At 46.2% G+C, this 218492-nt stretch overlaps 4 protein-coding genes across 6 annotated transcripts; 2 read left to right on the forward strand and 2 right to left on the reverse strand.

Moving 5' to 3' along the window:
• Window positions 1-2000: 2000 nt before the first annotated feature.
• Window positions 2001-52644, reverse strand: IKBKE (inhibitor of nuclear factor kappa B kinase subunit epsilon). Its single transcript, XM_069944394.1, has 21 exons — window positions 52525-52644; window positions 46477-46597; window positions 40465-40605; window positions 39580-39709; window positions 38420-38601; window positions 37279-37439; window positions 35472-35582; window positions 31518-31697; window positions 31234-31430; window positions 29311-29375; window positions 29062-29153; window positions 28744-28845; window positions 27707-27779; window positions 19117-19226; window positions 16984-17060; window positions 10554-10593; window positions 10355-10456; window positions 8927-9023; window positions 5306-5412; window positions 4538-4609; window positions 2001-2649 (listed from the first exon to the last, which is right to left on the reverse strand). Exons 2-21 carry the CDS (start codon window positions 46561-46563, stop codon window positions 2634-2636), a joined length of 2142 nt encoding a protein of 713 aa, XP_069800495.1. The 5' UTR covers window positions 46564-46597; window positions 52525-52644; the 3' UTR covers window positions 2001-2633.
• Window positions 52645-64359: 11715 nt separating this feature from the next.
• SRGAP2 (SLIT-ROBO Rho GTPase activating protein 2) lies at window positions 64360-170775 on the reverse strand. 2 transcript variants are annotated; one of them, XM_069946268.1, is made up of 23 exons: window positions 170657-170775; window positions 168163-168619; window positions 123484-123676; window positions 111594-111756; window positions 100684-100746; window positions 98748-98963; window positions 98509-98637; window positions 97182-97403; window positions 95434-95535; window positions 91978-92175; window positions 88422-88506; window positions 85536-85563; window positions 83292-83322; window positions 81924-81984; window positions 81751-81828; window positions 80561-80695; window positions 76778-76883; window positions 72523-72744; window positions 71774-71853; window positions 70844-70895; window positions 70529-70678; window positions 67975-68293; window positions 64360-66077 (listed from the first exon to the last, which is right to left on the reverse strand). In XM_069946268.1, exons 2-23 carry the CDS (start codon window positions 168227-168229, stop codon window positions 65694-65696), a joined length of 3084 nt encoding a protein of 1027 aa, XP_069802369.1. In that variant the 5' UTR covers window positions 168230-168619; window positions 170657-170775; the 3' UTR covers window positions 64360-65693. The 2 variants fall into 2 exon arrangements, with proteins under 2 accessions (XP_069802369.1, XP_069802370.1); XM_069946269.1 differs by lacking the exons at window positions 123484-123676; window positions 168163-168619; window positions 170657-170775 and adding an exon at window positions 116158-116383 and having other exon boundaries at window positions 64361-66077.
• Window positions 170776-171130: 355 nt separating this feature from the next.
• On the forward strand, window positions 171131-203483 carry LOC138767513 (protein FAM72A-like). 2 transcript variants are annotated; one of them, XM_069945053.1, is made up of 5 exons: window positions 171131-171213; window positions 185880-186035; window positions 195089-195166; window positions 195274-195398; window positions 202715-203483. In XM_069945053.1, the coding sequence occupies exons 2-5, from the start codon at window positions 185884-185886 to the stop codon at window positions 202813-202815; spliced, it is 456 nt and encodes a 151-aa protein (XP_069801154.1). In that variant the 5' UTR covers window positions 171131-171213; window positions 185880-185883; the 3' UTR covers window positions 202816-203483. The 2 variants fall into 2 exon arrangements, with proteins under 2 accessions (XP_069801154.1, XP_069801155.1); XM_069945054.1 differs by lacking the exon at window positions 171131-171213 and adding an exon at window positions 171250-171267.
• Window positions 203484-213312: 9829 nt separating this feature from the next.
• On the forward strand, window positions 213313-217670 carry AVPR1B (arginine vasopressin receptor 1B). Its single transcript, XM_069945441.1, has 2 exons — window positions 213313-214278; window positions 217332-217670. The coding sequence occupies exons 1-2, from the start codon at window positions 213393-213395 to the stop codon at window positions 217613-217615; spliced, it is 1170 nt and encodes a 389-aa protein (XP_069801542.1). The 5' UTR covers window positions 213313-213392; the 3' UTR covers window positions 217616-217670.
• The last annotated feature ends 822 nt before the right edge of the window (window positions 217671-218492 follow it).

Genomic DNA, 218492 nt, shown 5'->3' on the forward strand with positions numbered 1-218492 from the left:
GGTAGAGAGGAGGGAACTATTACTGTCTGGGGGCACAGAGGAGGGCGCTATTACTGTCTGGGAGCACAGAGGAGGACACTATTACTGTCTGGGGGCACAGAGGAGGGCACTATTACTGTCTGGGGGCACAGAGGAAGACACTATTACTGTCTGGGGGTACAGAGGAGGGCGCTATTACTGTCTGGGGCACAGAGGAGGGCACTATTACTGTCTAGGGGCACAGAGGAGGGAACTATTACTGTCTGGGGGCACAGAGGAGGACACTATTACTGTCGGGGGGCAAAGAGGATGGCCCTACTACTGTCTGGGGGGCAGAGGAGGACACTATTACTGTCTGGGAGCACAGAGGAAGACACTATTACTGTCTGGGGGTACAGAGGAGGGCGCTTTTACTGTCTGGGGGTACAGAGGAGGGCGCTTTTACTGTCTGGGGGTACAGAGGAGGGCGCTATTACTGTCTGGGGGTACAGAGGAGGGCGCTATTATTGTCTAGGGGCAGAGAGGAGGGCACTATTACTGTCTGTGGGTAGAGAGGAGGGCACTATTACTGTCTGGGGGAACAGAAGAGGGCACTTACTGTTGGGGAGCACAGAGGAGGACACTATTACTGTCTGGGGGCACAGAGGAGGACACTATTACTGTCTGGGGGCACAGAGGAGGGCACTATCAGAAGAGGGCACTTACTGTTGGGGAGCACAGAGGAGGCCACTATTACTGTCTGCGGGTAGAGAGGAGGGCACTATTACTGTCTGGGGCACAGAGGAGGGCACTATTACTGTCTGGGGGCACAGAGGAGGGCACCATTACTGTCTGGGGGCACAGAGGAGGGCACTATTACTGTCGGGGGGCACAGAGGAGGACACTATTACTGTCTGGGGGCACAGAGGAGGACACTATTACTGTCTGGGGCACAGAGGAGGGCACTATTACTGTCTGGGGGCACAGAGGAGGGCACCATTACTGTCTGGGGGCACAGAGGAGGGCACTATTACTGTCTGGGGCACAGAGGAGGGCACTATTACTGTCTGGGGGCACAGAGGAGGGCACTATTACTGTCTGGGGGCACAGAGGAGGGCACTATTACTGTCTGGGGGCACAGAGGAGGACACTATTACTGTCTGGGGGCACAGAGGAGGGCGCTATTACTGTCTGGGGGCACAGAGGACACTATTACTGTCTGGGGGCACAGAGGAGGACACTATTACTGTCTGGGGGCACAGAGGAAGACACTATTACTGTCTGGGGGCACAGAGGAGGACACTATTACTGTCTGGGGGCACAGAGGAGGGCACTATTACTGTCTGGGGGCACAGAGGAGGGCACTATTACTGTCTGGGGGCACAGAGGAGGGCACTATTACTGTCTGGGGGCACAGACACTATTACTGTCTGGGGGCACAGAGGAGGACACTACTACTATATAGGGGCATAAAGGAGAGCACGAGTACTGTGTGGAGGCACAAAGGAGGAAACTGAACTAAGAATGATGTCTCATATAATTAGTTTTTTGCATTAGTTTTATCCCTGTAATTTTCTGAGCTGCAGAGATGCAGATGTGATGCATTCATGAGCTGCCGCTACCCCCATCCACCTATTAGTAATTGATGGCTTTTTACCTTTGCACAGTATAAGCAGAGAGTTGTCACCAGCAGCAAGAGGACTCAGCGGCAGCTGCAAGAATACACACACATTGGCAGGAGCAGGAGTATGCCACATTCATGTATGTGAGACAGCACGGGTATCAGGGACCCTCTTGCACCATAAAACAATGAAGATTGCAGAATTAAAGGGTTACTCCAGTGATATATATTTTTTTTAAATTTGAAAACCTCTCCTGCTCTGGACAGTTCCTGACATGGACAGAGCTGGCAGCAGAGAGCATTGTGTCAGACTGGAGAGAATACACCACTTCATGTAGTACATACAGCAGCTGATAAGTACTGGAAGACTGTATATTTAAATAGAAGGAAATTACAAATCTATAGAACTTTCTGACACCAGTTGATTTCAAAGACGTTTTTTTTGCTTGAGTTCCCCTTTATACATAAAGAAACATGTTCTAACTCAGTGTAAGCACTAACGTATATAAAAATCCATGTCAAACATGTGCACAGCCTCTAAGTAAATAATTCAGGAGGTCTGCGTTCCCCTGACTCACAGTATAAGACACATACACTTTATACCAATGTTTACATGCTAAAAAAGTGCATCTGATAGTCTGAGAAATATAATAATTCATCTTATTAATAAAGCCTGAAAATAATAAAACACAGATAAGCGTCATGATAACAAGTAACACAGGAAGATGGAGAAGCGACGCATGGTCAAAGATTCTCCCAAAACCTAGTTGTATAAATCTATGGAAAGTCCTGGACACAAGGTTTATCTCCATAGAACCAGCAGAGAGCTTATAAATGTCATCTCCTAGGAAGCGTCTGCGTATTCCTCCGCAGATCCTCCGCAGATCACCTCCTCCTCTGTTACTTTCAAGTATATGAAGAAAATGTAATGAAACAGGTTCACATTATTGGATTCTGCTTTGTTATTTATGTTCCAGCTGATTTCCTGAGTTGTCTGGTTACAGTGAACACAAACGTCCTGACCGCCATTGTCCAACGCTCCGGTACCAGCAGATCACGATATGTTCAACCTGAAAAAGAAAAAAAATTTGACAAAATGTAATTTTTATTTTTTTTTTTGAAGGGGGGGGAAGGGGCGGAAGGGGATAAAGATTTAGGTCAGACATCTGCTCCTGCTTTGGGCAAAACTGTTATTTTGTATTAAGCAGAGACTAAGGTCCTATTACAAAGGCCGTCCCCATTCGGCCGTTTATCGCTCCGTGTAATAGGGCCCTAAGGGTCCTTTTACACGGTCCGACATTGGGCCATGAAAGGGCACAAGCAGCCGGGCTGCACGAATGATCCTTGTATATATCTGCAGATATCTGTGCTGTCACATGCAGTGCATACAAACCTAGTGTTTGGCATCCAGCTCTCCCATCCAGCCACTGTGTCTTAAGGCGGCCCTGCCTCCTCCAGCTTCGAAAAAGTCTGTGATGATGATGGTAGTGATAGAGTTTCGCCACTAGATGTCCCTGTATTTTGTATATGTACTCAGATGCTGCACGGCTGAAGTATGTAAAGGGTTATTGTTTATTTGTGTGTCACATGGATCTGTGAACCTATGGGAATATTTTCTTCTTCTGTCCTATCACCTCTCTTCTTCTTCTATTGCACTCTTCACCCACTCACAGCGCACTTTAGATACGCTGAGGAAGGAAGTCACATGGGTAGAGGAGGTGCATGAGTCTTTTGGGCTGGACGTTGTAGAGGAAGGACGCAAGCTAGACAGCTCTCTACAGTGGTCCTTCTCGGCCCTGGCCCTCTGTCAGGTCCCCCTGCTCTAAAGAAGTTCAGTCTTAGTCAGGTCCCTTATATGGGTAGGGAGCAAGACAAGACACAACAGTTTCTTCTCAGTAATGCTACTCAACACTATACAGTGTTAAAGCCCTTACAGGAGAGGAGAGTCAAAGACAACCTCAACCCACGCCATGGACTAGGAAAGTCACAGAGCAGGACAGTATCTACAGACAGCAGTAAGCTAGGAACTGATCCGGATAGAGCAAAGTTGCTAAGAGCCCAGGAACTCTATCCCGCAGAGCGGTTGTCAGCAGGGAGGACACTGACCACAGGGGAGAAGGTACAGCCGGCCTTCTAAACTAAAAGCAGGCGTGCCCTCACACCTATGTGCCCAACCGGCACTGGTGTCACAACATAATATCTTAAGGTCCGGCTGTATCTCGGCCAACCTCAGACCAATCATTGGCCAAAGGAGCATTTCTAGCAACACACCTGGCAACACACCTCTTCTAGTGATCAGTTCCATCGAATTCCTTTTTAATTTGAAAAGCTAGATTATAAATGTACGAATCAAATCTTCCTTAGAGTCAATGTCACATTCCTTAGCTTCACACACACCGTATCGCAGCAAATTTTCTGCTGCGGATCCACAGCGGATCCCCAGCTAATCCGCAGCAGATGAGATCTAAATAACTGAACACTGCATCAAATCTGCACCATCAAATCTTCTGCAGATCTGCTGCGGATCCGGGTGTGTGAAGGCACCCTAAAGAAATCAACAGGGGTTGTGATCACAAGCAGTTTTGCTATATATAGTTTTCTTTGTTTAAATCAGTATTATACATATGGCCACTAGGTGTCTCCCTTCACTGTATATGTACAACTGGGGCGCATCCAAATTGTACGGTCAGCTCTCCTGTCACACAGCACCAAAACCTCTGTAACCACACAGTGACATTATACAGAGAAAAGACCAACTATCAGCACAGAGGGAATATGGAGCACAGTTTGGCTGTGTGCAGAACATTGATTTAAACATAGAAAACATAAAGACATTAAAGTATATTGCAGAACTGCTTGCGATCACAAGCCCTGTTTAAGCGCGGTCATAAGTCATATATATTGGATATAATGAAGTAAAATCCATGACTAATAGCCCGTTACCATATACCCAGTTACCTTTCTATAATACTGTTATTTCTTTCCAATTCATATGATACGCTCTTCATTTGATCTCGCAGTTTAAGCATTCTAGGGAGGAAGACAGACAGATATTTCATTGGTTACATTTACCATATGGCAGGAAGACACCTATATAAGCTCATTATATATATATATATATATATATATATATATATATATATATACACACACGCTCATCATATTGTCAGTTCACTTTATATCCTTATAGCTTCCTATCTGTATGATGGTTGGAGCTTCATCTTTCTAAATCCCCTGAATAGATTTTGAAGGCGTTTTCCAGGCTTTCAGAAATGATGGCCTGTTCTCCTGAACACGTATCCTAGTGCTTCTAAACGGAACACAGCTGCGTTACTCAGAACAGCCGAAAAGTAAACCACCAGAGCGCCAAGTACCCTCCAAATAGCTGATTGGCAGGGGTGCCAACCCTCTACAGAACCAATATTGATGGCCTTTCCCAAAAAAGATTAGATTACTATGAGCTGGGCCTGCCAACTTCAGAGGGACAAGCTAACCAGCTACTATGTATGGGAGGGGGCTTTATACCCTCCCAGCATTACACAGTGCAGAGACGGACGGATGTATCACAATGATATTTAAAATACATTCATTCACACAAAAAACAAATAAATAACATCTTTACTATATTCCACAAATGAATAAAGTGAGGACTAAATGTCACCTGAGCGGAATACCTCTTTAAGAATAGGACAATGTTAATCTCCGCTATAATATAACGTAACTCACCTAACCGTGAGCTCCTGCTGTGCCGGACCGTGGTACGAGGAGACCGGGCTCTGGTTGGGTTGTACTAGGACAGTCTGTTGCATTCTTTGGGTTAATCGGTCCACAGTCTGAAAAGGAATAATAGGATGAGTAGTTTTTCCCCATGCGGCATGCTACAAGCACTGGTCTGATCCAACGTATGAGGAGAAGGTAACCTAGGATGGAAGCTGGAGCAGTGATTTCCTATGGACATCAGACTCATCTCTTCTCATACTGAGCGAGCAGACAAGCGGGCAGTGATTCCTCCGTAATGGGAGCGGTAGGAGGTGGTAAGTAGCGGGGGCTCTGTCGGGGTCGGTTGGCTTGTGCCCTGGGTGACAGGACCCTTTAAAGTTATCCTGTCATTTGTAATAACTTAAAACATCAAGTTACTGATCGCACTGGTTCTCACTCCTAAGACCCCCTGTGATCCTGAGATAGAGCTGGGGGAATCCTGCAGCAGCAAATGCCTCTCCTAAGGTTACAATCAAATCGCATTTGCTCCATTACAACTGATGGAGTGATCGAGTCAGATGTGACTGACAGCCGGGGAGAGATGCCTGTGACTGACAGCCGGGGAGAGATGCCTGTGACTGACAGCCAGGGAGAGATGCCTGGGACTGACAGCCGGGGAGAGATGCCTGGGACTGACAGCCGGGGAGAGATGCCTGGGACTGACAGCCGGGGAGAGATGCCTGGGACTGACAGCCGGGGAGAGATGCCTGGGACTGACAGCCGGGGAGAGATGCCTGTGACTGACGGGAGAGATGCCTGTGACTGACAGCCGGGGAGAGATGCCTGTGACTGACAGCCGGGGGAGAGATGCCTGTGACTGACAGCCGGGGGGAGATGCCTGTGACTGACAGCCGGGGGGAGATGCCTGTGACTGACAGCCGGGGGGAGATGCCTGGGACTGACAGCCGGGGGGAGAGATGTGACTGACAGCCGGGGGGAGATGCCTGGGACTGACAGCCGGGGGGAGAGATGTGACTGACAGCCGGGGGGAGAGATGTGACTGACAGCCGGGGAGAGATGCCTGGGACTGACAGCCGGGGGGAGATGCCTGGGACTGACAGCCGGGGAGAGATGCCTGTGACTGACAGCCGGGGAGAGATGCCTGTGACTGACAGCCAGGGCGAGATGCCTGTGACTGACAGCCGGGGGGAGATGCCTGTGACTGACAGCCGGGGGGAGATGCCTGTGACTGACAGCCGGGGGGAGAGATGTGACTGACAGCCGGGGGGAGATGCCTGGGACTGACAGCCGGGGGGAGAGATGTGACTGACAGCCGGGGGGAGAGATGTGACTGACAGCCGGGGAGAGATGCCTGTGACTGACAGCCGGGGAGAGATGCCTGTGACTGACAGCCAGGGCGAGATGCCTGTGACTGACAGCCGGGGGGAGATGCCTGTGACTGACAGCCGGGGGGAGATGCCTGTGACTGACAGCCGGGGGGAGAGATGTGACTGACAGCCGGGGGGAGATGCCTGTGACTGACAGCCGGGGAGAGATGTGACTGACAGCCGGGGGGAGATACCTGTGACTGACAGCCGGGGGGAGAGATGTGACTGACAGCCGGGGGGAGATGCCTGTGACTGACAGCCGGGGGGAGAGATGTGACTGACAGCCGGGGGGAGATGCCTGTGACTGACAGCCGGGGGGAGAGATGTGACTGACAGCCGGAGGGAGAGATGTGACTGACAGCCGGGGGGAGAGATGTGACTGACAGCCGGAGGGAGAGATGTGACTGACAGCCGGGGGGAGAGATGTGACTGACAGCCGGGGGGAGATGCCTGTGACTGACAGCCGGGGGGAGAGATGTGACTGACAGCCGGGGGGAGATGCCTGTGACTGACAGCCGGGGGGAGAGATGTGACTGACAGCCGGGGGGAGAGATGTGACTGACAGCCGGAGGGAGAGATGTGACTGACAGCCGGGGGGAGAGATGTGACTGACAGCCGGGGGGAGAGATGTGACTGACAGCCGGGGGGAGATGTTGCTGCTGCTGCTATAGATTCTCCTGGGATCACAGCGGGTCTCAATGTCAAAAGTTACTACAAACAACAGTAATTACACACCTATATACCCCGGCAGTTACACACCTATATACCCCGGCAGTTACACACCTATGTACCCCGGCAGTTACACACCTATATACCCCGGAAGTTACACACCGGCAGTTACACACCTATATACCCCGGCAGTTACACACCTATATACCCCGGCAGTTACACACCTATATACCCCGGAAGTTACACACCTATGTACCCCGGCAGTTACACACCTATATACCCCGGAAGTTACACACCGGCAGTTACACACCTATATACCCCGGCAGTTACACACCTATATACCCCATATATAGTCCATCAGGTTCAACCTAGGGAAACCCTACTGTGTTAATCTAGAGGAAGGCAAAACCCCCCATAAGGCAGATGACAATTGCCCCATCACAGGGAGAAAATTCCTTCCCGACTCCAATGACCATCAGAATAATCCCTGGATCAGCGTCCTATCACATGTAATCTCATGTCCGTAACTTGTAATATATTCTGAGAGAAAAGCATCCAGGCCTCCCTTGTACTTATATAATGAATCGGCCATGACAGCATCGTGTGGCAGAGAGTTCCATAGTCTCACTGTCGTACAGTAAAGAATCCGCGTCGATGCTGATGGTGAAATCTTCTTTCCTCTAGACGTAGAGGATGCCCCCTTGTCATGGTTACAGGTCAGGAGTAAGGAGACCACTACAAAGATCTCTGTACTGTCCATACATAAATTTGTACATTGGGATCAGATCGCCTCTGATCGAATGATCCCACTGAGCTGTCAGATCTCGGGTGCTAGTATAGCAGAGCCCAACACAGCACAGCAAAGTGCAGAGCAGAGTAGCACAGCACTGCTGGCCAGAACAGCCAATGATTGTGGTGTGCCCGCCCTCCACCTAAAAGCAGAAAGTGAAAGCAGGCTCGGCGCATGAAGAGGGGTAAGTTTGGCAGCTGAGAATACCCCTTTAACTGGAAGCTGTAATGGTTTAAAATTAATGATTTCTCCAGTCTGACACAATGCTCTCTGCTACCACCTCAGTCAATGTCAGGAACTGTCCAGAGCAGGAGAGGTTTTCTATAGGAATTTGCTGCTGCTCTGGACAGTTTGTGACATGGACAGAGGTGGCAGCAGAGAGCAATGTGTCAGACTGGAGAAAATACACCACTTCCTGCAGAACATACAGCAGCTGATAAGTACTGGAATATTTTTTAATAGAAAGAGATTACAAATTTATATAACTTTCTCACACCAGTTGATGGAAAAGAAAAATATTTTTTGCCGGAGTACTCCTAGGGGTTGTCCCATTGTTACAAGTTATCCCCCATTCTCTCTATGGGAGCTGCCAGAGATAGTGATAGAGTACATCGTTCGGCTATCTCCACTGCTCCCATAGAGACTGATGTGCGTCTCACTATTTCATTCTGATGGGGCTCTGGTCCCTGGTCTTGAGATAACGGGGGGTTCCAGGTGACAATCGGACAGTTAGGATAGGGGATAATATGTAATTGTGGGACAACCCCTTCAAAGTCAATGACAATATGTGTATTACCGTACATTGTTAACAGACTCTTCATAACTCCGCAGGTCTTGAACACAGGCGGCCAGATATCCATTCACAATTCCTAAGTGATTCTGAATTTCAGTGATTGTCCTGGCAGGGAAACAGAGAACCATCTGCTTAACCTGGGCTGTCATCTCATATCTCCTCCGTAACATACAACCAGAAGTAAGCAAAAACTTTCATAGCGCAGAAATCATTATTCTTTATCTTACGGAAAAAAATATTTCATGACTTAAATTATGGCAATGGGAATATATGGAATGGAATATGACAATGGGAATACAGTGGTACCTTGGTTTAAGAGTAACTCGGATTGGGAGCGTTTTGCAAGAAGAGCTCACAGTTTTCAAAATTGTAACTTTATGTAAGAGCATTGCTTTGGTGTAAGAGCTCCCTGTACTGGGTGAGAGGGGGAGTGGGGGAGGGGCAGGGTCTGCATAGCGGGGTCTACAGCCCTGTACACTGACCCAGGAAATCTCCCTCACCTTTCAAATCACAGCATATCCACTTCAGGCTGGGGCTTACATCAGGGGACAGGACTGTGGATGTAATCTCTTCATATCTGTAACCCCTCTCTCCCCGGACAGAGAGTGCTGCATGCAAGTGCCCACATCTTCCCTGCTCATTCCTTCATGCTCCCTGCAGTCTCTGTCAGCCCTTGTGTTTCCCATCCTCTCCATTGCTGCTATAATGTGCCTGCACTTATACTCAGCTATACACATTGCTGCTATAATGTGCCTGCACTTACACTCAGCTATACACACTGCTGCTATAATGTGCCTGCACTCACAATTAGCTATACACACTGGTGCTATAATGTGCCTGCACTTACACTCGGCTATTCACACTGCTGTATATAAAGTTTCTGTCACTGTCCTCCTGCACAGCTCTGTGATTGTCACTTCCTGATTGGTCCATGCTGAACACACACCCTTTCCCCATTGCTGTCATGTGACCACACAGACCTCTGACAGCAGCCCTGCTTCTCTATTCCAGCCTGTTGTACAACACTACTGCATTATGGGGATCTGGAGTTCTATCCTGTATTTACAAACTGCTGCTGTTTTTTAGGTTTATGCTCTTACTATACATTACATTACACATGCTGATTGCTATACTCTACAGTAACTTATACTATCACATATTCAGCTGTTTCTCATTGTTTGTTTCAATTGTTTTACCTGTTATTCAGAATAAAAAAAATATTTTTGGGGTGTGGAACCAATTGTCTGCATTTCAGTGATTTCTTATAGAAAAATTTGCTTTGGAACAAATTCTGCTCGTAATCCAAGGCACCACTGTATATGGAATGGGGATTTATGGAATAGGAATATACTGTATGAAATGGGAATAAATGGAATGGAACCCAAACCTTCCCATTGGGGCCTATAGCATGAATGCATTTCTCCCTGCACACTTACCTCATCCTGCTGCTGTGTGCCGACAGAGCCGCTTGGTATTTCTGCACAACGTCCTCTTGAAATATGGTCAGAACTTTCTTGGCCAAATTACCTAAATTTATTCTGGGATTAGATTGGAAGAAGGAAAATAAAGAAAATATTACACAATAAAAATGTCATTTAAGTTTATGGAAAAAGTTTATTCCAAACAGTTACTTACTTATCCAACTTATGTATCTGTTCATCATTGTACGAAAGCCCTTAAACACGGAAGAAACACAGTCATACATGTTACAGCATGTAATACACATGTACATATACATGGCTCCTAATAGAACATACCACCCATTAAAGGGGAACTCTCATCAGGTAAGACCAATCTAACCGGCTCATATGTCCCCATCGCACAAAAGACCCAGAGGATGAAGGCATGTCTCTTACCTTCATCCTTGGCTCTGTTCTGTGCACTTACTTGTTCACTCCACTGTCCGGTAAGACCATTAGGAACCCTGCCCCCCCCCTTAGCGCCAATCCACTCCCGACTGACCTGAATTGCCGCTATGGGGTCGGGCAGTGATCCTAACCGAGGGGTAAACCAGACCAAGGTGTAAACGACTAACGGGAACGGCACCAAGGATAACAGACAAACCCCTCCTCCGTGCAATTCCCATATCACTTAGTACCAGCCAAATTAGTTCCAAGTTGAATTTGAATCACAAATTGTTATAATTAACATATTAACCATTTCACGACCTGGGGTCATTAATGCCTCAATGCCCAGGTCGTGATTGGACATCAGCTTATGGGATCATAATGATCTCCTCTGCTCTGTCCCCTGCCGCTGTTACTATCTTGTATTAGTGGCAGGGGAGAGAAGGGAGGGTGCAGAGGTCACGGGCCCCCGCCGGCTTCCGTAGCCTGGAAACCAGTAGCCTGAGGCTTCCAGTTTCCATGGCTACCATAGGGGCTCTGCGATCAGTTCGCAGAGCCCTGATGGACACCGGAGAGAGAATTCTCCCTCTGTAGAGGGAGAATTCTCTCTCTGGAGCCCTATAGATGCTGCGGTCTTGCTGACCGCAGTATCTATAAGCGCGTCTTCGGTGCTGAGGGTCCCTGGCTATCACAGCTCCTACGCCTGTGTCATCCTAGAGTGTTAATTAACATCGCTGCAGCCTCGGGCATAGGCTGCAGCGACATTAATTAACAGTGGAGCGGCGGGAGATGGTTAAATATCTGTACACTGTGGATTTTGCAAGTTTTCCCACATACAAAGAATGGATCAAAAAAAGTCCTGAAAATGAAACCTGCATGAATTCTGGCTCTCGCACACCTGTTAGATTTTCATTAGGAAGCTCCTCCTACTCTGCACTCATTACCTGGATTAACTGCACCTGTTTGATCTTGTTACCGGTACAAAAAACACCTGTCCACACACTCATCACACTCCAACCTCTCCACCATGGCCAAGACCAAAGAGCTGTCTAAGGTCACTAGAGACAAAATTGTAGACCTGCACAAGACTGGGATGGGCTATAGGACAATAGGCAAGCAGCAGGGTGAGAAGGCAACAACTGTTGGTGCAATTGTTAGAAAACAGAAGAAACACAAGATGACTGTCAATCTTCCTCGGTCTGGGGCTCCAAGCAAGATCTCGCCTCATGGGGTGAGGCTGTGTTCACACATGCAGTAACACAATTAAAATGCAATGTGAATGCATCATTTATTTGCAGTAATTAATCATTTAATTGCTGTCCAGCCATCCTTCATTGCGTTAATATTAATGTGTGTGAACATACCCTAAGTATGATGGTTAGGAATTAACCTAGAACTACACGGGAGGTCCTGGTCAATGACCTGAGAAGAGCTGGGACCACAGTCTCATAGATTTACTATAACTACCATTACTAACACACCACACCGTCATGGTTAATAATCCTGCAGGGCACGCAATGTCCCCCTGGCCAGGCCGGTGTGACATCACCAATGACCATCTGGATGATCCAGAGGAGGCATGGGAGAAGGTCATGTGGTCAGATGAGACCAAAATAGGACTTTTTCATATCAACTCCAAGGAGAAGGAAGAAGGATGAGCACAATTCCAAGAACACAGTTCCAACTGTGAAGCATGGGGAGTGGAAACATCAAACTTTGGGGGCTTCAAAACTGACAAGATGACTGCACTATATAGAAGGGAGGATGGATGGTGCCATGTATTGATGTATGTATGTATCCCTGTATCCATCCCCTCCTTGTTTATCCCCCTTCCCTGTATCCATCCCCTCCTTGTATATCCCCCTTCCCTGTATCCATCCCCCCTTGTATATCCCCCTTCCCTGTATCCATCCCCCCTTGTATATCCCCCTTCCCTGTATCCATCCCCTCCTTGTATATCCCCCTTCCCTGCATACATCCCCTCCTTGTATATCCCCCTTCCCTGCATACATCCCCTCCTTGTATATCCCCCTTCCCTGCATTCATCCCCTCCTTGTATATCCCCCTTCCCTGTATCCATCCCCTCCTTGTATATCCCCCTTCCCTGTATCCATCCACTCCTTGTATATCCCCCTTCCCTGTATCCATCCCCTTCTTGTATATCCCCCTTCCCTGCATCCATCCCCTCCTTGTATATCCCCCTTCCCTGCATACATCCCCTCCTTGTATATCCCCCTTCCCTGCATACATCCCCTCCTTGTATATCCCCCTTTCCCTGTATCCATCCTCTCCTTGTATATCCCCCTTCCCTGTATCCATCCCCCCTTGTATATCCCCCTTCCCTGTATCCATCCCCTCCTTGTATATCCCCCTTCCCTGCATCCATCCCCTCCTTGTATATCCCCCTTCCCTGCATCCATCCCCTCCTTGTATATCCCCTTTTCCTGCATCCATCCCCTCCTTGTATATCCCCCTGCCCTGTATCCATCCCCTCCTTGTATATCCCCTTTTCCTTTATCCATCCCCTCCTTGTATACCCCCCTTCCCTGTATCCATCCCCTCCTTGTATATCCCCTTCCCTGTATCCATCCCCTCCTTGTATATCCCCTTTTCCTGCATCCATCCCCTCCTTGTATACCCTCCTTCCCTGCATCCATCCCCTCCTTGTATATCCCCCTTCCCTGTATCCATCCCCTCCTTGTATATCCCCCTTCCCTGTATCCATCCCCTCCTTGTATATCCCCTTTTCCTGCATCCATCCCCTCCTTGTATATCCCCCTTCCCTGTATCCATCCCCTCCTTGTATATCCCCCTTCCCTGTATCCATCCCCTCCTTGTATATCCCCCTTCCCTGCATACATCCCCTCCTTGTATATCCCCCTTCCCTGCATCCATCCCCTCCTTGTATATCCCCCTTCCCTGTATCCATCCCCTCCTTGTATATCCCCCTTCCCTGCATCCATCCCCTCCTTGTATATCCCCCTTCCCTGTATCCATCCCCTCCTTGTATATCCCCTTTTCCTGCATCCATCCCCTCCTTGTATATCCCCTTTTCCTGCATCCATCCCCTCCTTGTATATCCCCCTTCCCTGTATCCATCCCCTCCTTGTATATCCCCCTTCCCTGTATCCATCCCCTCCTTGTATATCCCCCTTCCCTGTATCCATCCCCTCCTTGTATACCCCCCTTCCCTGCATCCATCCCCTCCTTGTATATCCCCCTTCCCTGTATCCATCCCCTCCTTGTATACCCCCCTTCCCTGCATCCATCCCCTCCTTGTATATCCCCCTTCCCTGTATCCATCCCCTCCTTGTATATCCCCCTTCCCTGCATACATCCCCTCCTTGTATATCCCCCTTCCCTGTATCCATCCCCTCCTTGTATATCCCCCTTCCCTGCATACATCCCCTCCTTGTATATCCCCCTTCCCTGTATCCATCCCCTCCTTGTATATCCCCATTCCCTGTATCCATCCCCTCCTTGTATATCCCCCTTCCCTGTATCCATCCCCCCTTGTATATCCCCCTTCCCTGTATCCATCCCCTCCTTGTATATCCCCCTTCCCTGCATCCATCCCCTCCTTGTATATCCCCCTTCCCTGCATCCATCCCCTCCTTGTATATCCCCTTTTCCTGCATCCATCCCCTCCTTGTATATCCCCCTTCCCTGTATCCATCCCCTCCTTGTATATCCCCTTTTCCTTTATCCATCCCCTCCTTGTATACCCCCCTTCCCTGTATCCATCCCCTCCTTGTATATCCCCTTCCCTGTATCCATCCCCTCCTTGTATATCCCCTTTTCCTGCATCCATCCCCTCCTTGTATATCCCCCTTCCCTGTATCCATCCCCTCCTTGTATATCCCCTTTTCCTTTATCCATCCCCTCCTTGTATACCCCCCTTCCCTGTATCCATCCCCTCCTTGTATATCCCCCTTTCCTGTATCCATCCCCTCCTTGTATATCCCCTTTTCCTTTATCCATCCCCTCCTTGTATATCCCCCTTCCCTGTATCCATCCCCTCCTTGTATATCCCCCTTCCCTGCATCCATCCCCTCCTTGTATATCCCCCTTCCCTGTATCCATCCCCTCCTTGTATATCCCCCTTCCCTGTATCCATCCCCTCCTTGTATATCCCCTTTTCCTGCATCCATCCCCTCCTTGTATATCCCCCTTCCCTGTATCCATCCCCCCTTGTATATCCCCCTTCCCTGTATCCATCCCCTCCTTGTATATCCCCCTTCCCTGCATCCATCCCCTCCTTGTATATCCCCCTTCCCTGCATCCATCCCCTCCTTGTATATCCCCTTTTCCTGCATCCATCCCCTCCTTGTATATCCCCCTTCCCTGCATCCATCCCCTCCTTGTATATCCCCCTTCCCTGTATCCATCCCCTCCTTGTATATCCCCTTTTCCTGCATCCATCCCCTCCTTGTATATCCCCTTTTCCTGCATCCATCCCCTCCTTGTATATCCCCCTTCCCTGTATCCATCCCCTCCTTGTATATCCCCCTTCCCTGTATCCATCCCCTCCTTGTATATCCCCCTTCCCTGTATCCATCCCCTCCTTGTATATCCCCCTTCCCTGTATCCATCCCCTCCTTGTATATCCCCCTTCCCTGTATCCATCCCCTCCTTGTATACCCCCCTTCCCTGCATCCATCCCCTCCTTGTATATCCCCCTTCCCTGTATCCATCCCCTCCTTGTATATCCCCTTTTCCTTTATCCATCCCCTCCTTGTATACCCCCCTTCCCTGTATCCATCCCCTCCTTGTATATCCCCCTTTCCTGTATCCATCCCCTCCTTGTATATCCCCTTTTCCTTTATCCATCCCCTCCTTGTATACCCCCCTTCCCTGTATCCATCCCCTCCTTGTATATCCCCCTTTCCTGTATCCATCCCCTCCTTGTATATCCCCTTTTCCTTTATCCATCCCCTCCTTGTATATCCCCCTTCCCTGTATCCATCCCCTCCTTGTATATCCCCCTTCCCTGCATCCATCCCCTCCTTGTATATCCCCCTTCCCTGTATCCATCCCCTCCTTGTATATCCCCCTTCCCTGTATCCATCCCCTCCTTGTATATCCCCTTTTCCTGCATCCATCCCCTCCTTGTATATCCCCCTTCCCTGCATACATCCCCTCCTTGTATATCCCCCTTCCCTGCATCCATCCCCTCCTTGTATATCCCCCTTCCCTGTATCCATCCCCCCTTGTATATCCCCCTTCCCTGTATCCATCCCCTCCTTGTATATCCCCCTTCCCTGTATCCATCCCCTCCTTGTATATCCCCTTTTCTTTTATCCATCCCCTCCTTGGTTGAACTTGATGGACATGTCTTTTTTTTCAACCGTATAAATTATGTAAGTATGTATAGATTTTGGCCAAGAACCTGCTTCCCTCAGTAATATGAAGATGGGTGGTGACTGGGTCTTCCAGCATGGCGTGGCCGCCAGTCTCCACACCTGAACCCAATAAAAAATCTTTGGAGGGAGATGAAACTCAGTGCTGCCCCCAGTGACAGCCCCGGAACCTGAAGGATCTGGAGCAGAGGTGTATGGAGGAGCGGGGCACAATCCCTGCGACAGTGTCTGCAAACCTGGTCAAGAACTCCAGGAAAGGTCCGACCTCTGTAACTGCAAACAAAGAAACTTCTCTTCTTATATTGTATCCAATCCTTATTCCATGGAATAAAATGCCGAATAATTGTAAATGATAGATTCTGTCTCTCACAGGTGACGTGTACCTACCATCTGTATTACACACCTCTCTATTACTTGTAGGTGGGAAAACGTGCAAAATCGTCAGCGTATCAAATAGGTATTTTCCCCAATGTATAAGGCAGAGAAGCTGGGTCTGTATTCGGGGACTGGCTTCATAGCCGTAAGTCTAGAAGATCCAGGGTTAGACTAACTAACATCATACTCCGGATAGGCGATCCATCTCTAATCTGCAGGTATATGTAACCAATCGGCTATTTGTCTGACGCTCCTCCATACACAGAGCCAGAAGCAGACGGATCCACACAACATCTAGACACTTTGTACTGAACAGCTGCCATTCAAGTGAATAGGATGTGATGTGCATGGATTACTACACAATGCATAGAGCGGAGGATAGACCATCAATAGACCCTTAATCACTGATAGTTGGATATACAGCACCTCTATAAGTGCTATATTGTATAGTATAATGTACAGTATATATATATCTGCACTCACTTGGATTATGTTTTCGCTTCTTGAATTGCTTGAAGATTAATTGCATCCTTTGTAGACAATGCTTCATACGATCAATGCTAGATACAAACATATTACTGCGGCTGTTACACTACATTGCTGCATGGGTCACTTGTGCTGTTACTAACTCACACTATGCTCATATATACTGTACAAATCTACATAACACACTACGGTAATATATACTGTACATATCTACATAACACACTATGCTCATATATACTGTACATATCTACATAACACACTATGGTAATATATACTGTACATATCTACATAACACACTATGCTCATATATACTGTACATATCTACATACACTATGCTCATATATACTGTACATATCTACATAACACACTATGGTCATATATACTGTACATATATACTGTACATATCTACATAACACGCTATGGTAATATATACTGTACATATCTACATAACACACTATGCTCATATATACTGTACATATCTACATACACTATGCTCATATATACTGTACATATCTACATAACACACTATGGTCATATATACTGTACATATCTACATAACACACTGCTCATATATACTGTACATATCTACATAACACACTATGCTCATATATACTGTACATATCTACATAACACACTATGGTAATATATACTGTACATATCTACATACACTATGCTCATATATACTGTACATATCTACATAAGACACTATGCTCATATATACTGTACATATCTACATAACACACTATGGTAATATATACTGTACATATCTACATAACACACTATGCTCATATATACTGTACATATCTACATAACACACTATGCTCATATATACTGTACATATATACTGTACATATCTACATAACACACTATGCTCATATATACTGTACATATCTACATAACACACTATGGTAATATATACTGTACATATCTACACACACTATGCTCATATATACTGTACATATCTACATACACTATGCTCATATATACTGTACATATCTACATAACACACTATGCTCATATATACTGTACATATCTACATAACACACTATGCTCATATATACTGTACAAATCTACATAACACACTATGCTCATATATACTGTACATATCTACATAACACACTATGCTCATATATACTGTACATATCTACATAACACACTATGGTAATATATACTGTACATATCTACATAACACTATGCTCATATATACTGTACATATCTACATAACACACTATGGTAATATATACTGTACATATCTACATAACACACTATGGTAATATATACTGTACATATCTACATAACACACTATGCTCATATATACTGTACATATCTACATAACACACAATGCATATATATACACATTGGCTGGGTTCACACTACGTATATTTGAGGCTGTATGTTTGAGGCTGTATAGCAACCAAAACCAGGAGTGGATTAAAAACACAGAAAGGCTATGTTCACATAATGTTGTAATTGAGTGGATGGCCGTCATTTAATGGCAAATATTTGCTGTTATTTTAAAACAACGGCTGTGGTATTGAAATAATGGCCGTTATTTACTGTTATATGGCGGCCATCCACTCAATTTCAACATTGTGTGAACAGATCCTTTCTGTGTTTTCAATCCACTCCTGGTTTTGGTTGCTATGAGGACCTGACATGAGGACCAAATACTGCCTGAAATATACATAGTGTGAACCCAGCTTATATATATATATATATATATATATATATATATATATATATATATATATACACTGTAACACACTATGCTCATATATACTGTCACACACTATGGTTATATATACAGTACAGTGAGGCTCCAATACTAATTATTATTCGCATGCATGGGCTGTATAGTACTATGTTTTCAGCTGCCTTGCGGCCTCATTGTCTCTTATGATATAAATGAATGTGGTTTTCTTTCTAGATCAGTGTGACGTATACCTGCGGCTCAGTGTGATGCATACCTGCGGCTCAGTGTGATGTATACCTGCGGCTCAGTGTGATGTATGCCTGTGGCTCAGTGCGATGCATGCCTGCGGCTCAGTGTGATGCATACCTGCGGCTCAGTGTGATGTATGCCTGCGGCTCAGTGTGATGTATACCTGCGGCTTCCTGGTATAATATTACCTGGTGTCCAATCGAATATGATCTTGATCTTTTGTAACTTCTAGAAGTAAGAACCTGAGCAGACTGTCATTGTCGGGATTGGGAGAGCAGCCAGACAGAGTGTTTCTTATCTGCAACAAAATACAAGGATCATTTCTACTGCGGTAACTGTAAGAGATGTAACCTGAGCGTGCTGGGGTCCGACCGAACCTGAGCGTGCGACATTTGATGAAGAAGATGGATGCAGCCCTAGGGAGTCCTGGTCAATACTGTAGTGACACGGTATGGGCCCCTAAGTATTGCACCTGCGTAAGGTAAGTCCCTCGGGTTCACACAAGTAGGATGAGGTATCCACTGCAGTTAGTGTTTTTCTTACTAGTAGAGATGAGTGAACCTGGAGCATGTTCGAGTCGATCCGAAACCGATCGTTCAGCATTTGATTAGCGGTGGCTGCTGAACTTGGATAAAGCCCTAAGGCTATGTGGAAAACATGGATATAGTCATTGGCTGTATCCATGTTTTCGAGACAACCTTAGAGCTTTATCCAAGTTCAGCAGCCCCAGCTAATCAAATGCCGAGCGTTCGGGTTCGGATCGACTCAAACCCGAACCCGGTTCGCTCATCTCTACTTACTAGGTGTCACTGTTGTGTTTGTACGTAGCTTATCTTGTGCAAAAATATGCACAAGCCAAAAGACAGAAATGGCTGCACATCGCACCCATGGCTGACACGAAAGCTTATTTAGCTACATTTAAAACCAACATCAGAAGTTAGTATATAATTTGGCCAAACCATATTGCCTCATGTACCACGTGCAGGTCTTCTGATACACATGAGTCCCTAACCAAAAAACATTGTCAGCGACCACAATCCCCACAAAACGTGCGCAAGCAGAGAAGGGGGGCCACGGAATGGCCCTGCAACCCCATTGTCATAGGACCAGACCCTAAAGGGCCCCCCTTTTCCTTGTGCAAAGCTGAAGGAAGAGAAGGGGTTAAGTGTTTTATGTCACATGTTATGTCTGGTCCAGTCACAGGTGCAGGTGCTTTTCCTCCTTTCTCTGGCCTATCTCCTATTCTCTTTATCTCTGCACACACACAGCCCACCAATCACAGACAGGGTTAGATTGATCCCTCTAGTGAGGACTTAGTTCCTGGTGGGAGGAGTTAGTCAGTCTGTAGTTTAGTTTCAGTGTGAGAGGGAGACACAACGCAGACAGATCTCCGCAGAAGCTAAGCCAGAGACTGGCTTTGGCCAGGTCCTCTAGCAAGGACACAACTAGACAAACCCGTTTTTTCCTGATGAGCACCAGAACCGCTATGCAGTGCTAGAACTCTACAGGGGGAGAGAAGCCATATAGGGATCACCTTGTCCATGCCAGGAATTTCTCTACAACGTGCAGGGCAGTCACCTTAGGTGTCATAGGAACTGACCCCCGTGGAACAAAGGTACGAAACGTCTACGTATTCCACTGAGCAGCGCAGGACAACTGGGAAGTCTCGGGAGTTTGCTTAGCCCAAATAACAAGGCCTGGGACTCGTATTATCCACCTAGGACGGGTAGCCCGCAACTAAAGAGCATAAGGCGGTCAGACTAAAAGTCATCTGTGAGTACGAGTATTCTCTATCTCTTCTTCTATACGCCTCTACTGTTCTGGCAGAGTACACGTCTACCTTGAACAAGGCCCCTCTGGCAACTCCTCTTCTCTACTATCTCAACTGCAAAGCACCTTTCTCCTTATAGCACCTGGTCTCCACCAGCACCTGAGTTATTGCAAGATTGTATCTTCTGTATTGCACTGGACTGTAGTACCACCACAAGTACTATTCCTGTATTGCACTATGTTTCTCCTGAGTAAACTGTTCTATTTTGCTAAAGTACTGGACTCTGGCTGGCTCTTTGCGCACTCGCACCCACATACAACTGTACACTTGGGTTCCCACACCGCTCCAGGCTACAGTGACAAGTACCCAAGAGACCCTAGACCCACTAAGCTACCAGACCACCGTACCAGCTGACCCGGCAGGGAGATCACTAACACCAAAATCACTCAGGCCCCCGCACCGCAGATACAACCTATGGTCTGTGGCTGTATCCATGTCCGTCAGGCAGCCTTAGGGCGGCAGCCAAAGTCTTCAGCCACCGCTAATCACATGCCGCACACTCAGGTTACATTTCCCTCTAGTGACACTAAAAGGAAGACTAATAGCATGTTAGAAGAACATCACTATTCATATAGGTAGTAATGAGAGCTGTGGTTCACTGGGGTGGGTACTGGGTACATAGGTAGTAATTAGAGCTGTGGTTCACTGGGGTGGATACTGGGTATATAGGTAGTAATGAGAGCTGTGGTGCACTGGGATGGGTACTAGGTACATAGGTAGTAATAAGAGCTGTGGTGCACTGGGGTGGGTACTGGGTATATAGGTAGCAATGAGAGCTGTGGTGCACTGGGGTGGGTACTGGGTATATAGGTAGTAATTAGAGCTGTGGTGCACTGGGGTGGGTACTGGGTACATAGGTAGTAATGAGAGCTGTGGTGCACTGGGATGGGTACTAGGTACATAGGTAGTAATGAGAGCTGTGATGCACTGGAGTGGATACTAGGTACATAGGTAGTAATGAGAGCTGTGGTGCAGTGGAGTGGGTACTAGGTACATAGGTAGTAATGAGAGCTGTGGTGCACTGGGGTGGGTACTAGGTACATAGGTAGTAATGAGAGCTGTGGTGCACTGGGGTGGGTACTAGGTACATAGGTAGTAATGAGAGCTGTGGTGCACTGGGGTGGGTACTAGGTACATAGGTTGTAATGAGAGCTGTGGTGCACTGGGGTGGGTACTGGGTACATAGGTAGTAATGAGAGCTGTGGTGCACTGGGGGGATACTGGGTACATAGGTAGTAATGAGAGCTGTGGTGCACTAGGGGGGATACTAGGTACATAGGTAGTAATGAGAGCTGTGGTGCACTGGGGTGGGTACTGGGTATATAGGTAGTAATGAGAGCTGTGGTGCACTGGGGTGGGTACTGGGTATATAGGTAGTAATGAGAGCTGTGGTGCACTGGGGTGGGTACTGGGTATATAGGTAGTAATGAGAGCTGTGGTGCACTGGGGTGGGTACTGGGTATATAGGTAGTAATGAGAGCTGTGGTGCACTGGGGTGGGTACTGGGTACATAGGTAGTAATGAGAGCTGTGGTGCACTGGGATGGATACTAGGTACATAGGTAGTAATGAGAGCTGTGGTGCACTGGGGTGGGTACTGGGTACATAGGTAGTAATGAGAGCTGTGGTGCACTGGGGTGGGTTACGGGTACTAGGTACATAGGTAGTAATGAGAGCTGTGGTGCACTGGGATGGATACTGGGTACATAGGTAGTAATGAGAGCTGTGGTGCACTGGGGTGGATACTGGGTATATAGGTAGTAATGAGAGCTGTGGTGCACTGGGGTGGATACTAGGTACATAGGTAGTAATGAGAGCTGTGGTGCACTGGGGTGGGTACTAGGTACATAGGTAGTAATGAGAGCTGTGGTGCACTGGGGTGGGTACTGGGTATATAGGTAGTAATGAGAGCTGTGGTGCACTGGGTATATAGGTAGTAATGAGAGCTGTGGTGCACTGGGATGGATACTAGGTACATAGGTAGTAATGAGAGCTGTGGTGCACTGGGGTGGGTACTAGGTACATAGGTAGTAATGAGAGCTGTGGTGCAGTGGGGTGAATACTAGGTACATAGGTAGTAATGAGAGCTGTGGTGCACTGGGGTGGGTACTAGGTACATAGTTAGTAATGAGAGCTGTGGTGCACTGGGATGGATACTAGGTACATAGGTAGTAATGAGAGCTGTGGTGCACTGGGGTGGGTACTAGGTACATAGGTAGTAATGAGAGCTGTGATGCACTGGGGTGGGTACAAGGTACATAGGTAGTAATGAGAGCTGTGGTGCACTGGGGTGGGTACTGGGTATATAGGTAGTAATGAGAGCTGTGGTGCACTGGGATGGATACTAGGTACATAGGTAGTAATGAGAGCTGTGGTGCACTGGGGTGGGTACTAGGTACATAGGTAGTAATGAGAGCTGTGATGCACTGGGGTGGGTACAAGGTACATAGGTAGTAATGAGAGCTGTGGTGCACTGGGGTGGGTACTAGGTACATAGGTAGTAATGAGAGATGTGGTGCACTGGGGTGGGTACTAGGTACATAGGTAGTAATGAGAGCTGTGGTGCTTTGGGGTGGGTACTAGGTACATAGGTAGTAATGAGAGCTGTGGTGCACTGGGGTGGGTACTGGGTACATAGGTAGTAATGAGAGCTGTGGTGCACTGGGGTGGGTACTAGGTACATAGGTAGTAATGAGAGCTGTGGTGCACTGGGGTGGGTACTAGGTACATAGGTAGTAATGAGAGCTGTGGTGCTTTGGGGTGGGTACTAGGTACATAGGTAGTAATGAGAGCTGTGGTGCACTGGGGTGGGTACTGGGTACATAGGTAGTAATGAGAGCTGTGGTGCACTGGGGTGGGTACTGGGTATATAGGTAGTAATGAGAGCTGTGGTGCACTGGGGTGGGTACTGGGTATATAGGTAGTAATGAGAGCTGTGGTGCACTGGGGTGGGTACTGGGTATATAGGTAGTAATGAGAGCTGTGGTGCACTGGGGTGGGTACTGGGTATATAGGTAGTAATGAGAGCTGTGGTGCACTGGGGTGGGTACTAGGTACATAGGTAGTAATGAGAGCTGTGGTGCACTGGGATGGATACTGGGTACATAGGTAGTAATGAGAGCTGTGGTGCACTGGGGTGGATACTGGGTATATAGGTAGTAATGAGAGCTGTGGTGCACTGGGGTGGGTACTAGGTACATAGGTAGTAATGAGAGCTGTGGTGCACTGGGGTGGGTACTAGGTACATAGGTAGTAATGAGAGCTGTGGTGCACTGGGGTGGGTACTAGGTACATAGGTAGTAATGAGAGCTGTGGTGCACTGGGGTGGGTACTGGGTATATAGGTAGTAATGAGAGCTGTGGTGCACTGGGTATATAGGTAGTAATGAGAGCTGTGGTGCACTGGGGTGGGTTACGGGTACTAGGTACATAGGTAGTAATGAGAGCTGTGGTGCACTGGGGTGGATACTAGGTACATAGGTAGTAATGAGAGCTGTGATGCACTGGGGTGGGTACTAGGTACATAGGTAGTAATGAGAGCTGTGGTGCACTGGGGTGGGTACTAGGTACATAGGTAGTAATGAGAGCTGTGGTGCACTGGGATGGATACTAGGTACATAGGTAGTAATGAGAGCTGTGGTGCACTGGGGTGGGGGCTAGGTACATAGGTAGTAATGAGAGCTGTGGTGCACTGGGATGGATACTAGGTACATAGGTAGTAATGAGAGCTGTGGTGCACTGGGGTGGGTACTAGGTACATAGGTAGTAATGAGAGCTGTGGTGCACTGGGGTGGATACTAGGTACATAGGTAGTAATGAGAGCTGTGGTGCACTGGGGTGGGTTACGGGTACTAGGTACATAGGTAGTAATGAGAGCTGTGGTGCACTGGGGTGGGTACTGGGTACATAGGTAGTAATGAGAGCTGTGGTGCACTGGGGTGGGTACTAGGTATCCTGTAGCATTGCTCTAGACTGATCATTCGGCATTTGATTACCAGTGGCTGGATGCACCCTAGGGAGTCCTGGTGGATAGAGCCATAGGCTGTATCCAAGTTTCCAGGACTCCCTGGGGCTGCATCCAACTTCTTCAGCCACTGATAGTGACTGATCAGACTCCTGCACGCTCGAGTTGCGCTCTTCTCATCATCCGGCCCCATAAGAACACAATTCGGCTGCTGATAGTTATAAAATCCATCTCTAAACCATCACCGGCCCCTCAGTAACTGATAGGTATGAAAGATAGTGGCTGAAAACATTTATCTGCTGTATATGAGGACAGGGCCCCAATACCTACTCAGCCCGGCTTAGCTACACTGGTTGCACCAATGATATGCCCCCCCACCCCCCAGAGGATTGTGGGTGTTTTTAATATTCATGCAATCAAAATTCAGCCTTTACCATATACCTGGGCTGGGGAAGTGGACGTTCTCTGTTTACTGACTAATAGAGATGAGAGAACTTGCACTATTTTAACCCCTGAGGAAGGTGGATGCAGCCCGGCGACTACCTGGAAAGCATGGATTCAGCCATAGGCCATTTGGTAGCTATATATATATATATATCTATCTATAGTGATAGACCCAACTTTCCCAGGCAAGGTGTGTATAGAGTCTCCCACTCTGTACTGAGGGTCCTTTTACACAGACAGATTACTGAAGCCAAAGCGAGGAACAGACTATGAACAGAGAACAGGTAATAAAGGAAACACTGAGATTTGTCCTCTTTTCAAATCCATTCTTGGCTTTGGCTTCAAAAATCTGTCAGATAATCTGTGTGTGTAAAAGGGCCCTTACAATTCCAAGCAACAACATACAAGTAATATGATACCCCACAGGGCTGTAGTTTGTATGGATATAAAAAGTAATTAAATATATATAATATATTATTCTGGTTGTTTAGCCGTATAGTTTATTTACATGTATTGGTGTGTTATGGCATTATGGCAATGTCAGTGCACATTTTATTCATTTATTTATAGTTTAATGTTAGTGCACATCATTTATTTATAGTTTACACTTATAGTTTTGATTTTGTAGTAATAAATACATTTGAGTCATTTCATTAGTATTTCATTCTATTTCCAAGGGGTTATTTCCTTTTCCACCCTTACTTACATCCATTCACTATTCTATTTCCATTCTTAGTTTAGCAGTAGTCCCTCTATATGAGCTGATGTCCACTGCCCGGTTCCAAGTTGGCGCGCATGCGCGGACGCAGGCGCTTTTGCGATACTTTTCAATTATTTTTCTAAGTTCGCGCGCACGCACGGATCTTGGCGCAGGCGCTTTTGTGCTATCTGATAACTATTTCTCTAAGCTCGCGCGCATGCGTGAGTGACGTCACTTTGACTCGTCGGTTCTGAGATGACGGACGCGATATGATGAGGTAGGCAGTATTGTTTGTGATTGGATATCGGCGTGTGTGATGCGCATTGGTTCAGCACCTGGATTTTTGGGCGGTACACTGCAGTGACGTTATGCAGGTAGGGATAGGTGTCTGGATGTAAGGTAGAGGGGTGGGGTTTTTTTTTTTTTTTTTTGTCGGTATGTGCAACCAGATTGGTCATTGTTTGCTTCCGCCCATACACCTGATTGAGTACCTAGGTATAAAAGATCAAACGACGCCAGGGACACCGCCATTTGCCCTACACCTGAAGACGCTCCGTTATGGAGTGAAACTAGTTGTGGAGGCGGTGTTTTGATTTTAAGTCTACCTATACAGTCATATCTAGCCTAGTTAGTCTGCAGCCTAATTGAGCTTACGTGTATCACTTTTTAGTGAACATATATACATTGATTTGTGACTGTTTGGTAGTAGTTTTAATCACACATTTTCACGTCAATTTCTTTATTCATTATTTAATAAAAGTTACGTTTTATTTGTCATTCAGGGATATACTGCAGTGTTATCCAGTCACAGTATGGTATACCTGTTGTGCCCTGTATATACATGTACTGTATAGATGGAGTAGGGGGTCCTGTATATACATGTACTGTATGGATGGAGTAGGGGGCCCTGTATATACATGTACTGTATAGATGGAGTAGGGGGTCCTGTATATACATGTACTGTATAGATTGAGTAGGGGCCCTGTATATGCATGTACTGTATAGATGGAGTAGGGGGTCCTGTATATACATGTACTGTATAGATGGAGTAGGGGGTCCTGTATATACATGTACTGTATAGATGGAGTAGGGGGTCCTGTATATACATGTACTGTATAGATGGAGTAGGGGGCCCTGTATATACATGTACTGTATAGATGGAGTAGGGGGCCCTGTATATACATGTACTGTATAGATGGAGTAGGGGGCCCTGTATATACATGTACTGTATAGATGGAGTAGGGGGTCCTGTATACATGTACTGTATAGATGGAGTAGGGGGTCCTGTATACATATACTGTATAGATGGAGTAGGGGGTCCTGTATATACATGTACTGTATAGATGGAGTAGGGGGCCCTGTATATACATGTACTGTATAGATGGAGTAGGGGGTCCTGTATACATGTACTGTATAGATGGAGTAGGGGGTCTACCAGTTATTACTGTGGATGTTGTGAGGCAGCTTCCCTAGCAACCATTGCTCCCTGTGAAAATGAAAGCAGTAATCCTATTGGTTGCTAAGGCTCCAACTGCCGTGTCTGCTGCAGCTAATTATATCACCTGTGTTTGCAGTGAGGAGATTTTCCCATTCATCTCTATGAGGCGCCTCTCTTTCCCCTCCCCCTTCCTCCTGTACATCTGGCGGGGACGGGACCTTCGCAATAACCTTCCCGGGCACCCAATGTATCTGTGGGCCAAATTTGGGGTCAAATGGTTCAGGCGTTTGGAAGTCTATAGAGGACAGACAGACAGACAGAAGGCCAGCCAGACAGACAGACAGACAGACAGGCTTTGATTTTTATGATATAGATCTAGGAATATATTCAACAGTCAACTTACTGACTGTAACTTCTTCCGAGCGTCCCCTTGATCCTGGTTATCTGTGGCGGATTCTTTATAGGCAGCATTGCATCTGTAACAAGGGCAGAAGAACATTTCTATATATATATATATATATGTGTGTGTGTCTGATTCCATCCATTCTGAAAAGTCAATACCAGAGGCTGAGAACTTCCATTAGTTACCAAACCAATACAGGTAATCACTTAAAGGGGGGGGGGGGGTCTTTCATATATCATTTATAGATATAAATAATAATGATCTCTATAAGGTCTCTGAAACTCTAGTAGGGTAGAGCACCAAAACCTTCCATAAAGCTCAAACAGGAGTTGTGATCGCAAGCAGTTTTGCTAAATACTTGATTTATTTTTGCTTGCATTGTATGGTAAGCTCTCCTGTCACACAGCACCAAAACCTCTGTAACCACACAGTGCATTAGAATTTTCCTAAGGTAATTGCCCTCAGCTTATACACAACCTGCATATATAATGTTGATTTAAATGGGTACTCCGGCGGGGGGGGGGGGGGGGGGCATTTTTTCCCTGGGACTGGGGAGGAGGTGGCTGAGGGTAACAACGTCCACTCACCTCTTCGTTTCCCGGCTGCTTCCTGGTGTCTGGGCCCGAGATGATACGTCTCAGGTCCGCTCAGCGAGTCAAGGACAGAGGCGGGATCTGAGCAGACTCAGAAAGGATCCCACCTCCGTCACTGACTGGCTGAGCGGACCTGAGACGTCACGTCACGGGCACGCGTCAGACACCAGGAAGCAGCCGGGAATCGGGGACCGGAGCGCCGCGATACGGGACCCGCAGCTGGTGTCGGGAAAAAAATGCCCCCCCGCCGGAGTACCCCTTTAACCATAGAAAAGCAGGTACATTGCCAAGCTTGAACTGCTCGGTTTTGGCACTGCCCTCCAGAGCCGATTGTGTTTGAGAGCAGAGGTATTGCTGTATGTATTTTCTGCAGATCTCCCTGGTGCTGGCCTGTTATATACGGCCGTCACTATAGACAGTACCCGCCCAGCAGGGCATCCTTACAGTCTGGAGTTCCTGCTCTCAATGGTGCACATGCAGTTATAGTAGGACATCACGGCGGATTTCTTCTCCACGATCCTGTGGCGTTCTGCCTTCAGATTCTCACTGCGAGGAGACAAATAATCTGTCACATTATAGCGAGCACATAAGAGCATATGTACGGAATCATCATTGTGCTGCAGAAATCCGTACGGACTGAGCGCCCCTTAGTGGTAGCTACACTTTATTACTAATGGTTGTGTGCTATTATCTCATAGCATATACTTTGCACCTGTTTAGCAGCTCCTGTATACAGCACGGCACTATAGTAGTATCACTCACATGAGCCAGTATGTTCCTCGCAGTATAAATTCTTGACACGCCAAAAGCAACTCAGTCACTCGCAACGTCTGGTAAACGGCGCTGACAACGTTCTGCAATAGGATAGATATTTGTCACCCTCATTTTAGGTCTGGTAGGGAGTCTTTACCCCTTATTGGGGCGAGAATACACCACTTCCTGCAGGACATACAGCAGCTGATAAATCTTGGAAAACAAGATTTTTTTAGTAGAAGTAAATTCTTTACTTACTTTAGAAACAGAACAATCGATGGGGACGTCCACCGTGGGCAGAAGCCTAGGAAAATCAAACGCAGCTGGAAAGAGAATGGAAAGTCCATCAACCAGTGCGATCATACTGCAATAGTAAGTGATCAGAACAGATTATAAAGAGAGCAGATTCCTCTGCCCCCTCAGTGCTGCCCCTCAGAGGACACCTTTGGAGGGACAATGACAGGAAGGATCAATGCTTAAACCTGACAATAATTGGTTACTGAAAATTACAAAATTTATTGGTGAGCACCTGTTATGGGCTGGGTATAGATGACCTCTCTGGCTGCAGCTTATCTCCCAGAGCAACAGAGGAAAATACATGTGACTTGGCAGGAGACATTAGACCAGTGTTTCTCAGTCTGTGAGGGTATGCGGCACTGGTTGAGGGGGTAAGTGGGAGGTGTAGAAAAAAAACCCAACTCATTTACTTTTGCCACCAGCACTTTGCCGACTGCTAGTAATCCTGAGTGCTCCTGAGACCGCCATCCACAACCCCTCCCCCCCCCCCCCCGAGCAAAAAGTAAGAAGGTTCGAGGATGGTGGCATCTACCCCGGGTGCAGCTGGAGTGGGGGCGCCGGCGTGGTTAGTCTGCACCTCTCCCAGCAACTGTGTACTCTGCTGACAGGCGCAATGTGGGAGAGGCACAGAGTACACAGCTGCTGGGAGAGGTGCAGAGTTATCAGGACTGGAGCGGGAGCGCCAGCCTGGTTAGTCTGCATCTTTCCCAGCAGCTGTGTACTCTGCTGACAGGCGCAATGTGGGAGGGGTACAGTGTACACAGCTGCTGGGAGACGTGCAGAGTTATCAGGACTGGAGCAGGAGCGCCGGCCTGGTTAGTCTGTATCTTTCCCAGCAGCTCCAGCAGCTGTGTACTCTGCTGACAGGCGCTCTTTGGGAAGGGCACAGAGTACACAGCTGCTAAGAAAGGTGCAGAGTTATCAGGACTGAAGCGGGAGCGCCGGCCTAGTTAGTCTGCACCTCTCCCAGCAGCTGTGTAATCTGCCGACAGGCACTCTGTGGGAAGGGCACAGAGTACACAGCTGCTGGGAGAGGTGCAGAGTTATCAGGACGGGAGTGGGAGCGCCGGCCTAGTTAGTCTGCATCTTTTCCAGCAGTTCCAGCAGCTGTGTACTCTGCTGACAGGCGCTCTGTGGGAGGGGCACAGAGTATACAGCTGCTGGGAGAGGTGCAGAGTTATCAGGACGGGAGTGGGAGCGCCGGCCTAGTTAGTCTGCATCTTTACCAGCAGTTCCGGGAGCTGTGTACTCTGCTGACAGGCGCTCTGTGGGAGGGGCGCAGAGTATACAGCTGCTGGGAGAGGTGCAGAGTTATCAGGACAGGAGTGGGATCGCCGGCCTAGTTAGTCTGCATCTTTCCCAGCAGCTGTGTACTCTGCTGACAGGCGCTCTGTGGGAGGGGCACAGAGTATACAGCTGCTGGGAGAGGTGCAGAGTTATCAGGATGGGAGCGGGATCGCCGGCCTAGTTAGTCTGCATCTTTCCCAGCAGCTGTGTACTCTGCTGACAGGCGCTCTGTGGGAGGGGCACAGAGTATACAGCTGCTGGGAGAGGTGCAGAGTTATCAGGATGGGAGCGGGATCGCCGGCCTAGTTAGTCTGCATCTTTCCCAGCAGCTGTGTACTCTGCTGACAGGTGCTCTGTGGGAGGGGCACAGAGTATACAGCTGCTGGGAGAGGTGCAGAGTTATCAGGACTTGAGGTGTAAGAAGCTGATCTGCGGCTCGGCATCAACTCAGGACAGTGCAGGAATGGGAAAGGTAAGTATTAGGGATGAGCGAATTTACAGTAATAGTGAAGCGCTTTGCTAGTCTCGGTGGTCGGCTCATCAGCCTGCGGCCTTTGAACACTACCAGAATTGCTACTAGACTTCTATTGAACTTACGGTCTTTGTACAATACTCCCATTGGACCTTCACTCTCACAACCAATTAAAATGAATGGATATTGTTCTGTGGTCTTAGACAGGTGGTGAACCTGTAAGGTGCTATGGATGGGGTACAGGTGGCCTTCATAGAAATAGATCTGTCTTTCCAGTGCCACTCCAGTTTGATCCACCACCATTTCCATAAATATGGCCACACTGGGGAAGAGAAAAACGGGAAAATGGTTTATAACTTACTTCCTGTATACACGGCTGACTGTATACGGAGCGTAACACATCACTTACGAGTTATAGTGATGGATATAGAGCTTGTGCATTCTGGCTTGTGGCAAGGAGAAGACATGGATGACCATCCTCTCTAGGATGTTGTTGGTCTCAGCAAAGAACTGATCAAAGCCCCAGCATTTCTCCTGGTCGGCTTCAAGGATATTCGGAAGAATCGCCTCCAACTGGGTCTTCAGTCCTCTGCAAACAAACGGGAACAACCAAAGATTTCTGAGTAAGTCCTGGGGGCGGGGCTTTAGGACCGGGGGGCTAGTACTCCGGTAATAATATATGTCCCCCATTGTGTTCCATCGGATGAGTGGATTTGGTCAGACACAAAATATTTTGGTTCAGAAAGATCACAGAGTAAATTTATAAGGCTGGATTTACACAATAAGGGTATGTTCACACCAAAAACCAGGAGTAGGTTCAAAACACAGAAACTATGCAAATCTTTCCATGATAATTTCCGAGCTGCCTTTGCCTTTAACCCTTTAAAGACCAGACCAATTAGAATTTTTGCGTTTTCGTCTTTTCCTCCTTGTGCTTAAAAGGCCTTAGCAGTTGCATTTTTTGCGTCACTAATTGTACTTTGCAATGACAGGCTGAATTTTTTCATAAAGTACACTGCGAAACCAGGAAAAAAATAACGATTACAGCGATATATAACATGTATAACTTTTCTTTTATCTGATGGCCTGTAAAAAATTCAAACCGTAGAATAGATTTCAAAACAATCGCGCTCCTGGTAAAACACTAAAAAACTAGAAGAATTTTTTAGTGTGCGTACTGCTGCGAGCTTAGCTAGTAGTATCTGCTTCCACTAAAAAATATAATTAATATAAGAAAAAATGCCGTGCCGCGCTTAGTACTAGTATAAAAAACAGCAGTAAAAACAGCAATAAAAAGCACCACTGTTAGTATATAGTGCGAGCGGTGTAGGGTATTGAAACCAAGACACTCACCATTGGTGCTTGTTGATGTCAGCTTGGATTCGTAGTCCTCCCCGTATAAAGACCTGTGTGGCTTCCCTTGTGTGACTTCCTTTATGTGACTTCCTTGTGTGAGTTCTTAGTCACTGATTCCTTTTTAGTTGTTGTTCCTAAAACGTTCTTTACACCGGAATATAATCCAGATAGGGCGTGCGCCCCGGCCGGTGGCGCGTTCAACCCCAGTTGCAGGAATCCCGGATGGGAATCCTTCTGTGACGTCACAGATTGTACGGATCGCTACAGGAGGCAAGATTCTTCCTCGACGCGTTTCAAAGGATACGTCCTTCTTTCTCAAGAGCCTCTTGAGAAAGAAGGACGTATCCTTTGAAACGCGTCGAGGAAGAATCTTGCCTCCTGTAGCGATCCGTACAATCTGTGACGTCACAGAAGGATTCCCATCCGGGATTCCTGCAACTGGGGTTGAACGCGCCACCGGCCGGGGCGCACGCCCTATCTGGATTATATTCCGGTGTAAAGAACGTTTTAGGAACAACAACTAAAAAGGAATCAGTGACTAAGAACTCACACAAGGAAGTCACATAAAGGAAGTCACACAAGGGAAGCCACACAGGTCTTTATACGGGGAGGACTACGAATCCAAGCTGACATCAACAAGCACCAATGGTGAGTGTCTTGGTTTCAATACCCTACACCGCTCGCACTATATACTAACAGTGGTGCTTTTTATTGCTGTTTTTACTGCTGTTTTTTATACTAGTACTAAGCGCGGCACGGCATTTTTTCTTATAAAAAATTCAAACCATTGTTAACAAAATTATGTTCCTTAAAGTCGCTCCATTCCCAGGCTTATAGCGCTTTTATCCTTTGGCCTATGGGGCTGTGTCAGGTGTCATTTTTTGCGCCATGATGTGTTCTTTCTATCGGTACCTTGATTGCGCATATACGATTTTTTGATCGCTTTTATTCCAAATTTTTTCTGGATTTGATGCGACCAAAAATGATCAATTTTGCACTTTGGCGGCTTTTTACGCTTACGTTATTTACTGTGTGAGATCAGGAATGTGATAATTTAATAGTTCAGGTGATAACGCACGCGGCAATACCAAATATGTTTGTTTGTTTATTTATTTTTATTAATAAAATATGAAAAGGGGGGAGGGATTCTGACTCATTAGGGGAGGAAATTTCTTATTGATGAAAAACCTTTTTTTTTTTTTTTTTTTTTAACAGTAACTTTTAGTCCCCCTTGGTAACTTTTATCATTACATCAGTGATCTCTCATAGAGATCACTGCAGTACACTTACAATACACTGATCAATGAGATTAGTGTTAGATTGCTTAGGGCTGCTGCAGCCAGAAGCAATCTATTGCCAAGCCAGGATCAGTGTCATACAGACGCTAAGGCCCGACCCGGGTAGGAAGAAGGAATCGCCCCTCCGCGATCATATTGCGGGGGGGGGGGTGATCTCCCCCACTAGACACCAGGGATAGGGCTGTAACCTTAGTTAGATGGAGCTGTCAGCTTTGACAGCTGCATCTAACTAGCTAATTAGCCGGCTAATGTGTGCGGTCCCTGGCTGTACAAAACAGCCGTGTGCCGCGCGCTGCAGAGAGGGACGGTGCCGGGAGCCCTGTCTGCATCTCCTTAACGGCGGCATGACGGGTATACCCGTCATGCAATGTTAAGGGGTTAATGTAAAATAAACGTTAACTTACCTGTCCACGCTCCCCGATGTCCTTCTAGCTTCCGCCCGCTCCCCGCAGACACCACTGGAATTTCTGAGCCGGTCTCTGAGGTGACAGGCCACTCAGCCAATCACTGTGCGCGACTCTCCTGTCCCAGTCATTAATTGGCTGAGCGGCCTGTCACTGCAGAGACCAGCTTAGAAGTTCCAGAGGTGTCCTAAGGGGAAGGGCGGAAGCTAGAAGGACACCGGGGAGCCTGGACTGGTAAGTATAATGTTTTATTTTGATTTTTTTTTGCACAGTCATCAGCTGTCGGCCAGGCATCGCTATTACATGTAGTGAGGTGCACCAGGCAGCCAATGATTTTTAGACATGATGAACAAACGATCGTTGTCATCAGCCGATGATCGTTGTCTTTATTACATGGAGTGATAATTTTTTAATTCTGCCTGATTATCGCTCCGTGTAATAGGGCCCTATGTTTATAAGTTGACTTTCTCTCTACACTACATCTTAGATATTCAGTATTTTCCTGACCCTTTGTGCTTTTCCTACAAGCTTTGGAGGCTATGGTATAGTGTAGTTGTTGTCTTTGTACTATTCAGAGCGAATATCGATTATTGGAGTGTATGAGCCGCTTGCGTTCCAATATATATATTGAGGCCTCTCTCCAGTGACATATACAAATAGATTACTATACTCCAATAGTAATGGTTACTCATAGCTAGAAATGAGCAAACTTATCGAACGTTCAGTGTGGCAGATTCGCCAAACTTAAGCGTAAAGATTGCGTTCATCCAAACCTTAAAGTAACAAAACTAAAACATCTAAAGGATTGCAGGCGTTCAGCTGTATTAGTGCGGTTTAGCTGTTTGTTCATTAATACTTACCTGTCCACGCTCCCCCAGTGTCCCCTGCATCTGCAGCCAATCACTCTCCCCGGCACTGTCCTGTCTCAGTCAGTGATTGGCTGAGCGGGCTGGAGGCGTCTGAGGACACTAGAGACTAGAAGGAGGAGCACACTGGGGGGGAACGCAGCAGGGGAGGATAGGATTTTTTTTCTTTTTTTAAATGTGAGGCCACCATCTTTACAAATTGGTTCCAACCTTTGCAAAAAGTTCTCTGACTTTTGCCAGGTTTGGAAGGAATCTCAGCTCTGAAGATTGGGTTCCCTCATCTCTAGCCATCCCAGTGCTATCCCCCTGATCATGTAGGGTGTAAGCAGCTGATCACTAACATGGCCGCTTTCTGGAAATGACCTGGGACACAACTCCTTTCTATTATACTTGTTTCATAGACCGGGATTAATACAAGTATTTTCGGAGGAGCACTTACTCTGAAAGGCGGCAGGTCACTGGTAGTTTATATATCCACTCAATGGCTCCGTTCTCCTTCCGCTGCACTCCTGCAATGGCACCTGGGGGTTTTTCTGCAGTGATTTTGTGCCTGGACGATAATGACAGACAAGCATATGATTTTCTCATATATATATATATTTATATATATATATATATATATATATATATATATATATATATATATTTCACATAATAATATATAAGACACCTTATTACATCACATTACTGGAGGCACAGGAGGAACATACTGACAGCAATGACCTTATACAGCTCTAGTGCTACTCAATGTTAAAGGGACACTCCAGCGAAAATCTTTTTCTTTTAAATCAACTGGTATCAGAAAGTTATATAGAATTGTAATTTACTTTTATTTAAAAATCTGAAGTTTTCGAGTACTAGAAGACTGGAGATTTTTAAATAGAAGTAAAAACAAATCTATATAACTTTCTGACAGCTGTTCATTTGAAAGAAAAGAAAATCCCCAGAGTTTCCCTTTAAGGAGTTTCCCAACTCATTTCATACAGTTAAACTTTTAACCCTTAGACAACCCATTATAGCTATGAAGGGAGCTCACGAGCGGAGCTCACGAGCGGAGCTCACTCCACAGCTGGTATGGGCAGGTCCTCACCTCACACACAATCCTACCCCATTAAAGGGGTTAATGACAGGTAGGCCAGTTATTAACCCCTTTAATGGGGCAGGATTGTGTGTTAATGGTGAATTTACACAGACAGATTTATCTGACAGAAGGCAAAGCCCGGAATGGATTTGAGAAGAGGTGAAATCTCAGTCTTTCCTTTATGACCTGTTCCCTGTTTATATTCTGTTCCTGGCTTTGGCTTCAAAGATCTGTCAGATAATCTGTCTGTGTAAACGCACCATAAGGGCCCTATTCCACGGGCCGAGCAACAATGTAAACGAGCGCCGACCTGCTAGATCAGCGCTCGTTTACTGGGCCTATTACACAGCCCCGATGATCGTTAAGTGAGGGCTGCAGGGACATCGAGGGCTGCAGGGACTAACTGAGCTGTCAGACCACTCAGCCAATCACTGGCCACGGCGGCCCCGGCCAGTGATTGGCTGAGCTCAGTCAGGCCGCTCCGGAGCTGATGCTACGCCGTGGGACCCGGGGAGGAAGACGGAGCGGAGGAGAAGCCCGGACAGGTAATGTATGCTGCACTTCTCAAATCGTTGGTCGCCTGCCGCGCATCGATATTCCACCGTAGCGATGCGCAAGGGGGGACCGATGATTTTAGGTCTGGCCCTAAATAAACGATCAGCCGATCACATTATCATCGGCTGATCGTTTTCTCCATTCCACCGAGCGATAATCGGCCGAATGGGGCCGATTTAGCTGATTATCGCTCCCGTGGAATAGGCCCCTAAGTGACAGTCATGTATCAGTCTGCGTCACCTATCGGCCTGCGTCACCTATCAGTCTGCGTCACCTATCGGTCTGCGTCACCCATCAGCCTGCGTCACCCATCAGCCTGCGTCCTCTATCGGTCTGCGTCCTCTATCGGTCGGCGTCACCCATCAGTCTGCGTCACCCATCGGTCGGCGTCACCTATCGGTCTGCGTCACCTATCGGTCGGCGTCACCCATCGGTCGGCGTCACCTATCGCTCTGCGTCACCTATCGCTCTGCGTCACCTATTGCTCTGCGTCACCTATCGGTCCTGCACAGTTTGCTATATCTATATCTGGTCCACAGTCTTGCTCTAAATACACAGACACGATTGTTTTCCTATACAGTGTAAGATACATTAGAAGAAGATCCCTCACATTATCTCCTTGTTATTTCGAGGTCCACCATAAGGAATGAAGGGTAAGCTACCACAGGCAGCATGATAGAAAGTAACTCCGATACTCCACAGATCCACCGTCACGCCATAAACTTTCTGATGGGGTTTTCTCAGGACGGCTCTTTCATACATATCTGGATGCTTCAAATAAAAATAAGAAGATGTCATAAAAGTTCTGGGTTTTACTGAACGGATAAAATTATTGCTAAAATTTGCCCCATAACTTTAAGGCAGTTTTTTCTTTTAAAAACATTTAAAGGGGTACTCTAGAAAAAAAAAATTTAATCAACTGGTGTCAGAAAGTTATACAGATTTGTGATTTACTTCTCCAGTCTTCCATCCATTTTTTTCTCCAGAGTACTCCTTTAAATAGAATGTACCAGTACAAGCAATAAACAAATATCTTCATACGACCTATGAAGACTATTGGACTATACAGATAATGGAACAGATCTCAGGAACCGGATGCCGTTTGGAAAAATGGACGACACCATTGGAACTTTCGCATCACCGATCAGGTCGTATGAAGATATGTGTTTATTGCCTGTAGGAGCACAATCACCTTAAAGGGGTACTCCAGCCAAACACTATAAATAGGTATTGTGACCAGAACCTAAAGTTATACAACTTTGTAATGTACATGCATTTCACGTTTGGTACCTTTACTCACTTTTCACTGTGTGAAATACATGTGAAAGGATTCTTCCCCATTTTACTTGTATTCCCCAAACCCATTATAACTTGCTTTATAGATGCGGCCAGTAAATACCTACAATACAGCCTCATGGTAATCCTTACAGAGCTCTTTCTTTGAGCGGAGAGCGGCAGAAGTGGAGGCGCGCTAGGCCTCCCATAGAGACACTGTTTGACACTGAGGCAGGCGGGATTCTGCAGCAGAGAGCTCCACCATGGAATTCCACCAATTCTGCTCAGTGTGAACTGGCCCTTAGAGCCCATGTATTTGTGATATATTGTACAGATCTCTACGGCCTGAGACCGGTTACCCAGGTGCCTCTGATTTTATACTAACAATGTGCTGACATTTTATAGCGTAATGACATTTCACGAAAACATGGTGATAAGAGATGGTGGTAATCTTATTGTTAATCCCACACACCTACCAAGTATTCTTCCGTTCCATAAAGAGACATAAACGTCTCATCGTCTTGAAGCTTTCGGGCGGCACCGAAGTCGGTCAGCTTGTATATACTGCGCCCGTCCTCTCCAATTAGACGCATGATGTTCCCAGGTTTGATGTCGCGGTGCACAATTCCGTTTTCTCGTAAGTGATTCATTCCCGCCACTGATAACAAAACACACGAAAAAATCCCCATTCATAGGTATAATACAGTACACACAGGAAAAGCAAAAACACATCGATAATGAACTGATACTAGAGTTATAACACAGGTTAAATGATAACTATGCGTCTTCTAAAAATGATCAGGAAAACCTTAAAGGGGGATTAGAGACTCCTCCACATGTTCTCCGCAGGAGGGACCCTCACCCCCACAATACAAGGGGATGGGGGATTACAAAACCCCACATGGTTAAAAAAAATCTGAATCCTCATCATGCTCATTCACGCTTGGAACAGCTGTGGATTTTCACTGCAGATTTAAAGGTGTAATCAGTGCAGGTAAAATATATGTGGAGAATAACAATAACAATACTTTCCTTCCATACTTTGTTATTATTTTTTCAGTCTCCTTCCCCCAGATCTGAGCTGCTGCTTTCTGCTGAAGACACAGAAACTGTATGCGAGCTGTTATATCTGGTCTGAACTCCCTCCTCCCTTCTGGGACAGCTCTTGTAAACAGCACCTTGGTCGGCTGTCTCTGCACTCTGTAATGCCGGGAAGGTTAATTATAGTGAGGTCACCAGCAGCTTGACCTCAGATTAACCCTCCAGGCATTAAAGAGTGCAGACAGGAGGAAGGAAATGAGAGCGGAGAGAATAGCTCACACAGTTTTCTGTGTCTTCAGCAGAAAGCAGTGGCTCAGAACTGGAGGAAGGAGACGGAAAAGGTAATGACATGTATGGAACAATTGTTTTGTCTTTTACCTGAACGGAATACCCCTTTAACCCTTTGTAGCGCATAAAATCAGAAAATTCTGCAGTGAGACTGGACTTTGGCTTTAGATGTCAATACTTGCAGCCATCAATGAACAACCAGCTGTGCGGCTCTATTGGTTCCCAGTTAATATGTGTAACCTGTTCAGAAGCAGCTCTGGATGTTATACAGTGACGCACACAATAGAAATTCATCCTATTATCTCACCCACGCACTGTACCACGATCAGGAACTCAGACTCAGACAGCCCAAAGGCGTTCTCCGGCTCCTCCAGGACTGATAGAAGACTCCCACTGGCGCAGTACTCCATGATCAGCACCTTCTGCTTGGTGTTGCCCTGGGAGAGGGTAGAAGTATGAGCTTGGGGGCAACTAGAGATGGAAATGAGCGAGCAATGATAGATCCTACTGAGAGGAGATGAAACCAGAATCCATGATGGTAGAAACCCATCCTCCTTGTGATTTTAGTAAGGCTGGGTTCACACTGCGTTTTTCAATCTGCTTGTTTTTCATCCGATTTAGGAAAAAAACAGATGTATTTGTCTGCATCAGTTTTGATTGTGGACGACCACATTTTTAAGTATGCTAAAAAAACTGATCCGTTTTTTTATAATGGACTTTTTTAAATCTTTTTTTTTTTGCATAAAACTGATAAGAAGAAAAAAAAACGGACTGCAAAAATGCAGTGTGAACCTGGCCGAATACAGAAAACTTGTGTCAATATTAAAGAGGTTGTCCGGGCAAAATCTATTTTTCCCTATCCTGTGGAAAAGTAAGAGATTGCGGGCGTCCGGCCTCCGTACCCCTTGCCGATCTCTGTATCCGGCCCATCTTATGTTATGTATACAGCCGCAGGTACAGCACGAGACCCCCAGCTCTAGTCATTCCTTTGGAGCTGAAGTAAGGGCGGAGGGTACAGAGGTCGGACCCCCATGATCTCTTACTTTTCCCCTATCCTGTGGATAGGGGAGGTAAATTTTGCCCAGACAACCTCTTTAAGTAGAATGTTTTATTTTGTGCTTAAATAGAGATGAAACGAGTAGCGAGTATAGGATGTAGCTGAGCTAACAGGACGGGTAACGTAGTAACTCACGGTTTCCTCTACAGCAAAGAGCTTGACAATATTGATGTGGTTGAGTTTCCCCAACATCTCAAACTCTCTCATCTGTACTTCAAATGGCCGGAGGTAACTCGAGTTATTGAACACCTTGACTGCCACTTCCTCTCCAGACTTCTGTAGGGACAGAACACAAGACAGGTAGAAGTTCGGTTATATACGACCCATGCCGAGGCTTGTATCCCATCTATCCCAACACTCTCTATGTGTGTATATATATGTGCAGAAAGTGATGGAGGTGCCGATATACATAAATATAAAATCTCAATGACAACGAATGAGAAGTGGGATGTTTTACAGCTTAAAGGGGTTAGAAAGTATATATGTAACACGTAAAAGTGCTCAGGTGCAATGCACAGTTTGGTCCTGCATTCTCCTCCACCTTTGGACCACCCCTGCCTGCTCCTCCACTTTTGGACCACCCTTGCCTGCTCCTCCACCTTTGGACCACCCCTGCCTGCTCCTCCACCTTTGGACCACCCCTGCCTGCTCCTCCACCTTTGGACCACCCCTGCCTGCTCCTCCACCTTTGGACCACCCCTGCCTGCTCCTCCACCTTTGGACCACCCCTGCCTGCTCCTCCACCTTTGGACCACCCCTGCCTCTCCACCTTTGGACCACCAATGCCTGCTCCTCCACCTTTGGACCACCCCTGCTTGCTTCTCCACCTTTGGACCACCCCTGCCTGCTTCTCCACCTTTGGACCACCCCTGCCTGCTCCTCCACCTTTGGACCACCCCTGCCTGCTTCTCCACCTTTGGACCACCCCTGCCTGCTCCTCCACCTTTGGACCACCCCTGCCTGCTTCTCCACCTGTGGAACACCCCTGCCTGCTCCTCCACCTTTGGACCACCCCTGCCTGCTCCTCCACCTTTGGATCACCCCTGCCTGCTCCTCCACCTTTGGACCACCCCTGCTTGCTTCTCCACCTTTGGACCACCCCTGCCTGCTCCTCCACCTTTGGACCACCCCTGCCTGCTTCTCCACCTTTGGACCACCCCTGCCTGCTCCTCCACCTTTGGACCACCCCTGTCTGCTTCTCCACCTTTGGACCACCCCTGCCTGCTCCTCCACCGCACTCCCAGATTGGTCCATGGCTTCCTCTCAGCCTGGCCTCCATGCTTCTGGAGAGGCTGCAGTTCCTCCACTCTCCTCTAGGCTCCACACGCGCCTTCCTAGATTTAGAAGGCCGGTGTTCCCTTCTTCCTCCACCTATCCAGATGCTCCTTTACCTCTTTAAGCTGCTTCACCCATTTCTCCTAGGTGTTGTTGGTTCCTTGCGTTCCTTAGATAAGGCGCTGTTCCGGTCTTTGCTATTTTATGTACCATGTGCCTGCCTAACCCCTTCCATACAGTTTGCCTCTACTGTGGCCGAGCTGGACCTGCGTGGTGTATACAACCTTATCTGCATCCGTATGAGCAATGAGTGTAAGACCACCTTAAACACCTTTTCTTTCAAGTCAAATCAATTCAGAAACTTAAGTAGATTTATAATTTACTTCTATTTAAAACCTACAGCCCCCAGTACTTATCAGCTGCTGTATGTTGTGCAGGAAGTGGTGTATTCTTTCCAGTCTAACACAGTGCTCTCTGCTGCCTCCTCTGTCCATGTCAGGAACTGTCCAGAGCAGCAGCAAATCCCCATAGAAAACCTCTGCTGCTCTGGAGAGTTCCTGACATGGACAGAGGTGGCAGCAGAGAGCACTGTGTCAGACTGGAGAGGATACACCACTTCCTGCAGGACATACAGCAGCTGATAAGTACTAGAAGACTGGACATTTTAAATAGAAGTAAATTATAAATCTATTTAAGTCTCTGAATTCACGTGTTTCGGAAGAAAAAACATTTCGGGACAGGACCCCCTTTATTAAGTGTGTGGAATAGTACATTAGCACCAGGCAGCTGGCCCACAGTTTTCCATGAACTTCTGATCAGCGACACTAGCGTCCCAGGGACCGAAGAAAGGCATCAAACCAACTACTCACAACCCCTAAAGGTGAGCAGATTACTTATCTATAATGTCACCAGAGTATAAATGGCCTATATACCTTCTATAACTGTATAATCGGCCTATATACCTTCTATAACTGTGTATAATCGTCCTATATACCTTCTATAACTGTATAATCGGCCTATATACCTTCTATACCTGTATAATCGGCCTATATACCTTCTATAACTGTATATAATCGGCCCATATACCTTCTATAACTGTGTATAATCGGCCTATATACCTCCTATAACTGTGTATAATCGGCCCATATACCTTCTATAACTGTATAATCGGCCTATATACCTTCTATGGCTAGGTTCACACTATGTATCTGTGCGGCTGTATTTTTTATGCGGCTGGAAATGTGCGGATGAAACTCCGGCCGTGGGAAAAAATAGACATGCGGCTCAAAACATACGGTCATTTACTTTGAAATCTGGTTCAACTAAAAATAACAAATAAAATCTTAAGAAAGTGATGCAAACACCTCTGGATGCATCTGGGAAAGCAGGGAACACAGTTTACATGAATCGCTATTACCGGGGTTTGCGATCCTCTGCAGTATGCCGATGCCGATGCCTATCATGGTTAATATATTAAAATAATAAAACACATTTTCGTTGTAATAAAGTGCCTCTCGTTGTTCAATAATTAAATGTAAACTAATCCATCATTTGGCAATTAAATATACTGTTAAAATAAATAGATATATAAATAAATGTATATTTATATATATATTTATTTTTTGACAGTATATTTAATTGCACAATGATGGATTCGTTAGAATTAAATTATTGACCAACGAAACTGAATTTATTTCAACGAAAATGTGTTTTATTAATTAAATATTAATTAGTACAGGAAGCTCCATAAGCCATTAATTCATATTGCCGGCAATAGAGCATTCTGTACTAATCATCACTTTACTTTAATGAAAACATCAAATGTTTCTTCTAATTATGTTATCACAATAGCATTATTAGAAGAAACATTTAGAATTATATGTGCGCTTAGCTGATTGGCTGATCGGCTGAGCGCACATATAATTAGCGGGTCCGCAGCACAGTGACTTCATTGTGCTGCGGACCAGCGAAGAGACAACATCAGGGTGAGTATAGAGCTCTCCCCACCCCCTCCCCAGCACTGCACCCCTCCCAGCAAGGAAGGGGGGGTCAGTTAACCCCTTCCTTGCTGGGATGGGTGCAGTCTGACATCAGTCTGGCCCCCAAGGGGTTAAGGGGGATGCAATACATCCTCCCTTAACCCCTTGGGGGTCAGACTGTAAGCAGCGATCTGTAAAGATGCTGCATACTGTAAGGTGCACAACACCGCTCACAATGATGGGTGTTGTGCTCCTGTTTGTGTGTTTTTTGTGTGTTTCTCCCTTTTTGTTTTTCAGATATCGGTATCCTGTGGATTACGTCGGATTCCGTGGACTACGTCGATGACCAGCGTTTTTTTTAATGTTTTTTTTTAATAAAATGGTCAATGAGGGGTGTGGGGGTGTTTTTATTTGAATAAAAAAAATTTTTAACTTGTGTCTTGTCTTTATTTCTTTACTTTATAGACTTAGTAGTGGAAGCCGTCTAATAGACGGAATCCATTACTAAGTTGGGGCCTAGTGTTAGCCGGTATAAAATGGCTAACACTAACCCCCTATTATTACCCCAGTACCCAATGCCACCAGGGGTACTGGGAAGAGCCGGGTGCCAGTGGTCCCGGAGCGTCAAAATTGGCGCTCCTGGACCGGGCGGCAGCAGGCTGGTAAGATTTAGGCTGGGGAGGGCCTAAACCAATGGCTCTTCCCACCCTGGTGTTACCAGGCTGCTGTCGTTTGGTTTTTAACCCGGCTGGTTATAAAAAATAGGGGGGACCCTATGCGTTTTTTTAAAATTATTTATTTATTTAAAAAAAAACCGCATAGGGTCCCCCCTATTTTTATAACCAGCCGGGTTAAAAACCAAACGACAGCAGCCTGGTAACACCAGGGTGGGAAGAGCCATTGGTTTAGGCCCTCCCCAGCCTAAATCTTACCAGCCTGCTGCCGCCCGGTCCAGGAGCGCCGATTTTGACGCTCAGGACCACTGGCACCCAGCTCTTCCCAGTACCCCTGGTGGCATTGGGTACTGGGGTAATAATGGGGGGTTAGGGTTAGCCATTTTATACCGGCTAACACTAGGCCCCAACTTAGTAATGGATTCCGTCTATTAGACGGCTTCCACTACTAAGTCTATAAAGTAAAGAAATAAAGACAAGAGACAAGTTAAAAAAAATTTTTATTCAAATAAAAACACCCCCACACCCCTCATTGACCATTTTATTTTAAAAAAAACATTAAAAAACCGCTGGTCATCGACGTAGTCCACGGAATCCGACGTAATCCCCAGGATACCGATATCTGAAAAACAAAAAGGGAGAAACACACAAAAAACACACAAACAGGAGCACAACACCCATCATTGTGAGCGGTGTTGTGCACCTTACAGTATGCAGCATCTTTACAGATCGCTGCTTACAGTCTGGCCCCCAAGGGGTTAAGGGAGGATGTATTGCATCCCCCTTAACCCCTTGGGGGCCAGACTGATGTCAGACTGCACCCATCCCAGCAAGGAAGGGGTTAACTGACCCCCCCTTCCTTGCTGGGAGGGGTGCAGTGCTGGGGAGGGGGTGGGGAGAGCTCTATACTCACCCCGATGTGTCCTCTTCGCTGGTCCGCAGCACAATGAAGTCACTGTGCTGCGGACCGGCTCATTATATGTGCGCTCAGCCGATCAGCCAATCAGCTGAGCGCACATATAATTCTAAATGTTTCTTCTAATAATGCTATTGTGATAACATAATTAGAAGAAACATTTGATGTTTTCATTAAAGTAAAGTGATGATTAGTACAGAATGCTCTATTGCCGGCAATATGAATTAACGGCTTATGGAGCTTCCTGTACTAATTAATATTTAATTAATAAAACACATTTTCGATGAAATAAATTCTGTTTCGTTGGTCAATAATTTAATTCTAACGAATCCATCATTGTGCAATTAAATATACTGTCAAAAATTAAATATATATATAAATATACATTTATTTATATATCTATTTATTTTAACAGTATATTTAATTGCCAAATGATGGATTCGTTAGAATTAAATTATTGACCAACGAAAGGGACTTTAAAGAAAATGTGTTTTATTAATTTAATATATTAACTATTAGAGGCATCGGCATTCGGCATCATTGCCGGCTATTTTTGAAGTACTCCGTACGGACCGCCTGTCAATCCTCGGCCGCATGTCCCGCCGCAAACAATGGTCTTGTTCATTTTTTACGGGTCCGTTTACAATCGGGCCGTAGATTCATACATAGTGTGCACTGTGCAGCCGTATATCCTATACTTTCCAGCGTACGCATGAATCACCAAAAATACCGCCGCACAATTACAGCCGCAAATACAGCCGCACAGTTACATAGTCTGAACCTGGCCTATAACTGTATAATCGGCCTATATACCTTCTATAACTGTGTATAATCGGCCTATATACCTTCTATAACTGTGTATAATTGGCCTATATACCTTCTATAACTGTGTATAATTGGCCTATATACCTTCTATAACTGTGTATAATTGGCCTATATACCTCCTATAACTGTGTATAATCGGCCTATATACCTTGTATAACTGTGTATAATCATGCTATATACCTTCTATAACTGTCCTATATACCTTCTATACCTGTGTATAATCGGCCTATATACCTTCTATAACTATAATCGGCCTATATACCTTCTATAACTGTGTATAACTGTCCTATATACCTTCTATACCTGTGTATAATCGGCCTATATACCTATAACTGTCAGCTGTACGATTGTCCAGCAGTTATCCCTCGCGCCCTCCCCATACACATGACTGTTCGGCACGGTCGGTAGGGTCGCCCCTTATCTATGTAACAATTATTCAGCAGGTGTCAGAGTTGTTTGAGTGTAGAGTTCTTCCTACCTTATTGCGAGCTTTGTACACGCTGGCGGTAGCACCCTGACCCAGTATGTCTTCCACCTCCCACAGGTAATTCGGGGTGCTTGGCATCCTCCAGTATGGGGTCTCTTTATACAATGTGGATCTGTTACAGAGATTGGGACAATTACTCAGAGATCCTTCCCCGTCCTCTTACCCCATTCTCCTGCATTACGACACATCGGCCTTCTCGGTCAGTGTCCGTTTTTTTCTGTCTGATGCAAATAAGGAAATAGAAGGTGAATGATGATTGATTGGTTCTTATGTTTAATAACCTTTTTGCCGCAAGGGTGAGTATCTCTATACTGCTTAGACCTGACATAGAGAATGAAGTCACCTGGGTAAAATTAAAGGGACTCTGTATCCACCAATCCGCTAGTACCCTCCATATGATGAGAGTAAATCCTTACCACTCGTGTCTTTTATAATGCGCCCGGTGCCTTGGTTAGGGCAAGCAATGTATCAGGAGAGTCAAACTGGTGAGGCCTAGAGTGTCTGTGCCCCGGGTCTGTGACGCCTCTCAGCAATAGGAACGCCCCCAAGCAGGATTTGTATTCATCGCTCGTCTAAACTGCAGCTGGGTCACTATGGCACAGGTGCATTGCACAATTCAGGTGTTTTATGAAGATTTACAAAGTCTTCATGCTGCTAGGTGTCTACTGCGTTTTATGGGGTTTTATAGCATTTTGGCTACAATTTTCAAAATATCACCATTTTGCATTAATATCCGAAGTTTTTTATAGTTAAATAAAGTCTCTTATTACTAAGGACAATAAATGAGAAGTCTAGCGAAAATTTTTATTAAATTATTGTATTGCCCCAAAAAGTTATACAAATCACCAATATACACTTATTACGGGAAATGCTTATAAAGTGCTTTTTTCCCTGCTCTTACTACTGCATCAAGGCTTCACTTCCTGGATAACATGGTGATGTCACTTCCTGGATAACATGGTGATGTCACTTCCTGAATAACATGGTGATGTCACTTCCTGGATAACATGGTGATGTCACTTCCTGGATAACATGGTGATGTCACTTCCTGGATAACATGGTGATGTCACTTCCTGGATAACATGGTGATGTCACAACCCGACTCCCAGAGCTGTGCGGGCTGTGGCTGCTGGAGAGGATGATGGCAGGGGGACACTGAGGGACACAGGGCACTGGAAGGACACTGAGCATCCCTCTGCCATCATCCTCTCCAGCAGTCACAGCCCGCACAGCTCTGGGAGTCGGGTTGTGACATCACCATGTTATCCAGGAAGTGACATCACCATGTTATCCAGGAAGTGACATCACCATGTTATCCAGGAAGTGACATCACCATGTTATCCAGGAAGTGAAGCCTTGATGCAGTTGTAAGTGCAGGGAAAAAAACCCTTTATAAGCATTTCCTGTAATAAGTGTATATTGGTGATTTGTATAACTTTGGGGGGGGGGGGGGCAATGCAACACTTAAATAAAAATTTTTGCCAGACTTCTCCTTTAAATGGCTCCATAGAGTTATGGCTCCTAGGCCGGGTTCACACTGTGTTTTTACATCCATTTAACATATCATTTTTTAGTTTCAATAGTTTTTATTGAAGAAATTTTTGGTATAAACAGTTTGAGAATATTGAGCAGAGAGGTACAATCTTACTGTAACATAAATTTCAGTTTACAAGTTTACATACAAAGATGTGGTACAGCTCTTAGATTTAGAATAGTTCTTTCATAGAATCAGTGGTTAATAGATTTCGTTACATGTCTTTGAATGAACAAATTAGTTACAATGAAAACATAAAACAGAAAACAAAAAAACAAAACAAAACAATGGCTGTATAGCCAACAGTGGTATGCAGTAAGAAGTTGTTGTTGAGCATCGGTTAATAAGGTCTCATCTGGCGCAACAATATTAGGATATTGTTGAAATATTATATGTCATGCGTTAGAGAGGGTATAGATAGTAAATTCTGAGTCTACCTATGGAGGAGGGTTTATGCAATGAGTGGAGTTCATCCATGGAGACCATTCCTCTACAAATTTGGAGTATCGCATCGAGCCCAAGGCAATGATACGTTCATAGATAAAGGTATTATTGATGGAGTCAATAACTTCGTTCAGTTTAGGAGATTCAGGTTTTTTCCAATGCCTGACCAGTACGATTTTTGATATAATCAGGAATTTACAACAAAAGGGTCTAAAACGGTGTGGTAGGCTCTCCATATTAATCAACAGTAAAGCAAATTGGGGGGACCAGGAAAGGGGAATAGGTATTACTGATTGCAAGAGGTCTCTGCATTTTTGCCAATATGAAATAATAACTGGGCACGACCATAGAATATGTAAAAGGGAACCTCTCTCAGAGCAGAGTCTCCAGCAGCAATCTTCAACGTTGGGGTATATGGTTGCTAGTTTAGCTGGAGTATAGTACCAACGAAGGATTGTCTTGATTGCCGACTCTACATGCGAGCTGCATCTAAGATGTTTGTGGATACAACGGAAAGCGCTATGCCACTCAGAATCTAGAAAAGCTTAATTCTTGTTCCCATGATTTCATTTTTTAAATGATTACTTTTATGCTACAGAAAAACCTGGTCGATCACATTTCTGGGTACACTAAAAAAAAAGAAGAAAAAAAAACGCATCCATTTTTATCAGATTTTTTCTCACATTGGAAAATGGATCCAAATGGATTGCACACAATTACATTTGTTTTTTGCATCCGTTTTTTTCCCCATAAAATGTATATGTTAAATAGACTGCAAAAACCCAGTGTGCGGGAAAGAGAGCCTCTGCATGCGGGGAGGACGGCCTCTGCGTACGGGGAGGACGTCCGCTGCTTGCGGGGAGGACGGCCTCTGTGTGCGGGGAGGACGGCCTCTGTGTGCGGGGAGGACGGCCTCTGTGTGCGGGGAGGACGGCCTCTGTTACTGTATAGGAGAATTGCAGAGAATATCGGTCCCAGGGCTGTATTTACCATTAGGCACCCGTGGTCCGGTGCCTAGGGCAGCACCTTGCAGCACCCTCCTCCCAATCAGACTTGCCAGTAAATCTGGTGTCTTTTCCAGGGGGGTGGGGGGTATGGTGGTATTGGTCAGGTCTGGTATCGCCAATCGGTGCGTGAAGATGGGGCGTCTTCAGGTTTAGTGCCTAGGGCAGCAGCAGCTGTTAATACAGCCCTGATCGGTCCTTAATAAACTTGTGTAAATCCAATCCCAAGCTACACTGTCATCTACTCTCATGTATCATTCATCCACTTTGTTAAACAAATCAGCCAAACGGCCAATACACTCCACCTGCATTGCTTCCTGATTCCTTCTGAGGTTACATTAGCACCATGTAAATTTAGCTTTGTATATAGACTTGGCTTTAAAGTGGAGACCCCAGATGGGAGGATGATTATCACCGGGGAGGGGGGGTGAAGACAAGATGTCTACTTAGCTCCCTGGCTGGGACCCACATCACTCTTTTTCAGTCTTCCGGTACTTATCAGCTGCTGTATGCCCTGCAGGAAGTGGAGTATCTCTCCAGTCTGACACAGTGCTCTCTGCTGCCACCTCTGTCCATGTCAGGAACTGTCCAGAGCAGCAGTAGCAAATCCCCATAGAAAACCTCTCCTGCTCTGGACAGTTCCTGACATGGACAGAGGTGGCAGCAGAGAGCACTGTGTCAGACTGGAGAGAATACACCACTTCCGGCAGGACATACAGCAGCTGCTAAGTACTGGAAGACTGGAGATTTTTTTTAATAGAAGCAAATTACAAATCTGTATAACTTTCTGACACCAATTAATTAAAAAATGTTTTTCCCCCTTTAAGACCAGAAGTTACTGTGTTGATTACTGGCCCAGATTGCCTGCAAGTAGTCTTCTACCAGGATTAATGTCCATATTATATGAATATGTAACCTGCTAGTATTAGATGATCCTGGCACCTAGGTTTGTGGCTAGCTTTGAATTGGTGCTGAAGACTTTTTTAACGTTTCTCAGCCCTCAGCGGCCCACTGCTGATATTCAGTGCACCAAAGCAACCTATCTGCCCCCTGTAGAGGTACAGATATAAGCTGCCCACAGCAACCAATCAGAGCTCAGCTTTCATTTTACCTGAACAGAAAGCTGAGCTGTGATTGGTTGCTATGGGAAGATTACACCAGTGTCTGTTTTACACCCTTTGATAATTCCAGTGTAGTGTATATAGTAATATATATATATATATATATATATATATATATATATATATATATATATATATATATATGTATATAGTTATATATGAGATTTATCAAACATGGTGTAAAGTGCAACTGGCTCAGTTGCCCCTAGCAACCAATCAGATTCCATTTTCCAAAGAGTCTGTGAGGAATGAAAGGTGGAATCTGGTTGCTAGGGGTAACAGAGCCAGTCTTACTTTACACCATGCTTGATAAATCTCCCCCATAGTGTATATTGTAATATATACTGTGTTATGTATAATATACATGTGTACAGTTTACAAGTGTATATAACGATGTACAATATAGCTAAATATTCACCAACCCGGCCACTGCTTTTAGAGCAGAGTGGTGGTCGGAAACCTAGACAACAAGCTGTCAATAAAGAGAGGAAAATATAGCAGCATATCAGGAGCAGGAGGCAAATGAACATAGCGAAAATATTTAATGTGACGAGTCCTACAAGTATCAGCATGATTGCAGCACCAGTTGATTTGAAAGTAAAAAAATTTTCATTGAAGTATCCCTTTAATAAGGAAAAAAAAAATCATCGCTTGGCATTTGCACTTCAGCGATTTTTCTGTATGTGCAAAAGGACCCTAAGGCTACATTCACGGAACATGGACGTGGAATGCCTGTATAACGGACTCTCCCCCGCCGGGCAGCATCTGTGATAAGATGCTGGGAGCGGAGGAACTGTACAGATATGCGCCGCACTGTAATGACAGAGCCGTGTGGTGCTGTCATTACAGTGCAGCGCATATCTGTACAGTTCCTCCGCTCCTAGCATCTAATTACAGATGCTGCCCGGCGGGGGAGAGTCCGTTACAGGCAGTCCACGTCCGTGTTCCGTAAGGAACACGGAACGTGTGAATGTAGCCTAAGAGGGTTCCTAGACAGTGCCAGTTTATGGTTCTGATCAGTATCCTGGGTGAAGTGTACAGCACCAATAAAGCCATTCTGTTATCACCATGATGGTTGGTTTCAGGGTTTCCTTAAAGGGGTTATCCAGAGTTACAAAAACATGGACAATTTTGCCCCATTCTTGTCTCCAGTTCAGGTATGATTTGCAATTAAGCTCCATTTACCTCAATGGAATTGAGTTTTAAACCCCACCCAATCTGGAGACAAGAGTGGTGAAAAAGTGGGCATGTTTTTGTAGCGCTGGATAACCCCTTTAAATGGGTCATCCATGGCTACATAAACATGGCCACTTTCTTCCAGAGACAGCACCACTCTTGTCTCCGGGTCAGGTGTGGTTTGCAATTAAAGGGGTTATCCAGCGCTACAAAAACATGGCCACTTTTCCCTCTACTGTTGTCTCCAGTTCAGGTGCGGTTTGCAATAAAGCTCCATTTACTTCAATGGAACTGAGTTTCAAAACCCCACCCAAACTGGAGACAACAGTAGGGGGAAAGTGGCCATGTTTTTGTAGCGCTGGATAACCCCTTCAAGCTCCATTTACTTTAATGGAACTGAGTTTCAAACCCCACCCAATCTGGAGACGAGCGGTTCAAAAGTGGCCATGTTTTTGTAGCGCTGGATAACCCCTTTAAGTAAAAAGGGAAAGGGGAATGCCCGGTTTCCTTCTCGTCACCTAAGCCTGATAGTCGCTCATACTATAAAGGAATCAGGTGTGAAGTTCCCGTATACTCTGGGTATCCCCTTATATACTGCTGCTGCCCCCATCACATCCATGTTCACCATAACTCAGTTTCACCAAGCACTTCTCACCATTCAGCACAGTGTCAGCAGACAGGATGCACAGAGTACACGTAGAGCGCACAAGTACAATGGACCCTATAGAGCTGTATAGAGAGGGGGGGGCAGAGTACTCACCCTTCTGCTGTATACACATATATGAAGGTAGGAGCCCCCTGTCCTGCTAGTTCTCGCTCTTCCCGGTCTCCCTGACTTATAGTCCCATCCACACACTAACATACTGACTTCCTTGTTTCTCTTTTCTTTCATCAACAGAGACAACCCTCTTAAAGGGGCAGAGCACCATTATTAGCAGCTGCTATGTCTTCCTCCGAGTCTCTCTGCTAGTGTTAGATGACCACTGTTCTTTAGCTCTTTGTACTACTTTGCACTCTATTTGTGACGTCTGCACTAGATATCATAACACTATAAATAACCATGTGCACCGATCATTCACCTGTCACCCTGTACGGCCAGAGCTCTGATACTTATATACAGATAAGTCTGATAGTATAGAAGAATCCCCATAGAAAACCTCTCCTGCTCTGGACAGTTCCTGACATGGACAGAGGTGGCAGCAGAGAGCACTGTGTCAGGCTGGCGAGAATATACCACTTTCTGCAGGACATACAGCAGTTGATAAGTACTGGAAGACTGGAGATTTTTAAATAGAAGTAAATTACAAATCTACATAACCAGTTGATGTGAAATATAAAGACTTTTGCTGGAGGACCTTTTGAAATCTTGGAAACATTCTAGTGGCCAGATGTTAGCATGAAGTCAATGGAAGTTTATGATCTGACTTACACATTGGGGGAGATTTATCAAACTGGTGTAAAGTGAGACTGGCTCAGTTGCCCCTAGCAACCAATCAGATTCCACCTTTCATTTCTCACAGACTCTTTGGAAAATGAAAGATGGAATCTGATTGGTTGCTAGGGGCGACTGAGCCAGTCTCACTTTACACCATGTTTGATAGATCTCCCCTTAAGGGTATGTGCACACTTCGGAAAAGCGACGTAAACTCTGTTGTGGAATTGGCTGCTCGTGCCCTGCTCACAGACTGCGGCGGGCGCAACGGATTTTACCTTGCTTTTCCGAAGTGTGCACATACCCATAGTGTTATTCACACAAGTCAAAAATGGCAGAAAAACAGCTGAAAAAATGCACCATCGCAATGACGGCCATTTTTATTGGACGGCCATTTAACTGCAACTAACAGCTGTTATTTTAAAAGAACATCAGTTCTTTCTGTAATAACGGCCGTTGTAATGAAATAACAGGACAGTAAAGACGAGAGAGAGGAGCCTGGATGTCCAGGCAATCTACCTAATGTCTACTTAATAGTCCAAATAAAAAGCAATTTAATATTGGTAATAAAAGTAAAAATAGTGAAAATCTCAAAGCATGAATCAATGCGTCAGTGTAAAAACCGAGATATAAATATAATTACTAACAAACACAAAAACCAAAAAAAACAGTAATACATAGTGTAAAATGTAAAATGTGACATATAACCATAGGGCCCTTATGGTGTTACGCTAGTCACAGCCGTGGTAAAGAGACACAACAATAGCGCATTGGAATATATTAAGAGCTGTAGAACTATAAGTCTCAGCTGGACTGTGCTGCAAAAAAAAAAAAATGGAATCACACTGAATTGGAATAAAACCAATCCCAGTCCAGTGTGGTTCTACACTCGCTGCAGTGTAGTCCAGCTGAGCCTTGTGACAGTACAGCGCCATTCCTGCAATCCCAGTGTGGTTTTATTCCAATTCAGTGTGATTTCATTTATTTATTTTTTTTTTTTAGCACAGTCCAGCTGAGACTTATAGTTCTACAGCGCTTAATATATTCCGATGCGCTATCGTGCAGCCTAGGGCTGCGGGGGATCGTGCGGCCAGGGCTGGGGGATATTGTGCGGCCGGGGGCTGCGGGGAGTGATCAGTGCTGCTGAGGGGGCGATCGGGGCAGCAGGGGGGCGGCCAGGCTATACTGCCCCCGCTCCTGCCCTGAAGCAAGCAGGAGCGGGGACCCGGTAATGCATAATCTCCGGCGGCCGGGGGGTTAATGAGGCGGGCTGCAGACAAAATCGCAGCAGGGATGTACATCTCTGCTGCGATTTTGTCTGCCATTGAAAGAATAGGGCTGGGATCCGCAGCGAGTCTCGCTGCAAATACGCAGCTAGATAACTCGCTGTGGATCTGGCAAGTGTGTTTGTAGCCTTAGGCTGAGTTCACACTACGTTTTCCCAATCCATTTTTCTTATCTTTTTTTTTTGCAAAAAATGGATGGAAAAAACAGATGCATTTGTGTGCATCCGATTTTCCATTGACTTGTTATCAAAAAAAAAAAAAAGGATTTAAATGTGCCACAAAAATAATGCCAGCTACGCTTTTGTGTATGTAAAAAAAAAACGGATGTGTTTTGATCGGTTTATTTTTATAATGGAAGTCAATGGAAAAAACAGATGAAAACGGAGGCACACAAATGCATTAGTTTTTTTTGCAACAACAGATGAAAAAGACGGATTGCAAAAATGTAGTGTGAACCCAGCCTTACAGTGATTTTGGTGTCATCGCAAAATCAACGATCAGCGACACCTGAATAACTTGGTTGGTGGCTTGATCGCTGCCTGTATACACGCTAAACGATTATCAATTCAATTCAAACAATAATGTCTTTAGCACAATAATGGTCCTGTGTAATAGGGCCCTTAGAGGGGAAGTCTGGTCCATCCCCATGAGACAGCTGCTCCTAGTGACTGTGTGTGATGTGTATAACGTGCAGTGACAGGGACGGATGTCACTCAGAGAAGCAGAAATTCCCGGCCGTTAATAAGTATGAAGGAAGCGTGGCGTATTTTGCAATGCTTCCTCCTATAGCACTGACACCAGAGAACAGGAAGGTGGACACATTGCATCTACTATTACTCTAAACCCGCAGAGCAGCGTCGCGGGGAAATTCCCAGTGTAGCAGCCCCGCCCACAGCGGTCACGTGACTGATTCATAGAGCCTGGGCTGTATAGAGAAACAGAAAAACGTTAACAGACGGGACTCCTGACATTAGCAAATGACATTAGTACTAAAGAAAACTGGCCATGATATATATATACGCCCTGGGAGGAAACATGGAATTCCCACACTGAGGAGATACAAATCACAGATGAGACACAATAGCTAAACATTAAAGGGGAACTCGTTTTTTCTTTTAAAATTAGCTGTTTAATAGATTTCTAATTTATTCTGTTTAAAAATCTCTTCTTCCGGTACTTATCAGCTGCTGTATGTCCTGCAGGAAGTGGTGTATTCTTTTTAGTCTGACACAGTGCTCTCAGTGATATCCTGACAAACAGCAATTTTCACTATGACCATAAGTTTAATTATAGATGGGCATTTCCTGTTGTGTAAAGAACTCCAGATTATCGTCCAAGTCAAGATTACAATGAAAGGTAGCACTAGTATTCATAGTCCTCTCTCTCCCTGCACAGTGACGTCAGCAAAGGTCATTGAGCATGCCTAGAAAAGTCTCCCATAGAAGTCAATGAGTCAGCAGCTGTTAACAGGAGCTTATGTAAGAAGGCAGCTCCTATAAACATGCTCTGAAAAAAGACTAAAAAAAGCTACAATCCGAAAACAAAAAATAGATTTGAAGGAGTAAGGTGTAATTTTACTGACTAGCGTGGTCAAAGAGAGTTAAATTACTGACAGGGGTGGGTAAAGGGGGCAGGGGCAAGAAATGGGAGTGGGATCACTGACTGGGTAGGCTAAGGCACAAGTACAATGGTCAAGGGGGGGGTCGGGGGCAAAATTACTGAAAGAAATCTATTATAAGTAGCTGACTCCTGTGAGTTACTGGATATAACTGCACTGTAATCCCTCCATGGTGTGCAGAACCACTATATGGGGGGGGGGGGGGGCAAAATTACTGAAAGAAATCTATTATAAGTAGCTGCCCCCTGTGAATTACTGGATATAACTGCACTGTAATCCCTCTATGGTGTGCACAACCACTATATGGGGGGGGGGCAAAATTACTGAAAGAAATCTATTATAAGTAGCTGCCCCCTGTGAGTTACTGGATATAACTGCACTGTAATCCCTCTATGGTGTGCAGAACTACTATATGGGGGGTGGCATTGGTCTTTGTGTAGAAGTTCCTACTCAATATCAGTTTCATGATATTATTCAGTATATATGGTCATGGTGTGGAGGTATTATTCAGTATCAGTATTGTTTTGTTATTCAGTCACTATGTGGTGGTCATGGTGTGGCGGTATTATTCAGTATCAGTATTGTTTTATCAGTCACTATGTGGTGGTCATGGTGTGGCGGTATTATTCAGTATCAGTATTGTTTTATCAGTCACTATGTGGTGGTCATGGTGTGGCGGTATTAAGTCCTTGTATAATGATATTTTTGGAATTTTTCAGTCTTGGTATAGTGGGATTCGTTTGGTAACTGTGATTGGAATACTGGTAAGATGTACGGTGATGTACCTGCTCCTTGTATAGCAGTTGTATTTGGTAACTGCATTATCGAGCAACTAGAAAAGCTTCCCAGCAGTGTCCGAGTATAAAGGCTTTGTCTTTTTGTGTGTTCATTGGATTTGTTCCAAGGGTTTCCAGGAGTAGACAGCCCTGCAGTTCCGTGTCGCCCCTTACCGCTGCCTGTCAACAAAATTGTATAGAAATCATCTCTGGAGTTCTCCTTTAAGAGTAATTACATCACATCTGCATTTTTACACCGATGTACATGGATGCCAGATCCGTGCAATCTCATAGACTTCTATGGGGGAATCCGTGCCGTGATCTCGTTCAAGTTGTGACATGTTTGTTTTTTTTTTCACGGATTTTGGATCTGTGGAAAAAAATAAAATAAATAGAAAGCAATGGGCTCTAAAATGGTCCATGATCACAGAACATGTGAATAAGGCCTAATAGTGCAGTGATGGAGGCTGCTGTGTTATGGTGACACTGTGCCGCAGCGCTTAATCAGAGCAGGGAATCGGGAACTGCTGTAATTTAGCCAGCCCTGATGTCGGGAGCCTATACACCTGCTATACACCTCTGGATACCAGGGTGCCATAGAGTTAAATTGGTTATGAAAACGTAAGCTTTATATGTGATGTATTACAATTTGGTACCGGTGGTAAGATCAATTTGCCGGTACTGCAATGGGAACCCCGGTGACCCCACATTTCCAAATTTATTTCTACCTAAATTTGAGTCCGAGTATACATATAATCAGCCCTACCCACCTGCTAAGTATATACATTTCATTGAAGTATATGATGTATTCATCATCTGATCAGGGTCCAAAAATGACCAGTTTGTTGAATCCATCACTCAGAATGGAGGTCAGTATGACGTTCTCTGGGGTCTTTGGAAGCAATAAACAGCACTTTCTAGATGTGCGAGGTTAGAGATGGATATCCTGGTATTGTCTCACATATCACTGGGATACAGGCGTTACCATCCCGGCCATGATAAGGGGGCAGCACCTTCTGGACAAATTTAACCCTTTTAGTATTGTAACATTTAAAACCCTAACAATAGGGGACTGTAGCCGACACACATGGAATTCTGACAGGATCATTTGGGTGGCCCTTCCTGCTCCCCGCTTGCTGTCTGTAAGTGTAATAGCAGAGGCAGCGAGTGGAGAACGAGGCAGAAGGAAGTGATGGGCTTACAGATCGCCGCTCACTTCTGTAAATTATCGAGGGGGGTATTAGGGCCCTTAGTCATTGTTCTGATCTTAGTGGTTTTTGAATGGACATTTCCACAGTAGATTACTACATGTGGTTCACAGCACTTGCTGTTCTTGTGTTGGACTATTGTATATAAGGGGTGGGAGGTGGAAATGGCCCAGTATGAGCCGTGTTCTCATGTGAAGTGACTGTCGTTTTTATTTGTGCTATGACCAAATTTTAATAAAGATATAATCTCTGTGTTCATCATTGTAAGAAGAAATGTGCTCGGTTTCTAGTAAACTAGTGCAGAGGATCTACTCTCTAAATATACAGGTGTGTGCGCATGAATTATATAATAAGACTTTTTTTTTTTTTTTTTTTTTAAATAAAGGCCCCATAGCTTTGGGCTAGTGCTAAAAAAACAATTCTCTGGTGAAGTCATGCCCAAACATTCCCAGTTCAGCGTCTGGTGTATGATATCTGGTCAGAAGATGGCAGTATAGAGCTAAACTGGTCATTTAAGGCCAGGATCAGGTTCATATATATATTAGTCATATAGTCATACAGGTTCATATATATATTAGTTGCATCCATCCATTTTTGGGGGTCAGAAAACAATCATAACTGATGGCAACTAAAAAAAAAAAAAACATTACTGGTCGTTAGGCATCCTAGCCGTCTATTGAATTGAAAAAACATCACTTGTCATAAGTTTTAACCAAATCTATCTATCAGTTGTATTCGATCTATCTGGGAAATAGATCACTGATTTCAGGGAGACCAACCGAAGATGACACTGTCGAATGCTAGTGATAGCGCTCAATGCAGTGAAAACCTAGGTGCAGGTGAAGCCTCATTTAAGAGTCTCAAAACACAGGACTAGTCAGATATCCCTCCGGGAAGGACCCAGCCTAGGGGCAGCTCCTGTTAGGAAACCACCAAAACCACCATATTAAGTGACCCTATAAGTCAATGTAATGACAAGGGAAAAACCAAGGCCAGGTATTAGAGATGAGCGAACCCCCGAGCATGCTCGAGTTCATCCAAATTTAGTTTGGCATTTGATTAGCGGGGGCTGCTGAAGTTGGATAAAGCTCTAAGGCTGTCTGGAAAACATGGATACAGCCAATGACTATATCCATGTTTTCCACATAGCCTTAGGGCTTTATCCAATTTCAGCAGCCCCCGCTAATCAAATGCCAAACGTTCGGGTTCAGATGGACTCGAGCAGGCTCAAGGTTGGCTCATCTCTACCAAGTATCCATCCATAGACAGCTGTTTCGGGGTGTTGCCCCTCATCAGTGTGGAGCAGGATTCTATCTATCTATCTATCTATCTATCTATCTATCTATCTATCTATCTATCTAGGATTCAAGCCCCACCTTTAATGGGTCCAGCCTAACAGAGCCCCAGCCAGTGATTGGCTGAGCAGGCAGAAGTGGATACCGGAGACCCATAGGAGGTCTGTTTCCAAGTGTAAACCATGATAAATTAGGCGCAGGTGGAGGCTGCACCATCTTCCTTCCTTGTGCCCCCCAAGTGGGACTTACGGTATGAAAAAGTCAACTATTTTTACACAAACCGCGTGTTTTGTACAAGAATCTGCGTCTTTTCTGTTACATAAGCGAGGGGTTCTAGTGACAAATCTGCCCCATACTCTCCCCTCAGACCGCGGGGTCACAGAATTTTTGCACAGATTTCGTGTAAAATTATGCTACTTCTTACTGCCTGTGCCGCTCTGCCCAGGGGGGCAGGGTGGTGGGCACAGCGGAGGTGGTGAGGCCTCAAATTGCTTCATATTTATCACTTTTTACCATTGCACCCAGACTAAATTGTTGCCAATATCTATGGCGGTTCAGTGAGGGCACAAGCAGCTCCGATACGCCAGGATTTACATAGAGGCATGTGCCCCATAGTATGAAAGAGTGATAATGGCATAACATGGGCATACTGGGCTGTTGTGACTACTCAGGAGAACAGACTGCACTTAGGCTTCTGTGACAATGTGATTGATGATCCATTACAGAATATTGAGTAGCAGCATGTTCACTGCTGATCTATTCATCATTACATCCTAGTAGTCAGGGATTCTGGAAGTCCAGCAACTATTTATCTATCTATCCTGCATGTATATAATAAATGGGTTTAGTAGGGAAACCCCCCCATTGGTCGTGATTTCAGTAATATCAGGATGGTCAGCCTGTGACCTCTGGCGGCAGTGATGTCAGGGTGGTCAGCCTGTGACCTCTGGCGGCAGTGATGTCAGGGTGGTCAGCCTGTGACCTCTGGCGGCAGTGATGTCAGGGTGGTCAGCCTGTGACCTCTGGCGGCAGTGATGTCAGGGTGGTCAGCCTGTGACCTCTGGCGGCAGTGATGTCAGGGTGGTCAGCCTGTGACCTCTGGCGGCAGTGATGTCAGGGTGGTCAGCCTGTGACCTCTGGCGGCAGTGATGTCAGGGTGGTCAGCCTGTGACCTCTGGCGGCAGTGATGTCAGGGTGGTCAGCCTGTGACCTCTGGCGGCAGTGATGTCAGGGTGGTCAGCCTGTGACCTCTGGCGGCAGTGATGTCAGGGTGGTCAGCCTGTGACCTCTGGCGGCAGTGATGTCAGGGTGGTCAGCCTGTGACCTCTGGCGGCAGTGATGTCAGGGTGGTCAGCCTGTGACCTCTGGCGGCAGTGATGTCAGGGTGGTCAGCCTGTGACCTCTGGCGGCAGTGATGTCAGGATGGTCAGCCTGTGACCTCTGGCGGCAGTGATGTCAGGATGGTCAGCCTGTGACCTCTGGCGGCAGTGATGTCAGGGTGGTCAGCCTGTGACCTCTGGCGGCAGTGATGTCAGGGTGGTCAGCCTGTGACCTCCGGCGGCAGTGATGTGAGGGTGGTCAGCCTGTGACCTCCGGCGGCAGTGATGTCAGGATGGTCAGCCTGTGACCTCCGGCGGCAGTGATGTCAGGATGGTCAGCCTGTGACCTCTGGCGGCAGTGATGTCAGGATGGTCAGCCTGTGACCTCTGGCGGCAGTGATGTCAGGGTGGTCAGCCTGTGACCTCTGGCGGCAGTGATGTCAGGGTGGTAAGCCTGTGACCTCTGGCGGCAGTGATGTCAGGGTGGTCAGCCTGTGATCTCTGGCGGCAGTGATGTCAGGATGGTCAGCCTGTGACCTCTGGCGGCAGTGATGTGAGGGTGGTCAGCCTGTGACCTCTGGCGGCAGTGATGTCAGGGTGGTCAGCCTGTGACCTCTGGCGGCAGTGATGTCAGGATGGTCAGCCTGTGACCTCTGGCGGCAGTGATGTCAGGATGGTCAGCCTGTGACCTCTGGCGGCAGTGATGTCAGGATGGTCAGCCTGTAACCTCTGGCAGCAGTGATGTCAGGATGGTCAGCCTGTAACCTCTGGCAGCAGTGATGTCAGGATGGTCAGCCTGTGACCTCTGGCGGCAGTGATGTCAGGGTGGTCAGCCTGTGACCTCTGGCGGCAGTGATGTCAGGGTGGTCAGCCTGTGACCTCTAGCGGCAGTGATGTCAGGATGGTCAGCCTGTAACCTCTGGCAGCAGTGATGTCAGGATGGTCAGCCTGTGACCTCTGGCGGCAGTGATGTCAGGATGGTCAGCCTGTGACCTCTGGCGGCAGTGATGTCAGGATGGTCAGCCTGTGACCTCTGGCGGCAGTGATGTCAGGATGGTCAGCCTGTGACTTCTGGTGGCAGTAATATCAGGATGGTCAGCCTGTGACCTCTGGCGGCAGTGATGTCAGGATGGTCAGCCTGTGACCTCTGGCGGCAGTGATGTCAGGATGGTCAGCCTGTGACCTCTGGCAGCAGTGATGTCAGGATGGTCAGCCTGTGACCTCTGGCGGCAGTGATGTCAGGATGGTCAGCCTGTGACCTCTGGCAGCAGTGATGTCAGGATGGTCAGCCTGTAACCTCTGGCAGCAGGTCCTGCTTCACTGGACAATCTAATAAGCAGATAGAAGAAATAAGCAGTGGGTAACCCCAAGGAGCCATGTTGGAACCTGTAGGGCACTTGGGGAGCTTTTTATTTTTATTTTTACAGTGGCCCCAGCAGTATAGCCGTTGCCCTGTGTAATATAGACAGCAATCAGCAGAGGAGCCGATCATCAGCTGATCGTTGTCTTTTACCAGGTTTCCTCTTTTGTTAAAAAAAATCAGTGGCCGTGTATCAATCCATGTAATAGTGCGTTTACACAGAGATTTATCTGTCAGATTTTGGAAGCCAAAGCCAGAAATGGATTCAGAAAGCGGAGATATCTCAATCTTTCCTTCATGACTTGTTCCCTGTTCATAGTCCATTCCTGGCTTTGGCTTCAAAAATCTGTCAGATAAATCTCTCTGTGTAAATGCACTATAATAGTGGCTAATACAGTTTATACCTGCCTATGTTGCCCCCCGTGTCCTCCAGCCTTGTTTCTGTGATTCACGGCTAAATGAACATTGATATACTGGGGCCAAAAAGTGCAAGAGATTTGTAACTTACTTCTATGAAAAAATATCAAGTCTTCTGCTGCGTGGTATAGACATAGAAATAGATTTGTAGGACATACAGCGGCTGATAAGGACTGGAAGACTGGAAGATTTTTTTTAATAGAAGTAAATATTTGTGGATGGTAAAATCTTAATTTTTTGGCGGATTGCATCTGCAAAAAAAAAAAAAAAGTGGCACTAGGGCCTGTTTTTTTCTTTTTTTTTAATTCTTTTATTTGAGGCACGGATCACGTTCCTGTACACACCTACGGATGTGTGAATGGGGCCATTGAAATAAACTGACCCTCTTTTCTGTCCGTAATCGCAGATCCGCAAATGACAACTACACACACCTATTATCTAAAAACACAATTTATTGAGGAGTCCCACATAAAATTCTCCTCCCTCAGTCCGGGATGTTTGGAGAATACAAAGCACAAAACGGACAAACATTATTCCAGTTGTGAAAATTGCTGCTTAGTTTTTTCTCTGTAACACGTGGTTGAGAGGATAAGGAGACCACTTTGCATGACGGTTTATACAGGTGGCTGTTACATAGGTGATGCATACATTCTCCTAGACAGCAGCAGGAGATCTGACACAGCTCCCAGAGAAACACTGTCCATAAAACATTGAGTTTTTTTCTAGTATCGGTGGTCAAAGTGCCATAACCAAAAAAAATAAAAAATAAAGCAGTTGTACAGTGCTGGCTTATTGCAAGAGAGCACTGTATTAGGTTCGTGCTCTGTTCTCCTATATGCACACACACACACATACACAATAAAAAGGCTGGTCTTCTCTCCTTCATATTCTGCCCACACCCCTGCCATGAGTTGGAGCAGGAACAAGTGAGACTGCATTACACAGGAGACTGATTGCAACCCGTATGTATTCAGAAGGAGATCGGTCCTCTCTGGAAGTAGATAGGGATATAGCACACGCTGCTACAACAACAGTCCATTCCAGGACTGCAAAAGTTCACCAAGCTCTTCACACTTCATCTTCTTGGTTATGTAAAGGCTTAAATGATATACAAAAAAAAAAAAGGCTACTGAATATGCCACAGGCATATAAATGATCCCTGCACTCCATTTAAAGGGAATAATAAGTTCCTTAAAGACACTTCATATGGATAAACTGCATGTTCTTGTATTGCTGCACAGTGCTCTGCTTCCCCCAGCACTCTTTGGCAGGTACCCAGGAGTCGCATGCTTTGTAATGCAGTACCATGCATGGAGGTGGTGGATTAAATACTGTCACGTTTCAGGTCAGCTGAAGCTCGCGTGGTCATTGCACATTGCTTACGGAGGCTTTGGTTCTAATACGTTTGCCTTATTGTTGGATTCAGGAGTTCATTGCTCTACATTTATATTATTTATGGATTTATATGATCTACAAAGACGTTTAACAAACATATTAAGTACTAAACCTAATGGTGTGTTACCCCTCTGTACCGACACCGTCACCAAGGCTCATTGCTGTTATAGTGTTTTTTGTTTTGTTCATGGACTATGGGATAGATAAGTGGGAGAAGTGATGGATCTTGTACAGTCTTTATAAACCAATGTTAAAGAGGTACTCTGGCAGGAAAAAAAAAATCAACTGGTGTCAAAGTAAAATAGATTTGTAAATTATTTAAAAAATCCCAGTACTTATCAGCTGCTGTATGTCCTGCAGGAAGGGGTGTATTCTTTCCAGTTTGACACAGTGCTCTCTGCTGCCACCTCTGTCTATGTCAGGAACTGTCCAGAGCAGCAGCAAATCCTCATTGGCTCTGGACAGTTCCTGACATGGACAGAGGTGGCAGCAGAGAGCACTGTGTCAGACTGGAAAGCATACACCACGTCCTGCAGCACATACAGCAGCTGATAAGTACTGGAAGACTGGAGATTTTTAAATAGAAGTAAATTACAAACCTGTATAACTTTACTGAACCAGTTGATTAAAAAAATGTATTTAAAAAAAAAATACATTTTTCCTCTTTAAATATTTTTTTTTTATTTAGGATAAATACTGATCTGGTTAGTGCCCATTGGTCATCAATGACACCTCCACTAACCATTTGGTAACAATCACAATCTCTCTCGTCTACAGGTTTGACACATGTGCTGGTCAGGTTTCTACCTGCCTGAGTTGGTTGGAGTATATGGAAGACCCCGATGGGTGGTCGGTGGGGGTAAGATCAGTGGAACCTAGGGGCAACAAATTATTTGCAAAAGAACAAATTCTAATTTTGGTTCTGTCCATCTTGTATGGGATTTATAGAATTAGTTCAGAATGCAATGGAATGTAAAAAAGGGGGGGGGGGGGGAATTGGAAAAAACTCCACAAAATGGAGCTTACAAGAACGTACCCATCCTGCACAGACTGGGTAATAAGAATATACCGGTTCCCCCATATAATGCTCTTCTCTCTCCCAGTGCAATGGAGAATTACCGCAAAGGTCCCACATAGGATCAATAAGAAGAAACTCGCGACTTCTCAGCAATCCGTAAGATACGGGGTTGGCTTAACGGGAGTACAGAACCATTTTCTATCCATTGCTTCAAGGATATCGGACTAGTTACCATATACCTGGGAAGGTCTGCAAGAAATCACCATGGACGTCCCCTGGTGAGCATCTATATACCGCTCCTTCCCGATGCTCTTCTCATGCATCTACATGAAGAGCTCGCTGGATCTGTGCAATGACGGATGTTACATACACAATACCGCTACTTACTGGAAAGGATTCTACGTGGAAACATTCATGGTAAAGCATTCATTGTTAAGGTTTTAGTGTTCTATTTTAGTAGGTCGTGAAATGCTTGCTTAGACATACAGTAGCCCTTTGTGAATAAGCGAGAAGAACAACATGTTGACAGCAGTGGATAGGTCACCGAGACAGCTTAGAGTTCCCAGTAGATGTGCAACTACTTGTCAAGTCTGGAACACATTGATCCTACATGGGACCAGAAAAAAAAAAAAAACCCAACTGGTTTCCACTTGGTCCTGGACTCCCTTATTTGCTCGCTCACAGCTTCCCCCAGCACCTAGTTTAGGGCTCTTACGTCTACCAGCTGCCTCACTCTCCACAACACAAGTCCATATGTACAGATTTCTAGCATAGAATTCACAGTGGTGGCCCTGCGTCACCCCAATCACACCGGACACGACTTGTCGGGGGGCTGCTGACCAGATGAGGATCCAACTCCACCAGACGCAGGGGGGTTGGATTTGGGGAACATGGCTGGTTTGGGACGTGTAGCTGGAGGCCTTGAGGGGGGCAGACGAACCGATTTAGCTGTACGGAAAGAACAGGGTATGTCGCTGGCGGAACTGGAGCTTCGCTGGAAACTGGGCTCTTGGTCTCGCAGGGCCTGAGCATGAAGAGGGCTAGAGGGCTCCGAATTGGGAGCGGCCACGGGGGAAGTCTTTAGGGGCTCGAGGGTGTCCAGCACCACATCGGGGGCATGTTTTGCACTGCTTTGGCGCTCAAGCTCCCGTAGCTCATTGAGCGCAGAGTTCATTGTTGCTTCAATGTCCTGAAAAGACATAAAAGATAAAAAATATTAACATTTGCAGATTTTCTTACGTTTTCTTGTACAGATATATATTTTTTAATTCTTAGACAAGCAGGTAGGAACTCTATTTTACTGTATATACAATTTATAACCAGTTTGTTGGCTTCACCATACACAAACTGTCCTTATTAGAGATGAGAGAGTATATGGATCACTCGAGTATCGGAGGCCGCTAAAAACTGCTCAATATTCTAATGACTACCGCATTGGTACCCACATAAAATGACAAAACTCCTCCCTGCATGCTTGGTGGCTTTAAATAAATAATAAAAAGGAGGGGGAAGGGGCTGGCACATCCTGTTATATTGTAGCCATGTTGGCTGCTGGTCTAGCAGTGATTGGCTGGCTGCATCAGATGACCTGGGTGTATATAGACCCAGGTCACCTGATGCTCGATTCACTTGCATTCTGTTAGCTGATAAGGACTGCTGCTGGAGCAGGGACAGAGCAGGTGGAAGCTTAGTATTCATAGTTAGGTAGGCGACTCGCTAACAAACACTGACAAGTCATATTGTGGTGTCCCACCACGGGTGTTATGTATATGCACACCAGGAAGTCGCGCACTCAGGTAAAAGTGGTGAATGAAATACTTAGTTTATCCACTAGGTGTCTCTTTTGTTTATTTGTATTATTTTTTACATGGCTGAAGTTGATGGGTTAATTGTTTATGTCATGTGTTTATGTTCTGACCACTCACAGATGCTCTCTCTCTGTCCTATCCTGTCTGTCCTCTCTTACACACACTCACCCTGTAGGAGGAGTTAGCTTTGTGTGGGAAGAATTACAAGGAGTTAGTCGTGAGAGGTCCAAGAGGACAGATGTGTGAGAGACCAGCTCAGCTAGAGATTGCTTCTACAGAAGTGACCACTATTTCTACTATGCAGTGCTAAGTCCAAGTAGAGAAGAGCAGACACTTAGGAATACCCTATCCCACGCCAGGATCCTCTCAAAAACGTGCAGGGCCATCTCCTGTTACTAGACAAATCGACCCAAGTAGGACAAAGCTACCAGATTGAAAAGGTCTACGTATACCACTGCTCAATGCAGGGCAACTGGGAAGTCGCTACACCCCGATAACTGACAACTGGGGCTTGTGCTACCCACCTAGAACAGGTTCTACGAAACTAAGCGGCAGAAGGCAGTCAGATGTTGTCTAAACGTGACAACGAGTAACACTTATTAACTTCCTACTCTCCTCAAACAGATTTGTAATTTACTTCTATTTCAAAATCTTAAGTCTTCCAACACTTATCAGCTGTTTTATGTCCTGCAGAAAGTGGTGTTTTCTCTGTAGTCTGACACAGTGCTCTCTGCTGCCACCTCTGTTCATGTCAGGAACTGTCCAGAGCAGTAGCAAATCCCCATAGAAAAGCTCTCCTGCTCTGGCCAGTTCCTGACATGGACAGAGGTAGTCGCAGAGAGCAATGTGTCAGACAGGAGAAAATACACCACTTCCTGCAGGACATACAGCAGCTGATAAGTACTAGACGGGAGGAGATTTTTAAATAGAAGTAAATTACAAATCTATACAACTTTCTGACACCAGCTGATTTGAAAGTGAAAAACATTTCGCCAGAGTACCCCTTTAAAACAAGCAAATGTAGAGAAACAAAACCACCGCCATTAATCTGGAAATGAATGGGTAATAAAACCATGTTAATAAATCTGTGTGGGAACAAGTGATCTACCTATGGACTACGACTAATCTACTCATGTAGCCAAGCGTGAAACAGGTTCTGAAAACTGATTTGGTCACCACTATACTTAAAGGAGAGCAAGCGGGGGTCACCATAATCGCTCGCTGCCATCTGAATTACCATTACCACGAACAAAGAAGTGACGGAACAATCATAGTAACCTGAGCAATAACTTCTGGGTCCAGCGGGCGGTGATTATTGAAGCTCTTAGACCTGCCGGCGGCCATTGCTTTGCGTATCTGAGGACTATCCATCCTGTTCTTCAGAGAGGAGTGTCGGCTGATGCTGCTGACCGTGCCGTGGCCACTGATGGAGCAGCGGTCCGGGGCTTCTCGGGAGAAGGTCTGGCTCATGACCGGCTGAGATGTAGGCCGCACAGTCGCTCCTGGTGAAGCTGGTTCTGAGGTGTCAGAGCTGGATACGCTGTCACTCTGCCTGAACGGCCTGCGGATGCTGCCCGACTCCGGCTGTTTTCTCTGCCTGAAAAGAATAACCATCATCTTTTATAAAAGCCAGGACAGCAAACTGCTAGATTGTGAAACGAATGATCAGTAATCCCAAATACACCAATGATTCGGAACTGCCCCCTCTGCAAGTGGTACTGTTCAGACACTAAGGGTGCCTTCACACAGACAGATTATCTGACAGATCTTTGAAGCCAAAGCCAGGAACAGACAATAAACCGAGAACAGGTCATAAAGGAAAGATTGAGATTTCTCCTCTTTTCTAATACAGTCCTGGCTTTGTCTTGAAAAATCTGTCTTTGTAAACGCACCGTAAGGGTACTATTAGACGGGCCGATGGGGGCCCGATAACTGTAAACGAGCAACGATCTGCTAGACCGGCGCTCGTTTACTGGGCCTATTACACGGCCCGATAATCGTTTAACAAGGGCTGCATGGACATAGTTACCGATGTCCTGGCAGCCCTTGCTTAAACTATATACATTACCTATCCAGGCTGCAGGGCTGCTCCTGCTCTCTGCTTCTCCCTGGGTTCCACGCACTCTAGCTCCAGAGCGGCCTGTCAGCTGAAAGGCCGCTCAGCCTATCACAGGCAGTGGCGGTCCCAGCCTGTGATTGGCTAAGTGGCCTGTCAGCTCAGACGGGATGCTCTGAAGCTAGAGCGTGTGAAACCCAGGGAGAAGCAGAGCGCAGGAGCAGCCCTGGAGCGTGGATAGGTAATGTATATCGTCGGCCGCGCACCGCTATTACACCTAGTGGTGCACGGTCGGCGCCTGACAATTATAGGTTCTAACCTATATCAACGATGAGATGATAATCATTGTCATTGGCTGATCGTTGTATTTATTATTTACCTCTATTTAGAAATCTTCAGGCTTCCAGTACTTATCAGCTGCTGTATGTCCTGTATATTTTTCCCAGTCTAACACAGTGCTCTCTGCTGCCACCTCTGTCCATGTCAGGAACTGTCCAGAGCAGGAGAGGTTTTCTATGGGGATTTGCTGCTGCTCTGGACAGTTCCTGACATGGACAGAGGTGGCAGCAGAGCGCACTGTGTCAGACTGAAAAGAATACACCACTTTTTGCAGGACATACAGCAGCTGATAAGTACTGGAATAGTGGAGATTCTTAAAATAGAAGTAATTTACAAATCTATAGAACTTTCTGATGCCAGTTGATTTGAAAGAAATAAAAACTTTATTTTCACTTTAAGTAATCCTGAAGAAGCTGCTGGGCAATTACCTCTTTTTGACTTTCTGCCATGAGAGATTCTATTACAGAATTAAAGGGATTATCCATAATTAGAAATACATGACCTCTTTCTTTCAGAAACAGCACCTCTCCTGTCCTTAGTTTGTGTGTGTGTGTGTGTGGGGGGGGGTATTGTAGCTCAGTTCCATTAAAGTGAATGGCACTGAATTGTAATACCACACACAACCTGAGAACAGGGGGTGGCGCAGTTCAGCAAGAAAGTAGCAATGTCTTTTCTAATCCAGGATAATCCCTCTAAAACAATAATAAGCACACTGGTGTTACTGTCAGATTAAGGTGGTTCTTATACGAAGTGCTCATGATGGAGTTCGCTCTCTTTGTATATGTAACATGGCTCCACCATACAGCAATCCTCTCACTACATGCAGAGAGGCCATTCAGCCCAGAGAGATAGTTTTCACTATTTTATGTTGAATGTTAAAAAAAACAAAAACTTTTTTTGTGCAAGTTACAAGTGTGAAGTATCCCAGGCATGTGAATGGAGAATGTCAGAGGAACAGTCTGCAGCATGTGAGATGAATGTTCTGCATATCTGGGAGGTTTGCGGATTACGTGCGCTCTCTATGTAATAAACAGCATAATAAAGTATAGTACCCGCACAGACACACTCCTCACAGGTCTGCTTTAAATTGTACAGTGTGGTAGTTGTCTCGCTCTCGCTTAGGATGTGTGCGCTGGTGGTGTTTTCCTGTCATTTATTTAAAATAACCAATAATAATAAAAAAACAACCAACACCAAAAACCACCACAACACTAATAACCACACACAGGGCAGCCACTGTGACTATCACCCAAGTACCCACATAAACCTGGAGCCCACCATGGCTGGGGACCCCCACCAGTAACACACTGATGGATCATTGTAAGAACAGACAATGGAGAATCCCTCTCCAGTTACTCCAGTCAGTGAATGTTCTATTCCAGTCCCCCCCAGTGCATAGCCCGCCGGCTGTATTGCTGCCCTTATTAGCGGCCTTACTTGTTAATGTTAGCGAGGTAAATGTCAGCCACGTGGCTCCCGGTGGGGCAGCTCAGGCTGGCTCTAGCTGTGACCTTTTCCTCCGCCAATGGCTCAGAACTCTGCTCGGGGTCAGATCTGGGACTGGACCGCTCACTTGGGGGGTCATCACTGTCAGGAAACAAGAATAATTACTTTACAATTCCTGAAAATCAATCATTCCGTAAAACAAATAGAAATCTTTATGGCGTTGGCCTACATCTCGTGAAGATCAGGGGGGGAAATAATACTACAGAGGACATCAGTACACAAGAGTATATACACGAGAGCACATACCTTCCAGTAGCCGGGATTCGCCTGCTGTATGCTATGCTGTTCGGATGGGATCCTGTGTGAAGTACAAGACATAGCAGTTTGCACATGTATTTATAAAGGGCTGCCTATATATGTGAATATGCTGGATGTATACAGCTGTATACAGGAGGGGATGCAGCCAGCGACAGCTGAGGAAGTGGCCATGTGAAAGAATCACGGCTCCTCTGCCATCTTGCATCCTAACAACATGAAGATTGTTGTGTACAGTTTTCACACAAGCCACACATTTATATTTTTTTTCTAAAAAGGTAGCCAACTCCCTTAAAGGGATGCTGAACAGATCGGTGTATTACTTCCATCATTCTGTTCAGCCGTTCTCCTAATATGCAGGAGAATAGAATTCTTGCTGCATCCCTCCCCCTGCGCTCCAGCTGCTGATTGACAGGTGACTGCCTATATACAGCATGGATAGATAACTGCCAATCAGCAGCTGGTGGGCAGAGTTTTTTGCTTCTCATGAATATCCAGAACTACTGAGCTCATGCACATAATGGAGAGGACGACTTATTGCCCATGGTATTCAGGAGGATATCTCTGGATCAGCTGCACAGAACAATGTAAGTGATACATCATTGTGCTCAGCTTCCCTGTCACTAGTTTATGCTACCCTGAGATAGGACGGCATAAACCTGCTGACAGTCTCTTTAAATAGTTAATGTGCCTTTTCTCTATAAAAAAAAAATTATTTCCCAAAATCTAATTTGGGCATTTAATCCCCCAATAAACCAATTTGTTTGCAATGCAGATTCTCATGGTGGTGGTGGTGGGGTTCTTCTGCGTAGTGTCTCTTCACTCAAAGGGAAAGGACATAACCAGCCCTGGGCCCCCTCTCCAGGGTCTCCATAGCAGATACACTGCCTATCCCTCAGATACAGCTGTTTTGGTACCTACCGTCCTCTGTGCCGTGCATCTCTGACGTCATATCCAAAACAGAGTCTTCTACTGAGATGGGTTCACTATGTGAGCTCTCACTATAGACCGAAAGGCAAGGAAAGGAAAAGAGAATGAAAGAGAAGTTATAATAAAGAGAACATTAATACTGTATATAGTCAGGTTTAATTGTAGATGTGCATCTCACCCAAACAGATCCCCATCCCATGCCATAACAGGCCCCATTGACAGGGCCGGGAGCCATTGTCTGAGACAGCACCACATTTCACTGGATACGCTTCTGATGAGTGTGTATAGTTAAAGGGCCGGCGTCAGCATCCAGCAGCACTTGCCCGGGCTGCTAAGCAAAGCATCCGGAATTCCAGACAGTTTCCAGATGCACATTCAGAAATTTCTGGAATTCTGGATGCCCCCATAACTGTCCATGACTATTTTCTGGCATGAGCACCCTTCAGGAAAAATCCTGAAGGGTGTCCATGCCCACTGGAACCCTTTGGGTCCGGAAATCTATCTAGATTTCCTCATAAGACATCCACATAGGATTTTCCTGAAGCGTGAAGGGGCCCAGCTCTGCGTATGTTGGGTTTTTGCATGTAAATCTACTAGACATTACAAGACACTGTAATATAATAGCTTATTGTCTATTATATAGTATATACTGTACAGCAGTGACACAAAGAACTCTATTATATAGTATATACTGTAAAGCAGTGGACATTATAACTTCCGATGATGTTTTACTGTCGTACCAGTCTTCCCCACCGCTGCCGGCCATGTACACTGGTCCATCCAGCTCCCGTGGGCCCGGGAAGATGCTCTCATGGTGCATAATGATGGTCTTGATGAATTCGTTGACATGTGACTGGCAAGACACCTGGTCGTGGTTGTCAGGTACGCACATCAAGGTGGGACCAAAGCAGATGGCAAGGTTATAGGGGTCCATCATGTTGTCATCGCTGAACTGAGAAAGGCTGAGTGCAAAAGGTACAGAGAAAAGATCAGAACACGAAGAAGGGACAATAACCATCCAATCATACTGTATGTGCGGAGGACCAGCCCTTTCCATACTCTGCGGCAGGGCGGCGAGGAGGCGTGGCCTCCTCCTGCCAGGAAAAAGGGGCGGTCTTGATAAATGCCCCCCCCCATAGTGTATATATCAGCCAGACCACTTCTTTTTGAGTAAAGCGGTGGTCGGTAACCTAGACAATGAGCTGTCAGCAATGGGAGGAAAAGAGCAGCAGATCATGAGATCATATCTGCCTAAATATTTACCTTGAAGAGTCCTACAAGTATATTATCTGGGCTGGGAATATCTACCCTTTAAACATTTACTTTTTTCCCTCTAAATCTCTATATCCACAATTCTATCTGCAGCAGCAAATCCACATTATATAGCGTGGGGTTTCCATGCATGTAAAGGTCACTAGACTGTGAATTTTCCATAGAAAAACCTGTGTGAAAGCCCCCTAAAGGGATAATCCAGGATCAGAACATACCCTGCTACTTTCTTGCAAAATCAGCGCCACCCCTGTCCTCAGGTTGTGTGCAGTATTACAATTCAGCTCCATTCACCTTAACGGAAATGAGCTACAAAGCCCACCCCTGTGCTGTTTCTGGAGGAAAGCGGCCATCTTTCTTGACGCCTGGATAACCCCTTTAATGCTTAAAGATTGGTAGGGAGGGTGTATCACAACATATATAGGCAGACTGACCTCCAATAAGGAGTCTGGGATAGCTGAACCCATGTGCAAAACCCTTCTATCCTTTTTCCCTTTGATGTTAAAGTGTAGCTATTGTTTACATTTTATTGCAGAAATCAATAGTGCAAGCGATTTAAAAAACAAATCTGCTAAAAATCCTCTTTCTGTAGTCAAAAAGCTGTTTCTGTGAACTTGGGGAGAGAAGATTGCAGGATGATGTGCTGTGCAGGGGTTTCTTTTCTCCTCTCTGTGCTCACTCATCCCCCTTGCCCCCTCCCCTCTCCATAGACCATAATGGACACAGAAATCCCTCTTTTTGAGTACAGAAGGAAACTCTTTTGCTAAATAAAACCTATTACAGAGTTTCTTAAAACCTCTTGTACTATTGATACTTAAGTGACATTTACATGACAGTTGCCCTTTAAGAACCTGCCAGAATAGAAGTGTGTGAGTCGTGTGCATTTCCTATAAACCCATAATGTTATAGATAGCCATGTGTGTCGGTGAGGAGACACTCACTGATTGATAAAAAGAAGAAAAAAATAATGATACTTGCAGATGGCGCTGTCCCAAAATAATCCAAGATTACACCAGGGTAGTGAAAATGAGATCCATATTTATTGTTCAAGCACAATGTTTACGCGTTTCAGGAGTTAAGTAATCTCCCTTCCTCAGAACAGTGCATAAAGTACAGTCCAGTAACATAGTCATTTAAATAGGAGAAACACCCGCCAAAAGCACCCATTTCCCGAGGGGAGGGGGAGGGAAAGGAGGGGCATACAAGAACATAATAAAACTAACATAACAAATTATAAAACAGCAATACTCATAGAACAATCCCTATGGTCTAGATTGTAGTCCGATAAAACTTACAAAGTATAAAATACACACTGGGAGAAGCTCAAGTCCGGCGCGGCTCTAGCGCTGTCAGGGATCGTAAAAAATGATCACCTACGTAACCTTCGTACGCTAAATGCGTATCTCGCAGGAGCTTACGCTAGTAAAGTACGTCAAGGCAGTCTCGCAGGCGGAATCCCCATAGCGCCATCGCGATGTACAAAAGGGGAGGAGCCTAATTCTAAACGCTAGGATCACATACGTAAGTTGCGTACGCTAGTTGCGCAACTCACTGGAGCATTCCGCCAGTGGCGTACATCAAGGCCGTCTTTCACAGGGGAATCCCCATAGCGCCAACGCGCTGTACAAAAGAGGCGGAGTCTAAGTGTCAGTCACTGAAAGGAGCCTACTCCTGATTGCCACGTAAAGTAAGTCTATATGGATTAGTTAATTCAAAACAAAAATTATAATGAAATAGTATGAATAAAAACCGGATTAGGCAAAAAAGGATTCTCAGGATTGTAGGGAGCCCACATCCTCCCAGGCGCCATAAAAAACGCAAGGTCCGAACCCGGCCATAGATCTCAAAAAAGAATACATACTACACTACCTAGTAACATGATTAAATAATCTAAAATATCATGATTAGGAATGTAGCAGTCAGCTAAAAATAGTCAGGATATTTTGGATAAATCCTGTAACGATTTTTGTAGCAGTTAGATAAATAAGCGTCACAAAAAACGCGAGGTCCGACCCCGGCCATAGATATCAAGAAAGAATACATACTACACTACCTAGTGACATGATTAAATGATCTAAAATATCATGATTAGGAAAGTAGCAAAAAGGAATACATACTACACTACCTAGTGACATGATTAAATAATCTAAAATATCATGATTAGGAAAGTAGCAACAAAATAAGTCCCATGTAGTAATTTTCACGTGTTTTTATTTATTCTACTATTATATTTTTGTATATTTATGTATTTATAATTGCTATTTATTTATTTAACTGCTACAAAAATCGTTACGGGATTTATTCATTACATCCTGACTATTTTGTTGCTACTTTCCTAATCATGATATTTTAGATTATTTAATCATGTCACTAGGTAGTGTAGTATGTATTCTTTCTTGATATCTATGGCCGGGGTCGGACCTCGCGTTTTTTGTGACGCTTATTTATCTAACTGCTACAAAAATCGTTACAGGATTTATCCAAAATATCCTGACTATTTTTAGCTGACTGCTACATTCCTAATCATGATATTTTAGATTATTTAATCATGTTACTAGGTAGTGTAGTATGTATTCTTTTTTGAGATCTATGGCCGGGTTCGGACCTTGCGTTTTTTATGGCGCCTGGGAGGATGTGGGCTCCCTACAATCCTGAGAATCCTTTTTTGCCTAATCCGGTTTTTATTCATACTATTTCATTATAATTTTTGTTTTGAATTAACTAATCCATATAGACTTACTTTATGTGGCAATCAGGAGTAGGCTCCTTTCAGTGACTGACACTTAGACTCCGCCTCTTTTGTACAGCGCGTTGGCGCTATGGGGATTCCCCTGTGAAAGACGGCCTTGATGTACGCCACTGGCGGAATGCTCCAGTGAGTTGCGCAACTAGCGTACGCAACTTACGTATGTGATCCTAGCGTTTAGAATTAGGCTCCTCCCCTTTTGTACATCGCGATGGCGCTATGGGGATTCCGCCTGCGAGACTGCCTTGACGTACTTTACTAGCGTAAGCTCCTGCGAGATACGCATTTAGCGTACGAAGGTTACGTAGGTGATCATTTTTTACGATCCCTGACAGCGCTAGAGCCGCGCCGGACTTGAGCTTCTCCCAGTGTGTATTTTATACTTTGTAAGTTTTATCGGACTACAATCTAGACCATAGGGATTGTTCTATGAGTATTGCTGTTTTATAATTTGTTATGTTAGTTTTATTATGTTCTTGTATGCCCCTCCTTTCCCTCCCCCTCCCCTCGGGAAATGGGTGGTTTTGGCGGGTGTTTCTCCTATTTAAATGACTATGTTACTGGACTGTACTTTATGCACTGTTCTGAGGAAGGGAGATTACTTAACTCCTGAAACGCGTAAACATTGTGCTTGAACAATAAATATGGATCTCATTTTCACTACCCTGGTGTAATCTTGGATTATTTTGGGACAGCGCCATCTGCAAGTATCATTATTTTTTTCTTCTTTTTATCTACCATATTACGGGCCCCCTCTGTGGGAGTATCCCGTTTTTGATACACCTGGCTGCAGTCCCCTTTTTTCCATCACCACTCCAACCCGACGGATTTCCAGTTACCCCGGTGGGGTTATATGCATACAGCCCAAGGGGCTCATAGGTGAGTGTAATCATTCACTCTTCTTCTTCACACATTCTGCCACAATAAGACACGAGGCGCCCGTGCCCTTGTTTTTTTCCATTTTTTCATTTTAGACTCACTGATTGAGGAAGGCAAAGAGGTATCTCATAAGGACGAGCGTGGGAGACGGGAGGCAGAGGAGAACCTTGCGGATGTGAGCCGCACGCTCTTGCATGTTGTCCATAGCTGGAAAACAGAAAGCAGACGTTAGTCACAGCATTTTCTATAGGATTCAGAAGAACCATTACAGCACCCAGAAACAGATCGGCCGTCAGATGGGAGAAGCGTTCACCACGATGGATCTCCACATCAAGGGACTTCCTCAATTATACAGCAAGATGATGAGACATTGCCACTTCAATCGGCTTCCTGACTCATGGAGTCATCACTTGGCTCGCTTTCCTCCCAGCACCCCCCTCCCCCATCCGCAAATACATCCCTCTTATTAGGTCATCTCAGTTCTCTGGGGAAATGACCTGTAAAACCCATTACCAGGAACAGACATGCAGATTAACTCTTTTACTGGAGTTGATTGTTTCTTTTACTTAGTGATCAGCGTATGTCGTACTGTATATACAGCAGCGGGCCTCCATTTACAGGGATATTCCAGTATCATGTACGTATGGATGCATGGAAGGATGGATGGATGGATGATACGTATAGATGACATGGAAGGATGGATGATACGTATGGATGGATAATATGGATGGATGGATGATACGTATGGATGGATAATATGCATGGATGGATGATACGTATAGATGACATGCATGCATGGATGGATGATACGTATAGATGACATGCATGCATGGATGGATGATACGTATAGATGACATGCATGCATGGATGGATGATACGTATAGATGACATGCATGCATGGATGGATGATACGTATAGATGACATGCATGCATGGATGGATGATACGTATAGATGACATGCATGCATGGATGGATGATACGTATAGATGACATACATGCATGGATGGATGATACGTATAGATGACATACATGCATGGATGGATGATACGTATAGATGACATGCATGCATGGATGGATGATACGTATAGATGACATGCATGCATGGATGGATGGATGATACGTATAGATGACATGCATGCATGGATGGATGATACGTATAGATGACATGCATGCATGGATGGATGATACGTATAGATGACATGCATGCATGGATGGATGATACGTATAGATGACATGCATGCATGGATGGATGATACGTATAGATGACATGCATGCATGGATGGATGGATGATACGTATAGATGACATGCATGGATGGATGACACGTATAGATGACATGTATGGATAGATGACACGTATAGATGGATGGATGATACGTATAGATGACATGCATGCATGGATGGATGATACGTATAGATGACATGCATGGATGGATGGATGATACGTATAGATGACATGCAAGGATGGATGATACGTATAGATGACATGCATGGATGGATGACACGTATAGATGACATGTATGGATAGATGACACGTATAGATGGATGGATGATACGTATAGATGACATGCATGGATGGATGACACGTATAGATGACATGTATGGATAGATGACACGTATAGATGGATGGATGATACGTATAGATGACATGCATGCATGGATGGATGATACGTATAGATGACATGCATGGATGGATGGATGATACGTATAGATGACATGCAAGGATGGATGATACGTATAGATGACATGCATGGATGGATGACACGTATAGATGACATGTATGGATGGATGATACGTATGGATGGATGGATGATACGTATAGATGACATGCATGGATGGATGATACGTATAGATGGATGGATGATACGTATAGATGACATGTATGGATGGATGATACGTATAGATGACATGCATGGATGGATGATACGTATAGATGACATGCATGGATGGATGATACGTATAGATGACATGCATGGATGGATGATACGTATAGATGACATGCATGGATGGATGATACGTATAGATGACATGCATGGATGGATGATACGTATAGATGACATGCATGGATGGATGATACGTATAGATGACATGTATGTATGGATGATATGCATGGATGATATGTATAGATGATATGGATGGATGACACGGATGGATAGATATGTATGTATGGATGGATGGATCATATGTATGTATGGATGGATGATATGGGATGGATGATATGGAATGGATATGGATGGATGACATGGATGGATATGGGATGGATGATATGTATGGATGGATGACATGGATGGATATGTATGTTCTGTATCTGACGCACTTTGTGCTTTGATTCCTACGTTTTCAGTTAAGGTCTTAATTCACCTTCAGCAGCGGACATCTAGTCCAGGTCCCATAGAAGTAAAAAGAACCTGAAAGTTGTTTCATGCAGCCTGAACCGCCAGCATCAGGAAACAGAGAAAAGGTGTGCTAACGCGGGTTTAAAAGCCACCAATAATGGAGTAAATAGTCATGGAGAGCGGACCCTGCTGGCCTTAAAGGGGTACTTTCTTTCACATCAGCTGGTGTCAGAAGGTTATACGATTTGTAATTTATTTAAAATCTCCAGTACACTTATCAGCTGCTGTATGTTCTGCAGTATGACACAGTGTCCTCTGCTGCCACCTCTGTCCATGTCAGAGCAACAGCAAATCCCCATAGAAAACCTCTCTTGCTCAGGGCAGTTCCTGACATGGACAGAGGTGGCAGCAGAGAGCACTGTCAGTAAGGAAAGAATTAGAGATGAGTGGAACCTGGAGCATGCTGGAGTCCATACGAACCCGAACTTTCGGCATTTAATTAGCGGTGGCTGCTGAAGTTGGATAAAGCTCTAATTTTTTCCACATAGCCTTAGGGCTTTATCCGACTTCAGCAGCCACCGCTAATCAAATGCCGAAAGTTCGGGTTCGGATCGACTCGAGCATGCTCAAGGTTCGCTCATCTCTAGAAAGAATACGTCACTTCCTGCAGGACACTCAGCAGCTGATAAGTACTGGAAGACTGGAGAATTTTAAATAGCAGTAAATTACAAATCTATATAACTTTCTGACACCAGTTAACTTGAAATACTATATCTATCTATCTATCTATAAAGAAAAAAAGTTGCGTACCGATTATGTGACATGTCTCTCTCCTTATATGTGTGTGTAGGGAGATAGGTCACTCAAGGCTGTCTGAGAGGGAGCAGCCTCCAGGGACAGCCGCAATGACTAGTTACTCAATTCCTGTATATCATGTTAACACACTGTCTGCCATGGTTTGGGCAGCATGAGAGCATCAGGTTCTCCTTAACAGCGGCTGGGAAGTGCTGGTCATATCCAGTATGTTGGATATAACTCCTTAACAGGCAAGTGGGGGAAAAGGGCGAAACTGGGCCTGCTCCCTGGCGTACGCTAGTGGCCCAGCTATCATAAATGTCCCCAAGTGTATACATCTTCTATACATATACCTCTGCCCCTCTAAAGGGACACTGAATTCTCAAGCATTTATGCCATTATCCACAATTCTGAATTTCAGAATTATTCTGAAACCACCTGAAAGGGGTAGTCCAACCTAAATAAAAATTTCCCCAATGCTTGGGATGAAACAAACAAAGTTATACTCACCTGTTTAATCCCTGCCGCTTCACCATTTTAGTTCTCCTTGTCAGCCTTCACTTACTTGGCTGCAATGATGACGTGCTCATATACCCATGTTATGGCTGCAATCAATCCAAGACCACATAACCACTGAGGCCAGGGATGTCTCTCCAGCTGAGTAAGCAAAGCCTGGCCAGGAGCGGCTGGATGAGGACTAAACAGGTGAGTACAGTTTGCTTTGGCACAGATACAGATAGAGAAGTAGTACTTACAGACGCAGCTTAACAAGTCATGGAAGATTTCTTTAGGAAAAAGAGGTGTTGACAGCCCGCGGAAGTAAAGTTTGAGAACCCCGGCCACAGAATCCAGATCGTGGTCATTCTGATCTTCTTCTAGAGGGTCCTCGCCTGCCATAAAACAGAGATTAGGGGGGAGCTCACACCTAGCAAAAACTGGAAGACAGTCCCCTTCATGTGACTATTCGCGACGACTGGGACGGGAGCGGAAATCTCTGACGATTCACCGTAAGAAAAGAAAACTGGTCCCAGCACAATAGTTCTTTCTACATCAACCCTGCCTGCATCATGGACTCCTTCCTTTACACCTCTTAGCGGGACTTAACAGTTTTAGGATAAAAAGTTTTTTAAAAAGTGCAGCAACAGAATGTGCAAATGTGACTTTATCCCAATACATCAATTCTTTAGTTTGGGTTATGTTGGAAACTTTTTAGCCGCCTCTTAGGATGTAGTATTTATGCCTTTTCATAGATCTAATTACCTTCTTCCGAAACCAATCTTAGCTGCTCACTGGCAGTACTGCTATCTAAAGCTACCGTAAAAGCGTCCGTAAAATTTACCCGGATTCCCTGATTAATTTCCAGACAAGTAGGGACCTATTGGGCATGGACACCCTTCGGGATTTTTCCTGAAGGGTGTCTGTGCCGGAAAATAGCTCAGGAAAGTGTAGACCCTTATGGGAGCATTAACCATTGTGGATGCACATACGGAAACTGTCCAGAATTGCATGGCAGCCCGGACAAATGCCACCGGGTGCTGACGCTGCTCCTGGCTCTTTAGTTAATTGCAGCGCTGTGAAAGGGCTGGGAGCCATTGGCTTCTGATCCTGTCAATCACTCTTGTGGCTGGAGGCAGCATCATACCAGCTACAAGAGGCATCCCTCCAGTACTCCTGTGTCACCTGTCCGCATGCAGTACCAGAAGAGAGAAATAAAAAAGCCGGAGAGGAGAACCATTGCAGCCGGTAAGTATGACTATTTTTCCCGTAATTAGTTTTTAAGGCAAGAAAACACTGATGGTTTTCTGAAGCCTCCTGATAGGAATGTTTCTTGACCGTAAAAACAGCCACGGCCGTGTGACCTTAATAAATGTATGCAATTTTTTTTTTTTTTTTTGGGGGGGGGGGGGGAAACTTAATGCAATGTGTTTTAAGAAATGGCACACACCTCTCTCAAATGCATTCTTAATATCATTTACTTCTACTTGGGAGCCAGACACCCGAAATATCCCCTCATGCTGAAGACCTGTCGAAAGATTAAAAGGGTGGATAGTGATTTATACAGGAGGAAGAGAGTTCTGGAACAAAGGATGATCTGGAGACTTCTGAGAAATCACATACCGTGACGACTGAGGAACCTTATACAGCTCTCAACCACTAGGGGGATGGGTTGCTTGGCATCCTGGAATAAAAAAAACGGGAGCATTAAAGGGGTATTCCGGACACTACAAATCGCTTATACATTGCTGAGTCCCCAGAGAAACTAATAAAAAGCCTATACTCACACGTCCCTGGGGGAACCCTGTGAAGTCTTCTGCTCTCATGTTAAACATTTTGACAGCTAGTTCCTACATGGATGCCCCTCGGCGGTGATGGCCCATGTAGTCAACCACCAGCTACAGTGGTGTACTGTGATTGGCTGAGCGGCCATCACTAGTAGCCAGAGATGGGGAATCGGAAGACTTTACACGGAGACCTCCAAGGGAGTGTGGCAGGTGAGTATTGCCTTTATTATTGTATTTGCGGCTCCCAATGTATAGAGCTTTGTTACTGTACTGTATACAGCCTGGTATACGAGTAACATCTAAGAGTACTGAGCTCAGGCTGGAGCCTCCACTTATAACATTACTATAATATCTGCAGAGTACCGACACAGGCCGAATGAAAAATTGGATTTACCATAAGCCTATTAACACACAGTTACACATTAGACGATGTGTCCTAGGAAAACAAGATTAAGGGCTGATCTGGTTACAGGTATAAAGCTCAGGAATTATACAGACACCGACAGGCAATAAATAAGAGGAGAAGTATATCAGAGCTAGGAAATGGAGGCCGCGCTCCTATATATCATCATCATGGATAGTTAGGGCCCTATTCCACCGCACGACTATCGTTCGCATAATCATTAACAATTAATGATCTCAAACGCCCGCTATTACAAAAGACCTGAAAACGTTCACTCATTTCCATGGAACGATAATCATTACTTATGATCGTATTTGCGATCGTTTTTTCTTCGCTATTGCGTCCGTATGTACTGCGAACGACCTCTTATTCAATGCGAACAATTTGCGAACGTTTTGGGAACGAGCAACGATAAAAATAGGTCCAGGTCTTATAAAGCCATCAACGATTTCTCATTCGGTCGTTAATCGTTAACTGCATTTCAACCGAACAATTATCGTTTAGATTTAACGATAATCTGAACGATAATCGTCCGGTGGAATAGGGCCCTTACTCTGTAGCAAAGAGTTGTAGCTATCGCTTTAAGGCAGGGATGGGGAACCTTATAGAGACGACCATACGACGCCCAGCGAGTTCCGTGCACAAGCCCTGTTCTAATAACAGGACCCCTGCACAGAACTTCCTTAGCATCATATGGTTGACTGAGGAAGCAGACAGTTCAGTGTAGACTGGAACTAAAGATCATACAGGACAGACACTAATGGATCAGCTGCCATACATCCGTATCACACGCCTTCTCACCTGCTTCCGTAGAGTAGACATTCTCCGACCACTAAAAGACAAAAGTGTAAGATATTAAAAAGGGAATCTGTTCATATTCTAAACTGCAGAGACTTTTGGATGCTGTTAGGTCAAAGAGACACATGGTACCTTTCATATATCTGTCTGTGCTTCCAGAACTTACACAGAGTGATAAACTGCTGCATCAGGCTGATGCTCTGCGTAATAAGGACAACGATCATTGGCTGATTGTCCCTTCTGGTCCTGGCTAAAAATTCTTGTCCGCCAACCATGCATCACTTCGGTGGCCAATGAAAGTGGAGAGAAAATAATAAAGCTATACTTTATCTCTACACGCTCCCCCCAGCTCACCACAGCCACTGCTGAAGCCTCAGAAGCTGTCTCTGCAATGACAGGCTGCTGAGCCAATCACAGGCTGTGGCTCTGTCCCATCTTGGCCAGTGATTTGCTAAGTGGCTTGTCACTTCAGAGACGTCTCAGAAGTGCCAGGATCGGCGATCACTTACATAGATTATCAGCCCTTAGAAATATATTTTTATTCTCTGGTCTAAAGAGTCAAGAGACATTTCCCGATGCTTCAAGGGCAGTAACATCTCCTCACTCCCCCTCCCATCCTTGTTGACAGGCCACTGTTGTGTTTTCTAATCTCTTTTCTGTGTTGTAAATACAAAATGGTGCACAGGTGTGAAAGCAGGATTCAGCTTCCAGCTGCCTGTCATTCAAGAAGGCAAAGGAAGGGGGAGCGAGAAGGCAGTCCAGTCCTCAGCACCTCGCAGGCTAATGCGACTCCCTGAGGAAGCGAATAGCGAAACGGCGTTGGAGGAGTGTGAGGTGGGAGTCCTGAGGGGCTGGGAATGATATCCCTGGGTAATGTTGTTTATGTGCACTTGCCTATACTTTATCAGATTTAGCTATGCAGCTTGTGTTTTTGGTCATGTTTAAGCACTTGCACTTTATAATATGCATATAACCGGGCTGTATACTGAAAATTCATGAGTATTGTACATATGCACTTGCACTTTATTTTGTAAACATATACCTCCCCTCATGCTTGGTCTCCCACCTCCCAGGTCTTTATTTGCTTTTATATTTAAATTTTGTCTTTAGTTTTTATTTATTTTTTGCGATATTTCTCAACAATAAACTTTTCTGATTAATTCAATTGATATATTTTGGTTATTTGAATATCGGATGGGTTTCATAGGTGTTTAGTTCTGTTTCAATTGCCATTCGGTAATCTCCTTTTTTTCCCCCCCTTATCCTTGTTTTTCTTTGGGGTATAGGACGTATATTATGAGAATCCAGAATCTATAGGTGTTTTCTAATGCTACGTTTACACGGGACGATAATTGGCCTGATCGCACGATTAACGATGTCGGAGTACCGTTTTTTTTTTTAAATAACGATCAGCATTTAGACCGTACGATATATCGTACGGAAAAATCGTTTTGCGATCGTTTTAAGATCGCCCGCCCACAGCCCGGCCCCCCGCCCACAGCCCGGCCCCTGCTTATCCGCAGCCCGGCCAAGCATTCCACAGCCCCCCCCTCCGCCGGCTCGATCACCATGCCCGCGGGCCCGATCGCCACCCCCGCCACGAGCATACCTTACCTGCTCGGCGTAGCGGGTGTTCGAAATTCCCGGCTCCCCTCTTCAGTGCATTGATTGGCTGAAGAGGGGAGCCAGGAATTTCAAACAGCTCCTCTTCAGCCAATCCATGCACGGCAGCACTAATTGGCTGAAGAGGAGCTGTTTGAAATTCCTGACTCCCCTCTTCAGCCAATCAATGCACTGAAGAGGGGAGCCGGGAATTTTGAACACCCACTACGCAGAGCAGGTAAGGTATGCTCTAGGCCGGGGCGGCGGGGGTGCTGCGGATGAGCGGGGGGCCGGGCTGTGGGGGGCCGGGCTGCAGGGGGCTGGACTTTCGCGACGATTGTTTACACGGTACGATCTGCGAAATTTTTGCGAACGATTTACGACGATTGAGAACATGTTGAAAGATCAAAATGAACGATTTCTCGTTCGTCCTTTGATCGTTCGCTGCGTTTACACGTACGATTATCGTTCGAATTCGATCGTTATCGCGCAAATTCGCACGATAATCGTTACGTGTAAACGCAGCATTAGGAACGCAGTTGTGTGTCTCCTTGCCCTAACAATGTCTGCAGTTTGTGATTTGAATTGCAGCAGATTCCAATTCCATTAGTATAGCCTTGTCTCCAGACATAGGTAAGTACTAACCTGGCGAGGGAGCAGTCTGTGCGCTGACCTGACAAAACAAAATATAATAGAAGAATAATTACTAGCGAACATTACACGGCTTTATTACGTCTGAAATAACGCAATGCATGTCTGGGTGAGGAAGCCTCACATAACAATATAATATTTAGGATTATTCAAGATCTCTTTAAGGGTGCTTTCACACGTGCCGAATCCGCAGCGGATTTCACTCTGCGAGTTTGGGGATCCTGGTATAGTGAAGGCCTATAGGGTCACATACCCGAAGCAGAATTTTCAATCCGCTGCAGATATGTGACCTGGCCCCTTTACCCCCTGCCGCCTACAGCATACATTACCTGCTTGGCGGCTGTGTGAAGCTCCCTTCGCTCCTCATCAGCCAATCAGGGCTGCCCTGGAGCATACATCACCTGCTCCAGGCTCCTGCTTGCTTGGGAGCCTCCCGGCGGTCAGCCAATCAGTGTGCTGCGGTGGGGCAGCGCACTGATTGACTGATCGCAGGGAGATGCTGGGAGGCCCCGAAACAAGTAGGAGCATGGAGCAGATAATGTATGCTCCAGGCCGGGGCTGCGGGGGTTAAAGGGGCTGGGTTACATATCCGCAGCGGAATAAAAATTATTACTTTCATGCTGCCTGAACCACAAGTCATGAGTGTGGCCACCTGACCTCAGGTATGACTGATGTGGCTCTACCTGTTTGTGTATAAGGGGATACCTATTAATCAAGGCCTGAGGGGCAGGCAGAAGTCTTTGGGGACTGCCCCAATCACTCAATCAGGCAGCATGAACGAGAAGTCACTTATACTAGTTCCTTAATTTGTATCAGTTAACTATTCAACTACACAGAATTCAGGATAATTTTTTCTTTCAAATAAACTGGAGTCAGAAAGTTATATAAATTTGTAATTTACTTCTATTTAAAAATCTCCAGTCTTCCAGTACTTATCAGCTGCTGCAGGAAGTGGTGTATTCTTTCCAGTCTGACACAGTGCTCGCTGCTGCCACCTCTGTCCATGTCAGGAACTGTCCAGAGCAGGAAAGGTTTTCTATGGGGATTTGCTGCTGCTCTGGACAGACTGGGGATTTTTAAATAGAAATAAATTACAAATCTGTATAACTTTCTCAAGATGACCTGCAAACAACAGGGGTTGTGATCACAAGCAGTTTTGCAAAATACTTGCTTTACTTTTTGCATGCTTTCTATGTTTAAATTAATGTTATACAACCGGCCAAACTGTGCTCCATGCTCCCTCCTGCTGATATTTGGACCAAACCCAGGAAGTCCCCGTCCTCTGTGCGCTCACACAAGGAGAGATGCCTGTCCATCATGCAGGTTGTATATCAGCTGAGAGCAATTAACTAAGGCTAATTATATTATTAACTTATCCTAATTCTATTCTGAGCTCTGCAGCTTACCAGGAGACAACGCTCTTTGTTATGTAACAATTCAGTCAGTAGAATGTCACTGTGCAGTTATAGGTTTTTGTCGCAGGTTTTTGTGCTGTGTGACAGGAGAGCTGACCATACAATGCGAGCACATCCAAGATTCTCTGCTACTTCTTTTGGACAAACACATATGCAGTGAAGGGAGACACTTAGCGGCTAAATGTATAAGGGTGCCTTCACACCTACCGGATCCACAGCGGGTCTCACTTCTGCGAATTCGGAGCGAGATCCACTGCGGATCCGGTACCATTCACCCTAATGATAGCACATACCCGCAGCGGGATTGACATCCCGCTGTGAGTATGAGCTTTAACCCCCTGATGGCCGCAGCCCCGCTGCATCCCCGCCTCCTGCAGCTCCACCGCTGCCCCCATCAGCCCCGGCACCCGCATCCTCGATCGCTGCCTGCATCCCCCATCATCCCTGCAGCCATCACGCATTCCCGATCGCCACCCGCATCCCCCATCATCCCTGCAGCCATCACACATCCCAGATCATCCCCGCAGCATCATCCCAGCAGCTGCGCCGAGGAGCAGGTAATGTATGCTCTCGGCGGCGGGCTGCAGGGATGATGCGGGGGGCGATCGGGGATGCGTGCCGGCTGCGGGGATGATCGGGAATGCAGATGGGCTGCAGAGATGATGGGGGATGCGGGCGTTGATCGAGGATGCGTGCGGGTGGCGATTGGAGATGCAGTCGCCGGGGCTGATGGGGGCAGCGGTGGAGCTGCAGGAGGCGGGGATGCGGCGGAGCTGCGGGCATCAGGGGGTTAAAGCTCATACTCACAGCGGGATGTCAATGTGCTATCATTAGGGTGAATGGTACCGGATCCGCAGTGGATCTCGCTCCAAATTCGCAGAAGTGAGATCCGCTGTGGATCCGGTAGGTGTAAAGGCACCCTAACATGGATTTAAACATGAAAAAATAAAGCAAGTATATTGCAAAACTGCTTCTGATCACAACCCCTATTGACTTCTTTAAAAAAAAAAAAAAAAAAAAGAAAGAAAGAAAGAAATTGCAACAGCGCCTCTCTAAAATAATAATAATTATTAAAATAATTATTAAAATAATAATAATAATAATAATAATAATAATAATAATAATAATAATAATAATAATAATAATAATAATAATAACAACTATAATCTAGTACCAAAATTTGAGGTATTAGTGACAAAGTAGGGGTAAAGGTGAAGCTGACATAGGACATCACTGGCAAAATATTAGATGGTGGTCAATTTCAGAAAAAAATTAATTGGACATACTTATTATTGCAGACAGTGATTTGGAGGTGGAATCTGACAAACCTGTTCTCAATCACTGACCAGGTGACTCCCACAGACAGTCACTCTAGATTCCCACTGACCTTGCCGATGTGACGGATAGGCGTCCCTCCCCACCCCGCTCCCAGATGAAGATAAGAAATTGCTTGTGCCAGACTCACACTCTCCCAGGGACTTCTGTAACATGTCATGCTTGGCTTTCAGTTTTGTAATCAAATTTCGTCCCTCCAGGAATTCCTTCATTTTCTGCCGAGAACAAAGAAGCAATAATTCATCAGCGTCGTCCAATCAGATCCCGCGCTGCCCACAGCTATTACACCTGACCCAGAAACTTCTAATTAATTTCAAAGCTTTAGAATATTCCCATGGCCGGCACTTAAGGCGACACTTCCTATTCACCCGGTAAGAAGAAGAATAGGTGGCTGTGAAGGTGAGGAATATCATATAGACAGGCAGAGCTCCTCATAGTCAGGCGGAATCCAGAAATAGACTCCCAGCTGGAGGCCGAGGGCCCAGACTAATTTGATAAGGGAATTGGAAAAACATTTTCACCTTCAAAATGAAAAGTGTTTGTGGGATTCGTTCTGGTATTCTGGATCCGTCAGGCCCGGCGGCTCAGACAGCTTTTGTTTTTTGCATGGATAAAAGATATGAAAGTTTAGGTGCGACTATTGGAAGCGGTAAAATTCCTTCTGACCGCCATGTTGTGGATTACAGCCATCCATCTACTCTATACCGATCTCTGCCAAGGACGCATGTAATACATCAATCTCCATAATATAACCATAGCTCTGTCCCTTATATTGTAGTCCTGGCAATTCTTTAAAGAAGTCGCACTAAAAATAGGAAACATGTAGGCAAGGGGGGTGCGGGAACATGATGAAGAATGTATACTTACCCATCCCTGTGCCCCCGCACCAATGCCTTACTGATATCTGGCAGCCACCGGCTTCCTGCAACGTCACTCTTCCACTGATGGACTACCTGCTCAGCCAATCAGTGAGTGGGGCGGGACACAGCTGCTGTCACTGACTGGCTGAGCGGGCAATCCATCAGACGGAACATACAAGGAAGCTGGGAGAAAATGACATCCGGCAGCTGTCCAGGAACGATGAAGGTGGTGCTACAGGGGTACGGGGACAGGTAAGTATACATTCTTTATTACGTTCCTGCAACCTCTGCCTACACGGATTTTTTTTATTTTTGAGGGACATCTCCTTTAAAGCTCACAATCTTTCCAATGACTTCAGAATAGCGGCAATATAAGTCAGGAAGCAGGAGGGAAAGCTTGACTTTCTTATTTTTTCTGCGTAGGGGAGCAGGAGAAGCAAGACAAAGAGACCACAGCTTCTTCCCTCCTGTTCAGTCCTGTAATGACTCTGGGGTTTTTAGAGGGAGTTGGGATTGAAATGATGAGCAGAGACATCTCATCGCCTTCTGCGACTGATCAGGCCAACTTTGACTTATCTACAGTCATCTGGGTTACAGGGATTTCCGTTCACCTCCGTTCCTCCGTTTAGTGACGATGTGTGCATGCTGACATATGGAGTATGGACCATATGGACTGTGCACATCTGTGAAATGGTATTTTTAGAAGCTGTCGCGAGTCTATGGCTCCACTTGGATCAGTCTTTGAGCCACAATTTTTTAAACAAAAGTCTTTGATACAAAACTGCAGGCATGCATTAATAACCGGAAGCTTCCAGCAATAAGAATGTAACGGCATATAACTCCTATAGTCATGCCACGGGATCAATAAAGTTTCACTGTCATTAACAAAACAAATCTGGCCCGTGGTGCCATTATTTTTGGCTCACCGTGGAAATCAGTTGATTTCCTATAGCTGGCCCATTAATAGGGTGTCACAGCCGATTATAATATGGGCATAAGAATGGTGGCCCAGACCGCCCATGCTATAATCTTCTAGGGCCCAAGCATCCGGGAGCTGCAGCGTAGGAGCCAGGAAAGGTAAGTCCAGCCCATTCCAGCCTGCGGAGGGGGTATACACTGTTGGGGGTAGTTAACTTTTTGGGGAACTATTGGGTGAATTAGCTCCTACATGTAGCACTATTGGGAGGGAGCTGACTACCATATGGGGCACTATTAGGGAGACTGTCTACTATATGGGGCACTATTATGGAGGCTGCCTACTATATGGGGCACTATTGGGGGGCTGACTACTATATAGGGCACTATTAAGAAGGCTAACTACTATATGGGGCACTACTGGGGAGGGCTGACTACCATATGGGGCACTATTGGGGAGGCTCACTCTTATATGGGGCACTATCGGGGAGGCTCACTCTTATATGGGGAACTATTGGGGAGGCTAACTACTATATGGGGAACTATTTAGGGGGGCTAACTACTATATGGGGCACTGTTAGGTGGGGCTAACTACTATGTGGGGCACTACTGGGGAGGGCTGACTACCATATGGGGCACTATTGGGGAGGCTCACTCTTATATGGGGCACTATTGGGGGGGCTGACTACCATATGGGGCACTATTGGGGAGGCTAACTACCATATGGGGCACTATTGGGGAGGCTAACTACCATATGGGGCACTATTAGGGGGGGCTAACTACTATATGGGACACTGTTAGAGGGGGCTAACTACTATGTGGGGCACTATTGGGGAGGCTTACTACTATATGGGGCACTATTGGGGGGCTGACTACTATAAGGGGCACTACTGGGGGGGCTGACTACCATATGGGGCACTATTGGGGGACTATTATGCGATGACCTACTGCCATGGGAAAATATTGGGGTAACTACTTTATGGAGCATGTGAGGGGTGCTATTAAGGGAACACATATCGCATGGGCTACAGAGGGGGCACTATGGATGGCTGCTGCATGGTGTGGGGGGGGTAATTGCAGATATGGGGGCTTAACTGTCTCTCCTAAACTTTCCTTCACCCTGCCACCTACCTTCCTATCCTATACTTGTCATAGCAATTTATCATATCATTTATCATAGTACAGAGCACCAGGAACTCTGCACACACGCATTAATAAGTATCAAGGTTGGCCCGCAAACTTATCTGATTATTTTGGCCCCCAGCATTTTTGTATTTGAGTGTGTGACCCCTGTTATAGAGCCATCAACAAAGATCAGCGCTTGTCTGTAGTGCATTCAGAGGGCACTATTAATAACGCAGGCCGGGCCACACAAACAATCCTTGTATCGTTTGTGTAGCCTTTTAAATATACTGTTGCATACACAAAGAGATGAGCAGCTGATCGTGATAAATTTTGAAGCCTCCCAAAAGATGTGATCAGTCACAGATCAGGCGCTTTCTGCTCCTGACACTTTTACATGGGCAGATTATCAGCCGAATCAGCATTTCTACCAACACTCCTGGCCGATTATTGTCCCGTGTAAAAGGGCCTTAAGATATCCAGCATTCCCATCAGCAACAAAGTATAGTGGCAACATTTTAACCCTGACTTGGGGGTCTTTGTCAAGCCGTGTTATAGAGATTGGTTGGGGTATAGGTGCTCAGACAAGGAGAGAGACTGGGGAAGAAGCATTTAGCGGAGTGCTTCTTCCTGCTCGTTCTAAAGAACAATGAGGGCCTCAGACCCCAAACTATCTAATTGTTTATTTAAATGAATGAATATGAAACTAATGTTGTACACGGTGAATATTATATCCTGATATAGTTACATAGTGTGATTGTATGTAAAGAGTGAGACCATCATCCTTACAGTAAAGTAGAACTGCTCGGTCTCCTGCTGGTTGGCCCGCCGCTTGGCTATGCTCGGCTTGCTCATGTAGGTCTCAGACACTGTAGACTTCACAGATTCCATTGAGTTACTATACTGGAAACAGTCGGATACATCAAAGTCCTCCACGCTCACCATGTCCTGGATGGTCTGCAGTGTGGCCTCCATCGTCTTTTTAACCTTAAAGGAATAAAATATAAGAATGTGAAATATTATAAAGTTACATTCTGTATAGAACAATAGCCGTGCTCCTTCAGGTTACAATATTCTCACTTTACAAGGAAATTTCGTCAGCAACTTGAAATTATTTTCAACTTACAATGCGTTAGGTGGTGGTGACTTGTAGAACAAAACCTAGCAAACCAGTCTGGTCCTGGTAATTGGTACGTTTTGGGGTATGCGCTCTGCAGCACAAACCTGCATGTACCTATCTACCCCCCACCTGTGCTGCATGTACCATACCCGCCCTCCACCTGTGCTGCATGTACCATTCCCGCCCTCCACCTGTCCTGCATGTACCATACCCGCCCTCCACCTGTCCTGCATGTACCATACCCGCCCTCCACCTGTCCTGCATGTACCATACCCGCCCTCCACCTGTGCTGCACGTACCATACCCGCCCTCCGCCTGTGCTGCATGTACCATACCCGCCCTCCACCTGTGCTGCATGTACCATACCCGCCCTCCACCTGTGCTGCACGTACCATACCCGCCCTCCACCTGTGCTGCACGTACCATACCCGCCCTCCACCTGTGCTGCACGTACCATACCCGCCCTCCACCTGTGCTGCATGTACCATACCCGCCCTCCACCTGTCCTGCATGTACCATACCCGCCCTCCACCTGTCCTGCATGTACTATCCCCCCCCCCCCCCGCCACCTGTGCTGCATGTACCATACTTGCCCCCCACCTGTGCTGCATGTACCATACCCGCCCTCCACCTGTGCTGCATGTACTATCCCCGTCCTCCACCTGTGCTGCCTGTACTATCCCTGGACCCAACCTGTGCTGCATGTACCATCCCCGGACCCAACCTGTGCTGCATGTACCATCCCCGGACCCAACCTGTGCTGCACGTACCATACCCGCCCTCCAACTGTGCTGCATGGACTATCCCCGCCCTCCACCTGTGCTGCCTGTACTATCCCCGCCCTCCACCTGTGCTGCCTGTACTATCCCCGCCCTCCACCTGTGCTGCCTGTACTATCCCCGCCCTCCACCTGTGCTATCCCCGCCCTCCACCTGTGCTGCCTGTACTATCCCCGCCCTCCACCTGTGCTGCCTGTACTATCCCCGCCCTCCACCTGTGCTATCCCCGCCCTCCACCTGTGCTGCCTGTACTATCCCCGCCCTCCACCTGTGCTGCCTGTACTATCCCCGCCCTCCACCTGTGCTATCCCCGCCCTCCACCTGTGCTGCCTGTACTATCCCCGCCCTCCACCTGTGCTGCATGGACTATCCCCGCCCCCCACCTGTGCTGCATGGACTATCCCCGCCCTCCACCTGTGCTGCCTGTACTATCCCCGCCCTCCACCTGTGCTGCCTGTACTATCCCCGCCCTCCACCTGTGCTGCCTGTACTAATGGCAGCTAAGAATGGGATAACAGACAGCATCCAGGCCCCGGCTTTTACACCCTTGCTCAGCTGGAACATTCAATGATCAGGTTTCGGTAATACCACATTCCCTGAGCAGATCCATTAACTCCCCGGGCTTAATAATAATAATCATTTTAGACCATATGTACTAAGAGAGTGGACGGACCGCTATCAGCTGTTGTTGAACACTAGTGGCCTATACAGAAAGGCATGTGCACGGAAGTATCTAGAATCCTTGTGTTCTCAGTATAATTTACGGCCACATGGAAAAAATATGGCATTTAGTACTTACAGCTTCTATAACTCATGAATCCTCAGCAATTATAACCAGAAATAAATCTGCATGTGTCCTGGGGTTCCGGCTGCGGTTATAAATGTGCACAACCAGTAACCAATCGTCATTCCCCACTATCAGCAGAAAATCAGTCAGATCTCCTGTAACTCCAGTGAAAAATGTTTCCTTTTAAATTAACTACTGTAAGAAAGTTATACAAATTTGTAATTCCCTCCTATTTAAAAATCTCCAGTCTTCCAGTACTTCTCAGCTGCTGTATGCTCTGCAGGAAGTGGTGTATTCTTTCCAGTCTTGAGAGCAGGAGAGGTTTTCTATGGGGATTTGCTACTGCTCTGGACAGTTCCTGACGTGGACAGAGGTGGTAGCAGAGAGCACTGTGTCACACTGGAAAGAATACACCACTTCCTGCAGGACATACAGCAGCTGATATGTACTGGAAGACTGGAGATTTTTGAATAGAAGTATATTACAAATCTTTAAAACTTTGTAAAACCACTTGATTTGAAAGAAAAAGACTTTCACCGGAGTATGCCTTTAGTTATAATAATACTATGCATAGGCCGCCAATAAAAAAAATAAAAATAAAAAAGGAAAACGACAATGTACTCTATGTGGCAATCAAATATAGACAAAGCATCCCACAACAGTGTACTGCACTCCCCCCAGACACTAGAGCCCGGCTATATGCTCTGGAGCTGGTCTTAAGGCCTTATTCCACGGAACGATTATCGGCCACATCGTTCATGTCGGCTGATCGTTACGTCGATTGTTTTTCAAACATGTTGAAAAACAAGCGACTGATATAGTAACGATCTGCTGCTGTCACTTTGGAGGAGGAGGAGTGGTGGCAGCACACCGCTGCTGTATGCTTTGGGCTGCCCGGGTGATCTAGTGACCACTTGGGTTCCCCCCCCGCACCTCCCTGCGGCCCTCCTGGACTCACCTGCGGGGAGCGCTCGTTTGCTCCTCTCCGTCAGCCTGTGGAATAGGGGCTTTACTGTTATTATTATTATTATTATTATTACTTTCCTCTGGTCAGGCAGTAGTTTTACCTCTGAACATACAGTTTGCATACAGGAAAACCCCCCTAGCTGAGTAACTCCAAAAATAGTTTTTAATTTTTTTTTTTTCTTTTCTCATGTTGTGCGGATCTGGAGGTTACTGACTGAATTATAGCCCAGAGCTGCATTCACAGTGCAGCAGGTTGTTCCTAGGACCTCGCTGATGGACAAAACAGCATAGAGGAGTTCCTGTTATGGAGTGGCAATGCATGCTGGGTAACTTCTGTATATTTCCTGCACAGAGCACGGCGTAACTCCCACACTTCCCAGTATGCATGGTATGGGAGCACATTCTGGTCATACAGAAAGCAGGGAATGTGGGGAGATTGCACATCAGTGACCAAGAGAATTTAGTTCTGATTATAAATGGATTTTATTTACAAGCCATAAAGCAAGAACGACGAGGACCAGGAGTAAAGCCAACTAACTGGTATAAACAGGTATCCCTATAGGGCAGATAAAACAGTAGAAGCCAGGACATACCTCTTCATTTTCTATATGTAATGTGGAGAGCCGACACTGCAGCTGCTGGCACCTCTGGGCCAGCTCTCCCTGAAGAGGTTGCTGCGCGCACAGCTGAGATACCTACAGACCAAAAAAGAATTAGTCACCGACTAAATATACAACCAATACCCAAAATATGTACATGTCCACATTTTTTCATGATCTTGATGAGAGATGAGAGAACCTGGAGCACACTTGGGTCCTCCCAAACCCGAATGCTCAGTATGTGACTATTGGCTGTATCCATACTTCCCAGGACTGGCTAGGGCGGAATCCAACTTCTTTAGCCGCTGGTGATCAAACGCTGAGTGGTGATGGAGGTAATATTTTTTTTATCTACATCCTTGGCGCCATTTTCAGGAAATCTTCATGTTATTAAATATGCAAATTAGGCAGTTTGGTGCACTGGGGGCGGGACTATCACACTGAGTGCACCAATCCACCTCGCCCCGTAGGAATATTCATCCATCACATCACTGCAGAGCACCACCTCTGTATTCATGGAGGAGGACGGGCCGGATCTGTGTGTGGTAGTCCCACCCCCAGTGCGCCAAACTAACTAATTTGAATATTTAACAAATTTAAGATTTACCAAAAACTGTGCTGAGGATGAAGGTAACAAAATGACCTTTATTCTGAGGATTCTGTGCCCTATGGGAACATACCAGCTGGTTACAGAGTCCTAACCTCCTGGTAGGTTCCCTTAAGGCTTTTTAAGTGCTAAGAGCTCCATCTTGGCTTTTTACGTAAACATGAACATGTATGACATTTCAGGGCCCATTCTTATTTATCTTTAATACCTGAAAAAGTGACAGTGATCAGCTGAGGAGCAGGAAAATGCCGATCTTTTCAGTCTGCTTTAAAATTTACCTTTACCGGCCGCACATTTTCCTGTGTAAACAGAGGACGTGTGGCCGATAGCAATTGCACAGCACAGATATGCCTATATCTGAACTAAGGGTTTCTAGATCACACACAAGTACATACTTACCTAGTGCGCTGCTATGTGATTTGCTCTCCAGCCAATGCTGTGTCTTGGGGCCTACGCCCCTGGAGGAAGCAGGTGCCAACCTGTAGTTACATGGCTGAACAGCATGTTGGGAGCAGACAGTGCCGGATCGGATCACACAGCAGAAGGCAAGTATGTACTGCTGTGTGATTTGGAAAGTAACAGCTTGAATACATGCACATCTATGCTGTCAGTTTCCATGGCCGCACAAACAATACAGGGATCATTTGTGCAACCTGGCCCTTCAATTTATTGTGTTGTGTAAACGTGCTGCACACATGGGCCAATCTTCCTGACCTTACATCCTTGCTCAGCCCCATGCCGGGATGTGTAAAAGCATCCTCAGTTTTACTGAACCTCCTCTGGACCTCTGGCAGTGTTCTCTCCTTATCAGCTTCTTATGCAATTATCTCTAAGATCTCCTTCTATCTTCCCCCATACTCTGCAGGTCACTAACCCAATGTCAGGACCTTCAAAAGTAACTTTAGAGCCCATCTCTATAGACCCTCTATACAACCTCCAATAACTCTGATGCCATCAACTGTCCCCCTCCCCCACCTTGTAGACTAAGCGGGCAGGTTCCTCACTCCCTGATTTATATGTTAACCACCCTATTGTATAGCACTGTAGAATCAATGGAATAATAATAATAATAATAATAATAATAATAATAATAATAATAATAATAATAATAATAATAAAAAATAATAATACTTACTGTATCCCCCATGTGTGGCTGGAACTCAAACCTGACCGGAGGGCAGAAGACACTGTTGGAAGATTCCATGAGACGTTGCTTGTCTGAAGAAGCATCCAGGTTTTCGGTGGCGTTCTCCAGGGCTTCCAGCCCCTCTTGCTTGGAATGCTGCAGGTTAAACTCAGCAGAGAGGAAGGTGCGTAGAGCGCGATGCAGGCTGGAGTGAAAGCCTAGGTCACAGCACTAAGGATACAACATACAGAGATAAACTGAGGGCCTGATTAACTAAGGGGTTCCCAGCAGCAAATGGGGGTTTTGTCTGTTTTTAGTGTCCCGACACATTTACACATTAAGGCTGGATTCACACTACGTATATTTCAGTCAGTATTGTGGTCCTCATATTGCAACCAAAACCAGGAGTAGATTAAAAACACAGAAAGGATCTGTTCACATAATGTTGAAATTGAGTGGATGGCCGCCATATAACGGTAAATAACGGCCATTATTTCAATATAACATCCGTTGTTTTAAAATAACAGCAAATATTTGCCATTAAATGGCGGCCATCCACTCAATTTCAACATTGTGTGAACATAGCCTTTCTGTGTTTTCAATCCACTCCTGGTTTTGGTTGCAATATGAGGACCACAATACTGACTGAAATATACGTAGTGTGAACCCAGCCTAAGGCTATGTTCACACTACGTATATGTCCTGCCACGTAAAATATTTTACGCGGCCGGACACATACGTAAATTCCCGGCCGGAGTTTCACACGTAAGTATCGGCCGGCTACATACGGTCCGCGAACTTTCGCCCGTAGAGGCACTCCGCCGAAGATATTTTTCTTTCAAAACAACTGGTTTCAGAAGGTTATATAGATTTGTAATTTACTTTTATTTAAAAATCTCCAGACTTCTAGTTCTTCTTTTTAGCTGCTGTATGTCCTGCAGGAAGTGGTGTATACTCTCCAGTCTGACACAGTGCTCTCTGCTGCCACCTTTGTCCATGTCAGGAACTGTCCAGAGCAGGAGAGGTTTTCTATAGGGATTTGTTCCTGACATAGACAGACAGAGGTGGCAACAGAGAGCACTGTGTCAGACTGCAGAGAATACACCACTTCCTGCAGGACATACAGCAGCTGATAAGTACTGGAAGACTGGAGATTTTTAAATAGAAGTAGATTTAGAATATATTTTATAATTTTCCAAAACCAGTTGATTGAAATTTTTTTTTTTTTTACGGAGTACCCCTTTTAAAAAAAAATCACATAATGCTACCCACAGTGTAAACCAGTTAGGGAGCATGAGATTGTATGGGAAACCTCCGGCTCCCCAGTGATACTTACATCAATGAGGTCAGACAAGTCATGAATGTAGTATTTGAAGACTGATGCGTTGGTGGCTTCCAGGGCCAGCACATACTCATTACGAGCCTTGATGGCCTTCACCTTGTTTTCTGTGTATTTAGCTTGACGCTGAAAAAGCAAAAAGATGAAATTAAATGAAAAGGTTCCCCCCACTCTGTGCGCTCCTCATACACAGAATGATCCGGTGATGCCCTGCTAGCAAAGAGCCATCCTCTTACCTTCTCTTTCATCTTCTCAATCTTTCTAACCGAGCTGCGTCTGATGTGCTTCTCTTCCAGGCGGACGCTGGTGGCGGTGTCCGGGGAGCGGGGGGTCTGGCGATCCTCCTGTCTCACTGACCGGCTCATCTGCTTCTCCTCCTGCTTCTCGGCCTCCTTCAGCTTACTCTGTGCTGCTATGCTGTCCGCATTGTACATGTGATAGGTTTTCATCACCTGAAACGGGAGAAGAGTATAGTGAAAATAGGGTAATAGTGGTGTACAACAAGTTTGTTAGGGTTTTTTATGTTTAAATCCACATAATACATATGGCCACTAGGGGGGGCATTTATGAACCTTGTGCCACTGGTGTCCTCCAGGAAGGCGGCGCAGATTCACCCCTTCTCCCTGGCGTATGACCCACTCAACTAATGGGCAGGTGGGGGGTGAGGCGGGGAGGAGGCGTGGCCCCCTCCTACAACTCATTTATCATGATTTACCCATGATACAAATCTACACCTGCTGGAAGATTAGTTGCGGGGTGTGCAGGGCCGGCCGGGATTGCTAAGAGGTGTGCGCCCCTTAGTGAATCTGACGGGGAAAAGGGGACAGGGCCTGATTTACTCATAGGCCGGCCCTAATAAATGCCCCCCTAGGCGTCTCCCTTCCTGTCTAACTGTGCTCCCTGCATGCCGATATTTAGTCTTTTCTCCGTTTACAAGCAGCGAACAAACACAGGAAGTCCTCGTCCTCTGTGCGCTTTCAGACATGGCTTGGTATTGACAGCTATACCTGAGCAAGCACAGAGAAGGACAAGTCTACACTGCGCATGTGCACAGCTGCTACGCATCAACATTCAGTAGCAGAGAATCCTGGGGGTGCTCGCATTGTATGGTCAGCTCTCCTGTCTCACAGTATAATGTCACTGTGTGGTTACAGAGGTTTTGGTTTTGTTACATAACACAGAGCATTGTCTCCTGGTAAGCTGCAGAGCTGAGAAAAGAATTGGTATAAGTAACTAATATAATTATGCTCAGGTAATTGCCCTCAGCTGATACACAACCTGCATGATGGACAGGGCTCTTCCCTTGTGTGATTGCAGAGAGGACAGAGACTTCCTGTGTTTGGTCTTTATTTTTGAACAAAGAAAAGACCAAATATCAGCAGGAGGGAGCATGGAGCAAAGTTTGTATATATAATGCTGATTTAAACATGGATAACTAAAAAAATATATATATAAAATTAAGAGCATATATTGCACAACTGCTCGCCATCACAACCCCAGTTGATTTCTTTAGGGAAAAAAAAAATTGTGATTAGGCCAAAGCCAGAAGTGGATCCAGCAGAGAGGAAACGGATACGTCCTTCTGTGATATATCTCATTCCATGAATCCAATCCTGTAACTGGTGTATGTATATCCCGTATACATATACAACTAGTAGACATAACAGGCTGGATTTCTATATATAACAATACATCGTGCCCACAATTGTAGAAATATTCCCTACTTTTGGGGGATGTAACCAGGATGCCGGTGGTGCCACCTTCTCCCATGCGAGTCTGGAGCTAATGGGCTAATCCTGTTATTCCATCTTTTGAATAATTAAATAATAATTGAATAATTGATGTAAAAAGAAAATCCCGGCCTGTACCACGGCCGTCTGCCCCCCCATGGGGAACAATGACGGATAATGTATGCACACAGCCGTGCTGAACGCCCAGGCATTTCCTTATAAATCCCCAGTTATTATTGATGATGTCACTCGGAGCGGCTTTTATCTGATTAACTGGCCGAGATCAGAGTATACTGTCCGCAATCACATGAAGTAATATCCAAGCGGTTTCTGCAGACGTGACAGGAGCGGGTGCGGCCGTTGTTCTTGCAGGTAATTTCAGGCCTGTGTGTATATCCCCAGTAGGACTTAGATAACCATGATGCAAATCCCCAGGAATTACCGTGTACAGCTCATTTAACACTTTCATCAGGTCCTCCTGCAGCTGCAGACCGATCTCCTTGCTCTGCCGAGACACAAGACAAGCAATCTGTTATTACAGCATCTTACAGTACATGATAGAGGAGATAGCAGGCGGGAAGGATGGAGGAGCCTGGGGTCAGCAGCATTATCACAGGCCTAGTCAGCGCCCATGCATCATTCTGCCTAGGTGATATATATATATATATACACACACATTGTATTACAGGGGTCGGGAACCTCGTCTCTCCAGCTTTAGCTTTGGCTGTGCAGGCATGATGGGAGTTGTAGTTTTGCAGCAGATGGAGGGCCAAGCTTCCCCACAAATACAAATCTACTGCTTGTTTTAATATACCTTAAAGGGGTTGTCTGGTTTAGGAAGCACATTTTCATAGACCCAAGATTAAAAGAGAACCCAGCAAAAATAAAAAATCTCAGGCAGGCAGGGGAATGCGGGAACATAATAAAGAATGAATGCTTACCCAACCCTGGAGCACCGCTCTCTCCACTCTCTGACAGCCGCCATTTGTCATTCTCTCCCAACTTCCTGGTAGGACACGGCCACTGCTCCTGTCCCGCTGATGGATTGCCCGCTCAGCCCTGCAGCAGCGTCCTGCCCCAGTCACTGATTGGCTGAGCAGTCAGTCCATCAGCCAGGTATGTGACATTGCAGCAGGAGGCTGGCGACTGTCAGAGATCAGGAAGGCAGCACTGCAAGGGCATGGGGAGAGGTAAGTATACATTCTTTATTATGTTGCCGCACCCCCTGCCTGCGATTATTATTTTTTTTTTTTTGCAGGACTCCTTCTTTAATAGGCACAATGTAATTCTTTATTTCTCCTGTGGGGGGTGCTTCCGAACTGGCATACGGGTTCTTAAAGTCAGTGTACCATCATGTGCATTGCTTTTTTTTTTTTTTTACAATAGGCAATCAGCATGTGGATCCAGATGGCACTGTGCTTCTTTTTTTTTATATATATATATATATATATATATATATATATATATATATATATATATATTTTTTTTTTTAACACCACTGGGTTCCCCTGCCAGTTTTTTGTCGTGCACAGAGCCGGCTCTATGCACTGGGGGCCCGCTCCAGAAGGAAGAGATAGCATCCTTGTAACTCCAACTATTCCAGCCACTAAAACCTGACCCCCCTATCCACAGGGGATAGGCTCTATCCTCCATCCTAACATGACTAGAGATCAGCCAAACCAGAATGTCTTCCAGAAGGAGAAATTACTCTTCCGAGGTAACTCTTCCTTCTGGAGGATATCCTGGCTTGGTTACGGCTTTTCTGTAATGTTCTGACCACTGACATGCGGCAGGAAAGCTACATTCTATAGGCGGCATCAGAATACCCGCTACCTTCACCAGCCGGGATACTCTGATACAGAACACCTGTCACCCTGTTTCCTTGCAGATTACAGCTGACTCCTGGGGGGCCCGGCAGAGGGACGGCCCCATGACCAGTCACCCATCTAACAAACAATCCATTCTTGTGCCGTGTCCCATCGGGCTCCTATTGGCATTTCTAGGATCAGTCACGTAAGAGCAACATCCTATACAGTACACGGCTCTCAGAGGAGAGCTGAACGCCGCTGACCCGGGCCGAAGGGGCACAGCAGGTCTAGGCGGCATGTCAGAAGTGATTGAGTATGACAGGTACACTAACCCTATAGCCGATAGCGGGGGAACCGGGAATTACAGCCGCACCACCTATACAGCTACATTATGAAATGAAGAAACATGGAATTCTGGAATTACTTAGAATAAATAACGTGATATAATAGGCCCAAACGGATGAAAGCAATGGAAACAATCATGGAGCTCTATGTTTAAAGGGGGACTCCAGCAAAAATCTTTTTCTTTGAAATCAACTGGTGTCAGAAAGTTCTATAGATTTGTAATTTACGTCTATTTAAAAATCTCCAGTCTTCTAGTACTTATCAGCTGCTGTATGTCCTGTAGGAAGTGGTGTATTCTTTCCAGTCTGACACAGTGCTCTCTGCTGCCACCTCTGTCCATTTCAGGAACGGTCCAGAGCAGCAGCAAATCCCCATAGAAAACCTCTCCTGCTCTGGACAGTTCCTCACATGGACAGAGGGGGCAGCAGAGAGCACGGTGTCAGACTGGAGAGAATACATCACTTCCTGCAGGACATACAGCAGCTGATAAGTACTGGAAGAGTGGAGATTTTTAAATAGACGTAAATTACTAATCTAAAGAACTTTGACACCAGTTGTTTAAAAAAAAAAAAAAAAAAAAGACATGCTGAAGTACCCTTTAAAGGGACTTGTCCTGTTTTTTTGGAAATATTATCTTCTAGAATATAATTTGTGGCACACGCATAGTAGTATGCCCCCTTTAGTGCCCCCAACATTGTATAGTAGCAGTATAACGCAGCCTTAGTGCCCCACCGTATCATACCCCCATTATACTGTGTACTGTGTGGTGGCACTATGGGGGTATGATACCATGGGGGCACTAAGGCAGCTTTATACTGTTAAAGGGGCATTATACAATGTTGGTGGCACTGTGTGCGCACCACCTAGTTAGCGTGAGTGTGTGTATATATTAAATATATTAGAATATACCAGTCCCCACAAAATTCTCAAACGCGCCGAGCTCCATCAGACACAGAATCATTGCCCCCCCCCCCCCTTAACACTTTTCCACTCCAAGTAGTAAGCTGCGTCCTGGCACTGTGCGAGTCTATTAGTGACATTGTGGATAATGCAGAGAGAAGACAAGGGAGACTGGCAACAGGAGGACATGACAGACGGGAACAGAAGGGAAGATGGTCGGGGGGAGAGAAGACTCTGGAGGTGATGGGGAACATGAGGAGAAGATACCCTGAAGAGCTCGGCCGGCAGATGGGCACGGGACAGACTACTGCCCACACAGGAGGAGCCCATGCCCGCTGCCTGTGCTCCAGACCAGCCTGAGAATCCTTCACACATATGGCGGTATATACTGTATACATAGAGAGTGCGTTATATCGGAGGGGGGGACTGATTTAGTTATTAACCCCTTGAGTCCAGTCCAGACATGAAGGGTAGACAGCCGTCAGGCAGACACAGTCTCTAACCCAGTCTCCTCACCCACCATCATTAATTCATGCAGTTATTTTTTGTAAAGGCTTCTATCACAGGAGGGGGGCATTTGCCGCCATATTAATTGTTAATACCGTCATCCTGCTGCCCTTTTCCTATGAGACCTTTCATGAAGCCCGGCTACAAAGCCAGGAAGGAGACCGCACGCTGAGCTGTCTCTTTAACGTGACTGCCCCGATGGGAGACACCCAAGAGGGAGGTTACAGCAATCTCATCTATAGAAGACTTGGCCACAAATCAACCTTTGTACAATCCGACCGGCTCCGCTATACAAACGCGGCCTGACCAACTCCGCAGCGCTCACGTGTTTCTATTATTTGGAAACGATGGAACATTTTTATTTTAATCTTGGCAGAAGAGTGCGGATGTGTTGGATTCCTCCTGTTATCCTGCCATTCTTCGCTGAAGCCTGCGCCCGTAGTAGTAGTATTAATAGTAAACACGTTACCAGACATTATTATTGTGGACTGAAGGTTCCCACAGTTTATGTTTATATATGTTCACAGACAGAATGGCAGGTATATAGGTATAAAAATAAAAAATCGCGGCACGTGGATAGATGGCAGATAAATGGGGGTCTGTTATGTCTAAGGGCCCTATTGCACAAAAAGATTAGGCTGGGTTCACACTGCATTTTTGCAATCTGTTTCTTTCATCCGTATGAAATTTCAATATGAATTTTGATCCGTTTTTCTATTGAATTGCATTATAAAAAAAAAACAAAACCCACAAACCAAATCGCAAGGCGGCCTGCCGATCTGTGTGATTTGTATATGAGGGTGAGTAAGGGCCCTATTCCACCAGACGATTATCGTTCGCATAACCGTTAACGATTAACAATCTCAAACGACCGCTATTGTGAAAGACCTGAAAACGTTCACTCATTTCCATGGAACGATAATAGTTACTTATGATCGTATTTGTGATCGTTTTCTTCTCGCTATTTCTTTGCTATTGCGTTCGTATCTACTGCGAACAACGTCTTATTCAATGCGAACGATTTGCAAACGAGCAACGATAAAAATAGGTCGAGGTCTTATAAAGCGATCAACGATTTCTCGTTCGGTCGTTAATCGTTAACTGCATTTTAACCGAACGATTATCGTTTAGATTCGAACGATTTAACGATAATCTGAACGATAATCGTCTGGTGGAGTAGGGCCCTAAATCATGAAGAAATACAATATAATCCTAATCCTTCCACATGTTACAGCTTCAGGCGATGCTACATCCTGCATGTGGTCAATTATCAGAATTACTGCCATACCTGGCTCGCGTACTGAGCAGATACCGCTGACCCCTCACCCGGCCCTCACTAGGGAGACGGCAGCTCTCTAGACATGTGGGACCATATTTAACCTGGGGCGAGAGGTGTGTAATCTGGGGGTCTGTAGGGGTCAGCTGTTCACCCGCTCCTGTTACCCCATCAGATGTGACATGAGTTTGGGGAGCAGAGCCATAACTATCCTAAGCCTGACATACACATAGGTCACGGTGTGTGAGGGGTTACAGAGAACAAGGTCACGGTGTGTGAGGGGTTACAGAGAACAATTCTAGAAAACAGTCTCTAAGAACGCTGCCCGGTCATTCCTCTGTAAATCCTCCTGGAAATACATGAAACAACTGACAACTTGGAGCAACCATTATCCTTGCTGACAAGCATGTCACTAAAATTGTATTTTCTCAGAAAAGAAAACCTACCCCGAAAATAAGATCTAGCGTCATCTTGCAGGCGTTTTGGAATAGGTGTGAAATATAAGCCCTACTCCAATTATAAGTCCTAGTTATAGTCAGCTGACAAGATCCCTGACACTGGGTGCTGAGCATCAGCCAATGAGGGCCAAACCTGTTATGCTCCGCCCTCACCTGCAGAGGGAGATGTATACAGTATGGAGGCCTAACTACAGAGGGGGAGGGAGGTATACAGTATGGAGGCCTAACTACAGAGGGGGAGGGAGGTATACAGTATGGAGGCCTAACTACAGAGGGGGAGGGAGGTATACAGTATGGAGGCCTAACTACAGAGGGGGAAGGGACTACCTGCAGAGGGGGAGGGATGTATACAGTATGGAGGCTAACTACAGAGGGGGAGGGGACTACCTGCAGAGGGGGGGAGGGATATATACAGTAAGGGGACTACCTGCAGAGGGGGGGAGGGATATATACAGTAAGGGGACTACCTGCAGAGGGGGAGGGATGTATACAGTATGGGGACTACCTGCAGAGGGAGGTATACAGTATGGGGACTACCTGCAGAGGGAGAAGGGATGTATACAGTATGGGGACTACCTGCAGAGGGGGGAGGGAGGTATACAGTATGGGGACTACCTGCAGAGGGGGGGGGGGAGGTATACAGTATGGGGACTACCTGCAGAGGGAGAAGGGATGTATACAGTATGGAGGCTAACTACAGAGGGGGAGGGAGGTATACAGTATAGGGGCCTAACTACAGAGGGGGAGGGAGGTATACAGTAAGGGGACTACCTGCAGAGGGGGGAGAGATGTAAACAGCATGGGGACTACCTGCAGAGGGAGGTATACAGTATGGGGACTACCTGCAGAGGGAGAAGGGATGTATACAGTATGGAGGCTAACTACAGAGGGGGAGGGAGGTATACAGTAAGGGGACTACCTGCAGAGGGGGGAGAGATGTATACAGCATGGGGACTACCTGCAGAGGGAGGAGGGAGGTATACAGTAAGGGGACTACCTGCAGAGGGGGAGGGAGGTATACAGTATAGGGACTACCTGCAGAGGGGGGAGGGAGGTATACAGTATGGGGACTACCTGCAGAGGGGGAGGGAGGTATACAGTATGGGGACTACCTGCAGAGGGGGGAGGGAGGTATACAGTATGGGGACTACCTGCAGAGGGGGGAGGGAGGTATACAGTATGGGGACTACCTGCAGAGGGGGGAGGGAGGTATACAGTATGGGGACTACCTGCAGAGGGGGGAGGGAGGTATACAGTATGGGGACTACCTGCAGAGGGGGGAGGGAGGTATACAGTATGGGGACTACCTGCAGAGGGGGGAGGGAGGTATACAGTATGGGGACTACCTGCAGAGGGGGGAGGGAGGTATACAGTATGGGGACTACCTGCAGAGGGGGGAGGGAGGTATACAGTATGGGGACTACCTGCAGAGGGGGGAGGGAGGTATACAGTATGGGGACCACCTGCAGAGGGGGGAGGGAGGTATACAGTATGGGGACTACCTTGCAGCATCATACATTACCTGTCCAGGCTTCTCCTCCCGCGCGCTCTATCTTCAGAATGGCAGGTCAGCTGACAGGCCACACTCAGCCAATCACAGGCCGCGGCGGTCCCGGCCTGTGATTGGCTGAGCGCTCCATCAGCTGACCGGCCACTCTGAAGATAGAGCGCGCAGGACCCGGGGATGAAGACAGCGCGGAGAAGACCTGACAGGTAATGTATGATGATGCTGCTGCTTGTCAAATCGTCGGCCGCCCGCCGCGCACCGCTATTCAACCGTAGCGATGCGCAGTGGGGGAACGATGATTTTAGGTCTGGCCCTAAATGAACGATCAGCCGATGACACGATCATTGGCTGATCGTTCTCTCTATTTCACCGAACGATAATCGGCCGAATTGGGCCAAATGGGGCCGATCCGGCCGATTATCGTTACTGTGGGATAGGGCCCTAAGGGGACTACCTGCAGAGGGGGGAGGGATGTATACAGTAAAGGGAATACCTGCAGAGGGGGGGGGGGGGGATGTATACAGTAAAGGGAATACCTGCAGAGGGGGGGGGGAGATGTATACAGTAAAGGGACTACCTGCAGAGGGGGGGGGGGGGGATGTATACAGTAAAGGGAATACCTGCAGAGGGGGGGGGGGGGGGATGTATACAGTAAAGGGAATACCTGCAGAGGGGGGGGGGGGGGGGGGGGGATGTATACAGTAAAGGGAATACCTGCAGAGGGGGGGGGGGGGGATGTATACAGTAAAGGGAATACCTGCAGAGGGGGGGTGGAGGTATACAGTAAAGGGAATACCTGCAGAGGGGGGGGGGATGTATACAGTAAAGGGAATACCTGCAGAGGGGGGGGGGAGGTATACAGTAAAGGGAATACCTGCAGAGGGGGGGGGGGAGGTATACAGTAAAGGGAATACCTGCAGAGGGGGGGGGGGGGATGTATACAGTAAAGGGAATACCTGCAGAGGGGGGGGGGGGGATGTATACAGTAAAGGGAATACCTGCAGAGGGGGGGGGGGAGGTATACAGTAAAGGGAATACCTGCAGAGGGGGTGGGGATGTATACAGTAAAGGGAATACCTGCAGAGGGGGGGGGGATGTATACAGTAAAGGGAATACCTGCAGAGGGGAGGGGATGTATACAGTAAAGGGAATACCTGCAGAGGGGGGGGGGGGGGGATGTATACAGTATGGGGACTAGCTGCAGAGGGGGGAGGGAGGTATACAGTATGGGGACTAGCTGCAGAGGGGGGAGGGAGGTATACAGTATGGAGGCCTAACTACAGGGGGGGGAGGTATATAATATAGAGATTACCTGCAGAGGGGGGAGGGAGGTATACAGTATGGGGACTACTTGCACAGGAGGGAGGTATACAGTATGGGGACTACTTGCACAGGAGGGAGGTATACAGTATGGGGACTACCTGCAGAGGGGGGAGGGAGGTATACAGTATGGGGACTACCTGCAGAGGGGGGAAGGAGGTATACAGTATGGAGGCCTAACTACAGAGGGGGGGGGGGAGGTATATAATATAGAGATTACCTGCAGAGGGGGGGATTAAGGTATACAGCATGGGGACTAGATGCACAGGAGAGAGGTATACAGTATGGGGACTACCTGCACAGGAGGGAGGTATACAGTATGGGGACTACCTGCACAGGAGGGAAGTATACAGTATGGGGACTACCTGCACAGGAGGGAGCTATACAGTATGGGGACTACCTGCACAGGAGGGAGCTATACAGTATGGGGACTACCTGCACAGGAGGGAGCTATACAGTATGGAGACTACCTGCACAGGAGGGAGGTATACAGTATGTGGACTACTTGCACAGGAGGGAGGTATACAGTATGTGGACTACTTGCACAGGAGGGAGGTATACAGTATGGGGACTACTTGCACAGGAGAGAGGTATACAGTATGGGGACTACCTGCACAGGAGGGAGCTATACAGTATGGAGACTACCTGCACAGGAGGGAGGTATACAGTATGGGGACTACCTGCACAGGAGGGAGGTATACAGTATGGAGACTACCTGCACAGGAGGGAGGTATACAGTATGGGGACTACCTGCACAGGAGGGAGGTATACAGTATGGGGACTACCTGCACAGGAGGTAGCTATACAGTATGTGGACTACTTGCACAGGAGGGAGGTATACAGTATGTGGACTACTTGCACAGGAGGGAGGTATACAGTATGGGGACTACTTGCACAGGAGGGAGGTATACAGTATGGGGACTACCTGCACAGGAGGGAGGTATACAGTATGGGGACTACCTGCACAGGAGGGAGGTATACAGTATGGGGACTACTTGCACAGGAGAGAGGTATACAGTATGGGGACTACCTGCACAGGAGGGAGGTATACAGTATGGGGACTACCTGCACAGGAGGGAGCTATACAGTATGGGGGAACGGAAATAATATGGAGATTACCTGCAGAGGGATTAAGGTATACAGCATAGGGACTACCTGCAGAGGGGGAGGAAGGTATACAGTATGAAGGCTACCTGTAGGTGGGGGGCTGTATACAGTATGGGGGAACAACTACAGGGTAACTTACAGTATGGGAGTCAAACAGTGGGACACATAGAATGACAGCTAACAACCATATAGAGGGGGGCTATAGTGTAGGGGTATACTGTGTTTCTCCAAAAATTAAACCTACCCTGTAAATTATCCTCAGCCCTTTCGTCCAGGAGAAATAACAGAGTCATCCTGAGCTGTGATTTCATATTAAATGCAATAGTAACCTGGGTACAGAGGGCCGGTCAGCCTGGCTGACATGTCTATTCTAGGGAACACAGGGGACAGAGAAAAACTTGGAAAAAAGTAGACAAGAAAGCAGCTAAGAACAAGGAACGTGATGGACGATGGGTGGTTTGTAGATTAGTTACAGGCTATATATACATATATCACTGCTGTGTATAGGTGTATATACAGTATATATCACTGCTGTGTATAAGTGTATATACATTATATCATAAACAAAACTGTAATTCTGTATTTTCTGTAAGTCCTGACTACCATCATGGCGGCTGCAGACCCCTAAAGATGCAAGTCAGCTGAAACCTCCAAAACAACAGAAACAAAATGCAAGCGAGGCAAATGCAGATGGAAATGTGGCGGCAATTACTGAAGCATCAGACGCCAACAAACAAACTGCAATTGACGGAATCCGTGATATGAATTGTAAATGTTCCATGTAACATCCTGAAGTGCGGCAGATGGCAAGAACCACCAGAAACATGGGTGACATAACACAATGATAAAGTCTGAGTCGAAAAGACAACAAAAAAAAAAATACAGAAATTAAATAATTCTCTCTGTTAAACCCCCATGATTTATATACACACGGCTAACGGTAATAAAAACCAGGACAAGATGGCATCTGGCACCGTCTGCCAGCGAATGGCACGAGTAAGTACACAGCCTGGTAACAGTTGGCACAGGAGACGAGGGAGTTAAGGATCAAGAAAAAACTAAGACGAGCGCCAAATAAATTACATGAGGATAAAGAAGAGCAGCGGGTGAGAGGGAGAAGGAAAAAATACAAAAATAAATATAAGGTACAGGTAAATTATAAACCTCCATATGGAATACAGGGATGCAGGATATTAAAGGGGTTGTGTCACTAAGAAAACCCGGGGTAAACTGATTTATTATGGGAAATAAAACATATCAAATGAATGAGCGTTTCTGATAATGTCCTGTATGAGAGATATAGGGGAGATTTATCAAACATGGTGTAAAGTGAAGCTGGCTCAGTCTCCCCTAGCAACCAATCAGATTCCACCTTTCATTCCTCACAGAGTCTTTGGAAAATGAAAGGAGGAATCTGATTGGTTGCTAGGGGCAACTGAGCCAGCTTCACTTTACAGCATGTTTGATAAATCTCCCCCACTGACTCCCTAAAATGCCTGCGTTGTTTTGACAATCTGATGCCCTTGGTTACAAACCAATAAGACCAGACACACTCCGTTCCACTGCAATCTCCAGGAAGTAGTGGCAGTTGGTCTCCACCGAGCCTGAAAGCAAGGGGGATTGTGGGAAAGTGTCTGCTCTTCTGTATGGCAACAGTAAGGTCACGATTTATGGGTGCGTTCACACTGAGGAATATGCACGCAGATCCCGCCATTCATCCCCCTGTGCTCCCGCTTGCATCCCCATGTCTATTCTTTGGGCAGACGGCAAAATCTGCCCAAGCATAGAATGGAGTCTATGGCACGGGCGGAGCGGGGGTAGGAGTGGTGGAATCCGCGAGATGTTCTCCGCACAGATTCAGCAGTCTGAACGCGCCCTAAGAGAGGAAAGCAGGAAGTTACTAGATCATGAAGTTACTCAGATAGGTTTACGATGAGAGTGCCGGGACTTGTACGGCAGAAAAGACACAAGATCAGCTATTTGCTGCATGGCGTTGGTGGAGAAAGTCACGTCCATACTTTTAGTGGTGTATTTAGAAGGTGTTAGGTATCCTGCATGATCTAGTATGACCAAAAGAGCAGCTAGCCAGTATGGGGCATGGACTGTACATGGAAGGTGACTGACCTTCTTGAAGAGTCGCCCAGAGTCCTCGCTGACCTGACCAAACCGAGGGATGATGTTATTCAGGTAGATATCACTTAAGGTGGCGTGATTGCGGCTCTCTCTCTTCACCTGCGTAAGGAGCAGGTTCCAGCAGGTCACCGGAGACAGGACGTTCTGATCCTTCCTGCAGTCAATACAGAGATCATACATGTAAGTAAGTAAGGTATAACATACACCAGCAAAGGAGAACAGGGGGTTATGGAGCAGAGAGAAGCCTAGCCATAGTAAACCCAAACACTCTCCCATCCTCCACCTACGGGCTACCTAGTGACCCCCAGCCAGGAGAGAACGCTTCCTATACCATCAGTGGTTTGTACATACATGAACAGATCCTGACTGGGACCAGTTTCCGACCAGCGTAATACAGGGAAACTTCAGCAACTGTATTACCGCGGCAAAATCCAATCCGAAAGCAGCTGGCGGGATATACACTGTCAACTTGAGAGCCAATAAAGTAATGGTAATTGTCTAGAACTTATAGGGAAACCAGGGTAAACGTATGAGCCCACAGGCCCCAATCCTACAGATCTTGTAAAGATTCAGTATCGGCACTCACCATAAATCCTTCATAGTTTTATTGTAGAAAATTCATATCCATCATCAACACAACAGGACGATTCGGTGTTAGCCTGGACAGCTGAGAAAGGCCAACGCCGAAACGTCCTGTTATGTTGATGATGGATATGAATTTTCTACAATAAAACTATGAAGCATTTATAGTGAGTGCCGAGATTGAATCTTTACAGTATTGCTGGAATTTCTTTCCTATTACGTGCACCACCAATAGACACAGAAGTGCCGTCTTTAGGGTACGTTCACACTTACCAGATACGCAGCGTATTTTCTGCTGCGGATCCGATGCAGATCCGCAGCAGATTTCATTTAAATAACTGAACACAGCTCTAAATCTGCACCATTAAATCTGCTGCGGATCCTGTAGGTGTGAACGCACCCTAAGACTCTTTTTACCAATCCTACAGATGTCTCTATCCTTTTGTGTCATCTGCCTGGATAGTCACAAAAGGAAAAAAAAAAGAAAAATTACCATGATGTTGACTTACGTAGAAGAATATTCCGCTACAGGTACACTTTAATGGTGCGTTCACACCTACAGGATCTGCAGCTGATTTTCTGCAGCAGATTTCAGTTAAATAACTGAACACAGCATCAGATTTGATGCTGTGTTCAGTTATTTAACTGAAATCTGCTGCAGAAAATCAGCTGCAGATCCTGTAGGTGTGAACGCACCCTAAGGGTATAAACCCACACACCGTATAAGCAGCGTATTTACTGCTGCGATACGCAGCAAATACGCAGCAAACACGCAGCAAATACGCAGCAAAAACGCAGCAGATTATATCTAAATAACTGAACACAGCATCAAATCTGTACCAACAAATCTGCTGCGTATTTGCTGCGTATTTGTTGCGTATCTGCTGTGTATACGGTGTGTGGGTTTGTACCCTAAAGAAATTTTTTTTCTTTTTTATCGCTGTTCAAATCCTGCGTGCGTTTAGGTCACCGCTCCTCTGTTTTTAGGTCGATTGAAAGATGGAACTTACGCTCCCCAGTGCATGTCTATGGGAGAGACGGATTTCCGGACTTCAATCAACATGGAGACGAAAGAGCAGTGACGTGAACACGCGCGGGATTAGAACGATGCCGCAGGACTGGAACAAAGCTGTGCCGTAGGACACCGATCGTCGCTGGTGAGTATACGCGCCATTGTGCAGTGGGGGTGGGGTGAAATTAAAAAAAAAAAAAAAAAGCTCTAAGCTGACCAAACCCAGGAAGTCCCCGTCCTCTGTGCAGTCACACAAGGAAAGACACCTGTCCATCATGTAGGTTGTATATCAGCTGAGGGGAATGATATTAGTAACTTTTGCTAATTCTATTCTCAGCTCTGCAGCTTGCCAGGAGACAATGCTCTTTGTTATGTAACAATTCAGTCAGTGTGTGGTTACAGAGGTTCTGGTGCTGTGTGACAGGAGAGCCGACCATACAATGCAAGCACCTTTAGGATTCTCTGCAACTGAATGTGGACACGCAGCAGCTGTACACATACGCAGTGAAGGGAAACACCTAGTGGCCATATGTATAACGTTAATTTAAACATAGAAAACTTTATTTTATTATTATTGTTGCAAAACTCCTTGTGATGACAACCACTGTTGACTTCTTGAAAGAAAAAAATTGTGACAGTGCCTCTTTAATATCTAATGTCTCAAGCTATTTTTCCCGGAAAGGGTTAATCCAACCTCTGGCAACTAAAGAGAAAGTTGACAGTAAGCAGACTGAAGGGGCGGAGGGATTAAACACTCTGAGATCCATCGGCCTGTGATATTCTCCGACCCCCACATGAAGTCAGGAGTGAATTAAACTGCTTGGGATTTATTCCCTTGTTGGAGAATAGATTTGAGGTCATTTGTAGGATGCGGATTAGAAGGTCTATCAGTGTGTACGGATGAGTATACAGGAGTGCAGTGCAGAAGATCCGCGGGATCCGCTCCATCCTGGGCTCTTCCAGAACATTACATCCAGCTATGGGCTCCATGCCAGGCAGCAATGACCTCATCGGAGAGCCGCAGCGATGCAGCATCCCCATCCTCCAGGTCACCTCATACATTTCCAGCATATTTCTTATATTGGTTACTGGGACATCGGACATTAAAGCTGCATAATAAACCAGAGGACTATAAGGAAGATAAACCTGTCAGACTGCAGGATCTTCTGGGTGTTCCACACACCTTCACTAGCTGACAGTCAGCTCTCCTGTCCTTCCCATACAGCAGGGGCGAGTGTCCCTATGTTCTCTATGGGAAAGGGAGAGGTAAGCCAAAACCAGAGAAATCAGACTACGGCTTATCTTTCAGAGAACAAAGGGATCGGGCAGTTATTTTTCCATCATGCCAAACAGACATTATCTGTCCATGGACGGTCAGGAGACGAAAGCCCCATAAACTTTATACTGAAAGCCGACAAAAGTATAAAGCAATGGTTGGGAACCTTGGCTCTACAGCTGTTGTAAAACAACAACTCCCATCATGCATGGACAGCCAAAGCTTTAGCTTTGGCTGTCCAGGCATGATGGGAGTTGTAGTTTTGCAACAGCTGGAAAGCCAAGGTTCTCTCCCCCTGGTATAAAGTGTATGGGGACCTTTAAGGCAATCAATAGCCGACAGTTATTTCTCCCCATGCAAAGGCACAGCCGAGCATTCCTGTTTTTCTAAGGGGAGGGGCAAACTGCGGCCAGGCGGCTCTGGCTGCAGTTTCTCTCTTTAAGAACAAAGGGGTAGGGCAGTGATTTTTCTTCGCGAACCTTATCCACACTGACATCATCGGTCAGGAAAGCCCTGTATAAAACTTATACTAACGGCTTAATCTGCCACAAGCCGACAAAGGATTTCACTGGGGACAAAAGGGGTTAACTTACTGTGGAAAACTTCCATTACTAATCTCATTACTAACACTCATTCACCCCATGATACAAGGGCCTTTACTGGCATCATGGTATGGCCAGTGACCACTGTAAGCGGGTGATGCTTTCTCTACAGCAGGGGTGGGGAACCTTTTCCATGTCGAGGGCCGGTCGGGCATTTATAAAATCATTCGAGGGCCGCATACCGTGCGCAGCAGGGTAGCGTGGGTTTGCAGCACCCGGGGCAAGGCAAAGTATTGTTCCCCTAATGCCCCTGCTATTGTAGTTAACCCTCTGTGATGCCCCTTGTACCTGATGTGAATCCTTAGTGATACCCTGTAGCCTGAGTTAACCCCCCAGTCATGTCCCTGGTAGCCTAATTACCCCCCCCCCCACACACACAATGATGCCTCTAGTAGGCCTAGTTAATCCCCCCAGTTATGTCCCTGCTAGCCTAGTTAATACCCCCAGTCATGTCCCTGGTAGCCTAGTTAACCCCTCAGTCATGTCCCTGGTGGCCTTCTTAACCCCCTCAGTCATGTCCCTGGTGGCCTAGTTAACCCCTCAGTCATGTCCCTGGTGGCCTTCTTAACCCCCTCAGTCATGTCCCTGGTGGCCTAGTTAACCCCCTCAGTCATGTCCCTGGTGGCCTAGTTAACCCCCCAGTCATGTCCCTGGTGGCCTAATTAACCCCCCAGTCATGTCCCTGGTGGCCTAGTTAACCCCCCAGTCATGTCCCTGGTGGCCTAGTTAACCCCCCAGTCATGTCCCTGGTGGCCTAGTTAACCCCCCAGTCATGTCCCTGGTGGCCTTCTTAACCTCCCAGTCAGGTCCCTGGTGGCCTTCTTAACCTCCCAGTCAGGTCCCCGGTGGCCTTCTTAACCCCCCAGTCAGGTCCCCGGTGGCCTTCTTAACCCCCCAGTCAGGTCCCCGGTGGCCTTCTTAACCCCCCAGTCAGGTCCCCGGTGGCCTTCTTAACCCCCCAGTCAGGTCCCTGGTGGCCTTCTTAACCCCCCCACCCCCCCCCCCCCCCCCAGTCATGTCCCTGGTGGCCTAGTTAATCCCCAGTGCCTGCCCCAAATAAAAAAAAATAAACATCCCACTCACCTTTCCTCCGCTCCCACGCTATCCAGGTCCTCTTCTCCCTCCTCTCTTCTGTGCCGGTCTTCTCCTGCAGGCGGCGCGCGGTGAAATGACGTCATCGCGCGCGGCCCGCAGGAGTCACAAGACGTGCGCCGCTCTGTTGGGGAAGGAGCCGGCACAGACACAGGAAGATGCTGTGTATGCCGGCTCCTGCCTCACCACCGCGGCGCACATGACAGGAGAGCCGCAAACCGCAGAAGACGTGTGCCGCTCTGGAGGAGAAGGAGCCGGCATACACAGCGTCCTCCTGTGTCTGGTAACTGTCACAGACACAGGAGGAAGCTGTGAATGCCGGCTCCTTCTCCTCCAGAGCAGCGCATGTCACAGGGGTGCCACGGGCCGCATCCGGAGGTGTCAGGGGCCGGATGCGGCCCGCGGGCCGGAGGTTCCCCACCCCTGCTCTACAGTGATGGGGCCTACGTTACTGCCAGAAGATTCTGAGGATTCCCTATAACTCAGACAGGAATGCCGTATATGACTAGGTTGCCTTTTTAAAAACATTTTTTAAACTGTACTGTCAGTTTAAAAAAAAAAAAAAAAAAAAAAGCCCAATTTTTATGTAAAAAAATATGTAAAAAATGTCAAAATATGTAAAAAAAAAAAAAAAAAAAACACCAAATTTTTCAAGCCAATTGATAAATCTGCCCCCGAGCGTTTCCTGAAAAATACTATTAATAGAGCAAAATAAATTTACAGGAATTTATGACCAGAAGTATCAAAGCTTGAACCCTCCACCAGAACAAACGACTTCGCCGCACGGTTTCTGTTTCTTCACTAATTTGGTCTGGAACGTACCAAGTCAAGTAAGAAAAGTCAGGAAACGTGTGTTTTATTTCTCGGCGCTCGCTCTGGGCTTTACAAGTCACACATTCTTCCCCTTTTTTGGTTTCAAACACATCCAGGAAGTCGACAAAAACCCCATTATTTAAGATCAACAGCAACTAAGCTCAAAAACCTTGTTAAGGTCATCTACCCAGCATAATACAGGTCCTGTGGAATGGGAGGGGCCCAGGAGACATGAGCCAGCCAGGACAGCTCTTTCTCTTAAAGGGAACGCATCGCCTAAATTTTCTTTTACGGATTAGTCAGATACAAAAAATTGTTCTTCTATTCAAATCAGTTTTTTTTATTTTACTTTTTGTATTGTTCATTATTAAGGGGGCTTCCATATTGCTCTGCTGAGTTGCATTTAGTTTACAGCAAGACTCATGGACATAGACAGCAATAGACAGAGTTTGTCCCTTTGAGATGAATGTGAAACACATCATTCACATATTTTCCCAGACTCTCTAGGGCTGTATCCAACTTCTTTAGCAATTATTAATAGCCACTATGTGTAATGGGGCCTTAATAGAGTCTGACCATTGCCACCTTGGTGCTGGGTGACGAGAATAGTATCATATTTCATAACCGCATGATTTACTTGGAGGACAACTCCAGTCTCCAATGGAACGGCACACTTTGTTACAGCGAGTAAGCATCACTAATGATAAAATACACAAGCTTCTCTGGATGGATGAAAGATGATATAACGTCCTTCCATATTTTAGTGTCCGACGTCATATCTGGTGACAAAGGACTACACTAATGTCCTCTATGTCTATTAGCCTGTGACTGCACAACTCCACCAACATCCTGCCCACCTAGGTAAGTCAACACCTTCATCAGATCCATCTTGGCCCCAATTATCTTCCCCCTAATATACAGAATACAAAGCCAGATTTACTTTTACCCCACAATCCTACCCCCACTATACATTTAAAGGGGTAGTTAGCAAAAAAAAAATCTCTTTTGAATCAGCTGGTGTTAGAGATTTGTAATTTACTTCTTTTCAAAAAAAAAAAAACTCAGTCTTCCACTACTTATCAGCTGCTGTATGTCCTGCAGGAAGTGGTGTATTCGCTTCAGTCTGACACAGTGCTCTTTGCTGCCACCTCTGTCCATGACAGGGACTGTCCAGAGCAGCAGCAAATCCCCATAGAAAACCTCTCCTGCTCTGGACAGTTCCTGACATGGACAGAGGTGGCAGCAGAGAGCACTGTGTCAGACTGGAAAGAATACACAACTTCCTGCAGGACATACAGCAACTGAAAAGTACTGGAAGACTGGAGATTTTTTAAGATAAGTAAATTACAAATAGAGAGCTGCTAGGGATACATACTATGTGCATATATCTGTGTGACTATATATCACATACACACCCATTGCACTGGCTGCAGGGTCACTTCGGTAATAACCGGGCAGATATTAGACATGCATATATAGTCATACTTACCTGCAGGCATCCTCTGATCAGATCACCAGAAATGTAACAATAAATGCTGATCAGTCACCATTATAGTGAATGGCAGAGATTTATATTCCCATCAGGTGGTTTCTGCAGGTATATGTAAAGCTCAGGCCGCTGTGGTGTCTTATACAGAGCCCGGGCCGCTGTGGTGACTTATACAGAGCCCAGGCAACTGTGGTGACCTATACAGAGCCCAGGCCGCTGTGGTGACTTATACAGAGCCCGGGCCGCTGTGGTGTCTTATACAGAGCTCGGGCCGCTGTGGTGACCTATACAGAGCCCGGGCCGCTGCGGTGTCTTATACAGAGCCCGGGCCGCTGTGGTAACTTATACAGAGCCGGGGCCGCTGCGGTGACCTATACAGAGCCCGGGGCCGCTGTGGTAACTTATACAGAGCCCTAGCCGCTGCGGTGTCTTATACAGAGCCCTGGGCGGTGTGGTGACTTATACAGAGCCCGGGCCGCTGCGGTGACCTATACAGAGCCCGGGCCGCTGCGGTGTCTTATACAGAGCCTGGGCCGCTGCGGTGTCTCATACAGAGCCCTGGGCGGTGTGGTGACTTATACAGAGCCCGGGCCGCTGCGGTGTCTTATACAGAGCCTGGGCCGCTGCGGTGTCTCATACAGAGCCCTGGGCGGTGTGGTGACTTATACAGAGCCCGGGCCGCTGCGGTGGCTTATACAGAGCCTGGGCCGCTGCGGTGTCTCATACAGAGCCCTGGGCGGTGTGGTGACTTATACAGAGCCCAGGCCGCTGCGGTGTCTTATACAGAGCCCTGGGCGGTGTGGTGACTTATACAGAGCCCGGGCCGCTGCGGTGTCTTATACAGAGCCTGGGCCGCTGCGGTGTCTCATACAGAGCCCTGGGCGGTGTGGTGACTTATACAGAGCCCGGGCCGCTGCGGTGTCTTATACAGAGCCCAGGCCGCTGTGGTGACCTATACAGAGCCCAGGCCGCTGTGGTGACCTATACAGAGCCCGGGCCGCTGCGGTGTCTTATACAGAGCCCGGGCCGCTGCGGTGTCTTATACAGAGCCTGGGCCGCTGTGGTGACTTATACAGAGCCCGGGCCGCTGTGGTGACTTATACAGAGCCCTGGCCGCTGCGGTGACCTATACAGAGCCCTGGGCGGTGTGGTGACTTATACAGAGCCCTGGGCGGTGTGGTTTCTTATACAGAGCCCAGGCCGCTGCGGTGTCTTATACAGAGCCCGGGCCGCTGCGGTGTCTTATACAGAGCCCTGGGCGGTGTGGTGACTTATACAGAGCCCTGGGCGGTGTGGTTTCTTATACAGAGCCCTGGGCGGTGTGGTGACTTATACAGAGCCCTGGCCGGCCTAACCTGCCACACTGCTCACAACACATTGGGGGAGATTTATCAAACATGGTGTACAGTACAACTGGCTCAGTCGCCGCTAGCAACCAATCAGATTCCACCTTTCATTCCTTACAGCCTCTTTGGAAAATGAAAGGTGGAATCTGATTGGTTGCTAGGGGCAACTGAGCCAGTTTCTCTTTACACCATGTTTGATAAATCTCCCCTTGGTGTTCCTGACTCCACGTTCTTCTTTGTTGTTTGTGGTAAATTTAGTTATCCTGTGAGTCTATGCTGGGCAGCCACATGCTGTGAGGTTAGCGGCAGAGGATGGAACAGAGCTCCGCAACACCGTATTAATTTGCACGTGAAAAGCCGGGGGTTATATCTACTTTAAGGTCCTTAAGGTTTCCTCTCCCCCCTGTCCACTTTATAAGCTGGTGTGTAACTCATCCCTTCTTGCTACTGCTGTCTGTAATACTAAGAGAGCAGAAATGCACCAGTCAGATATATCCAGTTTATCTCATCTTTATCCAAGGAGGACATTTTTAATAAAAACTATTTACAAAAGAAAGGAAAAAAACAAAAACAAAAAAAACAAAACATAAAAGTGTCAATAGCGATTACACTACATTTACATCATATGTATTTACTATCTGCAAGAAACTTTCCTGAGGTTTGATTTATTTATCAGATGTGATTAAAGGGGGTTGTCACCTGCCCAGTGCCATAACTTATACCCCTGGGGAAGCTAAGTACTGGATAGTAGATTATGTGTGGAGAAAGAGCAGGCAGAAAGGGCTGGCAGATCATTTGGTAACATATGAGCCACCATTCCTCACTGCAGTAAGCCAATGCGAATATGGGGGGGGGGGGGGTATATAGATTTGTAATTTACTTCTATTTAAAAAGATTCAGTCTTCCAGTACTTATCAGCTGCTGTATGTCCTGCAGGAAGTGGTGTATTCTCTCCAGTCTGACACAGTGCTCTCTGCTGCCACCTCTGTCCATGTCAGAAACTGTCCAGAGCAGGAGAGGATTTCTATGGGGATTTGCTGCTGCTCTGGACAGTTCCTGACATGAACAGAGGTGGCAGAAGAGAGCACTGTGTCATACTGAAACACAGCAGGACATACAGCTGCTGATAAGTACTGGAAGACTTGAGATTTTTAAACATAAGTAAATTACAAATCTATATAACTTTGTAAAAAAATACCTTCTTCCTCTTTAAAAATGTGGCTATAATAAGTCGCTACTATAGTTGTGGTGGCGGTTATTATAGATGAGTGCCCATCAGTCACCCTCTGAGCACTTGTAGCAGCACTTTCCTTCTCTCCGTGACAAGACTGACCCAGTTCCATTGTGTTCTGTGGAGAAGAGCGTGACCCTGTGGTTCTCCCAGCTACAAATGGAATGTCAGGAATCCCATCGGCCTCTGTACGAAACATCTGCTGTTTACTAGAATGGTCAGGAAGAGACATATGCCAGATACCGGTACAGCACAGCGCCGCTGGCCCCTCCTCATGTGCACGGCCTGGCTTGTATTAAACAGGACAAAAAAAATGTCAGATCTGTCTTCTGAAATCCTGTGTCCCTGGCTCATGTAATAGAGGAGATCTGCATCAGACGAGACAAGTGTGAACAGTACACACCCAGATAAGAGGAAGGTGCGAGGTAAGGACAGCTACAGACCTCTAATAGGGGGGTGGGGAACCTCAGCTCTCCGGCAAAACTACAACTCCCATCATGCCTGCAAAGCTAAAGCTGAAAATGTCATAGTAATGAAAAATATAACCCTGCACAATGTAGACAAAAGCAACAGACTTTACATTGTGCGGGCTTCATCCAGGAATGGCAGACAGCAGATCCATCAGGAATAGTCAGTAATCCGGAATAAAATTATTATATCGATGAGATCAATGAAGCCATGCGGTCATTCTCACCTGCCCGGATGGGGAACATGACACCTAGAGATAGTATATATATATTTATTTAGTGATTTTGACACTTATCTAGGTGTCATGTTCCCTATCCTGGCAAGGGATAATGATAGATAGATAGGAGATAAGATAGGAGATAGGAGATGAGATAGATAGATAGGAGATAGATAGATAGGAGATAGATAGATAGGAGATAGATAGATAGGAGATAGATAGATAGGAGATAGATAGATAGGAGATAGATAGATAGGAGATAGATAGATAGATAGGAGATAGATAGATAGGAGATAGATAGATAGGAGATAGATAGATAGGAGATAGATAGATAGGAGATAGATAGATAGGAGATAGATAGATAGATAGATAGATAGGAGATAGATAGATAGATAGATAGGAGATAGATAGATAGATAGATAGGAGATAGATAGATAGGAGATAGATAGATAGGAGATAGATAGATAGATAGGAGATAGATAGATAGGAGATAGATAGATAGGAGATAGATAGATAGGAGATAGATAGATAGATAGATAGATAGATAGATAGATAGATAGGAGATATATAGATAGATAGATCGATAGATAGGAGATAGATAGATAGGAGATAGATAGATAGGAGATAGATAGATAGATAGGAGATAGATAGATAGGAGATAGATAGATAGATAGGAGATAGATAGATAGATAGGAGATAGATAGATAGGAGATAGATAGATAGGAGATAGATAGATAGGAGATAGATAGATAGATAGGAGATAGATAGATAGGAGATAGATAGATAGGAGATAGATAGATAGGAGATAGATAGATAGGAGATAGATAGATAGGAGATAGATAGATAGGAGATAGATAGATAGGAGATAGATAGATAGATAGGAGATAGATAGATAGGAGATAGATAGGAGATAGATAGATAGGAGATAGATAGATAGATAGATAGATAGATAGGAGATAGATAGATAGATAGGAGATAGATAGATAGGAGATAGATAGATAGGAGATAGATAGATAGATAGATAGATAGATAGGAGATAGATAGATAGATAGGAGATAGATAGATAGGAGATAGATAGATAGGAGATAGATAGATAGATAGATAGATAGGAGATAGATAGATAGATAGGAGATAGATAGATAGGAGATAGATAGATAGGAGATAGATAGATAGGAGATAGATAGATAGATAGGAGATAGATAGATAGGAGATAGATAGATAGGAGATAGATAGATAGGAGATAGATAGATAGGAGATAGATAGATAGGAGATAGATAGATAGGAGATAGATAGATAGGAGATAGATAGATAGGAGATAGATAGATAGATAGGAGATAGATAGATAGGAGATAGATAGATAGGAGATAGATAGATAGGAGATAGATAGATAGATAGATAGATAGGAGATATATAGATAGATAGATCGATAGATAGGAGATAGATAGATAGGAGATAGATAGATAGGAGATAGATAGATAGATAGGAGATAGATAGGAGATAGATAGATAGGAGATAGATAGATAGGAGATAGATAGATAGGAGATAGATAGGTAGATAGATAGATAGATAGATAGATAGATAGATAGATAGATAGATAGATAGATAGATATAGAAGTATATTGACATTCCTGGAGAGTGCGTCTGATCCCCGGCTACTATAATCAGGGTGGCAGGGATATTGCAGTTCCCCACGTGGTGCGGTGACATTACAGCCATGGATAATTTAGCTTCTTCATATTCATTTCTATCTTACTTGAACTGCTGATCTTTGGCGCCGCGCGTCTTGGAAAGGAAGCGCTCGCTGAGTTTTTCTAGGTTACGGGAATAATCCATCTCAATCTCGGCTTTCTTCCTGAAGAAATCCTGCAGGTCCTGAAGAAGCTGGGTGCGCAGATCACACTGCTGATCCAGACATTTCAGCTGCTCCAACAACTGGGCTCGGATCTCTGAGGGAGGAAAGAGGAATGGTTATACTACAGCATAATCTCCCCAATGTAAGTGAATAGTGTAACCACAAATCTGCTAACACAATCTGCTCAAATCTCAAGTCTTCCTGTACTTATCCGCTGCTGTATGTCCTGCAGGAAGTGGTGTATTCTCTCCCGACTGACACAGTGCTCTCTGCTGCCACCTCTGTCCATGTCAGGAACTGTCCAGAGCAGTAGCAAATCTCCATAGAAAACCTCTCCTGCACTAAAGTCAGTGCTTATAGATTTTCTCTTTTGTAATTTGTTCTTAAAAAAAACTAATAAAAACATTGAACCAGAAAACCTCTCCTGCTCTGGACAGTATCTGACATGGACAGAGGTGGCAGCAGAGAGCATTGTGTCAGATTGGAAAGAATACACCACTTCCTGCAGGACATACAGCAGCTGATAAGTACTGAAATGAAATTTTTTAAATAGAAATAAACTACAAATCTGACACCAGACGATTTTTTTTTTCCCCTTGCCAGAGTTCCCCTTTAGAGCAAACCAATCAGGGGGTTCATACTGAGGGTAGGATGTGATAGAGTGGGAGATGCTAAAGTTATATTACATACACATTATGCAATTAAAAAAATATAAAAGCTGAGGAAATCCTGCCGGGACTCCTAAAAGAGTCTGAGAGTACTGAACAAGTCAACAAAATTTGCTATACAATAGCTACTTGGATATAAGAAACTGACTCACTGACACACCACTTCCTGCAGGACATACAGCAGATGATAATTACTGAAGACTGCAGATTTTTAAATAAAAGTAATCTATTTTTTTTTTTGTAATCTAAGTTTTCTGGAGTTGTGCAGGATTAGAAAAACATGGCTGCTTTACAGTAGCCACCCGGATATAACAGACTCAATGAGGGAGATTTATCAAACATGGTGTAAAGTGAAACTGGCTCAGTTGCCCCTAGCAACCAATCAGATTCCACCTTTCATTCCTCACAGACTCTTTGAAAAATGAAAGGTGGAATCTGATTGGTTGCTAGGGGCAAGTGAGCCAGTTTCACTTTACACCATGTTTGATAAGTCTCCCCCAATGACTTCTCTGGGAAAATGTGTGCATGCTTTGTGACCTGCAGAGGAGCTGAGCCAACCTACTGTTTGATCTAGTCTATGCAGCCTGCTAGGGCTGGGCGGTATACCGCAAAAATACCGATACCGTCACTGGCGTCGGTTAACCGACCTCAACTGAGCCAGGACGGTATCTGCGGTATTTTTGTGTTTCCAAAAGAGCTTCTGCACGCAGTCGCGGCCCGGCGTGAGCGCTGCACGTTATGTGCAGGGACGCCGGAATCAGAGCGGGAGGTGGAGGAGCAGCAGGGCCCAGGTGAGAATGCCCGCCCCCGGCACCCGTCCAGTGTGAGCGCCCGCCCTCCCCCTGTCCCGTCCGGCGTCCCTGCACACACAGGACATTAACGTGCAGCGCTCGCCGGGAGGGGGAGTTGGGGGAGCGGCACCAGTCCTGTCCGAGCGCCCTTCTCCTCCGGCCGGCGAGCGCTGCACGTTAATGTCCTGTGTGTGCAGGGACGCCGTTGTGCGCGCGGGAAGTGGAGGAGCAGCAGGGTCCAGGGGAGAATGTTCCTGAGTGATCCTGTCCTGTCCGGCGTCCCTGCACACACAGGACATTAACATGTGCAGCGCTCGCCGGCCGGAGGAGAAGGGCGCTCGGACAGGACTGGTGCCGCTCCCCCAACTCCCCCTCCCGGCGAGCGCTGCACATTAATGTCATGTGTGTGCAGGGACGCCGGTCAGATCTCAAGGTGGAGGAGCATATGCATGCAGCTCCCTGTATACCCATAGACCCCTGCCCGCCCCCCTGTGTACCCATCCACCCCTGGCCGCCCCCCTGTGTACCCATCCACCCCTGGACGCCCCCATGTGTACCCATCCACCCCTGCCCGCCCCCCTGTGTACCCAGCCACCCCTGCCCGCCCCCCTGTGTACCCAGCCACCCCTGCCCGCCCCCCTGTGTACCCATCCACCCCTGCCCGCCCCCCTGTGTACCCAGCCACCCCTGCCCGCCCCCCTGTGTGCCCAGCCACCCCCGGCCCCCCCCCCTGTGTACCCAGCCACCCCTGCCCGCCCCCCTGTGTACCCAGCCACCCCTGCCCGCCCCCCTGTGTACCCATCCACCCCTGCCCGCCCCCCTGTGTACCCATCCACCCCTGCCCGCCCCCCTGTGTACCCATCCACCCCTGCGGGCCCACCTGTGTACCCATCCACCCCTACCCGCCCACCTGTGTACCCATACACCCCTGCCCGCTCCCCTGTGTACCCATCCACCCTTGCCGGCCCCCCTGTGTACCCATCCACCCTTGCCGGACCCCCTGTGTACCCATCCACCCCTGCCGGCCCCCCTGTGTACCCATCCACCCCTGCTGCCCCACTGTGTACCCATCCACCCCTGCCGGCCCCCCTGTGTACCCATCCACCTCTGCCCGCTCCCCTGTGTACCCATACACCCCTGCCCGCCCCCCCCCCCCGTACACCCCTGCCCACCTCCCCGTAGAGAAGATAGATAGATAGGAGATAGATAGATAGGAGATAGATAGATAGATAGATAGATAGGAGATAGATAGATAGATAGATAGGATAGATAGGAGATAGATAGATAGATAGATAGATAGATAGATAGATAGATAGATAGATAGATAGATAGGAGATAGATAGATAGGAGATAGATAGATAGATAGATAGATAGATAGATAGATAGATAGATAGGAGATAGATAGATAGATAGATAGATAGATAGATAGGAGATAGATAGATAGGAGATAGATAGATAGATAGATAGGAGATAGATAGATAGATAGATAGATAGGAGATAGATAGATAGATAGATAGATAGGAGATAGATAGATAGATAGATAGATAGATAGATAGATAGATAGATAGATAGGAGATATAGGAGATAGATAGATAGGAGATATAGGAGATAGATAGATAGAAGATAGATAGATAGATAGATAGATACATAGATAGATAGATAGATAGATAGATAGATAGATAGAAGATAGATAGATAGATAGATAGATAGGAGATAGATAGATAGATAGATAGATAGGAGATAGATAGATAGATAGAGAATAGATAGAATAGATAAAGCAGCAAGAGTCCGCAGCACACTAGCATGTAGTGAAGAGTGGTTCATTCCATCAAATAAGGTGCAGGATACGACGTTTCAATTCACTCCAGAATCATTTTCAAGCATGCTTATCTCTTCACTATATGCTGGTGTGCTGCGGACTCTTGCTGCTTTGTATTTTGGGACCCCCTGCCAAAGGCCTTTCTGTGTTCAGCACCCTCTACTTCAGCCTTGGATGTGCGTCTGTCACGAACGATAGATCGATATCTTTACAGCGTGTCAGTGCAGTGCCATCTACAGCCCCCTATAATGTACGTCCCTGTACTGTCACCTGTATATACTATATATATACCCATCATACATACTGTATATACCCATCATATATACTCTGGGTACCTATAGTACATAGCTATATACCTGTATATACACGTCCTGTAGTGTGCACATAGCTGTATACCTGTATATACACGTCCTGTAGTGTGCACATAGCTGTATACCTGTATATACATGTCCTGTAGTGTGTACCTAGCTTGGGTTGCTGCTCATTGAGTTACTGTACTTTTTTTTAACTTTATTGAAACAAACTATCCCCAGTTTGGCACGGCCGAGTGGGTGTGGCCTGTAAAAGGGGTGTGGCTTACTAAGGGGGCGTGTCATAGTTATCGTCCAATTATCGTTACCGCAGCTACATATGCGATAAACCGCGATATTGATTTAGGCCAATATCGCCCAGCCCTACAGCCTGCCCACCCTTTTTATGTGTTTTTATGGGGGTGGCCATCTGCTTTACAGCAAGACTCATGGACATAGATGACAATAGACAGACTCCGTCCCCTTGAGATGAATATGAAACTGAGCGTCTGCCATTTTACAGGGAGCTGCTATTGTCTCCTCTAGCTTTTGGTGTCACCTGACGCTGCAATGCTGTACAGATCACTTTCCAGCAGCCTCATCTTATCACCACAGAAACATGAAGTAGCTTAGTTTTAGTGAGTATAAAAACTGCAAGATTTCAGGATTATATTATAATATAGATCAGAAAAAAATGTCACCCAAAATTCTTAAAAAATATGTTTAACATAAAAATATTATTTAAAGAAGAAGTCATTTTCTGATGACACTTTCCCTTTAATTCCCTTTAGTACTCGAGGAAAACTAAACTCTAAGCCATATGGCATGTGACTACCGGTGGCTGAAGAAGCTGGATGCAGCCCTAAGGAGTCCTGGAAATCATGGGATACAGCCATAGGCCCAAGGCTATATACACCAGGACCCCCCAGGGCTGCATCCAGCTTCTCCAGTCACTGGTACTCACCCCTTATTAGTTATAGTTATTCCCAGGACAAGCACTATGGCCGGGCTCCAGAATAACGTACCAGGACAGTAACTTACACAGCTTTTATACAGGGGGAAATCCTCTGCAATATATGAATGGGAGGGCCGTCTGCGGTAACCATCACTATTAACGGGTGTGAATATACTCTGGATAACGGGTGTGAATATACTCTGGATAACGGGTGTGAATATACCCTGTATGACGGGCGTGAATATACTCTGTATAACGGGCGTGTATATACTCTGTATAACGGGCGTGTATATACTCTGTATAATGTACGGCCTGTAAGAGTCTGATCACTATCTGTATCTTGCTGTTAGTGGGCCTCTGCTTAGTTCTCTCGCCAATACTTGGAAGCTGGAGACTAAGGACCCAACTACAACAAGCGATTATCGGCCGACTATTGGTTTAATAGCTACTGTTAAAAGGCAGCGATCAGCGGACACACACAAAGTTGTCTGATCATTGTCTTTTCACATGTTATCTATGCTATGCGCTATGGACTACCCAGTTAATAAAAAGATCACCCAGGCCGACATCCCTAGCGGCAACAGCGAGCAAGGAACGAGGAGCAAGTGAGCGCTGATCTGAGATTCCTCTCAGCATCGGCCCATGTAATAGGGGCTTTAGGCCATGTTCACACAACATAAAAATAAGGGCAAAATACGGCAGTTTTTGGATAAATATGGCCTGAAATAACGATCATGTTCTTTATTTCAGGCCCTATTTATTCAAATACAGCTGTATTTTGCCCTTATTTTTTACGATATAGCAATAATTTGCACAATAATTGTCCCGTGTAATAGGGCCCTTATTGTATTCTTTGCTGTCGCTGAGCTCTTCAACCTTAGGGTTGTATTACACGGGCCGATGGGGCCCGATAACACCTGTAAACGAGCAGCGATGTGCTAGATCGTCGCTCGTTTACTGGACCTATTACACGGCCCGATAATCGTTAAACTACATACATTACCTATCCACGTTCCAGGGCTGCTGCGGTTTTCTTCTCCCCGGGTCCCGCTCGCTCTGGCTTCAGAGTGGCCTGTCAGCTGGATAGGTAATGTATATGGTCAGTCGCCGGCAGCGCACCGCTATTAGACGTAGCGGTCCGCGGTCGGCGCCCGACGAAAATAGGTCCAAACCTATATCAGCGATTATCGTGGTCATCGGCTGATCGTTGTATTTATTACATGGAGCGATTATCGTTCTGTGTAATAGTACCCTTACTCCACTCATGGCTGCTGTTGACTCTGATTCAGGGGCCACAAGAGTAAGGGCCCTATTACATGGAGGGATTATTGGCCGAATTAGGCCGATTTGAACGATTATCGCTCCGTGTAATAGAGAGAATGATCAGCTGATGACAATGCTCTTTGTTATGTCCCAATTCAGTCAGTATAATGTCACTGTTGGGTTACAGAGAGTTTGGTGCTGTGTGACAGGAGAGCTGACCGTACAATGCAAACACCTCCAGGTTTCTTTACCACTGTATGTTTACAAGTAGCTAAGGGGGACACCTAGTGACTATATGTATAACACTGGATTTAAATCTTTAAAAAAAAAAAAAAAAAAAAATACAAAAAAATGAGAGAGCATATTCCAAAACTGCAATTACGACCTCTTATTTTTTTTATATATTAAATATTAGCGACAGTGCCTCTTAAGATCTACGGCTAGGCGACTAAGAAAGTTTTAGGAACACAGCTCCACGTAGAATTACAAAACTGATCCACCAAACAAAGAACATTCCCTAGAAGGAAAAAGACGTCCATAAAACCGGCCATAAATGCTCTACAAGACGGCCTTTGGTGCCATAATTCATGTAGTCCACATGGATGACTCAAGCTGACCTCTGTATTGTTTCCTGGCCCTCTGTCAGGCAGACAATAGCGGAGGGCTGCCATTGCCCTGGGTGGGAGCCCCTCTCCTCACTCCTCTAGGTGGGCTGGCTGTACATTGTCTGCGGCACACTCGCTGAAGCAGTAGCAGTGGGTCTCCGAGTGTTCCCACAGCAATGTCAGGAATTTCCTGACCCACTCAGATTTCAATGCAGCAGGGCATAGTGGGGCTCAATACTGCTTTGTTCAGCTGTGCCGAGCCCACAATGCCTGGATTCCTGACAGCCCACAATACCCCGAGCAGCAGACACTCATCCCATGTGCCCTCACAAGTCAGGGCACAGACGTTAACCCCTAACGCGCCCGCTCCCGCCACTGACAACTGCAATTATTACACAGATTTGTTAATACAGCGACTATTGTGTGGAATCTGAAGAAAAGTGAAACCACGTGTGGCGGTCAGAGCGGGGAGCGTCCTTAGGATATCACATTCAGCCACTGACATTTAGGCTCCATAGAAGAAACAATGTGGACGGATTATTCACAATGAAAGGAATTCCTGTGACCAGAGGCCTAAAACTCTGAATTCTGCATTGTATCATGTACTGCGAGCAGACACCTCACACAGTCACGCTGTCTCCGATACCGAAGCCAAAAACACTCCAAGAGACAAAATGGACGACCTTCCACTTCTCAACACCAATCTGGACTTCGGAAACCAAGACCACATTGGTTTCATCCTCTGTATGAAAATGAAGGGTGCACTTAAAGGGGTTATCCAGTGCTACAAAAACATGGCCAATTTTTCCATTCTCTTGTCTCCAGATTGGGTGGAGTTTGGGCCTCAGTTCTATTGAAGTAAATGGAGCTTAATTGCAAATCACACCTGAACTGGAGACAAGAGAGGGGAAAAAGTGGCCATGTTTTTGTAGCGCTGGATAACCCCTTTAAAGTAGAGGAACAGTAAAAGTACGGGCTATATAAAGGATGGAAGCGAAAGTCCAGGGGACGTCTAAAAGTGGACCATGAGGTAGCGATGATGGAGCAATGATCACCAAGACCAGGACAGACTAGGGTTAAAAGGGTACTCGGGTGTTTCAAATCAACTGGTGTCAGAAAGTTCTATAGATTTGCAATTTACTTCTATTTAAAAATCTCAAGTCTTCCAGTATTTATCAGCTGCAGGAAGTGGTGTATTTTTTCCAGTCTGACACAGTGCTCTCTGCTGCCACCTCTGTCCATGTCAGGAACTGTCCAGAGCAGGAGAGGTTTTCTATGGGGTTTTACTGCTGCTCTGGACAGTTCCTGACATGGACAGAGGTGGCAGCAGAGAGCACTGTGTCAGACTGGAAAGAATACACCACTTCCTGCAGGACATACAGCAGCTGATAAGTACTGAAAGATTGGAGATTTATAAACAGTACAAATCTATCTATCTATAGACCAGGTGATATGAAAAACGTGAAATATTATTGGGGGAATTTATCGATGTTTGTACTAGAAAGCTAGTGTACAAAAACAAAAAAAAAATAAAAATAAAAAGAAACACAAATCTTTGCACAATGCTCTCTATTAGTATTCTAGAACAGTCATCAGACCAGCAAACCAAACATCTAATCGTCCAGGAAACTCCATGATGTGGGATTTTATGGAGAGAGGTGATGGCTGAGATAATACAGAGAAGGCGTTGTTTCTGTGCGGAGGAGATCTCGCTAAGGTCATAGAGAGCTAATAATAATAAGAGCTAGACCGCCGCTAAAGACTAGCCGCATATCCGCAGGGAAGACAAAAGATATGCTACATCAGGATAATACTGGAGGGAAGGAACAAAAGATTAATAAAAAGGAGCAGTCGTGTATATTTCATGGAGGAGGAAGGGCCGACATGTTTCTATCTGTATTGGCTCATTGTCAGGGGCGTCGGGGATAAGATACACTTCCTGTAGGAGAGGCCTAGCAGAAAGCAGCTCCATTCCCCACAACAATAAATGTCTTATAGGACTAAAAACAAAAACTTGGGCTAGGGCTAAACTTCCAGTTTTGTAGTGCTACAAAAGCCATGGCTGCAGTCTACAAGACCACAAACTCCCTGTGTTTCCCTGGCAGCGGCCTGAGGCTTCAGAGTCCCTGTGAGAAATGCTTACTCCTGAGGAAGCTGCGGCAGACAGTGAAACACGTGGGGCCTCTGCATGGTGCTAGGGTTTCTGGATTTCCACACTCGTGCATAGAGCTTCCTCCTCAGGAGGAACATCTGGCTATTACCATGACTTGTAACGGAGCCTCCACGGACCCAGTCTTTGCGTAGAGTAAGGAAAATATGTTTTTTTTCCTTATTGGAATGGTCATTACATTGATTTTTATAGTATTTTGGTCCACGTCATCTGCCTCCAATGGTCGTCCATATCACCTGTATAAGAATGACAAGCAACACAGCATATGCTCACAACACTAGGGTGTGGAAAATATGAAGCGCCTCCTAGAACAGTACAATGAACAGTTAGGGTGCGTTCACACCTACAGGATCTGCAGCAGATTTGATGCTGTGTTCAGTTATTTAAATGAAATCTGCTGCAGAAAATCAGCTGCAGATCCTGTAGGTGTGAACGCACCATTAAGATGTTATGTGGATTGCTCCATCTGTCCAGTACCTCTACGACCCACAGTAGGAAGGCGAAGGGGCCCCAGAGTCCCTGCGAGGTCGCTTTTGCAATACCAGTCTGTGCAGCGAAATAGAAAAACAATAGCCGCAATTTCTTGCGGTTGGTAGTGAGATCAGAAAAGACTTCCACCTACTAAAAAAATCGCTTTGTTCCTAGTGTCTTGTGGCGCCTGGCATAGATTCTATCAATCCCAAATAATAATTTCAGTTGGGCCACCACCATAGATACCTCCGGGACCTCCTTCACCAACCATTTATGAAACAGGCATCTCAGGGCTACATGTAACACAATATGGGCCATTTCTGGGATTGCTCCCTCTCTGTCCTCCTCGTCTGGAGGGCGAAGTTGGAGAAATAAGAAGGCCTGAGGGGTGACGGGGATCCTGACCTTCCAGTGTGTGTAGATATAGGAGGATATGTTATCCCAATAGGCTCTTGTTTGCTGACACTCCCACACCCCGTGCCATAAGTTGGTCAGCAGTGTATCACACTTTGGGCAAGTTGTTATTCTATCAGCGAACGCGGGGGAGGGGAGAATATTAAAACCGTACAACGCTGCATGTGCTAACAAAGTAGGTTTCTCTCCACCGTTCATTTACGAACTATCTGCCACCCTTGGAGTATGGATTCTTGTATTTGGGGGTCATTTGTCCATCTCACCCATGTAGGAAAGATAGCCTTAAGGCCCTATTCCACGGAACGATTATCGTTCGTATTTGGCCGATATCGACCGCTACAGACCATAATCGTCCGGTGGAATAGAGTGCAACGATCAGCCGACATCGTTCATGTCGGCTGATCGTTGCAGTCGCTTGTTTTTCAACATGTTGAAAAACAAGCGACTGATATAGCAGCGATCTGCTGCCGTCGCTCCGTTGAATAGGAGCATCGGCAGCAGACGCTGCTGTATCCTATGGGCTGCCCGGACGATCAGCGATCCCCCGGGCAGCCCCCCCGCCCCTCCTGCACTCACCCGCTCGCTGCAGCCGCGTTGAATAGCGCTCGTTTGCTCCTCTAAACGACCTGTGGAATAGGGGCATTAGGATTTATCTTCAGAAAGTTAGCACGCAGGGCAGTGTACAGAGGTTTTTCTGGCCCTTTCCCCTACTATGCCATCAAGCATGTGAGAAGTGGCTTCTACATCTAAATTACGTAACCTAGCCAAGCAAAAAGAGTATGCCTGTTTAACATAAAGAAAGTGCGTTTGTGGTAGAGAAAAGTTGTTTATAATTTCATGCGGAGTGAACCACTTTTTGGTATCCTTATTCATCAGCTGGTCTACCGTTCTTATCCCTTTTTTGCCTGGGTAATGGAACTCCTGCAGCAGTCACCTGACCACCAAGGCTAGTCACTGACTACAGGAATCCCGAGCCAGTATCGGACTGGGGTATCTGGGGCCCACCAGAGGAAATCATCCTGGGGTCCCCACCAATGAAGAACCAGTGAGAAATGACACGTCAGTCAGTGTTAGCGCAGGTTCTAAAGGTGGGGGCCCACCGGAGGATTCTCTGGTGCTCTGGTGGGCCAGTCCGACACTGTCCCAAACACAGCGAGCGGCAATGGCGGCATACGCTTTCTCTTGGGACTCCAAAGCCCAGAAGCGTTGGGAGGGATGAGTCATTTTAAACTTACCCTCTCAGTCCTTGCCCACTATCAATTTTGGGTAAATCCTGGAAAACCCCCTAAAGACATATTTTTTTAAATTTTTGCCAGCTGTTGAATAAGAACGTATGATCTTTTGTTTTATTCCATTGTCTCTTCTAAGCCACGTATCAGTAATGTGAATTTGGGCAAATTCATGATAGGCCATGTAATACCTGCAAATGTACGGTTACTGACACCTGCTGATCATGGGGGTCTGACTGCTGACATCCCTGAAGGGGGTGGAGCCGACACGGCACTGAAGCCACCCAGGTACGTTACAGGTTTGGCACCTCCAGCCCTTTCACTTGTGGTCAATCTCCCACCGATCACCAAATGATATCCTGGGCTCTGCTCACATTGGCTGAGATGGTCTTAGGCACTTGGTATGCACGCATGTGGCGATCCAAGCAATGCCACAATAACACCACAATATTGCAGGCCAAAATCATACAGGTATATAGAAGTCAAAGTATACCAGAATAACAGTCTACGCTGGGTCCTTTTGGGGGACCATACAACTCAGTGGCTATGAGCATGACAAGGTCTGACATTGTTACCATAGGATGGATTTTTACACTATTACCAGCTAGAGATGAGGGCTAGTCAAGCAAGCTCGAGCCTGGTTATTCGGCATAGACATAGGCCATAGCTGTATTCATGTTTTCCGGGACTCCCTGGGGCTTCAACCAACTTCTTCAGCCACCGGTATCGAATCGCAATGATCTCTACTACTCAACATTTTGTTTTTACTATAGACCCCTCAATACCTTCACTTAATAGTGGAACTTATAGGCCCTAAGACCAAAGTTGGCCATACATAAGGGATGTCAGATGGCCGTTTACTGAACAACTTCCTCTTAGGTTGTCTGTGACATCGTCCTTTTTTGCCTGTTCACATTACAGTCACGTCTCGTGGCCTTGGCAGTATCGTAACGGGCATGAAAAGTACGTTTCCAAACTATTCTATTCATCTCTATGGCCATGCTGCAGTATATATACCGTAGCAGAGTTCTGATGGTTTACAGACTTATGGTCTTAGGTAAAATATGAAACAAAGGAAGCAAATAAAACAATACAAAAAGTTCTCATGACACAAATGGCCATATAGCAGCAGTTGTATGTAAGCGGATAGCGGATCCTGCCCGGTGTTCACACTCGCAGTACTCACCTCACTCTACACATACAGATACATTACACAATTCTCCTATCCAGCTGCTAAGTGTTGTTTTCACTAACCTTTTATTACATTACGATATAATGACACAGTATAACAGCACACGGGGAGGGATTCGTGTAATTCTTCTCTCTGGGTCTAGATAGTTATTAACTATTCACTACAAATATAAAGGACACGGCTCCGAGATTCCATTCATGTAGTGTTCAGCTACCAGCGACATTATAATGTTTTACTCTGCGTCTATAATCCTTTATTACCACTTCTTATATCGCTTTTATTACGGTTATATGGTCTATTCAACTTAACATTGGAGGCACATAGTAGCTGAATGTGATGTTCAGGTTAGGAAGAACCAGGGCGTGCTTGAGGTTCACTCATATCTGCAACCAGAATGTCTGGTATTGCAACCAGAATGTATGCTTGTAACACCCACTCATATACACTGAGTAGCAAAAAGGCTGTATATTCAACAGAACATACCCAAATGATGCATGGACTCAATGTTTTTTGAAAATGTCCTTTGGTATCTGGTACCATCTGGCACCAAGATGAGAGAAGAGCAATTAAAAGTATATGTATGATACTAAAATACACTATGAAAGTCTTACAGATGTGGGTCCCACCTATCTATAACCCCCCCCCCCCCCCCCCCAGCCACATCTGGTCTGCTTGCAGCAGCTCAAAGTGGTCAGGATCTCAAAACGAAGGCTAGCGGGCTGTTTTAGCCTTTGAATTACATGCACCTGAATGGCAGGATCATCAATGATGTCCTACATCTACGTATCCAAACTTATGGACGTTTACAAACGTGTTCGGACAAAGAGGAAAGAAATTTTAGGGTTTTAGTTAAACAGAGTGACAGATTCCCTTTAAACTTCTCCCAGGGTGGGATACCACGGGAAAAGGAACCTTGCCCACACATACACCACCAGGGAACATAAGGCATAGGTATTAGTTGGGCACTTTAGGAACAAATACATGTGCCTTTTACTTTGTTACATATTAGGAGATAAAAACAAAAAAAAACCCACACCATTACTTTGAGTATCTTGAAATGAGTCAGGCATCACAAATATGTAAAATAGTAAGGACTAGTCTGGGGCTGCTCACATCTTAGACATTTCGCCTAAGGCAATGAATGAACTCGGTGCCCTCACCGCTCGGCCTGGATACGTCCACCTCATGCAGTAGTATTGTCCATACACACCTGCCCATTCATTTACCTTTTCTTCTCCAGTTATAGAAAGACAACTTGGCTGCAGATCTCACAAGTACGGCGAAAATTTTATTAAAGTATTGTTGTAAAAAGTTATACAAATCTCCAATATACACTTATTACGGGAAATGCTCACAAAGTGCTTTTTTCCCTGCACTTACTACTGCATCAAGTCTTCACTTCCTGGATAACATAGTGATGTCACTTCCTGGATAACATGGTGATGTCACGCCCCGACTCCCAGAGCTGTGCGGGCTGTGGCTGCTCGAGAGGATGATGGCAGGTGGATGCTCAGTGTCCCTCCAGTGCCCTGTATCCCTCAGTGTCCCCCTGCCATCATCCTCTCCAGCAGCCACAGCCCGCAAAGCTCTGGGAGTCGGGGCGTGACATCACCATGTTATCCAGGAAGTGACATCACCATGTTATCCCGGAAGTGACGTCACCATGTTATCCCGGAAGTGACGTCACAATACTTTAATAAACATTTTTGCCAGACTTCTCCTTTAAGTGACAAATCATGGCTCTTTCTGGTTTCAGTATGACATTAGCAAGATGGGTGGGAGAATGAGTCGTATAATCCCCTTTATCCCTCCAAAATGAGGAAGCATCTAGTTTCCAGCTTCTTCCCACCGGCATGAATACATTTTAGTGTAATAAAAGGAGGAGGAATACACAAAACATACCCCCCCCCCCCCCCCAACCCATACCTCATCTTAAAGGTGGCCCGTCCGCATCGGAGGGACGCACAAACCTTTCAGCCACTTCTACCAGACAAATTATCTCTAATTTTAGACAAGAGAAGTTGTTCCCTCCCAAAGTCTAATTTGGCACGGCAGACATCAGAGCCGCCTGTAATTACAGGGCGGCAGACCCCTTCCCCTTCCTACTGTCTCCTACACCAAAAGCAGCAATGCCTTTTTCTAGATTAACTTGTTCTATGCTAAAAAAAAAAAAAAAAAAAAAAAAAAAAAAAGAAGAGCAGAGGTTTGTTTGGTCCTCTGCATCCCCAGGACCATGTGTTATCACAGTATGACAACAAGTCCTGTCGTTTATGGCTGCCGCCTTACGTCCTGGCCGCACTGAGCTTTACTTTTATATTCCATATGGGAAATCTATAAAAGGTTTTATTATATCACCTGCTCTGTCACGGATTCTTTATTGGACTCAGAAAGCAGAATCCGCTCTTAGAAGATGAAAGTGAAGAGTTCCACTGATCTCTAGTCGTAAAATAACAGGAATTTCCACCAGTGTGACGTGCGGAATGGAAGGTGGAACTAATCCAAAACAATTGTGGCTGCTGAACTCTCACTTTCTGCCACTAATGTCACTAAATGGCTAAAAGGTGTCGACCCATGAGGTCTCAGGTGCAAACACAACCATAAAGTGCTGCATACTTATTAACCACCACCATTTGGTGACATTCCAACATTTTTTTTCTTTATTAGAAGCCGGGCACAGATAGTGATAGTTAAAAGGGGAACTCCAGTGATCTCAGTAAAAAAAATAAAAAAAATATACAATGCTCAAAAAGCATATAGGTGCACTCACCGATCCGATCCCCCACCGACTGACACCTTTCCCATTTGTCTATGCTGCTCCTAGCTCTAGATTTAAGCTTTTACAAATGATCGCAGTTTTACATCACTACCCCTGGGAAACTACATCTCCCAGCATGCATTGCATCTGAGAGCAACTGTTGAGTACCCACCCCTGTCTTGTAGTATCCGCCCATCACTGGCTCCATCTGCTTCTGCTTTTCACAGTAAACGCAATATCTATTTGTCTATCTATCTATCCATCCATCAACATAGTTTAGAGATAGATGAAACAGTGTCTCCTTTCCCCTGTACTACTCAGGAGAGGCTGCTGTTTACCCATCATCGGTCAGGTGATCACTGTGTAATGTCAGTGGTGGGTGGGATTACAGATGAGGTGCTACAGGTTGCGTGGCAACAGATTAGACAGATCATGTGATCATGTCTCAGAGGGGAGGGGGAGGACAGAGGAGTGGAGACAGAGTGGAGCAGGCAGTGAGGATTTTCAGCAGCATCGGGGTGTGAGTCAGGATGTGCTGCAGACAAACCAACCATTACACACCAGCTTAGATTATGGGCGGGGACTGCATTTTTCTTAACCAGAGTTCCCCTTTATTCAGAAAAGAACACCGCCTATGCACATATAAATCCACAGGTAGGTTCACACAGCTCACTAAACCATACTGTACTTTCATGTTACCTTGTATTGAGTTATTTCTGATAAGAATGCCTTTTCTGTCTAGTCCTAGAGGAGGGGCTGTGCCAATGATGATGCCCGCGGTGCTGCAGCACCCCCTCTCCCTCACAATGCCCCATGTGCTGTGAGTGACAAGCACTGTCACAGCCATACTGAAGCCCACTATCCACCCGTCACAGCCATACTGAAGCCCACTGTCCACCCGTCACAGCCATACTGAAGCCCGCTATCTACCCGTCACAGCCATACTGAAGCCCGCTATCCACCCGTCACAGCCATACTGAAGCCCACTATCCACCCGTCACAGCCATACTGAAGCCCACTATCCACCCGTCACAGCCATACTGAAGCCCGCTATCCACCCGTCACAGCCATACTGAAGCCCGCTATCCACCCGTCACAGCCATACTGAAGCCCGCTATCCACCCGTCACAGCCATACTGAAGCCCGCTATCTACCCGTCACAGCCATACTGAAGCCCGCTATCCACCCGTCACAGCCATACTGAAGCCCGCTATCCACCCGTCACAGCCATACTGAAGCCCACTGTCCACCCGTCACAGCCATACTGAACCCCACTAACCACCCGTCACAGCCATACTGAAGCCCACTATCACCCGTCACAGCCATACTGAAGCCCGCTATCCACCCGTCACAGCCATACTGAAGCCCACTATCCACCCGTCACAGCCATACTGAAGCCCGCTATCCACCCGTCACAGCCATACTGAAGCCCGCTATCCACCCGTCACAGCCATACTGAAGCCCGCTATCCACCCGTCACAGCCATACTGAAGCCCACTATCTACCCGTCACAGCCATACTGAAGCCCGCTATCCACCCGTCACAGCCATACTGAAGCCCGCTATCCACCCGTCACAGCCATACTGAAGCCCACTGTCCACCCGTCACAGCCATACTGAAGCCCACTATCCACCCGTCACAGCCATACTGAAGCCCACTATCCACCCGTCACAGCCATACTGAAGCCCACTATCCACCCGTCACAGCCATACTGAAGCCCGCTATCCACCCGTCACAGCCATACTGAAGCCCACTGTCCACCCGTCACCCGGCCATCATCAGTTTCACTGCAATGGGACAGGAAAATTGATCAGATCGCAGACAACATGATGAAAGGTAACATGCTAAAGTAAGTGCAGAGAGCTGTGTGTACCGGCCTGTGGTCCTACATATGAAAAAGAGGGATCACTCTCCTTTTAAAGGGGTACTCTCATCTCAACTAATATACTTTATACTTGTAGGACTCGTCTAGTGAAATATTTTAGTAAAATGTATTCATTTAGCAAAACTTGTCTCCTTCTCCTGATACGCTGCTCTTTTCTTCCCATTGTTTTTTCTTCCCATTGTTGACGGCTCATTGTCAAGGCTACCGACCACCAATCTGCTCTAAAAGCAGTGGTCTGGCTGGTGTATATTTAGATATAGTGAGATGTATCTATACAGGGCCAGCGTCAGCACCCGGCTAAGTAGGGCAAATGCCGGGGCCCCCAGCTCCTCTAGGGGCCCACTCCCGTTTGTTACTACATTTTTTTTGTTAGTAAAAAAGAAAAAAAAGTGTAGTAACAAAGGGGACTGGGCCCCTAGAGGCCGCATGTGACAGTTAGGGGCCCGCCGATCCATACTGGGGCCCCCGAGCACCTGTCTTCCATCACAAATCTTCCCTACAGCCGAGTAGGAAAGAGGACCTTTGAGTCTGAAGGACCTTTGATGATGTCACGGGTCATGTGATCGGACACATGACCTGATAGAGGGCAGCAGGTAGGCTCTGCAAACTAAGTGTCCTGTATGTGCTGGTTCTTCTACTTGTTTTGTGTATAGAGGTCCTGCTGTAATATATATATATCTATTACAGCAGTATGTATATATATATATATATATATATATATATATATATATATATATATATATATATATAGATATATATATATATATATATATAGATATATATATATATAGAGAGATATTACAGCAGGACCTCTATACACAAAACAACTAGATATCTGTATCTATCTATCTATCTATCTATCTATCTATTTCCCTATCTCCTATCTATCATATGAACATGGTGAGACCTCTAGTTCTCCTATATTCAGGCCCTGCAGTGATATACAGTGTGTGTGTGTGTGTGTGTGTGTGTGTGTGTATATTATATATATATATATATATATATATATATATATATATATATATATATATAATATACACACACACACACACACACACACACACACACACTGTATATCACTGCAGGGCCTGTATATAGGAGAACTAGAGGTCTCACCATGTTCATATTATATATATATATATATATATATATAATGCTGGTGCTGCTAGTTCTCTAGTATACAGCTCCTGCTCTGTGTGTGTGTATGTATATACACACACACACACACACACACACAGGAGGAGCTGTATACTAGAGAACTAGCAGCACCAGCATGATATATATATATATATATATATATATATATATATATATATATATATATATATATATATATATATATATATATATAATCCTGTGACTGGGTCTGACTCCTCCAGAGTCCTGACTACTGCAGAGATCAGGAGATACAGGAGGAGAAAGATATGCAGCAGCCGCATGTTTCTTCTGCTGCAAATCTTTCCTCGCCTGTCTCTCCATGATTTGCTCCTCAAAGGGGCCCGCCGAGGCTCTGTCGCCCAAGGGCCCACAAAAAGCTGGAGCCGGCCCTGTATCTATACACGGTATAATATATGAATATGTATATTATATCTATATATACACTGGTTTTAGAGCAGAGCGGTGGTCGGTAACCTAGAAAACGAGCTGGAGAAGAAAAAGCAGCGTATCAGGAGGAGGAGCTTCCTAAATGATTGTATATGCAAAAATATTTTACTGCACGAGCCCTGCAAGTATAACTAGTACACTTATAGTATAGTATATTATAGTATAACTAGTATAGGTTAGTTGAGGTGAGAACACCCCTTTAAAGCTAATATTCATACACAGTAAAATAATTACAATACGTCTGTAATTTTGAGGTAAAAACATGGCCATATTTTCAATGTAACTGAAGTCAATGGGAAATTTTGGCTGCATCTTGGTATTTTACTGTGTGTAAACCTAACCTACTGTTCTATATAATAAGGCAGGCGTCATATATTTTAAAAATGTTATACTTTTGTCTATTTATAGTAATATATATATATATATATATATATATATATATATATATATATATATATATATACACACACACATATACACACACACAGATAGATGGTGTACACACACTGTATGTATGTGGATATATATATATATTTAATTATTATTATTTTTAAACTAGCTTGGTATATGATATAAATACACCTGATTCAGTACTAAAAATAAATAAAGTAAAATAAAAATGAACATACAAAAAAGGGACCGCCCATCAGGTCATATACGCAGTACTGGGACACAGAATACAGAAGAACAATACCACAACCCATTATTCCTGCACTGGTTTTTTTTTTTTAATGATTCAACATAAAATTAACCTAAAATCATAACATAAAAAAATGTTCTTATCACAGACTCCCATCCCCTGGGAAATCATTGGGATATATATGGGTAGTGATGGCTGTGTTACTTTGTATACGGGTTACCCCTGCTCCGAGCCCCGTCTCCTCCATCCTCATCGGCGGTGGCAGGGATGCTTTTTGTTCTGGGAGGGTTTAGGACAACAAGTCATTTTTCTTCCCGGTTTCCATAGAATAAGTGTTATTTCCATAATAATGTGTTTTAGTAGTCACTAGAGAGTAATTACCCGGAGAGATAGAAATTAACACTTGGGTGGGTAAACCCTAATGGTGGCAGGCATATTGTCCATGTGCTTGAGATGACAGCCATTAGCAGCTGCCCCGGCATCTTCTCGCCTGCTTGTGAACAGCAGAGGCTGCCTGCCAGGTGACAGCACTGACCTCTTCTCCACTACCCAGGGACTCCATGCCAGAAGGGAGGATTCCCGGGGTCTCCCTAGAGACTCATCAGCAGGAAATGACCCATAAAACAATTAGCTGGAGCTCTGCAGACTCCACCAATTCATCCTCTAACAAGGAGCCCTGTCCCATTAACCTCAATGTGGGGCTCTAAGGGCTAATGGGTAAAACAGACTATAAAAGACTACAGGAATGGGGGCAATCTCCAGTCCTGAATACCAGGGACTGGATGTGCATTCCGCTAGTATAGGGACAGATAAAATAGGTGAGAAATGCATTGTTTCTTTGGTTAGAAGACACTACACAGTACCATGGGAGCTAAAGAAAGGATAACTGTTTACCTTGTTTTTCAATCAACTGGTGTAAGAAAGTTATATAGATTCATAATTTACTTTTATTTAAAAATGTACAGTCTTCCAGTACTTATCGGCTGCTGTATGCCCTGCAGGAAGTAGTGCATTCTTTTCAGTCTGACACAGTGCTCTCTGCTGCCACCTGTCCATGTCAGGAACTGTCCAGATGGGGATTTGCTACTGCCCTGGACAGTTCCTGACATGGACAGAGGGGGCAGCAGAGAGCACCGTGTCACACTGAAAAGAATACAACACTTCCTGCAGGACATACAGCAGCTGATAAGTATTGGAACACTGGATATTTTTAAGTAGATGTAATTTACAGATCTGTATAACTTTGACACCAGTAGATCTCAAAAAATTCTATTTAAGCTGCCCATAATCATCCATTTTTATGGTGGATCCAGATTACTTTGTACCTACTCTCTGGGGTCTGCTAAACAGTCTTCCAGTCTAATATTGAGGGAAATGTGGATGTGACAGGCTGGATTTTATTGTTTCCCTGGGAGATAAGCGGCTTCTAATCTGCCAACCTCAAATAACATTCGTGTCTGACCAATCTAAGTATACAGATCAGATGAGTCAGGAACTGCTAACTGATGGCACAACCATGGATTGAGCGGCATCTATCTAGTCACTGGGCGACTCTCAATGCTCCTTACCAGACAAAAAATAATGATAATTTTCACAGGTTATTCCAGTCATTAATAAGTGACATGGTAGCTATGGCTGCCCAAGGGCTCGGCAGCAAGAGATTCAATTTTCTTTCTATTTCTCCTCCCTGCGGGGGGGCACGGCGATTGGACCATGAACCCGGATGTCCTATTACACCTTATATTTACCCCCTGAGGCCTCCAGCTCAGCCTATATTGAATACCTAATGCCCCCAATACATGCATCAATGTTAAAGTAACTATTTCCATTCCTGCCGAACAAGACCTAGAAAGTAGTTTTAAAAGGGGAACTATCAAAAGGTTAGACAAATCTACCCTGCTGATAGTCCCCTATTGCGCATGGGGCACCAAGGAGCATGGTGTCTTCTACCTTCCTCCTCACATTGTTCCTGTGCTGTTAGCAGTGTAATGTTCGGTCTGGAGCACTGTTAGGAGCGCTGCCCCGCTCACATAGTGCCGATCCAGCCTGCTCCTTCTCATGATAAGCAATGGAGTGGGCCAGCTGCGCACTGGAGACAGGTCAGTGCTCCTAACGGTGCTCCAGACTGAGGATTACACTGCTAACAGCACAGGAACGGTGCTGAGGAAGAAGGTAAAAGACATAGCATCCTATTGCAAACAGGGCACCGAGGAGGAGGCTATCAGTAGGTTAGATTCAACTTACCTGCCGATAGTTCCTCTTTATGAAAAGACACTGCAGCTTTATTGTTTAAGGGTGTGTTCACACGTACCGTATCGCAGCAGATTTGATTAAATGAACGAACACAGCATTAAATCCGCACTGTGTTCATTCACTTAGCCAGATCTGCTGCAGATCTACAGCAGTAAATCCACTGCGATACGGTACGTGGGAAGCTACCCTAAGGGTGCGTTCACACGTACAGAATCTGGCGCAGATTTGATGACAGAGATTTGCTTTGAATCTGCAACTTCAAATCTGTAGATCCTGTACGTGTGAACGCACCCTTAAAGGGGCAATTGTAAACTAGGGATATACACAGATCCAAACTTCTGTACAATTTAAAAGAGGAGTCCCTTTTACATGAGTCGAATATCGTTGCTAGAAAAGCTTATTCGGTCCGTGTGATCGTGTGTTAGTGATCAGCCAAGGAGTGGGAATGCTCACTGGTCAGCTGATCGCATATTTTGATAGATAAATCTCTCCGTGTAAGAGGGCCCTATTAGACAAAGCAATTTTTAACAATTGCAAACGAGATTGTTGATCATTAACCTGAAATCGTTCACCATATTACACAGAATGATAGTCGTTCATTACGATCATTTATTCCATCTGATCCCAGAAAATGAAGGAACGATGTGGAATTACAGCGAACGATTAACAATGATTTTGGTGTCAGCATCAAACAAACAATTTCTCGGGGGTCGTTGCTGCATTTACACAAAGTGATTATCTCTTAAATTTGAACGATATACCGATAATTTGCACGATAATCGTCCCGTGTAGTAGGTTCCTAAACAAGGGATGTGCAGCTGAAACCAATGTATTTAAATGGCTGCACAAATCACAGCGCAGCTTTCATATCTTAGCGAGCTCTGGTAGAATGGAACCTGCACAGTGATTGGTTGTTATAGGCAAACAATACATCCGGGCCTTTGTTTTCCCTTTTGTCAGTCACTGACTGTACAGTCGGTATCATATGATCCATTTCCTCAAACAGGATTTCAAAGCGCTGTACACAAAATGTTATAAATGTCATTTCCAGCAGTGTCATTTCCTTACAGGCAGCGGAGGGAGAAGAAGGGGGCGTCGGATACGGCTGCGGCTCGTGCTGAGCTATACGACAGCGAGGAAGGGAACGGATTAGAGAGAAGGGTGGGGTGTGGGCGCTGCGGTGTCTGGCACATGGTCACTTCCCCATCACCATCTGCTGCCACTCTTAACAGGCAGAAATAGAACGAGGCAAAGTGATCCTGATCTAAAGCAAGTAGGCTGCCGGCAAAATATGGAAGGAAAACAGAGAGAAGGGTAAAACACAGACCGACCAACGATGAAGAGGTTATATAGCTATAAGCAATAGTCACAGAAGGATTTGTCACCCTGACAGAATTTGTATTGTAAAATCAAAGCTATTCTGTCAATCACTTAAACCTCACCTTAAAGGGGAACCGTGAGCGGGTTAGATCCATATAATCTACCGATAAGTCACTATACAAAGAAGAAAAAGGAACATAAAGTTCTACTGTAGACAAGTAAAAATTCCTGTATGTCGGGATTCCAGACTACCCCGGAGGTACCCTGCTGATGTCGTGATGACTGGCCGCAGGGTCCTCGTGCACAGGGTGCGGTGACATCATAGGGGCATTTCTGCTGGGCAGTAACAGGACCAGGAGTGAGTGGAGGGGCAAGTAGATTTTAAAGCGAATATAACATCTGTCCATTCACTTTAAGTTTTGCGCGGTCCGATTTCCGCACATGGCGCCAATCTATTACCAAGCACCGGCCGGAAGTGAACCACTGGAGGCGGGCCGGCCCATGCTCAGTAATAGACTGGCGCCACGTGCGGAAACCAGAGCACGGCTTTATTCATATGTAAAACTTAAAGTGAATGTGATTGCTTTAAACAATTGGTCATTTTCTGATGATAAATTCCCTTTAAGGCTTGCTAACACATTAGATTTTTAGCTAGCCTGCGGATTAAGCAGAATCTAGTGCTGGCAGGTGACACTGACTGATCACCACACCATGAAATATGGACGTCCAAGCATCGGAAATAATCATGTATTTCCCTTCCAGGTAACTCAGCCCAGATTTTATTAAAGGGGCTCCAGGCCAAGCCTAATGTAATGTAGATACACATCATGAGGGAGTATGAATATATGTTTTAAGACAATGAAGCGGCATGATAAGGACTGGTGTTTTATATGCCAGTATGAAGAGCACTTAAAGGCGTAGAAATATAAGCTTTGTAACTAAAAAATTACTGCCCCAAATGTCTCCCCTATGTATCTGATCACTTCCTGGTTTCCTCTCTGAACGGTGACCTTATGGTTGCCATGCAACAACGCAGACACTGCTACATGACAACCAAAGCTAAAGCTTTGGCCGTCCAGGCATGATGGGAGTTGTAGTTTTGCAGCAGCTGGAGGGTGGAAGGTTCCCCGTGGAAGATTTGCACGTTTTCATGCGTTTTGGACGCACTACTAGGTTTTGGCCACAAATACTTAAAGTACAATGAGCCCCCAGTGATATCTGCGCACACCAGCAGCGTCTCGGTTACGTGACCTTTCTTCTCCTTGCGCTTTGGGATATTAATGGGGGAGGGGAGGATGGAGCGCGCGTCTCCTGTACTCCAGGCAAGTTGTGCTCACATGGGAGGTGACTGCAGCATGGCAGATAGGTGTCGGCGCCTCAGCACGCTCCGGTCTCAGCTGCCGAGCATCTTCGGAGCGGAAGGAGGTTGCCATGGAAACCTTTACACTTCCCGGGTACCAGAGCTGATAACAAGATTGCCGCATCCTCACTTCTTATTAACACGGCAGAATGGATGGGAGCGGCCCAGAATAGGCATATTATTATACAGACCTAGGGACAGGACTATACATAACCTCATATATCACTTATAATATTAGAGGAATAGATCAGGTTATTCTGCAATCCGTTTATTCACGCTAATGGGCAGCACAGTAAGTATCAAAGAACCAACGTCCTGGCGTCACATCTCAATAGAGCCATGGGGAGATCAGTCTAGAATCTAGATAGTAACACAATAGTAATATAATAATAATAATAATAATAATAATAATCATAATAATCAACAACAATCAGCTGATATGAACGATTTCAACATGTTGAAAGACAAGCAGCTAAGATAGCAGCAATCTGCTGCCATCACCCCATGGAATAGGAGCGGCGGCAGCAGACCGCTGCTATCTGCTACAGGCTGCCTAGCGATCCACCCCCACCCGGTGCAAGCAGCGAGCGGGGAACTAGTAGAAAGCAAGCACTCCTTCTCCCTTGCCCCGTGTAATAGGGGTTTAATACAATCTAGAGACAAACTGCTGGACTGGATAGTATCTGTCTCCACATATATTGTGTTTATACAGTGAAAATGAGAATCATTTGTTCTAGGAATGTGTTTGTAATCGAAATCTCCTATATCAAAGCAATATTTACCCATAAGTAAGAACTGAAACACAGAGGATTCCACAGCCCAAAAATAAGGTAGGTAGGGTGTTCTGTATGAATAAAGAGCACTGTATGAGTAAAGAAGGGGTTAATCAGTTAACTCTCCTTCCACACACAACTCTTCGTTATCGCTAATGGCCACGCATCTTCCTGTACAAAAGGGGGATGTGCCGATAAAAAAAACCTACATTTTAAGGTTGTGAACTTTTTTTTTTTTCCCTACACCTTTACTTTGGGAGAAATAGCTTTACTTTAAAGGCCTTACACAGTGGCTGAACGGTTCTTAGCCCTGCACTGGGGTTGTGGGTTTAAATAGCAACATCTGCACGGAGTTTCTATGTGCTACCAGTGTTTGCATGGGTATTGTCCGACCCTAAAAACATAGTAACATGTTACCTAGCATCCCATGACAGGGGAACTCCACCATAAATTTCTTTCAAATCAACTGGTGTCAGAAAGTTATATAGATTTGCAATTTACTTCTATTTAAACATCTCCAGTCTTCCACTACTTATCAGCTGTTGTATGTCCTGCAGGAAGTGGTGTATTCTTTCCAGTCTGACACAGTGCTCTCTGCTGCCACCTCTGTCCATGTCAGAAACTGTCCAGAGCAGGAGAGGTTTTCTATGGGGATTTGCTGCTGCTCTGGACAGTTCCTGACATGGACAGAGATAGCAGCAGAATACACCACTTCCTGCAGGACATACAGCAGTATGGACAGGACATACAGAGTACCCCTATGTGACCAAGAAGGTGAAATTAGACAGAGCTCCATAGGAAAGCGGGACTGTTCAGAGCAAGATATAGAAAGATATCATTCATGACATTTATGCTTGAGAAGAAGAATACACAGCTTTCATGTGTCTATGGAGTCACGACTGCCCACGTGATTGTGTGACAACTCCACATGTCTGTAATGCCAGTCCCCGAGACGAGAAAAGAGAAGTCCACTGTGATGACTTAGCAAAGAATTGGCGATTGGCTGATCATAGCACGCCAGGGATCCCGTTCAGTATCAGAGTAAGAAGTCCTGGATATCTGAAGCCAACTTTTCTAGAAATCCATATACAGCCAGCCTTCTATAAAGACCGAGGCCTGGAACGGAGAGATCTTAAATTACAAGCGGTGTGTGTTTTGACTGGTCAGCTCTCTGCCAAAGTCAGTTCCCTGTTTCACTAGGAAAGAAGTGAGGAAATCTCGGCAGCAGAAACAGCTGTCATTTTTCAAGGGTTTAATCTGTCTCTCAAATAGGAGAGGAAAAACATTACCATAAAGGCTCCTTGTTCTGGGTTTCCGTCTCGCTGCAGGATCCACCTTAAGTAACTTTTGAAAAGCACAGCACCGATAGGCTACGAAATAGTAGATTTTCACAAAAACAAAGATCAATGGACTGGGGCTATGGTCACACACTGTCAAAATGACGGCTGTTATTATTGGACGGCCATCATTTAGGGACGAGTAACAGCAGTTACGTTAAAACAACGGCTGCTATTATGCGAACAACAAGCATTATTTGTATTTAAATATTGGCCAATCAATAACGGCCATCATGAACATTGCCTTTAGGAGGTTTTCTAACAAAAAATTATTTTTCCCCTATCCAAAGGATAGGGAAAAAGTAGGAGATTCCGGGGGGTCCGACCTCTGTACCTCCCACCGATCTCCATATTGGGCCCCTGGCTTCTGTATTATGAATAAAGCTGCAGGTACGGCACGTGACCCCCTACTTTATTCATTCATATGGAGCGCCGGAAAGAGCCAAGTAGAGTGCTCTTCTGGCTTACTCCCCTCTTTCTGTCGCTCCATAGGAATGATTTAAGTAGGGGGTCACGTGCCGTACCTGCAGCTCTATTCATAGTACAGAAGACGAGACCCGACACAGAGATCGCCAGGGGATGCAGAGGTTGGACCCCCTTGGCGGTCTCCTACTTTTTCCCTATCTTTAGGAAAGTGGAAAATTAAATTTTTCCTGGAATACCCCTTGATGAATTGTTGTAATAACTATAAATGACCTGATAATCTTTCATCTGAACCATGGGAAGGATACAACTGGTCAAAATCAATCCAAAAACAGTCTTTAACTGGTATGGTTTGGTCCATCCGACGGTAAAATATATTCTATGGCTTGTCTGATTAAAAAAAACAAAAAAAAAAAAAAAACACACCCCGGCTTCCAATCAATAAGCAGTAGAATGGGATTTTTTTTTTTTTTTTTTAAAGAATTCAATCCAATACATTTGATCATACAAAAAAAGCTTATCAGAAAGGATTTCTTATCGGGAATATCCATTGAAAAATCACTACATCTACCAGCGGCTCTGAGAACGTCTCCTCGGTGCCATGTTTTATCTCATAGAGAGAACAATAGGCCTTGATGCTCCACAATACATGTCAGTGTCACACAGCTGCAGTAGAATCAGCCTCCTTTCTGTTGTAGTCTTCACATGGATTGGGGGAGGGGGGTAGAAAGGAATACGACTGTAAGCTCCGCTGCACAATGTGGCTTTATTACGGCGTTGTATAATGTGCAAATCTTTTTGAATGGTTACCCTATAAAACAGCAAACAGTTACGGCTAAGGGTGATTATATATAACACTTTGAAAACTAAAAGGAAAAATGTGTAATAAAGCTCCATTCTGTGTGTTACATATACACGTGTAATGTGATCTGAAGAAGGCGAAAAGAGCAGAGAGAATATATTTGAATAAGACATCGTTCGGTCGTTTGCAATAGATACGAACGCATCGAATAAATAGCAAAGAAAAAACTATCGCAATTACGATCATAACTAACGATTATTGTCCCATGGAAATGAGTGAACGTTTTCAGGTCTTTCGCAATAGCGGTCGTTTGAGATCGTTAATCATTAACGATTATGCAAACGATAATCGTCCGGTGGAATAGGGCCCTAAGACCTGGCATCATTTTTCAGGCTTTTTGGAGCAGGCTTGAAATATAAGCCCTACTCCAGTAATAAGCCCTAGTTATAGTCAGCTGACCAGATCCCTGACACTGGGTGCTGAGCAGCAGCCAATCAGAGCCAGACTTGTTATGCTCCGCCCCCACCTGCTCAGCACAAGCTGCAGGGGAGGCAAGAGGGGTATGAAGATGCACAGTAGGGGACATTAAATATGGGGGGATGGAGGGTACATGGGCCAACTACAGAGGGGGAAGGTGTAAAGTGTCGGGAGTACCTGCAGAGGGGTACATACAGTATGGGGGAAGAACTACAGAGGGGGGTATATAGTATGGGGGTCCTCACTGAAGAAAGAATGTATATAGTATGGGGGAACAACTACAGAGGGGAGTGGGAGGTATACAGTATGGGGGAGGCTTACTGCAGAGGGGACTTGCATACAATATGGGGGAAGAACTACAGAGGGGGAAGTGAGGTATAAAGTATGGGGGCCCCAACTACAGGGGAACTTACAGTATAGACAATAGTGGGACATACAGCAGGGCAGCTTAATACCATATAGAGTGGGGCTACAGTGTAGGGGTACACAGTGTTTCTCCAAAAATAAGACCTACCCCCAAAAATAAGCGCTAGCTCTTTTTTTTTTTTTTTCAAAGTGCACCACCGGTTTAGCTGAAATAGTTTACTAGATAGTAGACTGCTAAGTATTCTCCGAGGTTGCAATGTCCTCTCAACCATTCAGCAAAGATGAAAACAGGATAATAATAATAAATAATAATAATAAATAATAATAATAATTTATATAGCGCCAACAGATTCTGCAGCACTTTGCATGAAAGTCTTCTGACAATTCTACACAGTTACCACTTTAGACCCATCTTCCACCACCAATCGCAGTGAGATTTTGGCTTTCATAGAATAAATTTAAGGAAAACCTGTTCCGACGACTATGTTCCCCTTCATAAGGGCTATATTATGTCCGGAACACAACCAGGTCCAGCAACATTTAGTCAGATTATATAAAAAGACATACTCCACAAATAGCTGAGAGCAGCATTTCCCCTGCCAGAATCCTAGACAAGTTTGGGTGGCTAAAGGAATCCTGGAGAGGTGTAGGCAGAAGGGTTTCCTAGGCCGAGCTCCAGGGGAGCATCCTGCCAAGTCAAACATGCCAGAACGCAATATGTTAGTAAGACGCACAATATAGACTAGATAGGAGACGCCTAATGTCGTCTTCTAAGGAAGTGGATGTGACGGTTCTAGCAGGGAAAAGCTTGTTTAGAAGGACGAGGAAAAACGTGTAAGTGTATATGCAAGAAAACGAGAGCGAATGGAGAGATGAAAGAAACCACAGGCGTAATGAGTCAATGGAAAGCCCCAGGATTTGTTGCAGAGCTCTCCTGTGTCATCTGGCCTGGGATTCCTGCACCCTCTTCTGAGGGATGAAAAGTTTTACTAGAAGAAGATGAAGAAGCGTCTCCTTTCATCCTTTATCACTTTCTGCTGCAGTAATAAAATGTGTGACGAGCACAGACCAGAGAGCAGGGACCGGAGAATCGCTCTTCCTAGAGAGACACCGAACACATGCCGGGAAAGAGGAGCATATTATTAGATAGGACGGTCTAACCCGCAGATGCAAAGGAAGAGCGATTTTAGGGCACACTAATGATCCTTAGCTAAACAATGTAATGCATTGTGGATCCAGAATCAATAGTCTATAAAACTGGTGTGTGTCATCCAAAGAACGCGAACAAGGTGATCAGAAGGCGCTTGTGGCCCTAGGGATTCTTCATGCAGTGAATGATTTCTAACAATATAAGGATCAGATACATTCAACGTGTATGTGTACCATTATCTGGGAACAACTCTAAACAGTAAGGGCGTGTTCACACCAACCTCTTTTCTGTTGCAGAGTCTTTTTTTACTGAATAGGCAAAACAAAAAGGACTCCGATGGATGCGTTGTACACCAGACCCCAAAAATGCTGGATAGACCTTCCCGACTTTGTGTGACATGCCAGCAGACACTACCAACCAAAGGTCTTCTCCGACCAAAATATTGTACTATAATAGAGAGGAGTAAAACCCTGAGCAACGCTAGAGCTCATCCGAACCAGAACGTGCAGCATTTCATTAGCAGTGGCTGAAGAAGATGGAAAACATGGATTGGGCCTATGGCTGTATCCATGATTTCCAGGCAGCCTTAGGCCATACATTCTTGTTCCGATGAAACCTAGCGTGCTTGAGGTTCACTCATCTCTATACCGTACGCATTATAAAATGTCTATTTGTTTGGATCTTCACACTTTGGCAATGAGAAGCAAAGAAGTGTTGGTTTATTGTCACCAACAATGGGTGTGCCCTGGTCGTACGTCTGTGACCCCTGCACTTCAGCGCCCACCTCTGTATATAACCTGGAGCATGGCACCATCCTCTTGATGACCTAAATGTCCCCCTCACAGCATTGATACAGAAGGACGGAGGACATACACAATGTTGGTTCCTTTTACCCAATTCTCGTTCAGTCCAAATCTCTTCCCCCTGATTATTCAGGAAATCGGAGACCCAAAGTGACTGCAGGGTGCTGAAATATTCATGACGCCCCCACCCGTGCCATATCCTTCAATGGTGTAAGCCAATACCGTTCACAAATACGCAGTGTCATCTAAAGGGTAGCTATAAAGTCACCTGCAAGGGTCAAGCGTGGTTTGTTAGATGGGCACACGAGGGGTTAAAGCTATAGGGTCCAGACGGAGAGCCCGGTGACAGTGTGCGGGTATCCTGCGAGCACAAGGCACATTCCAGGCGGATCCCGGGCACGCGGCCTTCTGTTTAATCACAGCCTTTAATTCATCAGACAGCTGGGCAAAGGGCCCAAGATTTCCTTAACTCCTTCTCTACTATGTGCCGCACTGCAGAGCCACACAAGCCCAGAGAACTGTGCTGCTGTGCACCGGACGCAACGTCCGTCCCTCCGCACCGAGCTGACCTCCTCCAGCACCACAGCAGTCACTGACCTCCTGACTTTAATTCCGCAGAAGGTCAGCAGCTGTCACAGGGACAAAGGCCAGAGACCCCCAGGGGCTGTCGCCATGGTTACCACACACCCCACTCTTCCCACATGGCACTCTCTACTGGTTTGTTAGAGCGCTGCCAAGATACAAAACAACATCCAAGCGGCCCATCACAGACGACTATTCAGCATAAACCTGCTGCGCTCTGCAGAACAGCAAGTCAGCACTATGGTAATGGCAGCGAGGCCGGGGAAGGAGTATATATAGTGCTGTACACAGCTCATACTGAACACCGCTCCATATAACATCACCTGCATAGTGTTACATATACAGCTCATACTGAACACCGCTCCATATAATAATATCACCTGCATAGTGTTATGTATACAGCACATAGAGACCCTATATACCAACTCCATATAATATCACCTGCATAGTGTTATGTATACAGCTCATAGAGACCCTATATACCAACTCCATATAATAATATCACCTGCATAGTGTTACATATACAGCTCATAGAGAGCAGGACCCTATAAACAAACTCCATATAATAATATCACCTGCATAGTGTTACATATACAGCTCATACTGAACACCACTCCATATAATATTACCTGCATAGTGTTATGTGTAAAGCCATAGAGACCTTATATACTAACTCCATATAATAATATCACCTGCATAGTGTTACATATACAGCTCATAGAGAGCAGGACCCTAAATACTAACTCCATATAATAATATCACCTGCATAGTGTTACATATACAGCTCATAGAGACCCTATATACCAACTCCATATAATAATATCACCTGCATAGTGTTACATATACAGCTCATACAGAACACCGCTCCATATAAGAATATCACCTGCATAGTGTTACACATACAGCCATAGAAGACCCCATCTACTAACTCCATATAATAATATTATGTGCATAGTGTTACATATACAGCTCATAGAGAGCAGGACCCTATAAACAAGCTCCATATAATAATATTATGTGCTTAGTGTTACGTGTACAGCCATAGAGAGCAGGACCCTGTATACTAAGTCTATGCAATAATATAACATAGCGTACTAATATATAAGTGTCCTGTAGCCACCGAGCAGGTCTGTAGATGAGACATGAGAAGTGATGGGTTGCTATGGGAAACCGCTCTGTATTCTGTCCACACCAGTTGTTATAAATGATACCCATTAAAGAGTAATGAAAAAGCATAATCAGATGGAAGAACGTGAAATACCAGACGCCATCTACATCGAAAACCACGGCTGTCATAAATCAAGACAAATAACCCCGTACAGTTCATCTCTCCCTCATAACGCCGACGCTATAATGAGATTACTGAGGCCGAGCTCCATCAACTACACCACACCAATAACAGAGATAGATAGATATGAAGCATTATGGATATTAGGGTCTATAAAATTAGGGAAGAATTGTGACTCTTGTACAAGAAGCAATGATGATGAGAGCTATATACCATGACAGTAACGCGCCAGCTATACCACGACACCAACGTGTCAGCTATACCACGACACCAACGCGCCAGCTACACCACGAGACCATACCACGACACAAACGCACATCCACACAATGTCCTGTTGGGCCACCATTCGCATCACACCGGTCTCATACAGTACTGAAGAATATACAGAATAGTGGAATGTATCAACGCTTTCCACCAATGCTCACATGGGCAAACAATTGGCGGATATACATTGTACTCACCACTTCTGAAAAAGTTCGGCATAAAGGGGTTTGTGGCCATGGTGGCCCGACAGCTAAGAGCTGTAATAGACTTCCCTGTGTGGCGGATTCCGTTCATTCAGCATTTGATTACTGGTGGCTAAAGAAGTTGGATGCAGCCTTTGGGAGTCCTGGAAAAAATGCATACAGCCATAGGCCACATACAGCAATGTTTTCCAGGACTCTCTAGGATCCAACTTCTTCAGCCACCGGTAAACAAACGATCAGACTCAAAAATTTGGGGCAAAGTGCATGGTAATAGATGTGGTCAATATGGTGTAGGACCTGCATAGTGATGGGGAATCCTGCTGTAACCCCCATGATAAATCTGCTCCTGTATATATGTGATGTTGTCTGTGGCATCCATAGCTATGAACATCACAGTCCATAAAGCAGAAGCTGTGGATAGTTACTGGAGCTTTCGGTAACTGAACAATTGTGTGATGGAACTGACTGAACAAGTCTCATTTCTATCAATCACGGCTACATTTACATATACATATGAATAATAATGACTATGTAAATGACGCCCTCAGGTTAGGGCGTTCGGTCTATGCGGCAACACTGCGGCAACTGATAATGGTCGCCACCCACACCTGCCACAATACCAACCATTTCTGCACAACTACATTAACTATCAGATAATTCTGCGGAGCAACACTGTGACCCAATGCCCTCATGTATCCCCCATGTGTAACTAGGACAATGTTACATTACTTACAGGTGAACGCTACTAAGCTTCTACATGTAACAAAAGTTTAAAAAAAAGAGGTTTTTCTCATGGGGACAAACTGTCTGCCCTGATAAGGTATAAGGCTCTGTGCACACGGAGAAAAAGTAGCCGAAATTCACCCGCCTCCCTGTCATAATGACAGTCTATGGGAGGCTCCCATAGGTTATTCTTCAGTGCGTAGAGGGGAGCCTCCTATAGACTCATTATGACAGGGAGGCTGGCGGCATCTCTGCCGCAGAATTTCGCCACTTTTGCTCCATGTGCACAGTGCCTAAGGAAGTCGATGGGGAAGGTCCACCAATATTATCCAGAGAGGACTATTATTAAAAGGGTAATAATTCCATCTTAAAGTATTAGGCCACATTCACATATTCCATAGTTTTGTTTATAACTGCGGATCCACAATTACTGGGGAATTTAGGGCCCATTGATTTCAATCGGGCTGTTCACACTGTCCATACATTTATGGATCCATAATACTGACAGGCTCTAGTATGGACCATAAATGCAGCACAGCTTGTTCCAAGCCTATGGGACAGTCCGTAATTTTTGAGGATCCATAAATTTTTTTAAAAGAAACATTAGTATCATCTGTTGAAAATACAGACGAGTGACTATTTTAAACCATCCGCCTTTTATTTAACAATCACCTTCCCCTTTGTTGCTGGTGCACAAAAAATATAAGGATTACGGATACAAAATTTTTGCCCGACTGATCACTTGACACAGAGTCGGGAGAGAACCGCGCTTACACCCGGACCAATCAAAACTTTTGACATGACTCTACGACATGTCAAAAAACTTTAATGAAGCGACAGTGACACTTTAAGCATTTATGACATAATCCACAGGATCCACCATAAATGACCGATAGCTGAGACTTCCATTAGGTAAAACCCTCAATTATCAGGAAACTAGCGGCACACAGTAAAGCCAGGATTTTGTATCAGTAAGGCCCCATTCACACGTCTGTAGTGCGGCTCTGCAATTCACAATCCACTACATAGAAGACAGTGATCCATAATACAAACGCAGGTAGGTCCTTTTGTTTAGCGGGACGATCACGGCCCCATACAAGTACGGACATGTGAACGGGGCCATTATAATCTAATAGTCCTAATGGAACTACGGACGTGTGAATGGGGCCTAAGCCAAAACTCATATGGGGGAGATTTATCAAACATGGTGTAAAGTGAAACTGGCTCAGTCGCCCCTAGCAACCAATCAGATTACACCTTTCATTCCTCACACACTCTTTGGAAAATGAAAGGTGGAATCTGATTGGTTGCTAGGGGCAACTGAGCCAGTTTCACTTTACACCATGTTTGATAAATCTCCCCCAGTATGTTCCACTTCTGATTTCTTACAATTACTGATGCTGGATAAGGCTACATTCACACATTGCGATTGCAGACCCAATGGTGGACATCACTTTGTGCCTCTGTACTGGTCCACAATTCACAGACCACTACATTCTAAAGAGAGTGGCCCGTGCCACAATTGCGGATCCGCGCTACAACATGTCCTATTTCTTTGTAACACGGATCCTGGCCTGTTCACGGATCTTCCAGAATCTCGCCCATTAATCTCTGCGATCAGAGAATCCATCAGAAATTGCGGCCAGTCTCGTATTTGTTTCTTCTTTACTGGCCGCTATTCCTGACAAGGTTCTGTTCTCCGTTCTCGTGCAGCGCACATGTGTGAACCAGGCCTGAAATCCAATTTAATCCCACAGCAGGAAGCAGCGCAATGTATCTGACCTGTTTTGTAAGCTACATAAAAGTTGAGAGTCCATTATGGAGTCTATAGGAAAAACTCTGCTCCCCTGAGAGTACGATGGGTCTCGTGCAGCATTAATGAGCGCGGCCGTCCTGCATTCCAGCCGCCATGGAGGACGTTTACGACCGCGCAGTAAGTGGAATTCCAGAATTATCTGTGGTGGAATTTACATAATTAGGTCAAGCAGAAAAGCTCAGTGATACTGAAAACTTTGTATCTAAAAATCATTTGTAAGCGGAGAGTGGTGGCGGCGGAGCGGAGCGGCTGCTGGAGTCACACTGCGGCATTGTTAGAGGAGGTGGGGGGAATATCCTGCCTGGAATCTGGGAAACGTGATTACCTTAGAGGTTAATGACCATCTGAGCTCCCCTACTGAGAGTGTAACTCGCCTTCCCTGAAGAGTCACTTTACAAGCTTACCGAAACTAAACAGGGCAGGGAGAAAAAAAATTCTAGAAAATAAGAACAAAATGTTTCATTACTGCTATAGGGCACCTTATTTAAAGGCAAAAAAAAATAAAAAAAAAAATAAACCGATGTCAGAAAGTTATATAGATTTGTAATTTACTCCAGTCTTCCGTTACTTATCAGCTGCTGTATGTCCTGCAGGAAGTGGTGTATTCTCTCCAGTCTGACACAGTGCTCTCTGCTGCCACCTCTGTCCATGTCAGGAACTGTCCAGAGCCACAGCAAATCCCCATAGAAAACCTCTCTTTTCTCAAGACTTCTCAGATTAGCGTTTGCTGATGTGTTACCAATCACCAGATAGTAGGCTTCACCTACAGACCCATAGTGAGAGGTCTCTCCCTCTGCTATCTATATATGCAGGGGTTACCCTTCAGTGCAGTCCTGATAATGAAAAGACTGCAGAAAAGCCATCTTTACAGATCAGGAAGTGACAGCTTACTTACTTACTTACTTTTTAACAGCTTAGTTAAAAACTGCAATATTTCAGGATTAGGGGGGAAATTTAATAAAATGAATCTAATTTTTAATTAAAAAAATTAATAAAACAGAAAAATCACCAAAAATTCTTAAAAATTACATTATGTTCCTGTAGGGCAGGGCACACCAATTACTAATCTACATCTATTATGTAGATTATGTATTACAGCCCCCAATGCACCAAATGGCCTATATGTGTCACAGCGCTTGACACGCCATAGGATATTTTATTTATTAATAGAATTATTATTATAGCGCCAGGAGCGCCCCACTGCAGACCATACCCCAGCCACGTTGAGAAAGATCATGGATAGGATCGAAACGTCCACAGTCGCTATAAAGCCATTAAAATGGTCTTTCTAAAGAAAGTATTGTTATTTTCCTGGCCTTACCTTTTTGCACGCTGTAAATAAACTTATAAACACTTATGCATATGAAAAAACGAGTGCTTCGGATTCTTTTGTGGATTATATTTGGATGAAAAATCCGTCCGTAATTAGCACCGAGTATTCCTGTTGTGCACCCCTCTCTCTTCTAAATGGAAAGAATACACCACTTCCTGCAGGACATATAGCAGCTTATAAGTACTGGAAGACTTGAGATCTTTAAATAGAAGTAAATTACGACTTCATTTAACTTTCTGACACCAGTCGACTTTATAAAAAATAAATAAATAATTTTTTGCTGGAGTACCGCACTTTATCAGAAAAAGAACCATGGATTAATAATCAGAGTCCCCGGTCCTATAAGGAACAAGCAGAGTAAAGGGGTCCCAAATTTCCAATTCCACATCTGCCCAACCGCATTCTCAATGGGCCCACCATGGTATGTGTTGGAATACATTTTTGCTGGTAATGTACCCCAAAAGTGTATTTGTGAAGGGTGACTGTGTAGCACCCCCCCATTCATTTCCTGCTTAGACTAGCAGATTACCCCCTTTCCAGTCCATTATTATATATGGCCGCCCCCTATGTAGTAAGTATGTGCACCTTACACAGTAGTAAAAGAGACTATACATAAAACTGATCCAGTCGGACTCCCATGGAGATAGCAAGACTATATCTGTACAAGTGAATGTGTTATAAATGATCCCAAAGGAACCACTGCTTGAAGATGGAGCAGAGGGGGGGGGGGGGGGGGGGGGGGGGGGAGAGAAGGGGCCGGCAATGAATGGATGCAGTCATTTAGGCCGGCTGCCAAGAGAAATAAATCACAGCCTAATTCTACGGCTTCCTCTGGTCAGAGCTATGCAGCTGCGGGACGTTCTGCTGCTCGGACTGGAGGAGACCAGAGAAGAGCTCGGAGAGAGGAGAAAAGCTCTGAATATCGAAAAGACACGAAATAGGCCGGAAAAAGGAAAAACAACACAAAAAGTCTTCTGCTAAGGAAGATTGTGCAAGTCTGATGGTCCATCAATCAGGACAGACATAGAGAGTACACAGCGAGGACTCTCCTTATCATCACACCCCGGCACGCACCTCGCCCTGCAGACATTCTGAATGGGGCGCAGTGTTCAGGCTGTGGGTGCGGCTGGACCCATCCAAACCTGGGTGTATTATTATTATTATTATTCAACACGTTCGCTGCCAGAAGGGACTCACCCAGTTTCTATAGGTTATTTTGGCAACGCATGTCATTGAATAGTAAAGCGTACTAAATTACTAAAAGCTATATATTTAGAGAAAAAAAAAGAAAATTTATACAAAAGGAAACAAAAACAATAAGGGCTTGTTCACACTGCAGAATAGGTGCCTGCCCGCAGACTCGGTGTCCAATCCGTAGTGTGAACGGACCCTAAGGGTCCTATTACATGGAGCGATTTTTAACAATTAACAACTAACGATCGCAAACGACATTGTTTATCGTTAACCTGAAATCGTTCACCATGTTACACAGAATGATGGTTGTTCGTTACGATTGTTACTACGGTCGTTACTGCGATCGTTACTATGATCGTTTGTTTTGCTGGGGTCAGAAGGAATAATGAACAATGTGCAATTAACACTGAACGATTAGTGAACAAATACGGAACTTGAGCGAACGAATGTGGAATTACAGCGAACGATTAACGATGATTTAGATCTGGACCTAAAATTAATGATCAACGACACACAAACGATTTTTCGATTGTTGCCTGCAATCACACAGAACGATTATCGTTTAAATTCGAACAATATAACGATTTTTCTCACGATAACTGTCCAGTGTAATAGGGCCCTAAGAAGTGCTGACTAATGGAACTAGTATCCAACTACATACATATAACATATACACATCTGATATCAAAGAGTACATGAATCCTAGGCAGCCCGTCGCTACCTAATAAAACCATACAAAATATAGATATATAAGCAAGTTAAACAGAGAGCTAGACACAGTTTTATCCAAATTTATTGAATTTATTGGTATTAATTATCGTGCAATGGTTATTAGCGCTACACGGTTCATGCTACCCCTGCCAATGAAAAAACGTGTCTGGGGCCTAGAAGATTTACCTCAGCAACCATCCCACACTTCCTCAGAGCTCGTGTAGATGTCTATGAGCAGTATCAGGTCCATAAATACATTAGCCAAATCCTTTACTAAAGGCTGGACATGTGGAAAACACAGGATTCCCCCCAAAGTACCCACATACAAATGACAGCCATCTCTCACCCCCCCAATACACGTAAATGCTAAGGGCCCCTATTACACGGAACGATTATTGTGCGGATTATCCTTATATTGTTAGAATTTACATGATAATCCGTTTGTGTGAAGGCAGCAAAGATCAAATGACCAACGAGAAATCGTTCATCGTTCGGTGCAGACACCAAAATCATCGTTATTCATTCTCTGTAATTCCACATTTGATCCTTCATTTGCTGGGATCAGATGGAGTAATGCTGCGTTTACACGGAGCGATAATTCGCTCAAATCGATCGTTTAACGATTTTGAAGCAACCATTTGGTTTTTATAAAGATCAGCGTTTAGGTGGAGAAAAATCGTTAGAAAAAAATCGATATTGCGATCGTTTTTAAGATCGCTTAAGCCCATCTTTCACATAGGGTGAATCGGTGAAAGACTGTTTACACAAAGATCTGCTAATTTTTAGCAAACGACCAACGACAATTTGAGAACATGCTGAAAGACCAAAATGACCGATTTCTCGCTCGTCGCTTGAAAGTTCGCTGGGTTTACACGGAAGATGCGATTGTTATCACGAAAATTTGAACGATAATTGTTCCGTGTAAACGCAGCATAAGCGATGGTAGTAACGACTATCGTTCGGTGTAATACGTTAATGATCTCGTCTGAGATTGTCTTAATAGGACCTTAAGAGAAGTGATATAAAAGTCCATTCTCAGCACTCACCATTTTCATGCTTCAAAAAAATGTTTTTTTTGTTGTAGAAAATTCATCAGAAAATACAACAGCAACAGGACATTTCGGCGTCAAGCCTTTCTCAACTGAAGGCTTGACGCCGAAATGTCCTGTTGCCATTGTATTTTTGAAGCATAAAGTATTTTTTTTAATGCGTGAAAATGGTGAGTGCCGAGAATGGACTTTCATAATACTATGGGAATTTTTTTCCTACTACGAGCACCCGCTCTGACACAGACGTGCCGCCTGAAAAACCTTCTCTTTAGGTGAAGTGATGACATGTTTAGATGGAGAAAAAAAAAAAAAGAACTAAGCTGCTGGCAGACTCCTCTGGTTGCAGCTTACCCCTCAGAGAACAAAAGGATCAGGCAGGTGACACGCCCAACGGTTCTTTCCCCAGAATCATCTGTCCGAAGACAATTCAGAGGCACCCATAAGCCTTAATGTCCTTTTACACAGGCCGATTGTCGTGCAATACATTGTTAAATTACTTAAATTTAAGCGATAATCTTCAGGTGTGAACGCGGCAATAATCAAACGATAAACGAAAATTTCGTATGTCGTAATTGCTGAGCTGACCTCAAAATAATTGTTAATCGTGTGCAAGTCTTTCAGTGTAAACACTCGTGTTCAGTCGTTTGCAGGGGTCAGCAGATATTACCATCGCATAAACGACTTTTTCGTAGTGATTTTTCTCTTCTGTAAAAGGACCTGCTGGAATTAGCGGCTTTAGCCAACTTCTTTCTAAAAGCCGCTATTACACAGACAGATTTATATGACAGATTTTTGAAGCCAAAGCCAGGATTGGATTTGAAAAGAGGAGAAATCTCAGTCTTTCCTTTATAACCTGTTCTCTGTTTATAGTCTGTTCCTGGCTTTGGCTTCAATAATCTGTCAGATAAATCTGTGTAAACACACCATTCAGTACAGAGCAATGTCCCGTAGTGTTCAATGGGATTCCGGCTCTGTTGTTCACACGGTGGAATGCTCCGCCATGGATCCGCTTTCCTCCTAAAGAACTGACATGTCAATTCTTTGGGCGGATTTTGCTTTGAATTTCCCCAAGAGCTGAAGAAAAAGAAATTTCAAACAGAAAACTTTCCTCTTCGATTCCTCAGTGTGAACACACCCTAAAGAGCAGCCTAAAAATCACACACCATAATACATTGAACCATAGCCATTAGTTACAATCGTAAAGACCAATGAACAATGTGAACATACACCAACAAATTTATGGTCGGCCCAAAAGATGTGATCAATGAGATACAAAGAAGTCGTTGGCCAGTCGTTTGATCGTTGCTGCAGACACACAGAGAGATTATCGTTTAAATCTGAGCAATAAGAATTTTTTGCAGGATAATCTTTCTGTGTAATAGGACGCAAAGGTGCAGGTGTATTGTTTTTTTTTGAGGAACCAGCGACATTGCAGGGAAATGAAGTCCTATATACCAGTATATAGTATATACACCGTGTAACTGCCTGATGCCCTTACATATATTGTGGAGGATCCGGAACAGACGCAGCTCGGCCATACAAAGAAGCTACTCAGATTCTGTAAAAGAGAGGCTCTTTGAAGTTTGTTTCCCATGGAGAGAGGGGGATCGTATTAAAGGGACAATTATAGAGAAAACGGAGCAGGACAGGGGCCGCACGTGCAGGTGGGATCCAGTCTCTCCAGTGTTACACAGGACGATTATTGTGCGAAAATTATATCGTTCAAATTTTCGAAGGATCAAACAACAAATCGCTCATGGCTTTTGATTTAGTGCCGACACCAAAATCATTGTTAGTCGTTGCCTGTAATTCCATATTCATTCACTAATGGGTCAGTGTAATTCCATATTCATTCACTAATGGGTCAGTGTAATTCCATATTCATTCACTAATGGGTCAGTGTAATTCCATATTCATTCACTAATGGGTCAGTGTAATTCCATATTCATTCACTAATGGGTCAGTGTAATTCCATATTCATTCACTAATCGGTCAGTGTAATTCCATATTCATTCACTAATCGGTAAGTGTAATTCCATATTCATTCACTAATGGGTCAGTGTAATTCCATATAATTCACTAATGGGTCAGTGTAATTCCATATTCATTCACTAATCGGTCAGTGTAATTCCATATTCAGTCACTAATCGGTCAGTGTAATTCCATAATTATTCACTAATGGGTCAGTGTAATTCCATATTCAGTCACTAATGGGTCAGTGTAATTCCATATTCAGTCACTAATCGGTCAGTGTAATTCCATATTCAGTCACTAATCGGTCAGTGTAATTCCACATTGTTCCGTCATTTGCCAGGAAGAGGTGAAATCGCTTTGCCTATTAGGCCCCTTAGACCTTGGAGAGAAGTAGATGAAGTCTCCATGTCTCCAGCAGAGTATACAGGCGATGTATAGCGGCGGTCCCCATCAGCACTGTGTGTGTCAGGGACTGCAGCGACCACAGGACAGCGCCTACGCTCTCAGGACATGGATGGCGCCTCCACCTTAGCGGCCATGACAACCATATGTGCATGCGATACTACCGTTTTATCATTCCTCTCTATAGTATTGCACTACACGCCATGTATTGTGTAATGGCTTTATTTCAGATTAATGTGAACCTGTCCGGCAAGTTATTCTGCCGTATCCGAGAGAAGCCGAGCTCGGCGACATTATGTAAACTGGATTTAAAAGCTGAGTAAATCCTGTGTGGACTCCTAGGAGAGAGAGAGTGAGAGTCCTGACAACCCCGCCCACATCTAGTGATTGACAGCTTCCCCCACTATCACTGTGTGTGCATACAGGCAAAGTAAACTGCCAATCACTAGGTGTGGGCGGGGTTATCAGGACTCTCACTCTCTCTCTGCTAGGAGTCCAGCCAGGATTTACAAGAAGGGGCAAAATACTACCCTTGGGCACATAGCCTGGGGTATCTGGAAGTTGTGACTAGGATTTACAAGTCACACAAAGCTACATTGTATATTACACAGCTTACGTTCTATAGGTTGCTATTATAGGTTAAAGCGTTAAAAACCCTGTCATCACTTTTATGCCGCCCAAACCATGCCAGTCCCCAGAGGGAAACTAAAAGGGCCCTAGGACTATAGTCGGCTGTTCTCGCTGCAAACAGTGGGTTCAACCATCAATCTAAAGTGTATGGAGCTCTCTCAGATGGTTGAGATAGGGGTCAGATATGATGGAAAATCACTGTCCGATCCCTTTGTTCAGATAGAAATAAGCTGCAGCCAGAGCTCTTTTCCAATGTACTACCCCTCCCAAAAGAGAACACAGGAACACTTGGCCATAGCCAGCAAGTTCCGTGTGTAAGGCCTATTAAGCTATGTTCACATAATGTTTTTTTGAAGGTGAAAATATTTTGATAATTACAGATAATTACAGTAACTAAAGAGCATGGTCATAATTTACAGTCGCAAATACCAAAATAAAGCCGTATTTTCACCTCAAAAAAAGTTGCGTGAACACAGCCTCAGGGTGCCTTCACACACACCGGATCCACAGTAGATTCCACGCTGCAAAATCCGATGTGGATCCAGTGTCCTTTCATCCCAATGAGAATTGACATCCCTCTGCATTTATGTAAATTACCCCCCCCCCCCCCGGCAGCCGGAGCATACATCACCTCCTCCGGCTCCGGGGGGTTCCCAGTGTCTGCTTGTCCCGCCCAGCCAATCAGTGCGCTGCCTCGATGCCCACTGATTAGAAGAGCATGACGTCCAGCCGAGAACCCCCGAAGCAAGCCGGAGTGTGGAACAGGCGATGTATGCTCCAGCCACCGGGGGGTTAATTTACATACACGCAGCAGTATTCTCATTGGGATGAACAGGCACTGGATCCACAGTGGATTCCGCAGCGTGAAATCTGCTGAGGATCCGGTGTGTGTGAAAGCACCCTTACTCAGAACAGGCATAGTGCAGAAAGTGTGGGACATATCCAAAGCAACCCGACCTGGCCTCACCTCGCAGCCGATCTAGGAAGAGGAGCTTTACGACAGGTACCCTTTAAGGTTTCTACTAGATGACAGCATGCAGTGATGTTTAAACCCACGAGGAACTGATACAGAAAGTATACTGGATAATAAATAAAACTTATCCAGCCCAGGGGTTGGGAATCTTTGTCTCCAGCTGTTGCAAAACTACAACTCCCATCATGCCTGGACAGCCAAAGCTAAAGCTGGAGAGCCGGGGTTCCCGACCCCTGATCTAGAGAAACCATAATATCACCTGATCCTGTGCGGAATGACCCCCCAGGATGTCAGTGTACCTCATGTGACTGCGCAACGAGTAAATAAGATGCGACATCTGATCCCATTCTAATGGCTGAGCTTATGGCAATCTGATGAAATCCAGCGATAAGGTGACCGGCCAAATCTCTCAATACATAAGAAAGACACATGCTGAACCTATACGCCCTATACCACTACGCCAACATAACAAACACACATACAAACACATTTACTATTCGATTGAAATTTAAGGGGTCATCCAGCGCTACAAAAACATGGCCACTTATCCCCCTACTGTTGTCTCCAGTTCAGGTGCAGTTTGCAATTAAGCTCCATTTACTTCAATGGAACTGAGTTTCAAAACCCCACCCAATCTGGAGACAACAGTAGGGGGAAAGTGGCCATGTTTTTGTAGCACTGGATAACCCCTTTAAAGGGGTAGTTCACAAAAAAAAAAATCCTCCTTTAAATCAAGTAATTTACTTCTAATAAAAATTCTTCAGTCTTCCAGTACTTAGCTGCTGTATGTTCTGTAGAATGTGTTGTATTCTCTCCAGTCTGACACAGTGCTCTCTGCTGCCACCTCTGTCCATGTCAGGAACCAAGCAGGAGAGGATGTGTATGGAGATTTGCTGCTGCTCTGGACAGTTCCTGACATGGACAGAGGTGGCAGCAGAGAGCACTGTGTCAGCCTGAAGAGAATACACCACTTCCTGCAGGACATACAGCAGCTGATAAGTACTGGAAGATTTTTCAATAGAAATAAATTACAAATCTATATAACTTTCTGGCATCAGTTTAATTGAAAAAAAACAAAAAATGGTGAACTATTCCTTTAATACAAAGCACTAATAACCAATATTTCTTCATGACGCCATTTCTATAAGAAGCCTCCTAGCACGACCCCAACCACTTTTTCCCCCCGACGCAGAAGGTAACCCTGAATATAAAGTAAAGACAATGGTACAGAAGTAAAAGCTGAAACCGACAACCAACATAGTAATGTCCCAAGTAGCAGCAGGACTGTGATCCTGGATGAGAGCTGAGAAGGGGTTAACTCCCCGTCACACCAGGCTCCACACGCCGCATTATGCAGAGTATTCAGAACGCCGCCTGCACGGTCACAAGACGGATTGCAAAACAGATCAGGAAAATCTCTGCACCAGGAAAGGGGTTAATAGTGGCTGATCATTACTTACTGCCTGGAAAGATCCAGGCCTGCTAACACGGCCGCCCAGCTAACACGGCCGCCCAGCCCTTCAGCGAAGCCATCCAGCTACTCCCCATCCTACACCGCTCTCTATATCAGAGCACACAAGCCCCCCTCCCCATACAGCGGCACAGTCTATGGAGTCCAATACCTTTGACTTGGGTGTCGTACTCCGCAATGATCTCTTTATCCTTTTTGAATTTGGCTGGCGAGGTCATGTTGTCCGGCTCGGCTGCTACAACCCGGGCTTTGAAGAAGAGATCGTGCAGATTCCGATCAATGTGGTGGTGCTAGAATCCTCCGCTTGTCTGTCAGTCCATGGAGAGGGGACAGGACTGGAGACTGGATGTGAGAGGGATATGGGGGGCTCCGGGGGCTTCAGACAGCATGCAGCAACCTTGGCCTTATTCCCTGCACCAGATCCCGAGCGGCAGCAGTGACAGCAGCGGCAGCAGTGACAGCCCTGGCTCCTGCAGTCCTCTCCTGATTGCAGACATTAACAGTACAGAGTGCTAAGTCCTTCCCCAAATCAGCTGCATGGTTCTCTTCACCTCCGCCAATGATCTCACACAGACAGGGAGTCAGCAGGGGGGGGCGGCTTTTCGGGGCTGGAAATGCAACAGGGCAATAGATTAAAAAGAGCAGTAAAAGTGAATGTTATAACACGGCTACAAAGGCAACAACTCCCCAGCACTGGCGGATAAAGGAAACGCTGACAGGTGACATTGTCATCTTATATATAAATATTATCTCAAATAAACAATGCAACAATGTAACCAAATAATGTACACAAAGCGCCGTACACCCCCCCCCCCCCAGTCATCTGCATTGTCCTCAATGGAATCTCCGCTCATTCCCATCAATGGATAAATGTACACAGAGCCTGGAGAAGGGCGCCCGGCACCGGGGGAGAGGGGCGCCCGGCACCAGGGGAGAGGGGCGCCCGGCACCCCCTCATACATCAGAGGAGAGGAGTGCCCAGCACCCCCTGATACACCAGAGGAGAGGGGTGCCCGGCACCAGGGGAGAGGGGCGCCCGGCACCAGGGGAGAGGGGCGCCCGGCACCAGGGGAGAGGGGCGCCCGGCACCAGGGGAGAGGGGCGCCCGGCACCAGGGGAGAGGGGCGCCCGGCACCCCCTCATACAGAGGAGAGGGGCGCCCGACACCCCCTCATACATCAGAGGAGAGGAGTGCCCAGCACCCCCTCACACACCAGAGGATAGGGGCGCACAGCAGCACCTTATACACCAGAGGAGAGGGGCACACAATGAGGACACTGGGCGCACGCCTTCATCTCACAGAGAACAATACATTACATAAAATACCCTATTTTAGTCTGATGTGGCAGGAAGGGAGATCTGTGACCCCGGCTATGGAGGGTCCGGCATTACCAGCCAAGGGGAGCACCCAAACCAGCAGGAGAGGAAAACAAAAAAAAGAGAAAGAAGAACTGGCAGAAAGTAAGAGGAAAGGGGAGGAGAGGATCAGCCAGGAGGGAGAGGAGAGGATCAGCCAGGAGGGAGAGGAGAGGATCAGCCAGGAGGGAGAGGAGAGGATCAGCCAGGAGGGAGAGGAGAGGATCAGCCAGGAGGGAGAGGAGAGGATCAGCCAGGAGGGAGAGGAGAGGATCAGCCAGGAGGGAGAGGAGCTCCATCACTACACATCACAGGGAGCAGAGAATGGCTCAGGAAACAGGATCAGAGGATTTACAACAAAGCAGAGAAAACGTCGGCGCACAAGTGTGAGGGGTGAAAGTGGACGTGACGGCGCTGATCCGGGACCAATGATCAATGTGTCGTAAAGAACAATCAATGTGTGACACATTGTCCACGGACAGCAGAATCCAGAGGCGTCTCCGAGGGGATAAGGGGCTCACTCCATGCAGAGAGGTGGAAGCATCTAGGAGTGTTCTTAATGGATGTGCTGCTCCCAGGGTGCAAGGATGGGCTGTGTCCCCTCTCTGTACACCCCCAGCGGGATCAGCACCCCCAGGGGCCCCCAGCAGCAGGATCAGCACCCCCAGGGGCCCCCAGCAGCAGGATCAGCACCCCCAGGGGCCCCCAGCAGCAGGATCAGCACCCCCAGGGGCCCCCAGCAGCAGGATCAGCACCCCCAGGGGCCCCCAGCAGCAGGATCAGCACCCCCAGGGGCCCCCAGCAGCAGGATCAGCACCCCCAGGGGCCCCCAGCAGCAGGATCAGCACCCCCAGGGGCCCCCAGCAGCAGGATCAGCACCCCCAGGGGCCCCCAGCAGCAGGATCAGCACCCCCAGGGGCCCCCAGCAGCAGGATCAGCACCCCCAGGGGCCCCCAGCAGCAGGATCAGCACCCCCAGGGACCCCCACCAGCAGGATCAGCACCCCCAGGGACCCCCACCAGCAGGATCAGCACCCCCAGGGGCCCGGGGGACCCCCCACCCCAACCAGAGCTCTATTGTTCTCCCCCTGAGTGAGCAGCAGGGCAGCCAGGAAGTGTAATGTACAAGCAACAGGATGAGTGTGGCAGCCGCAGCCATCTGTAGGAGCCCCCCACCCCTGCACGCATTCCCACACATGATGCACACAGGAGCCGACACACCCCGCTAAATCCCCGCATCCCCTTTGTCTCCGGTGAGGCGGCACACAGCCGCAGCCGGCCCGCAGTTACCTCTGCACTGGCGCTAATGTGGATTCTTCCTAAATCCCAATTGCAATCTCTTCATCCTCACTCACATCCCGCTCCGTCCATGAAAAGAGCAGGCAGGGATCTCCTGCTGCAACTACAATTCCCAGGGGAACACCTAAGCCCCGCCCCCTCTGCGGCTCCGGACTAATGGCGACGCGCCGAGGTGCGGACGGACAGTCGGGAAAACCAATGGAATGTTTCTGGGAGGCGTGGCCAGGCGGCGTGCGCTTCAACCAATCGCTGGGCGCTTCTGACCTAATGGGCGTGGAGAAGCGTCATTGAAAAAAAGGTGTGTCGCTCCAGGGATAGGGGCGTGGGCAACGCGCTTTGATTGTCAAGTGTATAAGCCAATGGCCTACAATGGAAGGCGTGGCTTATGTGGCAGCCAATCACAGGGCGAGGGTGAGATTTGAAGCCGCGATGTGGTTGATTGGAAGGTGATGCGTGGCGGCCAATAGATGGGCGGGGCCACGAGCGGGAGATTCAAACTGCGAGCGAGGCCGGAGTGAGGGCGGAAGTGCGGCCGGGGCAGCAATCAGGTACATTAACTCCTTCCTGTCCGCGGGCGTCCTGGACGGCAGCAGTGACGTCATGTGAGCAAACAGAGCGACCCGAAAGCTGCAGCATTATCATCCGTCCTGATATTAGGGCCGTATTACACAGCCTGATAGTCTGGATGAGCAAGAGCTGTATATATATATATATATATATATGTATGTATGTATGTGTGTGTGTGTTAGTGATGTCAGTGCAGCCCTCGCCTTAAGTGTATAAATAAATGTTATACTTACCTGTCCAGGCTCCCCGGTGTTCTAGCCTCTGCCTGCAGCTGCTGCTGGGACTCCTGAGCTGGTGATTGGCTGAGCCGCCTGTCGCTTCACAGACTGAATCAGAAGTGGCTGCAGAGAGCGGGCAGAAGGCAGAAGAACACCGGGGAGCACAGACAGGTAAGTATAACCTTTATTATTATTTTTTTATACATTCATCGGTCATGCATGGCTATTACATATAGCAATCTGCGCCCAGCGGCTGGTGATTTTTAGGCGGGATTAAACGGCACGATCAGCTGATGACCTATCAGCTCGGAGCTGGTTATCGCTCTGTGTTATAGGACTGGCTAGTAATGATAGAAGTGGTGATGTAGATGTGTACACTATATGGCGACACTGTGATAACACTGCAGGACCCGGTCCCTCCACCATCCACATGAGCCGCAACAATGTTCCAGATGATGAGAAGAGTGCAGTGTCCTCAGTAGTGGGCATGGCACGGCTGGTAGTGAGACCACCATTGTGGGTCCATTGTGGATACAGTGACTGACAGCTCCCACTACATCCAGGCTCTGCTACCTGACAGCGCTGGTGCAGAGCGCTCCAGTAACCTGGGTATACAGTTACTATACTATGCAGGCTGGTGTGGGCGGGTGGTTGACCCCATAGGGCTGGCAGAGTGACCAGGTCCACAGCCTGTAATGTTATCACAGTGTCGCCATATTGTGTACACATCTACATCTAGAGTATGTCACTCCCACCAGTACTAGCCGTCACCTACACTGCGGCTACTGTATGTCAGACCATATTGCAGCATATCGCCTGTAGTCAGCGGGTATGTGGTCTTCAGCTGAGTTGCGTCTGGGTATACAGTTATACCTAAATCTCCATTTTGAGTTGTTTCCATTTACAGATAGGCTCTGACCACCACTCCGCTCTAAAAGCAGTGGTCTGGCTGGTGTATATATAGATATTGGGGGAGATTTATCAAACATGGTGTAAAGTGAGACTGGCTCAGTTGCCCCTAGCAACCAATCAGATTCCACCTTTCATTCCTTACAGACTCTTTGGAAAATGAAAGGTGGAATCTGATTGGTTGCCTGGGGCGACTGAGCCAGTCTCACTTTACACCATGTTTGATAAATCTCCCCGTTGTCTTTATATATTAACTTTATAGCTAAATATACACCAGCCAGACCAATGCTTTTAGAGCAGAGTGGGGGTCAGTAACCTAGACAACGAGTTGTCATCAATAGGAGGGAATGAGCAGAATATCAGGAGAAGGAGACAAATTAGCAGAGATGACCCCTTCAACATTTGGCCACAGTCACCATATGGCTACGTTCACACACCGTCAAAATGACAGGCATGTTTATTGGTCGACATTATATATATATATATATATATATATATATATATATATATATATATATGTATATATATGTGCATACATATATACCTGTCAGTCACTGAGTAGGAACGCCCAGTTGACATAAGGCCGGAATGAGCAGACATGACACCTCTGTCCATGTCAGGAACTGTCCAGAGCAGGAGAGGTTTTCTATGGGGATTTGCTGCTGCTCTGGACAGTTCCTGACATGGACAGAGGTGGCAGCAGAGAGCACGGTGTCAGACTCAAGAGGATACACCACTTCCTGCAGGACATGCAGCAGCTGATAAGTACTGGAGACTGGCCCTTCAGCTGTTGCAAAAGTACAATTCCCATCATGCCTGCACAGCCAAAGCGAAGCTTAAGAGCCGAGGTTCCCCATCCCTGCCTCAGATGAAACGGATCCATGGTTGCAGATGCATTTAGTCTTCCTGTACCTGCCCCTCATCATACAGTGTGACCCCCCATCATACAGTGTGACCCCCCCATCATAGATAGTGATCCCCATCATACAGGGTGACCCCCATCATACAGGGTGACCCCCATCATACAGTGTGACCCCCCATCATACAGTGTGATCCCCCCATCATACAGTGTGACCCCTCATCATACAGGGTAATCCCCATCATACAGTGTGACCCCCATCATACAGTGTGATCCCCATCATACAGTGTGACCCCTCATCATACAGGGTGATCCCCATCATACAGTGTGACCCCTCATCATACAGTGTGATCCCCGTCATACAGTGTGACCCCCTCATCATACAGTGTGACCCCTCATCATACAGTGTGATCCCCCATCATACAGTGTGACCCCTTATCATACAGTGTGACCCCCATCATACAGTGTGACCCCTTATCATACAGTGTGACCCCTCATCATACAGTGTGACCCCCCACCATACAGTGTGATCCCCGTCATACAGTGTGACCCCCGTCATACAGTGTGACCCCCTCATCATACAGTTTGACCCCCCATCATACAGTGTGATCCCCATCATACAGTGTGACCCCCCACCATACAGTGTGATCCCCGTCATACAGTGTGACCCCATCATACAGTGTGACCCCCATCATACAGTGTGACCCCCCATCATACAGTGTGATCCCCATCATACAGTGTGACCCCCATCATACAGTGTGACCCCCCACCATACAGTGTGATCCCCGTCATACAGTGTGACCCCATCATACAGTGTGACCCCCGTCATACAGTGTGACCCCCATCATACAGTGTGATCCCCATCATACAGTGTGACCCCCATCATACAGTGTGACCCCTCATCATACAGTGTGACCCCCATCATACAGTGTGACCCCTCATCATACAGTGTGACCCCCTCATCATAGATAGTGACCCCTCATCATACAGTGTGACCCCTCATACAGTGTGACCCCTTATCATACAGTGTGACCCCCATCATACAGTGTGACCCCCATCATACAGTGTGATCCCCGTCATACAGTGTGACCCACCATCATACAGTGTGACCCCCATCATACAGTGTCACCCCATCATACAGTGTGACCCCCATCATACAGTGTGATCCCCGTCATACAGTGTGACCCCCATCATACAGTGTGACCCCCATCATACAGTGTGATCCCCCATCATACAGTGTGACCCCCTCATCATAGATAGTGACCCCTCATCATACAGTGTGATCCCCTCATCATAGATAGTGACCCCCATCATACAGTGTGACCCCCATCATACAGTGTGACCCCCTCATCATAGATAGTGACCCCTCATCAAACAGTGTGACCCCCATCATACAGTGTGACCCCCATCATACAGTGTGACCCCCCCCCCCATCATACAGTGTGACCCCCCCCCCATCATACAGTGTGACCCCTCCATCATACAGTGTGACCCCCTCATCATAGATAGTGACCCCCCATCATACAGTGTGACCCCCATCATAGATAGTGACCACTCATCATACAGTGTGACCCCCATCATACAGAGTGACTCCTCATCATAGTGTGATCCCTCATCATAGATAGTGACCCCCCATCATACAGTGTGACCCCTCATCATACAGTGTGACCCCTCATACAGTGTGACCCCTTATCATACAGTGTGACCCCCATCATACAGTGTGACCCCCGTCATACAGTGTGACCCCCATCATACAGTGTGACCCCCATCATACAGTGTGATCCCCCATCATACAGTGTGATCCCCCATCATACAGTGTGACCCCCCCATCATAGATAGTGACCCCCATCATACAGTGTGATCCCCGTCATACAGTGAGACCCCCATCATACAGTGTGATCCCCCATCATACAGTGTGATCCCCCATCATACAGTGTGACCCCCTCATCATAGATAGTGACCCCTCATCATACAGTGTGATCCCCTTATCATAGATAGTGACCCCTCATCATACAGTGTGATCCCCTTATCATAGATAGTGACCCCTCATCATACAGTGTGACCCCCATCATACAGTGTGACCCCCATCATACAGTGTCACCCCCCCATCATACAGTGTGACCTTCCATCATACAGTGTGACCCCCTCATCATAGATAGTGACCCCCCATCATACAGTGTGACCCCCATCATAGATAGTGACCACTCATCATACAGAGTGACTCCTCATCATAGTGTGATCCCTCATCATAGATAGTGACCCCCCATCATACAGTGTGACCCCCCATCATACAGTGTAACCCCCCATCATACAGTGTGACCCCCCCCATCATACAGTGTGACCCCCCATCATAGATAGTGACCCCTCATCATACAGTGTGACCCCCATCATACAGTGTGACCCCCATCATACAGTGTGACCCCCCCCATCATACAGTGTGACCCCCCCCCCCATCATACAGTGTGACCCCCCATCATACAGTGTGACCCCCTCATCATAGATAGTGACCCCCCATCATACAGTGTGACCCCTCATCATACAGTGTGACCCCTCATACAGTGTGACCCCTTATCATACAGTGTGACCCCCATCATACAGTGTGACCCCCATCATACAGTGTGATCCCCGTCATACAGTGTGACCCACCATCATACAGTGTGACCCCCATCATACAGTGTCACCCCATCATACAGTGTGACCCCCATCATACAGTGTGATCCCCGTCATACAGTGTGACCCCCATCATACAGTGTGATCCCCGTCATACAGTGTGACCCCCATCATACAGTGTGACCCCCATCATACAGTGTGATCCCCCATCATACAGTGTGACCCCCCCATCATAGATAGTGACCCCCATCATACAGTGTGATCCCCCATCATACAGTGTGATCCCCCATCATACAGTGTGATCCCCCATCATACAGTGTGACCCCCTCATCATAGATAGTGACCCCTCATCATACAGTGTGATCCCCTTATCATAGATAGTGACCCCTCATCATACAGTGTGACCCCCATCATACAGTGTGACCCCCATCATACAGTGTGACCCCCCCCATCATACAGTGTGACCCCCCATCATACAGTGTGACCCCCATCATAGATAGTGACCACTCATCATACAGAGTGAATCCTCATCATAGTGTGATCCCTCATCATAGATAGTGACCCCCCATCATACAGTGTGACCCCTCATCATACAGTGTGACCCCCCATCATACAGTGTGACCCCTCATCATAGATAGTGACCCCCATCATACAGTATGACCCCCATCATACAGTGTGATCCCCCATCATACAGTGTGACCCCCCATCATACAGTGTGACCCCCTCATCATAGATAGTGACCCCCCATCATAGATAGTGACCACTCATCATACAGAGTGACTCCTCATCATAGTGTGATCCCTCATCATAGAGAGTGACCCCCCATCATACAGTGTGACCCCTCATCATACAGTGTGACCCCTCATCATACAGTGTGACCCCCCATCATAGATAGTGACCCCCCATCATACAGTGTGACCCCTCATCATACAGTGTGACCCCCCATCATACAGTGTGACCCCCATCATAGATAGTGACCCCCCATCATACAGTGTGATCCCTCATCATAGATAGTGACCCCCATCATACAGTGTGATCCCTCATCATAGATAGTGACCCCCCATCATAGATAGTGACCCCCCATCATACAGTGTGACCCCCCATCATAGATAGTGACCCCCATCATACAGTGTGACCCCCTCATCATAGATAGTGACCCCCATCATACAGTGTGACCCCCATCATACAGTGTGACCCCCTCATCATAGATAGTGACCCCTCATCATACAGTGTGACCCCCATCATACAGTGTGATCCCCGTCATACAGTGTGACCCCCCATCATACTGTGTGACCCCCCATCATACAGTGTGACCACTCATCATACAGTGTGACCCCCATCATACAGTGTGACCCCTCATCATACAGTGTGATCCCCTCATCATACAGTGTGACCCCCATCATACAGTATGACCCCCATCATACAGTGTGACCCCCCCATCATACAGTGTGACCCCCTCATCATAGATAGTGACCCCTCATCATACAGTGGGACCCCTCTATCATACATTGGGACCCCCCATCATACAGTGTGACCCCCATCATACAGTGTGACCCCCATCATACAGTGTGACCCCCATCATACAGTGGGACCCCTATCATACAGAGTGACTCCTCATCATAGTGTGATCCCTCATCATAGATAGTGACCCCCCATCATAGATAGTGACCCCCCATCATACAGTGTGACCCCCCATCATACAGTGTGACCCCCATCATAGATAGTGACCACCCATCATACAGTGTGACCCCTATCATACAGAGTGACTCCTCATCATAGTGTGACCCCTCATCATAGATAGTGACCCCCATCATACAGTGTGATCCCTCATCATAGATAGTGATCCCCCATCATACAGTGTGACCCCCCCTTATCATAGATAGTGACCCCTCATCATACAGTGTGACCCCCCCTTATCATAGATAGTGACCTTCCATCATAGAGTGTGACCCCTCATCATAGATAGTGACCCCCCATCATACAGTGTGACCCCCATCATACAGTGTGACCCCCCCCATCATACAGTGTGACCCCATCATACAGTGTGATCCCTCATCATAGATAGTGACCCCCCATCATACAGTGTGACCCCCATCATACAGTGTGGTCCCTCATCATACAGTGTGACCCCCCCATCATACAGTGTGACCCCCATCATACAGTGTGACCCCCATCATACAGTGTGATCCCTCATCATACAGTGTGACCCCCCATCATACAGTGTGACCCCCATCATACAGTGTGACCCCCATCATACAGTGTGACCCCTCATCATACAGTGTGACCCCCTCATCATAGATAGTGACCCCTCATCATACAGTGGGACCCCACTATCATACATTGGGACCCCCCATCATACAGTGTGACCCCATAATACAGTGTGACCCCCATCATAGATAGTGACCCCCCCATCATACAGTGTGACCCCCCATCATACTGTGTGACCCCCCATCATACAGTGTGACCCCCATCATACAGTGTGATCCCTCATCATAGATAGTGACCCCCCATCATACAGTGTGACCCCCATCATACAGTGTGATTCCTCATCATAGATAGTGACCCCCCATCATACAGTGTGATCCCCCATCATACAGTGTGACCCCTCATCATACAGTGTGACCCCATCATACAGTGAGATCCCCATCATGCATTGTGACCCCCCATCATACAGTGTGACCCCTCATCATAGATAGTGACTCCTATCATACAGTGACCCCCATCATACAGTGTGACCCCCATCATACAGTGTGAACCCCCATTATACATAGTGACCCCCCCATCATACAGTGTTACCCCTCCTAATCATACAGTGTGACCCCCCCATCATACAGTGTGACCCCCTCATCATACAGTGTGACCCCCTCATCATACAGTGTGACCCCCTCATCATACAGTGTGACCCCCCTCATCATACAGTGGGACCCCCATTCATACAGTGTAACCCCCATCATACAGTGTGACCCCCCCATCATACAGTGTGGCCCCCATCATACAGTGGGACCCCCATTCATACAGTGTGACCCCCCCATCATACAGTGTGGCCCCCCCATCATACAGTGTGACCCCTCATCATAGAGTGTGATCCCCATCATACAGTGTGACCCCCTCATCATACAGTGTGACCCCTCATCATTCAGTGTGACCATCATACAGTGCCACCCCCATCATACAGTGTGACCCCCATCATACATAGTGATCAGGATGTGAGGTTCAGCTGTACATGTGACACCTGCGGAGCTATTATCAGCCATCACTTCCTGTTTCCTGTAGTGTAGGATGTGCTCGCTCAGTGTGGTTGTGTTTAGCTGCTCGGGGACTGGTTACCAGTACAGGACTTTTATACTGGGAATAGTACAGGACTATTATACTGGGAATAGTACAGGACTATTATACAGGGAATAGTACAGGACTATTATACAGGGAATAGTACAGGACTATTATACAGGGAATAGCACAGGACTATTATACTGGGAATAGTACAGGATTATTATACTGGGAATAGTACAGGACTATTATACTGGGAATAGTACAGGACTATTATACTGGGAATAGTACAGGACTATTATACAGGGAATAGTACAGGACTATTATACTGGGAATAGTACAGGGCTTTTACACAGGGAATAGTACAGGACTATTATACAGGGAATAGTACAGGACTATTATACAGGGAATAGTACAGGACTATTATACAGGGAATAGTACAGGACTATTATACTGGGAATAGTACAGGGCTATTATACTGGGAATAGTACAGGACTATTATACTGGGAATAGTACAGGACTATTATACTGGGAATAGTACAGCACTAATATACAGGGAATAGTACAGGACTATTATACAAGGACTAGTACAGGACTATTATACAGGGAATAGTACAGGACTAATATACAGGGAATAGTACAGGACTATTATACTGGGAATAGTACAGGACTATTACACAGGGAATAGTACAGGACTATTATACTGGGAATAGTACAGGACTATTATACTGGGAATAGTACAGGACTATTATACTGGGAATAGTACAGGTCTATTATACAGGGAATAGTACAGGACTATTATACTGGGAATAGTACAGGACTATTATACAGGGAATAGTACAGGACTATTATACTGGGAATAGTACAGGACTATTATACAGGGACTAGTACAGGACTATTATACAGGGAATAGTACAGGATTATTATACTGGGAATAGTACAGGACTATTATACTGGGAATAGTACAGGACTATTATACAAGGACTAGTACAGGACTATTATACTGGGAATAGTACAGGACTATTATACAGGGAATAGTACAGGACTATTATACTGGGAATAGTACAGGACTATTATACTGGGAATAGTACAGGACTATTATACTGGGAATAGTACAGGACTATTATACAGGGAATAGTACAGGACTATTATACTGGGAATAGTACAGGACTATTATACTGGGAATAATACAGGACTATTATACAGGGACTAGTACAGGACTATTATACAGGGAATAGTACAGGACTATTATACAGGGAATAGTACAGGACTATTATACAGGGAATAGTACAGGACTATTATACTGGGAATAGTACAGGACTATTATACAGGGAATAGTACAGGACTATTATACTGGGAATAGTACAGGACTATTATACTGGGAATAGCACAGGACTATTATACTGGGAATAGCACAGGACTATTATACAGGGAATAGTATAGGACTATTATACTGGGAATAGTACAGGACTATTATACAGGGAATAGTACAGGACTATTATACAGGGAATAGTACAGGACTATTATACAGGGAATAGTACAGGACTATTATACAGGGAATAGTACAGGACTATTATACAGGGAATAGTACAGGACTGTTATACAGGGAATACTACAGGACTATTATACTGGGAATAGCACAGGACTATTATACTGGGAATAGTACAGGATTATTATACTGGGAATAGTACAGGACTATTATACAGGGAATAGTACAGGACTGTTATACAGGGAATAGTACAGGACTATTATACTGGGAATAGTACAGGACTATTATACAGGGAATAGTACAGGACTATTATACTGGGAATAGCACAGGACTATTATACTGGGAATAGCACAGGATTAATATACTGGGAATAGTACAGGACTATTATACAGGGAATAGTACAGGACTATTATACTGGGAATAGCACAGGACTATTATACTGGGAATAGCACAGGATTATTATACAGGGAATAGCACAGGACTATTATACTGGGAATAGTACAGGACTATTATACAGGGAATTGTACAGGACTATTATACTGGGAATAGCACAGGACTATTATACTGGGAATAGCACAGGATTATTATACAGGGAATAGCACAGGACTATTATACTGGGAATAGTACAGGACTATTATACTGGGAATAGTACAGGACTATTATACAGGGACTAGTACAGGACTATTATACTGGGAATAGTACAGGACTATTATACAGGGAATAGCACAGGACTATTATACTGGGAATAGCACAGGACTATTATACTGGAAATAGTACAGGACTATTATACTGGGAATAGTACAGGACTATTATACTGGGAATAGTACAGGACTATTATACTGGGAATAGCAGAGGACTATTATACTGGGAATAGCACAGGACTATTATACTGGGAATAGTACAGGACTATTATACTGGGAGTAGTACAGGACTATTATACTGGGAATAATACAGGACTATTATACAGGGAATAGTACAGGACTATTATACACGGAATAGCACAGGACTATTATACAGGGAATAGCACAGGACTATTATACAGGGAATAGTACAGGACTATTATACTGGGAATAGTACAGGACTATTATACTGGGAATAGCACAGGACTATTATACTGGGAATAGTACAGGATTATTATACAGGGAATAGTACAGGACTATTATAGTGGGAATAGTACAGGACTATTATACAGGGAATAGTACAGGACTATTATACAGGGAATAGTACAGGACTATTATACTGGGAATAGTACAGGACTATTATACAGGGAATAGCACAGGACTATTATACTGGGAATAGCACAGGACTATTATACTGGGAATAGTACAGGACTATTATACAGGGAATAGTACAGGACTATTATACAGGGAATAGTACAGGACTATTATACAGGGAATAGTACAGGACTATTATACTGGGAATAGTACAGGACTATTATACAGGGAATAGCACAGGACTATTATACTGGGAATAGCACAGGACTATTATACTGGGAATAGTACAGGACTATTATACTGGGAATAGTACAGGACTATTATACTGGGAATAGTACAGGACTATTATACAGGGAATAGTACAGGATTATTATACAGGGAATAGTACAGGACTATTATACTGGGAATAGTACAGGACTATTATACTGGGAATAGTACAGGACTATTATACAGGGAATAGTACAGGACTATTATACAGGGAATAGTACAGGGCTATTATACTGGGAATAGTACAGGACTATTATACTGGGAATAGTACAGGACTATTATACTGGGAATAGTACAGGACTATTATACTGGGAATAGTACAGGACTATTATACTGGGAATAGTACAGGACTATTATACAGGGTATAGTACAGGACTATTATACTGGGAATAGTACAGGACTATTATACTGGGAATAGTACAGGACTATTATACAGGGAATAGTACAGGACTATTATACTGGGAATAGTACAGGAATAATATACTGGGAATAGTACAGGACTAATATACTGGGAATAGTACAGGACTATTTTACAGGGAATAGTACAGGACTATTATACTGGGAATAGTACAGGACTATTATACAGGGAATAGCACAGGACTAATATACTGGGAATAGTACAGGAATAATATACTGGGAATAGTACAGGACTATTATACTGGGAATAGCACAGGACTAATATACTGGGAATAGTACAGGAATAATATACTGGGAATAGTACAGGACTATTATACTGGGAATAGTACAGGACTATTATACAGGGAATAGTACAGGACTATTATACAGGGAATAGTACAGGACTATTATACAGGGAATAGCACAGGACTATTATACAGGGAATAGTACAGGACTATTATACTGGGAATAGTACAGAACTATTATACTGGGAATAGTACAGGACTATTATACTGGGAATAGTACAGGACTATTATACAGGGAATAGTACAGGACTATTATACAGGGAATAGTACAGGACTATTATACAGGGAATAGTACAGGACTATTATACAGGGACTAGTACAGGACTATTATACAGGGAATAGTACAGGACTATTATACAGGGAATAGTACAGGACTATTATACTGGGAATAGTACAGGACTATTATACAGTGAATAGTACAGGACTATTATACAGGGAATAGCACAGGACTATTATACAGGGACTAGTACAGGACTATTATACAGGGAATAGTACAGGACTATTATACAGGGAATAGTACAGGACTATTATACAGGGAATAGTACAGGACTATTATACTGGGAATAGTACAGGACTATTATACTGGGAATAGTACAGGACTATTATACTGGGAATAGTACAGGACTATTATACTGGGAATAGTACAGGACTATTATACTGGGAATAGTACAGGACTATTATACTGGGAATAGTACAGGACTATTATACAGGGAATAGTACAGGACTATTATACAGGGAATAGTACAGGACTATTATACAGGGAATAGTACAGGACTATTATACTGGGAATAGTACAGGACTATTATACTGGGAATAGTACAGGACTATTATACAGGGAATAGTACAGGACTATTATACTGGGAATAGTACAGGATTATTATACAGGGAATACTACAGGGCTTTTATACTGGGAATAGTACAGGATTATTATACAGGGAATAGCACAGGACTATTATACAGGGAATAGCACAGGACTATTATACTGGGAATAGTACAGGACTATTATACTGGGAATAGTACAGGACTATTATACAGGGAATAGCACAGGACTATTATACAGGGAATAGTACAGGACTATTATACAGGGAATAGCACAGGACTATTATACAGGGAATAGCACAGGACTATTATACTGGGAATAGTACAGGACTATTATACTGGGAATAGCACAGGACTATTATACTGGGAATAGTACAGGACTATTATACTGGGAATAGTACAGGACTATTATACTGGGAATAGTACAGGACTATTATACAGGGACTAGTACAGGACTATTATACTGGGAATAGTACAGGGCTATTATACAGGGAATAGTACAGAACTATTATACAGGGACTAGTACAGGACTATTATACAGTGAATAGCACAGGACTATTATACAGGGAATAGTACAGGACTATTATACAGTGAATAGTACAGGACTATTATACAGGGAATAATACAGGACTATTATACAGGGAATAGCACAGGACTATTATACAGGGAATAGCACAGGACTATTATACAGGGAATAGTACAGGACTATTATACTGGGAATAGTACAGGACTATTATACTGGGAATAGTACAGGACTATTATACTGGGAATAGTACAGGACTATTATACAGGGAATAGTACAGGACTATTATACAGGGAATAGTACAGGACTATTATACTGGGAATAGTACAGGACTATTATACAGGGAATAGTACAGGACTATTATACTGGGAATAGTACAGGACTATTATACTGGGAATAGTACAGGACTATTATACTGGGAATAGCACAGGACTATTATACAGGGAATAGTACAGGATTCTGCTCACTCTATATCGGTGTAAGGGAAGTCGCGGTGGTCGCGGCCAATGATTGCTGAGCGCCCTGTCACTTCAGAGACCACTCTGAAACTGCAGCAGCGTCGCCAAGAGTGAAAGAAGAGGGCGGGAGAAGACTGGGAGCCTGAACATGCACGGACATCGCTAACTATATATATATATATATATATATATATATATATTTGTACACACACAGCCCTTGCTAAACGATCACTGAGCCGTGTAATAGGCTCAGATCTAGCAGATCGGCGCTCATTTACATTATTGACTGGGCTGTCATCGGCAGTCTAATAGGACCCTAGTAGTCCTTTTACACTGAGCCATAATTTGGCCAATCTATGGTTTAACGATTTTGAGGCAGCGATTTTATTTTTATAACGATCAGCGTTAAGACGAAAAAGATAAATTGTTTGAAAAAAATCATTATTGCGATCGTTTTTAGATTGTTTAAGCCCATCTCACACATAGGGTGAATGTGTAAAAGACTGTTTACACGAAGCGATCTGAGAATTTTCAGCGAGCGACCAGCGATAATTTGAGAACACGTTGAAAGATCAAGATGAACGATTTCTCGCTCGTCGCTTGATCGCTCGCTGTGTTTACACGGGCCGATTATCGCTCAAATGCGACCGTTATTGTGAAAATTTGAACGATAATCGCTCCGTGTAAAAGGACCATTAGTGTAGTCGCTATTGTGTGTGCAGGTGTAGGGGTTAATCAGGCAGGTATAATGTACAGGCTCGGCACATACAACAAGCTCCAAGGAAAGTCTAGATACTCATTGTGAGTAGAGATGAGCACAACCCGAGCATGCTGGGGGCCAGTTGTTGTGATGGATACAGGCTGTATTAGGCCTATGGCTGTATCCTTGTTTTCCAGGACTTCCAAGGATCTGCATCCAACTTCTTCAGATACTGGGAATCAGATGCTGAACGCTCGGACTCCAGCATGCTCGCCTGTGATTGTCAGCTATACATTTACATTGGCTTATATATTTTTTAGCATAGGAACAGCATGAATAGTTCCCACCATAAGAAAAAAGTTTTTCAACTTTCCAAAATGGAGTGAACATTTCCACGCTACTATGATGGTTACCGTGCCCAGTCCCTACAAAGTTCCCTGTAGGTCACATACTAACCGAACCCATTGAATGTAAATGTGCGGACTCTTCACGAGCGGCCATTATTGGCACCTGTACCTTGCGGGGACTCTGGACGCTTTACAGGTTTATTTCTGCTCCTTATATGAAGTAATACATGTAACATATGGTAATGAAGCCTGTTTTGTCCTTGTAGCATCATGTCGGTGGTGGCGTCCATCTTTAAGGAGAAGCAGGTGTCGGTGCTGCACTGCAGGTTCTGTAAGCAGGTGCTGAGCACACGAGGGATGAAGGCCGAGCTGCTGACGGGAACCGACCAGGAGATGTTCTCCACAGATATCCCTCCCACCTAGTAAGTCTACACACCCGTGGTTTTATCACAGCATGACGGCAACTCAGTGGTTACTATATGGGAAACCATGCTTACCAAATATTACAAGAAATGGGACTGGGTTAGACTTCTCCAGGTTGCCTGCAACCTGTCCCAGAGGAAGACAATTAAAGGTGTATTCCTCTCAAAAATAACTTTTGATATGCTCCTTCCCATAGGGAGACTAACAATTCCTTCCATACTTGTTATTATCTATTCAGTCTCCTTCCCCCAGTTCTCATCTGCGGCTTTCTGCTAAAGACACAAAAAATCTGTGTGTTAGCTTTTCTCTCTGTCTCCCCCTTCCAGACGGCTGATGTAAACAAGTCACTATCGGGGGGCGTGGCTTGAGCATGGCCGGGTAGAGACGCACCTGACTGCAGCTCCGGGCCCCACACGCTGAACCAGGGACTTTATCTTCTATTACCGCCACACAGTTATGCCCATTGGGGGTAGGAAGACGCCCGCTACTCACTCGGCCACCCCACGGACACTCCTGCCACGATCTGCTCGGGTGATCCCGCACGCCACGCGGCTCTCTCCGTCCTTCTTGCATCCAGCCAAGATGGCCGCCGCACCAGCCACAAGGCGCGCTACACAGAAGGCCTCCCCGGCGTTCCCGGAGCTGAGCCAGTCGATACCGGGGATCCTGCGGACACCGCCGATGGAGGTAGGGCAGTCACCCACACCTTCTATGGGTACGGACCCCGCGGTTGATCCGGCGCCGGCCTCGTTATTAACAGAGGTGAGGTCTTTGCTGCAGGCCCTCCCCACCAGAGCTGACCTGACCGCGCAGCTGGCACGCATGGATGAGAGACATGCCGGGGACATGGCGGAGCTGAAATCCTCCATTGCAGCCATTAGCTCAGCGGTCTCGGGTTTGGAGGCCCGCCAAGACGCGGCAGACCAGACCCTATCTGCCTTAACGCCCCGTTTAGACTCCCACGACACCCTACTGCCGGATCTCATCGCCCACGTGGACGACCTTGAGAATCGGGGTCGCCGCAACAACGTCAAGATCAGGGGTTTACCGGAGGACATTGGCCCAGACCGCCTCACCCGAGCAGTCAGGTACATCTTCAACAGGTACCTGGGGGACCCCACCGATACCCACATAGAACTAGACCGCACGCACAGGGTAGCGGGCCCACGGCTGACGGATCGGAACCGTCCACGTGACGTGCTTTGCCGGGTCCATTACTTCCAGCAGAGGGAAGCGATCCTCCAACGTGCGTGGGAGAGAGGACCCCTGGAATTTGAAGGAGCCGAAATTATCCTCCTCCCGGACCTGTCCAGGCGCACTCTGGCCATGCGCCGCATGCTTCGCCCCCTTTTGGATGCTATCCGAGAAACCGGGGCCTCCTATAGATGGGGGTACCCCTTCCACTTGATCATCCGACACGCCGGGACGACCTACCTTCTCCGCACCATGGCGGACCTGCCGGGGGCTCTGCAGCTGCTTGGCCTCTCTTCATTGGATCTACCGGACTGGACGGAGCCTGTGCTTCCACCCCCGCCTGCTGGCTTGGTGTCGGGTGGGCGCTCCCCAAGACAAGAACCACGCAGGTCCCGTTCCCCGCGCCGGGGCAGCCCCCGCTCTCCACGTTCCCCACGCCACCGGGAACGCCGCTCTCCGCCCCATCGCCAGACGGAGACCTGTTGAGAGCAGATGGTACGATCCGGGGATTGACCTCCGACAGAGGTGGCGAGCTCTCCCCCTCCAGCATGTGATCCTGGCTTTCGGGGGCGCGGACATTCTCCTTTGCACAAGAGCACCGTGCAGGGCCCGCTCCAAGTAAGACTGCCTCGGTTCGTTGGCCCTGAACCCCTGGCCACACTGCGCCTCCTGGCGTCCCCTCTGGACAGCATCTTCCCCCCGGGACGGGACTCTGCCTCATCCCTGTACCCTTAGCGAGGCGCTTATGGTTGACCCGCCTCCCAAACCCCTAACTCGCTCCTAACATCGGTCCACTCCACCACATGCCGGGGTCCGCGCACCGAATTGTCTGAACACCGGACTGTCCGAGGCCCATAGTGACGCAACTGGGGCCGTTCAGATACTAGAGTCGGACCTGCTCACGCCTGTTGTGTGCTGATAATGTTCCCTAACTGCTCCCTGGTCTCCATCTAACGACGCTCCTCCCGGCCTTCCCCTGGTCTGCCCCCCCCCCCCCCCCTCCCCCCCCCTGTCCCCCCCCCCCCTCCCTCCCCCCCCCCCTGTCCCCCTGCCCCCCCTCCCCCCCGGTCCTCCTCCCCCCCCTGTCCCCCTGTCCCCCTGCCCCTTCCCCCCCCTTCTCCCTCTTATCTCCCCCTCCCTCCCTCCCCCTCCCTCCCGCCACACCCTTCCATCACCCCTGCCTGTTACCCCCCACACCCTCTCCTCCCACCCCTTCCACCTCTCCCCCCCTCATCCCTGTTGTCGTTAGATGGCCGAGCTGGTTCCTGGAGACTTCGGGTTTACCTCCCTCTGGTTTACTGTTCGGTATATAGGATGTTATTTTTGTCTGTTTGTTTTTCATTATTTTTCATTACTGTTATTCATTGTCTCTGTTGAGTGAGGCCGGGAACAATGATGCGGGCGCAGCTTTGGCGTAGTCTGTCTACGGGGCCTGTAGCCCATAGACAGTTCGGACCTCCGTCCTACACTTAGTAGCTCCCATGGCCTCCCTCTAAGGGTGTCCTCTCTTCTTCCACCCCCATCCACATTACCCTCTTTTAGGTCCTGTTCCTGCCCATTCCTTAAGGTCCCCTCTCAGTTTCACAACGGTCCATTGGGCCCGGGCTGGGTCTCCCGGTCTGCTCTTCTGCGCTTCTCTACCACCCCCTGTACAGGTTCTTGGACGGAGCTCTTTGAGACACCGTCCTCCCTAGTCCTCGGGAGGTTGTTGCCTCCCACCTCCCTCCCCCCTCTTTCTCCCCCCCTATTCTTACGCTCTTTACCCTCTTACCCTCTCTCCCCCACCCGTCCCTTTCTTCCCTTCCCCTTCTCGCCCCACTACCCACGGCCTAGGCCCGCTCCTCACTGAGCCATGTCGACAGTGCTCTGTCTCTCGATTAACGCGCAGGGATTGAACCACCCGGAGAAACGCTCCTCATTGCTGCGTCTCCTATGGGCAAAACGAGCCTCAGTAGTCCTCATTCAGGAGACTCATTTTCGTAGGGACCATGTGCAGAGACTGACAGATCACCACTTTCCGGACGCATATCATAGCTGTTCGCCTGACTCCAAAACGAAAGGGGTGTCGATACTGGTTGCACGCTCGGCCCCATGGGAGTTTGTTGACCAGAGGTTGGATTCGGAGGGACGGTACTTGTTTGTTAAGGGTAAGTTGGCTGGGGCTCTATGCACGTTTGGCACGGCGTACTTCCCCAATGTCGGCCAAGTCGCTTTCCTGGAAAAATGCCTCTCGGAGGTGGAGGATTTTGTGGAGGGAATGTCCATCTTCGGAGGCGACCTCAACATGGCTCTTGACCCTCTTCTTGACTCCTCCTCTGGCCATTCTTCTCTCTCCTTCTCTTCTCTGCGACGGGCGAAACATCTTCTACATTCCCACCAGCTAATGGATGCCTGGCGGCTATCTCATCCACGGGACAGAGACTACACGTTCTTCTCTCATCCCCACAATGTCTACTCACGCATTGACTACATCTTTGTATCGCATGCCCACTTAGACCGGGTCTCTGCGGCTGGGATCGACCCCATCACTTTCTCAGACCATGCCGCGGTCTCTCTTTCTCTGCTTTTCTCCCCCCCCCCAGCCGAGGTCATGGCGCTGGCGTTTGAACGATACCTTGCTGAGGGACCCCGGGGTCCTTGCGGAGGCCCGAGCGGACCTATCTATCTACTTCTCTTCTAACGTTTCCCCTGACTCCTCTCCATTGATAGTGTGGGAAGCGCACAAGTGTTTCATTAGAGGTACCTTTATCAAGTTAGCCTCTCGCCTTAAGAAGGAAAGGGCTGCCAAAATAAGATCCCTGGTCACGCAGATCGCGGATCTTGAAAAACAACATAAGAGGTCCCTCGCCCTGGACACGGGAGCAGAGCTTGCGATCCTGCGCGGCAAACTGCGAGATCTGACCTTTACCGCCGCCAAGGCCTCCTTGGCGCGGTGTCGCCGCCATTACTTTGAATTCGGAAATAAACCGGGCAAGACGTTGGCGCGGGCTCTGCGTCAACAAAGGGCGCGCTCCTTCATCCCCCACATTTCCCCCCCTTCTGGCCCAAAGCGAACACTCTCCTCTCAGATAGCGGATTCTTTCCGGGACTATTATGTGTCCCTCTACGGCCTGCCCTCGGCCCCGACGACCCCCGACCCCCCACCTTTCCAGTCTACCATATCCTCCTACTTGACCGACTCGGGCCTCCCGGCCTTGTCTGACGGTGACGCGGCTTCCCTCGAAACTCCCATTACGGCTGAGGACTGGGACTGGGCGCTTAAGACGTCCCCCTCGGGCAAAGCTCCAGGCCCCGACGGACTTACCCTGCCTTACTATAAAACCTTTGGCCCTCTATTACGAGATCACTTCTTATCGGCTTTTAACTCGGTGTCCACCGGCTCTCCTCTCCCCATGGACACCCTCCGCGCTCACATTTCCGTTATTCCCAAGGAGGGTAAAGACCCCTCTCACTGTCAAAACTATCGACCCATATCCCTCCTGAACCTGGATCTAAAATTTTTTTCTAAAATCCTTGCTGCCCGTCTCACGCCTCTGCTCCAAAATATCATCCACCCTGACCAGGTGGGGTTCATGCCCATGCGGGAAGCCCGCGACAATACCACGAGGGCCATAAACATAATCCATAAGATCCACTCCACAGGCCACCCTGCCATGCTCCTCTCAACGGACGCAGAGAAGGCCTTTGACAGGGTAGGCTGGCCCTTCCTTTTTGCCACCCTCAGACATATTGGCCTAGGCCCCAATATGCTGGAGTGGATTGGCTCCTTATACTCCCATCCCTCGGCCCAAGTGTCAGTCAGTGGCCTTCTCTCCGCCCCATTCCCTATTTCTAATGGAACACGGCAGGGTTGCCCTCTCTCCCCCCTCATCTTTATCCTGACCCTGGAGCCCTTCCTCAGACGAGTGAGACGCAACCCGGACATAACTGGGGTCCGGGTGGGGCCGGTGGAACACAGAGTTGCGGCATACGCGGACGATCTTCTTTTTTTCCTCTCTCAACCCTCTATCTCGCTCCCTAACCTACTGTCGGAACTCTCCCGGTACCAGACGCTCTCTAATTACAAAATCAATTTGCAGAAATCCGAGGCGCTCAATATCTCTCTTCCGGAAACAGTGGCCGCCTCCCTGGAGGCGTCCTTCCCTTTCCACTGGTCCCGCACGTCCCTCAAATACCTTGGGGTGCAGCTCACACCTGTCGTCTCCAACTTGTATAAAGTGAACTTCCCACCTCTGTTGCAAGCGATCGAGAGGGACCTCCTCCGGTGGCACAGGGGCACCTTTTCATGGTTTGGCCGTTGTGCTATCTTCAAAATGAACGTTCTGCCACGCCTCCTGTATGTCTTCCAGGCCCTACCAATAGCGGTACCGATGTCATTTTTCCGGCGCCTGTCGTCCCTTCTCACCAAATTTATCTGGGCGCATAAACAGCCCCGACTGGCGAAGGTTGTCCTTTACCGCCCCAAATCTAGAGGAGGCCTTGGTCTCCCTAACCTCCATCAGTACTACGTGGCGGCCCACCTGACCAGAGTTTTGGACTGGCACCATCATGCCACCACAAAGCAGTGGGTGGGCCTGGAAGAAGCGTTGGCGTCGGTACCCCTGATGGCCGCACCCTGGCTACCGGACTCGGCCCGCCATATGAGCTCCCACCCCACCATTGCCCCGACACTGCGGATCTGTCACAAACACCTCTCTGCTGGTTTCCTGGCCCCGCATCCTTCCCCCTTGTTCCCGATCCTGGGCAATCCGTCCTTTTCCCCTGGCATTGAGGACCCTGGCTTCCGCGCGTGGTTCCGGGCGGGGCACTTCCGAGCGCGCTCATTTCTCAGAGGTGGGACCTGGCCCGCATTGTCAGACCTCAACTTGTTGACAGACCCCGCTCCCCTGGGGTTCTGGAGGTCCCTCCAGCTCTACCACTTCCTCCGCACCCTTCCCATGCCATCATGTTTCGCCCGTTCGCCTACTCAATTTGAATCGCTCTGCTTGGGCCCCGGCCCTCTCCGACACTCTCTCTCCACAATCTATGCCATGTTGGGCTCCCCTCCGGAGCAGCCACCTCCACCTTTTCTGGTGGCCTGGGAGGAAGATCTAGATACTTCCTTCTCGGCGGCCCAAACGGACAGAGTGTTCACATGCACGCACTCCTCCTCGATCTCCACCCGCATCCAAGAGGCAGGCTACAAGCTCTTATCGAGGTGGTATCGGGTTCCTACCCGTCTTCACCAGATCTTCCCAGAGGTGTCCCCGCTGTGCTGGAGGAATTGCGGGGAAGAAGGCTCCCTGCTCCATACGTTCTGGAGCTGCCCCAAGTTGGTGCCCTTCTGGCGGGAGGTGTGGCGCATCGCTTCCACCTTCACTGACTTCCCACTCCCCTTCTCCCCTGCTCTTTTCCTTCTGCACGTGTCCGACATCCCTCTTAAGAGCTATCGGTCCTCGGTTCTCCGGCATCTGGTCAATGCGGCCCGAGCTTGTATCCCGGCCCTGTGGCGACAGCCAGACCCCCCGAGCCTTGCTATGTGGTTCCGGAAAGTGGAAGAGATCAAATGCATGGAGGACCTTACTGCTCAACTCCAGGACCGTAACTCCCGGTTCTACCGGACCTGGTTCTACTGGGAACAATACGTTGACTCCCCTGACTATAAGGCTCTCTTGGCTCAGTGAGGAGCTACCGGCCCCCTACTCCCCTCCCGCTTACCCCTCCCTCCCTGCTTAGCCCCTCCTTCCCCTTCATTTTCCCCCCCATTCTCTCTCTCCCCCCGTTTCTCCCTGCCTTTCCTTTGCTACCCTGTGGTACCATCCTGGTTGAGCGCTGGCCCGTCCCCTTCCTCATGGTATATGTGTGCAGGTCTGGTCTACTACATAGGGATTGGGACCCGCCTACGCGGGCTTATTGTTTTCTTGTTTTCTCTTTGCTGTTTGTGTGTGGCTGCCCCCGCAGCCCAGTGTAAGTGACACGGCCCCAACGCCCTGCGTGACGCCACGGGCCCTGGTTCACTGGTTTGTTTGTTAACATGGCCTATGTTGGGCTCGATATTATTCTGCTATTGCTCTGTTTTGTTGTGTCTATAAAATGAGAAAATTGAAATAAAATTTAGAATTCAAAAAAAAAAAAAAACAAGTCACTATCTGCAACTTTATAGCAACTTTGTAATGCTAGGAGGATTGGTTCATCACAGTGAGTTTATTAGCAGCTTGACCTCAGAATAATCCTCCCAGTATTACAAAGAAGCTACAAAGTTGTAGATAAAGCCAGTCAGGGACTTGTTTATATCAGCCATCTCAGAAGGGAGGGGGAGGAGGGAGAGACAGACAGAAAAGCTCAAACACAGATTTTTGTGTCTTCAGCAGAAATCAGCAGTTTAGAACTGGGGGGAAGAGACTGAATACATAATAACAAGTATGGAAGGAAATGTTATTATCACCATGGACAGCAGCATATGAAAAGTTATTTTATTGCCGCCTAACTGCCCTTCAGTGCATTAACAATGAAACCCCAACGTGTGTGAAAATACTGTTACGTGCACCGATTGTCGGCAAAGAGCATTCCTAGGAACTCTCAATTACCTGGCCCATGTAAAAGTGGCAGAGATCAACCGTTGAGTAAGGGCCCTATTCTACCAGACGATTATCGTTTGCATAATCGTTAACAATTAACGATCTCAAACGACCGCTATTGCGAAAGACCTGAAAACGTTCACTCATTTCCATGGAACGATAATCATTACTTATGATCGTATTTGCGATAGTTTTTTCTTCGCTATTGCGTTCGTATCTACTGCTAACGACCGAACGACGTCTTACTCAATGTGAACGTTTTGCGAACGAGCAACGATAAACAAAGGTCCAGGTCTTATAAAGCGATCAACGATTTCTCGTTTGGTCGTTAATCGCTCAGATTCAAACGATTTAACGATAATCTGAACGATAATCGTCCGGTGGAATAGGGCCCTAAGTCAACTTTTTGACCTTTTGTGCGGCTCAAATGATCATCGTTATCGGCCGCACATCTCTCTGTGTAAACGGGAGATCTTCACTGATAACAATGAATGTTAACCGCCATTCGTTCGCAGCAGTAGGTGGCTGAATATCTGTCTTATGTCACAGTAATTTTACAGCTACCCTAATGGTACTATTACACAGGCTGACTACGGTCCGATCATTTTAGTAAACGGACCTAACAGAGTTTACTGGACCTATTAGACAGCCTGATAATCAGGCAGTAAGGGCTGCATGGACATCATTAGCGATGTTAATGCAGCCCTTGCCCAAACCTCTGACATTTCATAGTCTGATCATTGTTTCTATTACACGGAGCGATTACACAGGCCTGATTCGGGCCGATTATCGCTCTGTGTAATAGGACCATTAGTCGCACCAACATATAAAGAGGGGATCACAAGCAGCCCTGGAGTTATACCTGTGAACCAGTAGCTGTTTGTACCAACCACGGGCAATTTTAACCATAACTGTAGATCCGCAACAATCCGGACAAGTTTGGGGCCCATTGGTTTAGGCTGCTCACACTGTCCATACATTTACTAATCCATAATCCGCGAAAAGTTCTGTACGGACTATAATTACAGGACAGATTGTCCCCATACAAATCTATGGGGGAATCTGTAATTATTTCAGATCCATATTCTTTACAGATGAAACATCAACAAATACATAAAAAATACAGATTAGGAACTTTAAAGAGACTTTTCCGATGGCGTCACCAATATCTGTCAGAGAATTCTAGCAAACTAATAATTGGTCTAGAGAGTAGACCACATAGAGCAATACATCAGGCACATTGGACGTCTGCTGCACGTGGATCATTGTAATCTGGGCCAATGTGTTCTTCTTTTCTACAGTTCTGTAGACTTTGTGGACAGCTGTTATTACCTGGAGGCATGCAGATGCAAGCTGAAGAATATAGCCTGCCTACGATGGTAAGTATGGAAGAGACATGGGATTTATGTGTCTGCCTACTAGACTTATACGTACTGTACGTGTCACCTTCATCTGACTTACAGAGACTTTGTTTGTACAATTGCAGCGGTAATGAAGTTGGCTACCACGTGGTGGCGCCATGTCGCCCGTGTCTGTTATCATGTAATAATGGCCACCTATGGATGTTTCGTAGCCAGTATGTATACAGCTGTAACCGAATGGATCATTCAGGCAAGTATAATATCCTATTTCCTGCTATGAGTGGGTAGAACTGTGGTCATTTCCATAAATCTCCTTTAGGCTATGTTCACACTACGCATGAGTCCGTCCGTAGTTAGTACGCAGCCGTACATGTGCGGCTGAAAGTACGGCCGTGGAAAAAAATAGACATGCAGCCGAATTGTGAACATGCGGGCGAACCGCGAACATACGCCCGTAGTACAGTTATGCTTCCCTAGCTTGTTTTGAAGCGATCTGAGGCAGGTCATTTACTTGGAAATCTTCGCCCAGCCCCGTAAACCACACAGAACCTTTTGGATCGAAAAATCTAGTTCAATTTGGCTGAAATAAGTACTCCGTAGGGAAGCGCATGGAAATCCACGGCCGTGAGTTTCAACATTTCCGTCCTCAAACAATGGTCTTTTTCATGTATACGATCCGGCCATAAGCTCATACGTAGTGTGCATTGTGCTGGCGTATATCGTATACTTTCAAGCGAACACATCAACCTCAAAACTACATGCGTGAATTCGCGGTTCGCACTACGGCCGGAAAGATACGTAGTGTGAACATAGCCTCAAGGTGCATTGACACATGTGTAATAGGAGGTGCACAGCTGATGAAAGTGATGTATATAGCAAATAATAAAATTATACTTACCTCTCCAGGCTTCCCCAGTGTCCTCCTGGCTTTTCCCTGCTCATCACAGCCATCACTGAGGCTTCTGATACGTCTCTGTAATGACAGCCGCTCAGGCAATCACTGACTATGGTGCTGTCCTGTCTCAGCCAGTGATCTCTTGTGTCAACAGCTGCGGGGAAGAGGCAGGAGGAGCCTGGAGGGGTAAGTATAACTTTATTATTTTCAATATAGAGCAAGCGCTGCATGGATTTTGCGTACTATATATATATATATATATATAGCCCTTGCCGCATGACCATGGAGCAGTGTAATAGGCTCTGTAAGCGAGCGCCGATCTAGCAGACCTGGCACACCCTTTTAGGCCTGACTTGTTTTTATGTATTGCTTATTTAATACTGACAGTAGATTTGCTACCTTCCATGAAAGTGATTTTTTTTTTTACACTATTCCCTATTTTGTTCCTCTAGTTTCTAGTAATAAACCTTTTTCATGGGACTTACAGGGCGCTGATCTTGTAAGCTCTGTTAATGATCGCATTAATCCACTCCAGCCCATACATTGACATTCTATTACAATGACTGCCCGCATTATTCTGGCTGGGTGAGCTGACGCCATTGTTCTTCCCAGGGTAGTGTTCCATTTACAGGTGTTTAGCGGTGATAAAGCAGGACTCGCCTGTCTGTGATCCGTTCCGGGGACGGCTGCCAAGTTACACATGTTTAGCATTCCCTGGGACACACACTCTCTGGCTCTTGTTATTGAAGTCTGTGCAGAGAAACAAGGATTGAGTCAACATGCACACAATGTCCTATGGTATTTAGCTGTTTATATTGCTATTATGGTTCATTTGAGTGTAGGGAAGGTCTATCAGCAGAGCACAAACCCATCTAACCTTGTCCTGCGGGCTACAGCAATGTACAGGATCCACTCTATTGGGCGAGTACATTACTGCAGTGCTAGTAACACCCCGGCATGGTGACAGAATGACTTATGGACTATATCGACAAGAAGAGGAGAGCCAAGAATATTGATGAAGCACTAGGGGGAATCTGAATATATTAGACGACATTGTTATAGGGCTGTAATCATGGCACTGTTTGGCCCGATTACCCATTATCAGGATAACAATGAAGTCGTTTTGTTATATTGTCTTACAGATTTGCATAGACGTGTGTAAACTTTACTCCGCTCTCCCACAGATGCGCCTTTTGTCTTCAGAATTTCATGTGGATTCTTTGCTTTCCCTTTTTAACAGTGCCACCTGCTGGATGTAAGACGTATTACAGCGCAGTGCCTCGTCAGCGGAAAATGACCTTTTTAGTTATTTTTTTATAAAAAAGAAAAATTGGGGGAAGTGAATACTGACATATTATGTGGTGCAGATCTGCTTCCTTGTACTTGGAGCGGGATTGATCCATGTAATTGTCAAATAAAGCTCTTACATGAGATATGTTAGACAAGAGAGTCCTGCTCAGCACTTCTTACAGTCAATAAGGAATAGTGAGTAGGGAGGGGGATGAAGACAGTGGTCCCTGAGGAATTAATAGCCTTAGTAATTAGCTCCTCTGTAGTTAGGCCTCCATACTGTATACCTCCCTCCATCCCCCCTCTGCAGGTAGTCCCCATTCTGTGTACCTGCTTCCTCCTCTGCAGGTAGTCCCCATACTGTATACCCCCCCCCCTGTAGTTGTTCCCCATACTGTATACCTCCCTCTCCCCTCTGTAGTTAGGCCTCCATACTGTACACCTCCCTCCCTCCCTCTGTAGCTAGGCCTCCATGTTGAACACCCCCCCCCGCCCACTCCCCCTCTGTAGTTAGGCCTCCATACTGTATACCTCCCTCCTCCCTTTGCTGTTAGGTTCCCATACTGTATACCTCCCTGCCCCCTCTGTAGTTAAGCCTCCATGCTATATACCTCCCTGCCCCCTCTGTAGTTAGGTCTCCATACTGTATACATCTCTCCCCCTCTGTAGTTCTTCCCCCATACTGTATACCTCCCACCCCCCTCTGCTGTTAGGCTTCCATACTGTATACATCCACCCTCTAGGTAGTCACCATATTTAATGCCTCCCCCCCTCTGTAGTTAGGCCTCCATACTGCATACATCCACCCTCTAGGTAGTCGCCCTATATAATGCCTCCCCCCCTCTGTAGTTAGGCCTCCATACTGTATACATCCACCCTCTAGGTCAGGCATGTCCAAAGTCCGGCCCGTTCCGAACTTTTACGGCCCCCCCAGGTATCCGGCAACAACAGATACCTTGCGCCACGCCACTCTAGTGCACAGAAAAGGAAAGCCGAAATCTCGCGATGTCCGCGATTTCGGCTTTCCTTTCCCGTGCACTAGAGCAGTGTTTTTCAACCAGTGTGCCGCGGGCGCCAACCCCCTTACCTACTGGCCCGGACGTGCTCCTCCAATCAGGGGAGACCAGGAGCGTGGTGCACCACGCTCCTGGTCTCCCCTCATTGGAGGAGCACGTCCGGGCCAGTAGGTGAGGGGGATGGCGCCCGCGGCGAGCATCTCAAGGAAGGTGAGCAGGGATGGGGGTGAAACAGGAGAGAAGCAGGGGGGAGAGACACATGGGGATGGGGGAGAAGCAGGGGGGAGAGAAACATGGGGATGGGGGAGAAGCAGGGGGGAGAGAAACATGGGGATGGGGGAGAGAAACAGGGATATCCCTTTTGTGTTTATCGAAACAGGCTCAGGTTTCACACTGAGTGAGTATAAATACATTTAGAATCTATATTATTAACTATATGTATAATATGTACTGTTTTAGTGTCATTTTGTGCCATTTTGGTTGGTGGTGTGCCCCGGGATTTTTTAAGTATAAAAAGTGTGCCGTTTTCAATAAACTTTGTAAAAAAAAAAAGTTTATTTGCATTCATTTTAATGGTCCAAAGAATGTCAAGCAAAATGGTCGGACCCCGCACATGTTCACTTCATCAAATTTGGCACTCTTCGAAAAAAGTTTGGACATGCCTGCTCTAGGTAGTCACCCTATATAATGCCTCCCCCCCCCCTCTGTAGTTAGGCCCCCATACTGTATACCTTCCTCCCCCATCTATAGTTGTTCCCCTATACTGTGTCCTCCCTGCACGTAGTCCCCATACATTATACCTCCCATGTACCCTCCATTTCCTCATATTCAATGTCCCCTACTGTGCATCTTCTTACCCCTTCTGCCTCCCCTGCAGCCTGTATTGAGCAGGTGAGGGAGGAGCCTAACATGTCTGGCATTGATTGGCTGATGCCTCACACCCAGTGGCCTTATTATTGAAGTAGGGCTTATATTTCATGACTACTCCAGAAAGCCTGCAAGATGATGCCAGGTCTTATTTTCAGAGAAACACGGTAGTAGTGGCTCTATACAGTACAGAACAATACTGCGTGAGCCCACCCTTTGGATACCCGGTGGGGGCGGCTCCAGGCACCTATATAGGAAGGTTTTACATCTCCAGCAGCTCTTTCTGAACGTTTTATGTAGGAACTTGCTGTATCAGTTAGCTGGGGTTTTTTTTAAAATAATTTTTTCTTATAGAAGAACTCTGGGCAAAATCTATTTTTCTATATGTTATTACATAAGCAAAGTTAGACCAACAATTATGGGAGATGCACCTATAGCACTATTTCCCTCAATATAGTACTATTACCCTCCCTCAGGAAGGCTTCTCAAAAGAAAAAAAAAAAAGTGACGTCACGACCCAGGTGTATATACCTGAGAGGTCCAGCAGGGGGCGCTGTATGTGTAGAAGTATAAAAGTAGAAGTCTATGTAGAAAGTATATGTAGTGAATTCATCCCCGTCCCCCCTCCCTGGGCTGCCGGGAGCCCCTACATCTCCCTTCCCGTTCTGCCCAGTGCCCGTGCATCCTCCTCCCTCCCCCTGTGCTGCCCGGTGCCCGTGCATCCCACTCCCTCCCCCTGTGCTGCCCGGTGCCCGTGCATCCCCCTCCTTCCCCCCGTGCTGCCCGGTACCCTTGCATCTACCTCCTTCGCCCTATGCTGCCCGGTACCCTTGCATCTACCTCCTTCCCCCCGTGCTGCCCGCTGCCCGTGCATCCCCCTCCCTCCCCCTGTGCTGCCCGGTGCCCGTGCATCCCCTTCCCTCCCCCTGTGCTGCCCGATACCCGTGCATCCCCCTCCCTCCCCCTGTGCTGCCCGGTGCCCGTGCATCCCCCTTCCTCCCCCCGCGCTGCCCGGTGCCCGTGCATCCCCTTTCCTCCCCCCGTGCTGCCCGGTGCCGTGCATCTACCTCTCCCCCCCTCCAGTGCTGCCCGGTGCCCGTGCTCTCATCTCCCTCCCGCCCCCCCCCTTCCCCACTGCCTCCTGTGCTGCCCAGTGCTGTGCAGCGGGGTGAGCGCTCCTTAAGCATGGCACCGGGCAGCACCAGGAGGGAGATGCACAGGCATGGGGCAGCAGGGAGGGATGATTCCACTACATATACTTTCTACCCAGACTTATACTTCTACATATACTGCAGCCCCTGCTGGATCTTGCAGGTATATACACCTGGGTCGTGACGTCACGTTTTTTTTTTTTTTTTTTAAATTAAAGCCTGCCTGATCTACTAAATTGATGGAAATAACACTATGTGGGAAATTTATGAAGTCCCCGCAGCTCAGGGGATTTATGTAGAGGCGCATTGCCTCTCCGTGCGAAAACTCAGTGCTGGCATAGGTTTCAGGGTAATTTTTTCTCCGGATAAATGATAAATGCGGCGCACGCAGAGGCCGCGCACCCTCTGCGTGCCGCCACACCCCCTGTAATGCCTCCTCTCCGCCCCACTGGCGAAGGTGGCGCAGATGGGGCAGTTGCAAATAAAATATTCGCAAAAATACCCTTTGCGAATATTTTTACGCCAATCTGCCCCATCTGCGCCAAAAAAAGGCTTTTTCGCCCTTTGTTACATGTCCCCCTATTCATGCATTTCCCATAATACGTGTACATTAGGAATTTGTCTAACTCTGCCTATGTAATAACATATTAAAGGAGAAGTCCGGCGAAAATTACCATATTACCAATATACACTTATTACGGGAAATGGACAAAAAGTGCTTTTTTCCCTGTACTTACTACTGCATCAAGGCTTCACTTCTTGGATAACATGGTGATGTCACTTCCTGGATAACATGGTAATGTCACTTCCTGGATAACATGGTGATGTCACTTCCTGGATAACATGGGTATGTCACTTCCTGGATAACATGGTGATGTCACTTTCTGGATAAAATGATGATGTCACGACCCGACTCCCAGAGCTGTGTGGGCTGTGGCTGCTGGATTATGATTATCTAAGGAGCAATACAAGACATGTGCTACTGTACTGAAGAGCGGCATTACAGGATGAGTGCCGACACTTCAAGGAGATCACCAGGGAACTCCCTGCTCTGATTGGTCAGGTCTCCCGGCCAATCACACATGCAGCAGGTCTAGACTGTAGCATTGTATGCCAAATGTGGTTTCAATGTTACAATGTAAGAAAAGTCCATTGTATGGTGGAAATATTGTCACTTGCGGGATCACTGTACCTAAAAACAGGTCCGACATTGGTGTCTTGGTAGTTACTGAAGGGGTGGATATATGTGAGGAGCCAGGGGGCAGAGAGGCAGATTCTACCATAGACAGTCATATAGGCCACTGACGGTACTGAACATTAGCATATTATATTGAAGATGCTTAGTTGTAATCCCCACCATAGACCCATCCATTCCGGATGATTTGTATTGATCACCAGGACAGTACGTTGGTCCTTATGTAACCGCTGGACCATTGTATGAGCTGTGGTGCTCAGTGTTATCCAGGACCATCCAGCACTGGGAAGGGTACAGCTACTGACTGCATTCTGGAAAGTAATCCTTTCAAACTGCAGAAATAAATTGGGTGGGTGCCAAACAAATCCAACCCCCCCCCCCCTCCTCCCTGCTCCCATCCTCACTACATGATAGACTGGTTACATAAGACGAGTGAGTCTGGGAAAGGGAACAGCTACTGACTGCATTCTGACGCTCCCACCCTCACTACATGATAGACTGGTTACATAAGACGAGTGAGTCTGGGAAAGGGAACAGCTACTGACTGCATTCTGACGCTCCCACCCTCACTACATGATAGACTGGTTACATAAGACGAGTGAGTCTGGGAAAGGGAACAGCTACTGACTGCATTCTGACGCTCCCACCCTCACTACATGATGGACTGGTTGTGCACTCTCACAGCTGTGATATGGCAATGTGCAAAAAATATGACACAAAGGAAGTTTTAGCCATTATAGGGGTACTCCGGCAAGAAAAATACTGGTTATAGAAACTTATATAAATTTGTAATTTACTTCTATGTTCTGCAGGAAGTGGTGTTTTCTCAGTGCTCTCTGCTGCCACCTCTGTCCATGTTAGGAACTGTCCAGAGCAGTAGCAAATCCCTATAGAAAACGTCTCCTGCTCTGGGCAGTTCCTGACATGGACAGAGGTGGCAGCAGAGAGCACTGGAAAGAATACACCACTTCCTGCAGAACATACAGCAGTTGATGAGTACTGGAAGACTGAAGATTTTTAAATAGAAGTAAATCAGAAATCTATATAACTTTCTGACACCAGTTGATTTGAAAGGAAAAAATGACTAAAGCTCTCCTGTTAGTAAGTTAAGATGTTACTAATGGACATTTCTGGTTTCTTTATGTTTTCCAGGAAAGTACATACTGGTGTGGAAAGATCTACCAGACACCGATGAGAAACAGGAAGACTTACTGAGCCCATGTGAGGATGAGCATGAGGTTTATCTTCGATGAGGTTGGAGTCCAGCCTCTCCCTGTTACCCTGTATATCCTCCGGTGCTTTATATTTATTGGAACAACAGGAGGAGAGCTTGTATGTCAGCAGCGTCAGACACCAATCCACTGGGATCCCAGCTATGTCACCATCAGGAAAGAGGAACAGTTTACACCTTCCAATAACTTTTTATTTTTTTTAATGACATGCAAATCTTCTGAAGCTTAAAGAAGAAAAAAAAACATGAATGACCTATAGGAAACTCAAAGAGACTCTGTCAGTAGGTTTATGGTGTCCTATCTCAGGGTAGTATATACTAGTGACAGAGAAGCTGAGCAGAATGATGTATCACTTATATTGTTCTGTGCAGCTGATGCAGAGATATCCTCCTGAATAACATGGGCAATAAGTAGTCCTCTCCATTATGTGCATGAGCTCAGTAGTCCTGGATATTCATGAGAAGCAGAAAACTCCACCCACCAGCTGCTGATTGGCAGTTACCTATCCATGCTGTGTATAGTGAGCAACTGTCAATCAGCAGCTGGAGGGCGGGGGAGGGGTGTGGCAAGAATCCTATTCTCCTGCATATTAGAACAGCTGAACAAAATAATGGAAGTAATACACTGATATGTTCAGTATTTGTATCACTAGTTTATGCTGCTCTCATTGAAGGCATCATACACCTAGTGACAGAGAATGCCATTTATAAGTATGGTACTGCAGTACATGGCCTAATACTTAAGAGATAGATGTGATTTGATCTGCAGGTCATGCGATAATGTAAAAATACTGAGATATGGATTTTGTGTCCGTATTTGAGAACTAGGAGTAGAACCTGCACAGGGAAGAAGTAAAGGCTATGTTCCCACTTAGCTTTATTTATTTTATTTTTTTACATATTTTAAACCTTTAAAAATTATGCCTTTCACATGCAAAAAAAAAAAAAAAAGCCTGAAATGCCTGTTTTTGCCTGAAATAACGAAATGCCACCTAATTTTATGGCTATACAATAATTTGTGTGGGAATAAAGGGGCATTTTACTATTGAAAGAAGTAATAGTGATAAACAATCTTTGCTAATTTTTTTCAGCTGTAATATTGCCTTTTTACAAGGGCAGAGAAAAGGGGTAAAAACTGTGTGTGAACATAGCCTAATAGACTCATCTTCACTACCTCTGTGTTTTTAAAGTTATATTGTCAACCCCCCTCCCATATCAGGGGTTCTTGGCACCCTTCTTAATCTTATGTTCTGGACATTTCATATCTTACCGTATACAGGATATGCACATTATTGTTGGTTAACAGTCCTGTATGGGCGGGGCTTCACGACCCATATCCCCGTCTTCAACGGTGCAGTAGGCCCCGCCCCCTCCGCTGCGTCATTGGAATGGGCAGACCTAGAGGCCTAGGCCCCACCCACTCTGATCTGTCCGTTGCATATCTAGCTTCTAGGTCGGCCTATTCTACATCACAGAGAGGGTGGGGCCTATGGCACCTATTTAAGCAGGGATATAGGGCACAATAGCTGTGAAGCCCCGCCCAAACGGCACTGCCCACTAACAATAAGATGCATTTTTGAGGGGAGAGGCCACCAAGAAATCCTTTATACGGTAAGATATGAAATGTCCAGAATATAAGCTTAAGAATGGTGCCGAAAACTCCTGATATGGAGGGGGGAGGGGGACAATATCGCGTTAATATCACTACTGACCAAAATAAGTAAGTGTGAATGAGGTTGAACACATTGTAGAGGATGTTGTGATCAGCATTGAGTTATAATGACGACTATGGGGATGATATCAGAATAGCAGAGGATTATATATAGAGGAATATATTGTCATACATTTCATTTATTTTAATATTGTTTTTATGTTGTTTTATAGATCAATAATCAATAAACCTTCATATGAGTGAATTCATGTGGATGAATGGTAGGAAGCCTTAGATGAGTGTGCACATCAGTGCTATGGCTTCTGGTCTGTACATGTGATATAGATGGAGGTAAAATGATAACATTATTAAAGTCTGTCATCTGGGACCAGCACTTCTTCATAGGATACAAGGGCTCAAACCCATCAGTCACAGAACTATTTATGAGTTACTGCTCACCTAAATTTTCTTATACTGATTAGGTCAGATACTAAAATTTACTCTTTCATTCTAATATGTTTCTATTTTCTGAGTTAAATTTATATATTTTTTTTACAATACTTTTACAGTACATTGTTATGGGGGCGGCCATCTTGCCTGGGTTGTTCTTTACAGCATTTAGTGACATGCTTTAGAGCAAGACTCACGGACATAGACAGCAATAAGCAGAGTCTGACCCCTTGAGATGAATGTGAAGCATTACTGCTCGCGCTCTGTGACCGGTGAAGAGATCATTTCACAGGGAGCTGCTATTGTCTCCTCTATCTACTGGTATCACATGACGCTGCAATGCTGTACAGATCACTTTACAGCAGCCTCCTCTTATCACCACAGACGCAACAGGAAGTCTCAGCTTAGGGCCCTATTACACCAACAGATTATTTGACAGATTTTTGTGAGCAAAAGGAAGGAATGGATATACACAGAGAACAGGTCATAAAAGAAAGACTGAGATTTCTCCTCTTTTCAAATCTTTTCCTGGCTTTGGCTTAAAAAAACCTGTCTGATAATCTGTTGGTGTAATAGGGCCCTTAGTATTAGCCCCAGTGGTGAGAATAAAAACTGCAAGATCTCAGGATTATTTTATAATATAGATTGAAAAATTGAATATTTAAAAAAATGTCACCAAAAATTCTTAAAAAATATATAACATAAAAATATTGCATATACAATGGGTAATTTTCTGATGACACCTTCCCTTTAAAAACAAGAGTGAAATTTAAAAAAAGAGGAAGGTGGACTGAAAAAAAAAAAAGCAGTACTTACCTTCCTGGTCCTGGTCTCGAAGCACAGGACATGCCAGTCTCTGGCCACAGCTGGTACCCACCTCAGCCAGTGAATGAGGATAACTAGTAGGAGATGCCATAAATGTTCCGGATAACGGCCGTTATTTTCAACGGCTGTTATTTTGAGGCCGAGACAACGGCCGTAGAATTACTATCGTACAGGCTAGTCGTGAAACTTTTGATTCCTAGCATGATTATAAACGGGATGAAACAGGTCATTTACTTTAAATACTGCGCCCAGCCCGAGAAACCACTCAGAAAATTTTTTACATCAAAATCAAGTTTAATTTGGCAGATATAAGTTTTACGTTCGCGGCCGCATTGAAATCCACGGCCGTTGTTGCAGTATTACCGTCCGGAAATAATTGACATGTTCATTTTTCACGGGCCGTATAAACAACGGCCGTTATCTGATACGTAGTGTGAATTCAACGGCCGTAGTTAAATTGCATTACAGTTATTATAGGGAACCTCAAAACAACGGCCGTAGTTTTGCGGCGCAGAGAACGGACGTTATTTTACGCAGTGTGAACATAGCCTAAGGGTGCGTTCACATGTACAAGATCTGCAGCAGATTTGATGGCGCAGATTTGAAGTTGCACATTCAATGCAAAGTAACTCTGGGCCATCAAATCTGCTGCAGATCCTGTACATGTGAACGCACCCTTATGGATGAGACACCAAACTCCTGTTGTTCCTTTAAAAACTTTAGCTGCACTTTGTTAATGCCAAAACCCGTGATAACAGTGTATTCCTCTGTATATTACAGCTGATAATTCCCACACGTGATGCTGTAATAGATGTTACACAACGTGATAATCATTCATTAGCGGTTACACCCAAGATGAGAGGCCTAATATACATAAGCTGGCGCCATGCTGCTGGAAAGTCCCTCCTATAGGTAACACTTCATAACTAAACAAGAGCAAAACATCTCATAATTGAAGGAATGGCCTATTTACATCTATGGGGAACTCTCACTCATGGGGTATGGAGTAGGTGCAGTAGCTGTAGAGCAACATACATATACAAGGGACATAGGCTAATATCCCCATATAGAGTGAGAAAGGTAGATACCAGTACAAATGATGATAGTGCACTTATAGCCAGTGACTCACAGGTGACGTCTTCTCTGAACAAAGTCACTCAAACTTTCCTTTTTCATCTGGCCTGGGCCATGAAAACATTTAAAGTTCCATATTCCAGCACATATAGTATTAGGTTCCTCTGTGCCCCCATATAGTAGTTAAAGGACAACTCCCGCGGGACCCCCCAAAAAAAAAAAACACACACAGACACCATACTCACCATCCCTCCGGTGACGATCGCCACTCCATTCGCCCGCCGTCCGCCTCACCGTCACCGCCGTCCGCCGATGTCTCTGATTTCCGGGTCCTGGGGATGGAAAAGGCTGCCAGTGCGCTTGCGCACCGGCAGCCTTTTCATTGGCTGGAGCGCATCACATGGCTTCCAGCAACCTCAGCCAATCACGGCTGACGAAGCTGGAAGCCATGTGATGCGCTCCAGCCAATGAAAAGGCTGCTGGTGCGCATGTGCACCAGCAGCCTTTTCCGTCCCATTCACTCTCTATGAAGACGCCGAGGAGGAAGAAGACCCGGACCGCCCCCCGGCTCTGACGTCGTCGTCACCAGATGCCGCCCGGGAGAAGAGGACCGTGACGATCGTAATAGGTAATGTATATATTCTTTAACTTCCGGGCGGGGGGGTCGGGGGTCCGAAAGTGGGGGAAGGGGGCCAGACCGGGTATTTAACCACATTACAAAGTTATATAACTTTGTAATGTGTGTTAAATAAGCTAAAAAAAAATTTCGTGGGAGTTGTCCTTTAAGTCCCCCTATGTTCCCCCATAAAGTAGTTAGGTCCACTCTGTGCATCCATATAGTAGTTAGGCCCTCTTTGTGCCCCCCTATAATAGTGAAGTCCCCTCTGTATCCCCAGCTACAGGGCTAGGGCAGGACCTGACAGCCGAAAGTGCCCTCTCCCCCACCCCCTCCCCCCCAGGAGCAGGCAGGGAGTTCAGCTAAAAGCATGTTATTCTTTTTATCCTCCCCCTCCCCAGCACTTTAAGTAAAACTTAAGAAAGACTATATAAATTGGATATTGCTGTAATGATAGTGTAATGCCGCAGTCTCTCCTCCCGGCCAGCAGAGGGAGCTGCTTTCATTGCTTACAGAAATCTGAGGGAAGCCAGGACCCAGAGGAGGGAGGGGTAGATTCAAAGCCCAGGAAATAAGGGGCTGCTGTGTTAGCTGGATGTATATGTACTGAGGGAGCAGCAAGAGCTAGGACTGAAGGCCCTATCACATGGAACGATTATCGGCCGTTATGGCTGATAATCATTCTGTGTAATAGAAGGCAACGATCACCCGACATCATTCATGTCAGCTGATCGTTGCTATCGTTTGTCTTTCAACATGTTTAAAGACAAACGACTCATATAACAGCGATCTGCTGCCGTCGCTCAGCGGAATAGGAGCAGCAGACCGCCGCTATCCTCTATGGGCTGCCCGGGCGGCCCCTCATGTACTTACCCGCTCTCTGCCGCCGCATGTAATAGTGGGGAACGAGGAGCTGACAACGCTCAGCGGAATAGGAGCAGCAGACCGCCGCTATCTTCTATGGGCTTCCTGGGCGGCCCCTCATGTACTTACCCGCTCTCTGCCGCCGCATGTAATAGTGGGGAACGAGGAGCTGACATTGCTGACCGCTCAGCGGAATAGGAGCAGCAGACCGCCGCTATCCTCTATGGGCTGCCCGGGCGGCCCCTCATGTACTTACCCGCTCTCTGCCGCCGCATGTAATAGTGGGGAACGAGGAGCTGACAACGCTCAGCGGAATAGGAGCAGCAGACCGCCGCTATCTTCTATGGGCTTCCTGGGCGGCCCCTCATGTACTTACCCGCTCTCTGCCGCCGCATGTAATAGTGGGGAACGAGGAGCTGACATTGCTGACCGCTCAGCGGAATAGGAGCAGCAGACCGCCGCTATCCTCTATGGGCTGCCCGGGCGGCCCCTCATGTACTTACCCGCTCTCTGCCGCCGCGTGTAATAGTGGGGAACGATGAGCTGACATTGCTGACCACTCAGTGGAATAGGAGCAGCAGACCGCCACTATCCGCTATGGGCTGCCCGGGCGGCCCCTCATGTACTCACCCACTCTCTGCCGCCGCATGTAATAGTGGGGAACGAGGAGCTGACATTGCTGCCGTCGCTCAGTGGAATAGGAGCAGCAGACCGCCGCTATCCTCTATGGGCTGCCTGGGCGGCCCCTCATGTACTTACCCGCTCTCTGCCGCCGCATGTAATAGTGGGGAACGAGGAGCTGACATCGCTCAGCGGAATAGGAGCAGCAGACCGCCGCTATCTTCTATGGGCTTCCTGGGCGGACCCTCATGTACTTACCCGCTCTCTGCCGCCGCATGTAATAGTGGGGAAAGAGGAGCTGACATTGCTGACCGCTCAGTGGAATAGGAGCAGCAGACCACCGCTATCCTCTATGGGCTGCCCGGGCGGCCCCTCATGTACTTACCCGCTCTCTGCCGCCGCATGTAATAGTGGGGAACGAGGAGCTGACATTGCTGACCGCTCAGCGGAATAGGAGCAGCAGACCGCCGCTATCCTCTATGGGCTGCCCGGGCGGCCCCTCATGTACTCACCCGCTCTCTGCCGCTGCATGTAATAGTGGGGAACGAGGAGCTGACATTGCTGACCGCTCAGTGGAATAGGAGCAGCAGACCGCCGCTATCCGCTATGGGCTGCCCGGGCGGCCCCTCATGTACTCACCCGCTCTCTGCCGCCGCATGTAATAGTGGGGAACGAGGAGCTGACATTGCTGACATCGCTCAGTGGAATAGGAGCAGCAGACTGCCGCTATCTGCTATGGGCTGCCCGGGCGGCCCCTCATGTACTCACCCACTCTCTGCCGCCGCATGTAATAGTGGGGAACGAGGAGCTGACATTGCTGCTGTCGCTCAGTGGAATAGGAGCAGCAGACTGCCGCTATCCTCTATGGGCTGCCCGGGCGGCCCCTCATGTACTTACCCGCTCTCTGCCGCCGCATGTAATAGTGGGGAACGAGGAGCTGACATCGCTCAGCGGAATAGGAGCAGCAGACCGCCACTATCCTCTATGGGCTGCCCGGGCGGCCCCTCATGTATTCACCCGCTCTCTGCCGCTGCATGTAATAGTGGGGAACGAGGAGCTGACATTGCTGACCGCTCAGTGGAATAGGAGCAGCAGACCGCCGCTATCCGCTATGGGCTGCCCGGGCGGCCCCTCATGTACTCACCCGCTCTCTGCCGCCGCATGTAATAGTGGGGAACGAGGAGCTGACATTGCTGACATCGCTCAGTGGAATAGGAGCAGCAGACCGCCGCTATCCTCTATGGGCTGCCCGGGCGGCCCCTCATGTACTTACCCGCTCTCTGCCGCCGCATGTAATAGTGGGGAACGAGGAGCTGACATTGCTGACCGCTCAGTTGAATAGGAGCAGCAGACTGCCGCTATCCGCTATGGGCTGCCCGGGCGGCCCCTCATGTACTCACCCGCTCTCTGCCGCCGCATGTAATAGTGGGGAACGAGGAGCTGACATTGCTGACATCGCTCGATTGCTCCTCTAGTCATCCTGTGTAATAGGGGATTGAGAAAAGGGCTAAACCAGGTGTAACCCAAGATGTAAGGCGGCTCAGGACACCTGCTAAGCGCAGCTACAGACCTCAGGCAGAGCTGGGGCCACACTCTGGGGAACAGACTAAGTGCAGCTCAGTACAGGGGAGTGTATGGTACAGCTGAAGAGAAACAGGTTAGTGCCCCAAGTAGTCACTGTGTGGGACCTGGTGCTTTCTGTAACCCTGGGAGACGGCGTATGAAGGAGAGGGAGACTCCCTATACAAAGGTGTGCGGCTGAAGGCAGGGTTAAACGGTTACTCCAGCGTTGGGGGCACTTTTGCAGTGGGTCCCGCATCGCGGCGCTCGGTTCCTGGCGGCTTCACCGAGTGGCCGAGCGGACCTGAGACGTCACGTCCCGGGCCCGCGTCAGACACCCGGAAGCGGCCAGGAACCGAGCTCCGTGATGCAGGACCCGCCGCTGGAACCGGGGAGGTGAGTGGACGTCTTTTCCCCTCGCCCACCTCGTCCCCCGGTCCCAGCGCAAAAGTGCCCTCACACTGGAGTACCCCTTTAATAACTAACAAAACTACCTACTTTATTGATGTAAAGACTGTATGTTGTTCATATTACTAGTTTCTTAGGGTCCGTTTACACAGAAAGATTATCTGCCAAAGATTTGAAGCCAAAGCCAGGAATGGATTTGAAAAGAGGAGAATTCTCAGGCTTTCCTTTATGACCTGATCTCTGTTTAGACTCTGTTTCTGGCTTTGGCTTCAAATCTTTGGCAGATAATCTGTCAGATAATCTTTCTGTGTAAATGGACCCTTAGTAAAGTTATATTCTTCACAAGCCAGTATCTGTCCCTATTCCTGCACGCCTCCACTACATTACAGTAGTAACCTGCAGAACTAATATATATATATATATATATATATATACACAGATTCTCTCACCTTTCTTACCTCTGCTAAAGATTGAATAATGTCTTCCGCATATGTCATCTGCCTGTGTATGATCCACCTGTTCCTTCTGGGTAAATCCATTGTCATTTCCCTAACGTGCTGTTCCAAATCCTTTCCAATAAATGTTCTGCGCTCCTCGTCCTCCGGTCACAGGTGAGACGTCTCCTCTAAGCTCGTGGATGAAATAAAACACTTGGGGATTCGGACGTAAAGAAAGCAGAAGCACAAGTGGCTGATTGAGGTTTAGAAAGGACAATGGGAGTGGGATTAGCTGCACACCACCCAGCCCGGTGCAGGTAGTCCTGTGTCCCACCACTGTAATCTGACTGCGCTGAGCTGGGCTTCTGTATCCAATGACATGGGGGGGGGGGGGCTGGATCATATTTATATAGAACAGAGACGCCACACAGTCCTTTGCTACAGCCATAGTAGGAACAGCTGCTATAGGGCCCAGGGTCCTAAGGTACATAAGGGAGCATTATACCTGTTTGTGGGATAAAAATAAAAAGAAACTTCTAAATCATAGCAAAATTAAAGGTTAAAGCGGTACTCTGGCAAAAAAAAAAATCTTTTAAATCAAATGGTTTCACAAAGTTATATAAATAAGTAATTTACTTTTATTTACAAAGTCTCAAGTCTTCCCATACTTATCAGCCACTGTATGTCCTGCAGGTGGTGGTGTTTTCTTTCCAGCCTGACACAGTGCTCTCTGCTGCCCCCTCTGTCCATGTCAGGAACTGTCCAGAGCAGCAGAGGTTTTCTATGGGGATTTGCTGCTGCTCTGGACAGTTCCTGTGGCAGCAGAGAGCACCGTGTCAGGGCGGGTTCAGACTATGGAATTCTCGTGGATAAATTCCACGGAATTCCTGTACACGCTCAAGGCCATGTGGCTTTCTCCATAGACACCATTCTATGGGCCGGCTGATTCAGCATTTCACCAAAAGAATTGACGTGATACAAACCTGAACATCAGCGCTGTTCGATCATCTCTAGACCTAACCTCGAGCACGCTTGGGTTCATTCGAACCTGAGCGTGCAGCATTTGATTACCGGTGGCTGAAGAAGTTGGATTATTTGGGGCCGGTATTATTGACAGATTGCCACCTTGTCACAATGAAATCCCATCGTTTGAACATAGTCTATGGCCTATGGCTGTATCCATGTTTTCCAGGACTCCCTAGGGCTGCATCCAACTTCTTCAGCCACCCCTATTCAAATGCTGCACACTCGGGTCTGTAGATCCCAGAGATGAGTGTAACTAGAGCATGCTCAATGCCAATTATTTGGCATCTTAATGGTGGTTGCTGAAGAAGTTGGATGCAACCCTAGTTGTGGGGCGCAAATAGGCAGCAGGAAGAAGCAGTGACAAGTGGAGACTAGATCATGTCATACAATCGCTGCAGGGGATCAGGGAGGTAAGTACGAGTTATGCCCCCCCCCCCCCCCGCCATATGTAAATAAATAAATATAATATCTGTTCTTAGACAACTCCTTCACTTATTAGGTGATATATCTAGCTATCTATATTAGATTACATTTGTGTGAGTGATTAATCCTGTAATTGTGGCCGTTCACCAAGTCAGGTAGGATTACCTTCACCAAGTTGGAAATGAATTCACAGGGTTTTCTCATTGGTGTTTCTATAGAACCCGACTGATATGATGTCAAAGAAAAAGCAGGTGAAGTGTATATAGATGGGAGCTATTATCCAACAGTCAGTCTGCTCTAACACCATAGTGCCTGGACCTCTCGTATCCACCAGGACTGAAGGGGAGATACACGATGACTGACATATATCATACGGAGACATGATTCCACAAACCATAAGAAGAAATTCCTTGGATCTGATCTCCGGATTCACTGTGCCGTTGCATTTTAATGATTTTTTATTATCTGTAATTATTTATATTGATACAATATAATATAACGACTTAGTCGCATTCTGGATTTTCCTAGATGTCCACCTTACTACTGCAAACGCTGGTTTGCTACTAGTAGATATATATATTTATATCCACGTTCATCTCTTTGTAATATGACACCATTGTAGAATATTTTAAAGGGCCGGTACGATGGATACAAGCCGATACCCTGTCGATACGACTGTAAAATCATCCATTTTTTTTAACTCTTCGGACTTTAGAGATGAAGATCTAGCCAAGGCTGAGGTTGCCGTTCTCAGTACAGTCTTAGCAATTACAACGTTGGGAAATGTGGGTTTGCTCCTCGCCATCTACAGAAGAGGGAAGAAGATGACCCGCATGCATCTCTTCATTGTGCATCTGGCATACACCGACCTTGCTGTCGCCTTTTTCCAGATCCTTCCCCAAATGATTTGGAAGATTACTTTTAGGTTCATAGGATCTGATTTGGTATGTAGGTTAGTGAAGTATACCCAGGTGGTGAGTATGTTTGTGTCCACGTACATGCTCATGATGATGACCATAGACCGATATATAGCAGTTTGCCATCCTCTTAAAACGTTACAACAACCGACTAGACACGCTTACATCATGATAGGCGTCACGTGGGCCATCAGCTGCCTCTTCAGTCTACCCCAGATTTTTATCTTCTCTCTTAAGGAAATTCGGCAAGATTCAGGAGTGATAGACTGCTGGGCTGATTTTCGGTATCCATGGGGGGCTAAAGCCTATGTCACTTGGACCACTATATCCATATTTATTGTGCCAGTAGGTATCCTGGTGGTCTGCTACAGCTTGATCTGTTGTGAAATATGCAAGAACCTCAAAGGAAAAATGCAGACGTATGGAGCGAGACAGAGGGAAAGCAATGGACAAGTGATGCCGTCTCGAGTCAGCAGCATTCGGACAATTTCGAGAGCCAAGATCAGAACGGTGAAGATGACTTTCGTTATTGTCCTTTCATACATCATATGCTGGACACCATTTTTCAGTGTACAAATGTGGTCGGTGTGGGATGAAAACGCACCAGATGATGGTAAGTAAAATATACCCCAACCAGCCTAATACCTAGTGACTCTGCCTATAATTGGGTTACTGTTGTGTATACTTTGTTGTACTAAATCTGTAGTTCAGTATTGTAGCTGGTATATTGGTTGAGGATTCTTCTGCTTAGATGACCATGATGACACCTTGTTGGTTGAGAGAAGAGAGTCCGCCCAGTGTAGCTCTAGCTTTGTACCTCTATGGTATCAGCATCCAATCTGGTTTACTGCTCCCAGCAGCTATAGTGAGTCCGCCATGTTAGGCTTATATGGTGGAGGGAATCAAGGAGGGTTGGCAAATTTAGGTTCTAAGTGAGCCGACTTGTTGAACTAATTGGGTCTGGTAACGTACACTGAAAGCAAACGTTCGGTATTTGACTCCCAGCAAGTTGACTGCCAGGGAAACATGGATACAGCCTATGGCCCATGACTGTGTTTATGTTTTCCTGGACTCTCTAGGGCAGCATCCCACTTCTCCAGATGGCGAGAGTCAAATGCAGAGAGGTCGGGTTCGGTGAACGTTGCCGAACCCAAACAGTTTGACAGTCCTCTCAGCACTAGTTCTAAGAAAATAGCTTACACATTACACATTCAGGTGTAAGCAATACTAACCCCCCCCCCCCCCCCCAAAAAAAAAAAAAACAACCAAAAATATAAGGAAAACAATATTATAAACACTAGTTCTATAACTAGTATATTACTTATACCATCCCCTTTTAAGTTTTTGGTGTATTGCTGTGTTTATGGCCAACAATTCTGCTGGGAGCTCTGGCGTGGTCTAAAGCAACGATGATGTACACAATAACACTGCCAGCTGCTGGTTAAAGCGCTTAATGCAGGGAAATCCTAGGTGCATTGCTCCCTGGGAAACATGAATATGCAAAAGAAGAGCCTGTGAAGTCTCATTTAAGACTCTCGAAACAGGACTAGCCAGATATTCCTCCGGGAAGGACCCAGCCTAGGGGGTGGCTTCTGTAAGGAAACCACCATATAAGTCAATGTAATGACAAGGGAAAAGCCAAGGTCAGGTGTCCATCCACATACAGCTGTTTCAGGATGTTGCCCCTCATCCGTGTGGAGCAGGATTCTGGCTAGGTGGGAGCAATGCCTAGTAAAGCCATAAGAGAAACAGATCGCTGATCTCAGGGAGACCAGCCAAACATAACAATGCCGGCTGCTTGTTAAAGCACCTAATGTAGTAAAATCGTAGGTGCATTGCCCCCTGGAAAACATGAATATGCAAAAGAAGAACCCGTGGAGCCTCATTTAAGGGTCTCAAAACACAGGACTAGCAAAATATTCCTCCCTTCTCCTATGGCTTTACTAGGCATTGCTCCCACCTAGCCAGAATCCTGCTCCACACTGATAAGGGGTAATACCCCGAAACAGCTGTCTGTGGATGGATACCTGGCCTTAGTTTTCCCTTGTCATTACATTGACTTATAGGGCCACTTAATATGGTGGTTTTGGTGGTTTCCCTACAGGAGACACCCCTTGGCTGGGTCCTTCTTGGAGGGATATCTGGCTAGTACGGTGTTTTGAGACTCTTAAATTAGGCTCCATGGGCTCTTCTTTTTCACGTACAGAAAATTAAGGGAAAGCCCAGCCACAGGATTGGTGGGGTCCAGGCAGTCATACAGCTATCCTAGTCATCACTTTCATATTAGCTTCATTTCTAGATATCTCCATGTACATGTGTTACAGTACATATATATATATATATATATATATATATATATATATATCTTACTTTCAAAAGTGCTCAAAAAAGTTTACTGTGTTTATAAAAAATAACATACATATAAAATGTATATAAGAATACAGCTACCCCTATATGCACATTAATTCCTCTGGAACATATCTATATAACGGGATGGCTGCCTTTGACCGATATTATCCCCAGGGAAGAACATAGCCTATTTCTGTTTTATGCTTTTCTCAAATTCCAGAATGTGGTGTGCCATTTGTGCCCAGTGCTGGTCACTTTTTCGTTTTGTCTAGATCAATGGTTGTGGATTGTTTGGTGCAGATGGATATGTCATATTTAGGCTTTGTTCACAATGTCCTTTTTCGGTGAAAAAAACTGCCTTTTTTACTATAACGGCCATTATTATCCTTAAAAAAGTCTGTTTGATATGCTTTTATAAAAGGGTTCAGATTTTTGTGTAGTTCCACACCTCTCAATGTTCCCACAGTATTTCCATTTTTATTTCATTTTTGTAATGAACAACAATATAAAAGGGAAGTGCATTGTTTGTATATGCAATAACATGGAATATAAAACAAATCAAAGAGAGAAGAAAATGGGGGGGGGGGGGGGTACTTCCAGAGGAAGGGGCACTACTCCCACACAAAAAAACATGGCCCAGGCTTCGCAGAATGAATCCCAAGGATGTTTTTTTAGAATTTCTCCACTAAGGCTGGCAGTAAGAAATTCCATGTTCCTGATATCCCTGATTTCACGTAATAATGTCTACTGAGAACGGAGAAGAAGAGCTTCTCCACTAGAGGGGGATTAGGCCGCATTCACATATTTCGTGTTCCGTGTTTTGCTGTGAAATTCGCTCCAGATCTTTACCTGTCATTTTCAATGAGAATCCATACTCGCAGTGTTATTGTCCATATGTTAAAGGCAGCTCCCGTAACCCCCTGCGGCCTGGTACATACATTACTGGGTCCATGCACCAGCAAGCTGGAGAACGGACCCGGTAATGTATGTACCATACCACGGGGGTTAAGGGGGCTGCCTTTTACATACTCGCAGTGGGATGACAGTTCCACTGTGATTATGTAGTCTCACTTGAAGTGGCAGATAAGGATTCGCAGCGTATTTCCCTGCTAATTCACAGAGTGAAATCCGCTGCGGATCCATTATGTGTGAACCCACCCTAATAGCAATTACACCTGAAGACAGGCAAACATGATCATTTTGTCCCTGTGTGTTTTATCGAATCCATTGGTATAACATGTATTGCTGTATTGTATTAGTATAGCACATATATAAGCTGAACTTGCTTTTATTGTATTTTCACCTTTCCTCCTTTAGACTCTTCAGACTTTGCCTATACCATTACAATGCTGTTGTCCTGCCTGAGCAGCTGTAGTAATCCGTGGATCTATATGTTCTACACCAGTCCGCAGCTATGTCCCAGAATCCCCTTCCTTCATGCCCGGAGGCAGAATAGCACCGGCAGTGCCACCAGCCGCAGGGACACCCTCCTGACTCAGATGCGGACCCATTCTCTGCAGATGCAGGGCACCTGCCACAGCATTAGAGACCTGGCGTACCCGGCGTATGAAGACACGATGGTAGAATCCGCACTGCTCTGATATTCAGCTGGAAATCCACATTTTCACTTTTGATAAAGATTATTTGAACTCAAAATTGTAATGTTTGTGTATATGTAATCTTGTATCTATATCCAGAAGCTCCAAAAACAATGTCTATCCAACATGTGTAACTAGCTCCAGTATAGGTTATTCTTAAAGGGGAACTAACAGCAGGTAAGACAAATCTGACCTGCTGCTGTGTCCTTACTTTACAGGAGATAAGGGGGAGGAAGATATGTCTCTCACCTTCATCCTCAGCTCCGTTCTGGTGCTGTTACCGCGTGCTCCGCGTTCTGGTGTGACCATTGGAAGCACTTGGTTGGGGGGGGGGGGGCATTAGGAGCACTGCCTGCCCCTATAGCTCTGATCTGCCCCTGGCTGAACTTCCCCTTTCTAATGAATGGGGTGGGCCGGATTGGTGCTATGGGGGCAGGCAGTGCTCCTAACTATTGTCTCAGCGAAATGTGAAGCACACGACTAACTGCACCGGAACGGCACCGAGTAGGGAGGTAAGACACATACCTTCCTCCTCGACGTCTCCTGTGCAATAGGATTAGATTCGTCTAACCTGCTGGCAGTTTCCCTGTATCATCACACTCTTATATTTGAAACACTAATATCTTTTTTGGGTAACAGGAAACAAATCTCTTTCGTCAAATAAAACCGAGAATAAACCAACCTATTAGCATCAATGATTCTACGTAGTAAATATTTCTTAGATCCCATTGCCTCAGCTTTCTGTATATTTGTATTCACCACATTTACTATAACTCAGTTAATCCCTCTTCTTCTAATACCGGTTTTCTTCCTTCCCGACAGCCACTTAGGCCAAGTTCACACAGCGCAGTTTTAATGAATGTCTGTTTTAACCAAAATT

This window comes from Dendropsophus ebraccatus, chromosome 11, assembly GCF_027789765.1.
Source record: "Dendropsophus ebraccatus isolate aDenEbr1 chromosome 11, aDenEbr1.pat, whole genome shotgun sequence".
Classification (NCBI taxonomy): Eukaryota; Metazoa; Chordata; class Amphibia; order Anura; family Hylidae; genus Dendropsophus; species Dendropsophus ebraccatus.

What these genes read in the sequence shown, in the direction of transcription:
- IKBKE (XM_069944394.1), bottom strand. Translation starts at nt 46,563, where the DNA reads ATGCCAAGCACCCCGAATTACCTGTGGGAGGTGGAAGACATACTGGGT. An exon ending in GCACACAGCAGCAGGATGAG is followed by an intron (nt 9,024 to 10,354) that starts GTAAGTGTGCAG and finishes TTTCCCTGCCAG; the next exon opens with GACAATCACTGAAATTCAGA. An exon ending in CAGCAGGAGCTCACGGTTAG is followed by an intron (nt 4,610 to 5,305) that starts GTGAGTTACGTT and finishes CTTCCTCCCTAG; the next exon opens with AATGCTTAAACTGCGAGATC.
- SRGAP2 (XM_069946268.1), bottom strand. Translation starts at nt 168,229, where the DNA reads ATGACCTCGCCAGCCAAATTCAAAAAGGATAAAGAGATCATTGCGGAG. An exon ending in AGCCACACATGGGGGATACA is followed by an intron (nt 95,536 to 97,181) that starts GTAAGTATTATT and finishes TTTGGTCTGTAG; the next exon opens with GTATCTCAGCTGTGCGCGCA. An exon ending in GGCAGCGGTGGGGAAGACTG is followed by an intron (nt 71,854 to 72,522) that starts GTACGACAGTAA and finishes TTCGGTCTATAG; the next exon opens with TGAGAGCTCACATAGTGAAC.
- LOC138767513 (XM_069945053.1), top strand. Translation starts at nt 185,884, where the DNA reads ATGTCGGTGGTGGCGTCCATCTTTAAGGAGAAGCAGGTGTCGGTGCTG. An exon ending in ACAGATATCCCTCCCACCTA is followed by an intron (nt 186,036 to 195,088) that starts GTAAGTCTACAC and finishes TCTTTTCTACAG; the next exon opens with TTCTGTAGACTTTGTGGACA. An exon ending in TAACCGAATGGATCATTCAG is followed by an intron (nt 195,399 to 202,714) that starts GCAAGTATAATA and finishes TATGTTTTCCAG; the next exon opens with GAAAGTACATACTGGTGTGG.
- AVPR1B (XM_069945441.1), top strand. Translation starts at nt 213,393, where the DNA reads ATGGATACAAGCCGATACCCTGTCGATACGACTGTAAAATCATCCATT. An exon ending in TGAAAACGCACCAGATGATG is followed by an intron (nt 214,279 to 217,331) that starts GTAAGTAAAATA and finishes TTCCTCCTTTAG; the next exon opens with ACTCTTCAGACTTTGCCTAT.